At 39.4% G+C, this 247322-nt stretch overlaps 1 protein-coding gene and 1 non-coding gene across 6 annotated transcripts; both read left to right on the top strand.

Annotated features, from left to right (window-relative positions):
* The first annotated feature begins 34920 nt into the window (after positions 1-34920).
* On the top strand, positions 34921-210556 carry MYO1B (myosin IB). 5 transcript variants are annotated; one of them, XM_058440104.1, is made up of 31 exons: positions 34921-35252; positions 66559-66702; positions 85768-85883; positions 120080-120174; positions 131586-131690; positions 136043-136089; positions 139942-140005; positions 150678-150776; positions 152308-152411; positions 153773-153920; positions 154189-154307; positions 159574-159660; positions 160264-160329; positions 171836-171940; positions 173754-173816; positions 176288-176488; positions 177631-177857; positions 181010-181210; positions 182825-182918; positions 183783-183932; positions 187131-187199; positions 188887-188973; positions 189254-189340; positions 191113-191199; positions 196704-196778; positions 197633-197767; positions 199652-199758; positions 202638-202770; positions 203107-203259; positions 204644-204771; positions 210289-210556. In XM_058440104.1, exons 2-31 carry the CDS (start codon positions 66568-66570, stop codon positions 210410-210412), a joined length of 3411 nt encoding a protein of 1136 aa, XP_058296087.1. In that variant the 5' UTR covers positions 34921-35252; positions 66559-66567; the 3' UTR covers positions 210413-210556. The 5 variants fall into 5 exon arrangements, with proteins under 5 accessions (XP_058296087.1, XP_032611003.1, XP_032611004.1 ...); XM_032755112.2 differs by having other exon boundaries at positions 34921-35267; XM_032755113.2 differs by lacking the exon at positions 189254-189340 and having other exon boundaries at positions 34921-35267.
* On the top strand, positions 160971-161078 carry LOC116809860 (U6 spliceosomal RNA). The gene has a single exon (XR_004370031.1). It is a non-coding gene; the product is annotated as a U6 spliceosomal RNA (small nuclear RNA).
* Positions 210557-247322: the final 36766 nt, after the last annotated feature.

Genomic DNA, 247322 nt, shown 5'->3' with positions numbered 1-247322 from the left:
CCTAATGCTAAATGACGAGTTAATGGGTGCAGGAAATCAACATGGCACATGGATACATATGTAACAAACCTGCACATTGTGCACATGTACCCTAAAACCCTAAAGTATAAAAAAAAAAAAAAAAGAGTAGGAATCTAATACCACTTTTTTGCATATTTTTATTTTCCTACTGACCTGATAATACTACTTCTGCCATCATCAAATTTTGATTCATGTGGAGGGACGTTTCTAGGCTCTTTATTCCACTGGTTAATTTGTCTGTCCCTTCACAAATACAAACTTATCTTAGTAACTGTAACCTTATAATATAATCCTTATATCATTTTTTAGGTACCTTAGGGTTTTCTATGCAGACAATCATTGTGCATGTGTGTTTTACCATCTTCCTTTGTAATTCTGTAGCCCTCTGATTTTCTTTTCTTCCCTTATTACATTGGCTAGGACCTCCATTATGATATTAATTAGAAATGGTGACAATGGACACCTTTACCTTGTTTCCAATCTTAATGGGAAAGTATTCAATTTTTCACCATTATGAATGATGTTATCTATAGGTTCTTTGTAGATGGCCCTCATCAATTTGAGGAAGTTCCCTTCTATTCCTAGTTTGCTGACTATATTTATCATGGCCCAAAGGTGAACTTTTTCAAATGCCTTTTCTGTATCTATTGGGACAACCATATGGTTTGTTTTTTAATACACTTATGTGGTGAATTGCATTTATTGATTTTTGAATGTTACAGTATGCTTACATTCCTGGCATAAATTCTACTTTTTCTTGATGTATTATCTTTTAAAAATATGATTAAAATATGATTGAATGTAGTTTACTAACATTTAAAAATAATTTTACATTTATTTGTCTTTGTATTCTATTTATTCCATCTGTTCTTGGATTCTTTTTTTCTTCTGCCTAGAAAACTTCCTTTAACAGTTCTTGTAGAGAACATCTATCTGCTGGTGATGAATTCTCTCAGGTTTTGTTTGTCTGATTTTCTGGATATAAAATTTTACACTGACAATTTTATTTTTCTTTCAATACTTTAAAGATGTCAAATCATTTTCTTAGTCGTATGTAGTTTCTGACCATAACTCAGTTGTTTTCTATCTTTGTGCTTCCATGTCTTCTTTCCCCTCTATGCTTACTTTTAAGATTTTGTCAGTGATTTTCAGAACTTTATAATGTGCCTTTGTGTAGTTTTTTGTTGTTGTTGTTTACTCTGCTTGTGTTTGATGCAATTTTAAAATATGATTGTTTATACTTTTCACTATATTTTATATTTTTTAGTCATTGTTTCTCTAAACTTTTTTGTCTCTCCATGTCTCTCCTCTCCTTCTGGAATTCCAATTGCATATATTTTGGAAAGACATTGTCCCACAGATCAATGATACTCTGTTATTTTTTCTTCAGTTTTTTTTTTCTCCATGTAGTTCATTTTGGATAGTTCTGTCTTCAAATTAACTAACCTTTTCTTCTGAAGTATCTTGTCACTTAGTAATCCCATCCAGTAATTCACATTTCATGTATTATAGTTTTCACTCCTAGAAGTTTAATTTTGATTTCTAAAATATACTGTATTTATCATCTTATCATTTTAATGTTCACATTGGGGACTGCATTTGGAGCCTCATACCACCAGACTCAGTTTGGGCTTTTTCTCCCTGCACTATGGCCTGGAATCTCTCTCTGGAATAATCACAGAGGTTACCCTGACAATTGTTCAGTGTCTAAAAACCATCGAAGTATATATATTTGCCTGTTTTTTTAGTGATTTAATGCAGGATGGGAACCCAGTCCCTGTTACTTCATTATAGCCATGGCCATCATTTGGAAAATATATTTTTGCTGGGTATAGAACTCTAGGTTGACAATATTTGTGCTTTCAGCATGTTAAATTATGTTTTGATTTTCAGCAGGTTAGAGATGTTATCTTCTGGCTCATGGTTTTGACAATAAATTAACTATTATTCTGTTTCCAGTGACTTTTATCACTGGGAATAGGCCAAATTTTCCTGCTGCTTCTCATGTCTAGTATTTTTTACTGGATGCTGGACATTTTTGCTCTACATTCTTGTATATCTGGATTTTGTTTTCTTCCAATTTCTGTCTCCTCAACTTCGTGAGATCTTTGTACTTTGTTTGGATTCTCCTACCTGTGGCATGGTCCAGGGTGTGTCTCCATATAGAAAGCCAGAATGATCATAGGACCACTTTATTTGATTTCTTTTCCTCAGGGATCACTTACATGCACTGCTTATTTTCCAATATCTGAAGGTATTGTTTTTCTACATCATGTTCAGTTTTCTAGTTGCTCACAGTCAGAGTGCAAGTTCAGTACCAGTTACTATGTCACTTTTGCCAGAAGCAGAAATTTCATTACATTATTAAAAATAACTACCCAACTAAAAGCAAATAATAAACAAGAGTTTCCATACATTAACCAAAGAAGAGTTTGTCATAAAGCATGAATTATCATTAATCCAATCCCACACCCCTGAAGTCCTTTTCAAAATAAGTTTTTTAAAAATCAATTTCACATTTGTGTTTTCTAGTATTGCACATATTGCTGAAAGCCCACATCTTTAGCATTATATAATTTTTGCTACAATACACAATTGTGGGGCTGGTATACAAACTTTATTTTTCTCTGTCGTGGCCTAATTCCCCTAAGTATTATAAAGAGGTATTACATAGAATAAGAGTATTTGTTATTTGGGACAGACTCAACAATTTCTGGACTAACTATTCCAGAAGGATAAGAGTGTACTATGAACTAAGTTTTCAGAATTTATTCCATGCTCGCGCTATTCTTTCTCCCTTGCACATCTCATCTCATTCTATATCTGTTAAAGTTCCATCCCTTCTTCAATATTCAGATATGTCACCTCCTTTATCTATCCTTTTCTTGTGAATATATTTAAATCAAGACTTAGCTTTTTCTCCTCTGTGTTTCCAAATCTCTGTTTGTACTTCACATGGGATATTTATCACATTCTAATTTGTTTTTTAATTATTTATGTACATGTCAAGTTTTCTCCCCAGTACGTTGTGAGTTTATGAAAGGCAAGGACTAAATCTTAATTTTTAGGCTGTCCCAGCACCTTGTACTGTGCCTGTCAACAGTGCTCAGTAAGTCATTATTGAATAAATGATGGAGGAAAATAAAAGGGCCTACAAGACAATCTTCCCTTAATCCACTGTTTTTTCCTAATCCATTGAGTCTGGTAATGCAGGCATCACTGTTCTCTGAATGTGTGCTTCAAAGGTCAATGCTCCTGATGTGGCTGAAGCTCATGCCAACTTCTCTTACTCTGCATTGCCGTGGAGAGTGAATGTTCACGCACTGGTGGTAAGCCTTCATACTTTTTTCTCCCTTTCTTCTGTTATATTTCTCTGCTAGTCCCCTACCCCATTTCCAGTATTCCTCAATCACTAAGGGTCTAAAAGTTTCTATAAGCTAAGGTTATAGATGGCAGTTTCCAGTAGTTTCTGTATGCATACCTACCCATGGAGAGTAGGAGTGTGTGCGTTTCAATGATATTTTTTCAGTCCCTCTTTGGTGCAGCTTCTAGCATTGAGCATGCTGGGCTCAGTGGCACTTTGTTTCTTTAATCTTTCTTCTCTTTAATGTGTTTGTTTACTTGTCTTTGACCACACTCTGATTGCAGAATTAGTTTTCAAATTATTATATTCTTTGGAAGGCTAAGTGAGCTGAGGGTCACGAGTGCAACTCAAGCAGAGGAGGGCTTATTAATGCACTTTAGGCTATTAATTGAAATCAGTTCCTCAGCTGTTTATGGAGAAACACCTTCCCAATATCATGTTCCGTCCTATGTACTGGACATGCCAAGTTGAGTAAGCATTGGTTTTAAGGAATTTATTGTTTAAATGGAGAGATTGATAAGCAAACAGAAAGTGAACATATGGTGACAGAGTACAATAACAAAGGGTGGGTAACAAAGAGGATGCCCTTGGAAATGTAAAGCGGGAATAACTCTGCCTGAGGGAAGTAAGTATGGCGTGTCAGTATCTTGGAGAAGGTTACGTCCAAGCTGGGTCTTCTAGTATGAGTAGGAGTCCATTCAACAGAGAAGTATAGATAGTTCAGTAAGAAGACATAGAACGTGCAAAGGCAAAGAGGCATGAAAGATTATGATTTGTGTGGTATGTTTGGGAGGATGGCAGTGAGAGGAAATTGTCGGGAAAGTGAACCTGAACCAGACTTTGCACTTTTCATGGTCTAAGAAATATGCATTTGTTCCCATAAGCCAACCTTTCCTAATTTTTGGTCATATACTTTCCACTTTCACATATTTGTATAATATCTGTACCAATGTTTACTTAACACTTTAAAAAATCAACTTTAACTCACTTCACTTAAAATAGTTTATCAGGCAATATTGGATTATTTTTAAAAGGATGGATATCACATATATGAATCAGAATAGTAGAACGAATACTTGCAAACTCATTATCCAGTATAAGAAGTAGAACATTATCATCCAAATCAAGAATGAAAACATTTCCAATGCCATTGCTTTATTTGTATGATTCTTCCCTGTGTCATCTCCTTGTCTCCCCTAAAAGGTTAGTACAATCCTGTACTTTGCATTCATTGTTCCCTTGCTTTTTGAAGAATTGTCTTATTTCACATGAATATATCCACTAACAGCATATTGTTTAGCTTAGCTTGGTTTTGAATTTTAGATTTTGATTTGTGGCAGCCTTGTGGAAAAAAGATGGGTGCAGGAGCAAGCCTGGAGGAAGGGACACCTTGCAGATGATTGTCAGAATTAGAATCTAGAAAAGACTATGTTTTGAAGAACTTGGATTAAGGAGGGGAGAGCGATTAAGTAGGGAAAGTGAAGAATGGATATGATCTATTTCAAAGGCAGAATTGCTGAAATCAAGGAGTTATTTTAAAGTAATATATTTTATTTAGTAAGAGCTCCTTTAGAAACTGCCCTTTATAATGTTTCTTATGGCAGAAATATGAAAGTGTTTGTTTAGTTTATTGACATAAATAGTTTGTATTTTGACCTTTGTTGTGCTGGTGGTTCCCTGTGGTTTCCACGGAACAGAGAAAAGCAAGCTCATAGGCCTTCATCCTAGAAGGTCTGCACGGTCACTTTTAAAGACTAGTAAGTAAAAGCCATCTTGTGTACTTTCGAAGAGTATTCAAGGTATGGTACTTTATGATCCAACTAAGCAGCTGAACCAATAGGCAGATCTTGGTTTTTAAACTATAGAACAAGTCTTTCTCCCTAGGCCATGTCTTGAATTTGTTTTTTAAGCTCACCACACCCAGCCTTTCCCCATATTTAGTTTTAAACAAAAATCTCACCATATTTCTGTAATTAATCTGTACAATATTGCTATTGTTTTCAGAGTAACTTTGGAAAGCCCCAACACTTTGGGCAATATTTGCAAAATGCAGTTAATTTAATGCTATCTACATTAAGGGAGATTTTAAACTTTAAAACAAGAGATTGAATTAGCCAGTTTTATTGAGACTAGAGCAATTAACTTGTAATTTATGGTTGGCTCAAAAAGGTCACTCACTGGAAGTGGGTGTCTGGGTACTCCCCAAGTCCTCAAGCTGACCTGGATTGGGCAATTTGAGCAAAGCAGAATGGTTTGGAAGAAGCATTCTTCAGCCAGGAGGACACTCATGCTATGCCAATTAGACTCAGAAACTGGTTCAACTTGCTGGGTCAAAAAACAGCTAGACAGCAGGAGTTTAAAAAATACAAAATGATCACTTGTGAAAATGCAGGTGGAATACAACAAATGTCAGGTTAATTTAAGCCATCTTTGGAGAGTGAATACTCTTCTCACTTTCCAAAATCATTATTTAATTGAGCAATTTCTTTAGTTCAAACCAGACTGGTTGTTGAACAAACTGTCTCACAGACTAGGAAACCCAGTCGCTAGGAGATAAAATGTCTAGGATAAATTAGCATCATTCAGCAGTAGTGGGATTCAAATAGGCCCCAGTGGTTCTGCATGTCATCACTTGGCTGTGGGCCTCTTAGACTATTTAATTCCATTAAACTAACATTTACTTAGTGCCTATTATGTAAAAGTTCTGTACTCAGCACCCTGATAATGCCACAACGCTTTCCTAAGGGACTGGGCAATTTGGGGAAATGTCAAACAGTTTATAACAGGGTCCTCTATCTATTTGTCTCCCCCAAAGCTGAACTGATTGGAAAAACGAGGGAGGGTGTGGGTCACTGTGATCAGAGGACTTGATGGTTGTGACTCCGTTGTCCCATTCTCCCTCGAGGAAATTTTCAAAAACTTGGGGTGGGCAGCCTAGTGAAGAAAGGGATTTGGTGGTTTGAAGGATTTTAAAAAATAAGATCTTAACATCTATTATTTGATCCTAGATCTATGACCTAATCCTAACAAGACATAATGCATTGGGGATTTAGTGGCCACTTTCATGGGTTGGCACACATTTCTTCTGCATCCCTATTTGCCCAGCCATTAATTTTATTTTAATATATACTTGTACTCTGGCATTTTCTCCTGTGAATATTTTATTTGCATTTAAAAATTTTTTAACCTCCCGATGATTGATGGGGAGGAGGGGAAGGACAGGACACGAAGCAGACAGATAAGCTGACAAAAATGACAAAAAACCATTTAATGTTTAAATCAGAACAGAAAGCTGTTTATGAGTTGTGATCTATTGTTTGATACTGAAGAGTAACAGAGGCATAATTAAATCTTTCACCCAATGCTTTATCCAGAGAGATCTTTTCAGAAATTCGGGCAGTATTTATCTTATAAAAGCAACCTTTTTTTTTTATGGAACTCATTTATATACTGCTACGATTTATATGACTGCTCATTTATATGATTGTTTAGCTTAGTTTGGTTTTGAATTTTATTATAGCCGTGATGTCTGAACCTAAGGTCCCAAACTGAACCTCTCAGTATCCATGGCATTGCAAGCATGGCTATAAATGCAGTACGGAAAATAATATCATGTATTTGCATAGTGTTTTTTTCATTTTTAAAGCCCTTTCACATCTACTAGTACATGAAATTGTGTCACTTACTAAAATTCATTGTTAATTTCATTTTTCTAATGAACATTTGGCCACCATCCTGTAGACCAGGTTATAGATGCTTCACCTATTACCTGAGGGTTTTGTTTGTGTATTTGTTGAGCTAACTTTTTAACTAAAAATTTAAGGTCAAAAAGTACATTTGGTGGTCTTCTGGTTGGGAGCCCAGACTGTGGGAAACTCTTCTAGAGTCCTCTCTTAAAATCCAGATACTCCTTTGAAGGATTGTGGAACTAAGTAACAGCTTAAAAGGTAATAGTTAACATCTTGGCATGGATTAGTTGGCAGTTGTTGAAAAGGAGAGGAATTTTAGGGTGGTAAAGGAAGTTACCTGGAAAGGGAGGATGCCTCTGGAGGAGGGGGAGCATTAACCACGACTACTAGGAACAAACTCCACCTCTCCAATTACAACTGTGACCTCATCTCTCACTAACCTTCCCCGTAAAACTGCTTAGGCACCTCTGGTGGCAAATAAAATCTGTCTCTAGACGCTAAGTTATTTGGGGGGATGAATCCTTGTCCCTCACCATTGCTTTCCAGCCCGTCTTAGCATACAGTAGAGAATCAGGAAATATATATAGAATAAATGAAAACTTTAATCCATAATTTGATGCCTAGTTGTAATATTTAAGCTTCTCTCTTGTGCTATCTTCGTTTTCAAAAGGAATAATGCTGGAGCATCCCAGAAATTGAAATGTTGATCTTTGTCTTAACCTCTAGAAAGGAATCCAATTTTTCTGTGGGATAATAAAAATAATAGACAACACTTACTGAATGTTTATTGTGTCCTGGGCACTGTCCCATCATTTTATACAGATCAATTTATTTAATTCTCACTACCAGCCCATTTTACAAATAAAGAAAACATGGCAGTTAATTTAAGTCTACTTGCTTATAAGTTTCCTCTCTTACTGTTAAAAAAGACAAAGGTGCTGAATGGCGATGACAAAGTCCCTTCTATTTGTTTTTAATTAAACTTCATTGTAGACTCAACAAAAATTAAATGCAAACAGAAAGAGAATAAAAGAGGAATTCATCCCTCAGAAGCCCATCACAGTGCCTAAGTTTATCAATGCATAACAGTCTATTTAATTCATTCCTACGTGGATGTTTATGTTGGAGCTACATTCACGGTTAAATACGTCGTATTGTGGAGGAGTTAAGACAGCGCAAAACTATGTCCACCAGGTGGCACTCATCCCTTTAGATGAGGGGCATAGGTTGAGGGGGAAACACTTCTGATTGTGTTGTCAGCACCCTTGGCAAAAAGATTCAAGTACTGACCTTTAGTTTCCTGGGCCTACGGCTTTTTATCCAGGGTGAGTTGAGGAGCTGTCAGACACCCACAAGTGCATCCTGCCTATTTTGCTATAAAGGAGAGGAAGTTCTCAGCTGCATAGCAGTATGGTGTGGTTGATGGATGTAGGGTTCTGTTTCAAATCCAAATTCAAATACAGGTTTCTTCAAATCCTAGGCCTACCAGTCACTAGTTGTATGACTTGGGCAAGTTACTTAACCTTTCTGTGCTCCAAGATCCTCATGTGTGAAATGGGGACAATCATTATACCTACTTCATTTTCAATTGTCTGTTTTAACAGTCCTCTGCTCACAGAGGGCCCAGATAAATGTTCCATGAAATGGAATTAATTATGTGACCCTTTAGTAGCTAGGCATTAAAATGCAATTAAAATTTTACTTGGCTCAGAATATACCATCAAAGAGATGAACTTGAGTTTCAGGCTTTTTTGTTGTTATTGTTTGTTTTATTTTCTAGAGATGGGGTCTCACTCTGTTACCTGGGCTAGACTGCAGTGGCACAATCATAGCTCACTGCAGCCTTGAACTCCTGGGCTCAAGCGATCCTCCCACCTCAGCCTCCCAAGTAGCCAGAACTATAAGCATGCACCACCACACATGGCTAATTTTTATTTTGTTTTTTGTAGAGATGGGGTCTTGCTATGTTGCCCAGGCTGGTCTTGAACTCCTGGCCTCAAGTGATCTTCCCACCTCAGCCTCCCAAATTGCTGGGATTATAGGCATGAACCACTTCACCCTACCAAGTTTCAGTTTTAAATGGTAAAGTAAAGCTATGACTATTTACTAGATGTAAATTACTCATAAGAGCAAGAAATATTGATTTAGCCTCTCTAGTGAGCCAGTTTAGTCACTTCTCTAGGTGCTTTTGCTGCAAAGATGAGCAAGACAGGTCCTGTCCCCACTCCCATTAAGCATATAATGTAGCAGGGAAGATAAATAAATAATGACATAAAAGTAAACAATTACAAATGTACAAAGGAATGTAAAACAGATGGACCTAACCTAGTATGGAGGGTTAGGGAAGGCTTCCAAAAGGAAGTGGTTGTAGAGAATCAGGTAATGAAGCAAAAAGAAAGTGGGCAAGCGTTCCAGGCAAAAGAACTGGCATTTGCACAGGTCTTAAAGTGGAAAAAAGCTTGCTAAAATCAAACACCTGAGAAAAGTCCAGTGTACCTGAAGGGGAGAAAAAGTGGGACAGAGAGGCTGGCAGATGGAGAGGTTACTTACTGGGCAGGAAGAAGTATTAAAGGGTTTTAAACGGAAAAGTGATATCAGATGCTGTTACTCTAAGAACTGCACATTTTAAGAGGTCATTATGCAACTTGGGAGGCTGAGGTGGGAGTATAGCTTGAGGCCAGGAGTTCAAGACCAGCCTGGGCAACATGGTGAGAACCTATCTCCACATTTTTTTTTAAATTAGCTGGGTGTGGTGCCACATGCCTGTAGTCCCAGCTACTCGGGGTGTGGGGGCTGAAGTGAGAGGATTGTTTGAGCCCAGACGTTTGAGGCTGCAATGAGTTATCATCATGCCATTGCATTTCAGCCTGGGTGACAGAATGAGACTCTGTCTCTAAAAAAATTAAAAGAAAAGATTACGACTGAAATGAGGAGAAAAAGAGGCTAGTTTGATGAGGTAAGACTGTACTGAGAGCGTCCAAGGCAAAACCTTTTGTGTTACTTCAGCCTGATTATGATGGTAGCCTGAACCAGTGTGGCAGGAAGTAAATGGCTTTGAGAGACTCTTAAGGCATGTGGACTTGACAAGATTTGTTGATTAGATGTGTGGAAGGGACGAGTCTAGGTATCTGACTTAAACAACAGTGTTGATGGTATTACCATTTCCCAAGACCCAGAGAACATTGGAGAAGTAGCAGTTTTGGAAATTTAAGTTAATGTGTTCATTTCAGGATAGGATGAGTTTGAAGCCAAAGATATATTCAAGAGAAACTATTAAGAAAGTACTTCTATGTATGGAGCTTGAAAGGAGACTGGGGTTGTTTAAGTAGATTTAGGAGTTGACACTATAGCTATAAATTGAAGCATGATGAGACCTTCTAGGGAGAAAGTGAAGAGTGAGAAAAGAAGATGTCCTAGGTCACAACTCTAGGGAACCTCACCATTTTCTACATTAGTAGAGATGAGGGATCAATACTCAGTAATGAAAACAGAAAGAATAGTCAGAGGTGCAAGAGCAAAATCAGAAGGCTCAAGTGCCGTCCCCCAAAAATAATAAAGAAAGAGGAAGTGGTCAATGGTATTGAAAGCTCCTGAAAAGTCAAAGATGATGAGAACTAAAACATATTCTTGGTCCTGGGGACAAGTAGGCCATTGGTGACCTTAGCAAGATCAGTTTCTATGGAACACTAAAGGCAGAATCCAGATTGCAATGAGTTGAAAGGCTAAATGTAACGTGAGAAAATGATGATCATAAATGCTGAATATAGTTGGATTCATTCACTGACACATTTTTATTGTGTGTCTGCTCTGTGCCAGATGCTCTACTACATACTGGATTTGATATGGTTAGGCTTTGTGTCCCCACCCAAATCTCATCTTAAATTGCAATCCCCAGGTGTCGAGGGAAAGACCTGGAGGGAGGTGATTGGATTGTGGGAGTGGTTCCCCCATGCTGTTCTCGTGATAGTGAGGGAGTTCTCATGAGACCTGATGGTTTTATAAATGGCAATTTCCCCTGGGCTTTTCACTCCTCTCTCTCCTGCCGCCTTGTGAAGAAGGTGCCTGCTTCCCCTTCCGCCATGACTGTAAGTTTCCTGAGGCTTCCCCAGCCAGGTGGAGCTGTGAGTCAATTAAACTTCTTTCCTTTATAAATTACCCAGTCTTGGGTAGTATCTTTTTAGCAATGTGAAAATGGATAATACAGAGTTCTTCCGGGTGGATGTCATACAAACAAGACTGGGACAAGATAATTTCAGATATTAATGAGAGTGGTTTAAGTGATGGCCACAGGATCTTAGCTAGATAGAGAGAAAAGTGAAGGGATCAGGGACTGATGAATATCAGACAATAAAGTGAGGAAGCTACTGGAGGTGTCAATAAAATTAAAGAACCAGAACTCCTGCAGTAATTGCTACAACCACGGAATAGGAGGTTGTGTCCAGAGACTAAGATTTCTGAGTTTCTGATGTGAAATGTTGATGTGGCTCTAAGAATGGGTGGCTGAAATGAAGGAGAGATGATAACGTGGCAACCAGTTACCTTTTAAAATGCAAGTCTGGATATGTCATGCTTACACATAAAACTTTCCAGTTGCTCTGAGGAAAAAGATTTTTTAAATCCTTAACATGGTCTGTAACGCCTGCTCATTCCTTCTGGCTTCGCCTCATGATGCTTCTTTCCAGCCACTGGTCTTTTCAAGGGCTGTTTTCTTGGCCTAAAATACTAACGCCCTCACCTAGCACAAAAGCTTTATCAAGTTAACCCCTACTCAACCGTCAGTTTTTAGGTATCAGCTTAATGTCACTGCCTCAGAAAGAGCCTCCTTTTCCCTCAGAGTGGTTCCATGAACTTTTCCTTCATAGCAATCATTGTAAGTTATTTGTGTCTGTGTGATTTTTAAAAAATTATTTTTGTGTTTCTCCCACAAATGTATAAGCCCCAGAAGAGTAGCAGTTATATAGGTTTTGCTACTTATTATATTCCAACAACTAGCACTGTGCCTAGCACATAGTAGGTGCCTAATAAATAATTGTTGAATGAATGGACAAATAAAGAGGTTAAGCAATTTGCCCAAAGTCACTAATTGAACCTACTAAAAGTAACATTAATATTTATATTAATATTTATAAAATATATTCATTAAACTTTATGCTTCTGTGACATTTTTCATGTATGTCATAATGGGTGAAGGACACGAACAGATACAACAGGTAGTGAAGAAGACAAAAATTTAAAGAGATAGTGATAGAAAACAGGAAGGAACACATCTTGGAGGTTTGGAGGTTTGCTACGCCCTGAAGTCTCCCCTGGGGTTTCTGCCATGGAATGAGTGTTGTGCCAGAGCCAGATGGCCTCTTCCACAATTACAAGAGGCCTTACTCTATTCCGGTCTCTCTTTCTGCCTGACCATTGTGGAAACTCTAACTACATGCAAGCCTGTACACAAGCAGTGGGTGCAGAGCAACCCCTGCACTTTCTGAGTATTGGCTGCCAGACTAAGTGAAGAGAAGGTCAGTTGCTCAGCAGGCCCGAGCCTGTCTCAAGTCTAGACCTGCCCATCTCTTCTGTGAGTATATAGAACATTCATTGGTATCAAGATGGCTTAACCTACTAGCTGAGGATTTTGTGTGTATTTTCTTGTAACCCTATGGCCTTTCTTCCATTTTGCAGCTAGACGATGGGCCATCCACTGGCTCAGAGAAAAAAAGAAGTGTTTCTCTGACTTGAGTTCAAATATATAAAGCCTACAGGGAACAAGGCATTCTCAGGAGAAGTTAGTAGATTTGAGAGGATACACAATGACGCAGGAACAAGATTTCCCACTGCAAAGGATCATTTGATGGGTCAAGAGTAGTAAGTGTCCCTGACTATCAGAAGGGAAATAAAAAACATGAGCTGCCGGTTTGTTTTGGCTGGGAGACAACAGTGATCTCACGGAAGTAGAGATTGCTGCCCCTAGTTGCACAGAGAGCTTGAAGGGGCTTCAAGATGTCAGAATAGAAATGGCTATGGGGTGTGGCTCTGGAGTTTGTCTAGATGCATGGGCCTGAGGCTGCCTCACAGAGTGTGCCCAGCCCAACTTGATGTGCATCTAGGGAATGATTTCTGTATGCTCATGAAGAACACAGAATTGCTGAAGGCCCTTGGATAGCCCCTCAAACCCCACCCCAGGCCCAGTGACATGCTGGGGCCTCAGGAAAAACTTTGTCAGCAAGGACAGTCACTGAATCAGAAGGAGCCCTTTCGATGGGTGCAAGGCCCATCCAAGCAGCAGTCTGAGTAGTTCAGTCCCTGTAGGCCAATGGAACAAGATCCCAGTAGATGCCAACTTGGATACCTGTATATTTTTCCTAGCATCTTGACCCCCTCAAACTTAAGCCTGACACCATGGAAAAAGAGAGAGGGAGGTCTTTAAATTGCCTAGGATTACATTTCTGCCACTCAGATGAATCTAAACCTAATATGAATTGTAGACATTCACTATTTTCTGTATTAAAGAAATGTACCTTTTTAAAATTAGAAATGGACTTATATTTCTTGCCCACTTGAGTCTGTGGACAGTGATTCACATTCCGCACACATATTGCTAGTTATTTTTTCCTGCATTCATGTCTGGTCTCCAGAGCTAGACTGCAAGATATTCAAGGCCCCAGAGTAGCCCTCTTTTCTTTCTGCTAAGCACTTTGTACATAACAAGACACATTTTGAGAGAAATCCTATGGAATAGGATGTGAATAATTGTTTTGTTTACACATTATTAACTAGAACATCGGTTCAAGGGTTTCTCAGCTCCGATTTCATTTATAAGTTGTACAGTTTTCCCCAAGTGTTCATTTTTCACATTAAGAAATAAATATTGTCAGGCACCACCACAGGCAAGGCCTTACTTCTACCTCTTCCTGGGGATGTAGTCCTTGTCCTCAGAGAACTTGTTATTGGAGATGTAGACAAGGTGTAGCTGATTGCATTGAACATGCATTGAGTTTAGGACAACACCTAGGAGGTTTTGTTGCCTGTTTTGAAATACATGGATAATCTGATTGCAAAAGTGATAAATGTTTAATTGAGAACACTTGCAAAATATAAAAGTAAACAAATTGTACCCATAAACTCAGAACCTGTAAAATTAGAAATAATCAATGTTAACATTTTGGTGTATATCATTATATATGCCTCGTAAAAGTGTATCATGATCTATTGGAATTTGTTAAAGAAATCCCTGATATACTACAGTGAATGAGTGTGTGTGTGTGTGTGTGTGTGTGTGTGTGTATGTGTGTGATTTTTGTTTTCTCCTGAAAATGGGAAGATGTTATTATTAGAGTTTTACTGACCAAGTGTATACCGTGACCAAATATAGTACACAGATGAAATAAACTTGAAAATGTATTGCAATTAAAAAAGGTTGAAATTCAGGTTTTGGCAGCTGGGTAGGGAGGGAAACCAAATAAAATATATACTTGAATCTGATCCATGACATATCCATGAAAATAGTTCTGTCGATTAACTCAAATGTCACATCCTCACTGACGATCTCCTATAGTCCCTCAGGCAGAATTAGCCAGCTAGTCCTTTAGTGCTCCCAAATGTTTGTACTATCTATATACAATAATATATTCATTATTTTAATAAAATAATATATATTATTATTACTATGTAATATTTAAGGGAAGAAGAGTAGTGTTATGATCAAGAACATAGATTTTGGATTTAAACAGCTGAAGTCTAATTCCAGCCCTACCAGCTAGCTATGTGACCTTGGACAAATTATTTAGCATTCCTGAACCCATTTCCTCATCTGTGAAACAGTAATAATAACACCTACTTTATAGAGTTGCTGTGAGAGCAAAGTAGGACAGTATTTGTAAAGTGCTGACCCACCCCAAGACAGAAAGTCAATAAATAATAAGTGTAATTATTATTATTACAGAACTTGCCATATTGCATTTCAATGACTGGTTTAGGAATGACTCCCTCTTTGGATTGTGAACACCTAGACAGCAGGCCCTGGATCCTGGCCTCTGTCTTTCCTAGCAGAGTAGCTCATAAACAGTAAGCAATCACAGGTGTTTGCTGGAAGATACAATAGCTATGGAAAGTGCCAGACCAAATGCTTCCCCCACCCCGAGTCTTGTATAATTACTGAGATATCTAGAACAAATTCTAACGGCAAAACATTAATTCTTACAATCAACATTATAGAAGGTCATTTCTACTTTTAACACAAACTAATATTTACTGAGCACTAAATATGTGCCAGGTTTTGTTCCAGGGCTTTACATTTTATTTAAACTACTTTATGAAGTGGATATTGTATCTTCTTTACAGATTGGGAAACTGAGGCCCAGAGAGGGTGCTGTGAACTCTGTGATTCCTGAGATTTTGTAAAGGTCCCCACAGAGTAAAGTCCTGGCTCTCTGTCCTTTCTTGTAACTACCGAGGCAGGAGGTGAGGTAGAAAAGCAACCATATATTTTTTTTTCTTTAGTAAAACATTTTATTTTGCAGAGCATCTCTGTTTTCTTTTCTGGAAAAACAAAAGAAATTCTTGCTTCACTCATAATTTTACCCCTGCTGAGGGTTCCAAATGAGGTCCCTGGAAGGATTTCTCTCCTGCAGAGCCCTTTTCAAGGATGCAAATGAAGGTTACTATACTCCACTGAGAGTCAGAACCATCCCAAGCGGTAACTATTTTTATTGAGAGGGATTTGAAATAGGCTTTTAATACAACTTTAAAAATACATAATTCAAATCTCATCTCTGTGCATGAAAACAATGAAATCACCTGTGAAACCATAACATTATCAATAAGCTAAATAAAATCAAGAGTAGAGGACATTAAGAATTTAAAAATGAACTTGCCCTCAAAGAGAATATTTTATCCCATATGATCCATACTGCTATGTTCATGACATTTATCAATTATTGTCCATGTTGCCTACATGAGTGAAAGATATGTTTTTAAAATAAGAAAAGCCTTGGAATTACTTTACTTCAAGTAAGCTGACTGGAATCCTTCCAGATTCCACATGTGTTCCTATTGACCAGAAGTCTTCTGCCTTGGGAAAATATTTTTATTTCCCTCTGCCGTTCTAGATGTCCTACAAAGACCTGTATTAGGATGGGAAACATTTTCTGAATCCCAAAGGAGTCCCCCCATTTGCCTGAAAGAGACAGCTAAACCATGTGTTGAGAGAGACCATTCAAAAAGATGATGTTTCAGAATAATTTTTTCAAACATTCTATGCATACTTTCTTCATTCAGAGTAACAGTTGCCATATGATAGATAAAATGTGGTTCTAAAGCGCATCATATCATTTTTCTTCTTCACACATCATAAAAGATGCAAAAAAAATGTCCCCTTTAAGAGAACAACTGCCTGGTACCTAGCCTATTTATTCTTTAAAATGTTTTCTTAAAGTTTACTTCCAGAATTAGATACAGAAACAGCAGAGGCCACTACACTGGCTTGAGATCAATTGCTACTCTTCTCTGGGAAAGTAAATTAATTAAAAGGAAGGGGGGAAAGACTAGGTCCTTGAAATATAATTTTGCCTGATTTCCACTAACATTCCCGTAACAATAATAACCTAAAACACATTAAGTAGAAAAACTACTTCCATCTAGTGAAAGTATCTTCTGATGTGCTAAAAAGAATTATATGTGAACTATATGGTAAATTTTTAGGCCAATTAATCATAAAGGTAGTTGGTGCCTGCTCAGGAGTGCTTTCTGTAGTAAAACAGGCAACCCTTTCCTGGAAAAATACTTTGAAAAATACTAACATTGTGAAACTTTGTTCTGGAATTGAGAACAGGATTGCTTCGGCTGCAACTTTTGGAGGGAGATGATATTTGAATGAACAAAATGAGAAGTGGAGTGCACTAAGAATGGCAGGTAATGCCTTCATCACATGCAAATACTAGGCACTCATTAGATGTTTGATGAATTACATGTTGGAGAATGTTACTAGCGTTGTGTTTAGAGCCATTAGGGATACTCCAGAAGTAATAAGAATTATTTAATTCCCTTAGGTGTGAGTTTATCGCTTCTTTTCTTCATTCATTCCATAAGTATTTATTGATGCTTACCATGTACCAGGGTCCATCCCTGGGGCTGAGAATACACTATGAACATCATGGGACACTGGAGCTTATAGAGCCGAGAGGCTAAAAGGTAGAGAGAAACAGGCCAGGCGTGGTGGCTCATGCCTGTAATCCCAGCAATTTTGGAGGCCGAGGCGGGTAGATCACTTGAGATTAGGAGTTTGAGACCAGTCTAGCCTATGTGGTGAAACCCTGTCTCTACCAAAAATATAAAAAATTAGCTGGGCGTGGTGGCACGTGCCTGTAATCCCAGATACTCAGAAAGCTGAGGCAGGACAATTGCTTGAACCTGGGAGGTGGAGGTTGCAGTAAGCCAAGATGGTGCCATGCACTCCACCCCGGGCAACAGAGCGGGACTCCATCTCAAAAAAAAAAAAAAAAAAAAGGTAGAGAGAAAGAAAACAAAACAAAAAAGCACAATTATAAGCCAGTCAATAACCACAAATAGTACAAATCTTCCTGGCTCTGGTCCTGTATGCACTGAGATTAGGACATGCACAATGTGAGAAGCAACAAAGAAGGCTTCTCTTGGGAGCTCCACCCACCCTGTTCCCTGTCTTATGGGGCTGACTGGCCCAACATCTGAAGCACTCAGTTAAAAAATGAGATGTAGAAGAGGACCACTGCACTGGGGGAAAAAAAAAACCTGTCAGGATAATAAACACATTTTTTATGCTTCTGTTGAAAATACTCGTTTAGGTGTATTAGGCTTTAGTTATACTTGGCCATATCTGCTATCAGAATAATCAGACAATTTAAAGTGAATTGATTTCCTTGAGAACAATGGATTTATGATTGGTTCTGTAGAACAGTGATGATCATACAGTTCTCCTGACTTTCCTCTCTCCCCTCCTCCCCACCCTTTATCACCACTCTCCTCCTTTGTTTTGCCTTATATAGTTTAGTGAAAAAACAAAGTCTGGAGTCGACATTTTCAATAAGCTTAGCCCATCTTATTCTCAGATACAGACAACTTCCACTTCATTTGTGGTTCTGTTAAAAGGGTGCCGTGTTCCTCTAATTTTCTATGTTAAAGTGTAGTAATTTGCTTTTGATATATAAGGTTTCTTTACCATGCAGAAGGAGGAAGCTTAAGTTTGGCTTCATCTATTCCCTGTGGTCCTGGTTAGGCATGCCCTTTGGGTATTATATATGTATGTTGAGGGAAGTACCTGACCAAGGGATTGCTTGAAACACTCTGAAGGGGTTTAAAATTAATTTTAACATTGCACCACATATTAGAGGACATAGGACATACTTTTTTTTTTTTGAGACAGGATCTCACTCTTTCACTCAGGCTGGAGTGCCGCGGCACCATCTCAGCTCACTGCAACCTCCGCCACCCCAAGATGCCAAGATGATTAAAATCAGATGCCTAAAATCTGACTTTAGGCAGTAGATTTTAAATGTCTGTGCTGTTGAACTGGAATTCAGACTCAGGATTCAGATGTTTGGATATTATTGCACAGCCTGTGTTGAACCTATTTTGCAAGTGGATGCATTGTTCCATGTGTGAACCATTGTTACCTCTCCTATTAACTGGTGTGACCAGATCCTGAAGAACATGGGTATGGGATGGAGCCAATTTGGCAGCACTTGGGGATGGCTTGCTTATTCCTTGTTACTCCCCTGGGCAGGATCATGCGGAGTCGGATGATGGCAGAAAAGCCAGGCAGCTGTAGGAGAGCAATGCCAGGTGGCCCAGTTCTACGCCAGGCAGGTGGAAGAAATGCTGTTGGAGCACACTGGGGTACAACTCCAGGCCACACAGCATAGGCATGGCAGGCTGGAGAACACCAAGAGCAACAGACTTCTCAATTAGAAGGGAGGTGGCTCTTGTGAAAGAAATGTGTCTGTTTGTCTGTGAATTAATAATCAGGACAGAATGTCAGGTGTTACAATCAAAAGCTACGGCTCAAATTAAAGAAAGGCCTTCACACAATGTAGAAAGAAGACCTTTGACACTCACTAAAGTGCACTGTTAACATGGCCCCTAGAATAAAATACCTCTGCCGGGCACAGTGGCTCATGCCTCTAATCCCAGCACTTTAGGAGGCCGAGGAGGGTGGATCACCCAAGGTCAGGATTTCGAGACCAGCCAAAGATGCTCACCACCTTGCCTGGCTAATGTTTGTATATTTTGTAGAGATGGGGCTTCACCATGTTCCCCAGGCTGATCTCGAGCTCCTGAGCTCAAGCCATCTGCCCACCTCAGCCCCCCAAAGTGCTGGGATTACACCGCGCCTGGCCATATTCACCTTTTAACTGCATATTCCTCTCATTTTTTTAAATTCCAGGGTTCTGCGATATAGTAGTTATCTAATGCTTGTCTGGATGGTTCTGTCTCAGGGTCTCTTATGAGCCTGCATTTGAGTCCTGGACTGGGGGTGCAGTCATTTGAACGTTTGTCAGAATGCTTCTGAGATGGCTCACTTAACACGGCTGCTAGCAGGAGTCCTCAGTTCTGTACCACATGAATGTCTCCATGGGTTGCCTTAGTATCCTCACGACATGGCATCTGGGTTTTCCAAGAACGAGTGATCCAAAGAGCCAGAAGCCACCATGTGTTTTATTAGTAATCATGAAGACACACACACCACCACTTCTGTCATATTTTAGAAGTGAGTCATTAGGCTAGCCCACACTTAAGTGGTGGGTGGGAATTAGGTTCTATCTTTTGGAAGAAGAACTGTTGAAGAATTTGTGGACACATTTTAAAACCTCCACATATAGCATTCATCTAGGATGTCAGGAAATGTGGTGGAGTCAAGACTGGGTACAAGAATTATGAGACCCAGAGCAAAATAAAAATGCAGGACCCCTCTTTAAGAGTTTCCAGACAGTGATAACAGAGCGTTAATCCAAGTGTGGGTCCTTTGAGGCATTGGACCCTGTGCTATGGCCCAGGTCCCACCCCAAGAAGCCAGCTCTAGCTATAGTGGTTAAGGGCATGAGCTTTGAAATTACGAGTTTAAGTCCCAGCATACAAATCTGAGTCCCACGGCATATAAATTATGTAACTCTTGGGAAAATTAATCTAGCTGAAACTCAACTTCCATTTCTTTAAAAGGGGTATGATTAATTTACCTACCACTTCGGATTCTTGTGAGCATTAAATGAAGTCAGTATTGTGCCTGGCTTATTATTGTAGGCATTTGACAACTTGTCGATATTATAATGATTACCTTTAAGGAGCTTCAGTGGTAGAGAAGAAAAAAGGACTGAACTGATAACTCAGATTGGTAATTTAGCAGATTATCATAAACTTAAAGTGGGAATAGCACCTTATGCTCTCTGCAGTACCAACATCTCTTTGACTTAGCATGGATTCATGCATTCATGAGTTTGAAAAATACGGCCTGTAAGCTACAACAAAAATGGCTAAGATGATGTATTTCAGAAATGGCACATTTTCAGCATTCTAAAAGGTAGGACCAAACCGACTATTTTAAGAAAATCCACATAAGAAGATCAATATTTCACTGGCTGTTGTAATCCTAGGCATTTATCAGCACGTTAGAAATGGTTGCCATGAACTACTTTCTATTAATAACTTGGTTGAGACTGAATATTAAATGGGAAATTTCTCATAGCAATATTCTCTTTGGGTGGCTCAAACAACAAAAACAAAAACTATTCCTGGATGACGTCTTCATACTGGCAAAATGACTTCATGAAACACTTTATAGCTTCAGACAGGCCTCTGCTTCCTTTCTTATGCAGCACAGCTCAGTAAAAGCCAGCAAAAATCCTATGGCATTTGTACAAATTCCTCAGCCACAGCTCAGGTGTGCCAGGGCGGGCGCTCTAGCAATCCCACTTTGAAGGTTCTATTTCAAACCAGATAACTGGTCTTTTAAAAGTTGACTGTTTTCATAAGGACTTTCTTCTACTAAGCTCTTAACCAAAGCATATTGCTGGGCCAAGACATCTTTACTCATCTGACAAAATCCAATGCACCAGCCCATGAAGTAGAGTCCATGGAATCTAGGAAGTGTAGTACGGGCTTTGAATTACTACTGACCTGCTGGGAGAGTTAATGCAGGTTCCAGAGGTGCCGCACCTGCCTCTTCTGAAAAGATGGTCTCATCAAAGATTTGAGTAAGGAAAGCAGGCAGAGGTGCTGGTTATTTATCTGGATGAGCAGCCAAACAGGAAACATTAAGAAATATAGCAAGAGTTGGGTTCTTTTCACAAACACATTAACATCAAAAAAAAAAACGAGCCAACTATAAGTGTGATTAGAGGTTTTTTTTCCTTAACTCTAGGCGGCGTTGTGTTCTTAGCAATAGTCTTCTTTTTCTCAAATAACTTTATTTATTCCCCAATCCAAAATTAGTTCCTTAATTTGAAACAGCCATAAACAAACATTACTAAAGAAATCCCTTGGGCTCTTTTCTCCCACACCCTATCCCCCCACACACATTTTTTTCTGCTGCTTTGTTTGTTCTCAGTTCTTTTTCCCTTTGTGCTGAACAGAAGGGCCTGCAGTGATTTGGCTTTCTGAAATCCCTTCATAAGTTTCTTGAAAGATATTTAAATTCCATTTTGACAGGAGAGGATTAAATTCACATTAATTTCCATCAATAATGAATTCAGTCTAAACAAACTTCAGTAACATCAAAGTATGGATTTTAGTTCTCTACTGGTTTCTAAGGTTGCTGCAGCTCTCTAATTCTTTTATTGGCCTACTCTAGCCTACTGCTGTTCCGGGAGTATGAATGGTGCCTCTAATCAGAGCAGCTGTCCCAGCAACCTTGGAGAGAGATTCCCTTGCACCTTTTCCTCCACTACTCTTCTTCTCATTTTCTTCTTTATTTCCAATCTTTGCCAACCCCCTTTTTCCTCCCTGCCTTTCTTTGTTTCATCTCCATTTCCCACTCCATATCAATGAAGAATCCCATAGCGATTTGGCTTTCCTCTTCAAACCCATCCCAACATCATCTTCATAAAAGGGAATGTGCTGGTGATGTCCCTGGTTGCTCTGGCCTTTCCCCTGCTCTGCTGTCTATCACAGGGGACTGCATTTTCCAGTTCCCTTGCCCTCTGGCTTCTACATAGACTGAACCAAAGGGAGGCATAAACAGAAGACTGGAGAGTGGGAAGAGGGAGGAAGCCAGGGAATTTCACCTCCTGTCGGTTTTGATGGTGTCTCTGGCAGTGGCTGCTTCTCCTCTATGATTTTAGCTGCTGGCGAACAGCCCCTCCATTGTCTCAGCATCTGTCAGGAATGCCCCCCACCATGCTTCTGACTTCTCCTATCTTCCAGGCTTTGGTAACACCACCTTCTCCCTGAGTTTCTCCAGCCCTGGGGGAGTTAGTGGCTTCTGACTGCTGTTATTCTTTCAGTTACCCCACTTCCTAATTCCTGGGTTCTGCTTCTTCCATCACAGGTATGACAAATTCCTGGCCAGGCATGGTGGTTCATGCCTGTAATCCCAGCAATCTGGGAGGCCAAGGCGGGAGGATTGCTCGAGCCCAAGAGTTTGAGACCAGCCTACACAACAAAGTGAGACACTGTCTCTACAAAAAACTAAAAAATTATCCAGGTGTGGTGGCGCACATCTGTAGTCCCAGCTACTTGGGAGGCTGAGGTGGGAGGATTGCTTGGGCCAAGGAGGTTGAGGCTGCAGTGGGCTGTGATTGTGCCATTGCACTCCAGCCTGGGCAACAGAGTGAGACCCTGTTTCAAAACCAAACCAAACCAAAAAGACCAAAAAACAAGTTCCTGTATTAAATTCCCCGTTTGAGACACTACAGTGGTTTCTGTTTTTCTTAATTGGGCCCTGACCAAAATAGGGGGTTCAAGATTACAAAAACATCTCAGATAACAGTTCTCTAGAGCAGAACGTTGGACAGCATTACTTTATTAATTTGCAAGTCACTTTCCCTTTCATTCCCATCTGAGTGGGCACGTCCTGTCTGCTTCGCACCACTGCCTCTGTACTCCAGTAATGTGTTTTTCATCATCACATGTCCAATAATTTTGAATCTCACCTGATAGCAGCATCCCCTGGCTAATAAATGTGGGAAATATTTGCTATGGAGGAGTGATTTGTAGCATTTTGTGAGTCAAAGGCCTTTTGGGAGAATCTAAGGGATGGTCAAAATGCTTTCCACAGAGAAAAATGCACACGTACCATGATTGTGAGTGAGCCTGTGTACATCTATGTGTGTTCATGTGGTGCATACACATGCAACCACACACACTTTGGCATAAAGCTTGTCAATCCCAGATTCAGAACCCTACCCCTACCATGTATGGTCCTTGGCCATATAATATTCTTCTATCCTCATTCAGGATGCCCTGGGTGGTGCCTATTATGTAACTATAGTTTTATAAATAACTTAATTTCTTCTAGTTCACCTCCTTTTAAGTGATGAATTAAACTTCAAAACATGAAGTCTGTCAGACACTATTTTTGTGTCAGATACTTTGGACTCACCCTAAGGAAGATAGTTCCATGTTTTACTTGTGTAAAAAGATGTCTCTATAGTGATATTAAAGGATTCTGTATGTGAAACTGTAATTTCCTCCTGCTGTTTTAAGCTATTCCTCTTTCTTATTGGCACCACATGAGATAAAGTTCGGTGACTGGGGCAGAGATTTATGAAGTGTTATTGTTGAATATATGTGTATGTTGCTTTCCTGTGGTGAAAGACCCATAACCCATGACTTCCATTTTGGGATTGATTTGGGGCCTAGTGTAACATGTATGCTGTAATAAGTCACAGCCGATGCTGTCTATTTACTTCCTGCTGTCCTATGTGGGTTCCAGGGTGGATAATTTTGCTCATTCTTTTGGCCTTTGCTGTGGCTTGTCAAAAACTGGACTCATGTTCATAACTCTGAGAAGTGCTCAGCTGTGAAATAAGTATTGAAAAGATGAAATACAATTGATCCTGAGTCATTGTGATAGTTCAATCCCATGAAAGCAAGAAATAAGTATTTAAAGTGTCCCAATAAATCTTCTCTTTGAGCTTAAACATTTAGAAATTTAGAATACTTATAGACTGACTTGTGCAGGAGGATTAGGAAAAACATATGTGTTGGCTCTGAAGTAGAGATAGAAGTTATTATGAAACATTAGTGATAAGTTCAGTGGGTTCAGCCTAGTGCATCTGTTTCTGCAAAAGTGGGAATTCTTTAGCATCAAGGTATGAGAGTGTATAGCAGAAGCACAGGAGATGTCAATTCAATCACTGTCTAGAAATAAAAAATCGGCTTTATTTTAAACTTTGTAGCTATTTGTTATATTTTTGCTTTTTACAACTATTACACAAAAATTATTAGGGTTTGCTATAAGAAGATGGGGCAATCTTTCAAAGTGAGTGATAACAGCTATGAAGGAGCCATGAAAGAAGATACTGGAAACACTTGGTATTCATTCATTTGTGCACACATGTATACACGCATGCATGCAACAAGCATTATTGAGTGCCCACTATATTCTAGGACTTATGTTAAACACAGCATTGGAAAATAAATAGACATGATTCTGCTCTCAAGTTTGTCTCAGTGCAGTGAAAGAGACTGATAATTGAATAGGTAGTTTGATCATGGTGTGATACACTCCATGATGGAGGCAACAGAATTTTATCAGAGAACTGAATAAGTGCTCTTTTCTGGTTTGGGGGATCAGGAGACCTTTTCAGAGGAGGTAACGTTTTCTGTCTCAACTAAAAATACAAAAAAAAAAAAAAATTAGCTGGGTATGGTGGTACACACCTGTAATCCCAGCTACTCAGGAGGCTGAGGCAGGAGAATCGCATGAACCCCAGAGGCGGAGGTTGCAGTGAGCTGAGATCATGCCACTGCACTCCAGCATGGGTGACAGAGAGAGACCCCATCTCAAAAATACATAAATAAATAAAAAAGAAAAAGAAAAAGAAGGCAGTAGGATGCCATGTGTCAGAGGAGTCAAATGCTACGAGGACCCAGAACTGCCTTTAAGATGTGGCAACTGGTGGGGCGTGGTGGCTCACACCTGTAATCCCAGCAGTTTGGGAGGCTGAAGTGGGAGGATCACTTGAGCCCAGGAGTTCAAGACCAGGCTGCGCATAGGGAGACCTCCTCCCTACAAAAAATAAAATTAGCCGCCAGATATGGTGGCGTGCGCCTGTGGTCCCAGCTACTTGGGAAGCTGAGGTGGGAGGATAGCTTGATTCCGGGGTTGTAACACTGCACTCCAGCCTTGGTGACAGAGTGAGACCTCATCTCAAGAAAAAAAAAAAAAAAGAAAAAGAAAGAAGAAAATGATGTGGCAACTGACAGATCACTGCAGACCTTGGCAAGATCAGTTTTAATATAGTCATAAGAGCAAAGGACTGCGGTGTGAAAGTGAAGTGAGAAAGTAGACAGAAACCATATACTAAACTTTAAAAACTTGACTGCTGGGTAGAGAGCTGTTAAGATCCAGGCTTCTTTTTCAATAAACATACAAATTTCACTTTGTCACCCCTAAATTCTGATCAGATAGAGCCCCCTTCTCCCAGATCACAGCTCAAATTTCTGGATGCTTCCACCTACCAAACTGATTTCTTAAAACTTTACTTATTCATATTATAAAAGCAATCTTTTTTTTCCAAAAATATATTTATCATATAGTATACTATAAAGCATCATCCAATACTTAAGACTTTGATATGCCCATCACACACTGAGGTTACTAATAGAGTTCACCTGGACATCTCAGTGATAGGGGTAGGAGGGGGTATAATCTTTAAGTTCCAGAATTTATATCAAAGGCAAGAAGTTATGGATAAACTATTGAACAGAAACCAGGTAGAACTATGTTGTTTGCAATAGCAACTAGCTTAGAAAACAGCTAGTTTGGAGTTTGAAGATTTCATACGTATTAGTTTGGGCTGCTATAATGAAAATACCATAGCGGGGTGACTTAAACAATGTTTATTTCTCATGGTTTTGGAGACTGAGAAGTCAAAGATTAAGTCATTGACAGATCTGGTGTCCGGTGAGGGCTTGCTTCCTGGTTGGTAGGTAGCCACCTTCTTGCTGTATGCTCACATGGCTGAGAGAGTGAATGTTGGTTTTTCTCTTCTTATAAGAAAACTACTCCCATAATGGGGGTTCTACCTAATCACCTCCCAAAAGTCCTACCTTCCAATATCATCCCACTGGGGGTTAGTGTTTCAACATATGAATTTTGAGAGGACATAAACATGTAGTCCATAATACCATATGTAAGTCCTCACATACATGTAGTGGGCCAGCCATTTTTGAAGGCTCTAGCAGATACATGCACCACCCCCTCCCCCATCTCTATCAGCTCTACCTAAAATCTTGACTTTATTCTCCCTTTTGCATTAAGGCAAGCTTATCAAACTGGCCCAAGGATCCTGGATGCATCGCCCTTGGCAGATTGTGTTTCTTCTTTGAAATCCTCCTTTGAAGTGGCCCTCATTGCCAACCACCAAGCCTGCAATGGGGAGACTTCCTCCAGCACTCTTACCCATGCCTCCCACCCTGCCTACTACCTTGGACACATGACTTCATGATATGGAAAGAAGAATCTCTTCTGGAAAGGAGTGCAATAAAGAAATCCAAGGACCCTGCACTCAAAGCAAATGTTCTCCATGGGTGATTAGTATAAACCCTCATTCAGCATGAGTTGGTTATTAGATTTGCCAGTCTCTAACACGACCTAATGGGAAAAATCACCAAGTACTGAAATGTTCTGATGGAAGGGTATTAGAAAAAACCACTCAAGCAATATTTATTTATGTTTTCAGTTGGGCCAATTCAGAAAAACAACAAAAATTTGCAGGCCACATAGTCTGTCCAAGATGAAAATAGCTTTATTATTTTTTCCTGATTATAAAAAAATACTCATTTATTATTACAAAACTTGAAAGTTATTTGTATGAAAACAAGTAAATATAGCTTGAAATCTGAAAGTTCATAGTGGGCCACAGTTTAAAAGGCAGTTCAAGTAGTTTCTTTTTTATTTGATTGGCTAGAAAAATGTTGATGAGTGACTTTTAGTCACTAAATTTTTGAATACTTGAAATTCAATATTTAAATATTTGAAAAAGAGGACCATAAAGGCCGTTTTCTAATCTTTTACCCAGCATTGAAATCCTGGATTGTGCTGTAGCCCTTGAGCCCAGGTTGCACATTACTGATTTAAAAATACTTGGAACAACACATGAGAGGTCAAGAGGGCTGGTGAGGCCTGGGGGAGGCTGGAAGCAGCATCAGGGCCCTCATTGCCTTGGGACTGGGGGGACGTTACAAAGGAACAGGGAGTATATCCAAGAAGACAAAGACCTGAAGCTAGACCCTACCTTCTAGGAAGTCACAGACCATGACCGTCATGTTTACCATCCTGTAGTAGTGACAGGGCTAGCACAGGACTAAATAGATACTCAGTAAATACTTCTTGATTTAGGACAAATTTCATCTACTTTACTCTTTGGCCCTGGGATAGTGGTGCCTGATTACAAGTCACTAGAATGGAAGAAGTCCTCAGGGATACTCAGTAAATACTTCTTGATGTAGGACAAATTTCATTTACTTCACTCTTTGGCCCTGGGGTAGTAGTGCCTGATCACAAGTCACTAGAATGGAAGAAGTCCTCAGGGTTGAGACTGTTATATGTCTGATAATCTAGAACAACACCCATCAAAGTTACCCAGTGGTTCTGATAATCTAGAACAACACCCATCAAAGTTACAACACCCATCAAAGTTACCCAGTGGGACTAAAAGTATTTAGGCACCAAGGAGCTTATGTACCAAAAATAAAGAGATTCTTCTTCCCCTGCCCAGGGTAAACCTTCAGGGCGATAGCTGCTTTTGACTGATAAAGATTTATAAAGCAAACTATAAAATTATAAAACATGATTTTCATTTTAATGAAACTGTGGACTTGAAGAAACATGCAGGTCTTTGAAAGAACCCCTCAGGGAGTAGATAAGAGGAGACTAGGAACGAAGGACTTTTTGAAGCAATTTATAGACCCAAGGCCCCTGAGGGGAAAATGTCTGGGGCCCATGTGCTGTGTCAAGATTATCTCAGGTCCAGACTCAAGATCTATGGGAACTTTGTAGCACTCCCAGTCACTGAGAGGGGGGCTGGGGGCAGACGAGGTTGGGGCCTGGCAAGAGGGCCCATAAGAATGTAAGACAAGATGCTGCTCTCTTCTCTTACTCATATTGGCATGAATGGGTTTCAGGAAAAATACCCATAGTGTAGCATGTGTCTAATGGGAAGGATTATGCAGGCATCTTTATTTAGTAAAGGCCATGCTTGTCTTGGGGAGTTGGGTTGCTTGTCAACACCCTGACCTCCATGGTATGATTCTTCCTCTGCATGAGATGGGCTGTGTTTTGGTGCTACTCTATAAGTTTTTCCAGCTTTATTCAAAGCTTAAGAAGATCATTCCTGCAAATCCATCAGCAAACTGCTTTTGTCCTACCTTGCGCTCTGGAAAGTCTTTAATGAGATATCTGAAATTCTTGGCAGAGATTATAGGCTAACTTGATTTACCTAACATAATAATAACTCATTAAATTAGTTCCTCAATCTAACACTATTGAGTACTTTCTATGTTCTTAGGCTCTGAGAACACAATAGTGAACCAAACTCCACCCTCATGGAGTTTCTCATATTGTACAGATGTCAAGATTGAGAATGCAGCTGAAATAATGAGCAACTAACCTTTTGTTTATATTTCTAATTTAAATTTTGGTTTATTCTGTCAACGGTCCCTAAACCTAGAGTTATGCCATTTTGGTTGTTAATACAGTAGGATATTTTTGAGTTACACACAATTATCTTTCTCTACAGCATTTTCATATGCTAACACCTGTGATGAATGTATGCACCAGATCAAATATATGGATTTAGTTTTAGGGACTGAAGCAGAAACAGACTATTACGTCATATGTTTGCTAAATTACTTTTCATTTGGTATAGGCGGCCAATATTTTTTTTCCTTTGCGATAATATTTGCTTGTCCTTGCAGTACTCCTAGGATCTCCCCAGCAATGAGGTGACAGCTCCCCAGTTATCACTAGAAAAATGAAAATGATTTTTTAAAAAGATTGGGAAAAAGTCTAGCCATTTTTCAGGTTGATTTATTGTTTCACAGCTAGGTTTTGCCGTCATAGTACTAACCTGCTGTAGCATGAGAAGAAATAAAAAAGACAATTATTTTACTAGTTGAAATGACAGAATGCTAAATTATAAAATGTCAAGGGAAAAAATTTAGGCAATTTAAATTTCCTGGCAATGGGTCTATAATTTATTTGCGGCTCAGAGTACTCTGAGCTGTAGAGAAATGCATTTTGTGGAGAAAAAATTATACTTTTTCACTGCCTGATTTTAGTGCTCAAATTACATTTTTTTAAAATAAAGAATTGTTTTTGATTTTCAAATAGTCTAGTACAGTACCTACAAGAGACCCTATTTGTGAGCTTTTCAAATTCCTCTTTTTATCCTCAAATAGCTTTAGTAAATTTTCTCCCTGCCTGGGATAAGTTCCATCGGTCTTTTTACCTTCAAATATTCTTGATGTCATTTATCTATAGTTTGTTAAATACTTAGAATAAGAGTTGTGTTTTTACCATTGAGTCTTGGACGCCAACAATGCTATAGAAACTTTTTTTTGTAATACCTAATCTGAATTTCAAATAATACTTTAAACATGAAGCACTTATTTTTAAAGCACTCTTTAAATATATTTTAAAATATTTTATTTTGTATGAAGCCATTTAAGAAATAGCTAACTCAGTGCTTACTGCATTTGGAGGACTATCCTAAACTAAGAGACATATACTAAAGAAATAATACAGTACACTTGACCCTTGAATAACTTGGGGATTAGGGACGCTGACCCTTCATGCAGTCAAAAATTCATGCATAACTTTTGACTCCCCAAAATTTAACTAGTAATAGCCTACTGTTGACATATCAGCCTTATTGATAACATAAACGGTCTATTAACACATATTTTATATTGTATCATATACTGCATTCTTACAAAAAAAGTAAGTTAGAGAAAAAGGAAATATTATTAAGAAAATCATAAGAAAGGGAAAATATATTTGCTATTCATTAAGTGGAAATGGATCATCAAAGTCTTCATCCTCATCCTCTTCGTTTTGAGTAGGCTGAGGAGGAGGAGGAAGAGGAGGAGTAGATCTTGCTGTCTCGGGGTAGCAGAAGATGTGGAGGAGGTGGAAAGGAGGCAGGAGAGGCAGCCACACTCAGTGTAAATTGCCTGTCTCAGCTTCATCATCTCTAAAATGGGATTATAATATAACCTACCTCGTTGGGCTGCTGTGCGGCTTCAACGAGTTAACACATATGTAGAGCATTTAGAATATTTCCTAAGATAGTCAGCTCTCTAAGACTGATCTTATCTCAGTCCTGGTGTTTTCAAACTGATTGACTAGTTTTATCTCGAGGCCTACTATCTAGGTGGAGAAGTCAAACATCCATAAGAGGATAAATAAAAAGATGTCATGACCTGGGGCAAATTAACAGGTACTGAGAGGATGTGGCATTCAGATGCTACCATAGGAAAGAAAGCAGAATCTAATTCAAGATGATGGTCAGGAATAGGCGAAAACCGAATTTAGTTTGAAAGGACAAGTAATGGCTGGGAATAGTAACCCACACCTATGATCCTAGTGCTTTGGGGGGCCGAGGCAGGAGGATCACTTGAGGCCAGGGGCTCAAGGCCAGCCTGGGCAACAATAGTGGGACTCTCATCTCTACAAAAAATACAAAGAAATTAGTCGGGTATGGTAACATGCACCTGTAGTCCTGGCTGTTGGGAGGCTGAGGCAGGAGGATTGTGGGAGGACTGTTTGAGTTCAAGAGTTCAAGGTTACAGTGAGCTGTGATTGTGCCACTGCACTCCAGCCTGGGTGACAGGGCGAGATCCTGTCTTTATTTTATTTTTTTACTTTTATTTATTTATTTTGAGACAGAGTCTTGCTCTGTCGCCCAGGCTGGAGTGCAGTGGCGTGATCTTGGCTCACTGCAACCTCCGCCTCCCGGGTTCAAGGGATTCTTCTGCCTCAGCCTCCCAAGTAGCTGGGACTACAGGCACCTGCCACCACGCCCGGCTAATTTTTCTATTTTTAGTAGAGACAGGGCTTCACCATATTGGCCAGGCTAGTCTCGAACTCCTGACCTTGTGATCCGCCCGCCTCAGCCTCCCAAAGTGCTGGGATTACAGGCATGAGCTACCACGCCCGGCCTTTTATTTTATTTTTTTAAAAAAGATAAGTAAAGCAGGTGAAAACTGAGTGGGTAGATGAGAGACAAAATACGGCAAAAACAAAGATTGAGAATTTTAAAGATAGAGAGTCTTTAACACATTCAACATGATGTAAAATACCTAAGGACAGACAGTATGAGCCTCTTCGTAAACTCAGTTGAATGAAGACAGAGCCAGTGAGAAAATCTAAAAGTATGCCTTCCAGTCCACTTTTATGTTTGCTACACCAAAAGGCTGTCATATGGTTCTTTCATCAGTCTTCTTCTCAATGTTGAACTCCTTTTAATTTTCTTGAAAGGGCTCAAGTAAAACCAACTAAGAAAAAATAAGTCTTACACGCCTAGTGGTAATTCTCTTCCTGGGACACACAGAGATATGCTTTCACTTCTCTATTTTCCACAAGGATGGCAAGATTTCAATTGAATGAATTTAAATTGTTGCATGTTTCCACTGAGGCAAAGCACACTTCTTGTATTCTTTTACTGCACTCTTGTAATTTGATAATTTATGTTTTTCACTCTAAATCTCAATAATAGTTTTCTACTTCTTTTTATTTCTTTCTGTTTCCTCCAAATAGATTGAGGAGAAAGTAAAAAATGCCTTTGTAGTTGATGGATTTATTTTCTATTCTTTTTTTTTTTTGAGATGGAATCTCGCTCTGTCACCCAGGCTGGAGTACAGTGGCGCGATCTTGGCTCACTGCAACCTCCACTTCCTGGGTTCAAGTGATTCTTCTAACTCAGCCTCCTGAGTAGCTGGGACTGCAGGAACGTGCCACCACGCCTGGCTAATTTTTGTATTTTTAGTAGAGATGGGGTTTCACCATATTGGCCAGGCTGGTCTTAAACTCCTGACCTCGTGATCTGCCTGCCACGGCCTCCCAAAGTACTGGGATTACAGGTGTGAGCCACTGCGCCCAGCCTATTATCTATTCTTGACAATTGTGGGAATAACTTTAATCTGCTTTTTATAATTTCAAAAGTTGTTGATTGATTGGTTTTTGAAAAAATGGCCAGGAAGGTAAAAGTGTTTTAAAACCTCATGGTATGTCTTCAGAAGCTTGGGTTTTGAGATTTATGAAAACTAGGTAAACAGTATTTTTAAAAGAGAAGCATGATTTTTCTCTAGAAATATTTTTGGCTAATAACTTGGTTCATTTTCTTAGTGTTTATTAGGATAAGTTCTACAGTTTCTAATATTTTCTTTTTTGAACTTTCTAAAAACATGAAGAAAGACTTAATTGTCCCCACTATGCTAGGTCCTTCTAGAGGCAGAACTGTTCTGACATAATTGTGTCCTATCCCTTTCTTGAGTTAGGAGTTTCAAAACTTTACTTCTAGCAGCTGGCTATTTCAATAGACCTACTCAGCACATAGTTGTCTCAAACCTACTTTTTCTAAAATCTGGCCACCTTCCAAGATCAAAAGTTTATAGAATTCCCCCACTCTTAAATTTGTTTACATCTTATATTCATGAACCTGCCATCTGCATTTCTGCTATTTTTGAAAAGCTGAACTGGACAGTAGAGGTCAGAAGTTCCATGAACTGCCAAACTGCTATAAGCAGTCACTTCGGAACCTAAACTCAGACAAGCAAAATGGAGAAGTGAGTCTAACACACGTCACCAGGTAGCAGGTTCATATGTTGTCTATTGTGAAGGCTGGGATCTCCAGGGTTTTCATTATGCTAGGTTATCAAGGTCTGAGGTAGTGTGCTGGATAGTGAAGACTATAGAGTCAGACTGTCTGGGTTCAAATTCCAGCTCTGTCACTGTTCTAGGTGTCTATTGCTATGTAACAACCACCCAGATGATAATCTTTTATTATTATCACTTACGTTTCCAGGGCCTGACTTGGCTCAGCTAGGTTTTCTCTCCAGGTCTCTCAGGCGGCGTGGTCAGTCAGTGACTGTGGCTGGAGTTCTTTCAAAAGCTCGCCAACTCACATGCCTGGTGTAAGTTGTACTGGCAGTAGACTGGGTCCTCAGCCAGTACCATCAGCCCAAACACCTTACACATGGCCTTCCCTGTGGCTTGAGCTTCCTCACAATATGGCAGCTGGGTTCCAAGGGTGAGTGTCCCAAGGGAGAGCCAGGTGAAAACTTTACCTCCTTTTATGACCTAGTTTGGAAGTCACATAGCATCACATCTGCTGTATTCTATTTGTTACGATCAAATCACTAAGTCCAGACCGTATTCAAAAGGAGGGCAATTAATATCCACTCTCTAATGGGAGTCTTCAAATCACCATAGCCATGTATTCCCTGAAGATCTCTCTGTCCTTGGCTTTGCTGGTCTGTAAAACAAGGATAATGAGAGAAACTTACCTCAGAGCTTTTTGTGAGGATTAAACAAAGAACAGTCCCTGGTACCCAGTATGTGTTAGTTTCAGCCATTATCACACCACCTGTACATCTGAAGTGATGCTGATGGTGAGACAGTTCCCAGCAGATATAGCCTGTGAAGGTCCCACCTTTCCAAACTCTACTAGTGACATTTAACAAATCCCAGCGCCTGTGGTTCTTATGCCAGTGGGAACAGTTACTATATATGGTCTGAATTCTTTGGTTCACCTCACTTTAGTGACAGTTTCCAGATACAGGTCAGTCCATTTAAACCTGGCCCATTTATGGCAATTTATTTCATTACAGGATAAAGTAGTTAGAACCATGAGTAATAATTACTGTGTCTACAGTGCTTTTAACACCTCAGCCAAGTAATCCTCATCTCACCCAGTTAGTTTGAATGCGCACCCTTCCCTGTGCGAGGATGAAGAAACCAGGACCTGGGTCAAGAGGATTGTTCTAAATTCTCCAATGAGGCAATAGGGCTTGAGTGAGAAGGTGTGTGTGTGTGTGTAGGGGGGGGTGTCCTGATTCTCTGGCCCCTACATGCCTGTATAATATACCCCATCACTGATCATTACTCAGGGCCTGTTAATACACTCTATTCAAATACGTATGGGTATTTGAAATTTCTTTTAAACTACCTCTCATTTATCTATAACATAAAGAATTGGCCAGTGTCTATTTCCCACAACGTGAGATTAAGTAATTTAAAAGATACTAAAAGTCTTGTAAATGAAGACACACCACACCACTCAGTATAATTTTTCTTCTTTTTCTGTGAAATTAATATTTTCTGATATTCTTGGCATCCAAACATTTTCATCTTGGGGAGGAGGAAAAATTGAGACTTACTCCCACTCTTTGCGGGAATGTGCCCCCAGGCTGGCTTCGAGTTGTCAAACGTTGTATTTCTCATTTTATGTCAGTGAGTCTGGAAGCAAAAAAGGTAGAAAGACTGCCTTCCGTGGGGGCCGCGACGATCGCCCCTCCTTCCCTCAAGCCTCGTCCCATCCAGGCTCGCCCCGGGTGCGGAGGGTCGGGCCGCAAACCCACAAGGCGCGGAGGCCGCCGCGACGCTCACCGGGGGGCGCTGTGAAGCCGGCACCGGGCGGCCGGAGGTGAGTCGGCTCGGAGGCGGTGGCTCCCGTTCCTGCCCGCGCGCCGAGGGGCGAATCCCAGGCAGTGAGGTCGCCGCCCCCGCCCCTCGGCCGGCCCCTCCGCCGGAGGGCGAGAGGGGAGTGGCCGGGCTCCTCCCGCCGCCGCTGAGTACTCCGCAGCCGGGTGCGCACGGGAGCCTTTACCGCGGCGCGTGGAGGCAGTACTGGAGCGCGCGGCGCGCAGTCGGCCGGCAGCCGCGGGACAGCCTTAGCAGAACAGCCGCGGCGGGAGCCCCGCAGCCCCGGGCTGGGCCCGCGTCCCGGAGCGCCACCGGAGAGCGAGGACGACGTGGAGGCGGAGTGGCACCCGGCGAGGTAGCGCCAGGCGAGGTAGCGCGAGCGCTTTCTCTCTCTCTCTCTCCCCTGCCCTTCTCTCTGCGTCCGGCCGCGGCCCCTGAGGCGCCTGCCCCGCGCCTTTGTGCCCGCGGTCCCTGGCCCCGTCGCACCCTGCGGGCGGGGGTCAGCGGGCTCTGCCGCTCTCTTGGGAGACGCGGCGCTGCGGTGGGAACGGCGCACGCTGTAGGTCGCGGAGGGTGGTCGTGACTCCGCAGGGGCTTCGGCGGTGGCGGGAGGGAAGAAGGGCTTGTAAACTAAGTTGCTCTTACTTTGCCTCATGCCTTTCGTACCTGTGGGCAGAGTCGAATCTCGGCTGTCCTCGTGTTCACCCACAGCCCCTCCATTCCTCTGGCCCACAGCTGTTTCCTGGCCCCCTGGAAAGACACGGTGTGGCTTCCTCCGGGCAGGAAAGCAGAGGGAGAACAATGGGGCGTCCTGGGGAGTGGGGTTCAGGTGCGGTGTGCCCCGGCGGCGGCGGGGGAGGAGGGGCCCGGGACGCTGTGGGCCTCTTTGCGCGTGCAGCTGCGCTCGCCTCCTTTGTTCCGCCGCAGCGGAGGGGGTTGCCCTGGGTCTCGTTTCCTGCCCGGGATGGGATTGATTCACGGTCCCAGAGAGGGAGGGGGAAGGGGGCGGGGCTGGAATGGAAACCAGATTAGAGACGGGAGCTACGAAGGGTGCTGGGGCCGGGAAGAGAGTTGGGGAGAGGGTTGGGAGAGGGTGATGAGAGCGCGCTGGAGAGGTAATTACAAACACACAACATTTTGTTCAAGGGCCCTGTGAGTTTCTGGAGCTTATTTGCAGTGCTTTGTTCAGGCTTCGGCCCAGCGTTTATTGCTGCAACAAGTTGTGTGCTTCTTGAGTTTCTAGGCGCTCCCAATGTTAGATTGCTCAAAGCAAATCTTGTTAGTTACAGTGAAAGAAGCCCCCCCCTTTTTTTTTTGAGATTTGAAAAAATTTTGCTGTGAACTATGGTATTGGTGTGTATGTGTGTACCTCTGGGTCTGTGTATGTAGCTAGTGGATATTGGCTGGAATGGGTAGGAGACAAATTTTATAGAATCAATTTTGACGTAAGTTTTTTTTATAGTATAATATAGTACAACAGTTTTCCAGGACTGTTTGAGGGCAGAAACCACCAGAAAATTAGACATTGCTATAAATAAATGAATCAGACTATGTAACACAATTGAAAAACCCTTTTACAGTCTGTCCCAGGAAACACACCCCACACACCTGCGTTTGGGGTTTGAACTGAGGACCCCTGGCATTGAAGTGTTCTGTGCTTTCACTCTCTGTGTGAGGATAATTTAGAGGTGGTAGAATTAAATGTAATGTGTCAGACATTTGTTAAGCGACCTTTCCTAGATTGGAATCGAGACTCCCCAAAGGATTGGCTGACCTAGGGAGGGGGCTATGGGGGATTGAATGATGTGTGTTTTTTGAATGGGGTATTCCAAGCAAAACTGTTTTGGGAGGAGGCTGACATTTCCAGGCATTCATGGTTTGTGCCTATGGGACACTGGTGGAAGGATTCCCAAAGTCGGACTGAAGGTTAGAATTACTGTGGTGATAATTTAGGAGACATTCTGTTGTAGTAGTTTGGCTGCAGACAGGGCTGGGAAGTGACCCAGAGCTGCCTCTTTGACAAGCTGAGTGTCCGCCATTAAACCATCCCTTTGGCCATTTATTTTGAGATGAACCAAGTTTGAAAGCCTCTTAATCTTAGAAGGCTAATTAGGAGCTTGCTGTGGGGGAAAAAATGTCTCCTGCCCACTAAGTGGTAATGGAAAAGAGCTGTATAAGCTACTGCTGAGGGTTTGTCTTTTTCGTGGGGCATGTGGTCAAATTTTCAGGCCAGGCTGAAAAGCAATGGGACTTGTCCTCAGGAGCCATTATGATGTGAAGTTGAAATGGGATGGTGTCCAACCGTCAAGCTGTTTGTCATTAGAACTAACACACTGCCTGGCAAAACGTTGTGCTAGGGCAGCTAACAGAGGGAGACTTTTTTTGTTGTTGTCTTACCATTTTGGACTTTTCACTTATGCTGTGAATTGTTTTATAAAATACAACACGATTGAATTCCTCTCAAGTACTCATTGTTCTATACATTAACAAAATGTAAAGCATCTGAACATTGCCGCTACTGGAGATGCGGACAGATAGCAGAATCCTAAGTGGCTGGTCTCTGGTCTGTGGCCTCTGGCCGTTCTGGTGGATGCCCGATTGTGTGATAAGGCTGGCAACAGGCTGTACCCCCTTCCCAGGATGAATCATCACTTTGTCAAGCCTGGAGTTAAAGACTAACTTTCCCTGATTGCTGCACAGTTATGCAAAGCAAGGAGGAACGTCTGACATCATGGGGAAGAAGAGGGAGTGAGGTGGGTGGGTGGTGTTTGGCTAAGAAGGGATCTTCAGCATGTAGCATCCATGTTTTAGCATTTGTCCTCCTTTGGGTAAGATTGTCTTCTACCTCCTTTCTACTGTTTTCAATAGTGGAACATTTGGATTTTAATTAAATAGCCTAACAATAATTATAGCTATCATTTAGTACGTGTTCATTACATGCCAAGAATTTTATGTACATTACTATATTCATCATCACAACAACTTGATAAAGTGGGTGTTATCTCCATTTTCCAGTGGAAACTGAGGCCTGGAGGAGTTAAGTAACTTGCCCCTTACACCGTACAGATGCTCCTAGATTTACAATGGGGTTATGTCCTGATAAACCCATCATAAGTTGAAAATATTGTAAGTTGAAAACGCATTTAATACACTTAATCTACCGAACCTTAAATGTGTCCAGAACAGTCACATTAGCCTACAGTTGGGCAAAGTCGTCTGGTAACACAGTCCACTGTAGAGTATTGGTTGTTCATCCTTGTGGTGGTGTAGCTGACTGGGAGCTGCGGCTCGCTGCCGCTGCCCAGCATTGCGATAGGGTATGGTACTACGTATGGCTAGCCCCAGAAAACATCACAATTCAAAATTCTAAGTACGATTTCCACTGAATGCCTATCATTTTTGCGCCATTGTAGACTCAAAAAATCCTAAGTTGACCATTTTAAATTGAGGACCCTCTGTGCTTGTGTAGCTAACTACTAAGTGGTGGAAGTGCGATTTGGAATCCCAAAGTTCATACTCTTTAGGTATATACTGTATGGTATGATATATTTTAATAATAAGAATAACAACAGTTTGATTATCTAGTTGATTAGCCCCTGGCAGATGTCAAATTACTTTCACATCTGTTATTGTAGTTGATTCTTCCAAAAACCACTGTGAGATAGGTTTGGAAGCCCAGGTTAGGGGACGTTACAACTCTTAGAACTGTATGACTAAAGAGCTGTATGTTATGGCCTGTGTGAATAAGCTGTAAGTGAATGAAACTTTATTTTTAAAAAGTTAGGCTGCCGACATTTAAAAATAAGTTCTTTTTCCCAGACATTTAAAAGTGGTAGAACAGAGTAGATCTTATATTGCATTCAAGGCTTTTATGTTTATTGAAATCCATTTTAAGCCCTTTTTATCTTACAGCCTTTAATAGAACATTGCACTTTGCTTCTTAACTGAGACCCAATGCCAGGGTGTCTTTTTAAGAAGAGAAATAAGGAGGGAAGGAATGTGCTTATAAAGAGGAAGTGGGACATCAGAATTGGAAACACTCGCAGCAGCAGGCCATAGATTTTTCCCAGCACATGCTTTTTGTCCTGGCAGTAGCCTTTTACAGAAGACATTCTTCCTTAGGGAAGTGTCAAGGGTCTTTCTTTACAATATCCTCTGAGATCATCAAATTTCTGAGCTCTGTGGGAACACACATTCCGCATGATTTTTGTGCTCATCCCTTCCCCACAGGGGAAGTGAACTAGTTTAGGCATCTGCATGAAAAGGGAATAGCAGTGATATCTGTCCTTAGGGTGGCACTGAGAGTGGCACCGGGCAAGAGGTACCAGACTTTGACACCAAGTACAGGAGCATAATGGAGTTTAACACTTGGCATCATGGATTGTTTGTGGATTCCTCAGAATGCTCCTGGGCAAATGGAAAAGTCAATATTGGGTTTTTTTTTTTTTTTTCATTGTTGTTTCTAAGATAAGAATTTGAAGACTGGAAGTTCTGCCTTGTTTATTTATTTCAAGCTAGGACACCATTTGGGGTCTTCAAGTTCTGTGGTATAGGTGACAGCAACTTTAGTCTCCTGAGGCTATGAAATTCTCCTCCACTGGCTATTTTAGACGTTTGCCTCTGGAGGAGAGGCAGACACATGGTTTGCTAAACTCTAACAGGTGAGCACCTTCCAACTTACCGTAAGCAGCATAGAGGAGGAAAAAGGATGCTTCCCAGCATTATACTCTTACAGCCTTTGGTAGATCTTTGCAGTTCTCAGCCGCTTCTTCATCAGTTCATATTTTACTAAGCACACAGGTCATGCAAGACAATGCATTAGACACATTTTAAAAGGAAGAAAGGAAATCCATTGTGCCTTCAGGGACGTTGTAGCAGGGCAGGTGGATGCATACCAAGAATGGATGTTGGTGAAATGAAGAAAATGGCTATGACAGCTATAGTGACCAAGGCCAGGGGAACACTTGCTTTTGAGACAAAAGCTGAGAACAAACAGAAGCAAGAGAGTGGAAGAAAACTGAACATAGGTGCCAGCTTCTCTGACTTAGGTTTTATTTCCTCCAGCCTCCAATGATGTGAAAGGGTTCAGGTTCAGAACCCTGACTGAGGTCCAAAAAATGATATATAAACCACCATTCTATGTGAGAAGGTTTGAATAACAGTGTCTTCACTGGTGCATGGCAGGCAGGTCCTTGGTACCTCTGCCAGCTCTCTTCTCTGCACACCTGCCAGCATGCCTTCCTCATCCTGTGTTCAATGTGGCTGTCAACTAAGGCTGTTAATAGACTTCAGGCATATTTGCATTTTAAAAGGCTCTTGTGGACAAGACATGCCAAATCTCTAAAGAATGAGTCATTCATATTGAGTTATATGATATTATTCATGCTACTGTTTATTAAGTATTGGGTACTTGCTTTGTGCTAGGCCTCATGCTGGGTACTTTCTGTAGGTTGATTTCCTTCTCATCACTACCCCTTAGTAGGAGGTATTTGTAGATGAGGGAATTGAGTCACTAGCCCAGAGATCAAGTCTCAAAGACCCCTTGCTTTCCAGAACAACGAAGTGCCACCAGGTAGAGTGTACTGTGAAGCTTTGAATGAGTACTGTGAAGCTTTGGGCAAATACTTTGATGCTTTGGGTGAGTACTTTGATGCTTTGGTCACTTTTAAGGAGTTCGTTTTAAGGAGTTAGAGAGAGAGCCCACCTGTTTGTCCCTCTCCTTCCTGGCTTGTTTGCTTTGTCACCTGAAGTCAGGGTTCCTGCAGGTGTCCGTGGCTGGTCCAAAGCTAGGAGAATTGGTTGAACTGCTTCTCAGTTTGTCCTTTTCTGGGTGTTTTGGCTTCCCAGTCCTGCGTCATTCTCCTTCCCCAGCTGAGGGAGACAAGATTCAGCCTGCTAGTGAGAGACTGAATAGCCAGTCCCTTTTCTTACCCCCTTGCTGGCCATGCCTTTATCTTCAGGAATAGATTGTCATCTGCGAGTTTCAGGGCGTTTGTCTGATCTCTGGTCTCCAGTCTGCCTGCGAGCAGCATGCCACAGGGCATCCAGTATCAGAGCTCGCCCAGATCTTTGGTGTGTGAGAATAAGCGGTGTGGATGCCATTACAGAGCTGGGTTTCGGGAAGAGAGTTGGGGTGAAATTTGTACTCTTCCAAGATAGGCAGTTTTAGAAATAGCAGAAAAGTAAAAATTGACATTCTTCTTTTGCTTATCAGATAAAGCACCTGATAAGTTTCTGAAAACGCAAGGGGCCTGTCCTTCCTTGATAACTTAAGAGAGGCTTAAGAGGAAACCAAATCTCTGCCTTCCAGGGACTTTCAGTCCAATTCTTCCTGGACTCAAGATGCTTTTAAGATTGCACAGATGGCTTAAGTTTGCTGTGTTAAAATGAAAATGTAGTAATGTAGTTCAGAATTGTACACTACAGGTTTTTAAATATGTTTAAAAAAAGAATGCAATATCTTTAAAGATTTTTTAGAAAATTGAATCGAAAGGACAGTGGAACAGATTATTAGTTATTGACATTATAGTACGTTTACACGTCATTTGCCTACTTAATTTTCACTGGTTACATGAAAGCATTTTCACACTGCAACCACAACAAAAAGCTCCCCCAAAATACACAAAGAATCTTAATTGCAAGATTCCTGCTGATCTCACTTACATTTTCCAGTGTACGCCTTCTCTCTCCTCCATCATTGCTGCTTTGCTTTACATTTTATATTAGATCCTGAAGTGCTATTTGTGATGTTCAGGTTGCAAATATGCTAGCTTCCTAACTGATCATTTTTTCCCTTAAAAGTACTTCCGAGTGATTGGTCACTGTTTTATTCATTTTAGACCCACAGTCTAAATGCTTTAAGGAAAAGCTTAATTTTCATAGACATTGGGCCTATGCCAATTTATATGGCTTGTTATTTTTGTGATCCTCATATAATCTGCTTATAGTCATAATAGGTAGATCACAGTTTTGAGCTACCTCTGATATAGTGAGCCATCTATGAAAAAGTTCTCACTTGCCTGAAATTTTCAAAGTGTTGAGAGCTATTCATAAAAATATATGAACTGCCACATTGGCTAGGTTCAGGGCTTATTTGCCATAGTATTCTGCAGGTATTCTGTGACATTCAGGAAGGAAAATAGAGTTAGACTCCTGATGTCAGCTTTGTAAAGCTTCATAGATGTCTTTTGAGTATCTGTAATTGCATGATCTCTTTAAAACTTCTTATCCATCTACTGAGATTCATCTTGAATTATTTATTTTTATCCTGCATTCACACATTTCACACTTTAAATATAGAACTTGATTATATTGGTATTTTTATTTCAAATTTTCAGTTTTTGGAATGGCAGAATGTTGCTATTGAAAAGTGTCTTAAAGGTCACCACTGTAACCCCTTCATTGTGCTTGAGACCTGCTCAGCTCCTAAAGTTAACAGGGGATGGATCTGAGAAAGTGACTCCAAGTTGTAACCTCTTGCTTAGTTTTCTTTCCAGGGAGATATCTGTCTCTCCAAACCTGTCGAAATCTAAATTTATTACCTCTTACCTAATACTTGGTCCCCTGTGGACTTCATTTCATTGTTTGTGCTAATAGCCTTTTCATCACTATCTTGACTTTGGATTCTAGAACATCACCTACTTCCCCATTTTCTGTGACCCTTACATTCCTCCTGTCAGTCACTATGTCTGATTTATTGTTCTCCCCTAACTTTGCCCTTTGCAAATCCTCAAGCCCTCATTCTGGTTCAGACCTTTAAAAGGCTGAGTTACTAGAGTATAGTGTTACCCAAAGTGAGTTGTTCCATAAAAAATTAGTAAGTTGGAAAAAAAAAATACCCCACCCATAAAGTTGGTAAATGTTCCTGTAAAAAGGGTTCCTTGGCCAGGTACATGTTAGAATAGTTGGTTACGTTTCTTTGCAGAAAGACTTCTCATGGCCTTCATTTGTGACTGTGTACTGTGAATTCCCAAGGGAAAGATACAGTATTCATATGTCCCAACTTATGTCACCATTGTACCACGTTTTGGGGGGATCATTTTGTAGATAACACTGCTATAGTCACTTCACTGTACCTTTTTAGGTTCTGTCACTGCCTGGCCTCCTGTGGGAATGTGCATTCCATGTGAGCCGTACTTGGTTCACTGTCAGCTGTGTCTTGTGCTTTTACCTTGTTGTTCTGGATCATTCCTTCCCCCCAGAAGCCCCTCTCCCCTATCACACTGGCACATCTTTCTGTGCCCAGCTTTGTGCCCATCTTCTCCATCAGTTTTCCCAGACTCAGGTTGCCCTTGTTCTTCTGAACTTACACTTACTGTTTCACAACTTAAAAAAAAAAAAAAAATACTTGAAGCACAATGAAATGTTGAAAGTAACCTTACACACTCATATGGTTAAATTATTGAAATTCCCACAAAATTCCATTTTCCATATTTGCGTCAGTTGACGCATCACATGCACATCACGTTCTCCTCTGTTTCCCCCGACAGGTTAGCTTGCACATATGTTCAACAAGCTTGTTGCTTGTGGGGCTTTTTTCTTTAATTTTGTGTTATTGAAATTGTGTTGCATCTAAATAGAAATTCAGGGAGAATTGACATCTTTATGGTTTAATAGCTTCCCATCCACAAACCTCATAAGCCTCTTTAATAGGTCTTTTATGTCCTTCAATGAAATTTTATCATTTTATGTGTAAAACTCTTTCATACCTTTTGTTAAATTTGTGCCAAGGTGCTTCATGGTTTCTGTGGTCATTTTGAATGAATGATTTAGTACATTTCTGGTTAGTATTGCTGGTGTACAAGAAAGGAATTGATTTGTATTTGTTTATAAATAGTTCTTGATTGATCAAGTTCACATCTAAACCTGTGTTTGCTGTGGGAGCCTGCAGTTGGGTGGCTTTTCCCAAACTTAGCACAAAATAACTTAGCGTTTATTGAAAATGTCATACTTCACTTTATTTTTATTTATTTATTTATTTTTTGAGACGGAGTTTCGCTGTTGCTGCCCAGGCTGGAGTGCAATGGCGCGATCTTGGCTCACTGCAACCTCTGCCTCCCAGGTTCAAGCAATTCTCCTGCGTCAGCCTCCTGAGTAGCTGGGATTACAGGCATGCACCACCACGCCCGGCTAATTTTGTATTTTTAGCAGAGATGGGGTTTCTCCATGTTGAGACTGGTCTCGAACTCCTGACCTCAGGTGATCCACCCACCTCAGCCTCCCAAAGTGCTGGGATTACAGGTGTGAGCCACCGCGCCCGGCCTCTTTATCTTTTTTTAGAGACAGAGTCTGGCTCTGTTGCACAGGCTGGAATGCAAAATGGCATGATCATAGCCCAGTGCAGCCTCATACTCCTGGACTCAAATGAGCCTCCCACCTCAGCCTCCCAAGTAACTAGGACTATTGGTGTGTGCCTCCATGCCCAACTAATTATTAAATTTTTTTGTAGAGATAATGTCTCATTATCCCAGGCTCCTGGCCTCAATCAATTCTCCTGCCTTGGTCTCCCAAGTGCTGGGATTACAGGTGTAAGTCACCACACCTGGCCTAATTTAAAAATTATACACAATACTTTTAGAAGTAAGGAAGAGGTGACTTTTAGTTATTTAATGTGTTCATTTATTAACTCATCAAATGTTTAGGTGCCTAGTATATTTCAGGCACCATACTAGGTACTGTGTTTTTGTTTTTGTTTTTGTTTTAGAGACAGGGTATCTCTTTGTTGCTCAGGCCGGAGTACAGTGGTGTGATCATAGCTCACTGCAGGATCGAACTCCTGGGCACAAGTGATCTTCCTGTCTCCACCTCCCAAGCAGCTAGGACTACAGGCAGCATCTCCACACCCCACTAATTTTTTACATTTTTTTGTGGAGACGGGGGTCTTTCTATGTTGCCCAGGCTGGTCTTGAACTCCTGGCCTCAAGTAATCCTCCCTCTCTGGAAGTGTTAGGATTACAGGTATGAGCCACCACACCCATCCTGTGCTGAATCTTTAATGTTGAACAAAACAGATGTGGTTTCTGCTGTCATGAATGTGAAGGGGAAGAGACATTGTGGAAATGGACACAGATAAATATATATTCATGAATTAGCATCGATACTGTGAAGGAAAAGGACAGGGGGCTGTGAGAAACAGAAAGGCGGAGAGAGGGAAATTTAGATTGGGGTACAAGGCGAGCCTGACTTAGGAAATAAACATTCACACAGCTGCCTGAAGGATGAGTTGGTGTTAAAGAATGAGGAGGGTGGAAGAAGTTTCTAGGCAATAGAAAGAGGCTCAGAGGCCCCAAGGTGGGACTCTACTCTGAATGATACAAGGATGGGAATTTTAGTGACTGATGACTTAAATCAAGTTATTAATTCTTAGTAAATTATTATAGTAGTGGTATTTAACAGTGTTTTACACACTATTATGACAAAGTGAAGATATTTATTTTTGATCAGTATATCCTCATCCTGCCAAGTGAAGCTGGCTAGATTCAGAGAGCTGCCTCCATGGTGAGGCTTGAATGGGGCCACTGCCCACGCCCCTACCCCCTCTGCATTTTGAGTATTGCCACTGCTGCTGCCATTGGGTCCTGGCGTCTGCTGGACACGAGTGTCCTGCTCAGCAATTTTCTCCTGAGCTCTGCACTAATAGACGGGATCCTTTAAGGTCAGGTCAGGTCAGGTCAGGTCGGAAGAAGACTGCTCTGCCCTTCCTGGAGGGGTGGTGAGCAGGGCCTTCTATGTTTTTTCCAGTGTCTCAGCCTTCTCCACTCTCCCTCCTTCACCGTCTCTTAAACACACACTGAGGGCTCAGGCATGACAATGGAATGGGATCCAAGCTGAGTTACACACCTACCTAGAATCCGTGCTCTGTTTGGTCATTGAGGCATTGCTCTGGGGCAAGCATGACTGAGCTTAGTTGAGATGAGTCCTCTGTATAGTGAAAAGCTATGTGGTGCAGTGGTTATGGGCGGGGCTCTGGAGACAATACTGGTTTTTGAAACTAAGCAGACGCTTAGTAGCCGTCGGACCTTGAGCTTGTAGCTTAAACGGTCTGCCTCCATTTTCTGATCTGCGCAGTGTGGGTAATTTTGCAGAGCTGCCTTCTTGGGTTATAGTAAGGATTAAATGAATTAACACATGTGCAGCCCCTAGAACAGTGTCAGGCACAGAGCAAGCACTCGGTGTAGATGTTAGTTACTACTATTCAGCCTTTCTTGCAATGTTTTCCTGAGGTTCCTCCTCCCCCACACCAGATATTTAAATCTGTTTGAATCCTAGCAGTGCACATAATTTAGAATTTCATACGGGGGACTCCTGTGGAAAATATGGGGAGAAAGATGGCAAAAAAAGAAACCAAAATGTTAACAGTGATTGTGTTAGGATAGTAGATTGGGGCGACTTTTACTTTTAACTCTCTGTTTTCTAAATCTTCTATAATCTGGTTATGTTACCTCTGTACAAATAATATAATAAAATTATTTGAAGAAAGAAAAGTCAGGCTGGCAGTCGCCAATTGGTTTGCTAACAAGGGACAGGAGAGAGTGAGAAGCCAGGGGTGGGCCTGCTCTAGTGGCATTCACAGGTGAAGTACCTTCCCATTTGTGCTTATAGTTGCAGAAACTAGGTAACGGTATTCAATAGTCTTTAGCAGAACTATCCCCAAAAGTTAGAAGATGGAGCTATTCCTTGTGAATCCCCCTTTTCTGTGAATTTTTTTTTTTTTTTAATCTGTCATTATTTTCCCTTTGTGTTTCTTCTGTGCTCCCTTAGTGGTCTTCTTGCCATCTGTCTCTCATTCAGTCCCCTCTTCTTCTCCCTTCCCCTTGAAAAGTCTCTCCTTTTAATCCATCTTCTTTACCTGCTGTCATGCAGAAATGATGCACCCATTTATTCAATTCAAAATAAAGCATCAGTTTTATTTTTATTGTCAAAATAGGTAAATATAACTTTTCACTCTCAGAAATCTAAATGAAGTTGCCCTTTACTTACTTACACCTAGAATTAATTGATTAGTAAATTTATTTGCTGACAAATTAACGAACTCTGGGGGTCTGTGACCTCCTAAAAGCACCAGGAATCTTGGAAGATTGGGTGGCTGCAAAGAAGGGAAGATTGAGGGGATGTTGAAGTTAAATTTTTCCTCTTTGCCTATTTTGCATAGGGTTATCTGTGTTGCTGCCATTTTGGTATATGTCAGAATTTTTGAACTTTTCCAGTAGAATTCTGGAAAATTACCAAAATACATTTTTACAAAGAAACCGTGCCAAATCTGACAAATTTCTTCAAAAGCCCATTGATTTTAATCACCGAAAAGTTCAGCGAACTTTCCAGCTTTTCTTTCATGCTGCTCTTTTTATGTAATTGTGGGTGGAGAAATGGACTTTCCTGCAAAGTGTGTTTATCTACAGGAATTTATTCTTAGCAGTGGCATTTTATAAGTATCTTAAAAATAATGCTGACATAGTTTTGAAAGAAGGTAGTGGATTACAGTAATGTTACCTGCTATCAGCTGAAGAGCTGTTTACATGAGGAATATTGCTAATTTAATGATGCTACACAATTGAGTGTAAAATCTAGTTGAGAGCATTTAAATAAATGGAAGTAAGGTGATGCCTTTCTGTACCTTATTCCACAATTTAGGTATTTTATCTTCAATGACAAATGCCTAATTTGAACATATGATAAATATTTATGATAGTTCTTTTTCTGCTTCAAGGAAGTCTGGGACAATTACAGTAAAATCTAGTTTTGTAGAATGTGTATACCTAGACTTAACATTGGTTTTTCAAAAGAAGACATCATAGGAATTTTTTAAATTAGAACCAATATATGTATTACTTAATGATGGGTATACATTCTGTGAAGTGTATCATCAGGCAATTTTGTCATTGTGCAGACGCCACAAAGTGGACTTACACAAACTTAGATGGGACAGACAGCCGTATACAGGTATAGCCAACACACGTATACAGGTACAGCCAACACAAGTATAGCCAATTGCTCCTAGTCTACAAACCTGTACAGTGTGTTACGTACTGAATATTGTAGGCAATTATAACACAGTAGTATTTGTGTATCTAAACAAAGAGAAGGAATAGTAAAGATACGGTATAAAAGATAAAAAAAATTATATCTCTCTAGGGCACTTATGAATAGAGCTTGCAAGACTAGAAGTTGCTCTGGGGGAGTCAGTGAGTGATGGATGAATGTGAGGGCCTGTACACCACTGTAGACTTTATAAACACTGTACACTTAGGCTACCCTAAACTTATAAAAACACAAAGTAATTGCATCATGACGTCACTAGGCGATAGGAATTTTTCAACTGCATTTTAAACTTAATGGGACCACCATTATATGTGTGGTCTGTTGTTGACGGAAACGGATGCGGTGTGTGACTGTATCCGCTTTTTGAGTAGGGCAGTGGTTATAGCTGCTTGTTTGCTTTTGTCACAGAGCTATATGATGTTGGCATGACCTTGTATCTCTATTTCATACACACTAATACTGTGGAGGAGGATCAAGTCGTTGTGTTTAGCCTAGGCATGCCAAGGGTATGGCGTGAGCATGGAAGACATAATGCTAGAACTGCCAGCCCAGTCTTAATACTTAGCACTTGTTGCCAGTTTAAAAAACAATACAAAGGTATAGGTAAAATGTTAAAGGAAACTTGTACTAATTTGTGTCCTTTGAAGTGACCTTTTTGTGTCTGATGGACTCTGGGCTGTAATACCTGACTATCTTCTGCAACTCGGATGGAGAAAATGCCCTTTCCTTACCTGGCAGACAGTGAGCCAGGTTGGACATTAGATACATAGTCGACTTCACCTACCCTGTGATTTAGCTTCCAGCTTTACAGTTTGCTGTCTTGGCAGCAGCTTGTGCATGGTGAACTTTTCTGACTAGAACAGTTAACCCCTGCAGATGTTGGGAGCCCAGTTTTGCAGCTGTTGATATGTCCAGTTGGATTTCTTGAAAGAATTAATCAGTTTTGAAGATCTCATGCCGAGGGCTGCAAGCATAATAGGATTTAGGGGGAGACTTTATTTCATGAGAGTTTGAGTTGGTATTGCAACAGATGTAGCGGGAGGTTGAACAGCAGCTGAAGGGATGCAGGAAAATGGAGTTTAAAAAGACGTTTATGAGCTTACCACTCTAAAAGTGTCAACTGTGGTCATTTCTGAATATTCTTTTCCGGGCTTTTTATGTGAATGTTTTAAAATGTGATCATAATCATAGAGTACATACATTTTCTATATTGCTACATAGTATTTGGAATAAATTTTATAGTTGTGTATTATTCCATTGAGTACCATCATTTTCTGCAACATCCCTTTATTTTTGGGCATATGGGTTCCTTCTGCCACTTTGCTGTTGTGAATAATACTGTGATGAGCCTTTTTGTACCTATAACATTTTCTATATTTTGAATGATTTTCTGACAGTAGATATTAAGAACGAGGTGATTGGGTCAAAGATTGCTGTGAACTCTTTGATGTAATCAGGTAATGGATGGAGTGACTCGGTTGGTGGGGCAGGAAGAGTTGGAGTCTGGGATAACTCCCTAGTTTCTGGCTTGTGTGTTGTTGGGAATGGTTTGCATAGACAGAGCCACAAGTGAGGGGTTCATTTTGGGATGTGGGGCATCCAGGCAGTGAGGGAGCTTCAGGGACTGTTGAAATGCAAGGTCTGGAGCTTAGGGAAAAGCCAGGGCCTGGGGTTCAGATGAGGGGATCATGGGCAGCTACGTGTGGTGGAAGGTGTGGATAATGTTAGGATTACTTAGAGGGTAGAGTGAGAAGAGAGGAAGGCGGAGGATAGAACTCTGGGAACATCATTCTGTGACAAGTAGAGAATGGAGAAGCACTAAGGAAAATAAGGAGTGTCCGGGGGTGGGATGTGGACAGCCAAGGTTTCCTTTCTTTTCAAGAGCTTACTTTGGTTAAAATAAGACTGAGTGGGTAGCTATCCCTGTAGAGCCTGGGGGCAGATTTATTTTGGAGGGTATAATATTACTTTTTTCCCAGATAGGCTTTTTTTTTTTTTTGAATTAAAACTATATAGAAGTTAAGGTTATTCTATTTGGTGCTGAGTGGGGGCCTTACGTGCATGGTACTGGGGTCAGGATTGACTTGTGTGTGTGTTATTTAACTGTTTTGGTTGTTTTGGGCTTCTAGTGTGTATATGTTTACATAATATTGGTTGTTTTGGGGTTTCTGGTGTATATGTCTTTACACAGTGTTTTAGTAGTCTATTGAAATATATCAATATCATTTTTACATAAAAGAACATATTTTTATTGAAGAGAGTGAATGTCAGATTTCTAAAAGTATGTCAGTCATGAATGGATTTACCATTTAGCTACTTATAATAGAAGCACCCAGATTTTTCTGGGAGCCTTTGCTTTTTTCAAGAGAGTGAAATTCCTTTTCAGAGAAACATTTGTCTGTGTTGACAATTTGAAAGAAGTATGTAATTTTAAATTATGAAACTCAAATTTAGTTTTTAATAGTAATTTCTGTGTTTATTCTCTCTATCTTTAAGAGCCAAGTTGTAGAATGACATGTGACCTTGTACTCTTGACTCTATGTCTGGTTGTGGATTTGAAGTGTTATTTTCGTGCTTTCCTAAATGACTTAAGCACTTACAACTATATGTTTGGGTCAGAATAAATATGGTAGTTGGATATGCTTTTGAAAAGCCAACCAGATTTTTTACCTGGTAATACGATAGTACTATTCATTCTTATGATTATCCAGACTCACAGCTTTAGAAAACAGTATAAGCTTTTATTGACTTCCAGACTTGCTGGATTAGTTGGTGTTCTCTTTTTCTCTGTAAAGTGGATCAGCCGATGCCGTAGATACCCTAATGCTCCAAGCTAGAGGGCTACCCTGTAGTGTGCTCTTGAGTTTCTTTTCCCACTAGTTAAGATGAATGCTTCTCCAGACCTGACTGTGTTAATTCCCAGACCTGTGTGTGCCCGGTGTACTTATTATAGTTTAATATAATGATTTTAAACATGTGTGCCAAAAGAATTGTTGTTTCTATGAAAATTCATTTGAATGCTTTGGAAATCACCTGATAAGAATGAATTTCCATAAATGACTGCAGCTAATTTAGGAGTGGCTGAGATAAGTAAAAAATTTGAGGGATCATAAAATAAAAGTATTCTCACTGATATTATCAGTCATTCATGATTGGTGAGTTAAGTTGTGATTATGTAAAACTCGATAATCATACTGGCTCAAAGCAGTAACCCATGTTCACACTGTGTGTCCATTGTGGATCAGATGGGGACTCTGCTCCATTTGTCCTTAACCTTACTCCAGAACACAGTCTGATGGGGCAGTACCTTCTGGAACATTGCTGGTCCGTGTGGCAGAGGGGACGCCTGCTGCGAAGGTCTTATTGGCTATATGCCTGAATTCAGCAAGGCAGGATGTAGAGAGGGGTATGGGGCATTTGTAAAGGGTAACGAGGTCTACCACACATCACTTTCCAGGGCTCTTTAGAGCCTCACCATTCTTTAAAGAAGTTGGACTTGGAGGATGATGCCTTGAGGATGGTTTATAAAAGAAAGACCATTGAGTGCAACAGTGGACATATACTCAAAGAAAAGGTTCCAGCACTATAACAAAAGATTGGCAATAAATGTATATTTGTAGAGCTTCATTTAAAATGACTTGTTTAGTATGTATCATTTTTTATGACTTCCAAATTTAACTGACTTAAAAAAAAATAAGCCAAATTGTCTATCCTTATGCATTTGGATAAGAGAACCTCCACTTTAGTCTTCAACCCTCCTGTCTCTTTTGCACCCTCTGTCAAATTAGTTTCCCACCTTTTATGATAGACTCATCTGTGATTTGCCTTGGCACATCTCCTTTTCATTTTCATTAGCATTATCCTAATTCTTGTTCCTCAACTACTAGATTGGGGCCCCAGATGAATTCCTTGATATACTATCTTATATAGGGCCTGTATGCAGTGAGAAAAAGGCACTCTTTGGGGCAGACACAATCCCACAGAAGCTCAACTTTATTTTAGTCATCTTTTTCCCACCGCCCCCCCACCCCCGCCGCTGGCCCACTTTTATGCAGTACACAAACTGAACAACTGCACAGAGCAGTCCTCCCTGCATTTAAGTCACTTTGCCAACAAATTCAGACTGCCCATCCTCTGTTTAAGCCTCCTTTAAATTTGTTGTCTCTATTGTGCTCTAAATCATTTTGGTGGCTCCCTGTCATCGGTATGTAGTGGCTGTCCTCAGTTTTATCTTCCATGGGACCTTCACCAGTGACTCTGAGCCTCAGTTGCCATCTTGATGTGTGACATAAGTAATGACTGCAGCACAGATGCGCTGGTTAGGCTGTGTAATGCTTCTCTCTCCCCGCCCACCCATTTCCACCACTCTAACAACCGTGAGCTCCTTAGGTCTGACTCCCAGTCTAGCCTTGGCTTACCTTTCATCCAAGCTTCATTGTTCATCAGGCTCCTATACTGGCCGTCCTCTGCTACCATTCTGCCAGGTCACCGTCTTCTGAATATGTTTTTTATTTCTTGCTTTAAACTTCTTTTCTGCTTAATCACATCCAACTCACCTTTCAAGGTCGAGTTTCACCTCTTCAGCTATCCTTCTGTGATTCTCCTGCTCTTTGATAGTAGCTCCACCTCTAAACAGAAATGTTCATCTCTATATTCCTCCATTTGAGGTGAATCGCCTGCCCTATATGAGCATATTGTATTGGTTATCTTACTCTTAAGTATTCTTTCCTCAATTAGATTGCACATGCATGAGTAGCAGTAGATGTGTCTCTCATTCTTTCTTCTTTCATTGCCTGCCTAGTGCTGTTTGTATACCAGAAGCGTGGGTCAGAGTGGGAGGTTGTCAATAGAAGAGAGTCCAGCATGTACTCATGATGGACTCTCGATCAATTTTATATGATTAACTCATATAAAAGAGCCCTGTATGGAAGCTGAGGCCGCCTCTTCCTAGCCACAGGATATTGACCTACTTTCCTCTTCTTATCTGTTTGCAAAATATTTGTTGTACTTAGTGTGTTCTCCCTGTCACAACGAATGTTTGTCTCTCTCTTTCATATGAACTGAAGGCTAAAGTGCTAGTTAAATCAGTGGAAAAAACAATGGAGAAGAAAAGTTGGTAAGCAGTTTTAATTTCTAAACCAGAGGGGCCCTATAATTTTGTCATTTAAAAAGAACTCTAGTTTTTCTACCCACCTATTGAGAGACAGACGTAAGGGTAGAAATGTAAATTTTAAGTTTTGATGATTTATAATATAATAATGTATTTTGAAAGCCCCTTTTTTGATAAACTACTTGTAGAAGGAAGTTAACTTTTCTTAATCGGGTTTCTACAAGGTAGTTCACTATTGTATGTTTTATTTCTTACCAAAACTTTCCTTGGGAAAATTTGTTGTATTACTCCATACATGGTCAAGGTAATTAACTTTAAAAATGGATTTTCCTATGGCTTTACAGGTTAGTAACATGTGCTATATTCAAGGAGAAAAAACTGTGTGTGGGGGTGTTATTTGTTGGTATGTCTCCTTATATAAATACATGAAATAACTGCTGTGTCCTGTAGAATATTTGGAAATTAGCAGAACTATTATTCAAATTTAGTTAACATTTATAAATGTGAATTTTATAAACAAAAATTTCGGTAAACATTTGTGACTTAAAAATGATTAGTTATGGCATGTCTTATAGGTTGATTTGTTTGTATTGTCTTTTGTTCTTCATAAATACTTCAGAATATATTTAAGGATATGTAAGAATTATGGTGCCTTTGATTTTAAAAGTAATGCTTCCAACATTAGAAAAACCAGAAGTTGACCCAGAAAATGTTTCTAAATTCTAATATGATTGCTGATTTTAATCAGTGTAGGTGAAATAACCCACTGCAGCAGTTTAGCTATTTTCTTTAAAAATTATTTCTCAATTTACATTATCAGTGTCTTTTTTGGAACATCTTAGCTATTTTTGTTTGATCAATTCTCAACTAATAAACATTCATGAAATCCTAATGTAGATGTATAAATATCTCTCCCTTTGTTTACATAGTTTATTGGACTTTATTTTAGTGGATTACTGCTTGAGGAAGCTTCTGAATTTTTATTATTCTTAAAAACTTTTTTAAACCTTGAGTATGAAGGCATTACCAAAGCTTCACTATTGAGTGATGCATATTTTTCCCCTCCTTTACATGTAGATTACTTAATTTGTAATCTTTAGACTTTTTTTTTTGCTTTCCTAACTAGATGAATTTTTAAAAGTAGCCAGTTCCATTTTGTAGCTAACCATGTATAGTAAACACACAGAAAACATGTTCAAATGTGCCTTCATGGCTTAACTTACCTGGTTGTCCTGTGCATCTTTCTGTGCTGTGTATGGTTACACTCTTAATACATTTTATTTTGGTTATGAGATCAGAATAAAGAGAGCTGCTTTCCTTTGCCTCTGAGTAATGTCACTGAGAGAGATTCTTGTGGTCTGGCATTTGCTGGCTTTTTGGTTTTTAACATTCTCTATAACCAGATTCTAGGATGCATGCTCACCCCAGAATGAGCGAACTCAGTCTTTCCAGAGTTGAGCCTTGTTTTTTTTGTTGAATCAACAGTGTTGGAAGCTGGGACAAGATCCTAGGAGATGATGTGTTATACACTTTGCGAGGAAACTGAGGCTCGAAGGTGGCACTGTGCCCAGTGTCTCACTGTGAGGTAGTTGCAGAGCTGGGCCTGCCACTTGGATCTTGTGGATGTTTTTTCCAGAACCACTGCAGTAGTCATTGTAACTATGATCTGTTGCAGAATGCCAAAGCTGTTGTTTTCTGGAGGGATAATTTGCTTCCTTAGCCTACAAACAAGAATAGTGCACTAAATTCAGTACATTTCTCTCCATTGTCACTGAAAAGAGCTTGAACGATGGGAAGGCCCCGTTTTTTTTTTTTTTTTAAAGAATGCCATTCTGCCATAGTGTATCCGAGGCTGTTTTATGTGAGTGTCTTTGTTCAGAACCAATCTGGAGTGGCCTCCAAAACTAATGGGTAGAGGAAACCCTATGTGAGTGCCTACCAGGTGCAAATCACTGTATTTTTAATTATAATGAAGGTGTACCTTGAGTGATTGCATGATCTGATCAAGCATAAAGAGAACAGAGGAATGAATCTACAAGTGGTGTAAGACTTTGATGAGGTTCTTAGCACATGGAATGAGATTGGGACCCTCTGATTAATAAGCTGATTCGTTTGGAAGGGAAGTTGGTTTTCCTCTGGTGGCTATATTCAATTCAGTAATCACCAGTCTTTCTTGGCGTCCGTACACCCACCAGGAACAGAAGAGTCCGGTGTGCCAGTTATATTTGAACAGTTTTACGTCCACCTAGGGGTTCCAGGGTCTCAGGTTTGCCAATCTAAACACATCGACTTCTTGGAATTTTTAAAATCTGCCTCGAAGGAACTCATTGAAAAGTCCGTGCATTATAATTAGCACGTTCCCCTGTACAGCTGAGTTTGTGTTTCTGGATGTAACAGTGGTTTATAGTTTTTGGCTACCTTGTCCCTCAGGAACTTGTAGCCTTTTTTCAGACATTAGCTCATTATTTCTCCAGTCATTGTGAGCTGTATAGCATGACGACAGGTTCCCCTACAGCTGGGCTTCATGCTGCCCATTCTGGACCTTCTAGGGTTGTGGCAGGTGGGGGGGTCCATGTTGAGGCAGGGGAGAGGGAGGCAGGGCATGACTTTCAGACCAAGCCTTGGCGTGGGGTGTGTGCTCTCTGAAGTTGACCTGCCCTTTGGCAGCCATTCCTGCCATGACTCTGCAGAGCTTCCTCTGGGAAATGGCTGTAGGGACAGTGATGTTGGCTGCATTTCCTCCTCGGGGTGTTAAACCTCATGCAAGATCAACTGTAAATGAGGAAACTTACTAGGTTAGTTACCTGGACACACCTGCTAGGAGACAGGACAGAAGAGTAGGTAAGCTCTTCGGGGTGAGAAGAAGAAAGAGGCATTGGAGAGGGAGAAATTCATCTAATGAGTTTGCTCTCTCAGTCAGGCTACATAACAGCCCTGTGGAATAGATATTGTCATCCCTGAGTTTTTAGATTAGAAATTTGAAATCCAGAGATGAATTCTTTTGGACTCCAGCCTGGGTCTGTGGCTCCACAGCCTGTGCCGTACCACATTGGGGTAGATCGAAAGGATCCTTTGTGGTAAACTATTGCTGCAAGCCTTCTGTAATATAGAAGCAAAAACTCTCTGTGAAAAACTGTGCAGTGTTGTGAAGAGCTTGGTGATTTAGGAATTAAACTGAAGGGTATATGTAATAGAATAGGTGTGAAAGACCATTTTCAGACCCGTCAGAAAAGCTTCATCCTCACCCTGGCTCTTCTAGAAACCAGCTGGCTCCACCGCCTTCTTTTTTAAAAGAAGGCTTTGCCTGGGATTCTAAGGTCTCTCTCCTTGCTCTTTAATTATAAACAAAGGCACTTAGAAATTTTGCCCTTACGTCACAAGTGAGAGTTGGTAACTGGTAATCCGAAACCTTCCATGTTGTTGTAGCAGCCGCTGTTATTTTTGACTCAGAATTTCTTCTAATTAGTCTAGATGGTATATTTTGTCATTCTCACTTTACACAGTTGGGAAAAAAACTTTTTTCCCCCTCATCAGTTTGCGAATTATAAGGTTCTAGATGCTGTCTTTCAGTCCTTAATAACTGGCCTGTGCCTGGGATTGAGGGTGGTTGATTGAGGGTATCTCCTTGTTGATGACTTTTGTTGATATAAGGCCAGCTTTTCTATACTCAAACAGAAACAGACCTTGATCTTGGGGGTGCTGGTCCCTCTCTGCCTATGCAGAGACAAAACCTAGGGTGTTAACCCTTAGATAACCAGCTTGTTGAATTAGTAGCCCCTCCCACTCACAGCTTTTTAAGGTTGGAGTCAGGTATGGCAAATGGGCTTCCATTTGCTTTTATCCATTTGTTTGTTTTCACTTCCTGTGTAAATTTTTGGATTTCCTCATTGCCTGGTAATTTCATGTCCTTTGTATTAGCCAGAATTTGAACACAAGGCAACAACATACTATATGGAAATTGCCCAGTAGTTGTGCCTATTTCTTCCATAATCCAAGATTTTAACAAAAGCCCTCCTACTAGCATTCCATTAGACATTTTCAGCAGAAAGCTTTAGAGAAAATGGGGTGAGGGGTTTCTCAATATATAGTTGGCTTTCACAGTGAAATTAAGGATTGGAAAATGAGAGAACTATAATTGGTGAGGTAAATGCCATGAATAGACACACCTTATATAAATATCTCTAAGCAAGTGTGTAGGTAGGAATGAAAATCAGCCATCACCTAAATCTTTCTGCAGATGCATGTTGGGGCATTCACTTTCTCCAATGCTGTAGGGAGCCCTGCAGGGCACCCCGTGTGGTTCTGTGTGGCCCACCAGCCGCATCACCTTTGAGAATAATGCTGCTTGAGTAAATTGTCCTATAGAATCCAGTTTTCACCCAGTTTGCCTTTTTGGTTGGTAAATACTAAGGAAGTGTCTTGTCCTTTGGTTTCTAACTTTAATCCTTCATGAGGACATTCCTAGTATGTCATCGAGGCTCTCTGATGGTCCTTTGCCAGTTATGACCTGGGGCGGAAGGGTAGCGATGGTGAAAACCATCCTGGACAGAAGAATGGGCGGTGCTTGTCTAATGTGCATTTATTTATTCATTTTCTCTCTACACACCAGAGCCCTGTGTGTCAGCCACGCTGCCAGGCATGGGGCCTTTGCACATTGAGAACTTAAACCTCCTTCTCCAGGGGAAGAGCAGACAAACAAACTCACAGTTGTGAGGGAAGGGAAGTATTTTGGCATATTGGTCTGATTGAGCTGCTGTAACAAGATACCATGGACTGGGTGGCTTAAAGAACAGACATTTATTTCTCACAGTTCGGGAGGCTGTGGAGTGGGAGATCAAGTTGTTGGTAGATTCAGTTTCTGGTGAAGAGTCCTCTTCCTGGCTTGCAAATGGCTGCCTTTTTGATGTGTCTTCACACTACAGTGAAAGAGCGAGCCCTGGTTTCTTTTCTTCTTATAAGGATGCCAATTTCTTCATGGAGGCCTCACCCTCCTGATTGCATCTAAACCAAATTACTTTCCAAAGGACCCACCTCCAAGTATCATACTGGGGGCTAGGGCTTCAACATAATGGATTTTGGGGGATCACAAGCATTCAGTCCGTAAGATTTGGCCTGCTCACAGCATGTCTTCTATGAGGAATGGTTATTGACACTGGTTTAAGTCGGGGGGGTATTTATGTCTGACAAGAGGCTCAGCGGAACCTCTCGAGGGCCTACAGCTAGAACCACTCTGGGCAGCAAAGGCAGCTGTTCTGTCTGCCCCCCGTGGTCTGTCACCATGCTTCATTCTTCTCTTCAGACAGGCTTCCTCTGGAGGAGTCTGGGAAGGTTCCCCTGCATGATATGCTGTTCCCTGGATCTCTGTGAGCCACCTGACTGTGGTGTCTTGTGTCCTGATGGCAGATCTTTGAAAGCTTTGGGCTGGTGTATACCCACCACTCAGTTAGCTGTGGTCTGGTTGAAGGTGCTGTGGCAGGCCTTGGCATCTTTGTGTGTGTGTAAGTGGGGACTTTGCAGGGGAGAGATTGGACTACGGAGAAAGGAGAAAGAATTATGTGTTCTCTGCTAAGGAATTTTTTTTTAATTTGGTAAAATATACATAACATAAAATCTACCATTTTAACCTTTTTTAAGTGTACAGTTTAGTCACATTAAGTACATTTACACTGTTGTGCCGCCATCATCACTATCTCTAGAGATTTTTCATTATCCCCAACTAAAACTTTAGCTGTTAAATAGCACCTCCTCATTACTCTCTCCTTCCAGCCCCTGGTAACCACCATTCTTCTTTGTCTCTATTAATTTGACTTTTCTGTGTACCTTATGTAAGTGGGATCGTATATTTGTACTCTTGGGACTGGCTTATTTCACATAACTTAGTGCCCTCAAGGTTCATTGATGTTGTAGCATGTATCAGGATTTCTTTCCTTTTTAAGGCTGAGTAATGTTCCATTTTGTGTATGTACCATATTTTGTTTATCCATTCATCCATTGATGGACACTTGGGTTACTTATACCCTTTGGCTGTTGTGAATGATGCTGCTATGAACATGGGTGTACCAACATCTGTTTGAGTGCCTTCTTTCACTTCTTTTAGGTATATACCGAGAGGTGGAATTTCTCAGTCACATAGGGAGTCTATGTTTAATTTGTTGGAGGCTCTGCTAAAGAATCATAATGCTGGCTGAAAGGCACTAGAGAGTTATTGAAGGGTTTGAAGCAGGGTATGCCTAATCAGATTGTGATTTGAAAAAGTAACTTGGGTGGTGTGGGATGGGGAAAAGGAAAGGGCTGGCAAGGCTGTGGTGGTGAGACAAGGCAGAGAGACCCCTTAGAAGGCTCTTGAGGGGAAGGAATAGAAGTGAGAGTAATTAAGGTGATGCAATCAGTGAGACAGATTGGATATGGGGGGAGGAAGGAAGAGACAGGGAGAAGCCAAGGATGAGAACCTGGATGGATCAATTGTTATTTTGTGGAATTTAGAGGGAATAGGATTTTTCTTGTTTGTTTTTTATATTTTGGTGTGGGATGATTAATACAAATTTTGGAAATGTGTCGAGATGTTAGACGCAGCCAAGTGGTAGAGATGATTGGTAGGCAGGCTGTCGATAATATGGGTTGCTAATTTGGGGTAAAGGAGAAGGTAAGAATAAAGGAGCAGATGGCCATGCAATTTGGCTGAATTTAAAAGTGGTGGGGGCATTATGGATGCAGCGCCACAATTTCAGCTCCTGCGGAATGATGTCACATTCCTACCTTAAGACAACATATCAAAATTTACAAAACAAGGAAAGGTGGCCAATTCGTTGGTTGTAAAAAGCAGCTTTCAAAAGGATTCTAATAAATTCAGAAGGATTTAGACCAAAGCATAAAGATGTTGAATTTGGTTTATAGTCTTTTTGCTCATCTATATTTTCTAGTTTTTTTCTATAGTGAACATGTATTACTTTTAATTATTAAAAAGTTGCTTGAAAATTTCAAAAGTGGCCTATTTTCTTGACTTTCCTATTGGACTGTGAGTTCCTAGAGGGTGATGCAGGGAGGGGGAGGTACCACGATGTTCACTGTGTTCTTAGCACTTTACACCATGCCAGCAACACAACAGGCCTCAATACTGTAAAAGCTGGTTGAACTGAATTGAGTGGAAATTTAATCTAACCCCTCTGAGAGAGATGAGATTTGGTGCTATTTTAAAAGATCTAGGAAGGAAATTCCAGTTTTTCTCACTCCCTTAGCTCATTATATTAGGTACTGAACCACATCCTACAGACTTGGCCCCTCTTTTGCCTTTGTTTTGCCATCAGGATTTGCTGAGAGTTAGTGTGTTCATGAAATCTTGCCACATTGGCTCCATTTTCTTACCTAAATATGTTTCTCATGTTATTCTTAAAAGCATTAGTGATCTTGTTGGGAGCCAAGTGGCTCAGTTCTGTTTCCTGCCCTTTGTTGATAAGATGTTTTTGGAGGAATGGATCAAAGTGGCTTGAAGCCACTGTCTTTGTTTTGCCTTCTGGTCTGCTGTGACCAAACCAAAGGATGGCAGCTGTGAGGATGTGCATTGTTGTACGACTCAGTTGTCAATCGGAAATTTGCATACTTGTTTTCCCTTTGTATATCACTGAATGGCTACCGTGTGCAAGAGGCTGTGCACTGTGCTTTCAGGAAATGAAGATGAATAAGGCGTGATTCTTGACACCAAAGAGCTGATTTTCTAGAAAAGGTGCTGTCATGCATACATGACCACTATACAGGGAGGTTAATGAGTGGAACTGGAGTCAGATAAAACACACTTGTTACTATGCGAAGAAGAATCCCTGTAGGTGCTGCCTCTGGTGTATACTGCTAATGATGTTATAATATATGTGTTTTAAATGTCCTCATTTACAATTACCAAAGCAATAGATAACTGCTTTCACTAAGTTTTCCTGCAAATGACTCTTTTGGCTTTGTTTTAAAAGTTCCTTTAGGCTGGGTGCAGTGACTTAATGCCTGCAATCCCAGCACTTTGGGAGTTCAAGGCAGAAGGATCATTTGAAACCTGGAGTTTGAGACCAGCCTGGGCAACATAGCAAGATCCTCTTTCTATTTAAATCTAAAAAAAAGAAGTTCCTTCAAATTTAAAACCATGTTAGTGATTTAATATTCTTATTAATCATTGCAACCTCAGCTCTGATTTGTGAATATTCTTTCAAATTCTACAATAAAAGTGTTTCAACGTATACATTGTTCTTATCTGTGGTACTCTGAGAACTTCAAATTCAATGGAGGAGCACGAGATAAGATGAATTTTATTTTAACTTATCATCCATCTCCTCTTAGTTATTATTTAATTATTTATTTGGAATAACTCCTTTGTAGTATCATTTTGATATTGAATAGTGGAATTACCATGCTGGATGTGCTGTTGTGTAGCCATCTCTGTGTGTTGGGGGGCTGTGTTGGTCTTGACATTCCCAAGTGTAGATGATGTTGACATATGGTAGGTGGCTTGCAATTTAAGGTTAGTGATTGGGTAGACTCATTAAGTTTACATGGTAGGTCACAGATGGCCATTTTCAGATGCTATAGGATGTTTATGCTGCATTCTCTTGGATTTCGAGGAACTTTTGAAATGCTTCTGTCAGTATTTTAAATGGTATTTTAACTTTGCAAAAGATACCAGTAAATGAATTAATGTATGTTGAAATACAGATAGTAATTTTGGAAGTTCTTGAGATGAGAGTAGATAGGGGAAGGAACAATTGCAATAATATATTTTGTTCTTCTTGGATGGACAAACAGCTGAAAAGAACTGGCACAGCCTGTGGAGTTGCCTGGCACCAGTTGGCGGGCTTGTGGCTGGCTTAAATTGGTACCCTTAGATAGAGAGACTGCTTTTCTGGACTAGTAACCCAAACTGAATATACTGCCAAGTCCCAAAGTTTTGAAACTAGAACATGGTCTGATAATTTGTTTCCTGGCCTTGGTACTTTGCAGATTGCCATAGTTCTTAGTAGTAGAATCCACCTGGGGCTAGTAAGAAGCATAAGAAGCAGTAGAGTGAGGTGGCACCTGTCCTGGGCTACATCTGCATGGCAGAAGTGCTTATTTCTTTCTCAGGCCACAGAGGCAGAGGTGGTGCTTGGGATAGGTTACATCTCTGTGTCTCCCACCTCCAGGCAGAGTGAGCCCTCTGAGCAGTGCCATATGTTTTCCTCTCTGGCCTTTCAGACAGTCCAGTTTCACAGCAAGCTTGTCTTTTTCTTGTAAATCCTTAAGAAATAGCCAACCCATACTCTGGCATCTTGAATTTTTCTCAAATTCTCGAATGCCGCAGGCATAAAGGTCCAAGTCTCAAGATACCACGGGCCATGGTTTAGTCCACTGTTTCACTATTAAATAGTGAAGATGATCATCTTGTCAGTCCAACACAGCAGGTCCTCATGCCTGTGCCTTAGATCAGCCAGTTTTTGCTTTTTGGTGTATTATTTAGAACACTTCACTTCCTGGTACCAGTCTCTTACTAGGTAAAATGCTTTTTGTTGCAAATAATAGAAAATCCAACTCAAACAGCTTAGACAATAAAGAGAACTAGTTGGCTTACATCACTGAAAACTTGAGAGATGGAAGCAAGCTTCAAGTGCAGTTTGATCTGGAGGTTTGGGATGTCATCAAGGCTCCAGTACTAATAATTCTAGGTAATTTTCTTTTTCTCTTTTTTTCTTTTGAGACCGGGTCTCACTCTGTTGCCCAGGCTGGAGTGCAGTGGTGCGATCTCAGCTCACTGCAACCTCCACTTCCCGGGTTTAAGCAATTCTCCTGCCTCAACCTCCTCCTGAGTAGCTGGGATTACAGGGGTGTGCCACTACCGCCCGGCTAATTTTTGTATTTTTAGTAGAGACAGGGTTTCACCATGTTGGCCAGGCTGATCTCAAACTCCTGACCTCAAATGATCCACTCGCCTCGACCTCCCAAAGTATTGGGATTACAGGTGTGAGCCACCGCGCCTGGCCAATTCCAGGTAATTTTCTTGCCCTGTCCTCCTCCATGTGTCATCTTCCTCTTCCTACCAACCCTCCTCATGAAAGTAGAGATGGCTGCAGTAGTTCCAAGTGTCACGTCTGCAAGTCATGCCATCCAGAGACAGAGAACCTTTGGTCCTAGTATTCGAAGCCACAGTCTCAAGCTCAGTCACATGTCCAGCCTTGAATCAGTTATACTGGCTAGAAGATGAGAATATGTTGATTGACTTAGCCTAGATCACATGTTCATTTTTGGTACCCAGAACAGCATGGATTCGTTGTGAGGGCTCTTGGAAGGGAGGAGGTAGATCTATAACAGTATATGTCCAACAAAAAGTATGCCCAGTGCTCTACATACATTCTCATTTAATTCTCCCTAGAGCCCCATGCGAATTCTTCTAATGGTTTATGGAAATGTGGAGTTAGCAAGTGATTCTGAAACTTGTGCCCATGGTAAGCACATAGCTCCTTCAGAGAAAAAAACAAATGGATCCTTTTGGTGGAGCAAATACATGAACTAATTTCATTGAGATGTCAAAGTGAACCAAACCAAGGCTAGAGATGGTGGTCACAATACCAGAAACCACCATAAGAAGATATGGAAATACCCCCACACCATTTCCTTAGTGTCCTATTTTTACCTTGAGAATGAGGTAGGCTGTCACTGGATCTTCTCCCAGTGTCCCTAAATGCTAAAAAGATAAACAAAACAAAGCAAAACTGTTTGCATGACTCAGTGACTCTTGGTGTCACCTTTTCAGTGTGGCTTGCTTTATTGTATTTTGGTTTGCAAAATACAATTTTCAGAGGTCTTCACTTTTTACCAGTCACCTGTAACTCAGCATTTCTTTTGCACTCTGTTCCTCTTTGGATTAGAAAGCTGGGATGAGGTGTAAAAATTAGATATAAATTTGTAATTACCCGCTTCACCATCTTTTCCACATTGGAAAAGATGGTGAAGCGGGTAATTACAGAGAAAGATTGGCTGCTTAATTATTGTTACCTGCAGGGAAGCTGTGTTGTCTTTCTGCAGCTGTTCCTATAAATAGACTATATACAGGAATCCACCCCAGGGCAGAGTTCCTCTTTGCTTAATTTAAATTGCTGGTTTGAGGTAGTTATTTTTGAAACCCTTCTCAGGTTGACTTCCCCCTTAATCCCTAAGCCTTCTTCCCTCATCTGCCAAATTATATGTAATGCATGGCAGCTTGAGTGCTTTTGGCATTACATGGAGCCTGAGAACTTGAACTTTGATTCAAATGTTAATTTATTGTGGACAAATTTATTGTGACAAATGGTCCTCTCCCTGTGCAAGTCCTTCTGTGGACTCTGGCTCTGGCTCCACCATCTCTGTGGCTCCTGCTGCATTTCCATAGCATGGCACGTGCCTCCCACCCCCATCAGTTTTGTTCTGAAACAGAGCCCAGCCAACTCCAAAATATACAGAGCAATTCTTTGGGCCGATGTTGTTGAGTTTTAGTGATATCTGGGACTTTTCTTTCTTTCTTTCTTTTCTTTTTTTTTTTTTGAGACAGAGTCTCACTCTGTTGCCCAGGCTGCATTACAGTGGCGCGATCTCGGCTCACTGTAAGCTCCGCCTCCTGGGTTCAAGCAATTCTCTGCCTCAGCCTCCCAAGTAGCTGGGATTACAGGCACTGCCACCATGCCCGGCTAATTTTTGTATTTTTAGTAGAGATGGGGGTTTCACCATCTTGGCCAGGCTGGTCTTGAACTCCTGACCTCATGATCCACCTGCCTCAGCCTCCCAAAGTGCTGGGATTACAGGTGTGAACCACTGCACCTGGCCTATCTGGGACTTTTTGTTCCAGGTGTATTTGGCATAAAATTATAAAAAACATACAGTAACAAAAAAATTACTCTATTGCTTTTCTTTTTAGTGTTAAATAGTTCCTTATTTTATTTATGGGAGAACGTCTCATAAATTCATCTTAGTCTCTCTTTTTTGGCTTTTCATAGCCAAAAACTTGTTTTAATAGGATCAGTAAAAAAGGATATGTTTGTGGGTTTATATAAATTGCTTGTAATTAATAATAATGAATTTCTTAATTACTAGCCCTTCCCGCTTCTCTTTAAACCAGACCAACTAAATGTAGTTTCTGTTGCCTCTACAAGACCTACTGGATGTTCTAGACTAGAACTGGGGGACATTTGTTTAAGTTGCTGAGATTTCAGTAAGGACACCAACCTTCATAAGACATAGTGTGCCGGAGTGACTCCTTAATAGGAAGAATCAAATGTCCTTTCCACTCATTATCAGCAGCAGGTATATATGTAAGTATTTATTAGTATTCTGAAGTATGATTGAGTATCAGCACACTGAAGTTACATAGAACTGGCTTCAACACTGGAAACATTTAGAGAGAATGGCCCAGATGAATTTAGTTTTACCATTTTACCATTTAGTTCTGGTAATATTAGGAAAAGTAATACAGACACAAGTGTGCACACAGACATATCCCACACACTCCTATGCTCAGAAATTTGAAAGATTTTTAGTACTCTTGACAGTGATCAGATTGGAAGCCTTGGGGATTAGCATTCTGCTGTTGGGTGGCACCATGCACATTAGTAGCAGGGTAGAATGCTGCCTTTGTAGCGTGCCTCTGTTTCCACTTGGTAGATTTTCATATTTTTCACATTGAGCCAAAGGGAAACTGTAGTATTTCTGGTCTGTTTACTGCATGTTAATTTGATTCTGCTGTTATAGTGGCATGTCTGTTGGTACAAGAATTAAGAACGTAGAGGCCACTTTTAGCAGGTTATGTTATACTGGCAGCCTGTGATTTACAAGTGGGTTATGTTCTTTTCTTTATATGTCAGTATTGATTGTCTAGAATGAAATTTCCTCCCATAGATGCCATGTTAGACGTGGTGATTGAGTTCTTTCACATCAAATGCAAAACATTTTTAAGTAACCATAGCAATGTTCATAATCTCTGAGCTTCAATTTTCTTATCTTAAAGTGGGAATGACAATACCTACCTCATAGAGTTATTGTGAGGGTTAAATTAATGTAAAGTTCTTGGTATAGTGTCTGATATGTGGCAAGTAAACAACAAATGTTAACAGCATCATTTTTTATCATCTTCGAGGAAGCAGGTTCATATAGTCTGACATTGGTACACAAGGGCTGAGGGAAAGTGGGAGTGGGTTAGGTCTGCCCCCCCCCCGCCCCCCACCCCGTCCCGAGTTTTGCGACTCTCTGCTGGGGAGAAGACCGTGGCTTTCTAGGGGCTTTTTCTGTAGGTGGACTTTACCAGGGAGGATGGACTGGGAAGGAGGTTCATTTGTGGCAGCAGGTTGGCAAATGGGGCAGCTGCAGCCAAGTCAGAGGCTCCTGATGTAGTTCATAGGGAGGAGAGGTTATGACATTTTTTAAGGCTAGTGAGAGTTATTTGGAACTACCAGTGTTGGATTTCTGCAGTAGTGCCAAGAACCTATTTGAAATTATTTTGCTCATTTAAATTGACGCCTTTCCCTCTCTCCTGCAGCTGGAGACCATGGCCAAAATGGAGGTGAAAACCTCACTTCTGGACAATATGATTGGAGTTGGGGATATGGTTCTTTTAGAACCTCTCAATGAGGAGACTTTCATCAACAACCTCAAGAAGCGCTTTGACCACAGTGAAATATATGTAAGTACACACGAAGGTCATCTGTAGTGTTTAGACTTTGTATTTTGTGCCAGGGAACTGTCTTTTCTTCCTCAGACTCTTCTTTCTTTCTTCTGTCTGTTTGAGTCCAGCGGTATTTGCTTATACCCTCAGAAAGAGTTGAGTTTTTACTGATTTAGCACGAGTAATGTGGATTAGACAAGTCAGTCTGCTTTCTATGATCAACTGTGTGCAAGTATTGTAGTGGATGTTGGGGGCATTCTAAAGCAAGCAGAATACTGCTCTCTGAGGAATTTAGAAGGAATTTTGAAATCCATAGGCATCTTCTTGGATACCTTCATAAGATTAACAAACTCTAATCAGGGAGAAGCTACTCATTGAGATGCAAGGCAGTAAACTGTCAAAAAAGACATGAACTTTCTCGACATTTGTAGTTAGTAGGGACAGGAGCAGATTATCAGATAAGAATATGTGCTTGGTCCCTGAAGATTTGGCTATAGTCATGTCCTATTGTACAAAAGTCTAATGCCATATACATAAACAGAAGCATAAATATGTATATGATATAATATGAGAAAATTTCCTGTTGTGAAAAGTCTTTATAAAGGATTTCACAGGGTCAAGTTCTCTAAATATTTTAAAAACATGAATAAAAAATACATTTATATGCAGCTTTTCTGCAGTTTGCATAAAGCATCTGTAGAAGTAAAGGTGTACTGTTAACTAAACCAAAGAAATGAGGCATTGATTCCCTGTACCTGCAGCTGAGAAGGAAACAGAATGTTTTGGATGGGAGTAGTTTTAGTGGACTCTGCCTCACTTCCTGAGTTCTCTTTCCTCCTTTTTAAAATGTGCATCTGTGCATGGAGAAGAACTGGATTATTGGGCATGCTTAATATTTTTCTGTTTATCATTCTAGGGAGGAAGTATAAATAAATAAAAGAGATAATACAGTGGTACAAGTAGGATCAGTTATAACTTTTGTGGAACTAATACATTTTGTAAAATTATATGCAAATTATCAGCTATATTATTTTATGTCATAGATAGCTCTCTTTTCTAGATAGCCAACTCTCTTCATCTGTTGGAGCTGCGATACCAAAATACCATAAACTAGGTGGCTTATAAACAACAGGAATTTGTTTCTCAACAGTTCTAGAGTCTGGGAAGTCCACGGTGAAGGGGCTGGCATATTCAGTGTCTGGTGAGGACCTGCTCTCTGGCTCATAGATGGCACCTTCTCACTGTGTCCTCACATGGTGGAAGAGGAATACTCCTTCATGAGGGCACTAATCCCATTCATGAGAGCTCTGTCCTTATGACCTAGTCACCTCTCAAAGCCCCACCTGCTAGAACCATCACACTGGTGACTAGCTTTCAATATATAAACTTTAGGGAGATAGAAACATTGAGACCACAGCACCAAACATGTTTCAAGGATGATTTTGAGTAATTTATTTATGAGATAGTAGTCATCATCTAGGAATTGACCTTTTCATCTCACTTTGTATAGGTGGAGGTGGGGGAAGGTTGATGGTAACATGAGGCCTGTGAATACTGCTTCTGGAGTCTTAATTGGATAACTGGATACTAAACTGAAGTGTGTTTACAGTTCAGAGATGCGATTATTTAAAGTGCTGATCCAAATGGAAAAGGTATAAAACGCTGCTGCAGAGCAGGGGTGGTATTGTTTGGCTTGGCAGTGCCGCCTGGTGTCACCTTCCCTCCAAGCGTAGCAGTTCTGCTTTCAGGTTGGAAAGCTGAGGGTTCTGCAGCTTTAATTGAAAGCATGGTCTGATATCAAATAAAAGACAGACTTTAAACATTGGTCTTTGAGATGGAGATAGGCAGAATCAATTATATTGTAACTAACGTTACCGATCATTTTTCTTTTTGGCTCTGAGAAGCACAATTCACTTTTAAATGAATTGAAAATAAGATGGAGAGTAGAACATTACGTGCATTCAAATACCTGATTTGTTGTGGCCACTAAAAATAAAACAATCACCTTTTTAACAAAATGCCAAGTGTTAACATTCATGAGTCTTTAGCAGACGAAATGTCTGGATTTCAGCTCTATGTAATTTTATTTTCTAAACGTCCTTTGTGGTTGTAAAACAAAAGCAGAAAATTGATTTCAGCTTCCAGATATTCATATCAGTTAATGTTTTTCATGATAATTCAGGGCTACTGTTTCCATGAGATGTGTGCCTTCGTTTTGTAACTTCAAACATCTCATGTTGGAGGGCTGGGCATTCTCTATTATAAGTGAAACAAGAGATTGTAAGTACTTTTGTAAAAGATGTGTATGGGGGTTTACGAATATGTACATATGTTTGTATGTATTTGTATGTACAGAGAGACAGGCATGTTACCTTCGGGTACCATAGTGGGGTGGGTTGGGATAGGGCATGGGGACAGGGAAGGTTACTCTTTTAGACCTCTGTGTTGTAGGACTTAAGTCAAGCATATATTGCTTTTGTAATTAAAAAAAAGCTGCATGATAAATTTGATTACCACACTCTCCAGCCCCACATGCCATGTATTCTTCCCTGGGGAAATCTATTTCTGGCTCTTATTCTGATAATACTCCTGCTTTGCTTTTGTTCATGGGTTGCTGCAAAATTGTCTAGCTTGATGCCCAAGGCTAAGTTAATATGACATGCAACATTTTACTGTCTTCTGCTTCACTCTGTTTTTCAGTTCTTTCCAAGAAAATGAAGATGCAGTTAAAAAAAAACATCTTTTAAGGTCTTATAGCTTCATTTTATATTATAAAAATGGGTGACTCTCTAGGGATGATCCATCATGTGAGCATATTGAACAGTAGTTTGTATGTTCAGAGCTATGTCTGATAAGGGGGCCAGTGAACAGAAAGACCCTTGCCCCAGACTTTTGAACTCTGGATGCACCCATAGCCTCAGCAATCTCCTATGTGAACCAGCTCTAAATCGGGGGGTTCAGTTCTAACATCCTGCCATCCATCTCCTCTTCTCCTCCCTCCCCTAACATATTTAGAAATGAAAAATAGTCTGTACCTTCCCAGAGCTCTCATGAGGGATTGCTTTGCCCCTGGGTATGAGTTACGACTCTCTAGAACATTCACAACCCCTAGTGATCCTCTGGATCTGCAGCAGCTGACCCTGGAAGCAGACTCCCTTGTCATCCTGTCTTACTAAACCTGAAGCTCCGGGTAGAACGAGGCATTCTGGAGTTAGTTGGAAATGTCAGGTTGTGTTAGAATGTGCTTTTTGCAAGTAGCCATCACACCCACATTTATTCACCTGAAAATCCAGAAGTCATTCTGCTTTCAGAATTGGTTTGATTTAGTGGCTCACTGGTATCACTAAGGACTTTGTGACTTACTGTCTGCTTTGCCTTCCTTGGCTGTTTCTTCGTTCTGAGGCTTCATAGTAGCAAACCAGCTGCAGCGTTCCAGGCTTTGCATTCCCACGTTGCGCTGGCTAGAAGAAGAGGCAGTGCTTCTCTTCTGGCATTCCAAGTCAGAGTCCTGAGATTTACCTTGCTTAGGCTGCCGGAGTCACACTCCCTTCTCAAACCGTTGACTGTGGCCTGGAGATGGCATGACCTGAGCGACTTAAGAAAATGATGTTTAAGATTGGAGTTGAACCAGATTTTTCCAAAGTAGATAGGCTGTATGTGAGGGGGTGGGTTCCCAACCAAATGTATCTGTTCACACACTAAGAAGAGAAAAGGGGCAATGGATGCCAAGGAGCCCGCTCACTGTGAACTCCTCACCGGTTTGGTAGGGAGTTCTGTAATGAAGTGGCTTTTTTGATGTTGATGTCATGTTAAAGGATGTGTCCGTGGGAAGCATTGGTCACTTGAGTGCTAGGCTTCAAGTGCGCCCAATGGCTTGCTTCTCAGACTTTTCTGCTGGTGAACTTCTAATGGCAGAGAAGAGTAAACAGCTTCCCCCAGGAACTCTGGAGCATGGTTGAAGTCCTGCTTCAGGGAAATTTTGCTGAAATGTTTACTTTCAAATGTAATTCAAAGCTTTATTCTGTTCTCTAGTGCAGATGGGTTGTTTTGAACTAATATACCCCTTGTAACCCTTTGAGTAAGTTGCATGCTCCAGAAATATCTGTTCTTCACTTTGAGGTGGGTTGACACACTTGTTTAAATAGCACTGGATTGGTTCATAGCCATCTGTGGCCTGGTTGAGTCTCTAAATCTGGGACAGTGGCAGATATTGACGTGGTCTTCGCAGTTAGGGCTTTGGGCTATTCAGTTGGAGATGGAGGAGGATCAGGTGAGATGAGATGGGGGAAATGCTGAAGTGATGGTGCAACACACAGGGTCAGAGACTCTATTTGCTCTTTATTCCTCCATCTTGGCGGAGTGTGGTTCAAGCTGGGCCCAGCTGCAGGACATGCAGTTTGGTCTGGCAGGCTCCGTGGGGTCAATGGCTGGGAAATGCTGGTCGTGACATTCCCGAGCACTGCTTTTCTGTTTGCTTTCTGTCCTTTGTCAGACCTTCTTCTGGCCTCCCCTCCCCCATCCCCAGGCCAGATGGATGGTAGCAAGATTTCGTGTGGACTTTTATTGTGATGTAGGAGATGGCAGAGCTGAGATCCGGCCAGACATGTTCTGTTTTTAGGGTGACTGGTCAGGACTGTGGTTCTATTCAGGAATAGGAAAGCTACAATTTAGGCAAGAACAAGGCCCAGTACAAATTTGGAAACCAGAGAACCAAGGTGTCTGTTCTCTGACGAGAAGTATATTTGGTGCTGACCAGTAAATTTAGTTTGTTTTCTATCTGAATTGTAAGGTTGGGGATTATCTAGATACAGGGGCCTGAGTTAGTCTAATTTTTGGATCTTATGTTAAATGTAGTTGTAAGAGTGACTACTTTAAAAGTATAGGAAAAGTTGTCTTAAGTTTTAGAGTTAATACTAGAACTAGGATTCCCAGAAGGATGAGATTATATACTTTTATGAAAGATACTCAAGATATAAGTACTGTATATTTGATTTAAAATATTGTAAAGTTAATGAAAACAATACTGATTAACACATTTATTTGAAGTTTCAAAACCATTTTTCATTTATACACATGAAAATCCCACCTCATGGGTGTAATCTCTATTCCTGGGAATTTGGCGTAGATGGAGTAATAGTTTTCTCTTGCTACAAAACAAAGTGCACAAACTTAGCAACTTAGAATAACATACGTATATTATCTTGCTATTCCTGGGGTCAGGAGTTGGGGCCTGGCTTAGCTGAGTCCTTTATTCAGGATTTTCCCAGCTGTAGTCAAGGTTTCAGCAGGGCTGCAATCTTATCTGAGGCTTGAACCTTTTGCAGGCTCATGGTGGTGTTGGTGGAGAGCAGGGCTGGAGTTCAGACAACCACCTGAGTGTTATTCCTGCTACTCACCCCTGTTCTTCAAGTTTTATTCTTTATAAAATTTTCCTTTAAAGGTTTTTTAAATTACAAAATAACATGTTTTTGGAAAAAAAAATTTCAAATAGTACAGCCAGACATATCATAAAAATGTAGTTTTCTTCCTTCAGTACCACAGGCCCATTCCCAGCGTGAACAGTAATTAATAGAATGATGTGTAATCTTCAAGATTATGTTGGGTGATTAAAAACTAATCTTCTTGTTCTAGAATTGGAAGTAGGAGGAGGTTCTCTTTTATCTAGACGGGAAGACCTTTACCCAGGTAATCCAGACCCAACAGAGTTTGCGTGGAAGAAGAGCAATCTTTAACGCCACCTCCAATCCCACTTAGATGAGGTAGGGAAGGAAGGAGGAGGGATCCCAGCCCTGTTAACATGAAATGCCTGGACTTGGTTGTATGTGAGTGGTTTACCATCAGTAGTGCTCAGCTTACTCTGGTCGCTGCAAAGGTAGACCATTAAGATAAACATTGAGAACAAATTGTGTGTGCCTTCCAGAGTGTAGCTTTGGTGTTTGAAATGGAGACACAGCTTTAGAAGCCTAGATAAAGCTGTTGAAAAACAGCAAATCATGAGGGTGAAGGGAAATATTGTGTCTAATTTCTGAGCACCGTCTATCTCTTGGACAGTCATTTTTGCTAATAACTTGCCAGCTTCAACCCATGCAAACTTTCCTACAACCTTTGGTGTTTGGAAAATTTCTTCCTCTTAGAATTTTCAAAGTTGACACATATTTGTTGCTTACCAAACTTAGTTTTTTCATCATGGAGGCACTGTATAGGGCTTGAAATATTTGTATAATACTTACAGTGCATTAACTTAAATATTCTGGTTGAAGCTAAACCTAAGGTTTGATTTGGAAGAAATTAAGGCCTGACATCAGATCTTTTGGAAGCAGTATGGTAGCACTAAGAAGCAAAAACTTGACGTCTAGTCCTGGCCCTACCACTTAGTGAGACCTGAGACAAGTTAACTCCTTGGAGATTGTTTTCTTATTGGTTGGTAAAATGATAAATGATAACAAAGGACATTTTTGATTTCCTTATTGGTACCAGCTGCTGTTCTAAGCACTTTACATGTATTATTCATTTAATTTTCACTAGAGTCCTATGTACTATAGGTTTTTAAATTATCTTCATTTTACATATGAAGAAACCGAGGCTCATAAAGGCTAAGTAACTGTCCACGGTCACACAGCAAGTAGGTGATGGAGCTGAAGCTCACACCCAGGAAGTTCAGCTGCAGAGTCCATGCTTTTAATGATAGTCCTGCTGACTTTCCATGGTTGCTGTGAGCATCAAAGGATACTACTGATACAAAAGCTCTTTCAATTTTCAAAATAATTGGGTATGATACTGAAGAATGTGTAGGTTTGGAATGAGGCAATCTGAAAATGACCTGGACAAATAATCGAAATGATAATCAGTATTCCTGCCTTGTGTTGAGCTGCTCAACAGTGCAGTGACATGAAGCAGCGTGACATAGAGCAAGGACATTCATTTCGAAAGTCATAGGTGATCATTACATGCTGCTCTCAAGTCAAAGGAAAAGTGATAGCAGCCATGACAATGATTTTTCCCCACTGTGGAAGGTGGGAGAAGATACTGGGAGGAGAGTATATTTCATCATGTTCACAGGATGGCAGGTAACTGACAGCTGCACATGGCCCTTCACCTTTATGAGCACAAGAGAGAGGAGGAAGAGGAAGCAGTTCAGCACAGGGGACACATAGCCAGTTAATTCTGTGGCCAGTTCAATTGTCCCCTCTACACATGCATCTGTGTCTGTTGTATATCCATAGTGCAGAAAAATTTTAATAATCCTAATTTCTAAAGAGAGGCTATTTTGTTGTTCAAATTCTGCTTTGGAAGGAGTGGAGGGTGAAATGACATGGCATACTGGGAAAGGTGTGAGCTTTTGGCTGACAGACCTGTTTGAACCTTGGTGACTTACAGTCACTGTGACCACTGTAAGGAATAGAGGTTCTGTCACCCATAAAATGGTCATCGTAGTACTTATCTTTTTGAGTTGTGGTGGGGATTAAGGGACATCTTAGTCCAGTGCCTATCACATGATGGAAGTGGAGTGCATGGTAGATGCCCCGACTGTCTGAAAAACTTGGAAATCCAGAATCACTTTTTTTTTGAGGTTTCAGACATTGATGTTTCTTTTTTTTTTGAGACAGAGTCTAGCTCTGTCCCCCAGGCTGGAGTACAGTGGCACCATCTTGGCTCATTACAACCTCCGCCTCCTGGGTTCAAACGGTTCTTCTGCCTCAGCCTCCTGAGTAGCTGGGATTACAGGCACATGCCGCCACAGCCGGCTGATTTTTTGTACTTTTAGTACAGTGTTTCACCATTTTGGCCAGGCTGGTCTTGAACTCCTGGCCTCAAGTGATCCGCCAGCCTCGGCCTCCCAAAGTGCTGGGATTATAGGTGTAAGCCACTAAGCCTAGCCAAGACCCTGATATTTTCATTAGTTAGGTTCTTTCTCTTCTCCCCTTCCCTGCCTACTTCTTTCCCTCTTTCTGTATTCCTTTCATAGCAGTTCCTGTGTTTCATAGCAGATTCATTTTTGTTACATTACTACTTTCAATTAACCATAGAAATAGTATTTTAAAGACATGTTGCAAATATTATCCCTTTAACATAGGACCACAGGACCATGCTGTTAAGAGAGTTTTATTAAGTCTGGAGAATGGTATATATTTGGAAAATACTTGTCGACACAGTTTGTCTCAACGAAGATATGGCAGTATTGTATTATCCTGCTGTAAAATAAAAGACTGCCTGAGGTGATATTTTTAGCCAGTATTTCAGCGTGGCATTGAACTCATATATAGTTCTTTAATTCATAGTCTGAAATGACTGGCTGCAGCCCGAGAACAAGAGTATAATATGATGGTAGTGTAGGCAAGTCTTGGACTAGGCAGCAGAGACTGTGCCTGACAAACTTGCGGCCACCATCGGCAGCCACGGTTTGTGGGACATCCTGGCCTCTGAATGAGTTCCTGACCCAAGGCCAGTGATTTAAGGCACAACTTAGATAAAAGGATGAGCAAGGCTAGATTCTTTCCTCAAACTTTGAATTGAGAAATACTGAAAAAATAAAATATCAGTGGGATCAAGATGCTGAGGGTGATGAAGTTGAGAGGAGGACATGCTAGGCCACAGGCAAACAGAACCTATGAATAAGAGGCTTTGAAGTGGACAGCCGATGGAGTAGAAAGTGAGGGAACCAGCTCACAGCAGGCATGAAAGAAACAAGGGGGGAAGCAGAGACATGGGCAGGGGCGAGGCTCATTGATACCTGAACTGGAGAGGAAATCTTCACAAACTTGGGTTGGTTCATAGAGCCGTCCTGGACCCATAATCACCCTCAGGTCCCGGATTTGTTGTAGCTTGGGATAGTTGTCAGGGGTTCCTAGGTGAGTTCATTAATATAGGAAATGGACCTGGATGCCAAGCAGCTGAAAGAGCCTGACCAAGTCACTGTTCTCCGTCCTATTGTCATAGTCTTTGATGCAGAGCTTGGGATGAAATTCTGCTTCTGCCACTGATTTAGAAACTTTGGGCAAGTTATTTAAAACCTTCTAATGTTTCCAGTTCTGTTCCCCTGTAAAATTAGGCTATTAACATCCATTTTATGTGTCTGTTGCATATGCATCACAAATATGTTTCTGAGACTGGAGACATGAGATGCATAGACTGAATTGCATTTTTTAAAAATATAAGGCCCAGATAGACACCTAAGTCTGTTATTCACCTTATACTTGTAATTTTTACTTAGGCATTTTGCACAGTTTTGAACTATGTCTAAAAAACAACCAAAGCGTTTGGTAGACCATACTGTGTCTTTAAAAAAAAAAAAAAGACCGAGGCCCTCTGCAAGGAAATTTGGGAAATCTTACAGATGTCTAATTAAAAACACCATGGCATATGACATCTTAATGTCTTGTGATCAAATTCCCAGGGTCTGAGACCCAGGAAGGAAGTAGATTCCTCATATTGGAGTGAATAGCATGTTGTCATTTTTGAGGATTCCCACTGGTTTGTCTTGTATAGTCATTCTCTTAGTATCCTAGACTTTTAATATTAGTTTTATTAAGACATACCTTATGTGCTTATCTGAAAACTCATCAATTTCCTGTATACAAAGACCATTTTGGGTTGGGCGCCGTGGCTAATGCCTGTAATCCCAGCACTTTGGGAGTCTGAGGCGGGCCGATTGCTTTAGTCAAGGAGTTCGAGACCAGCCTGGGCAACATGATGAAACCCTGTCTCTACCAAAAATACAAAACTTAGCCAGGAATGGTGGCGTGTACCTGTGGTCCCAGGTATTCAGGAGGCTGAGGTGGGAGGATGGCTTGAACCTGGGGATTGGGGCTGCAGTGAGCCAGGATCGCACCACTGCCCTCCAACCTGAGTGATAGAGCTAGACCCTGTCTCAAAACACACAACAAAACAAAACAGACCATTTTGTAAAAGTTTTCAAGACGCTGGTATGGTAGGACTCATTAATGAATTTAGCCATGGTATTAACATATTTTATATAGACTTTCGAGTCCTGATTTGGCTCTTTACAGTAGCCAATAGATTCCAGTAGAGCCCAGCTAAATTTCTATAATTATAATAGGTAATATTTATGGAATGCTTGCTGTGTGTCAGGTGCTGTGTTTGGTGTTTTGACACACAACCTCATTTAATCCTCAGAATTAGATGACGGAGGAGCTAGTATGCTTCTTCTTGTAAAGATGAGGAAACTCAGGCCAGGCGCGGTGGCTCACGCCTGCAGTCCCAGCAAGTTGAGAGGCCGAGGCAGGCGGATCACCTGAGGTCAGGAGTTCAAGACTAGCCTGGCCAACATGGTGAAACCACCTCTCTACCAAAAATACAAAAAAATTAGCTTAGCGTGGTGGCAGGCACCTGTAATCCCAGCTACTCGGGAGGCTGAGGCAGGAGAATTGCTTGAACCAGGGAGGTGGAGGTTACAGTGAGCGGAGATCACGCCATTGTACTCCAGCCTGGGCAACAAGAGTGAAACTCCGTCTCAAAAAAAAAAAAAGATGAGGAAACTGGGATGTGGAAAAGTTAAATAATGTGCCCACGTTCACACAAAACTAGAGAATTTTGCCAGCTAATTTGGAGCCAAGGCTTACACAATATTTCAAATACATTGAAGAATTATTATTATGAAATGGCCTAGGTAGAATCTGAGAAAAGAGCTTAAATACTCAGGTATTATTATGAAATGGCCTAGGTAGAATCTGAGTAAAGAGCTTAGGTCAGAATGATGTGGGTTCAAATCCCATCAGTTTCATCATCTAAGCCCCTCATCCCCCACTGACTTTTCACTTCAAAACCGATTTTGGACTCAAGCTCAGACTCCTTACGTGAAGTTCAAAGGCTCTCTTCAGTTTGATCTCAGTCTTTTTTTTTTTTTTTTTCCTGGCATTAGCAAGAATTTTTTATTTCAGTCGTAATTACTCAGGGGATGTCTTTGTTTTAGGGAAGCTGTTCCATTCTCTGTCTTTGGTATGTGTTTGGGTAGGCCTTTGTGCCTCTGTCTGTGTTTTAATCTGTATTGTAGCATGTGTCAGAATTCTTTTCCTTTTTAAGGCTGAACAATGTTCCATTGTATGTATCTACATTTTATTTATCTATTCATCTGTCACTGGACACTTGGGTTACTTCCTCCTCTTGGGTATGGTGAATAATGCCGCTACAAACATGGGTGTGCAGATATCTGTTTGAGTCCCTGGCAAATTGTCCTTAAAAATATATATTTTGAAGAAGATAGCTTAGAAAAAAAAAAGAAGAAAGAAAGGTGGTGGCTGGGCGGCATTCAGCTATCACCTGAAACCTAACATCTTATGTCACTCTTTGGGGGAACTTTGCCCAAATCATGCTCATCTTTTTAGACCGCTCAAGCTGTCTGTCTTCTCTGGAGCTTTCTTGGCCCTCTGCAGTTCATAGTGACCTTTCTTCATCTAACCCTGGAGCACTCATTAGACAGTAAGATAATCAGACTAATGGCTCATTTAGCCAAGAATCACATCCTGTTTCATCTGTTTTAATGTCTAGAGTAGTTAACTCTTAAATTTTATGTTTTTCTATCTAAAAGACTCACTTCCTAAGCTATATTATAAACTCCCCAGGCACACAGACACTGGGAGATTTGTATCTTTCCTACCATGCCCAGCATGATGTTTTGCATAAAGTTAGCCCTTAATAAATTTGTTGCTTGCGTGTAAAATGGTTTGTAGCGTAAAATCACTCTATCAGTCAATGCGATTGTGCAGCCTTGTGATGGGTTATTCTTACCTGAATCCTGGCCCATCCTGGATTTGAACTATAGATTGGTGCAAAAGCAATTGTGATTTTTGCATTGGAAGTAATGGCAAAAACTGCAATTACTTTTGCACCAGCCCAATACTTTAGAGGCAAAAGTAACATGACTTGGAGACCCTTGGAGATGCAGAGGACTCCTATACCTTCTCTAATATTTCTTTGATGTTATTTTAGACTAATTCGTATTAAGATATTTAAATAAATATTGCCATTTACATCGCCACGGTCCTGATTTATTTCTCTGAAGCTAAAGAATGATTATGATTGAATCTTTTCTGGTGAGATCAAACATTTTCCCTGTAACTAGAAGATCTTTTCCTTTCCTGTTTTGTTTATTCCTGGTGGTAGAAGGATTTCTCAGGTGGTGAAATGGGAGGCTTTTGCCTAACAGAGGAGCGCTTTATTACACAAAGGTTGAAGATGCTTTGTATGGCATCGTGCAACACAAGTTTCCTCCGTTCTTCTTGCATGCTTTTTACCAAAGCTTCCCAGGCCTAACAGACGGCATGGATTGTATGCTCTGATGAAAAGAGAACAGATTCTTGTCTCCTTGTGTTGATTTCACTTCTGCTAGCTAATGTGGTCGTATCACTTAACTTCTTTGTGCTCCTTTGTTATGGACATTAAGATAGAGAATTTCTATCTATCTCTTGGGGATTTGGGAGTAGTTTAGTAGGAAGGTGCATAAGTGTGTATTCTATGCCAGCTGTTCAATAGGTTGAGGATGACTTTTTAAGGAACTCCAGAGACATGTAAACAAATAACTGAAATTCATCCTGAAGAAAATAAGGAAGCAGGTAGGTAGACAGATTGGATGCCTAGTTAGAGCCCAGCAAACAGAGGCTTTAAAAATAGGTTTTGGGAGAATTCGATATTTCAAAAAAAGCATCAAAGTACATGATGGCAAAAATAGGTCATTATGGGATTTTCTTACATGTATTTTATGGTGTAGTTATAAATTTTAATATCATGAGAAACTGAAATGTAAACCTTCAGGATATAGGACTTCTAAAGATCTCTGTCTTACCCTGGGAAGAATTATGATATAAAAGATATTAAAACTATTCTGACTTTTTAAAGAAGTTTTATATACAGACTTGGAAATATTTTGGCTGTTCTGTGTATGTGTGCTAATGTTTCATTTATCTGCCTTTGCGAAGGAATGTTACACATTATTGAGACTCACAAAATATTAAAGCTGTGCTAAAATATTTAACTTTTTGGTTAGATATCATTCTAAAATGTATTGCATATATCCTTGTTATCAAAAACAGAATACACTCATTTTGGCTATTGATTATTACCCTGCGTTCCCAATTAATGCCATAATAAAGCAGTCAGGGCCGGCTAAGCCATGGGGCTGTTGGGTCTTACTATAAATATTTTTATACTTTTATAATTATCTTCATCACTTCTTACTTATTTTCTTTCTTTCTTTGTCCCACCCTGCTCTTCCTTTTCTATTAGTGGCCGTTGTTTCTCCGCTTGCAGAGGGAGTCTTAACCTGGTATATCACATATATGCAGACTTTAATGTGCATGTGTGTTTTTCCAAAGAGAAGAGTCATTTCTTCTGTTGGTATCTCAAAGGGGTCAACAACTAAAGAAATGTTAAGGAGTGCTGTGTAGCACAATTTTTTAAACTGCAAGTTTCATATCATTAATTGCTGATGGAAATCATTTAGTGGGTTAGGGCCAACAGTTTTTAAATTTGTAAGAAATATTAGAATCGAACAAAAAATATCAATGTATCACATATAGTAAAGGGTACTTTTGGTTTTGTGAAGTTTTTATCTTGTGTATGTGTGTGCACATAAATAGACATACATACACATACCTGGTTGTGATGAAAATTTTATTTCTTATAATGAGTTGTAATCAAACATTTCAAATTCACAGCTATAGTACGGCCCTTTTTGCCTCTTCCAATTTACAGATGTTGCTGCAGTTTTTCTGTAGTCTATTGAGACTATGCCAAGTTTATTAGAAATGTGGCTAAAATGAGAGTGAGGCTAGAAGGACTTTTCTTTTGTTTCAGAATTAGTTCCATAGGAGTATTTAAAGGGGGAGGTGAAGTAGAAGATAAGCCAACAGCAGCACTAGCAGGTTGTTGCAATTGAGAGTAAGACCTCGTCCTGTGAGTCTGTAAGGGAAGGGCTACAGACATTGGTTTTCAACCCTGGTTCCACATTAGTTTATGTTGGGTCTCTTTCAAAAAAGTACTGACCCCTGGCCCTTCCCTACATCGTTGAAGTAGAATCTCTGAGGATTGGAGTTCTGAAAGAACTTTCTTATAGAATAAAACACGTGGCCTTTAGGTTATATTTTGACTACTCAAAGTCTTTTCTTTTGGCTTCTGAACAGTGGTCTGGAGAGTGGAGGTGGCTGGATTGAATTTCCTCCAGAAAAGACCTCTGTTTTCATGGTAATTATGCTAAGAACACTCAAGTATTATTTGATTATTTACAAGACATCTGTTATGGAATGCTAGAGATACTTGAAATAGGAAGGTCGAGATGGTTTTGACTTAAGAATGTTTGTGCATTCTTGATTCAGTGTCTGCCCTTGAGAAATGAAATATAACCTTGCTATCTGTATGTGCCAATTATAGAAAGGTAGAGCTTGTTTTCTTCTCCCTCTTCCCTTTTTCTTCTCTTTCATTCTTGTTTGCTTCTCTTCCCTCCCACGTCTCTTTTCCTTTCTTTTCCCTTCCTGGGTGTGAGAGGCTGGCCCACTGAGCAGTGGCATAGAGGGAGCTTTCCATTGTCATATTAGTGGTGGCGTGGACCTGAGGGCTTAGGGGAGCTGAGGTTCAGAAACGTGGAGGGGTGAGCCCAGAAATGGCTGGGCTGGTTACTTCATAATGAGTTGGTTTACCATCCTTTTTAGAGCGTGATGCAATAAGAAAATACCAACTGTAAGTAGTATGCAGTTGTTTATTTAAAAAATGACATCTGATTCACAAGTCCGAATGTTAATTGATGTAAAAATGAACTGTCTGGTCACTATCATTCTGATCCTTGAAAAGGAGATTTAATCTGGTGCTGTAGTCACCTGAATGTAGAATTGGTAGCTACCTAAAACTAGAGTAGAATTTTAAACCCCACGCAGCAATCAGCTGCTATCAGAAATGTCTTTCTGTGTCCCAGAGGAAGGAGAGTTGTGACTGTGAACATCTGAGTTATTCTACTGGCCCATGTAGGAATATTTAAACCTTTGGCTAATGCACATAGAACTTCAAAGAAGAAATCCATAAACAGAAAGGGCAGGTATAGGATGAACCTGTTAGGAGTTCAAGGTTAGAGGATAAAGAGGTTATCTGAACTGTATAAAGTGGAATGGAGAGAGAGCGCGTAGTTTCTTTTAGTGTTTGCTTATTTAGGTGGATAAAACTTGTCCTGCTTGGCACCATTTTTAGTTTGTTGAGTCTTGTAGGTATTGATGAAAAGAGTCAAACTCTAAAATATTTAAAGAGATTTATTCTATGCCAAGTATGACTGAGCATGGCCCATAACACAGCCCTCCTTGGGAGATCCTGAGAACATGTGCCCAAGATGATTGGGACATTTTGGGCAGACATGAGACTTCAGCTTAGAAAGGTAGAACAGCTCGAAGCAGGGAGGCTTCCAGGTTATAGGTAGATTTAAAATTTTTCTAATTGGCAATTGGTTAAAAGAGTTATCAATAGAAAGGAATGTGTGGATTGCTATAAGAGGTTGTGAAGACCAAAGTTTTATCACAGATAAAACCTCCAGATACCTGGCTTCAGAGACAATAGATTGTAAACGTTTCTTATCAGACGTAAGGTCTGTGTCGATGTTAATGCTGGAGAGGTATAATGAGGCATGTTCGACCCCTACTTCCCATCATAGCTTGAACCAATCTTTCAGGTTAAATTTTAGAGTACCCTGGCCTAGGAGGAAGTCCATTCTGATGGTTGAGGGGCCTTAGAATTTTATTTTTGGTTTACATAGGTGTATCAGTTACTGTTGCCGTGTAACAAACTACCTCTCAGAAATTAAAGGCTTCCACCAACAGCCATTTATTTGCTCACAATTCTCTGGGATAGCAAGTTAGCCTGAGTTTAGCTTTGTATATTTTCTGCTAGTCTCACCTGGAATCACTCATGTGGCCTTAGGCATCTGGTGTCCTTACTGGGGCTGGATGGTTTAAGATGGCCTCACTCATGTCTAATAGTTAGCAGGCTGTAGGTCAGGATACCTTAGCTCTCCACAGGACCTCTCTGACAGGCTAGCTCAAGCTCATTCACATCATGGCTTCCAGCCACAGTCATAAAAAAGGAGACACATCCTAATACGCAAATGCTTCTCAGGCCTCTACTTGAGTCTCATTTGCTAAGGTCCCTTTGGTTAAATCAAGTCACAGGGACAAATTCAAATTCAAGGAGTGGAGAAAGAAACTATCTTTAAAGTAACAAAGTCACATTTCAAATGAGAAGTGCATGCAGGGATGGAAAGAATTGTTCTGGCTGTTTTTACAGTCTATCAGAGTCAAATGACATTTAGGGATTTGTTAAATGGTAATGTTACCGGAAAGGAGTCACAATCCAGACCACAAGAGAGAGTTCTTGGATCTCACGCAAGAAAGAATTTGGGGTGAGTTCATCCAGTAAAGTGAAAGCAAGTTTATTTAAAAAGTAAAGGAATAAAGAATGGCTACTCCATATGCAGACCCATTTTTATGGTTATTTCTTGATTATATGCTCATTAAGGGGTGGATTATTCATGCCTCCCCTTTTCAGATCATATAGGATACCTTCCTGACGTTGCCGTGGCATTTGTAAACTGTCATGGCACTGGTGGGAGTGTAGCACTGAGGACAACCAGAAGTGTTCTCATCACCATCTTGGTTTTGGTGGATTTCAGCTGGTTTCTTTACTGCAACCTGTTTTATCAGCATCGTCTTTGTGACCTGTATCTCATGCTGACCTCCTACCTCATCCTGTGACGTAGAATGCATAATCATCTGGGAATGCAGCTCAGTAGGTCTCAGCCTTATTTTACCCAGCCCCTATTCAAGATGGGGTTGCTCTGGTTCAAACACCTCTAACCGTAACACATGGCATACAGGCTGATTAAAATACTAAGCACTGAGTATAGTATATTTGGTGTTATATTTCAATGCAAGAATAATTATATATGTTTCAGTGGCTTGTACCCTCCAATTAGTGATGAACATACCCTGTGTGATTTGGTTATTTAGTTAACAAATATTTATTGTACATCATGGTGGGCCAGACATTGTTCTAGGTGATAGAGATGCAGCTGAGGGAAAACAAACACACGTAATTTAGTATGTATAACAGTCACAAGGAACAAAGAGAAACTTACAGCTTATTACTGTGGCTTTTGATTTTGAATTTGAGGCAACAGAGTTTGTTCTGTATGCAAGAATGCCACAGAGGCAGATTTTTATCAAGGATTTAGCCACTGTGAAGTTTGGTTTTAAAGAGCAACTCAGTAAGTGGTTTTTCTGCTAACAGCAAATCAATATATTTTAGAAACTATTGTATTCAAGAAATTACCTAAAAAGGGAGAAGGATTCAAATAGTACTTTTCTACTTAAAGAAGGTTGATTTTTTAACCAATAGATGTTAAAGAAATAACCAATGGCTATATTTTTATATTTACCAAGGCTACTAATTCTAATGTATTAGCTAGAAGCTATTCAGACAAGTATTCAATGTCAGGCATCTCCCATCTGATGTTTGCTTGTGACATTGTCCTTGGGAGACATCTCCCATCTCCTAGGTGGGTTGCAGTGTGAGGACAACTAGAACACCTTGAGAAAGTCTTGTCATTGTGAGGCCAGATTAATTGGGTCCTAGTGATAGAATGTTAGAAATAAATGTGAAAAATTGCATGGTAACTGAGCGTTTTCTTTCGCAACAGCAGTCTTGTCCACATTTGACAAGATAACATTTGTCCATCTTTGACAAGATAATATTCTTACAGGATGAAAGTGTGTTTATATATATATATAACCTGTTCAGTTTTCCTAGTTGGGAGAAAGTCCTTCATAATTAATATCATTGTGACCCCTGTAAAAAGAAAAAAAAAAAGTCAGCAGAACATTTCTACGTTCCTTCATTTTCTATTCTGTTTAATTTTCTAGAAATATCTGACAGTCTTTTTGAATCCCAGTGGTGGTAATACTGGAAAAACTTGTTGCTCTAAAAGTGCTACCTTTTGTGGGATGACATTGGAAAGGTGGGAAGTTGGTGGTCTTTTTTCCCCTTGTTTCTTTCTTTCCTTTATGAACCTTTTTCTTTCTAAAAGTTTTATCGCTCATCACTTTATCACTTACTTTATCACTTTACCACTTTTGTTGGCATCTTTTTCTCCCCCTTCTGTCTTTATGATGTTGAAACTGAAGGGGAAAATGGAGCTGCCAAGATAAGTTACAGTTAAGTGACGTTTGATTGTGGCATTGTCCTTGGCATTGCACAAAGGGAACTAAACCAGCACCACTGGTGCTGCCAGGAATTTAGGGTCGAAGTAGAAAGGAAGAGAAATTGCGTTCTGGTTTAAAGTTCAGTGAGAGAAGGTTAGTACATGCTAAAATATAGCATTAATCCCTCAGAAAGTACATTTAAATTTTACATTAAATGTAAATTTGACATTAAATTTAAATGTTGACATTAAATGTACTTTCTGGAAAGTACATTTAAATTTGACACTAAAATTCTGATATTATATTAGATTAGATTAGATATAATGAGATTATGTGGTTTGAATGTCCAAGAGATACCTGTAGCTCTGATACTGAATTGAACGTGATCTGAGCCCATTGTAGAAAGATTGACAGACTTGCAGAGGGCCAGTGCCAAAGGGAAGGCCCTATGAGGTGTGGGTAGGGAGGAGGGGAACCCTGGGTTACTATCGACTGAAAAGGTGGAAAAACATGAGAGAAGAAGGGGAACTATAGCTCTATCTAGAATCAGGGAGAGCATGGCTCTTGCTTACAGTTAGCAGTAGTTTGTGACAAAATTTGTGGAAAATATGACAGGGCTTTGGAGAACTCTTACCGAGAACCATAAATTAGTTCAGAGATATATTTTGAAAGGATTTTAAATATATAAATGTATGCTTTCCATTTATCAGCAAAATAAATAGACATTGTTGACCATCTGTCTTCAGAGATGCAAAGCTTCTTAAAATGTATACAATAAATGGTGAAGCAGAACTAGTGTTGATTTTAAAAGGTTGAAACCATACAACACTAAAGCTTAAGACGTTAAAATACATTTTGTGTACTAACTAATGGGCATGTTTTGTTCTTTCTTTTGCAGACATACATTGGAAGTGTGGTTATATCTGTTAACCCATACCGGTCTTTACCAATTTATTCACCAGAGAAAGTGGAAGAATACAGGAACAGAAATTTTTATGAACTGAGCCCTCACATGTAAGTACTGCACTAAAACATTAAGTTTCTCTTTTACTCCAGAGATATGTAGTTGACAGATGTGTGCAGCTGTCTCCTTTGAATTTCAGAATAATGTTTTTGTCAGTTTTTAAAAAAAATTTGATAAAAGTATGAAGACTTTAATTGTTATTCTTTATTTTAAATTTTAAAAAGTCAGAATACTTCATTTGACGTCAGATACTTCTGCAATATTTGGATTCAGGATGTAAAATATTTTCTGTTCAAAATTCTTTGCAAGTAGCAGCTGCTGCTAATTATTTTCGCAAATAAAACAGGAATGTGCATTGTTTATTATTATAAAGAGCCCAAGCAGCTTTTTCATAGTCTTGTTGGGCCAAGAAAAATCCCGAGTGTTGGGTTGTATGATGGTGTTTGGGTAAAAGGACTAAACAATACCTTCAGTTTGTAATTTTTGCAGACATTGTTCACCAGATGCGTGGGATAGGCCAGTGATTTCACGTACTCTGGAAAGTCACTTGTTTGATTTTTCTGAAGAAGGTCACTTGTTAGTGTAAATAATTCCTTCACAGTACCTGTAGATTCTGTTTGTCTGCTCCTTCAGAGTTCTTTGTTGACGTGCTTAAGAGATGCCGAAATGATTTGTCCACTTTATACCACTAGAATTTTGTTTTCTAGTCTGAATGACTGAAACATAACACTGGAAAAGTTTTCCTAGATTTGGTAGATCAGTGATAGAACCGGGTTATTCAACCCTAGAACTTTTATTCCTCCAAATAAAAATATCTGAAAAAGAAAGTTGGAGAGAGAATACCCAGAAATTATCACAAACAATACCTTAAACTTTTTATTTCTCAAAAAACTTTTTTATTTATTCTTATGTTACATTTACTGATTCAAGACAAATATGTTCACTATTTACATTCTCATGTCCACTACTGAGTTTAAAGAAAAGGAAAGAGAAATATGCTAAGTTGGGCCAAGTCACGTAATGAGTTGACAGCCTCAGACTTCTCCGCTTGTTGCTTAGGCAGAAACATTTCCTGCCTCCTCTCCTGTGGGCATGCAAGCATTTTTACCAGAATTCATGTACTTATGATTGTCGGTTGCTACAAGTGGCCCACAGTGTCTTGCAGACGGGAGTTGGTTGATGCAGCATAACATCTTTTATGCAATAAACTGTTGAATGCAGATTTAGAATATTTGTGAACTGCTGCTGAATGTGGGCTGGGAACAATGTATGCAGAAATGCCTTGGAAGGTGTCAAGCATTCTACAAAGCTATGTTGTTCGTTATTACCACCATTGCTATTACTTTTTCGCAGTAGCATCATCCTCTTTCTCTCAAAACAGATGATATGCTGAAAACAACCCCAAATTGTCATGAAATGCACATAAATACGTGTGCATGTAGATGTTGATGAGGAAATGTTCAGTAAATGTCTTGGTTGTGGAAAAGATTTATTGGTCATTGGCATATTGGTAGCGGGGCATTTGAAAATGGTTAAGCTGGCAACTTGGGTCGCTTCTAGAGTTGAGACATTTTCAGTCTTTTTACCGAAAGCAGTAGTACTCAAAATGGGGCAGTTTAAAACCCCAGGGGACAGTTGACAATGTCTGGAGACATTTTCGATTGTGAAACTGGGGGTAGGAGGGTGCTTGCTGCTAGTGGGTCAGGGATGCTGCTAAGCATCCTTCAAAGCATATGCATCCCTTCACTGTAAAGCATTGTCTGTTAACCATGTCCATAGTGCCAAGGTTGAGAAGCCTTGAAATGAAGTGAAAGAACCTGCAGAAAGTCTTCATTATGTCCTAGCAGAAAGGATTTTCTCTGTATGATTAAAGATTGGCTTTATTAATTTTGATAGAACATAAAATCTAATAATTAAGGAATATATATATACCACTGTCCAGATGCTTAGTTTAGTTTCTCTTGATAATGCAGCATGCAGTGATATATTTGGGCTGTTTGGAACTAAAGATTATTTATTATTTAAATGTATGAAAATGGTTATTAATGAATAAATCTGCTGGTATATTTTGTCAAGCAAATTCTGATCATTTAGTTTTCTTCTAGAAGTAGATATTGCAAGTGATCTTGTTTCATTTTGCCTTAAGACAAATAATATCTGAAATTTGTTCTATAAAGTTATCCTGATAGTTAAACCTCTGTGATGAAATACTTTATTTAATACCTAAATATTTTAAATTCTAGTCCTCAAAGCCCCACTTCTCAAAGTATGGTGCTTGGACCAATTGTATCAGAATTCCCCCAGGGGCTTGTGAAAAAAATCTGGATTCCTAGGTCTTACTTCTCGTAAGGTAGGAATCTACATTTTTCACAAGCTTTCTGGGTGATTCTTAGGCGCATGTAAGTCTGAGAACGTGTTGCTTTAGATCTATATTTAAGATGTTTTTCTTTCCTTTCTTAACTACTTACTGCAATTTGTGATCTTTAACAATAATAATAGTAATAATAAAATATTTATGGCTAATATTTTATTCAGTACTTACTATACTGCTCTAAATACTTTATATGTTTTATAACTCATTTCATTCTCAAAATAATCTTGTGAGGTAGACACTATTACAAATGGGGAAATTGTCACAGAAAGATCAAGTAACTTATCCAAAGCCACACAGCTGGTGGGAGTGGAGCCGGGGTAACATCGGTTGCCCCTCTTAACTGGAAATGGGCTTGCCATTTTCATGACAGGGCCTCTTCCTGTGCACTTCCACCCCACTACCCTTGGTTTGCCTGTGTTCCTGCACCACAAACCCTCCAGGATAATCTTGACTGTGCCTCAGTTTACCTCCAGCAATTGTCCACATGCTCTTTTTGCATTTTCAGCTTTAATCTCCACTCTGGGAATGTTTAGATATATAATGTTTGGGTAGATAGAGAATGTTTGGAAGTCTATTCTAGATCATAGTAGTTCATGCTCCAGAAGATACATTTTTATCCCGGCGCCTGGAAGACTCCTGTAGGAGGCAGCATGGCACTGCTACTCTAGTTCACACCCCTCACCCCCAAGGAAAAGAACCACCACCAGCACTAAAATAAAATACATTCTCAATGTGCTTAGGATAAAGAAAAAGACATTTTACCATGGCCTACAAAGCACTACGTGGTGAGCAAAGTATAGTTTTACTAATGCATCTGAAGTTGCCAGATCCCTCTCATTCCCTCCCATCTTGCTTGTTCTGTCAGTCCTCACTCCACCCTCACCACGTTCCCTCCCATGAGAGCATCCTTGCATAGGATTCTGTGCCTTCTGCCTGGAATGCTTTTCCCTCCTTCTCCAAAGCAACTCGTGTTCTTCCTTCAGACCTCAAATTGCAGAAGACCTCTTCAGGGAGGAACCTTCCTCACTTGCTCCCTACTGAGGCTAGATCTGTTGCTTTTGCCACATTTACTATTTAATGTTTGTTTAAGGGATGATTTGTCTAAGAATTTAATAAGGGTTCAGTAAAAACATAGCGAACAGGACTTGGGTTCAAGTCCCAGGTCTTCCATTTACAAGCTATATAATCTTGAGCAAATTACTTGAAAAACTTCAACTCAAAGAAATTAAGTAATTAGCTTATTCAGTGGGAAAAGAATTATTAATTAACTCCTGGGATTTTTGTGAGGGCCAAATATGTAGTTGATATTTAGATAATGATCTAATACGTATAAAGTGCTTAGCATGGAATCTGCCATAACTCTGTGGGAAAGGAGAGCTGTTTCTATTAATGAGAATTATAGCAATTGTTGTAATAATAAGGTACGTGGGACACATTTCCAACATTCTCACATGCTCTGTCTCACCACTTTCTGCATGGTGGGTCATTTTCCACTTCCTTTGGTGTATTTTCCTGCATTTTTCTTTGCGAATGTTCATCTTTGACGGTATTTTGAAACAAGATCAATGCTAACTTGGTTCCCTACTAAAACAGCCTGGCATTCTCAAACAGGATGTTTGTGATGTAAGGGGGTAAGATGACCTTAGCTTTTGATGCATTCTAATTGTAAATATTTCATGAATTTAGTTCCAGTTTGAATAGAAAACAACTTAAGCAGCTACTCAGACTACATACTTTGAAAACTTTGCCAATTAACTTACCCAATATTACATTTGAAATTTACTTGTAATTTTTTTTTTTTTTTTTTTGAGTCGGAGTCTCGCTCTGTCACCCGGGCTGGAGTGCAGTGGCGTGATCTTGGCTCACTGCAACCTCCACCTCCCAGGTTCAAGCAATTCTCCTGCCTCAGCCTCCCAAGTAGCTGGGACTACAGGTGCCTGTCACTACGTCTGGCTGATTTTTGTATTTTTAGTAGAGACAGGTTTTCACCATATTGGCCAGGCTGGTCTCAAACTCCTGACCTCGTGATCCACCCTCCTCAGCCTTCCAAAGTGTTGGGATTACAGGTGTGAGCCACTGCGCCCAGCCTTCTTTTCTTTTCTTTTTCTTTTTTTTTTTTTTTTTTTAAGTGATGAAGTCTTGCTATGTTGTCCAGGCTGGTTTCAACTTCTGGGCTCAAGAGATCTTCCTACCTCCTGAGTAGTAAAACTATACTTTGCTCACCACGTAGTGCTTTGTAGGCCATGGTAAAATGTCTTTTTCTTTATCCTAAGCACATTGAGAATGTATTTTATTTTAGTGCTGGTGGTGGTTCTTTTCCTTGGGGGTGAGGGGTGTGAACTAGAGTAGCAGTGCCATGCTGCCTCCTACAGGAGTCTTCCAGGTGCCGGGATAAAAATGTATCTTCTGGAGCATGAACTATAGGCACATGTCACTGCACCTGGCTTACATTTGGAATTTAATTTGAGCTGTGTTCACTGTTAGTCTGCAAAACACCCAGATACTTTTGTAATTCATATGTTTTGAAGGTGTCTACAATTTATCTTTCTTTAAATTTTAGATAATTAAAAAATAATTCCATTTTGTGTAAGTATATGACTTTCAGATCATGGAAATGTATAGATTGGTTTCTTACCTATTTTCCTTTTAAAAATAGCTTTCTGTTATCATTTGTGGGTCTGTTAGTCTCCCAAACATGTAACTCCTCAGCTGGACTCCTCCTCTGCGGCTCCTTTCCTTCTCTGAACTGTCCCCGTTATGTGTTAAGCCACATCTTTGAGCAGGTTATCATTGGGTGGCATCCCCAAGGAAATGTGGGTGTGCTGCGTGGCAGAGCCTGTACCACCATTTGCTTTTCTAGTTAGGTAAATGATGTCTTTCCAGTATGATTTTTAACTTCTTTGAAAATAAGGAAGGTAAAAAATGTATTCCAGGGAGGACTGAGTACATTTCAGAAAACTCAGTAACTGGATTCATTGAGAACTGCCTCAGATTCCCAAACAGCATTGATAAGGAAAGGCTGAGAAGGGAGAGATGAGGGAAATAATCAAACTACAGGTTGAGCATCCCTAATCTGAAAATCCAAAATCTTAAATGATCCAAAATCAGAAACTTTTTGATCACAGCATGACACCACAAGTGGAAAACACCACTCCTGACCTCCAAATGCAGGCATGCAACATAGAATTGATTCTGTGTCCCTAAGAGAAAGATAAAATTTCCTTCAGGCTATGTATATAAGGTGTATATTAAATATAAATGAATTTCATGTTTAGACTTGGGTCCTATACCCAAGATAATTTTGTATCTGCAAATATTCCCAAATCTGAAAAAATTTGAAATCTACAACACTTCTAGTCCCAAACATCTTGGTTAAGTGATACTCAGTCGATACTTAATCTCCTTCCACTTAGTTGGAATAGCACTGTGACAGTGCACCTTCAGATATTTTAGTTACCAAATCCACTGGCCTTTTTTGTTGGGTGATTGCCTTTTAACCTTGCAGCAGTTGATGCAGTTTATCACCAACAGGTGGATCTTCTAAAATCAGATCATGTTACTCACCTTCCTTGAAACCTTCATGGGCTCCCTATTACTCCTAGTTCCTTTAGTGTAGTGTTCAAGGCCCTTTACAGTCCAGCTTTAGCTCTCCTCCCTGCTCTCCTCCAAACCCCACTACTCTCCTTTGTGGAATCTCCTCGAGTCAGAGCCATTCATGTCTTTTCCTTTCTATGTCTCATACCCTGTACCTTATCTCCACTGTTAAAATCCTGTCAGTCTCCTATGGTCTGTCTGAAAGGCTTGGTCAGCCCTAGCATAATCCACAAGGGACTTGCACTGGCCCTGAGTTATGAGACCATTCATGTGGTCTTAAACACACCTCTTCTTGCTATGGTTGAGTAGGTTTTGGTGTCACCCTCTTGAATGAGACAGAAGCTTCTGTAGGTTAGAAACTTTATCCTGCACATCTCTGTGGCTGTCTCCAGTGCTTTTCTCTTAAGAGCTCAACAACTATAAAACAAAAGAGGTTTTAAGTGATTTTTCATTACATTTTACCTGTGTTGTGGCTGAGAGTTCAATTAAATCAAAATGTATTTGATAGGATACTTGTGGAGTTTATTCAAAATTCCGTGCAGTATAATGAGAATTTTTTTCTTTTTTTAAAAAAAGAAGCAAAAATGTTTTTATGGTGCTCTTCAACTCTTAAGTATTTGTTCAGCTTTGATTTGTTCATGTTGTCTATATGTCTATTGGAAGGAACTTGCCACCAGAAGAGGAGTGTATTGTGGTACCTGGCAACTAGCCCTCTGGTGGTCATAGCCCAGGAGTGAGCTGAGATGCGTCCTTCTTAAGTTAGGATATAATGTGGTGGCCGTATTACCTTAGGTGTTGCAGTCACAATGTGAAGCAGTCTTTCCATGTTAGTAAATGAAAAACTCGGCCGGGTGCGGTGGCTCAAGTCTGTAAACCCAGCACTTTGGGAGGCCGAGGCGGGCGGATCACGAGGTCAGGAGATCGAGACCATCCTGGCTAACACGGTGAAACCCCGCCTCTACTAAAAATACAAAAAATTAGCCGGGCTTGGTGGCGGGCGCCTGTAGTCCCAGCTACTCGGAGAGGCTGAGGCAGGAGAATGGCGTGAACCCGGGAGGCGGAGCTTGCGGTGAGCCGAGATCACGCCACTGCACTCCAGCCTGGGCGACAGAGTGAGACTCTGTCTCAAAAAAAAAAAAAAAGAAAAAGTAAATGAAAAACTCAGTAACAAGTGTTAAAACTTAGAAAAGTGGCTTACAGCTTTGAATAATTTCTGGTTACCCTCACTTAAAAATGGGTAAGCAATTAGTGGGAGCACCTGGTATGGTGCTAATGTCAGTTGTCCAGAAGTGAGCCCTCTGTCTGTGGACTCTTTGACCCCTACTTTTGGGCCAGACTGATTTTTCAGGATCACATACCGTTGCCCATGAATGATGTTGCTATAATGCTTGTGTGTTTTGAGTCTTTGTTGATCTTGTTACCATTTTACTGCATTCAGGGTGAACCAAAATTATGTTATAAAGAACATTTCTGACCATATCTCAAAATGTACCAGTGCTGTGGTTGAGTATACAGAGGTTAGGTTAAGATTCCAGGGCAGAAGACTCACACAATATTTCTTTTATGTAGTCAATTTTTTTTTTTTTTCTGCAACAGAGTTGAAATTCTGTGAATTAAAGCTGTGTTTATTTTGAGAGCTCTTATTGCAACTAGATTCTGAATTCTCCTGTAGAGGTTGCTTGTGCAACTGGATGTGAAAGTGCTTTCTGAAGGGTGTGTGTGTGTGTGTGTGTGTGTGTGTGTGTGTGTTGATGTGATATTGCTGAGGCTGTTGTGTTATTTCTTTGATTTTACTTTTGGAATAGTTGAGCCTTTAAATTGATCCAGTAGGTCTCTAAAAATAAGTTGCAGAAAAGAGTTTTATGCTTTCCCATCTAGCATTCTTTTTATTTATTGCTATAGAAGAGATACTCATTTACTGAGCAAATATTTATTGAGAGCTTCCCATGTACCAGGCAGTCTTTCAGGCACTGGGATACAGCAGTGAACAAAACAGATGAAATTCCTGTCTTCATGAGAGAGGCTAAACTCCAGCTTAAGTATTTAGAAGTCAAGATTGTACACACCATTGGTTAGAAGGGAAAAAGGGAAGAGCAGAGGAAGGGAAGCTTTCGTGAAAAAAAAAAAAAATTGAATCTTAAAGGATATTCTTATAAAACCCCCTTTGAGCCATATCTAAGGCAGCTTAAGTCAGTAGATGACAGATTGTGGTCTGCAAGGCTTTGCTTCTGTCCAGACCTCAGATCTACGCAGGTAGCTTGTACAGAAGGGGATTAGAGCTTTGTTTGCTCTCCAGTTTTTAGATGCCTTAAATAAACATCTCGTGTGTAATGACACCATCTTGAAAATAGCTAAAATTACCCTTTTCCTTTTATGCATTACTGTCTTGGGTCAAAATAAGCAGAAGGCAGGCACTGTGTTTGCTGTCAGTCTTGGGGGATATTTGTTTGATTCTGGACAACAAGGATTAGAAAACTTCTGGACTTAGGCGAGTTTCATATCAGCAGTGCAATGTCCATGTGGTGGTCAAGCTCTGCTGTTGACTTGAAGCTTCCTGAGGCTGGGTCTGCAGTGGGAAACATCTCTGGGCCTCACACCTAATCAGCTTCTATAAATGCTGCATGAATTGAACTTGCTGCCTTTGACTCTCAAAGTTTTCTTCCCAGTATGTTGCTTTTTGGGGCTATTTTCAAAACAGCTTCTTTCAGCGGGGCGCGTTGTTGGCTCACGCCTGTAATCGCAGCACTTTGGGAAGACGAGGTGGGTGGATCACCTGAGGTCGGGAGTTTGAGACTAGCCTGACCAACATGGAGAAACCCTGTCTCTAATAAAAATACAAAATTAGCCTGGCGTAGTGGTGCATGCCTGTAGTCCCAGCTACTCGGGGGGCTGAGGCAGGAGAATTGCTTGAACCCAGGAGGCGGAGGTTGCAGTGATCAGAGATCATGCCATTGCACTCCAGTCTGGGCAACAAGAGCAAAACCCTATCTCAAAAACAACAACAACAACAACAACCACCACCACCCAGTTTCTTTCAGGATATATACTCTTAGCAGAAAGAGACCTCAGCTAATTTTTCTTCCAGATCATGAAGCTTTTAAAACTCAAGTAGGAAGGTTGGTTTGATGTCAGCCTAATGTTTTTATCATGAAAATTGTTATGATGTAAGAATACATTTATTAATTGAAAAGTGTTTCTGGTACATCTGTGCAGTTTCAGAATCCTAATTTCTAGACCCCCAATTAGAGTTTATATCCCTTCTCACCAAATGCACATCTCAGACTCGAAAGGATTTATTGTAAAAATGCTATTTGTGAAGCCACGCCTATGTTCACACTGGCATACATGATAATTTCAATGATACAATCTTAAAGGGAAAAGTTTGGTTCTCAGCAAAACAGCTGCTTCCTGCCAAGATGTGGCTGGCCTTTGACAGACTCTGAGAAGTTCTGCAACATCCTGGAAAAGATCCATTTCATCTGGAGAAGCAGCACTGAGGCCTTGGCCCTGAGAAGGATTAGTGTAATTACTTCATCCCTGACAGAGAGAGCTATAGTTGGAACCCACCTGGGAAGCCTTGTCTAGGGAGGTGGGAGGGGTGCTGACCCCACCCTTTGTTGTTGAAATTGGAATCTTTGCCACAATCTGTTGCTGGGACTGGTGTGGCAGGGTAAGTAGGGCCAAAGGAGCCCTGTGGGGGTTTGTCTGAACAGGGGCTGACAAAAGCTGGTCCCCATCCAGCCAGCCCAGGGAAGTTAGCAAAGCCAGGGATAATGAAAGAGTTCAGCAGAGCGAATATGAGGCCCTAGTCGTGAGACTGCGGAACTGAGGGTGGGGATGGGGCCACCACAGGGGCAGAAACTCACGTAGAGGGGAACAGGCCCAGGCATACCAGCCCCAGGTTCCAGTTCCAGCCTGTCCCAGGGATCCCAGATCCCCAAGTGCAAGTGATTGTTCATTCATCTGATAAACATGATTAAGCATCCATAACATGTTGAGGTGCTGGGAATACAAAGATGAATTTGCCCTTAAGGATTCACAGGCTGGTGTGGGAGACAGACTGATAAATAAATACCGAAGGGAGAAAGCGGCCATAAAAAAAGGTGGGGCATGTCCTGGTTTACCCTGGACAGCCCTGGTGATTCCTGTTGTAGCAGCATAATTATTAATAGTGCTCTTGGAATTAACAGAAGAGTCTGAGCATGAGCAGTAAGTGGTGTGGTCCCCTGGGAAATGGGGTACAGCCCTGCCTGAGGAGCTAGGAGATGGGATGGAGGACCCCTGGGTGATGAGTTTGCCACATGGATAAAGAATAGGACTCTAGGCTCAGGAGAGAATTTTCTAGTCAGAGGGAACAGTGTTGACTCAGTCATTCATCATACATTATTTGAGTGCCCACCGTGAGCCATGTACTAGTGCACATACTGGGGACACAATGGACAAAAATCTTGGCCTTTTTGTGCTTACATTCTAGCACAGAGAGAGACATTACACAAGAGACGTTAATAAAACAAATGGCATTTTAAATGGTGACAAGTGCTGTGGAGAAACTTAATGCGGGGAAGGGGCATCAGGGCTGTGGGGGAGTCACGGGTGTTTTACTGTTTCAAATAGGGTAACCAGGGAGTGCTTTATTGAGATGTTATATTTCAGTATCATCCTCTAGGGGTAAGAGGGAGAGACATGTGATGTGTTGAGAGAAGAATGTTCTAGCCAGAGGCAACAGCAGATGCAAAGGTCTGAAGGGGAGACAGACCGAGCTAGAACAGCGTGACACGTCAGTGATCTAAGTTCGTGTAGTTTCCAAAGGTTGGAACCTGGGTGCAAACTGAGGATGGGCAGATGAGGTGGAAGAGGAAGAGCAGACCCAGGTCACAAAGAACTTTTGTGCTAAGGATTTTTAAGCAGGTAGGAGGAGAGAGAATATGAGCCTTGGGATTTGAACTGCTGTGGGTGTACAGAAAAAGAGAAACTCAACGAGAGGTTTAGGTTTAGGGACCTAGTAGGCTTTTGCAGTAAGGGACAAGGACAGAAGGCTCATCTGAGGATGGGAGGGACACTTTAGAGGCAAATCCGTAGGATGCAGTGGCTGACCAGAAAAGGTGAAGAGCGAGGGAGAAAGGGGTATCAGAGGGAGAAAGGAGGGTCAGAGCCCAGTCACAATTCCTGGCTGGGATGGAGAGGTTCGGAGTCCCAGGCAACCCCTGGAATTGCAATAGCCTGGAGATAGTCTTGCGAAGCAGCAGTGGGTACCTAGAAGAGCATGGCTCCAGGTAATTGACAGCAGATAATTGTATGTTTCTAGCATCATTTCTGATACCAGGTGTGTGACTTTCTTCCCCCAACACCAACCAGTTATCTGACACTAACTGGGTGTCCAACAGTTCAATTTGTTTACTGGAAAGGAGTCCCCCAAGAGAGGGTTCTTGGATCTTGTGCAAGAAATAATTCCAGGTGAATCCACAGAGTAAAGTGAAAGCAAGTTTATTAAGAAAGTAAAGGAATAAAGAATGGCCATTTCATCCCATGAACAGAGCAGCCCTGAGGGCTGCTGGTTGCCCATTTTTATGGTTATTTCTTGATTATATGCTAAACAAGGTGTGGATTATTCATGCGTTTTCCGAGAAAGGGATGGGCAATTCCTGGAACTGAGGGTTTCTCCAGGTATTTTTTTAGACCACATAGAGTAACTTCCCAACATTGCCATGGCATTTGTAAACTGTCCTGGCGCTGCTGATAGTGTATTCTCGCATGCTAAAGCATTATAATTAGTGTATTATGAGCAATGAGGGTGACCAGAGGGCAGTTTCCTCGCCATCTTGGTTTTGGCGTGTTTTAGCCAGCTTCTTTACCGAAAGCTGTTTTATCAGCAAGGTCTTTATAACCTGTATCTTGGGCTGACCTTCTGTCTCACCCTGTGACTAAGAATGCCTAACCTTCTAGGAGTGCAGCCCAGTAGATCTCAGCCTTATTTTATCGCGCCCCTTTTCAAGATGGAGTTGCTCTGGTTCGAACACCTCTGACAAACTCAGTTCTGACACTAACTACACAGTTAGCACAGACCACACAGGTCAAAGACTTAGTCCTACAAGAGTGCCCCACTTCAGACACCAGCCACGAATGGGGTACCCTGACTACTCACACTTCTGCTCAGCCAACCCCACACATTTGGGGGTTTCCATGATCCTCAGGTTCAAGAATTTGCTAGAACAACTCACAGAACTCAGGACGATACGTTTTTTAACATTTACTGGTTTATTATAAAGGATACAACACAGGAACAGTCCAATGGAAGAGCTGCAGAGGGCACGGTGGGGGTGTGTATGCAGAACCTCTGTGCACTTTGGGAATACCACCTTCCCAGCATGTCAGTCTGTTCACCAACCTAGATGCCTCCATCCCCCCAAAAAAACAGAATTGAATTGTGTTCAAATTTTTATAACCCAATCTCCAGCTCCCCTCCCCTCCCTGGAGGTGGGGAGGTGGGGTTGAAAGATCCCCCGCCCTCTAATCATAGGCTTGGTCTTTCTGGTAAACATCCCTATCCTGATGCTACTGAGGGGCCCCACCTGAGTCCCCCCATACCATAACCTCAGGTATGGGCGAAACGGACTTGTTATGAATAATACAAGATACTCCTATCACCCAGGAATTCTAAAGGCTTTAGGAGCCCTGTGTCAGGAACCTGAGACAAAGACCAGATACATTCGTTTTTATACCACAGATGTGGACATGTGTATTATACATTATTCTTAAGAAGCCATAGAAAGCTTGTCCTGAAATACTCGAATGCTGGCTTCCTGAAGCCAGGTTATTGTTGGAGTTTCTGTATACAATTTTAGAAACCTGAATTAGTAGGCCACCTTTTTCCAAGACATGTCTAAGGGTAGCAGCAGTTCAACTCAATAAACATTTGAGTGTTGTGTGCCCAGGATCCCATCCAACCCCTCCAAGTCATTTCCCCTCTCTACTGCCTTATCTTTTTTCTTTCTTCTTCCATTCCCACCAACATAACACGCTGCAATGTTTCTCTTGATTCCACGTCTCCTAGCTACCATGCCATTTGTTTCCTTTATTACCAAACTGAAAAGTTGGGTATGCTTATTGTCTCTAGTTCATCTCTTTTTCTTTTGTAAATCACTCTAATTGGGCTTTCATCTCCCACTCCACTAAAACTTCTTTTCAAGATCATTTGTGACCTCCATGTTATCAAATCCGATGGTCAATTTTGAATCCTCCTCTTCCTTTGTCAGCAACATTTGACAACATGACCAGCTCCTTCCTGGAACCCTTTTAAAATTTGGCTTTCTGGCCTCCACATTTTCCTGTCTTTCCCCCACCTTGCCGGCTGCTCCATATCCAGCCTCCGCATTCCCGTGGCAAGTCCAGGGCCTCCGCTCTGGGACCTTTGCTTTTCTCCTCTGTAGGCATTATTTAGATGAGCCCACGTGGGCTTCAAATACCCTCTATGTGCTGACTATGCCTCCCGGATTTAGATCTTCAGCTGAATTTCTCTTCTGACCCGCAGAGCTATGTTGAGCTCTGCAGCATCTCTTTGGATAAGGGGCATCTCACACGTTAGCATGCTTCAAACCAGACTTAGGATTGCCCCACTTCCTCTTCTCTTTCTCACCTTGGTCAGTGGCAGCATCATCCTTTTGTTACTCGATGCAAAACTGTTTTTTTCCTTTTCTCCTACTGCACACTCAGTCCATCATCAGCCTGATCATCCTAACCACCTCCATAGCCACTTGTGTGTGTCCCAGGCCACTACCCTCCTTTGCTTGGATTATGGTGGTGGCCTCCTCACTGCGTCCCTGCTTCAACTCTCCTGTTGCCTCCGCGTCCCTCCCCTCAACCGCCAACTTTCTTATCTTCATGAATGTTATGGCTGCTGCCTAGGGTGATCTTTTTTAAAGATCTCCATCAGATTGTTTTTCTTTGCTGCTCACAAAACCTGCAGCGACTCCCTTGTGGCCTGCATGGCTCCACTTGATCTGGGCTCTGGCCACCTCCCTGAATGCATTTGTTACTTCTCACCCTCTCTTCCCCAGCCGCACTGTCCTCCTTGCTGCTTCTTGAACATGCCACTCTCAGCATCACTCTTGTACCATAGAGGGGCTGACTTGTTCTCTTACTGCAATCAGGAATAGCAATCCCTGAAACAGCCAAGTCCTTCCCCAATCACCTGTTATTCTCTTAGACTACTTTATTTTTCTTCAGAGCATTTGTACTTACCTGACATCTCACCATGGGCTCATTTTTTGTTACTTTATTGTCTTTTGCATTAGAATGTCATCTCCATGAGCACTTGCGCTTTATTTTACCATCCCTGTATCCATAGTAATTAGAACAATGCCTGGCGCAGAGCAGCCACTCCATAAATATTGGTGGAGTGAGTGAATGAATGAATAGATTGGTGGGGGGTGGGAGAGCTGCTGTTTGTTGGAAACTGTAGAAGACATGGTTTTGTCTTTAAGGCTCGTCCATTCTAGTTGTGGGTTGGGGGTGGCTACTTAAGCCACATTTTAATGTTAACAGTATACTTACAAGGAACAAGTTGGAAGTGCAGAAAAATTGGTGGGTTCGGAAATTCTGAAGGTGCCACTTGTGTTGAGTCTTGAAGAAGAATTTTTTTTTTTTTAAGACAGAATCTTACACTCTCACCAAGGCTGGAGTGCAGTGGCGCGATCTTGGCTTGCTGCAGCCTCCACCTCCTGGGTTCAAGTGATTCTTGTGCCGCAGCCACCTGAGTAGCTGGGATTACAGGCATGCGCCACCATGCCTGGCTAATTTTTGTATTTTTAGTAGAGATGGGGTTTCACCATGTTGACCAGGCTTGTCTCGAACTCCTGACATCAAATGATCTGCCTGCCTCGGCCTCCCAAAGTGCTGGGATTACAGGCATGAGCTACCACTCCCGACCTGAAGAAGGAATTATTGAAGTAGGTGGCTTTTGTAGTTTATAGAAGATAAAACAAAAGACCAGTTTTGGTTATGGCATAATGACCCTGAATGTTAGGAAAGAAACGGTATTAGAGTTGAGAGTGTAGAGCTATTTTTTAATTTTAATAAAATATTCCCATACCAATCTGCTTGAATCATTGGGAAGACTGAAGGATTATGAAGGTTATTCCAAAATAATAGGAGGAGAGTTTGGGATAAGGAAATTACTTAAAATTACGAGCTATGTGTCTGGAAAAAATGCCATCTTGCATTTCAGTCATGAACTGTAAAAAATTTTTCAGACTTGTTAAATATGCCTAAATGTATATGTGTATAAATGCAATTTTTAAATGAATGAGTGGTGAATGATTTAATGTTGAAGTGATATGTGTAAACATATGTTAATTCATTTGTTTTACAACAGAATTTCTAGTTGCTATTGGTGATGAGTCACAATGTAATTTAGGAAGGGGCAATATTTGATATGAAGAATACTGATTTTAACCTTTATTAACTCTTACGAAGCCCTTTGAAGCCACCCCCTTAGTGTATTAGTGTTCATTGGATGCATAGGTGATCAGCTTGAGATCCAAAAAGAATATCCTTGTATCCTCAGTTACAGTAGGAACTTCCTAAGCCTTATAGATGACTTAGCTTGCTTTCACATAAATTTAACAATAGAGGAATAAGTTAGAGTATATACATTTTCTACTAATCTTTTTCCATCAGTCCACATCAACAGCCAAAACTTAGGCTGTTTTAGCCCCTGGAGGGAGAGATGATTTGGATGGTTTTGCACCACGGACCTCTACCTTGGGAAAACACATGCAGGCATAATCATAGGTTACCTGCGGAAGGTCTTAGGTTATCGGCTTAAGACCGGAGGGTTTCATTTCTGCTTTTATCCTCTATATTTTCATGAAGGATGGGTTGCTAAGGGCCCTTGGATGTTTCTTTAGGAATTGCTAGTTTTTAAGCCATTGCTTTGCCTTCAAAAGACATATTTTCACACTCATACACCCTACCTCACATTTGGCCATGCAGTGTTGCTGCTGCTTCTATCTATATTTATAACTGGTTTGGCCGTTATTAATAGCAGAAGCTTATGCATATTTTTCTCATGTGAATAGCATTATGGATTAAAAAAGGGACATTCAAAATGGCAGAATCTCATCTAAGGTTAGGGAAATGTATTAAAGAAAAGTGTTACTGAAGTATAAAGATGTTAAAGGCATAAATTATAAAATGAACACATGTAGCTATTTAAGATTACATGATAGAGTGAGTCATGGCTATCTGGTTACTCATTACCTGGAATGTGGGTATACGGAAGGAGGAAGTGTGGAAACATGTGCATGGGTGTTGGGCATTGTTCCTAAAACAAGTAGAAAATGATATATAACACTTTGAACATTTGCATCCTTTCTGTAACTTAACATAACTTTTATTATAAGAATATTATATCTATGATTGATTGTTAATGTCATACTTTGTCTTACAGGCATAGCTTAGGTAGCATAGATGCATTTTAAATTTTGAAAATCTTTATCCTTTTCTATATTTAGAGACTTTAACTTTCTTTGATGTTTACATATATATTGCATTGATCTTTAATAGGACTCTTAAAATTAAAACCAGTGCTAATTAAAAATTCTGGCTGTGAAAATAGAGAAATTGAGTTCGATAAATTTGTAGCTAGTGATCAGTTGTACGTTTTTTTCACTTGGCTTCTTGGGCCTACTGTTTCTGAAATCCCACTGTTTGCTTCATTTCTCCTCTTTCACAGACACTCTGGTCTATATTCTATTTTACTCACTCCACATATTCAAATCCTGCTCATCTTTTGTGGTATATGGGAAACCACCTCCATTTTGAAGCCTCTTCTCTAAAGGCCACTCGGTGGTCCGAACACATATGGTCCATATTGTGCGTTCAGTCACAACCATGACCTTTTATTTATATATGATTTTTATTAATCATATGACTTTTATTTATCTTATGTATCTCATTGATTGTCTCCTATTTAAGTATTAGACTTCTACAATAGTAAGCATCTTTGGAAGAGGGACTATGCGTGATACTTTGTTGCTTCAAGATCAGTGGTCTTAAAATCTGCCTGTGTTTGGTTATCTATAGTTAACTTGTCAGGTAACACCATCCTAATGTATTGTGTGTGTTATAAAACATACACAAGACTGGGAATTTTTAAAAAGTGATGAATACAGAAATATAAATAGAAGTTCTGATGTTTATATTTGTACTCCAGTGGCTCATCTTGGGCATGCCCTGGGATGCCCACACCTCACTTTGGAGACCTGGCATTAGGTACATAGTAAGTATTCAGGAAATACTTATTTTTAGCCTTCAGCTATTCTGTGCTGCTTACTGACAAAATTCCCACCTATTGGAAATGAAACTTGAGTTTATAGTCTAAGTGTGTTTGAGACGTAAGGGGGTATAAGGAATGATTAGTCAGAATAAGGTAGGTTATTTTTGAGTGGCAGGCCTTCCTAGCTCAAGGCATAACACAACAAAGGTTTGTTTCTCATGAAACACAATTTGATGGGGGTTCGTTGAGTTTTCTCAAAGGCTCTCCTAAAAATGGTTACTCAGATATCCAGGCTGCTTCTACATTGTAGTTATAATATCTGGAACACATGGCTTTTTTTTTTTTTTTTTTTTTTTTTTTTTTGAGACAGAGTTTCACTCTTGTTGCCCAGGCTGGAGTGCAGTGGTGCGACCTTGGCTCACTGCAACGTCTGCCTCCCAGGTTCCAGGAATTCTCCTGCTTCAGCCTCCTGAGTAGCTGAGATTACAGGTGTCCGCCACCACACCTGGCTAAATTTTTTTCTTTTTTTGAGACGGAGTCTAGCTCTGTCGCCCAGGCTGGAGTGCAGTGGCACGATCTCGGCTCACTGCAAGCTCCGCCTCCCGGGTTCACACCATTCTCCTGCCTCAGCCTTCTGAGTAGCTGGGACTACAGGCGCCCGCCACCACACCCAGCTAATTTTTTATATTTTTAGTAGAGACGGGGTTTCACCGTGTTAGCCAGGATGGTCTCGATCTCCTGACCTCGTGATCCGCCCGCCTCGGCCTCCCAAAGTGCTGGGATTACAGGCGTGAGCCACTGCGCCCAGCAATTTTTTTGTATTTTTAGTAGTGATGGGGTTTCACCATTTTGGTCAGGCTGATCTCGAACTCCTGACCTCAGGTGATCTACCCGCCTCAGCCTCCCAAAGTGCTGAGATTACAGATGTGATCCACTGTGCCCAGCCCACATGGCTTTTAAGATTGCTGTGGAAGGTGAAGAGAGAGCATGATAAGGTCTTCTTCATTGGCCAGTGCATAGTCACATGGGCCCAGCCTAACTGCGAAGGAAGCTGGGAAATACAGTCTCCCCTTGTGCCCAGGAAGAGAGAATAGAATGGGATTTGTTAATATATCACATGGTCTCTTGTCTGCTAGGATTATTTCAGTAAGGTTGTTGGCTGTTTGGTAATTTAACTTGTGGATAACATGTAAAGCAAGCTTCTGTGTGAATTTAAACATGAGTTCAGCAGTATGATTTAGAATGAAAGACCTCTTAAAATATTTTCAATTTTTTAAAAAATAATAATTGTAATCATGGTGAATTTCCACATTTCCAGTTTAATTTTATTTGAATGCATTTCTACAGAAGTAAAACTGTTCATCCATTTTTCATGTTTCTGTTGTTACTTTTTTCTTTCACGCTGTTGTTCAACAGACTTTAGTAGCTTTTTGGTTTATTATGAATAAAGACTTTTTTAGTAGTGTTATATTTGGTTGCTATTGCTTACAGAAATAGTTGATATTATGTGATTATTATGATTATTGGTGATGATTTGAAGATGTTTTAGTGCACTGGTAATTTATTGGAGTAGATCCATCTTTGTTCCAATTCTCATATTACTGATTTTCTTGGAACCAATATGTCTGTTGGAATTATTAGAAAATTAGATGTTGGTCTCTTCTATATTCATTCACATATTCATCCATTGGGAATTTCAGTAAAATGATTCTAACCAGCTTTGAAACTTAAGCCAATGCAATGTTAATGTTTTTGGATTCAACTCTTCCCAGATGGGTGATGAATAAATAAAAGTCAGTTACCCCTATATTCAAGAGCTTAAAGCTGTGTTTAAGGACAACTTTAATTTCTTTTTCCACATATGACTATAGTCAAAGATAGAAGGTGAAGAAATATGAAAATTTTAGAAAAGATTACAGAAGAATAGTTTTGTTAAGAAAGGAGAAGAATATTGGGTTTTCGCAGGTGAGATGGGGAAGTTTCAGGTTATTAGGTAATGCATTAAGAGTTCCTATTTCCATAATATGAGTCAGGGCAATAGGCTTTCAAAGCTTCTCTTGACTCAGTGGTGCTATATTTTTAAATTGTAGATTTTTTATTCTGCTGAACCTGTGTGTGTCTGTTTGCATACTGAAGATTTTTCTAGATTTGGTTAAGAGTTGCAAATGTTATAGGTGTAAGTGAATAAACAAAAATTATCTGGGCAAATTTTTAGCTCTTCTTATAAGAGTGGTTTGTATATTGTGAGGCAGATTCATCCATACCCCCACCCCTTATCCTCCCACCGTCCATCCATCTATCCATCCATCCATCCATCCATCCATCCATCTTCCCATCCATCTTCCTCTCCTCCTTAAAAGCAAAGCTCTTCTTGTATGCATATATTTTAGTCATACCAATTGCCTTTTTTAGTTTTTATAGTTCAGATACATGGGAAGAAGATCAATGTGAACTAATTATTATATTCCCCACGTTTAAAATTATCTTCCCTACTATTCAAAATAAGAAGCTGCATAGTAAGCTGACCAAAGGCAGCTTAGTGTTTTATAGTCAATGTAATAAAATAAATAGCTTTCTAAAATTCAGAGCAAAGGAAACATAGAAAATAGATGAGACCCCAGTGAAAGTTAATACCATGACATCTTCTAAGCTTACTGAACTTGAACTTTTCATTTCCTGGTAGTCAAAGCAAAAAAGGGAAATGTGATCAGTTACATTATTTTTGCATATAAGATCAAAGTGCATTTGCTCAAAAGAAGCAAAGTTTTCCTTGCCAGTTAGATTTCAAAGAGATTTCTCCTATGAGACTGACTATGTGAAGGGTGTTATCATGACAACACCTTCCAAAACTTAGTAATGCATTTTAGATAGCTGCTTCTCATGTTACTAAGTGGAAGCAGTGGACCTAACACCGAAGCACAGTTTAGGAAAAGCAAATCTATAAGAGGTATAAGTAAGTGGCTGTCACCCTTGGCTGTTTGTTAGAACCAGTGCAGAATTCCCTTAGAATCTGTAGGGTTGGGGAGGGGGAGCAAGATTTCGACTCCGTAGGTGCCTAGTATACATCCAGGGATGAGAACCATAGGTACAAATGCTGAGCTTATTGATGGTTTGAGTCAATTAAAGAGTACAAGGAACAGATAGATTGCATATTTCCTTCAGGTGTCTCGTAGTTCTGTGAAAGTTTTTTGTGTTCATTTATTTGTTTTCTGTTTTCTCATAAATGGGCTTTGAATTTAAGGTGGTCTTCAGATAATTGGAGGTTTTATTCTCTGGTAAGGGCTTAGAGTACACAATTTCCACTGCCAATAAAAGATCCTTCATTTTAAAATTCATTAATAGATTGGTCTGCCTTCATTTTATGAAAATTTAGGAAGCAAACCTAGACTTGTTTGAATAGATAGCCCCTCATCTCTACAGAGATTTCTACAGAGATTAGGGGCCATAAGTCATATGACAAATAGAAAGTTCTCCAGACTGGAACTGATTTATGATAATGATTCCCAGTCTTTGGGCCTCGAGAGTTATTGTAGGGATTGCTGTTTTCTCAATCAGTAGGTATTTGAAGTACACATATTTGAAGAGAACAGTCATATGTGAGTGTGTGTGTGTGTGTGTGTGTGTGTATGTGTGTGTTTTAACCTTTAAGCAATAAAGCTAGAACTACTAGTCTAGAATAGTTTTAGAAATTGTCATTTCCTATTTGACAGTTTATAAAAATTTCAGGGATGTCTTCCTTTAGCAGGTGTTTAGTACTAAAATCTTTGGAGACATGTACCTTCATTCCAAATCTCAGTAGATTTTCTTCTCTGTCAGCAAGCCTACCATTGGCATATAGAAAGCTCCAGTGAGGGTCCTCTGGCATCATCCTAGGACTTGTCACTGAGTTGATTGGATGTGACAGCATGTCAGATTTCAGTGGCAAGAACGGCATGCAGGTGAGGAGCAGAGGGTTGTCACTGTAGCTTTTCTAGGCAGTCTCCTAGCAATTTAAGTTAGGAAGATTTAATGTGTGGAGTCTTTGAAGATGTATTGGTTCATTCATCCAGGAAAATTTTGAGTGCCACACCTCTGCGGGTTTCAGTGATTTTGTTGGTGCAGAAAACCTGTTCTCAACATAAATTTGGAACACTGAAAGTAATCCTTCTTTGGAGGAGGATGTATTTGATGTGCGGAGGCAGAAGGGGACTGTGATAGGTAGCTCTTGGTAGCTTTAGCAAGCCATGTTGGAGAGAGAGCCTTGGACTTCAGGATCTGGAGAGCAGGGGCAGCCTCATTTTTATTTTTGCATCCTGCCCAATGCTGGGCACAGTCGTTGGCAGATTGTAGGCACTGGATACATCGGCTATAGAACTCAAGAAGGAAATGAGGATAAAAGTGATACTTGTTCAAGGGGGACCTAGAGAACTGACCATACAGTTTTTGGAGACAAGAGGGCATTATCAGCTGGAGACTGTAAGCAAGGTAGGAAGGATAGGAGCAGCATATTCTCATTAGCCAGCTCTGAAGATGACTGTAATTGTCTTTGCTCCTTAGTTCAAGAACTAGCAAGAGCCTGCAATGTTACTAGTGCAAATGTAATCACACTTTTTTTTTTAAATTTTATTATTATTATACTTTAAGTTTTAGGGTACATGTATACAATGTACAGGTTTGTTACATGTGTATACATGTGCCATGTTGGTGTGTTCCACCCATTAACTCGTCATTTAGCATTAGGTATTATCTCCTAATGCTGTCGTTCCCCCCTCCCCCCACCCCACACTTTGACTTTTAAAAGGAGATTTTAGGTGACTGTTTGCCTATGTCTTCACATTGAATTTATACAGACCAGCATTAGACAGAATTGCTGAATCCAAATAACCCAAATGAAAAATTTTAACTAGAGTATAAAATAGGGCCTCACTCCTCTTTAACTTAATTCTTTGAGTATTTTAAACCCACAGAGCTCTTTGTAAGCATATGAATGTGCACTTATATATGCCTACTGAAATAACATTTCATTTCCTCTTTATTATTTGTAAATAGTTGGCAAGCAAACATAGACTTTGAAAATGCCATACATTAATTTTATTTCTTTTTTTTGCATGAATAGGAGAAAAGGTGATGTTAGGATTAATTACAGCAGTTTTTTTCTGCACATATACCATGTGTTGCACTGTGCTAGGCACTAGATGACAAGTCTTAATTTCCACTCTCAAAAGAGAGAAACTGTAAACAAAAAAGTCTTCCAAACTTAAAACACAACATATCACACACCATATTACAAGGCTGTAATAGATGCAGAAATAGGATTTTATAGGTGTACAGGCAAGGGACTCCTAGAGCGAGCTGAGAGGCAGGGAGTTCCAGGGGAATGAGCCAGGAAAAACAGCAGGGCCAGCTCTAGAGAAGGGCCTTGCTTGCTTTGTAATCTGTAGCACATCAGTGAGAAATCAAGCTTTTAGGATTTGATTCTGTATGAGTGTGTCTTGCCTGGTTTTGACCTCTCTGGGTAACCAGAAATCAGTCTGGGTATATAGAAATGGAGCTTTCATATTGAAGATACAAGCTTGTATCAAGCTTATATTTTGTAATAAAAATATGTGTACTATGTAGAGCTCCCAAGGACCTGATGCCTGTCTCCAGATTACCCTGAAGCAGTCTCTGTTCTGATCCAAGGTCTCTCGCTTCTACCCAGCTGTTCTGGGAGGATTGTCTCTAGTCTTTTATCAGATAACTTTAAGCTCCTGCAGATATGTAGTAACAAATACCAACTTCCTGCTTGCAGATCCAAGTGTTTGCTTCTCTCAAAAAATATATATGTAATCTGTGTGTGATATTTCAGCATAGTCATTTTCTTGTAGCCACTTTTGAGACGTATTGACATGACTTATAACACTTGAAGCAGTATTTGAGTGCTCTGCATTTGGATGTGTTCTGAAGCAGCACTGTCTGTGTGATGGAAGCAAGCAACGGTTGTTTGAAACCCTTTGTATCAGGGCACTTTCTGTGTACCAGTGTTAAATCTTCCTCTAGCAGTCACATAGCTTAAAGCATGGCTGTTTAGTCACTCCCTGCCTAAAGTCCAGGGCCAGGCTCTGTCTGGATTGGTGGAGAGCATAGCAAGTTTGTAAACTGATGAGGGAGGGAGTCGCCTCTTTGCATTTTAGGCTAACTCCAGTAAGGAAGAGGAGGGCTGCAGGGAAGAGAGCCTGCAGGCAGAGTGGTATATGATATTTTTGCTTTACCCATTCTTATGTGACGACTTTGAAGTCATTTTGTTATGCAGACATTTTAGCACTGAAAACACCATAAACATAAGCAATCTCAAGTAATGTGCAGACCAGACTTGGCATCTTGAGCTTCCTTATTGTTGAAACCCTTTCCTTAGAGTGGCAACCAGGACTGGGGTAAGGGAGGGAATGGGAGTGGAAACCATTTGGAAGATACACTCACATAAGCCCTACTATGTTGACCATACACAGTCCTCTCAGAGAAAGCTGTCAGTCACTCTAGGCCTGGAGCCTGCTCAGTCTCTGAGGGGGCTTCTCTCTCCATGGTCTGAATCATCATCCTCTCATGTCCTTTTGAGTCACTGATTTTCTTTTTAAAATTAAGACATGGATTTGGCTAAGTCATGATGGAACTTACTTGTTTTCTATTTGAAAGTCTAGAGGAAGGGTTTCCACATTTTATCTCTGTTCCAAATTTGCAAACCTTGTTTGAATAGGTACATCATAAACCCTGGGTATGGTGGGATGTTGAGCCTCCGGACCACATTAGGATCATGTCAGTCAAGACTGCCCCCAAAATCCTTGGACCTGTTGCTAAGACATCTCTCTGGTGCCTAAGCAAAATAAATGCATTATACTTATAATCAGAGTACATCCTTGAACCATAGTTTTGGGGGACAGAACTGATACAATTTTGCTTTGAGTTCTAACAAATTTCTTACAGAAATGTTTAAATGTATGAAGTTAAATCTGGCTACAAGGGGGACAAGATTAGGAATGGAGAAGGAGTCATGGTAAGGAAAAAATGACATATTTTGACAGCATTATATCAAGATGGCTTGTGAAAATGTCTTGTTTAGATATAGAAATCCCCATTAAGAGGTTCCCAAAGGCCAAAAATGAGAAACTCCTCTAAGACAATGGCAAGCTGGTGATGGTAAGGAAAGGGTAGCTTTGGAAGGTATTGGGTGGCTGGATGAAAGAAGAAAAGCAAAATTTTAATTCAAAAAAACTTTTTTCTGGTCTTAGTATTCCTCTCATGCTTTGGGGAAAGGTTTTGTTGTTGTTGTTTTCAATAGGCAACATGGACCAGATGACTTGTCCTCACATCACTAAATTATTTTCTAGTTAGATAGCACATGATTTCTCTAAACTGAGCTCCTGAGGGTAGGGACAGTATCCTTTGTATTCCTCTGCCTGACACTCTCCTGGCACATAAAATGTTTATTGAATTAAGGAGTACTGAATTATCTTAAAATTATTCGCAGAATGCTTCCTTCTTTACAGTATCATATGAATTTAGCTATTAACAAGGAAGACTCTTATTATTCTTATTTTTATTATTTTGCCAATTCACTTTTCTTTCTGTACAATAATATATGCAAGCTCAGACATTTCATGGTATATACACAGTGGTTTGTGTGTATGTATGTGCAAGTATCTATCTGTATTCAGGCATCTCATTAATATTGGTAGATTTAATTGAATTTTGCAGCCACTCCATGAAATGGCTACAGATTTGGTTTTCCTAAACATGAATAGATTGATGACCTTGATTCTGTAAGGCACACCCACAGATTCAGCCCCCGCATACCTTTTAGTGTTTTATTGAGCACCTGCTGCATTTCAGACCCAGGGTACTTTATAGACATCCTCTGCACAGCCCTGTGAGGCTTCAAGCACAAACCAAAGCTTGAAGAAGTTGATAGCCCTTTACTACTGTCCATTTTCTCTCCTTTATGCATTAAAAAAAAAAATCAGACAGTATGTACTTGGGGTTCCAGTACAAATGGCATCTCTACCTATTGCCTTCTGTGATAACCTGAGCCAGATCTCTCTGCACTTCCACAGTATATGGTGCTATTCAGGTCCCCAGCACAGTGCTTTCTAGGGCAGATGGGGCACTGGGGGCTGTCAGAGTTAGAGGAGAATGTTTTACATTTGACTCTTGTAAACATGAAAGCTTCACTTAACCAAGCAGTCTCTTTGGGATGTGGATATGACGTACTTTAGATCAGAATGTGTTTCTAAGTTAGACAAAGAAAAAGTGGCATATGAGGTGCTGCTTTTTAAAGCTTTAAATCAGTAGGGAACATCTGTCTGCAAAAAATCAGAAACCATTCTTTTTAATAAGCGCAACGTTAAATTTAGCATTAAGTTGTAAAGGTGATTAGCAAGGTCTGTAGAGTAACTTCTCTTGAGATAGGTGTTTCCATGATTTAGTTGCCTGTAACAAAGTCATAAAAATCGATCATGAAATTAATTGAAATAAGCCATTTTTGCCAAAAAGTTTGGAAACATTTGTGTTGGGAATTTGTTTAAAGTGAGCCAGAATGGCTATTCTTGTAGACCATAGCTGTGCAATTCTTTTAAAAAGAGTTGGGTATTAAAAGGTGATTGTTAGAATTCTTTTGTTAAAAGAGATAGTAAAAATGCTTTAAGAACTTAATGAATTTGAATTAAGAGCCCCAATTGCATATTTGTTCTTTTCCCCAAATCAATGTGTTTGGTTAATTTCTGGATTGGGGAAATAGCATAATTTCCTCCCTGCTGTCTGCTTTCTCCCAGCCTCTTTCCTTGCATATGCGTTGGGGTTCAGATTTTGCAGCTTTCCATGACATGCCTCTCTCAGTAGAAGTCATCTTTTCCTTTTCTGAATATCTTTAGGAGTTTACGGATATGTTTATTACCTTCTCCTACCCCCTTTTTGTGGGGGAACTTAGATGTCTTTCTTGTTAGATTTTAAGCTTCTAGACGACAGATTCTCTTAATCATCATCCTCAGAGCCCTCACAGTGAGTACAACGCCTCTTACCTCATGAATATCCATGGAATCCTTTGGGAGCCCTGCTCTTCTGGATGACCTCACCCCTGCTTCCACATACTCTTCCATTTTAGTTATTAAGAGATTAAATCAAGGCAATGGAAGCCATTCATGCTTATTAATTTGTGAGATAACAGCCTGCAGTAGCAAGGGCAGATAAAGAAATAGAATTAGCCTTTTTGCTTTTGACCTCTTGCCAAACCCCAACAGGATGCTCTGCTGTGGGGAACCTCCCCCCTGTGGGGAACCTCCCCCCTGTGGTGGTTTCATGCCTAGGGCATTTCTAGATACTGTTTTCTTTGAAGCAAGTTTCAGAAGGAAGTCCTCAGCAGCACAAGGGATTGCTACTAAATTCCAAAGAGCAGCTTCCAGGCCCTCAAGACAGATGTTTCCTTCTCTCTGCTTTTATATCTTAAGTTCAGTCCTTTTCCTTCCTGGGATAATTTAGTCTCTCTAAATCCCTTATCTACTTCCTAATGTGTGTCTCCAATACCTGGCTTTTGCAATCCACCTTTGAAAAAGAGTCACTCTTTGGCCCAGTTCACATTCTTACCAGTCCAGTAGAAGGAAAGGTGCTTATTTTGTTGAGTAACTCTTAGCAAGCTGGTCCTGGCTGGGGCAGACTTGAGGATCTCCATTATGATTTGATAATGGTCAGGCCTCCAGGCTAGAAAAACTTTTGGGGTGTCCCTAAGCTTCTTTGTCACGAGGATTACAAATAAAAGTTCTAAAATCTTGAAAGAAAACTACCCCTTCTGTTTTACATTATTTTCTGTGACTAGGATGTGAACTCCTGAAATAATGAGCTTTTCTTATTAATTCTAATGCTGAAGTAGAAGAGTTTCTTGTCCAATTATGCAGGTGTTATGGGAAAGGGGTACCAATCCAGACCCCAAGAGAGAGGGTTCTTGGATCTTATGCAAGAAAGAATTTGGGGTGAGATCACAGAGTAAGTGACAAACAAGTTTATTAGAGAATCAGAGAAACAAAAGAATGGCTACTCTCTAGACAGAAGCCCCAAGGGCTGCTGGTTGGCTTTTTTTGTGGTTATTTCTTGATCATATGCTAAACAAGGTGTGGATTATTCTCGAGTTTTCCGGGAAAGGGGTGGGCAAGTCCTGGAACTGAGGGTTCCTCCCCTTTTTAGACCATGTAGGGTAACTTCCAGATGTTGCCATAGCATTTGTAGATTGTCATGGTGCTGGTGGGAGTATCTTTTAGCATGCCAATGCATTATAATTAGTGTGTAATGAGCAGTGAGGAGGACCAGAGGTCTCTTTCATTGCCATCTTGGTTTTGGTGAGTTTTGGCCGGCTTTTTTTTAACCACATACTATTTTATCAGCAGGGTCTTTATGACTTGTATCTTGTGCTGACCTCTTATCTCATCCCGTGACTAAGAATGCCTAACCTTTTGGGAATGCAGCCCAATAGGTCCCAGCTTTATTTTACCCAGTCCCTATTCAAGATGGAGTTGCTCTGTTTTGAAGGTGTCTTACACAGGGATTTCTAGTTTTTAAAACATCGTAACACATGTGGAACCATTTTATATACACGTAACATTCAGATAGTATGATTTTCCTCCTTAGTGGTTACATTTGACTGCCAAGATTAAAGTATATTTTTCAGTGACCCATTTAAAAAAATGTGAAACGTGGTATATGTTGAGGCTGACCTGGGTAATCTGTGAAATTTCACAAAAATATTGTGAGATCTGTGTTTTGGAAACAAGAATGATTCTAAAGGAAGAAGAAACTAAAATGCATATTCATAACATCTTATTTTAAAGCCTGACTTTCGAGCTTTATTTGATGCTTTACTGTTGTCATTCTAAAACAGATGTCATCTTAAAATGATTTATCTTGATGATATTATTTTTGTTTTGCAGCCAATAAAAACAATCCTTTTCCGGTTATGTAGCCAAAGGAAAGCAACACGGCCACTTATGTTTAGGATATAAGAATGTAAATGAAATTAGAAAATTACATGTCAATAAAACAGTCTTAGAAAAAATGATTGTAGCTCATTTTCTAAGATAATTTTCACCTGCATTCTGCCATCTGTCATGCTATGGCATAGCATCTTTGTTATATTGGGATGGCAACTAGGGACTTCTTTGAGATTAGATGTATAAAAATAAAAGTACAATGCCTTAAAAAAAATAAGTTGTTGTTGTATGGTATGTCTTTTTCTATTTTATTTCCTTTCAACCTATCTATGATTTTATATTTTAAATGTCATTCCTGTAGGCACATATAGTTGAGTCTTTTTATATTCATTCTCACATTCTCTGCCTTTTAATTGGAGTATTTTGTCCACTGACATTTAATGTAATTTTTGACATGGTTAGATTTAATTTGTCATTCAATTATTTATTTCTGTTTCTTCCCTCTTTTTTTGTTTCTTTGTTTTTTGTTCCCCTATTCTTGGCTTCTTTTGGATTATTTGAATTTTTTATTCATATAATTCCATTTACTTTTTAGTTATTTTGGCTATAGTTCTTCATGGGTTGTTCTAGGGATTATAATATACCTTAACTTTTTAGAATCCATATAGAGTTAACATTTTCCCACTTTATGTGAAATGTAGAAGCCTTCCAACCATTTAGGTATATTTACCATCCATCTCCCCCTAGTCCCATCTGTTATGTTTGTTTTCACATTGTTTTCTTTTTACTGCATAGTGCACACTCTGCCCATTGTCATTTATTTTGAAAGGCTTTTCTACCTTTTCTTGCCCTGAAGCTTGAACTATTTAGGAATGTTTACCAGTGTTGTGGCTAGCAGGGGTAACTGTAATGTGTACATAAATTAAATTACCATGCTTATACTGGCATAGGACAAGACTGCAGTGAAGCTTTCCAGGATAAAGGTACAAATAACTATAAAGACTTATTTTCCCTAAAGTTTTACCTTAAGATGTGATAAGATGAATGTCTGGTGGAAGGGCATAACACTAACTTGACAGTGATATCAAAATATCAACTTGGGGATATTTTCCAATTGGGCAAATGTTTCTGAATTAAGAATATGAGACAATTATAGATATAAAGATATAAGGAAGGCCAGCGTGGTGCCTCTCCTTAAGAAAACTCAAGGTTTCCATGCAAAACACACCATACATAATTCCCTTTCTCCTTTTCCTTCTCTTCCATGTCCTTATGGACCACCTCAATCCTGACTGGGCTTAGTGTGAAGTTAGAATTGGGGAAGCACATGGAGGTTAGGCATTTTTAAAAAACACTTTTTGGGGGGTTAGTTTAGAAACACCCAGTTTTAGGACTAAACCAGAGCTAGTAAGGAAAATAAATAGTTGAGACTTGTATATCTTAATTGTAGGTGGGAATTTTGAGACTGAGCTATTTTGAGAGGGTTGAATTCAGAAGGAGAATTTCCTGGTGTTATTTGAAAGTACTCTAGGGCTAAAGATTCAATGAAAAGGAATACCATTTTGAGAGCTTTTGAAGAAAATGACTTGAAATAAGAAGGTAGAAACAGTTATCTAAGTTCAGGTAAGTTTCCTGAGACAAATTTAGTTCTGTTAAACACTTTGGCTAATGGAGAGGTCCAACTACCAGTTCTCAGAATGGATTAGATTGGCTTTGGAGAATGATTTCTCAGGCAACTCTATAGGGAAGAGCCGGAGAGGCTGAAACATGGGGCCATGTTTGAAAGAGCGTAAGCTTTGGATGTATTTGGGTGTCACAGACATCTTTTCTGCTTTGCACTTGAGGTGAAACAAACCTAGGAAGGAAATGGCAGGGTGGAGAACATGGAGTTTTGGGGAAAGAATCCTTGCCATTGTGTCTGATGGCCATGAAAGTAGAACCACTCTGATGAACACTCTGAACAGAAATAAGATGGGAGAGGAACATAAATACCAGCTAGACAATTGTGAACATGCAACCCAGCATTCCACCCTGACAGAAAATAACAGATGAGCCCCAAACCAAACTTCTAAAACCTAAAAGTGATAGATATAGCTGTTTGGAAACATACTTAGTCCTGGGGAAAGTTTGGCTCTCAAAGAACAGCTGTGTAGCTGATCTGGAAATGAAGGGGAGATCGCCTTTAAACATCAGGCTGACCCTATTCTTAGAGCTCAACTAGAGGACAGAAGAAGAGGATGAAACCATGCCCTTAATGTGGTAGGACTAAAACCGTGTTCACTCCCTTACGCTATCGTCATTATATTATAATTAACCATTCATTTCTCTGTGTGGTAAATAACAATGCTGACACGGTCACAAAATAATGTGAAGCATATGGGTCACAACTGTTTTTAACTAAAGACTTCTCTAAAGATTTATTTAGATTCCTTAATTACAGAGTGGCTTGGAAGACTGGCATGTGGTTTCAGTTTATAGTTATAAATGTTGGAGCTGATGATGGGTACGTGCTCATATTGCCAGAGAGGGAGAGGAACAAGATTGGGAGGGGGATTCGTGTTCTTTGGGGCCCTCCCTTTTGCCCCCGCCCTTTTTTTTTTTTTAAAGAAATTGAAGATCTGTGTTTATAAGAAATAAGTATGATGACATTTATACTGTGCTTGAGATGGGTATGCCAGTAGTTACAAGCCAATTTTTCCAGTGCTTAAGTACTTTAATTGGTAAATTTTCACGTCACTTTGAACTCAGTGGCTCTCTAGAATCCTGAAAGAATAAATCCGTTTTAGCCTTTGTCTTCTATTAAAATTATACTCTCTGTTAGATGAATGAGACCCTGTCTTTGAGGACAGCAGTTAAGTATTTCAGCCTGGATAGAGAAGAAAAGTATTCAACTTAGGTTCTTTGACTGAAAATGAACTCACAACAGGGTCATTTGATCTTCTAAAGCCTTGTGTTTGTATATATGTGTGTATGTGTGTGTGTGTGTGCGCGTTTGTGTGTGCCATGTATGTTACTCATTTTTGAAGTCATTTTGCATTATTTTGGAACCAGTGGTAAATATAATGCAAAGTTGTAGTCCTAGGAGCATGGGAAAAAGGTCTGTATTCAACAATACATGAAGAATTCAGTGAGTATGTATTGTATATTGGAAAACTTCGTTTGTATTTGCTGTAATGTGTTTTCCTACATTTCTTGCCAATGATGATAATGAAAGTGGCATCTCGAAATATTATCTGAACATTGGAGGAGCAGAAGGGGAGGAAGGCTCATAAAAAAAATCTAAGCAATGCTTTCCTTCCCTGCATGAAGGTCATAGAAGAAATGAATTTCCCATTGTTTGTCATTCTTCATGGAGCTCTCACCAGTAGGGACTTTGCCACTGCTTCAAGAGCATCCACTCATTCATCCATCCCTTCATTTATGACTTGGTATCGGTTACATTTCGTGTTTATGTCTCTGTGGCATAAACATAGCATAAAGATTAATTAGAAAAGCTCTGCCCTAGAGGAGTTTGTATTCTGGTAGGGAATAAGAAGGTGTGTACATAACTAATTATAACACACAAAGATTTTCTGACATTTATTCAGGGCTTTGTAACTTTCAAAGTAATTGTATGCACTTTTATTTGATCTTCTAAAGTACGTGGCCATGGTAATGACTTGCTCAAAGTCAAGTAGGTGTTGAGATACATCTATAGGGCCCAGGGAATTGCATCTGAGATGTTTTCTGCCTCTGTGTTCATTGTTTTCCACTATCCCCATTATGCAGTGGTGCACAGACTGGGGAATCAGAGAATGGGAGAGAAGGCTAAGGCCACAAGCAGCTATGGAACTTGAGCAAGGCTTTGGTTGTGTAGAGAATGGTTGAAAGGGCTTTGAGAGACAGAAAGAGATCAGTGCACATTGTTCAAAGGAACAAGCTAGAACAAGCGGTTATTCAAAAAAGACCCTGGTGTCAAGATCTTTTTATTACTTTTTTTCTGTCATTTTCTTTTATTCATACATTCATTCAACAAATGCACTTAGAGTATACAGTACTTATTATATGCAAGGCAGCAGACTCACTGATACGAGGGTTACAAAATAAGACTAGGGGTGGCTATCCTTGAGGATCTCACAGTAGTTCAGCTGGAAGGTAAGATATGCTGGCAAATAATTGTAAGAGAACATGATGAGAGAGGGAAGAATGTGATTCACAGTATTTCTGGGTTCAAGTTATGGCTCTTCTGAGAATGGGATCACGGGCTTCTCATGTCATCTCTTAAGACCATGTTTCTTTAAAGAGGCTAGCATTTAATTTGCAGATCTGTGTTGAAGATTAAATCCAATTGTGAATCCTAGGACACTTTACTGGGCTCCTGGCACATCGAAGGTGTTCAGTAATTTGTCATTATTATGGTTCCTTATGCCTTTGGAAGAAAAGCCAAAGTCCTTGACTGGTGTGAACAGCTCTCTGTGATCTGGTTGGCCAAATGTACACTCTTCCTGTATCCCAGTCCTTCACAAGTCTCCTGGCTGCAGACTGGTTGCTCTCTGCACCCTTGTCACCCTGTGGTCTATGCAAAATGCAGAGGTGCTGTATCCCAGTGGTCAGTCGCAGGCATTAGCTCTGGCCCTGCTGTGTCACACTGGCAGTGGACCTCAGCAAGTTATGCCTTTGCTTTGTGCTGGTCTTGTTGTGAGATTTAAAATGACTAAATGTAAAGAGCTTGGAGGCAGTTCTGGTACATGGTAAATGTGGATATTATTAATTCTAATTACTGTCTGACTTTGCTACTCGCTGTTTATCATCCTGCACTGAAGCTTCCTATCAGCTCTTTCGTTTTTCATTTGGAACCTGCCTATCTCTCTCCCCAGCTCATCTCTTATCCTCTCTTCATTATGCTTTGCTTTGCCTTCCAGCTACATGGAACTGCCCATAATCCTTCACCCCACCTCCATGATGTTTTGGCCTTTATTTTTGCCTGAAAGACATTTGTCTTGCTCATTCATTCTTTAGGACTGAGTTTTCCACCTCTTGAGTTTCTCTGAGTCCAATCTCCACCCCTTTGAGGTTTCCATTTTGTTCTGCCATGTTTTGCACATACCTTTATCATTGGGCCTAATGTATTGGCTCCATTTTCTCTTTGTCTCTTTCTCTCCTTTTGACGGAGAACTCCTGAAAGAAGGGGTCAAGCATTAATAGTCTCTACACTTCCAGCTTGTTCTTGCCACATAGTAGACTCTCAACAAATACTTGTTAATAAATGAAGTGAGGACTTTACCTATTTTAAATACATTGTGTTATTGTCAGAATCATTTTTTCAATTAGCTAGAAGGGGCAAAATTTACTTTAGTCAATTTTGAAGTGGGGAAGAGCAACAGGAGCACTGCTCTGGCCTTACTTGATAGAGGCCCTTTGTCATCCTAAGGCAGGGTTAGAATTTTGGGAGGCTTGGGCTGGACAAAAACCTTGGCAAACCCAATTTTGCCTCTGATGGATCTTACAGTTTCATTCATTTGTTTGTAAAGGCAGTATTTCTGTATTTAACTTATTGTAGTAACATCAGCTATTTGGTATTTGATAGTATTTTTCTAATGTTTGAAAAGATTTTTTTTCCCTCATATTGAAACTTCAGTGTATTGTCCTGAAAAATCTCAACATTATCCAATTTTAGACATGTGGTGTAACATTTTCTCCTTGTTTGTCTGAGTTACCTGGATTTTAGTTTAACAACCCGTAAATGTATCTTGCTGGGTTTATAAATAAATAAATTATTTATTTATATAAATAATAAATATTTATATAAAAATATATTTATATAAATAATAAATATTTATATAAAAATAAAGCATATCATTAGAGTACAATAAAACAGTACTATTTTGGTTAATAGAGAATAGATGGAAGAAGGTAACATGTGCCACGAAGGATGGGTTTATTTATTTATGGATTTTAAGAATTCAAAGGAAATAAAAGGTGATAGCTTGCTTTCCAAAAGCATATCACAGTGGCCCTTTAAGGAGCTCGTAGTTCCATCTGATAAACACATAATAATGATCTGAATTCTAAGGAATTTTTTTCCATTATCCCCTGCAGCTTTGCCCTTTCGGATGAAGCATACAGATCCCTACGAGATCAAGATAAGGACCAATGTATTCTCATTACTGGGGAAAGCGGAGCAGGAAAAACAGGTAAGGCTCCTACCAAGCAACTCTGCAGAAGGTAAATGCTGCACAGAATGACAACAGCAAAGAGGACCAGTGGGGCCTCCTTAGCAAGATCTGTCGCAGGGCCACTGTGAGGGTGCTTCTGCAGGAGGATACTGGTTAGGAACACAGAATGTTCTCTGGACTCCCCAGAGAAACAAGGTGCCTATCCAAGGGGATCCCAACCAATATGAAGTCTAGTGCTGGATTCTAGATCTTTTTAGCATAGTCTCTGGATGGTGCAAGATCTTTTTACTTTTCTCCCAAGACATTAAACCTGTGTGCTCTTACAGATTCAAACTGCTTCCCCAAGAATGCCAATTTATTTAGGTTTTAAGAGGGTACAAACACCCTCTACCTTTGCTAAAAAGTGAGGGAAGGTACCAGAAAAATGCTAACATTTTACCCAAGAGTTTTCCTCTGAAGCCTGAAGAATTGAGATTTTTATATGTATTTTTTAGACCTGGCAAGCTTTGCATAAAACAACCCTCCAAATGGAAGGGTTATGCTTTTTTCCCCTTGTGCTTTTAATAAATGCAATTCATATGATTGGTGGTCTTGAGTGAGAAAATGACTTTACAGATGGTGCCCAGCTACCTAGAAAAGATTCAGAAGAGCTACATTCTCTGAATTCAACCTTAGAAAGGTTAAAGCTGCTGTTGTCGGTGGGTTTTTTTGATGGAACTGATGAGTCTGTGGAGGAGGAAGATGGTGAGGGAGATGGTATTGTCATAAAGTTTCATCTGTAAAATGCTTTTGTTTTATAGATAAGAATCTGATAATTGGTCAATTCTTTTAGTATTCAAAGGTGGAATTTTAAATGTTTCTATTCTACATGGCTGTTTAGTTGTCACATTTACACATTTTGAGTTCCCATTGATCAAGAGAAGAAAATCTACCATAGGTGTTGAGTCAGCTGACTGAATCCATTTTATTCACAAGCTCTTAGAAAGATTTGTGCCTTGAAAGGCTCACTCTCTACATCAAAATGGTTTTCCTTCTACACCTACTCTTTCCTCCACTTGCCTTAGGAGTAACTCCTCCCTGCACCCCATGCAGCTGAAGAAAGAGTGGTTAGATGAATGTGTCCAGCCCCCTTTCTTGAGCCCTTTGGAGACACTGAGCACCATTGTTTTGCAGGGCTAGGCAGGTTCTAGGCTCTAGGTGGTCAGAAATGAAAGGAAAAGGACTGGCATGTAAAAGCCTTAGGTAACAGAAAACATGGTGTCATATTTTTGAAGCGATTTTAGTTATAAACCACCTGGTGTAGACTCCTCCACATGGGACAGCCAAACTCCTTTTAAAGTGATGAAGTCTCACCACTTTGAATGGCGCCCCCCTGGATTTGTTGTACAAGTTCAGCTAACAAAAGTTCTTCCTTACCTAGAGTTCAATTCTGCCTCTACCCATTTGTCTGCAGTCTGCTATCTGGAACTTTACCATATTAGTCTTCCTTCTCCTTTACAGGACAATCACTCAGTTATTTGAAGTCAACATTTTATCTTCCTAGGGCTAAAAATCCCTTTTCTTCAAATTTTCTCATTTTATACACATTGATTTAATTCATTCATCCAGAAAAAAAATTATTGAGTACCAACTTAGTGAACGGTACTATACTGGGGACATAGACACTGTCCTTGCCCTTATCACATTTAGTTTAGTAGGGGAGATAAACAATAGCTCTTTAGATAGACATATGTATGTACCTATACATACAAATGACATGCAAAACATGAGTGAAGGAAAATCACATGGTGCTTATGAGAGCACGTTACAAGAAGAATTGGATCTTACAGATCTCTCATTATCTTGGTCCTGTTGTTCTGGAAACATCCTAATTTGTCAATATGCTTCCTGAAATTACCTACCAAAAAGTAAACAGAATACTTGAGATTTGGTCCTGGTTGTGGTGAAACTCTTATCCTTCTTTTTCTTTTTGAGACGGAGTCTCGCTCTTGTAGCCCTGGCTGGAGTGCAATGGCGTGATCTTTGCTCACTGCAACCTCCACCTCCTGGGTTCAAGTGATTCTCCTGCCTCAGCCTCCCAAGTAGCTGGGATTACAGGTGCCCACCACCACGCCCAGCTAATTTTTGTATTTTTAGTAGAGACGGGGTTTCACCATGTTGGCCAGGCTGGTCTTGAGCTCCTGACCTCAGGTGATCCACCCACCTTGGCCTCCCAAAGTGCTAGGATTACAGGCATGAGCCATTGTGCCTGGCCTATTATCCCTCTTAATGTGGACTCTGGGCTTCTATTAATATAAAGCATATATTGACTCATACTGGTCTTTAAACCAAGTAAGATATTATAGGATTTTTTTTTTTTTTCACAGTAACTTCCATTAGGTCAGATCTGCTCAATCTACTATTGATGAACAAAATTATTTTAAACTTACATGCAGAATATTGTGTTTATTTTTATTAGTTTTGGTCCATTGTTATAACCTCTTGAGAAGCTGACAAATCCTGATTCTTTCCCTTCCCTTAGGATTGCTGTCTTTTTGCTGGGTAATAATGATACTGGCTAACCCACGTTCAGCACTTATCACGTGCTGGGTGGTGTGCTTATTTACATGTATGAGATAAGTATTTTTGTTATTTCAATTTTTGTGATGGGAAAACAGGAACACAGAAACGTTAAGCAATTTGCCAAAACTTAGACGGTGAATAAGTGGTGGAGCTGGGATTTTGAATGCAGGTAGTGTAGTTATAGAGTCCCTGCTTTTATCCACTGTACTAAGCTGCATCTCTGTACCTTGAACATGGTACAGAGTAGTTCTTGAACATGATTCTTTCCGAATGCCACACTACTTTGCCCATGTTGGTAAGTCTCCTTCAACTAGCCTCCCATGTCTTCTTAAGAGAGGGATTTTGTATTGTGTTTCTACTACCTAATTTAATGCCTGCCATACAGTAGGCATTCGGTACATATTTGAATAATTGAATGAACATCATGTACTAATCCAAGGAGCCAGCCTCCTGTCTTTATTTAAGTAATTGACAAAAACACTGAATAGGACTGGGCCAAAGACTGATCCGTATGAAAATTGCCAGGTCTCATTTAAAATATAAGTCTACCTTACTAAAAATTAGTTGATTTGCTTAGTTCTGGGTATCTTTATCTTTCTCTATTTTTTTCCTTAGGCAGTCTCAACTATTTTCCAATAATGTTAATGTGTTCTACATTTATACTTCTAGTTAAAATACCTCTTGGCTGATCTCCCAGCTATGTATTTACTGCCTGTCTGACATCTCCACTTGGGGGTCTAACATGCATCTCAGACTAAGCACGTACAAAATGGAACTCTTGATTTCTCTCTTTACCCTCTTATAACGAACCTTTCTGATCTCAATAAATGAGACCACTAGTCAACCTAGTTATCACACTAGAAATGTTTGTTATCCTTGATTTCTTCCTTTCCTGTATTTCCCATATCAAATCCCTTTCCTAATTTTGTCAGTTCTGGCTCTAGAATATATCTCATACCAGGCTCTCTCTTCCTTTTCTTTTTGTCCACATGGAGACTCACAAGCCACCAACCATTATCTCTCATGAGGATTATTTGTAGCAATGTCTAATGGGTTTCTCTCCTTTCTCTCTTGATTATCCCTAATTCTATTTTACAGACCCCAGTCTTTGCTTGTTCAAATCTCTCTCTCTCTCTCTTTCTCTCTGTCTCGGTCTCTGTCTCTTAACCTGTGGGAAACTTTACAGGACATGGGCATCTTGAGAAAATGCTTTTACCCCTTCCATGTCACTAACCAGTTCTTTCAGAGGAAACAGAATTTAATTCTTAGAAGCCTACAGCTTCTTGTTTGTCTCTAGGTGGACCAATGAAAATGGTGGCAAGGCAAGTTAGAAACTGTTCGTTGCTGAAGGCATTTGTACTGATGCTGTATCTCATGCCCATCCCCCCCCATCCTATTTGACTCTATCTACAAGCACACGTATTCACTTCCTATTGCTTCATTTTTATTTTCACTTGGAAGAAGAAAAGAAAATATTCCTAAGCTTCTTTCATTCTTACGTTCTTTAGCTTTTTACTCAGCCTTCTTTGTGACTAATGATTTTTTTAGGGTGTTCTAATTGTATCAATTTGTTCCTAAATGAGTCGTCAGAAGTGGGTTGCGGTCATTGTTTTGATGGGTCTTGGCCAATTCTTCATCTCCTCTGGAACATGTGTTCTGAGAAGACAGCACGTCCACTAATCAGCTATGTCAGTATGTGACATCCGCCTTCTCAGAGTTCTTAACACTACTACTTCCTCCTGGAGCCAGATTCCATCTCCTGGTGGGCTCATGTATCTTCCTTACTGAAAAACTGAGTGGAGGTTGCTAGTGCTGTTTCAGAGGATTGGCATCCATTTTTCCTAGGAAAAAAAATAAATACCAGCCTATTTCTGTGGTAGAACTCTAGTAGTAAAATGGAGTTCATTCTTCTTTTTTATAGTTTTCTCTTGATATTTTTCTGCTTGACAATTTGTTCTATTGGTTTCAGTGAGCAAATCACCACTTGAAATCCTCTTCTCCTTGTCATCTTCCCTGGATTTAGTCCTTCTGGGGATCCCGTTGCCCTTTATCATAAGCTGGAAAATGGACAGCGCTTCCCAGGGCTTGTCACCCTTTCCTCTGGTAGTGCCATTGTGTTTACAGCACATAGAATTAGGTGCTGCTTCAGGGAGGAGGCTGGAGGAGGGTCCAACAGAAACCCTAGAGCACTGCTTCTCAAATCTGCGGTGAAGCACCAGTTCCAAATCTCATGTTCATCATTACTAGAAAAATGAAATAATAGACAAAATAGAGCATTTAAACCTTAATTTTTTCTTTTAGTTTCAACAGGCAAAACAAACAGCCAAATTAGTACAGAAACTTTTAAAAGCCTGCTTGCATGTGTAGATCAGTTAATAGTCTGTGGATTGATCAACTTTGAGTCGTGCTGGTCCTTGGACCATACTTTGAGTAACACTGCCTAGAAGTCACTCAAAGCATTTGTGTTGTTTTTGAGCCACTGTGCTGCTTGAACCCCGTGATGAACTATCATCTTGGGTGCTTCGACTGTCTGTTATCACTAAGACGCCTGGAGCCGGGAGGTGGATACTGCTCCTGAGAGTGGTTCTTTTTGAATACCCACTTAGCTACATGCTTGGTAGCACCTAGCCCTTGAGTCCTTTTCACTTATAGAACCAACAGCTTCTCCTGCCTCTCAGTCCACTGTAGACATACAGTGGTTTGCTGACTTACTCTATTTTCTTTCTTTTTTAAAGCAGTGGTACAAAAACTGCTTAATATTTTATGATGGTTTTAATTGTCCTTAGTCTATCAAATTGAGTAAAGCCAAGAATATGTATGTTGTTTAAAGGTTCTGTTTTATGGAGATTACTTACAGGAAAATAAAATGATGGAAGATAATATAGAAATTTCAGTATATAGTTGTACAAGGAATTTGGAGTGGGGGTTTCATCTCAGTTTTGAGCAGAAGAGGGATGCCAGGCCATTTTGAAATGTCATATCATCTTATGCACTGAAATTGTTTTTGTGTACATGTGTTTATTGAAAATTTTGTTTTAGTAAATAAATGAAAGAAGATGATTAACATTTATTGAAGGCCTGGAATGTGCTGTGTGCTTGACATATAATATCTCCTTTCAATAAAAGTCTTTACTTAATAGTTTGTATAGAACCACCGTGTAGTATTAGAGGGCTTATTTTGTAAGAAGTAATTAACTTAACTGGGTCATAAACCCTCCTTGGCAGATGATGATGTTATTGGTCTTAAACATTGGAGACACTCCTAAGCTGCAGAGTTATGTAACATGGGCACTTAGGGAGAGGCATGAACTCTTTTGAGTCCTTTGGGGTGCTATTTAATTCATTACTGCTGTGCTAAATAAAAAATTCATCAGACCTCATAAAAGTGCCCAAGTATTTTTAGGCATTGAACTCACAACTCACTCCCATGAATACAGATGGTTTGTTGAGAACCTTTCAAGCACTGATCGGGGCAGGGAGGCAGAATATGAGGGAACCATCAAAACTACATTTTTCCAAGGACATCAGAGTAAATCTCTGGGCCTGAGAAGATGATCCCAACATTAGGAAACATAATTATTTGGTTTCTAATTTTACAGTTACATCAGTTTCTAGGAACTCTTCAACCATCTGCTAGAAGAGTTATGAAGCCTGCCTTGCTCATTAAGACCTTTGGTTCTAAACCCCAAATGACCTTATATATATCTGCAGTGGTTCTCCAACTGGACAGTGACAGAGATGCCACTGACTTACTGTCGCCTAAACATTGGCGAGCATTTCACAGTGTTGAAAATACCCACATTGAAGCAGAATAGATAAGTGAAGTCAAGGCCAAAATGTAGTGAGCTTTTGTTTTGTTTTCCCCTGAGTGAGAAAGACCCCTCTCCATCTGTGTGTTTTATATAAATTATCAGAGATTTTGTGGCCCTCTTTCAGAAGAGGATGACATACAGGCTTATTTCAATAAAAACATCACTAGTTGTGACTTCCCTCGTAGCAAAGGCTGCATCTCTCATTGCAGGGCCCATGCGTTTAGTACAATGGAACACTTCACTGCTGCCTGTTAGATCCATTTGGATATGTGGGAGCTGGGTTATTTTGCAGCACAGCAGACTCCGGACTGCTAAAAGGTGGTTTCCCCAAGCTGTAGAGTGCTTGTTTTGTTGCACACAAACATGGCCTCATTGATTTAGGCATTCACTCTTTAGCCCTAAACTATGGTCTAGGGCTCCGAACCACCAGACCTACAAAAGCTCAATTCCTAGAAAAACTTTGGTGTCTTAACTAGAGAGCTAGAGAGGTAAAGAAGGAGATAAATAAATGTGTATGAATAAATGTATGGCCCTTTCTATATGCCATATGACCTGTAGATCAATATGCGACATACATGATATTGCCTATATCTATGAATTTATCTATAGAGACCTGTTACTCCTGGATGAATTTATTAGAAGCTCTGTGAAAAAAGTGCAGAATAATCCTTGCCTATTCTCATGCCTTTTTTCCTCCGATGCAGTGATTGAATCCATGTGGAGCCTGCTCCGTTAACATACATAGGTTTAGGTATCTTAGGCATGAGATTCCCATCCTTTTGTCATCATCACAATTGTCTTTCGTTGAATTGTTTTCCCTTTCTCATTCACCTTCCGCTACTTCACAATGCTTTCTTTCATTAAAAAGATTATTATATATGAATTTATATAATTCTATGTTGTGTGATAATTACATGATAATACATATTATTCACAGTACAGTGCAAGGTGTCAGAGAATACAGAGTTCAATTAGTTATTCTTACCCTTACAGGACTTTAAAATCCTCACAGATTTAAACTGTCATCTATACTTCCTTTCCATTGTTTGTAGAAATTAATTCTGATCTAGATATTCTGATCCAGAAGTATTTTGTAACAGGCCCTTTGTCCGTTAGTGAGGAATATGTGTTAAACCCTAAATGTTCTGCCATTTTCTGATGAGAAGAGATTTTGACCCCAAAGACTTCATATATTTTGTTAGTCCAGATGCTGATGAATTTTAAGATTCAAGTTACATTCAAACATATACATATATATGTACGTAAGTTTATATGTAAAGTATCTATGAGTTAGAGAAAATGATGAACCAAGAATTGATTCTAAACAATGCTGTTACATTTTGTCTATTTTAAATGACAATATTCTTATATTTAACAGTCAACATAATTCAAAAACCAGACTTTGAAATATGGTGGATGATACTCCATTTTTGATTCTCCTCAGAAATACAGTTTTTCATTATAGAGGTTATTATGTAAAGGTTTGATTTGTATAAGTATATAAATATTTGAATACAGATCCAAATTTATTTGAACTTTAGCACCAGAGTCAAAAGGAAATGAAGCACAAAGTCTCATGAGGTAACTATTATTTCCAGTTTCCAGCGTGGTGAAATATTATGAAAACAGTTCCTTAAAGTATGTTGGACCTTGTAATTCATCCTTACTGGTTTATTAATTTCTCAAAAGTAGTGCCTATGTAATGAACTACTTGAGTTAAAGGTCAAGTATTATGTCAGGAAAAAAAAATTATAGGAGTTGTCTCTTTTAAATAGTGTGATTTTTTTGGAGAAAATACTGTTAATACCAGCTTCCAAAAATGACTTATTAAGATGAGCCCAGTAGTAGAATTCCTGAAAATAGTTAAGAATCTGAAGATATTTTTAACAACTTGGAAATAAATTATTAAAACAGCTTGAACTTTATTCTCAAAACTATATTTAAAAATTTTATTTGAATTGCTTAAATAGGTTTTAAAGTTAATAAAGTGATTCTTAATTTCAGTTTAAATGAATCCATCTTTATATGCCGGGAGATATTATGGGTTTATATATGCTTTAACAGCCAAGTGATGTAAGCCTGACCCAAATTCCAGGAGATCTGCTCCTGGTGCCATTTTCAAACACATTTGACCCTGAGAGAACTTGATCGCATCTTGTTCTGGCCATTAAAAAGGTCTCTGAGAGGTCAAATCAATTCTAGTAGCCACCAAAAGATTCTCATTCTTGGTTGATTTCCCCCCCCCACCACCCTGCTAAAGCAGTTGTCCTCTAAGTTCATCCTGGACCAGAACAGGTTTTCAGAGGACTCAACGTAGCCATGAATCTGAATTTTGAGGTTTTGACGTTTAGCCACAGTAAGGTCCATAATTACCAGAATAAATAAAAGAGCCTGACCTAAACTTTATACATTTTTTGTCAGTTTACCTAAAAGAAAACTTACTTTTCATCTAAAATGTGTGAGTGTGTATTCGTGTGTGTGTGCATTAGTATGTTTGTGTATTTGCCACTGTCTAAGACAGTTATTTTGCTGATAAATGTTTTGTCTCCTAGTATTACAATGGATAGATAGGCCAGAAATTTATGTCAAAAAAGAAGCATATACCTAATATATGTGAGAGTTCAGGTGGGGATGGGGAACAAAGAATGCCACTGAGAAAGCAGAAACATGAGAAAGCAGGCCTGGAGGGGATTGCTTCCAAGGCCAGACTACAGAGTTGGATGCCTGGGTGATTGAAGAGAGCTGCCCCAGGGCTGGAGACTAGATAGCACCAGATGTTAGGAACCTGCTAGGAGGGCAGCCTCACCTGAATTGAAAGGCAGAGAGCCTAGAAAGTATCCTGAAGTGAGCAGAGAAGAGCTATACCTCGGACTGGAGGGTAGAGGGCAATGTGTCCCCCAAGAGTGAAATGAAATATAATAGTATATAAAGTCTTTGTCTGTAATTGATGGCTCAGGACAGCCTAAATCGTTTAACAGGATTATCTATGTATAATTCACCAGCTTTTTTCTAGTTAAACCATGAGAATAATGGAAAATGTAGTTGAGGAACTTTAAACGTTGGAGGTTGTGTTATGTGGACAGTGAGTGCCCTGTGAAAGAAGGGTATTGCAAAGGTGGAAAGATGGTTGTTTCTCAGTTACAGTCTTTAAAGGGAGACAGCAGAAATTAACCACACAGATGACCAGATAACCTATTTGGATTCCTTTTCATTACCCAGGAAGCAAATTGGAGAGAGTTACCTCCAACCATTGAAGAAGTACCTAATGTCCCACCATAGTTCTCTGCTCCGTGAGATTGTTTACTTCCCCCTTAATGTATTGCCAGTACTGCAGAAACAGACATCTTAGGACTTGAGAGCTTTATGTGACCTGCATAGATTCTTGGTCTTCAGTGGCTCCTATTGATTGATGCTTTTAGGTTGCGCAAAAGCCCTCAGGAACACGTTGGGCAGTGTGCGCAAAGTGGCATTCCAATTGTTCGTGTATTATTTTCCCAATGGTGGGAGCGGGACTGGAATCCACCTGCAGGTCTCCTGTGAGACAGTTAAGATTGCCTCATTACACCTGTAGGCAGAGAGACGCTCCCTCCAACTTGGAGGAGGCTCACCTGCCCACTGACAGTGGCAGTAGAGGAAAGACTTGAGACAAAGCAGGATTTGGAGAGACTGGTTTCCTTACCTTAACTACCCAGAGCAGGGAATATGTTTTCTTCTGCCAACATAAAATAGTCAAGCATTTTCTGGGTCCCGGTTATGGAACATTAGAACAACTAATTAGGACAGCCCAATGGAAAACAGATTCCATAGAAAATAAATTAGGGAAACACAGCATTCTAGATCCTTTTTTAGAGTTCGTCAGTGCACACGATCGTATTAAAAGCTCTGAGAAGCCTTTTGATAATGGAAGTGGTTTCACTGCATCTGACTCACTGTAGCTCCACATCCACTTTGGACCTCATTTTCCTTAAATATCTATTAACTTTCCTTGGAACTTAGTGTTAAAAGAATCAGAAGTTAGGAGGCAGATGCTGGGAGAGGGGACACGGACTGATAGGGAAAGGATAAAACCACCAAAGACATGTTTTGTCCACCTCCCCAGTTTGAGCTAAAAAATTTTTAGGTGGTTTTATCCTTTGCCTCATGTGGCCTATTCTTTAGCAGCTTTAGTAACGGAGTTACTAGTGAAGCCTAGTAAGACTACCATGTCTGGAAAAGGCTGCGCTTTTTTGTTATTAAATCCTTACATTAGCTGCTTAGTTTTTGAATTAAGTTGAATAATGAATTTGATCTAATTATGAGCAAACCAGTTTTTTGTTTTTGGTTTTTGGTATTTTTTTTGAGACAGAGTCTTGCTCTGTCACCAAGGCTGGAGTGCAGTGGTGCAATCTCAGCTCACTGCAACCTCCACCTCCCGGGTTCAAGCACTCCTTCTGCCTCAGCCTCCCAAGTAGCTGGGACTACAGGCGCGTGCCACCATGCCCAGCTTATTTTTGTATTTTAGAAAGACGGGGTTTCACCATATCAGTCAGGCTGGTCTCAAACTCCTGACCTCATGATCCGCCCGCCTCAGCCTCCCAAAGTTGCTGGGATTACAGGCGGGAGCCACTGTGCCTGGCTGAGCAAACGACTTGGAACTTGTGATTTGGAACATATCTTTGAAGACGAGCAGTCTTTTAAACTTTAAAAATACGTTTGGTAAAGATACCCAGGTTACCAAGTTATTTTTGGCTTATCAGTATATAATATAATAATTATATATAAATGATTGCTTTAAGAAGATAATTCTGATATTTTGTTGGTCATGTTACTAAGCAGTTTTTTAACAGCCCAGTGATAAACTTTAAGCACAATTTTTATTATGTCTGAATTAATGACATATCACTGAATAGAAAGCACAAATATTTTAGAAAGGTTTCCAAAACATTATTTACTCCTCTAGGAATAAAGACATTTGAAAATGCTATTAGTGGGTCTTCTCCCCCACATTTCCTCCTCCCCAAAAAGATTTTTTAAATTTCTGTGTTATTGATTAATATGGCTTATTTTCATCCACAGAGGCCAGTAAGCTTGTCATGTCCTATGTGGCAGCTGTTTGTGGAAAAGGAGCAGAAGTTAATCAAGTTAAAGAACAGCTTCTACAGTCCAACCCAGTCCTGGAAGGTAGGATGTGTTATGTACATTAAGTCGGTGTGACTCGAACAGTAGATTGAGTTATGTGGGTGCTTTGAGTACCTGGTGTGCTGGGAGGTATTCTGGGAGGGAAGAGGAAGGAAGAGGTTCAGGCCAAGACCTGCTGAGCAAATAAGACGTGTTCTAGAACCTCTTGGCCTAAGTGTTTAGCAGAATAGTTTACTAATGTAAAATGAGCTTCCTCACTTAACAATCACTTTTCCCCACTCAATTTTTATTTGAATTATTTAAATTTTGATTAAAAATAATCAACTGATTATTTGCATGTGATAGTGCAGTGCTATTTTATTATTCAGGATAACACCTGTGGCTGATTATTTTTGCTGTTAGAGAAATGAGGGCTCACCCAGAGAAACACTTAAGGACCCATTTTTTCCAGAGTCATAGAAAGCCTAAACCTGACTGGAGAGTGCTCAAATTCTCTATTTAGTTCTCTGTCTTAGTCAGCTTGGGCTGCCGTAACAAAGTGCACAGACTAGGTGACTTAAACAACAGAAACTTATTTTCTCAAACCTCTAGAGGCTAGAAGTTCAAGATCAAGTTGTTGTCCAGGTAGCTTTTATTCTGAGGCCTCTTTTCTTGGCTTGTAGGTGGCTGCCATCTTGCTGTATGCTCACGTGACCTTTTCATTGTGCTTGAGTGGGGAGAGACGAGAGCAAGCTCTCTGGAATCTTTTCTCATAAGACTACCAGTTCCATCCTGAGGGCCTCACCGGTCATGACCACATCTCACCTTGATTCCTTCCCAGAAGCTCCACCTCCTAATACTAGCTTTTTGAGGGTTAGAGCTTCAACATATGAATTTTGTGGGGAAATAAGCATTCAGCCCATAACATCATCAGAAAACAAAACCAGAAACGAGTTTCCTTAATGCCATGGAGAATGGCATAGAACATCAGTATGAACTACCTTGGCATTGGAAACAGTATATCAAAGTCTTTCCCTATTGATGGCAAGCTATTAAACTTGCTTTATGGCTGGGCACAGTGGCTCACACCTGTAATCCCAGCTCTTTGGGAGGCCAAGGCGGGCAGATCACTTGAGGCCAGGAGTTCGAGACCAGCCTTGCCAATGTGATGAAACCCCTTCTCTACTAAAAATACAAAAATTAGCCAGGCATGGTGGCACACGCCTGTAATCCCAGCTACTTGGGAGGTTGAAACATGAGAATCGCTTGAGCCTGGGAGGTGGAGGTTGCAGTGAGCCGAGATCACACCACTGCACTCCAGCCTGGGCAACAGAGGAAGACTCTGTCTCAAACAAAGAAAAAAAAACTTGTTTTATATTGTAAGCGACAGAGGGAGACTCTGTCTCAAAAAAAAAAAGCTTTATATTGTAAGCATGTCTTTACTGTCACTTAACATATTTGTTGTGGTGGGTGGAGTAAGGTTTCTCAGCCTCAGCACTGTTGGACGACTTACATGTTGCTGTGGAAGGATGTCCTGTGCGTTGTAGGATGGCTTGTCCTGTGCACCTCTGACCTCTGTTAGCTGCCAGTGCACCCCTGTCCCTAGTTGTTACAGTTGTAAGTATCTCCAGACATTATCAGATGTCCCCTAGGGAGTCAGAACCACCCCTGATTAGAATCTCTAGGCTAGATAAGTAGTTTGGTGGAAACTTTTGGTCCAAGTCATGGAAGTAAAGTCATGGAAGGATGAGATTCAACACGGATTAAAGCAGAACTGCTTTGGGGTAGTTTTTTCCCAGTATGAGGGGTTAAAACCCTGCCCTGTTGTCGTTTGTACTCAGGCTGAGCCTCTCCTGCCCTTTCAGAGAGGCTCCCAAACACTGAGTATTCACTGTGACCCCAAGACACACTTTCCATACTTCAGTTTCACCATTACAAGGACACTCCATGCATCTGTATCCCCAGTTAGTAGCATAAGAGAGAAATGAAGGCAAATCATCTATTATGCTGTTTTTGATCTTTCCTCCATTTCAATATCTTAATCAATAACGAAGCTATTATGGAAAGCGGTATCTCTCAATTTTATTGTTCCAATATTTGACTTTTTGTTTATTGTCTTTTGCTTTTAAGTTAGGGTGCTATACATTTGCTGTATTTCTGTATATGCTTATTTTAAGAATGCTGTGATGGAAAGGAGAAACGCTGAGGAATGCTGTAGCCTGCATCTGTGACTGGAATTTGGCTCTTTATTCAGTGGTATTTGGAACTAGGCTCCAGTGCAGGAAATGGAAGAAATGTCTACTGTGGGCATGCATTATCTTTTATGGGAATGCTTTACTTTTTAGCTGGAGCTGCTACTGTAAATGAACATTGAGAACAATGAACTTTAAAAAAACCAATTGAGGAATGTGTCTCAAGTGTTCTATAATGGAACACTTGCTTTTTATTCTGTGGCTCACAATAAAAGACTTTAGTGTTTAGGGTTGTGTTTAGTAATGTGCAACTCAGATTTGTTTGATGAAAAGATGGTTTATGGCTTGCAAATAGCACCCTGAATAACGTTTCTTTGAAGCAATTCCTTCACTTGCCCCTGACCTTCAAGCCACAATAAACTGTCCTTTTTGCATCAACATCTCTAGTCGGACTTGGGGCTGTGCAAGTTAGCTAACTTGGCAGCCCTGCATGTTCACACCCACCACAAAAGACTAGCCTGTGAAAACACAAGAAATGTCGTCGTCTTCATGATAACTAGGTCAATACACACCATTATCAAGGTTACATTCATGAAAGGCTTTTAACTGGTGGTGGACATGGGATAAGAATGGGAACCTCTCCAGCAAGCATCCTTTTTTGAATATTTTTAGTGTGCAAATTTCTTCACTCTGTATAGCATTTCAGCTCATCTTCTATTGAAGACAGAATTTGCTGCCAGGGACCTACCAAACCATACTCAGCCCAAGCAGCATCTCTAAGGCAAAGAACTTTGCCTGTGTTGACTTTGTAAATGTTGTCTTAACCAAGCTTGAGCAACTATTTTTTTAAGAATCAAAAACACAAAACCACCCCACACAAAATATAATGCATCAAGTGTGGCTGCTGAATTACCAGAGTTAACATATGTAAGCACACACCCTCTCTCCTTGATCGGGCGACTGCTTTCAAAAGTCAGACCAGATTTTAGCCCATAGTTCTCATTTGAACACTCAGTAGTCTAATCTGCTCCCTGTTTAATTTGAAGAAGCTATGGAGACCTCTAGAGATTTGATGCCTAGCCTCTGATTCCAAAAGTTTATTTCTGTTCACCACATTATCATGCTAGCTGCCGTGTGGCCCCTGGATCCTAGTAACAGACTGGGTGGGTGGGAGGCTTGGTAGAAATGGAGGATCTCATGCCCCTTCCCAGACCCATTGAACCTGAGTCTGCGCTTTATCCTCACGTAGTTAGTTTGCACATTAAAGTTTGAAATGGTAAAGATGGGTGGGGCGGGGCTTCTAGAGCATCAAACAGGGATCTCCTCTACTTACCCAACTTATGTTTAGGCTACTTAATCTACTACCATGGGCCAGGTTAGCTTGCTCCTATCTTGTGCACAGGCTTGGTGAAACAATCCTTTTACCCTATGACTCCGTGCTGTTCCCTGTGTTAAACAAAAGCACTGTGTGCCTGGAGCAGCGTCAACCATGGGGGTTCTTAAATGCTCTCATTTAAAAGGGAGTCCTATGAGGGATTTGTCTCCAGGAAACAGCTAAGATTGGAACATTTGTATTTTGCATTATGGGCCAAATTGTTTTTCTTTGTTGTCTGGAAAGTTTCACCTAGGTCTGATGGGCATAAACTGATGAAACCATGTAGCACTTGTAGCCTATTGGAAATGACTATTGTTTCCAAATCTCTTACTCTTCCTATATTCCAGAGCTATATAATTAATAATATTTAAATAGCTTTACTTTAAAATTAATTAAATAATTTAAAGGTTCACATGCCATTCCCCATGATCTGGAAACTTCAAGTTCCATAAAGCCTTTGATAATAAGAAGTAATCTCTGAAATAACCTTATTCAGTGATGATAATCCTAGAAGAACATGAAGGCTTGCTTCCTGGTCACTCAATTGACTACTCTCTAAAAGTGTTAAAAGGTGTTGAATTAGATAAGATTAAGTTTACAGTAATACTTGAAAAAATTCCATGAGTCATAGGAATGATTCTCTTTTTCTATGAACTTTTAAGACATGGAAACTTTAGCAACTTACTAAGACTTAATGTTAAGTATATTTCTATGGAAGTTTTGGACAGAAATATCATTGCTACAAGTTGTATTTTCCAGAAATCATAGATTTCAAATACTGTATTTGCTTTATCTTTCTGCTTGAGATTATTATTTTTTTAACCATACATCTGTTTCTTTCCTACTAGCTTTTGGAAATGCCAAAACTGTAAGGAATGACAACTCCTCTAGATTTGTAAGTATTTGTATAAGCATAAGTGTTAACACTAATATTTAGCTCATGTATGTTTAAACAACCAGTAGATGTTTAATATTTCTTAATACACACATTTTTAAAATAAGAGGAAGATCATCTCTATTGAGACACAAAGTTCTATAAGGACTCTTGGTTTCTGGAATTTTCCTTTTGAATTCTTTTTGGAGTAACAAGTTATTTTTATCATGTTTTCTTGACATCTTCTATCATAAAATCCCATAAGCAATTTAAATGTGGCTATTTAGAGTAACACTTTACTTATCTGAGTTTGGTATTTAGAAATCAAGAATCAGAAATTAAGAGAAAGATAAACTGCATCTCAAGTTTAGGGTTCGGGTGCACCGTAGCCCTCATCCCTTATTTAGTGGGTCCAGAAAGGATGGGATGTATTTTAAAACTAATAAAGGTAAAGTCCATAGGCTTGGCAACAAATGCAAGCGCGTGGGGTGAGTGTGGGGCTGTAGAGTAGAACTGAATAATAAAAACCAAATCTATTTGGTGTTTTGAGCTTGATTGAGTTGGAAAATGCTACTTCTCCTAACAGGGTCCATCTTTCCAGCCTCATCCCCCACTACTCCATGGCCTGTGCCTTGCATGTTGATGCAGTGGGCTCCTCCAGCCGGGCCATGCTCTTTGGTGCCTCTGCCCTTTACAGAGACACAGCTGCCTGGATGCAGCCGCAGGAAATGTTGAGTCTGATGGTGGTGTTTTGAAATTGATGTATACATTTTTATAATAAAAGATCATTTGTTTAATGAACCATCTTCTCACATACATTACTGATTGCCACCAGGGACAATTTTGATGTTCTTTTATGCCTCCTTACCTGAGAGCCTTCCTGACCTTTCTCCACCTTTTTTTAGATCCCGTTTGGCTCTTTCCTCCTTAAGGTTATTTTGTGCCTAAGGCAGGACAGTCACTTCAGGGGAGATAGTTTTGATAGTTTAGAAAATGGCAGGCTAAATAAGGTTCCTAATTCCAAGGCTGTGAATTTTTTCCATCAGATTAGCCCCTTAAGTTGTTATAACTGATTTGATCTGTGCCTTTTCCTGTTGTGGTAACATGGCTAATCTCATTACATAAATAGAAGTGAAGTGTGGGCGATAGAAGTAATTCTAATGACCAAGCTTCTTTATGTGACAGAGATTTTATTTTTGCTGTTTGTAAATTATATGCACACACGGTATTTAATATTTGCAAATATATTTAGTCCATAGATCACAAAAATGTAGAAACCCATATTGCTTAAAAGGCTATTACTACTTAGTGATATTTGAAACCTAGTGAAAGGCTCGGCAGGTGATTTGGCTTATTAAGCAACCAGAGAAATCCTATTATAACACGGGTATTAGGATATGAGATTAATACCTGATTATGGGCTAAATCATTTCATGCCCAGTTTTTAGCAGTTTCTCTGTTTTGTGGTCTGTGACTTGACTAGTAATATACCCATGTTTTAATTTTATAGCAGGACTCTACTGTATTTAAAGTTACTACTGTACCTAACAGTGGTTTCTGTACTTGTGCTCCGGGGAAATTGCAATGTCTTTGACTTGCAAACCAGTCTGTGTTGGTCTGATTAACCTGGAATGAATTCCTTGACCTCTTCACTGAGTAGTCTGATAGACCCTGCTATGTTGTAGTTAATGCTTGCTCATCGTAGCTCACATTTTGAACCAGCATTCGCATGGAGATGCCTCACAGTGTCCCCTCCCCACCACAGCAGCTGTAGTTTGACATATTGAGCTATGAGTTATTTCTGAGTGGACTAGTGACATGATCAGAACCCAGCTTTTGGCGAGTAATCAGGAAGTGGCTTAGTGGGAATAGTGTCATTCCACTATCAGCTGAATTCTCAGGGCTGGCCACTCCTTGGTTTATCCCTGGTTGGCTTCCTTTTCCATTCTCTCCAGTGTTTATTCTACTCTCCTCAAACCTCCTATTTTTTTACTCTCAGCTCATGATGTTACGCCTACTTCACAGAAATCACCGTTGTCATCATACAGGCCTTCAAACTGAGTTAATCCTGCTTCCTGGTGCCTGACCTATATGTATGTCTATGTACACCCCTTTTACCTAGGCTGTAGATTCTGTTGCCTCCTGTGGCCAGGGACCACCTTCTATCAAAAGGATCCCCTCTTACATGGTCAACCTCTGACTCCTTTGACAGAGTAACCATTCTTTCCCTCCTTTGTAGCTGCTTCGCCTCCTTGGTCCCCCACCTTCTTGGAGGTCCTCCCTGTCCACTGAGTGGCCTCGGCCACATGACTGGACATTTTTTTTTTCCTCTCTCATCTTCTACATCCAACCTGGGCCTGTTACTTGGCTCTCCGGGTAGCTCTCAATTCTGTTTACTTTTTCTCTTTGACTGCTTCTACTTAAAGCCACCAACATTTCTCCACTAATCACTGTAGCCACCTCCTGTCAGCTACATCTTCTCTTGCTTCTTTCCTGTTCATTCCATGCTAGCCAGGGAAATCTTGTAAATAGGCAGGTTTGATCATGGCATCCTTGTTTAGGAGCCTTTAAGGACATGGCTTTGCTGTGACGAGAATATCTCAAAGTAATCATGTGCTCCAACTTCCCTCTCCAGCCTTGTTTCCCACTCATCCTCACGGTTGCCAATTCTTATGCCTACTCCTTCCTGGTCTCCCACCTCCTTGCCCGCCTGACTTCTGCTGATACTTTGCAATTAAGATGGGGCAGATTTCCTACTCTCCCTTTGTTCCCGCTTCTTTGGCATAGCACCAGGACCAACTGTAGGACATATCCTCCTAGACTGGAGTGTCCAGTTGACTTGTCTCAATTCCCCAACTAGACAGTAAGCTCCTTGAAGTCAGGAGCCATGCCATGCTTTCGCTTGTGCCTACTTCAGCTTTAAGGAAATGGTTGACGGACATATCCTTATGAATAAGTGCAGACCTAAAAGGGTAGAGGACCCATGATGATGAAAAAAGAGAAGGTGCAGGAGCATGCATAAGCCGATAAAAAGGCACAAATTGCATTGTTGACTGAGTTCCATGTGATTGTATTTCTTCTCCTTTACCCTCATTTTGAAAATTAATGAGTTAAAGTAATTCTTAGGACATGAAACAAAACTAAAGACTTTACTTATTAGATCAACACACACTTTTCCAAACAAGAAACAGCTGTCACAGTTACTCTGTTATACTTGTTACTCTTTAGGCAATTATAGACCAGTTCTTTAACAATCAGAATATTAAACTCCATGAGTGTTTCTGTGTGTTTAAAATACTATCTATAAAGTGTAAAATGAACCTGCGTTATATATTGCTATTATAATCTGGGTGAAAAGCCAAAAAAAGTAATAATGATCAGTGTGATTCTGACCTGTTCATAACACATAATCTTGTATTTGATTTGAGTAGATATAAAAACAGATCTCTGAATGTTTCAATTCATTTACTCATATGTTTCAGGTTCCTAGCAATGGCTTAAAACATATTCTGCCAATAAAAAAAGACTATCTTCCCAACCAGTCTATATTTTTCTTCTATTTTTATTTTTGAATTGAGTACATATCCTCCAGAAGTTTGAAAGATAATCTGAAATGGAAAAGTCACATGATGGCTGAGAAGATTTGTTCCTAAATCAGCAGTGGGTTATATTAGCTTTGAACTAATGGGGTATTTAGTATGAATTATTTATGGAGTCATGTTGTTTTGCATCGTGGTTATATAAACTGTGTCTTTCTTAGTTACATTTAAACAAATGTATAAAAATAAGGGTTTAGTCTGCTATACTCTAAGAAGTACACTGAGTGAATATTTTGAGATGAACTAGAAAACTCACAAAATCTTTCTTTGGCAGGGCAAATATATGGATATTGAATTTGACTTTAAAGGGGATCCACTAGGAGGAGTAATAAGTAACTGTGAGTATTTTTCTTGAGTCCTTGTAAAGAAGTTCAGAATACTAAAACATTTATAGTAGAATAGTTCAGATACTTATGTCTTTGAAGCATAAGAATAGGTTTCCTTGCTTTATATTTAGACTTTAAGCTTTGCATTTCAGATTGTTTTATAATATAATGTAATTTATAAATCTTTTTAAGGATCACTTAACATCTTTACCTTGGAAAAACTTTTTAGAAGTTTGCTAAATAAATATTTGCCCTACTGTTTTTTATATTCTATAGGTCTTTTTAAAATCCTATAGGTCTTTAAGGCAATCCAGTATGAAAAAAGATCCTCTAAGGGATTTTTTTTTTTTTTTTTTTTTTTTTTTTAGAGACAGTGTCTCACTCTGTCGCCCAGGCTGGAGTGCAGTGGCACGATCTCGGCTCACTGCAAGCTCTGCCTCCCTAGTAGCTGGGACTGCAGGTGCCCGCCACCACGCCCGGCTAATTTCTGTATTTTTTTTAGTAGAGACAGGGTTTCACCATGTTAGCCAGGATGGTCTTGATCTCCTGACCTCGTGATCCGCCCGCCTCAGCCTCCCAAAGTGCTGGGATTACAGGCATGAGCCACTGCGCCCAGCCGGGTTATTTTCTTTAACAAAATGTTTATGATAAAAAACCAAAATATAAATAATCGGTTTTAAATTAATAACTTTTGGAGTAATATTTATTCAATAAAAGGAGTAGACCTGTACTTCAGTCTTATTTTGAGAAATGTTGCTTCTCTTCCAGTGTATTTAAGTGATTGGAATGTGATACACTTGTTAGGTAAAACAGATTTTTTAACCTTCTTTAGACATGATTTGTGACTGTGGAAGTGAAATATTCTATGTGAAAAGTTAAAAAAAAAAACAAAACACAATCAGATGAGGTCTGCTCATACTAGCCCAGGTACAGAGTTTTCTAAAGTGGGTGTATGAGCGCCACACGGGGTTTTCTTGTAAAAATGACAGTGCTGTCAGTGCTTTGGATCTGTGGCATCCACAGCACAACCCTGATATCCCTGCTCCTCTTGACTCGTGGTTGATTAGTTTGGAAAATGTAAGATGATGACTCAGGGCTTTGTGCACCTCAGACATAGTCTGGTTATCCTCTTGAGTCCTCTGGGTTTTTTGAGGACCATAGAACTGAACCTCCTCCTGCCCTTGCCTGCCTCACCATCCCATGGTGCTATTGGGATTGTTAGAATGAAAAAATTTATGTTTAGACCTAAAAAAAAAAAAAAAAAAAAAGAGTTGACTGAAGTATCCAAACAAAGTGTGTGCATTTATTTTTCTTATAACGGTGGCATTTCGTCTTCAAAGGAAATGTTATGCTAAACCCCGAAGAAGGTACCGGTGAAATGAGACCTGATCTGGTTGAAGAGGAGATGGGTAGCCCAGAATCCCGGCACTCTCAGATGCCACTGAGATCTTCCTGACTAGCCCTAGCAGAAGAATGCCATTTGAAAATTATTATTTAGTACGTTGGTCAAACTATGCAGCTGATTAAAAAAAAAAAAATTAAATCATTATTCAGAGAGTAACCATCTAGGGCTAGAGGTTTCTCATCTTTAAAATGATAGGATTGAATTGGATGAATTCCATGGTTCTTCCCATTTCCAGCATTCTGTAGTTCTTAAATAATTTAATTTCTGGCTGGGCGCAATGGCTCATGCCTGTAATCCCAGCACTTAGGGAGGCGGAGGCGGGGGGATCACCTGAGCTCATCAGTTTGAGACCAGCCTGGTCAACATGTGAAACCCCATCTCTACCAAAAATACAAAAAATTAGCCAGATGTGATGGCGCATGCCTGTGGTCCCAACTCAGGAGGTTGACGTAGGAAAATCACTTGAGCCTGGGAGCTGGAGGTTACAGTGAGCCGAGATCGAGCCACTGCGCTCCAACCTGGGTGACAGAGTGAGACCCCATCTCAAAAATAAATAAATAAATAAATAAGTTTCCATTTTAGTTTGCCCAACTACACACTTTTGTATGCCATGTGTTGGGACTGACCATATTTATAAGAATGTTTAATTATTAGAGAAATGCCTTGAAGAGAAAGTTTTAATATGAATTGAAGTTGAATGGGATAGTGCTACTTAAATGATTTCATACACAAAATATGAGAGTAAAAGTACTCATGCAAGCCACATACGATGTAACCAAAGGCAAGTGATCATAACCCCTGCCAAACTTGTTAGGAAAACTCCTTTTACAATATATGGCAGCTGATCAGAGCTATCCAGCTAGTGGTGTGCCTCAGTTTTAAGATCGCCATTTTAAGGAATGATCAATATTTATTCTGAATGATATCCATGAGTCTTTAGTGCTTTCTTTTTACAAGACAAATTAACTCTAGCTATAAAATTAATAAAACACTGTTTTTAAAAATGAGAGTAGGTTTACTATTGTTTTCATTACAGAACTTATAGCTGAACATTTTGGAATGATTTAATCAATATTACTCTTGAGGATTTTAGGAAAATAATTCGGGATGACTTTATTATTATAAGGATTAGAAAATAACTTCAGTTTTAAATTTTGAAGTTTAAGTTCTAAGCACAAATGTCTTCTTGTCCCCTGATTCTTACAGTATCCATGGAGAATAAATATTAAACACTCAGTTCTTTTCCAATTAAGATTAATATGTCTTCATGAATGGATTTCATATGGTGCTTGTTACCATTTGTTCCCACAGTGAAATTATATTGAAATTTGTGGTAGTGGGAACACCTTGGTATTTAAGAGTATCCTTTGCTTTGGAGAGAAAAGGAATACATTAGTGGTAAGAGCAGGAAATTTCATCCTGTATAGAGAACTGACTCATAGGTGGTCAGTGGAAGTTGCTGCCTTCTGGCAGAAGGGAGTTTAAAGCAATGGATAAACCAACTTGTGTTCTCTCCAAACTAAAGAAGCTAAAAGTTAGCTTCTTGTAGCGTAGAAAAGAAGACAAAATTTGCCATTTTGCCTCCTTTTCCAGCAGCTGCCTGGTGAAAGCATAGATTGTGATTGGCTAAAACTCTTACCTTGAAAAAGGCACAATATCCCTTGAGCCAGTTGTCTACCCAGGAAGTGGAAAAGAAAGCCCGGTAACTTCTCTCTCTTTTTCTAAAAGAGACAAATTAAGTCTGGAACTCACTTGAAAACTACATATCCCTGAGGTTAGTGTCATTAAGAGAGGTATTAAAATAGAAGATGATAAAACATTTGCTTTAGTAGAGAAGATAAAATATAGAAGCACATCCAAATGTTTAGGTGATGTAAAATAATCTTTCTCCTACTTTGTTAAGGTTTGTTGGTCTGATAACATTTATATTTTTGTGTTTGGGGATTTTGCTTCTAGTATTACGAACTGGAAGCTTTTGGAGACTAGTTTTTAAAATTAATATCACAGGCATTTGGTGGCAGTTTAGACAGTGGAGAACATATGGTACAAGTTGCAAGGGATTCTGTCTTCTAGAAGAAGAATAGCACAGAGAAATATACACTATGAAGAAACTGTTATTTCAGATGTGCATACACCTGAGCGAACTATGGACTAGACAGGTCGTCTTGTTCACATTGCCATGTCAAGAGTATAGTGTAATACCTGACAGAGTAGGTATGTAAGTGCAAATACAGGCAGGCTCTTTTTTCCTTGTCCATTATTTGGGGCATACCCATGAGCCTACTTTTGCAACTCGTTGGTTTATCATGTGGTTTCCAGTGTCTAAACAAAAGACAGCAATTTACGTCATTCTCTGTGCCTCCATTTCTTCACTTTGAAATGAGAATAACAATAGGACCGACTGCATAGGTTGTCTTGAGGTATAAATTATGTATTAGTATCTAAAGCACTTGTAATAGTGCCTGGTACATAGTGAGCACTCAAATATTTGCTTTTTTCACTATAGTTAGTTGTTTATTGTCTCTAGCCTTTCACCAAATACAAGCTGTATAAGGACAGAGCCTTAGTCTGGTTCATTACTGAGTGACCAGCAACTAAAATAGTGTCAAACATAGGCTGGGTGCCGTGGCTCATGCCTGTAATCCCAACACTTTGGGAGGCCAAGGCAGGCGGATCACGAGGTCAGGAGTTCAAGACCAGCCTGACCAACATGGTGAAACCCCGTCTCTACTAAAAATACAAAAATTAGCTGGCTGTGGTGGCACACACCTGTAATCCCAGCCACTCGGGAGGCTGAGGCAGGAGAATCACTTGAACCTGGGAGGTGGAGTTTGCAGTGAGCCGAGATTGCACCACCGCACGCCAGCCTGGGTGACAGAGCAAGACTCCGTCTCAAAAAAAGAAAATAATAATAATAATAACAATAATAATAATGTCGAACACCTTATAGATATTTGTTGAATGAATTAATGATCACAAAAGTAATTAGGTACAGTTGAGAGTTTTGTTGAGAAATACAGCTTCTGCTTCATTGGAAAATTTTGTCTGAATATTCTGTGCTAATCATTTAAAAATACTTCTAAATGAATACTTTTCCTAAATCCCAGAAAGGCAAACAAAATTATTGGCAGTCAGACTTCTCCTGTTACTGACTTTGTTCAGCTTGAAAAAAAAAAAATTCGCTAATTATGAATGGAGGCAAATGCTGTGATTGGTCTATGTTCCAGTTATTCTTGCTGCACTGCCTGACAACCCTCCGCCCCCTACAACCTCAAACTTAGTAGTAGAGTACAACAAGTTTGGGTGTTTCACAGTATTACAACTAGGTTCTGAGAGGAAAGTAACATCCTGGCAACCAGTGTTCCAAGAGGTTGAGGAGGAAGCCTGAAGTAGCCTGGGAAAGCATATGGCATGTCACTTCTGCTGTACTCTATATAGTCACAGTGGGCACCAGCTTGCACAGTTTTCAGGGGGAGGGACACAGATCTTACCTCTCAACAGAAAGAGTGTCAAACAATTTGTAATCATTTTATTTTAGACAGCCACTGTCTGATAGATTATTTCCAGAAATGGCACAATAATTTCTCACTCTGTGTTGACACCCTTGATTAGTCCCCTCTCTCATTGACTCAAGGCTTGACTGGGAGACTTATTTTGATCAATGGAACAATTAGCAAATACAGCACAACCAGATACTTGAGGATTGTTTATGTATTGGAGTTTGTCCTCTCTTGCTGATCTTGGGAATTCACTATCACCATCATGTGAATGAGCCTGGGTTAGTCTGCTGGATGAGGAGAGACACGTGGAATGAACTGCTAGACATATGAGTGAGGACATCTTAGCCCAGACGGCTGCCAGCCAGTTGCCAGCAGACAACCAACCCGTGAGCAAGCCCAGCAGAGATGAGCCAAGCTGGCTCAGGCCAGAAATATCCAGCTGACGCCCACAATCATGAGCTAATAAATGGTATTGTTTTAAGCTGCTGAGTTTTGAGGTGATTTGTTGTGCAGCAAAAACTGATACAGGGGTGTGATTGATAATATATCCTTTCCCTCACCCAGTTTGGAAGCACTTGTAAAATAGGCACAAGAATCAAGCTGGAGAGGAAGTGGCTTTATTACTGTTAAAGGCAAGGTTGAGGAAAGTGGCTTTTGGTTTATCACCCAAGTAGATGTGTTAGTAGTCCTCTGGCACTTTGGTAGTGAGGCAGTGATTGACAACGCTAAGCAACTGCTGACCTCTCCTTGGGTGCATTGCCCCGTCTGTCTTACAGCACTGAGGAGTGGAGCCAGATGTGTGCACAGTGTGGGGAGCCCAGAGAGCTGAGCCCTCTGTGCATGGCCCTTTCCTTCTGCAAACCTCACTGCTCAGCAGAGTCTTTTTTTCTTGTCCTGGTGGTAAGGGGCCAGCAGGCTGGGGGAGTTACTCAAAGGAGATCCTTCCACATGGAAACGTAAAGCAAAAGGAAACGGCCACCCTCCTCACAATGGAGATGGAGAATGGAACAGATTACTCTGGATTGCTTTGTTTTTTCACATTTCTTTTTAATTTACGACACAATTGGCTTATACCTTTATGTGCTCTCTATCTCGTGGCACATTGTTTAATCTGTGTGTGTGCTGCATTCATGCCATTTTGTATGGAACGTGGTTTTACTCTTTTAAATTGTTTGAGATTTACAGCTTTGTTCTTCCTTTTACGTCATATATTTGATTTTATTGATGGAAAGTCATCAATAAAAGGCATGAAACTGCCTGTTAGAACACTTCCTAAGGGAATCTCTGATCAGTTTTCTGGGAATATATGTATTGAGGTGAAATAGAAGACTCCCTGTCTATGGGTCAGTTCTCAGTAGTGAGTGGATATTCGTTAATAAAGTGTCTGTTTTTAATCTGCCTTTTTAGGGTCACAAATCAAAAACTAAGATAATACATTGCCTAATTTATAATACATACAAGGCTGGGCTTGTTTTTTTTCTTTTTTTTTTTTTTGAGTTTTGAGTTTTAAAGCTCCTGAAGAAGACAGAAGTAGTCAATCATTGGTTGTGAAGTATCTGTAGCAATACAACTGAAATTTCAAAAGAGCAATGCTGTGACTTCGTAATGGGTGGCTTTATATGAAAGTAGATGCTTTCTCTTTATCTCAATTTTACTTTGTTGTTCTTTTTACAAACATACGTTTATCATGAAAAAAGACTGTATTTATCATGAAATGAGACCATATACAAATATTGAAGAAGCCAGGTGTTGAAATATATCTAAATTAACCTCAGATTAATGAATTAATTAATTTATTCATTCATTAATTGGTGTTTATTAGGGTGGTAAATCAAGATAGTAAGGACCAGATATTTCATTAATTTTATTTCAGGATTGGGTCTAGAATTTTAGATTCAGATACATTCATGAACAGACTTTCAATTATCTACCTTATGCACTGGCATATGCTTGTTGTTTAATGTATTCTTTTGCTTTACTGAAGAGGCATAAATTCACTGCAAGAACCTAAATGCCACTGAGATGCTTTTTTCATAATATTAGTCTTGGAGCAACTGGAGAGGAGGCGCAGAGTCTCTGTGAGCAGTCAGTTTGAGTGATAGCCTTTCAGTCAAGCTTTCATTGTCTTTCTCACCTCACAAGACAAAGCTGATTTTTTCCTAATTAGCCTTAATCAAGAATTTGGACCACTTCTTTTTCCAGGAGAGGAAAGTATACATAAAATAATGAAGCTTTTATCATACTATCTAATCCTTTCTCTGTTACATCCCAAAGTATGTGATGTGATTTTTTTTTTTTCTTCCCGACCAATACATGTCTTTTTATTTATTTGTCAAAAAACTTCATCCTCCAGCAGGTGCAGTCTTAGACTATTTCTTTCACACCTTGTGCCTTGGGGGGGCTGTCTCTGACATGCACAGGCACTTATACGTGTTGTGGACTAGCTGGTAATGAGTCGAACTAGGAAAGCCCCTACATAACGGCCAGGATCCATGTTGATAGTCAGGTGGCGGCAGCGCAGTAGGACAGGGGGGCAAGTTCTGATTCATTGTTTCTTTGTCCCTGACCCCTTAACTTCCCCCCTAGAGTGGCTTAATATGTTTATCTCTTTCCTTAAAATGGAAATTTATGCTAAATTTAATATAAACTTAAATTTGTATCTTGTGAGGAGGATGTAGCTGCATTAGAATATCTGGAATATCTCTTCTGTACTAAATATCCAGTGTCTAATAATAACTCTTCCTTACTAAGTCTTGTTAGCAGAGGCTCAATTGGTGGTGGTAGAAGTACTTAAGGCAGAAGAGAAGGCCGTGCCAATGTTCTGCTTTGACTTAATTCAGGGGCACATTTAAGTAAATTAAAATGGTCAGGTGGTGAATCCCTATAGTGAATTGAATTTATGTTCTCTACTTTGAGTAATTATTTGGTACAGCTTCAATCTGTTAGATTATGTTGGTGCATACACATTTAGGGGAAGAAAACCAATAAGGAATGGTTTTAAGTGTGAGCAAATTTGGGGGCAAACATTTTCCCTGATTACTTTTTTACCTGGAAGCTTGTGACTTACGAGAAAAGTCATAAAGAAATTGAAATGGGAGGCTCTAAGGTAATAGAGTAAGCATTTTAAGTGGTAAAACCTTCAACTGCTTTGTAATAAAAGATTCTTCATCTTATGTGATTGAGTTGCTTAGGCGAATTCATGTATTTATACAAAGTACAGCATTTCCAAGTGTTTAAGGACATTGCTTTTTTTTTTGGCTGGAAAATTATAAAGACTGTAAGCATGATACCTAGTCACCCAGAGCTTTGAATTCTGGCTCTATTGCTTACCAAGACTGGGATGCAAGCCTCATTTTCTCATTTGTAAAATAGGTATTATAAAACTAACCTCAGGGAAGGTGTTCAGGGTTCAATATGATAAAAAATGAAAAGCACTGAACGCATAGCGAAAGGTCAGGGAAAGTTCTCTTTCTATTTTCCCTTTGCACCTTTCCTTTTAAACTCACCTAGTATCATGTTTCACATTGGAATATGAGAGTAATCACTGATCATATCAGTGTGTGCAGTTTACGAAGTACATTTGGCCAGCATTCCTTTTCACATCATGCACAAGTGAATATTATTCTTGAACTTGGTAGTTGTTATCTGCTGAATCTTACAGTCATTGCCATTTCTACACTCTGCAATGTCTATGAGCATTTATTCAAAAGGTGCCAAACATTAGACTGGCCAGTGTGTTGCTGTTGCGCAGTGTAGTGTTGTCACGGGCTTTTTGAAGGTGTTATTTTGTGTCTTGACCTACTACAGTTTGCTTTTGTAATGTGATTGTGGAAGTGCTGCCAAACAATCGCTTGTCATCATTATAAGGTGCCACTGTAAGGTGAGAGGACAGCAGCTCACCTCGTCCTCACTCACAAGGGCCTTGGCCTCTCACTGTGAAGAGAGCTGCTGCTGTTTGTTTGGGTGGCAAGAGCAGCCAGGAACAGGTGTGACTTTTGTAGACCAAGTGGATGGTCATCATGTGTCCAGCTGGCGCTAAACTTCTTCCCAAATTGCTGGCACATAGTGCGTTAGCAGTAGATGACCTGTTTGAAGGAATTCATGCATGAATGGATGAAGTCAAATGTAGCGTTTATTTATATTTTATGTAATCAAGCCACTTTCTTCTAAACTTGAGGAATTTCCTGTAAAAATTAGCTTTTCAATGAAGAATCTGCCCATGCTCTGTGGGTTTTTTCTTATAAAACTGTTACAGGATCCCACAGAAGCTCAGTCACATGATAAGTAAAATCGTACTGCATGTTTAACATTACTTATTTAGTCTATCTTGTGCTTTGCATGTCAGTTTTTACTTATTAATTGACTGAAACATTCCATTTTTTAGAGATGGTAACTATTACACAATCCTTTTTTCCCTTAGTTATATCCCACTTGTACTTTTCAACCTTTGGGTTTTTTTTTTTTTTTTTCATGTTTTCTAAATATGAAGGCTTCATTATTTTCCATCTGTGATTTGAGGACATTGGCAGTCTTCCAAGTCATATGAGAGCTGGAGAACATGAAAAATCTGCAGCATCCTGCGCCTAATAATTTTTGTACTTACATATTTTTGTTCTTTTTCAGTTGGCTTAATTTTATGTTTTCTTATGCTGCATCTCTTTATTCTTACAATCTTATGTATTTGGAGCACCCTAGGACTTCTCATTCATCAAATATATACCCTTTCACTCTACCTAAACTCCTCCACAAGTGCTGGTGTAGGTTCCAGAAATACAAATTAAAAAGTTTAATGATCGTTCCTAGGTTGAATGGCACATCATTCTCTCCCTTACCAAGCATTATCGTGATGTTTTAGATTGCAGCCTGATTGGGGGGACGTGAAATTTGTGTGTTCTCTAGAATTAGTGCTCAATAATGACATTACTAATTTGGAATTTTATAGTTGAAGTTTGCCTTTGCCCACAGCCTTTTGTATCACTCTTCAGTGATAAGCAGGGCTCCAAGCAAAAATACCCTCTTCATCCCTCCCTTCTTTCCTCCTTCCCCATTTGAAAATTTGGGAAGACCTCAGATTTATGGGTTGAAAAATTATCTGGGGTCAATGAAAATATAATATCAAATAACACCAAATTCCATTCAATGAGAACTATCTTTCTCTAAGACTTCAAGATATCCACAAACTCTATGTTGCTTCTCCCAGGTAGTGGGGCATGTGGGTGCAGGAGTCCTGATTTGAAATCCTAGTTCCACAAGTTGCCAACTGAGTTATGTAAACTCCTGGACTATCAGTGTTTTCAGCTGTAGAATGATACCTTATAAAATGGTTGGGAGGATTCATGAGATACTATCTGTAAAGCACTTAGCACATAATAAGATCTCAAAGTGTTAACTAATTTTTTATTGTAATTACTAGGTAGACTCATAATTGAATGGCTGTATTTCATTGCTTACATTTGTAATGTCACATTTTCAGGAATTTAATGTCATCATAAAAAACCAAGAGCATTTATTAGTATAAAAATGATATTATCTTTAATCAGTGTTTTGAATGTAACTTATTTATATATTCATTATTTAAAAAGAATGTAACCTGTGTAATTTGGTGATTTTCATTAGAGTTGTGCTTCTTCCTGAAGGTAGAACTGAAAATATAGCTTCCTTTATTATTTCATTTTATTAATGCAGAATAGAAAGTGAAAAGGAAAGTGAGAAGGAAAAAAAGCATGGTGGATTTGAAAGCGGAACAAATGCCATACTATGATTTAACTCTTCTCTTTAGATCTTTTAGAGAAATCTCGGGTTGTTAAACAGCCAAGAGGTGAAAGAAACTTCCATGTGTTCTATCAACTGCTCTCTGGTGCCTCTGAAGAGCTCCTCAGTAAGTCTCTATTTCTATGTGTTGTTGTTGTTGTTGTTGTTGTTGTTGTTGTTTTTGGAGCTGGGAGTCTCACTGTGTTGCCCAGGCAGGTCTCTAATTCCTGAGCTCAAGCGATTCTCCTGCCTTGGCCTCCAGAGTGCTAGGATTACAGGCATGAGCACTGTGCCTAAATTGTTTCTGTGTTTTAATTTTCAGTGTCACAGCACTTTCTGAAGCATTCTCTTTAAAACATACTCCATATGCTTCGCCCCTTCCTTCTTAAGAATTTTTCATGGTTCTAGTTGAAGTGAAGAACATGGTGTGTAGAAGAACCCCAGGGTTTGTGTAATATTCTTGTACCTCACCAGATACTGTGCCATACATCTCTGATGTGTTGAGGACTGTGCAGATGATTCAGTCAACTCAAGTGGGATTTCAGCAGCTAGAACTACCTCAGTCTGGACTTGGCCAAAGCTGATTATTAGGGGAGGGACTAATCATACATTTAAAAAATAAAATGGAAGAATATAATTTTTCTATTTGGGGAGAGAAAATTATCAGGGTTCTAATTAAGTGAGTACAATTCTGTAAAAAGAAATTGCTAGGTGAATATTTAAAAATAGTGGGGAAGACATTTTGCAGTTGATACAAGAGATAAAAATCTGATCTTTGGAATTTTAGAGAATTAACATAATTCCACAAAGATACTATCTAATAGCCAAAAGTTAATGATGAAAAGTAGTGAACAAATAGTTCAAAGAAGAAGAGCTATAAAAAGTCAACACCACTTAGGAAAAGTCATCTTCACTAATAATCAACAAATGCAGATTAAAACAGCCCTGAAGTATCTACTATATTATTATATATGTAGATATATAGTATATATACATATACCGCATATAGTATAATATATGTAGAAGTATCTACATATATTAGCAAAAGTTATTAAGGATCAAGCTAGCAGAGTTGTCACTGATCTGCTTGGAGCTTGTGGTATATTCATCTCCATAGAGCTGTGGGTGTTACTTCAAAGCGAGGACCTCTTATAATCAGAGCCTGCCATCCAGTCACACCACTTTTTGGACTATATTCCAACAAAATAATTCAGATGAATCCAAAAACCAATTGGTATGAAGACATTTATCACTGCTCTATGTTTATTATTATAAACTAGAGAAAACCCAAATATCCAATGGTGAGGGAATCACCAGGCAGACCACATATGTTATAATGAAATAATACATTGAATCACCAGGCAGACCTCATATATTATAATGAAATAATACATTGAAGGTATTTTTATTATAAAAACTCTGGAAAGAGACTTATCTAGATAAGTAAACTCTGTTTTAACAGAGTTTGTGCTATCACAATGATAAAAGTCATTTTAAGAATATGCTGTTACTGATATTTGGGTAGAATTTTTGTTCTTTTGATTCAATACTTAATATAAAAGCCATTTTACTGATGTGAACAAGATATCAAAGGGAATGAGATATTAAAGATTGGATTTATTGAAGCAACTTAACAACTTGTGTCTTTGATTCAATAGATAAACTTAAGCTTGAGAGGGATTTCAGCAGGTATAACTACCTGAGTCTGGATTCGGCCAAAGTGAATGGAGTGGATGATGCAGCAAATTTTAGAACCGTGCGGGTAAGATGTAGTACTTTCATCAAGCTTTAAATTGCATACCACTGCATTGCTCAGCGGGAGCTGGTAACAATTCTGAGTTTTCTTTAAAGCGTAGCTCATTCTCCCTAAGGTTTTAGAATTATACAAGAATTTTTTATTATTTTTGTTACTTTGATTTTTTTACTAGCTCAAAAATCACACAAGATTGTGAAGGCCATGCTTTTATTAGAGCATGCGATTTTACCATTTATCATAAGGAGCTTTCTTATTCTATTATCCTGGGGTTTGACTCCTTTAAGGTTGTTTTTAAATTCCAAATGTTTTTATGGCAAAAGTTAATTTCCAACTGCCCTTGGATCATGTTAAATCAAAACTATTTTTGAGACAGAAAAAAATCTTGTTTTTATACAGTCTTAGAAACTCATATATAAACCAGAGCGATTAGCATTCCACATTCGTTAGAAAAGATGATTTTAAATAACACTATACTCTGTTTTCTGTCTTAATGTATGATACACTTGACATGATATGGTAACTGGGATTTACTTGCAAATGAGATAGCTGTGGTGATGGGGAAAGGGGAGAGTAGGATGAATTATAGATAAAACAAAATTGGCATCTGTTAATTGTTGAGGGTGAGTGAAAAGACATGCGGGTTCTTTCCCTGCTCTCTCTACTTTTGTATATGTTTGACAACAATAACAAAAACTTACATTACTCCGATTGCTATGTAGCCTAGTCATTTTTAAAAAGCCAGCTGTTCTCAAAAAGGAAGTATCTCTTAGAGTATGTCATTTTAAAAAACTGTATAAACATCTTCGTATGGAAGCAATAGTCTGTTGATCCCTGGACATGATTTTGTTTAAACCTTGAGTCCAAGACTGGTTTTAGAACCACTTTGCCTGGCACATAATTAGCACGCCATAAAAATTTATGAATGAACAGATGCCTCCTGTTACCCAGTATCTTGGGCTGGGCTCTTCACCTTTGCAAACCACAGTTTTTCTGATATGTAAAATGAGTGAGGAGCTTTTCTTTGTATGGAGTTGTGCAAGCTGGTTTTGTTTCTAGTAGCAAAACCTCAGTGTAAAAAAAACATACATACAAACTGAGCTGCTGTGGTTGAAGTGGAAGTAGGGACCCAAGGCTCTGCTCCCAGCCTCCTGTTTCTTCTGTCTTCCTCTTTACTTGCCCCACAACCCCCGCCACAGCACCAGAGGTACCCCCAGGGTTCCTTGAATCACAGTTGGAAACCACTGAAGATATAGCTTTGTCTTTTGTGGGTTTTTTTCCCCGGAAATAAATCTGTAATATGATTCATTAAAAAAGAAAACAAAATAACTACAGGAAAAAAAATAACTGCTTTTTTTTTCTCTTCCCAGAATGCCATGCAGATTGTGGGCTTTATGGATCATGAAGCTGAGTCTGTCTTGGCGGTGGTGGCAGCGGTGTTGAAACTGGGAAACATTGAGTTCAAGCCCGAATCTCGAGTGAATGGTCTAGATGAAAGCAAAATCAAAGATAAAAATGGTACATCCATGGAGAATCAACTTTGTTTAGGAAACTTGCTTTGAACTTCTCCCCAGTTTTTAATGGTGAAAGTAAAATTTTTGCTTTGCATTGGTTTGAGAATGAAACTGAGCAGAAATAGAACTGTGGCTAAGCTCTGTTTTTTGATATATACATTTTATACTGATCTGTTTGATTATGATTTAGAAAGAACATCCTAAGCCTTCAAAATTATTATTAGCAGCATGTGTACAGTCACTTTTTGTGTCCGTCCCCCGCCTTCCCACAGAGTTAAAAGAAATTTGTGAATTGACTGGCATTGATCAATCAGTTCTAGAACGAGCATTCAGTTTCCGAACAGTTGAGGCCAAACAGGAGAAAGTTTCAACTACACTGAATGTGGCTCAGGTGGGTGAAACATAATGTACAGAAGAAAGTTTCTTAAAAGTCTGTGCTATTTTCATAGAAGTATAAACAAAGATTTTAGTTTATAGGCTGTTATCTCAATCATTGTACTATGTTCTAGGCATTGGGAACAGAGCAGTAAACTAAACAGATCAGGATCCCTGCCCTCATGGAGCTTAAAATTCTGGTAGAGGGAATTAGATAATAATCAGTAGACATAAGAATAAGTGCTGTAGCAAACTAGGCCGTGGTATGATCAGTGAACTGAGAGCAACAGTAGAGCAGAGTAAGGGAGCTCCCTGGGGCAGGGAAGGAGACTCGAAGTGAGGTGGGAAATGACTGGAGGGTTTTGAGCAGAACAGTGTCATGACTGCCTTGTATTTGAAAGGGTCGCTCTGGCCGTGTTGTGGAGAGCAGAGGGTCGGTGAAAAAGGAGTGAAAGCGAGGGACCTTCGAGGAGATGTGCACTAACCCAGAGATGATGGTGGCTTGAACCAGGTAGTCGCAGTGGAGTCAGTGAGAAGTGGTCACATTGTGGATATTATTAGAGGGTAGAGTCTATAGGACTTGCTGGTGCTAGCTGGTTTAAGAGAAAGAGAACAGTCAAGGGTGATTTAATGTTTTTGGCCCAAGCAACTGGAAACATGGAGTTGTCATTTACTGATTTGGAGAAGACAGCGGGATAAGCCAGTTTCGTGGTCAAGTGGCCAAATTGGCCTCCCTGCCTTACTTCTTGAACCCCCTCTACCCTTGATATTGGGGCCAGTGAAGTCTTTAGTCTTTCTAAGACACAAATCTGAGCTGCTGCTTTCTCTCCTTTTGCTTCAAGTTAAGTGGGTGGGTGTTTGGATGGTTGCATGCCTGTATACATGCATATATACCCAGGCAGCTTCTGCAGCCCCTTTCACTAAAACCCTTTGTGCTATGGCTTACACATTTTACCACTAGTCAATGACTCAGGCTAGAATTAAATTACTAACTTAGGACTTCCACTCAGGCCCACTTTGTCCAACTGTATTCTTGTTGTCTCATCCTCCTTATAACTGTCCATAAAGCCTCCATAAATAGTAGGGTGGAGCTAGGCTTGTTCTCTGTTGCTGAACCAGCCTTTCTTATTATAATCCAAGAATGCCTTTGTGTCCTTAGCTTTCAACATTGATATCTTATTTTAGGTGAGTTATTTTGGCTGTGGCAAATACCATAACTTTATATATATGGAAATTTGGTTTGTAGCAATCCTTTCCTAGCTATAGCCATTGCCTGTCCTTCCTCCTAAATTACTGCTTCTGCTTTCATATCTGTCCAAGTCATCCTCACTAATTCACAGTCAGATTCGGAGTAACTTACTTAATCAAGAAAATGCTGCTGAGAGCCTGTACAGCACAAGCCCACACATAGGCCCTGAGTAGGGAAGTAAGAGATTAGGGAAGACCCCATGGAGATGACCGAAGGATTTAGATGTGTAAAGTATAGCTGAAAGGGCATGTCAAAAAGAAAACATTGAGAACAGCCAGATTTGGGGTACATATCAGAAAAAGGATTGATCAAGCTTGGCTACAGCTGTAGATATGTGAAGAGGATTCAGAGCAATGTGGCTGGAAAGGTGAAGTCTGCAGTCAGAGTGGCAAATCTGCAACAGTAGTTCTTAAACTTGAACATGCATCAAAATCACCTGGTGGACTGACTGACTAAACACGGTTTGCAGACCTCACCCCCAGTGTTTGATTCAGTGGGTCTGGGGTAGGACAGAGGAATTTGCATTTCTAATCAATTCAAAGATGGTACTGCTGCTGCTGCTGGTCCAGGATCACATTTCGAGAGCCACCGAGTTTGGACATTTTCAATAGCCAGAGTGGGAATTGTTAAGTCTGTAAGGAAGCCATGAAAAAGCCTGTATTATTTAAGAAGGCCCTTTAGGAATATGTATGTTTTGGGTCTTTTTAAAATTGTGTGTTTTACTTTTGCTTTTTTAATCATCCTGTATGGGAACCAGGCCCAGGTGCCTCTGACTTTATAAGCTTATTTTAGTCACCTTACATCATGAAGAAAACTTTCCACATTTTCTTAACCTTTGGCATAAAAGAATTTGGCTAGAGATCCTCAGCTATTCGGCTCCTTAGTCAACTGTTTTTTTTTTTTTTATTTTTAATGTAGTATTCAGAGTATCTGGTTCTACTGATCTGTTGCCTGGGAGGTTTTGATTGCTGTGAGAAGTGATTTGTTTTATTAGCCTTTCCTCATAGCTTCAATTCCTGGGCCCCAGCATCATCGTTATTGCCCCATGCCTCCTTTTCCCAAGGCATTTAGACCTTTCTCTAGATAGGAGGACTAATACTGAAATAATAGAAACTCAAGACAAGAGTTTTTCAGCTTCTCCTACATACTCTTTCCTTGGCTTCTGATGTCCTCTGAAATCTGATCCCACACAGCTTATCTCAGTTTATTCCTTGCTAGTTCTCTGTTATGTACTGCCTCTGCTCCTACCTGCCCATCACCCGCCATGTCATGCTCATTCCTTCTGCCCATCGAAATGCTCTACCTGATTGTGCCCCATTCTAGGAGACTTCTTTGATCAAATAGGCCTCCTGAGACACTCCCCACCCCCATCAGAACCCCCTTTTCTTTGCAGTTTGGCACCTGTCCTCTGCTTGAGTCCTCTGTGTTAGTTTGATCTCCTTAGCTCCACTCTGAGCTCCTGGAGGGTGGGCCCCATGTCTGTGCATCTCTGAGTCTCCACCTTGCTTGTCACTTGCCATCCTGGACCATGCCTGTTACTGGCCATGTCTGCAGCACATTCCACCTGGGCTTTTCCTCTGTGAGTTTCATGCAGCTACAGAAGTGCATGGTCTTTTCATAGTGTGCTTTGAAACCGAGATGGTGAATTAGTTCACTTTGAGTCTTCCCTCGTTTCTACACCCTATATTAGTGGTCCTTAAGTGGGAATAGACATTCCTTCCCTTACTGCTTTATAGGATACTGTTGTGGAGATTTGGTGACATGAATCAGGCTCAGGAAGTCAGGGGTGGCACATTGGCAGCCAGGTGGCAAATTGGCAGCTCCTAGGGCCAAGTAAAGCTCAATATTTTTAGTTGACTAAAGGGTAGTATTTTCTTTGGTTTTGTTTGCTCTTTAAATTTTGAATTTGAGTGCCTTTAGCCTGGAATGCATCCTCTAACCCTGACAGAGAGAGCCATCATTTCCTGTTCATTTCTATCACACAGTCCCTGGAAGCATTTGAGTTTGAGACCCCTGGAATATTGTTGAAGGAACCAAAGAAGATTAATATTGGCTGTGAATACACTTTAAAAAATATAAAGCAATTTATCAGAATAAATTGTCACTGTTAGTTCAGTTGCTTATTGAAATAGTGGCTTGTTGAAAGTAGATAGCATATAACTAAAAAAGCTGGACGACATTAAGATGAAAAAGGGCTCATTTACAAATACATGGTGTTTTGAAATTATGTGGTGTTTTGAGATAACTTGAATTTATAAGAAGAAAAAGGAAAGGATTTGGAAATTATATAGGCTCATGAGGTAGTAGTAGACGAAAAGGATACTTCAGAAATCAATATAGGTACATCTGTAGACTAACTGTGTGCTAGGCATTATTCTAAGCACTTAAATTACCTATTTTAAGAAAGTAAAAACTAGAAGAAAGGGTATTGGGGAAAGATCCATCTAAATTATATTTTGATTTCTCTGTTTTAGCATTTGACATGCATTTTCTACTATGGAAGCATTCCCTCCCTTGTTTGTTTGTTGCCAACTCTTAGGTATATTCTCTAACCCTAACTGGAGTAGGGAGGGAGGTTTGGGATTAGCATGGAAATGTCAAATGAAGGGAAAAGGTATTATCTTCAGCTGTGTTATGTTGCCAGGGAAGTGAATCTGTTATTAAAGTTGTTACATTTTATTTAGGAAGAAATGGAGAGAAAGTATTCCCACATAATCTAACAAGTTGTGCTCTTTGTAAAATAAAAATGTACTGGTTAATTTTAACAATAGTACCCCAATTTTTACTTACAAGCAGCAAAATACACACATACGGCCAGCATGTTGAAAATAGCAACAAAACCTCAAGCTTTTTCTCTCCCAAGGCCAGTTCCTTGTTAGGCTGCTGACACCCAACCCCCAGGCCTCCCCAGGATGCTGGTATTAAACATCTCATTAGTACTTACCTACTGTATGCTCTGGGCACTCGGTACATTTAAGAGTGTTTAGATTCTTCTGTCCAAACCTGACTTTCTTCAGCCTTTTTATTCTGAGAGTCATAGAGACGCATATGTCTTCCGCCTCTTTGTCAAGTAGTTCTGAATAGCTTTACAAGTAGATAAGCATGTAAGAAGGGGTTTATGTTCATTCTATAACTTTAAAGAACTCATTGTGGAAGTTTTTTTAAATACTCAAGTGATTAGTGTGGCCAGGCATGGTGGCTCATGCCTCTCTAATCCCAGCACTTTGGGAGGCTGAGGTGGGTGGATCACCTGAGGCCAGGAGTTTGAGACCAGTCTGGCTAACAAGGCAAAACCCTGTCTCTACAAAAAATACAAAAATTAGCCAGGCATGGTGGTACACACCTCTAGTCCCAGTTACTTGGGAGGCTGAGGCACGAAAATCCCTTGAACCCAAGAGGCAGAGGTTGCAGCGAGCTGAGATTGTGCTACTGCACTCCAGCCTGGGCAACAGAGTGAGATTCTGTCTCCAAAAAATTTTAAAAATAGAATGAGTGAAGAAAAAAAATTTACAGATTCCATCAGTCAAAGCCATTTTAATATATCTCCTTTGAATTTCCATTTCTGTGTATAAGGGTTTTAAAAAATAGTTGTTGTCATATTAAGTAGACAGTTGTTTAATTTTCGCATTACACGAGCATTTCCATTTCATTACCTGATTTTCATAACCATCACTCTCTGATGACTATGTAACATTACTCTCAGTGCGTGTTTCTCTTACTACCCCCTATTGTTGGACGTCTAAATTGCATCTGATTTTTCTCTGTTCCATAACATTGAAATAAATATCTTTGTGATGAACGTTTTTGCAGTATTTAAAATTAGTTTCCTGGTTTGTGAAAAAGTAACTGTGTATAAACAATTTGCCTAATTCTCTTAAAGGCTTGATTGTTTATGATACGATAAAACTGGTTCTGCAAAGAAATGTGAAATAAAAGAGCTTTAAGTATTTTTTAAAGGTATCTTTATGATTTTATTAAAAGTAAGCATTGTGGAATTGTGGGTGTTAAGTTTTGTTTGTTTGTTTTTTAATAGGCTTATTATGCCCGTGATGCTCTGGCTAAAAACCTCTACAGCAGGTTGTTTTCATGGTTGGTAAATCGAATCAATGAAAGCATTAAGGTACTGAATTTCTATGAGCAAAATCAGTTGTAATAAATGGTATTCACAGTATAAACATTAAGTTGAAGAAAGTTTAAATTTATAATCAAATAATTGATTACCACTTATAAAGATTATTCCTTAAAAAGAGGAATCTTTACCATGTATAAGATTGAAATTTGTCAGGGATTTTGTTTATTTTGTTTTGCCATGTGTGTTGCTTCTGACTGGTGAATAGTCTGATGGTCTCTGTGGAGTTACTCTGGGAGTTGGCATCCCAGGTTCTGGCCTGGCTCACCTGCTAAGTAGTGGTACACGCTTCGCTGAAAAGGTCACTTTACTTCACTAGGTCATAATCTAATCATTATTAAAATGAGGGTGTTGGATTAGGTGATTTTGAAAGGCACCACTAATGCCTTCTTTAAATATATCACCTATTATTAAAATTTCTGAGAGTTCTATACCAATGCCCCATCTCATAAATTTTTTAAAAAACAACTAAATTACAGTTATTTTCTTACTTAAGAAACATAATTAACTTGTAGTATATATCTATGTTCCTTGGATGCTTGTAGTGTTATATTTCATGCCTTAATTAACCCTTTAATTTGAAACTTTTTTAAGGCACAAACAAAAGTGAGAAAGAAGGTCATGGGTGTTTTGGACATTTATGGCTTTGAGATTTTCGAGGTAAGATTTAAAATTTTTTTTGTAGTGTCTTTAGTAAAGTGGAATGGTTGGAAATTAAATCCTGTATTATGTAGACATTATAAGTAACTGTAACTTTGAATCTACAAATAATCCTTGTGTAGATGTAACACACTATCACTTTGAATCTACCAACAAATCTTTGTGTAGATGTAACAAAATTTGGTTGTGTATTCCTGCATGTGTGCCTGAGTGTGTGTGTGTGTGTGTGTGTGGTGTGTGTATGCTGAGAGCCAGCATTTTGGAGACAGTACTGCTTAAAAAGAACTTGTATTAGTACCTGACTTTGAAATTTCATATTTACATTTCTAACTGTGAAGCTTCCAAGAAGCTACATGAGTATGTCTGTGGCCATTTGTGTGTTGTTTAGAAAGTGTGGCAGGTTGGTGCCATAAAGAAAGCCACAGGAGGGCTGGACATAGGTTCTGGCCTTGCCAGGGCTGGTCATTTCATCTGTGAGACTCAGAGAAAGAGGGTTTGGACTAGGTATTTGTTGAGTCTCATTACTGTGATCTTATGATAATGAATTCTGCTGCAGAGGTTGAAATAATTTCTGCTGAAGCTCATGGTGAATTTTTTAAAATGATTCTATGCTTGTTACAGATCAAATATTTAAACCATTTGTGCTTGGTTAAGCAACACATATACCTAAAATTAGAATGATATAGAGAAGATGAGCATGGTCCCTGAAAAAAGTAATTTGGAAAATAAAATAAACGTTATGTACTTATGTTAGAATTTCCTTTTTGCCCCCTTGCTAACTTTGACATTTAGAAGGAGTTTTAAGGATCTATTAAAACATTTATTCTCACTTTTAGGAGTGGCATTTTAGTTTGGTTTAGGGAAATAAGAAGTAGATCGGGCTCCTCCTTTCTTAATTCTCCCCCACAAGTAAGATTTGTGAATTTCTTTAAGGAAGCAGGCTCTGCCCAGAATGTTCCCAAAGAATTTACATGTTCTAAAAAATTAGGGTCACAGAATCTCAGAAAAAAACATCAGATCATTCCTTTCACCTAAACCAGACCTTGCTAGCAAATACCTTTTTCTTAGTATGTTTTCCCTCAATCATATTCTATATTTAATAGCTAATGGTAGTACTAATTGAGGGCTGACTGTATGTAAGCACTGTGGTAAGTGGTGTGTGTATGGTCTGATTTACTTTTCAAAACAGCCTCATGATGTAGCTGTTATTAGTATGAATCCCATTTTACAGATGAGAAGGTAAAGCTCCTCAGGTCAACTAACTCCCCAGGGTTATACAGCTACTTAGTGGCAGACTCAGGACCTAAACTCCAGGCCCTTTTAATATTTTCATTTATTGCTTTTCTTTCTTACTAAGATTGAGACCAGGGGCACTTCCTCACCTTTCTTCCCAAAGTAACAGGTTCCCCAGTATCTGGAAGTAAGAAAAAAATAAATGACTCCCCTATTTCTCCACCCTTGTCATCACTCCAAGCTTCTGGCCAGCACTGGGTGCCTTCCTAGATGGAAGTGTGTGTGCTGGTGGCTTCCCCATGGGGTCCCCAGAACAGAGGTCTTCAACACAGCATCTGCTTGTATTGTTGCCCATTTAGCAGAATCTACAAAGGAAAGCTACCAATTCCTTGGTAGAAAGGGAAGAATTTGAGGTTTCTGAGTTAGGAGAAATGCTTGAGTACACACAGAAATCACTGCCGAAATTAATTTCTTTCTAGCAAGACCTCAAGTTACTGTCACTAAATGGGCAGAATGCCAAAGTCATTCTTTACAGTTGGCAGGGAAAAAGACTTATTACCTAGCACATTGCTGTGCTAATCTAGATTTAAATGGTTTCATGAGCAGGGGAGATGGTAAGCAGAGATTTCACTAGAAAGTTAGATTAAGAAGATACATTCAGTGACATTTCTAAAGTCAAAGAAACTGATTTTGTTTTAATTTTGCTAGAAAAGGATTATTGATCTTAAGCCAATGGGCAAGGGCTTAATATCATATCACAACACATGGAAAGTTTAAAAAATAGGATAATGAGGTTATGATGGGATATCTAGTTAACTTTGACTTCCAGTAGGTCCTAAGATCTAATTATCCATGGGAAAAGAAACATTATAACACTCAAAGGAAACTGAGTTATAACTCATAAACAATTCGAGTCATTTCTCAAGTGTTTATTGAGTTACCAGATACCAGTAGTAAACATAACTAAGATATTCCTTGTCTGCATGGAGCTTAGAGTCTTGGCCCTAAGATTGAGAGTCTGTGGCTGCCAGAGGACGCATCCTATCAGGTAGGAACGTCTGATCAGGAAACTATATTATGTTTTAAAAGTTTGTTTGCTACAGACCTAATCAGAACAGAAGTCAGATGTTCCTGTGTAAACATCCTTTAACTTGATGCTGGGTGAAATACCCTATACCCTTCGGCAATCCAAGAATATTTTTCACTTCTGGTTGATTCAAGTTTCTCTCCATACCTGTCTTGCTGAATGTGCCCTCCTTCTGCGAATTATACCATCATTTTTCTCAACACTGTTTTCTTTCTTTTTTTTTTTTTTTTTTGAGACAGAGTTTCACTCTTTTTGCCAGGCTGGAGTGCCATGGCGTGATCTCGGCTCACTGCAACCTCTGCCTCCCAGGTTCAAGCGATTCTCCTGCCTCAGCCTCCCACGTAGCGGGATTACAGGCGCCTGCCACCATGCCCGGCTAATTTTTTTTTGTATTTTTAGTAGAGACGGGGTTTCACCATGTTGGCCAGCGTGGTCTCGATCTCTCGACCTCGTGATCCGCCCGCCTTGGCCTCCCAAAGTGCTGGGATTACAGGCGTGAGCCACCGCACCCAGCAACACTGTTTCAACTAGAGACTTCAGTTTATGAAAATGTCTGCGTTATATTTCCCTTTTTTTTTTTTTTTGTGACGGAGTCTCACTGTGTCCCCAGGCTGGAGTGCAGTGGTGTGATCTCAGCTCACTACAACCTCTGCCTCCAGGGTTCAAGTGATTTTCCTGCAGCACCATGCCCAGCTCATTTTTGTATTTTTAGTAGAGACAGGGTTTCACCATGTTGGCCAGGATGGTCTCGATCTTTTGACTTCATGATCCACCCACCTCAGCCTCCCCAAGTGCAGGGATTACAGGCATGAGCCACTGTGCCCGCCTGGCTGCCTGTGTTACATTTCTAAATATTCTTCCTTTCTTGAGAGGATTACTGTATTTCAGTGGTTCTCAAACAGCTGTGCATTGGCATCACCTGGGGAGCTTTTGCAAATTCAGATGTCTAGGCTGTACCCAGAGCAATTATGTCAAAATCTCTGGAGATGGGGCTGCAGCAGCAGTATTTTTAAAGCTCTGAGGTGATTGCAATGTGCGCTCAATGTTGAGACCAAATGCTCTGTTAGACAGTAATCTCTGGAGTAAACTGCAGATTCCAAACATATGCTGTTCATGCTGCTTGGCCACTGTATGCAACACCCTTGTAAAACATTGGGCCTCACCTACTGTTCATCTGGGCATGGTGGCTCACACCTGTTATCCCAGCACTTTGGGAGGCCAACGCGGGCAGATCACAAGGTCAGGAGATCGAGATCATCCTGGCAAACATGGTGAAACCCTGTCTCTACTAAAAATAACAAAAATTAGCTGGGCGCGGTGGCTTGCGCCTATAGTCCCAGCTACTTGGGAGGCTGAGACAGGAAAATCGCTTGAACCCGGGAGGCGGTTTTTACTCCGTTTAAACAGAGCTTTCAACTAAGGCCAAGTCCAAACAGTTATATGTCTGTAGCAAATCTTATAATGGCCATCAAATTATAAAAAGTTAACTTTCCTTCTCCATGCAGTAAATACTTTTTCTTTTTTTCCCCCAGTTCCTTGAGAGAATCAAGATTCATTATATTTAATTGTTCCCTCTATTTTCCTTTCTAAGCCTTCTCAGATTAATCTTCAGTTTTGATTTTTAATAACTTTTTAAAAATAAATTTATTTGTGGGGAGGTTAGATTAGAGATTTGGTTGGGGATTTTTAGGTACTTTTACCTGGCTTTTTAATACAGAGGTACAGAAGTTTTTTTTCTTATTTTAATAAATTATTCACTTACATTCCCAGATGCCAGCCTATATTTTCCTGGATTCTCAGCAATGTTAGAACACATGGAGACATCAGGAAGCTCAGAGTGTTAGGAAACCAAGAAAATTAAGAACTTAAAAGTACTGCAAGTTGAAGTACAAGGGGTCAGAGTATGGAAGAAGTATTCAGATCCACATCAAGGCAAAAATGAAAATTTCTGTGATATTTTCCACCCAAGTTAAAAGAAACTGCTGGAGTATAAATAACATTAATTTTTTTCTTTGTTCTGTTGTTCTTCAGTTGACTGTAGGAATTAAGAGTTCTGCCTTTTAGAATACACTGGGCATCTCTTTAAAAAGTGGACAGTAAAGGGCGAGACTTTTTTTAAAAAACGCATCTAATTGTCCCATGGCCCTGCAGTTCCCATGAAAATGCCTTTTTTAGCTGAGCTGGTGGAAACCTTTCATTCCCTGTGGTCTGTCTCTAAACGGAAGAGGGAAACTGATGCATTAAACCATGGGTTGATGACACATGGATTTGACTGCAAAACATTCCAGTACCAGCTGGAAGTGCTGCCTGGCTGGCCACATGTGATCCAATGTCAGTTTGGATCAGTTTGGATCAGTGGAACAATGATACCAAAAATAAGGTGAAGTGAATTAAAATGCATAGAGGAAAAAAAATCTAGCTGTACATCCTGGTAGAACAGAAGACCAGCTTCCCAAAGGAAGAAAATTATAATGCAAATACTCCAATTCCACACATTTATGTTTGGACATTCTTGTAACTGAAAAGATGGTCTGTGATTTCTGAGAAATATTTATAGCATATCCATAAAAGAACTGCTATTCTTTTTTGGAAAAAGATATTAAGTTAAAAAGTAAGTTGAACAATCTACATTGATTTCAGCTCGTTTTCTACATACTTATCTGACAGGCATTAAAACTGGCAGATATTTTACTAGGAAAATCTGATTGGTCATTAGTGTTCTGTAGACCAAAGCAGGCAGTAGTAGCTGATTATTTCACCTTTCATACAGTGGAGCTAGTTTAACACAGGCAAAGTGCTAATTACTTTCAGTTATGGACTCCTTATTTATCTTGCCCTCATAAACCTCACTGAAAGTGACCCATATATGGTAAGAGTGTAATAGGCTAGATGCAATGATTATTTCAAATAAAAAAATCTAATACTTGGGTAAGAGTCATTATAGCCTGGTAGGGTCACCTCATGATTATAGGATTTGTTTTCTAAATCGTTTTTAAAAGAAATTCTGGCTATAGTCAGCACCTTCTACTCTAGTTTCTTGCCTTCATTTGGTCCTTATGCTAGAAAGCTTATAATTGAAGAGGAAGGAAACAAAGTAGATTTAAAAACAAAAAAAAGATGACAACTGCTATGATTTGTAAAAGATAGATAGATAGATAGATAGATAGATAGATAGATAGATAGATAAATCGAACTGTGTGAATAGCCAGCAATCCCTGAATCCCAGAGCCAGGCACCCCTCCCCATGTGTTAGTCTCATGAATCAAAGTCTTACAATATATCTTTTATGGATATGCTGTAAATATTTCTCAGAAATCACAGACCATCTTTTCAGTTATAAGAATGTCCAAACTTGGCACAGTGGCTCACTCCTATAATCCCAGCACTTTGGGAGGCCAAGGCAGGCGGATCACAAGGTCAGGAGTTCAAGACCAGCCTGACCAACATGGTGAAACCCCGTCTCTACTAAAAATACAAAAATTAGCCGGGCATAGTGGCACACTCCTGTAGTTCCAGCTACTTGGGAGGCTGAGGCAGGAGAATCACTTGAACCCGGGAGACGGAGGTTGCAGTGAGCTGAGATCATACCACTGCACTCCAGCCTGGGCAACAGAGCGAGACTCTGTATCAAAAAAAAAAAAAAATTCAAACTTAAATGTGTGGAATAATTGGAATATTTGGATTATAATTTTCTTCCTTTGTGAAGTTGTACTTCTGTTCTGTGTAATAATATGTGTGTATTTCTTCCAGGTATAAAAAGTTTTCAGGTGAAAGCCTATTTTAAAATATTTAAGAAGAGCACGATAACATTGTTTTTCTTAAAATTTGCTGTATTTTAGTATATACCTGGAAGAAAAAATGTTAAGGGAAATTTTCTAAACCTTTAGCTAGTCATTCAATTTTGTAAATGTCTAAAAAGGAGACTTTCATATTAAATGGTTTTCTCGTATATTTTGAGGATTTTTTAAGTTTACATTCTAAAAAAAGCAGTTCTTGTTTTGGAGCCTGTTTCTTGATGCTGTGATATTTAAAAATGGACTGTGGTTAAGTGCATTATATTTTTCTATAGGAACAGCGAAGTAATCAGAAGCTGTCAAAGGCTTTAACACCAAATAAATCTTTGCAAGGACCAACAGCATATTTTACAGCAATAATATAGCCCGACTTCCCTAAAATAGTGATATGCACTCAAAATCCTATAACTTTTATATAAATGTATTGACTCATTTATTATGCAGGAGACTTTACTGTATGTAAAAATATAGAAACCCCCAAGCCAGCATGTTATATTCAAAATTTGACCTCAAATGAAAGTGCTGAACTATAAGAAACACTAATATGTAATTAACGTAAGTCATGGTCTTTGTGTTTGGACTGCTCACTGTTTCAAATACATTATATTCACCTACAGACTCCTTCCCATTTCTCTGTCCCAAATACAGAGGGACAGAGCTGCCACTTCTATTTACTGTCTTCCTTTCAATATTTATTGTTTTTAAAGAGCCTAAGAGTTTTTAAAATATCTGTCTTCCTTAAAGAGTATAAAATATCATCAGCCTCCTTTGTTGCTAAGGAGAATATACAAAGGGGCCAGTATTTTTGATACATCTTAAATAGTTTCTGTTGGAGAGTTTATGATTGATACTTGTGAGTATAAAGTAGTTATGACTCAACTGGGAATAAGATTTTCTGGGTTTTTGTTGTTGTTGTTTGTTTGTTTGTTTGTTTTGATGTTGAAAGGATGGACTCAAAGTCTAGAATTCTTAAAAGAAGCCCTAGCATTTAAAATTTGGTTATATTATATACTTCTAAACATAGTAAGTGCTCACTATCCCAATCTATAGTTGGTAACTATAGTGTGAAATAGCAGACAACAGACACCTTGCTGTTTGCCTTTGTTCTCTAAAGCAGCCTCAGCTTCATTTAGGGAGGTTATGTAATAGAAAGCCCAGAAGGTACTTGTTTGAAGATGTTTCTAAGTTTTAGTTTTATTCCTTAGTCTTCAGGGATAAATGTGGGTAAGACAGTAGAGAAAAATTGCATGCTTGGAGCATGGGTGGAAAACTGGAGAGAGGAGATGAGTCATTCCTGGGGCAAGTTCCTGCCCACTTCCTCTTCTGGAGACTGATTCATGAGCCTGACACGTGGGAGAGGGTCTGGCTCAGGGATTGCTGGTTATTCACACAGTTCTTGACAAACCAAAAAAGTCTCCAAATATAAAGTTGCTTTGGGGCCTTCCTATTCATCTGGTGGTTTCTAGTCTCAGTTTAGCTATTTTATGAAGGAGAGGGGGCCCAAGTTGAAAACCAGGTATTAATTTAATATTTGTATTAATGGAAAAATATGTTAGACCTATACAAGTTGGAGTTCTGTGAACTGCTACCAGGCTATTCCTTAATTTTCTGCAGATTATTGATTATTCCTTAAATTTTTGAAAGTTTTTAATCATATGTGAAGTCCCATTTTCCTCCACATTTGAACAATGCCATCAACTTCAGCTTAGATCACAAGAGAGGTGTGTGTCTTTAGCCTTCACTTTGAGCAGTAACAATCATCTAGGTGACCCATGACATGTTTTGGAGACTTTGGAGGTGTGTTTGCAATAGATGCTGATTTCTGTGGGGAAGTAAGTTAATTTCTACATCGGTGATTGTGCTATTCTATTTTTGTTTGGGTTTTTTTTGGGGGGGTGGTGGTGTTTTTTTAGCAGTAGAGTAAGTTCGGACAGGCAAGTTTTTGTTATTAGGGCATCTCCAGGAGAATGCTCTCTCCTTGTTGGTTTTTGAAAAGGAGCCTCAGCACAGTACTACACAGGGATGTGTCACTGGGGTGGGAAAGGGGAGTTACTTTTGGATCGTGATGGATCTCTTCACTTTTTGGTGATCCACCAACCACCGCTGCCCCTGACTCTTTGGGTGGATGTAGACCTTGGATACATGTCATGCATGTTTTCTTTCTTTTCTTTTTTTGGACATCATGGCTGTTTATTTCACCTGGGTACAGGCAGGCTGAGTCTGAAAAGAGAGTCAGCAAAGGGTGGTGGGATTATCATTAGTTCTTATAGGTTTTGGGACAGGCGGTGGAGTTAAGAGCAATGTTTTGGGGGCGGGGGGCAGATCTCACAAAGTACATTCTCAAGGGTGGGGAGAATTACAAAGAACCTTCTTAAGGGTGGGGGAGATTATAAAGAACCTTCCTAAGGGTGGGGGAGATTACAAAGTACATTGATCAGTTAGGTTGGGGCAGAAATAAATCACAATGGTGGAATGTCATCAGTTAAGGCTATTTTCACTTTTTTTGTGGATCTTCAGTTGCTTCAGGCCATCTGGATACATATGTGCTGGTCACTGGGGATATGATGGCTTAGCCTGGGCTCAGAGGCTTAACATACCTGTCTTCTTACATTGATAAGAAAAATAAAACAAAGTAATGGTAAAGTGTTGGGACGGCGAAAATTTTTGGGGATGGTATGGAGAGATAATTGGCGATGTTTCTCAGGGCTGCTTCGAGCGGGATTGGGGCAGTGTGGGAACCTACAGTGGGAGAGATTCAACTGAAGAAAGATTTTGGGGTAAGGGGTGATATTGTGGGGTTGTTAGAAGGAGCATTTGTCATATAGAATTATTGGTGATAGCCTGGATGGCATGTTTTCTTTTTCCTGATAGTTTATAATTAGGAGCATTGGATTTTGAAGCCTTAAAGCTTCAGGCAAGTTATATGATGTATCATTATTTCAGTCAAACCATTTTTATCCTGAAGAACTCTCCCCTAGCAAACCACAGTTCAGACACCACAGGAAGGTATTGTGGTCCTGTCTTTCGAATTGACTGGATATGGGTCTTGATCCAGAGTTTTACACTGATCAAAAATACAGCCTGAATGGTAAAAGCCGTCATTTGTAACCATGAATAACTATCAATACATGCTCACTTTTAGAAGTTTATTGCTAATTAAGAACTGACTGCATTTTGTGTAATTTGTCCCTTTTTGCACCAGAATGCAGTAAGTATGACCTGTTTGCAGTGCTGGTCTGTTGCATGCTCTTGTGTTAATAGCTTCTCTAGCTGTGTGAGTTTTGCAGTAAGTGGTTGTTGAATAACCATGTGGATATAAAATACAGAATCCATACAGGAATTTTTAAAGGTTATGGGCAAATTTAATTTATTTGTAACTTAATCCTTAAATTGCTTTGTAATTGTGAAGCTTTGCCTCTGGTTTCTAATCTGCTTGCGTGTATTTCATAGTCCTGTTTTAGAAGTATACTTTGAGCTGTTCATAGCTACACAGTGTGTCTGAGGACACCAGTGCTTTCCTTTCCTTCTCATTATTTGCTGTTTGATGATTTAGCATAATTGGGTTGAAATAGCTCCATGGGCACAGACTTGCCAGATAACAGATTTACTCCATGAGACTGTTGTCTAAAAAAACATCAAAGATCTGCTCTTATAAGTTATTAATGTTTTACTTTTACTTACAGGTTTTATTTATAGTTGCATCATATAGGGACATTCTTGAGCAAAGCAATTGAGACTTTCTGATATATGGAATGCCTTTATGCTGAGTATAATAATAATAAGGCATCTATACTAGACCAACTTCAGTTTCTAATTGTAATTGTTAGCTCTGTGAATTTGAGCACAGGGTTTTAAAAAATTTGTGTGAAAATGAGGACTGAGGAGTGCCCTTTGTATCTGACTATATTTGTCAAAAGTATTGAAAATAAATGATTGCCCTTTAGTAAGACCCTTCAAGACATAAAACAAACAAACTTTTATCCTTAAGTTTAGCATTAACAAGATAAGTCACTGATAATATATTCACATGTGTTATTTATGAGTTTGAGTTTAAAATTTCCTCTGATCACTGCATCACTGGTGATTAGAAATTCCTAGCTGACTTCCAGGAAAGAATGTAGTTAGATGCTGCAGCATAAGTATCATTTTTAAGTTTTCCTAAGTAAGACCAAAGTTGATTTTTAAAGATCAACTTTCAGAAGACTCTGTGACTTTTTCACTTCTATCATGTACAGAGGGATTTGAAAGCCAGTGGCTCTTGCCTGTTCACAAGGAGCAGTGAGCTTTGGCTGCACCATTACGTGTGGGCTCTCCTTCCTCATTAGACCAGGACTGGCCACCACTGTGGGAGAAGAGTCCAGTTTACCAGTGGTCAAGTCATACTATCCCTTGCTCCCACTGCCACCATCTTTGGGCAATAAAGAAAAATAGAAGTGAAAACAAGTTTTAGTGTCAGATCTACTTCTTCCTGGATGATGTGGTTCTTGATAAATTTATTCATTTGGTGCCCTCAGGATGTACAGCAATACATTAAGCCCTGCAGATTGTTCAGAAATGATTTAGGCATAAAGCTTCTGTCAACGAATTCATAAGAGACTAATATGAAGGAGAGGCTGCTGAGACTTCTAAGAGTGATCAAGGGTGTGGGCCTTCTATAGAGAGAGAGAGATTGTTTCTTGTCAGGGAGATGTTTTAATCTTTGAGTCTCCATTTGGTAGGAACTTCATTTGTTCACTCAGCCAATACATATTGAGAACTTGCTAGATGTGAGGTGCTGTGTAAGGAGTAGGAATACAGTGAACAAGAGAGCATGGTCAGCCCTCACCCATAAGAATGTACAGTCTAGTGAGGCAGATATATATGAAACTAATCTGTACATGTGTACACTTACACATACACACATGTTCATATAACATGATTTACAAAAAGGGTTAGGATGCAAGAGTCAGAGTGAGGGATCTGTCCCTGGATGGGGACAATAAGGGGGTCAGTTCTGGAGGACTTCCTTGAGCTCTGAAGTTTCACCTGAGAATGGGAGATTCAGAACTTGGTGACAGAGATTGTGGAGCTGACTGTGTCTTTGCTGATCCTGCGGCAAAGGAAGTGAGATTGTTTCTAGCTTTTCTGTTTGGGGTGCTTCTCTGTCAACTAAAAATCTTCATCCTTCAAATATTGCATCATTTGTGTATACTTCATTCATTCACTTACTCATGACCCACTCCTTGAGTGCCTGCAGTGGACAAGCGTCTGTCCTAGGAGCCGTGTGCTGGGCCGCAGTTAAATCTGAGAGATCATGTGTGACATTTCTCATGGATTGAGATGTCTGAGTGTCATTGTTTTGGGAGAGCTAGTGGCATGGTTTATAAGGCTGTTTTTCATTTTTTCCATACAGGACAACAGCTTTGAGCAGTTCATTATTAATTATTGTAATGAAAAGCTGCAACAAATCTTCATTGAGCTTACTCTTAAAGAAGAGCAGGAGGAGTATATACGGGAGGTAATGTTGAAATGCTTTTTTAAAGTGTTGGTCCTTTTTTACTCGTAATATAAATTCTAATTCAGAAGATAGCCTAAACAAGAAGCCATATTCAAAAGACTACATACTGTATGATTCCATCTGTCATTCTAGAAGAGGCAAAGCTATAGAGACTGATTACCTATGAGAAGCTATAGAGTCAGGGATTGCCAAGAGATAGGAGTCGTGAGAGGGTTGTGGCTGCAAAGAGACAGCACAAGGGAATTTTGGGGACTGATTATGATGGTGGTTGCTTGACATTATACATTTGCCAAAACTTAGAGAACTGTATACCAAAAAAGTCAGTATCACTGTAAGTAGATTTGAAAATATTTTGAGACTTTGTTCAATATCAAAAAGTATTGAGTATTCAAATTTATAGTAAAAATAGGTAACAGTTATTGAGTCCTATAATCCCAGCACTTTGGGAGGCCGAGGCAGACAGATCACAAGGTCAGGAGATCGAGACCATCCTGGCTAACACGGTGAAACCCTGTCTCTACTAAAAATATAAAAAATTAGCCGGGCGTGGTGGCGGGCACCTGTGGTCCCAGCTACTTGGGAGGCTGAGGCAGGAGAATGGTGTGAACTCAGGAGGCAGAGCTTGCAGTGAGCCAAGATTGCATCACTGCACTCCAGCCTGGGCGACAGAGCAAGACTCCGTCTCAAAAAAAATAAATAAATAAAAGGGAGGAATTGTTATGTTTATATTTTTATTTCCTTTTTTGTTTATTTGCCTTAATATTTTAGTAATGATATTACCTGTTTTGCTTTATTTTCTTAGTATCATTTTAAGCCATTAAGGAAACTGAATTCTCTTTTATCTTTCTTTCCATGTAGATTTTTCTAATGTGATTGTTCTCCCCAGTGGCTTAGTAAAACAACCCATTTACTCAAAAGCTAAATCATAAATATTTCATCTTTATTTTAGAGTACTCATTATGCTTCAGAAATGTTTTATACTTGTCTGGCACCTTTTAGTAACATAAATATTCTAAAAGTACTATTCATTCTTTTCCTGTCTTCCCATCATGAAGAGAATGCCCAAACTTTGATGGGTAACTTAAAACAGTTTGTACAGATTGTTTAAAACACTTCTAAGAATATATAGGAAGATTCCTAGCTTGCTGTATGAATAGAAGACAAATAAATGTTTACATTTATGGACAGAATGTAAGTAGACACAGAAAGATTACATTTGGCTTTATGGATTTGGCTTAGTAGCCAGTGTTAGAACCAGTGGAGAGATTTTCATGTCTTTCCTTATGTTGAAAATACTTTGGTAGCGCTGGCCTTTTTTTTTTTTTTTTTTTAACACTTGAAAGAGTTAACTTCCTACAACACAAGATTGACTCTAAAATTAATTTTTTTCCTTGTGATTACAGATTCAGAACAGAAGAATCTAGGCTTTAAATTCTTGGGATCAAGTTCTAACTTATTTCCTTATAAACATTGTAAACATACACAAAGTAATATTGACCCAAGGGCCTGTTGAGTAAATATTTGGCCCAGGGCCAGTGAAGTGCATGGGAAATTGCTGCAGATGGGAGAGTGGAATGGAAGGCAGTCTCAGAACAGGTCAAGGGCATTTGCTTCAATCAGATTATGTCAGTGGTAGGCAGCTGCATTGAGAAAGTTTTGGGAACTGCCTGTGACATTTGTAGTACCCATTCTATAAAGAAAATAAATTCAGACAGGAAAGGAAATATGATAAGATGGGCAAAGTCTGTTTTATGGATGGTAGTGTCATGGCTTCATCTTGTGTCATTGGATTTTGTTCTGTTTTGTCTTTTAGGATATAGAATGGACTCACATTGACTACTTCAATAATGCTATCATTTGTGACCTAATAGAAAATGTGAGTACTTAGGTACAGATTTCTAAAGAATGTTTTAGTCCTATAATTCACCCTTATAAATGTTCTCAGTGCCTCAATGTTAAGCATTAGTATTTTCACTGTTTTATACACACACACACACACACACACACACACACACACATGTTAAGGAACTGCAGAGTTCTAGAGATTTTATTGTAGCCCTAAGAGATCATACACAGTTCTTGAACACATACATAGACAGCTGGATGTTTTGATACTTAGCCAGGATCCCCTGTGGCCATATCACAACACCCTTTTATGACCTTCAGACACCAGGCATTAAAGGTACCAGCCTTTCTTGTATGGTTGGAGCCCAGGTCTATTCCATGACTCCTGGGCATGTGAGTACTGATCAGAGTAGGCTCTGAGCAGCCATCCAGTTTTTTGCCAAATCAGAATATCCATTTCATTCCCAAAACTCTAATGACCTCTTAACATACTATTCACTGGGTATTATATTAAGTTTAAGAGACATAAAGGGACAACCTCTGGAGCTGAATTAAGTGGGACCCCAGAAGTGGCTTAAGTGCAGCTGTAGCACTGATTCAGATCATACATGCAGAGGGCATTGCATGTGTGACTGCAGGTGGCCAGGGACCTGGAATTTTTCAGATGACCCAAGTATGTGCGTATGCAAAAAGGCTTAAAGTGTGAAAAATTATTGGATAATTTCGAGTAAGCTTTCTGAGTCCAAGATTTTTGTTTTTAGATCATATTCCGTAGTTTATTGTAAATGAATTAAATGTAGGAAGACTGATTTTGTGTGTGGAAAACAGGAAACTAATTTATGCTTAGGATTGCTAATACCTGACTTTGAATAAGTAATTTGAAACAGTGTATAAGCTTTATTATCCTGCAGTCTTTTTAGCAAGACCAGTTTAGTGAGATGAGTGCTGTGTTTCAGGAATACAGTCACATGCTCTGAATGAATATTAAATCATTTTCTACTCATCTTTTACAAAGCTTTTTGGGAAATATGTAATTAGCCAGTATTTTTTTTCCTCAGTATTCAAGATATTCCTAAAAATTGTTTCTCTGATTAAATTAAACATTAAAAACAATATTCTAAGGCATCACTATTTTTCAATAAGAAATAAACTGTGTTTCAAAAAATCTGAACAATGTTGAATGGGAACACTAATATTCCACATAAACAATTCAGATCTCTGATTTTGGCTCTGAAAAGTGAATTTCCTGAAAATTTTCCTGGTACATTTTGTGAAGGAGGTAATTTGCTATGGGAATCTTAATTTTCAGAATTTCTAGTTAGTATGTTTTCCTTGATAAATATAACCTTGCATTTAATTATTCTCTTTTAAGAAGGGGAGAAAAAGAACAGTGGTAATACACTTAATTTAACTAGATTATCTCAGCCAAAAATCCCCTTGCTATATGATTGAAGAAGCTCATGTTCACATAGGAACCTGGGTATATAAAGGAAATGTTTCCTTCCAGCATCATTAAACAATAATGTTTGTTCTGGGGATGTTATGAACACACTTGATTCCTGAGAGTCCACACTTCCCCAGGGTTTTGTGTGGAATGAATAAATGCTGGTCAGAGGATGTCGTGGCCTTGTGAGCAGAAGGGGAGAGGAACAGAGGACTTTGCCTGGGTGGAAGTAGGTGGGGTTGATGGTCAGTGGAGTGGATTGTTTTTGGAATTAAGACTTATGACCCCATAGGGGCAGTCCATGGAGTAGCGGTCTTTATTTAGCAAAGTAGAAGCTTCCTGACTTCTGATTCAGTTTAGGGCTGACTACTCTTGGAATAAAAATGACCACAGGGTCTAGATATGCAACAAATAAATTTTCACTTATGTTTAACATCCATTTGGAAATTCCACATGAATTTCTAAAATCTAAATCTATATGAAACAGATATTCTTGAAATCAGCTTGATTGCAGTGATTGTTAAAAGCAGCATCTCAAATCACAGCATTTTTTTCTAGAAAATAAACTTTATTTTGAACACATGAACAATTTGGAAACATAGAAAACGAGTTTCCTTCTTAGGAGTGAATCAAATAATGGCCTTAGAAGACTGCTTTGTGATTTGAGACATGTTATAGAGGCTGTATTGTCACATTCATTTCTGCTTTTAGATTTGTTTTTGAATCTTTGAGGTCCAACTTGTCTTTTTCTAAGAGTATAAATTTCAGTCATCATCAGGCTAAGGTGTCTGAGGCAACTCCCAGGTACCGTTGTTCTGTACGAGGAGAGAGAAACCAAGAAGACACACTCTTCTCAACCACACCACCATACACACACCTGGGATCCTTCGGGAAAGAGCTGATTCCTGTGGCTTTTGTTATTGTTTTGATTCTCTGCTTTTTGTTATAACTGAACAGACTTTTCTTGTGACTAAGTTGATTGTGTTTGATGGTGTAATTAGGAATAATTATTAAAACAATACAGTGAGGAAGGAAGGAAACTATTTCCATTTTCCCAGAACACAAATGGAATCCTGGCCATGCTGGATGAAGAGTGCCTCAGACCTGGCACAGTCACTGATGAGACCTTCTTAGAAAAGCTGAACCAAGTATGTGCCACCCACCAGCACTTTGAGAGCAGGATGAGCAAGTGCTCTCGGTTCCTCAACGACACGTCTCTGCCTCACAGCTGCTTCAGGATCCAGCATTATGCTGGAAAGGTATGGGGGAGCTGTGAGCACCCAGTCAGGCCTGCCAAGTTACTCCTGCAAGGAGGCTGTGCCTCAGAGATGGGTGTTCAAAACCCCATTAACTTGTGAGGACAAATTGAGCTGCTAAAGTGGTTGAATCAATAAATGTTCAACAGAAATAGAATCTGGACCATGTTGACTAAAATCTTATTAATATAGAAAACCAAAAGCAAAGCTAATGGACTTAATGAAGAGTCTAAATATATTTTTGAATCATCTTTATTATTTTCAAACTCTAAGCTATCCTATAAAAAATATCTATTAACACTATTGAAGGAGATTTGCCAGTACAAATTAAGAGTCAATAAAGACTTAAGGCTTTAAAAACACAAGCCATTTAGCAAAAATAATGAATTCTTTGAGATTTTGAAATGACATTAGGGAAAATATTTACTTTTTTTAAAAAGCACTTATTTATTTGGTTAATATTTGTGTGAATTAATTTTATGTCTAATATATAAAGACAATGCTAAAAACAATCTTAATTGATTAATCTTTAGAATCCTGAAAGAATATTGATTAGAGCTAATACTTTTTCATAAAATTGCAAACTTCAAAGGGAAAAAAACTTCTTGATTATACATTTGTAAAAATTAAGTATATAGTATCTGAATTACCTTTAATTTCAAAATGTTAGAACTTGGTACTTTATTTTTTTATTAGCCTGTATTATTAAAAGATAATTTCTGAACAGCTTTTCTGCTGCTTCAGGATATTTATGAAAATGTTAGTATTATTTCTGTTTTGCCCCATCTACTTTTAAACAGACTAGAATTGGCACATGAGAACTAAAAAATAAAAGTAAAACCCCAGAATATGTTCAGACTCCTAAAAAATGCAAAATCCTTTGAAAATGTTATGATAACATTTTTGGAGTTTATTCTTGCAAATACTGAATGGTAATAGAATTTATTTTGATCTTGTCTGTGATTTAGACAGATGGAATTTAAACTTGGAGGCGAACTCAGTATGAGAGTGTGACTAACGTGTCAGGGATTTTTTGATGGTGAAGGAAGTGGCTGCAATGTAGATAGTCTTGGAGTATTTTTAATAGTTGTTTGACATTATAGCATGCAATGTGCCTGTCATTGAGTTACATGTGCTGCTTATAGGTGCTGTACCAGGTGGAAGGATTTGTTGACAAAAACAACGACCTTCTCTATCGAGACCTGTCCCAAGCCATGTGGAAGGCCAGCCATGCCCTCATCAAGTCTTTGTTCCCTGAAGGGAATCCCGCCAAGATCAACCTGAAAAGGCCTCCTACAGCAGGCTCACAGTTCAAGGCATCCGTGGCCACTCTGATGAAAAACCTACAGACCAAGAACCCAAACTATATTAGGTATTTCTGGCACATAAAACTTTCACAGTTCAAATGTGAGAGCACCCGAAGGAATATCATTTTTCCCTTTTCTTCAATCTGAGTGTAGCCCAAGCAGAGGATAACTAAAATACTTACAGATTAAATAATACCTTATCTGGGATTGGCTTAAAAAATGCTCCACTATCCTTTCCCCTAAAATAAGAAAGTAAAAAAGTAAAGTGTGGTGGAGAAGATAGTAGATGCTTAATGAAGCTCAGTGGTTGACACCTAGGGGTTTTCAACTTTCTGTATGTTTATTATTTTTTTTTTAATGGCAAGTTAACAAAATGTAAGTGTTTTTTCTGGTCAGTGTTTTGCAGAAAACTCTTGTTGGCTTCATTTGGGATTCTTGTTCTTTTAGCTTAGAGCACAGCATTGAAGCAAGTGCTTTAGTTAACAGCTCTGGCACTTCTTAGGAGACATGCACTTTTTTCTTCCCTGTGAGAGGTGTAGGCCTGGAGAAAGTAATGATTCCTAAAGCAATCTGAATTTTTTTCAAGGCCGTAGAAACACCTTCTTAAAAGGGGCTGGGCGTGGTGGCTCACACCTATAATCCCAACACTTTGGGAGGCGGAGGCGGGTGGATCACCTCAGGTCAGGAATTCGAGACTAGCCTGGCCAACATGGCAAAACCCTGTCTCTACTAAAAATATAAAAATTAGCCGGGCATGGTGGCGGGAACCTATAATCCCAACTACTTGGGAGGCTGAGGCAGGAGAATCGCTTGGAGGCGGAGGTTGCAATGAGCCGAGGTCGCGCCACTGCACTCCAGCCTGGGTGACAAAACAAGACTCCGTCTCAAAAAAAAAAAAAAAAAAAAAGGAAAAAGGCTTCTGGGCTCTTCTCTTTTTCTCCTTCTAGGGCATCTTAGACAAAACTATCTCTAGATTTAGTAAAGACCAACTAGGATTAGAGTTTGCTATGTGTGTATTTGGTGAGCTAGATAATAAAAGGTATGTGTCTGGTGGGTCAGATTTCATAGAGCACACCCATACCCACAAGTACCTTCTATATTTGTCTTTGAAAATGTAGTTATGAGGAAACTAGAGTGAAGAATATTTTTGTGTTTAGTTTGTGTGCCTGATATTATATTTACAGAAATGTAAGTAGACAAAACCCTCTGGTTTGATTACAGTCAGATTAGAACATACGTTGGAGAGGATCCTAGTTTAAAAAAAAATCCAAGAAATTTTCTGTGATGAGTTGCTTTTGTTATTCTCAATTGAATGAATTTTTTTTGCATCTTAACTATATTTTATTGAGGTATCATTTATGTGAAGTGATATGCACAGATCTGAAGTGAACAGTTCGATTTTTTTTTTAACCATTATGTATACTTTAGTAACCACCACCCAGGTTAAGACATAAAACATTTCCATTACCTCAGAAAGCTTCTTCTTTCCCCTCCTTTTTTTATTTTTACAGCTTTTCTAAGAAATCTTAACTAATAAACCCCAAGGTTGTGACTATATTATCGTATATTTTCTTCTAGAAGCTTTGTAGTTTCAGATTTCATATTTAGGTCTGTTCCCCCCGCCCCCCAATGTAGATATCCTGTTGCACTAACACCATATTGAAAACAATCTTCTTGGCCGGGCGCGGTGGCTCACGCCTGTAATCCCAGCACTTTGGGAGGCCGAGGCGGGCGGATCACGAGGTCAGGAGATGGAGACCATCCTGGCTCACACGGTGAAACCCCGTCTCTACTAAAAATACAAAAAATTAGCTGGGCGTGGTGGCGGGTGCCTGTAGTCCCAGCTATTTGGGAGGCTGAGGCAGAGAATGGCGTGAACCCAGGAGGTGGAGCTTGCAGTGAGCCGAGATCGCGCCACTGCGCTGCAGCCTGGGCGACAGAGTGAGACTCTGTCTCAAACAACAACAAAAAAGAAAACAATCTTCTTTGCCCATTGATTTGCTTTGTGGCCTTCATTGATAATCAGTTGAATGTATATGTAGGGGTCTGAACTTACTAGGCTGTTCCATTTATCTATTTGTCCATCTTTAAGCCAAAGAGTAAACATTATATTTATAAATGGTAAAAGAGAAAGCGTAGTAACACTGATGCCAAACTAGCTAAGATGTAGTTGTCCACGTAAGTGTGTAATGTCACAGCTGTAGTTAGGCAGCCATAATCATGAATGTTTAAGTATTAGTTGGGACACAGGGATTGCTGCAGTATGATCCAAAGGTAGCAATGATTTAAGCAAGATTGATGTTTATTTCTTAAGTAACTTCTAAGTATGAGGACTCCAGAGCTGACAGGGCAGCTCCTTCTGTTTTGTGGCTCTGCCGTTTCCTGGGCGTGTTCCTCGTCTGCATGGAGGAAGATGGCTGTCCACCATGTCAACATTTGCAGCCAGCAGTAAATGGAGGAGACAAAGGGGAGCGCCCCTCCCTTCTTTTAAGAACACTGACTAGAGGCTGCAGACATTACTTCCCCTCTGATTTTAGTGGCCGGAAGTTGCTCACCTGGCCACACCTACTTGCAAAGGAGGTTGGGAAATAAAGTTTTTCGCTGGGCAGCAAAGTGCCCTGTTAAGAAAGGATAACCGATATAGGGAGGAAACAGTGTTTTTTATCTTTTTATTGAGGTATAATACACATACATTAAAGTGCATGGATCTTAACTGTACAGCTTCTTGAAGTTTTACAGATGTATGTACTTGTGTTACCCCATCCAGACCAAGTGGTAAAACATTCCCGTCAGTCCAGAAGGTTCCCTTGTGTCCCTTGCATGTCGATCCCCCACTACTACCTCTCCCCAGAGGTAACAGCAATACTGATTTTTAACCATGGGTTAGTTTTGCTTGAACTTGATATAAATGGAATCATAACTACAGCATGTACTCTTGTGTTGGGCTTCTTTCACTCAATGAAATGTCAGTGATACTTATCCACATTATTGCATTTATTAGTGTGTTCTTTTTAAAATTACTGTGCCTGCAGTATTGTATTTATTTTTAGGTGGTTGCAAAATGATTTGAAATGATTTCAAAAGTAATGACTAGGTTTCTTAAGAATAACAAATAATTATTTTGCTATGAAACAGTTATATATAATACTTTGTGAAAACATAGACAATTATATTCATAAGAGGCAGTTTATAACCTAAAATCTTTGTGATCTTTAAGGTGTATCAAACCAAATGATAAAAAAGCAGCACACATCTTCAACGAGGCTCTAGTGTGTCATCAGATCAGGTACCTGGGGCTTTTGGAGAACGTCCGAGTGCGGAGGGCAGGCTACGCTTTCAGGCAGGCCTATGAACCTTGCCTAGAAAGATACAAAATGCTTTGTAAACAGACATGGCCTCATTGGAAAGGACCAGCCAGGTAAGAAATTCAGTGACCATATTTAATAATGAATGTTTTAAGTAGTCAAATAGTATGGTTTTTCTTTTCACATGCTGTTAGATAAAACAGAATTTTATGAAAAACTGGGTGTACCCTCTGTTTTGGACCGTCTTCCATTAGGATTCCATTTTGTGCTAAGATCAAAACAAGACTTATCAAATCCACATTTGGGACTTGTATGGCAATAATATTAATTTTTAGAATATGCCCAAGGTAGGTTCGTAGGAGGTGATTTGTAATTTGATACATTTATATTTGTGTAGAATCATAGAAGGGTAGAATTAGAGACAAGTTGGATTACCACTTGTCACTTTTCCCATGAAGAATTTGGCTGCAGAGAGAATCAGTGGATGGGTGAAGGTCCCTCTCTTTGCCTATATCTATACCAGTTAATCAATAGACGATACGAGCAGGTAGGATTCACAGTGTCAGCATTACTGCTAGGAAAGCTGGATTAGAGAATGTAGCTTGGACCCAGGGCCATACAGCTTTCAGCTAGTCTGTACTGAATTGCATTTACTCATCCAGTCCCAGACAGAGTGCTGGACACCGCAGGCCCAGTGGTGCATCCTCATGTCCTGCGAGCTCTCCACAGGCAGAGAGAACTGTGTACTGATGGGCGGCTGCTGCAGGAGAGAAATCAAGCCTTATTCCTCTGCTCTCACCAGAGAGGCTGCTCCTTTGCAGGCTGAAGAAGGCTTGCCCCTGAATACTGCTGGAGGGCTGACATGCCTGTTTCATGGGCCTAGGCAGGAAATGGGTGATTTTCATTTAACTGTACTGGTATTGCCTGCACATTATTCTCAGTGCACCTGGCCTTTCACAGGAACATCAACACACTTAGGACACTTACCTTGTATTATAAGAAGATCTAGAAACTACAGATGTATGATGTGGTCTCTGATGCCTAATTTAGTACCCTAATTTAATGTAGGATTTGGGTACTGTTTCAGTTCCCATTGCTAATTTCCAGGATATTATGGTAAACAGGTACCATAATACAGAATGTGTATTCACTCCCTGCCTGGCATCTAGTCTGCAGGTGGGTGGAGTGAGGTTTAGTTCTAAAGACTGATGTTGAAACTGGGGTGCAGGATGGAGAGGTCAGGGCCAAGTCCGGTTCTTGCTCCCACTGGGTAAGGCCCACGTTCCTTAGCGTCCCGTTGGTCTGGGACTGTCTCTTGGGCTCTGCTTTTATTCTCAGGGGCAGAAACAATGTTTAAAATATTTTCAGGAATTAACTGAGTGAGTTTAAAATAGATCTGAGTTTCTTGCACACCCTCCTCGCCCAGGTTGGTACATCATTTATAGGTATATTTGATACAAGTATTGCCTCTACTAATGAAATCAAGAAATTGGCTTTAATACCACATTTTCTTAGAATACATAGTAAACCCAAATTTACTTTTTCAGTGTTTACTGGATTTCATTTAATTTGTGGAAAGTTCTTTGATAGATGGATGATTGCTGAAAGAGCAATTACACTTGGAAGTGAAGCCATGTTTTATACCACTGAGAACCTGATACCATGATAGAAGATAAAACTATTTTTGTAACTCAGAAAACTCACTGTTTTTATTTTTATTTTTTTAGGTCTGGTGTGGAGGTCCTATTTAATGAATTAGAGATTCCCGTGGAAGAATACTCCTTTGGTAGATCAAAGATATTCATCCGAAACCCAAGAACAGTATGTAACCGAAACCTTTACACTCTGAACTTAAGTTGGAATCGTATAGGAAAGTTCTTAAAATATGTTTAACTTTATAACATTATATGAGGGGCCACCATGAATGCCACAAAACTCTTGTTTGTTTATCTACAGATAACCAAGAGACAGGGACAGATAAGGGTAAGGGGTAGTGGAAGAATGCGTATTTTTTATGAACCATCAAAGTCTTTGCTCTGACAGATTGTACAACACTTAAGAAATCACAAAGAAACTGTTAGGACAACAGTACAACATTCATAGCAACTGCAGGTAAATTCAGTCTGTATTTGTAGTACCTGAATTACACGTTAATTTTAAGAACTACAGCCCCATTATTATGAGGTACAGGAAAGCACTAAAATGAAAAAATTTTTTAAGTAAAAAAAATACTTTTAGCATTCTACCTCATAGAACCCCAAGGAAATATTTTTGTCAATGAATAGTTGAGTGTGAAGTATAATGAGTATAGCAGGTGACTGGTAATTTGGAAACGTTAAGATTTTGGAAAGTATTTAATACATTTAAGAGAATTTTCCAGCATCTACCTTAGTAATTTGCATCCTCATAGACAGTGTGAAGGTAAACTTAAGCTCAATTCAGCCCCTCTCTGATTTGTCATAAATTCTGAATCACTGGAATAAAAATTATAAGTCTTTCATGAATTCATCAAAATAATTTTCTCATGGACCATTATCCATATCATACATAATGCATATGGTTATTCAGTTCTTTTTTTCAATGTAATTGACTCCAATATCATGGCATTTTGTCTCCTGAAAATTCCTTTCCTGTATGCTGTGAGGTTTCAGAGAATTTTTGATAAGTCCATCTATCATTTATTAGTTATTCAAATTAGAAGACCTGAGGAAGCAACGCCTGGAGGACTTGGCCACTCTCATTCAGAAGATATATCGGGGGTGGAAATGCCGCACACACTTCCTGCTAATGAAAAAAAGCCAAATTGTGATTGCCGCCTGGTACAGGAGATATGCGGTAAGAGTCTCAGTCATTTTAAATCAGTAATAACAATGCTAATTTGCCGACATTTATTATGTACTTACCATGTATGTAATTTTTACATACTCAATTCTCCCAACAACCTCATGAGATAATGGATGTTCTTAATGGTTCTTTTTTTTTGAAGATGAGAGAACTAAGACACTAAGCTGTTAAGTAATTTGCCCACAGCCACATAGCTATAAGTGGTAGAGCTGGGATTTGAATCCAAGACAGTATTAGAGCTCAAGTTCAGTGTACCACACTGCCTTTCACTGATCTGGCTGTATTTGGTTGGAAATACATTTTTAATTTGGTCATCAGATTGGAAGAGACAATATCCTTTAAGCTTTTGATTTGGTTGGGCTAGTTTTTCAAAGTAATTGGCTATTCTTTATTGTAGCAGCTTTGAAAGTGGCTTTAATCCCAGAAAGGTAATGGCCATGTTTTTGTAGATCTCTGGTTTTGGTTAAAGGATTGCATTCTCTTTAGTCCTTAGGTATCCGGCTCTATTAACTATAGGGAAAGATTCAATAATAAATAATGTTTACCTAGTTAATATGAAGTTTCTTTTTGGCATTTCCTTCCTCACTTGATTGTAGAGGTTTTGTTGAAGGCATACCACAGGTTTGAGAGAAGCCTGAAGGTTTGCCTCAGGGTTAATTGAAACTTGGGCTGTGTTCTCACAAAATGAATTAAGTTTGCACTCACATCTCCTTTCTTATATTCTTCCTCTTTTTCATCCATAAAGAGACTTTGCTATAGGGCTGTATATAATCAAGACATAATTTACGCTGACCTATTCTCATATAATACATTTTAGTTTATTATTTCCAAGCTTTACAAATTGATGAGGTATTTAAGTGATTAAGCTAAAGAAAATCAGCTTGAGAGCATCTTTACAATGGCTCATGCTAGTTAAGATTATAACCAGCAGTATAAGTCTTAAAATATGAGTCTGCCCAGCCATGTGAATGATAAGAGTCATTCATATGCCTTCTGCAGAGGCACTTTGGACTCTTGTCACCCAGCCTGGTGGCCGTGGAGTCTCCTCTGTACACATAGTACCACTCCTTAACTCTGCTGCAGATTCATAATGCTCTGTTTTCTGTTTGCCTGAGAAAGGAAGGACCAACAAGTAAACAGTCCTCAAGGAGCCCTTTTTATACTTTCTTATTTTTGAGGTCATTAAGAAAAGTTTACAAGTGTGCTGGATTCATCTGTCTTGAATTCTACAAATATTTTTGAAACACGTTAGCAAGATGGACAAAACAACCTAATTCCTGGCTTCCTAAAGTTTATATCTAATATCTAGTGAAAGACAATATGCATTTAAGCAAACAAATAATCAGAACAATTACAGACTGTTGTAAGTGCTAGGAAGGAAATAGAGAACTGACATAAAGAATAATGCAGAGGCGGGATGTGACGTAAGATAGAGTGGTCAAGGAGAAACTTCTGGGAGGGGCCATTTGACCAGAAGGATGAGAAAGAACAGGCAATGCAAAGGAAGATCAAGTACTATTTGTACCTTTTCTTCCAATATAAAGCTTTTATATCACCAGATTTTAAAAAGTCACTATCATTAGTTCATGATGTCAGGAGTTATGAGCAATATTAGTTTGTAGAATGAAAACTAATAATAGCCCCAGTTTTAGAGAATGCATTAACTTTGCTCTAGCGTTACATCTCTTTCAAAATTTGAACTACATACCTCAACCAGTTCACTACATGTTACTCAAGCCAGTGATTAAACTCATTATTTTCCCTCAACCAGATAACTCAAAAGATTTCTTGAATGCTCCTTTTTAGTTGCTGATTACTTTTAAGTTATTCCATATTTTGTAATATTTCATGTTTCCTAGAGATGAATTTTCAAGTGAGATATAGTTATTTTCAAGACATTTATTAATTAAAAAAGAAAACACAGAGGTACCAAATGGATGTCAGAGTGATGGTCAGATACTGCAGCTGTTCTACAGCTACATCTGTGGAATATTACTCTGGGGAGAATCCTAGAGATTTTCCACCTCCTCATTTAAAGCTGGGGAAACTGAGGCCCAGGGAAGGTGAGTGGCTTGTCTGAGGTCCCAGGGTCCTCTTGGATTTTCTCTCTGGCATCGTTTTTTGTTCCTCTGCCCATCCATTGATACCATCACCCATTACCTCTGATCTTCCAAGACATAGCCTGGAAGCCTGGGAGAAGGCATCTCTCCCACCTCAGAGAATGGGGGCCGAGCCAGCTAGCACTTCTAACATGAGGGATTCACAATGTGACTTTAGTACTTTGAAATGCTGTGAATTTTCATTAGGGATGCCCATGTTTTAGTGTATATTCCAAAGTGAATACTGTAAAAGCTCACTTTTCTAGGGAGTATTCTAGCAGCCTCCACTCCAGGGCATCAGCCCTTAAAGTAAGAAAGGCCTCTGGGCATTGAGCTTGTTGAGCCAGAGCTGGGAGCCTCACTAGGTCTTCTTTGACCTTCCCCACCTGGAAGTAACCTCTGCTGCGTCTGAGCCTGACTGTTGTGCTCTCTGTGCTGCGTCTCTCCCAGGGTACTGTTTATCCTTTATACTGTTGACCTGTGTCCACTTCAACTCCTTGAGGGCAGGGATGCAGTCAGACGCACATTTATATCCTCATGGTTCTATTAAAAGGCTTTATACATAGTAGAGGCTCAATATATAAATATTTAGTTGATTGATAGCAGTTTACTTAAATTTTTAGCTGATTTTCCGGCTTGAGGCAGAGTAAAAGTAGCAAACCTAAAAGAAACTAGGGAGGTTTAGAGGTGGGTCCAGTAAGTAGTATGGTGAGAAATGACACCAAGAAGAGAGAACACTCAAAAGCAGATGCAGAACTCAGTGGTTTTCATTCAATATGCATTTACTGAGTATCTGCCGTGTGTGGAACCCTGTATTATAACAGCATGAGACGAAGAAAATAATGATAATAATGCTGTGTCCTGAGTCATTTAGGAATTATTTTATTTAGCATCCTTAAAGCATACTTTGGATTAACTGTAATAATATTGGATTGTTTGATATTTTGGTTTCTTTATGTGTTGGTTTCCAGAAGGAGAATGGATAATTAAGAGTCAGTCAGATGAAGTGAGCAAATACCCTTTCTCAATCCTTGTATGCGTTACAGATATGTAACTACAACTGCCAATATCTTCCCCTTTTATCCTACAGCAACAAAAGAGGTACCAGCAGACAAAGAGTTCCGCCTTAGTAATTCAGTCTTATATCCGGGGTTGGAAGGTGAGTTTAAAAGAAGTATGCTTTATTTATTTGGGGTTTTCTGGTTTTTCACAAAGGATAATGTCTTTAGGCTCACCCTGCAGAGGAGGGCTCCTCTGTCTCCTGCCTCGCCTGTAAACAGTCAGATGGAAAGAATAAATATTATGGGCCAAACGGGGACCCTGGTGACCATGTCTTGGCCACTTCCTTCTAACCAGCTTTCTTTTTAAGCGCTTTGTTGTCTAAGCAGGAAGTCCTTGAAATAATACCTGTACATGATTTCAGTATCCCTTTGCCCCATGTTTTCGAGAAAAGCTGTGGTACAGAAGGCTGTCTCACAGCCATTGCTTTCATACTCAGAACCCCTACCCCAGTGACTTCCGTAAGTGTCCAGTAACCATCTTGCAGGCTACCCATCACGATTGAAAGATCCTGAGATCTGGCCAGGTCTAGTGATGGGGACGTGGAGGAGCCGTCACAGTGGACAGCCTGGTTCCAGGTCCTTCCTGCCAAGGCTTTGTTCAAGGGTCAATGAACTACGGGCCACAGGCTACATCTAGCCTGCTGCCTGTTCTCATACAGCCTGCAAGCTAAGAATGGTTTTTATATTTTTCAACCGTTGTTTTTAAAAAAGCAAAAGAAGATGATTTCATGACATATGAAAAGTATATGGAATAGAGATTTCAGTGTACATAAATAAAGTTTTATTGGAACACAGCCACATGCATTTATTTCAGATTGTCTGGCTGCTCTAGCACTACAGTGGTAGAGTCAAGTAGTAGCGATAGACTGTGTGACCTTCAGAGCCAAAAGCAGTTACCATCTGGCACTTTACAGGAGAAGTTTACTGATCCCTGATCTAGGTCAACAATACTTCGGAGCCTGTTCTGACCACTTTCCTGTGAGAAGACTTTGTGGTATGGTCTGGATCCAGAGGGGTAGTGCCCAGGCTTGGAGCCCTTTCAGAGGGTAGACGCTGGGTCCCGAGTCCAGCAACACTGACTGACCTTGCCCAGGCCCTTGACAACTTAAGGGCTTAGCAGTTGTCCCACAGCAAATGGCAAAACACAAATCTGAACATGTAGAGTAAGTGAAACTGCTGCCTGCAGTCTCTTCCGTGGCCTCATGGCTGGACCTTGGGGCCCCGTTTATAGGCTAGAGACCTTAGGGGAAGGACCCAAAGTCCACCTTCAAACCAGGTGTCCTCCTGGCCCCCATAAAATCAGTTTCCAGCAACTAATGGAAAGAAGTCACTGGTTTGGGATCAATGAGATCATTTTGGTTTTGGAGTTTTAAAAATATCTTGAATAAAAAGGACAGCTACAGTTACATTCCAGGCAATAATAATGAAAGAGATACAGTGGCCTTCAGAGGATCATTGGAATCCTCTGGCCCCCTTCTGAGAACTGTTTCATCCCACAGATGTGTGCCAGCTTGTGGTGCTGTAGTCAGATTTTTCCCATTGTGTATGAGGTACGGGAGGCTGCTGTTCCAATCAAGTGGAAACCACACTGTCATGCTTAATGATGTCTTCATTGTCCACCTTCTCATAGTCAGTTCGGGGCTAGTCACGTTCGCCTTCTTTAACCTGTTGATTTATCACAATAGCATGGGTGTTAGGACGATCATCTCTTCAGGTTTTTTTTCAAGTCACTGTCAATTCCATTTTTTTTAAATGTTCTCTCTTTTGGGTGATTCTGCCCTTTAGGCTCGAAAAATTCTGCGGGAACTGAAGCATCAAAAGCGCTGTAAGGAAGCAGTCACGACCATTGCTGCATATTGGCATGGGACCCAGGTAGGCCAGAGACCCCAAGGAAGGCGGTGGGTCAGCAGTAACGTCATGTGGAACCATGAACCCTTGGCTTCAGGGGCAGAAAACGTTTCACTGGCTTGAGCTACTGAGCACGTGTTTGCCTCTTGCTCTTTCCAACATTTTGTTGTGGGGTGGTGGCACATGCTTTTGCGTTTACCATTTGGTGGTGACTGGTGTCTCTCTTTTTCTTTCTTCGTTGAAAACCAGCAGTAACCTTTCCTGCCTTAAACTTTTCTGTAACTCCTTTTCAAATGCATCACAGGCGCGAAGGGAACTGAGACGGCTGAAGGAGGAGGCTAGGAATAAACATGCTATTGCAGTTATTTGGGCTTACTGGCTTGGATCTAAGGTACTTAATGCACATATCCCAACACTCCATCCTGGAATTCTGCAATAATCAGTCCTTACCTCTAGCCTATTAGGGGATGAATGACTACACTTAATAGTGGCTCACACTGGTGCATGTCCTAGCCGCCAGATTTAACACACCTGGAAACATTAGTTCAGTAGTATGCGTAGGAAGCTTAGGCATGCATAGGCCAATAAAACTAATTGCTAACTAAAAAGGCACTAGTATCATTGCTCTTTAAAACAAAACAAAACAAAACAACTCTTAAATAACACGCATGTTTAGGTGTCCCCCCCCCCCCGCCCCCGGATGAATACTAGCAGTTTTTTAGAGGTTTTCTGGAGGGGTTGCGCATGTTGGGAATGTTCAAGTTTGGGCTTCAATTGGTCTTCTGCAACATGTTGACAATGGAAATGCCTCTAACATATGTCTTAAAAATATTAATTTATGAATGAAATTTTTTTTTAGGCTCAATGTGGCAGCTATTGATTATTATAAGCAAAACATTACATGTGCAAAGAATTATCATCTGTGATTTAACAGAAAACTATGTTGATGCACAGCTAGCTATAATTGCCACTGAAGAATCCCAGGAATTTCAGCATCAGCTGTTTGTTTTCAGAAACAAAGGCCTCCTGAAATACTCTCACTAATCCCCAGGCATAGTCGTGGGCTCTGTGAACATTTCACATACCCCAAGGGACAAGATTTTTAGATGTTTTTGTTACTTAGAAAATCAAAGGTCATCTTTGCTAAAAATGTGTATTCCAGTTAGAAACACACACATCAACAGAGTCCTGTGTTTTGAAGTCCACCTTGTCAGTGTTGTAAGCCTATCTTGTGAGAAAATGAGAAAAGTCAACATCTGCCTGCTTAAAGAGCTAATTTGCCAAAACTAACCAGAGTTGTTCATTTGTGCTTTTCCTGAAAATCTGTGAAGAACAAATTTGTTCCTCTAGTCAACTGAGGGAAATGTAGCAGAAGCAAAAGGACTCTTTGATGGGTCTTGCTAGGGTTTCTCCATCCAGTGAGTTCATTTCCCAGTCTCAGTACTGTAATATCTTGAACAATCAGTGCCTATTTGTATCCTTTAAAATAGCTTGCCTAAGATTATTTTTTCCCTAAGAGTAATTTTTAAACCTATAAGTTTAACCTATAATTGCTTCAGTCTTCAGTATATTTTACTTTTGGGACCTTAGCTAAAACTGAATTTTTACACATGCCAGTTTTCATTTTTTGACTGGAAGGAATTTTTGAGTTTTGTTAGTTTTGGTTTTTGTTTGCACTTCAGAGAAATAAACTTTTTTCCTCCCAGTTTTCTAAATGATTGTTCATAAGAGTTGTCTTTTTATCCATCCAAAGGGATGAACTCAGTCTTCAGCCCAATGTGCTGTCAGCAAAGGGGAGTCTAATGACATCATTAGGGCTGTTACTCAGAGTTTGAAGGCTTTGATATGGGAGTGAAAGAGTGTGGAGAAGGCAGCGAACAGGGGAGAAAAAGGAAAAGAATGGAAGTAAGGGATGGGAAATGATTACCTTGGGAACCACGCAGATTGCCCTTCTCTGGAACAGAATCTCAGTGCACTGAAAATATAAGCACTGCACCAGCCTGACACCAATTCTTTGGGTTTAAATTGTTATGCACTGTTCCTCTGTCATTCTGAAATCCTTATTCATAAATTGGCTTTTCTGTTTGATGGGGTGTCTTTTTCTGGTCATTTGTGCTGTCTGCATTGGGCTGTCTCTTTTATTTACTATCTAAAACATTCTAGGCTCGAAGGGAATTGAAACGCTTGAAGGAGGAGGCTAGGCGTAAGCATGCAGTTGCTGTCATTTGGGCTTACTGGCTTGGACTGAAGGTACTTCCTCAACCACTTGTTTCTGTCCAGGGTGAACTTCATAAAGCCTAGCACCTACTAACCCTGAGAAAACGATTGATTATGCTTGCTGATGGTCTGCACAGTCTTGTAGAATGTCATCTTGCTTAATTTTGTACCTTTTTCAGAAGAAACCTATACACTAATTTTTTTTCTGATTATGTGATTTCTGTTTCTTTAAATAACAGGTTTAATGTAATAGCAATATGGCATGTTTTATTCAAGATACTATGTTATCAAAGTTCTAGTTTGTTATCTTTATGAGTGTAAAGTTGTTTTTTTAAAATCTGTGAGACACGGTTACAATAGTTGAACTAAAAGCTGCCCTACATCCGCAGTGACCAGCCTAGGGATGCCAGGCTTTTGTTTCCCTCTTTGTGCCAATTCTGCCCCAATAATGGCTGCCTGGAGTAGAGCTTTCTTCAGAGCGACCATTGTTCTAATTGTTCAGTGTCGGAACCAAAGGGTCTTGCATCACTAAGCTTACAGATTTTGATGAATGAGTTCAGAGATTCAGAGATCAGTGGATCATTCAAGTTAAAGAGAACCTCGAATTCAAATACCTTGTGATTATGGCAGGGTTTATTTTGAAGTGGTGCTTACTGCAGTAGGGTACAGTTATGTGTACAGAACTACACATAAGTAAATAACTCCGAGCTCTGAAAAGCCTTTAGAATATTCTTTACGCCATGTAAGGATCTGGTCTTCCAAATTCAATAATTAATCACCATAGGAAGCCATCCGTATTGCCTTTTTGGGATAATTAGGCCCCTTTCTGACAGTATTCCTTATCATTGTTTTTACTTTAATCCTATGACATTTAATCTTACTCTAAATATTTGAATATTATCTGAGTAATCATTGACTCTAAGTCTGAACAACCATTAGAAATATCCCTGAATCCTGCTTTGAACATTCTGCATTTTTTTCTGCAATTTCAGCCTATAAACTTTAGTAAATTATCCTTTTTGATTATACTGAGTATTCACCAAGTAATATTTGAAGTAATTAAAAAGTAACTTAAATATGAATTCTAACAGATGTTCTATTTGAAGAACTCCGAATAAGCTCTATAATGGTTTTTTTAAGTCAAACAAAAGTAAACATTTTCCCATTTAATTCACATCTTCTAATTTGCATTCTAATTTGCATAAAAGGAACAAAAATTAACATTGAATCAGGATTTTTATTCCCTAAAATGATTTCCATCAGTAATATGTTTATCTTCAGTTTTCTGGGTTTGACTGCATATGATTTCAAAACGTTTTTGCATTAGGGGTGTACACTAGCAACCTACAAAGCAAATTCAGTTTGTAGGAGAATATTATTTTAGCAGAAATTAACTGGGCTTACTCTAGACATAACTTTTTTCCTCTCAGTCTCCAACAAAACAGAAGTACTTTACTATATAACCAGTATTACTGTATGAAATAAGATCAAACTTACTTGAAGTCCAAGAATATAATAATTTTGTACTTTTTTTTTTTCTAAAAGAGAATCATGTTAACATGAATGATAGTTTTGCCCTCTCAAATGATTGACTTTTCTTGTGGAAATAATTACAAAGTGCTGTGGGCCTTTTTAAGACTCCCAGTTCCTCAGGGGACACCATCATATATGCCAGCATGTTGTCACCAGGCTTTTAGTGTCTGTAGTTGTATTTTGGGAGAAATAACCTGCCCTGTGGAATATCAAAATGCATGTAGCAATGAGCTCAGTTATGATGAGGCTCAACTAAATATAGTGTGACTTCAGGTATATTTTTAAGGATATATCCTTATGTAACTTCATTTGTCTGCTTTCCTATACGATTATAATTTCAGGAGCCAGTTATTAGATAACATTTTTCTTCTCTTTGTCCCTTCTCACCTTAGTTTGAGATTAGAAATGTTTGTGGATCTAACAACTCTGTGGCTAAAAGACAGATAATAATCAGTAACTAGAATATGAACACAGGCATACCTCAGAGATATTGCAGGCTCAGTTCCAGATCTCTGCAATAAAGTGAATATCACAATAAAGTGAATCACACAAATGTTTTGTTTGCCAGTGCAAATAAAAGTTATGTTTACACTGTCTCTACTATAGTCTATTAAGTATCTAATAGCCTTATGTCTAAAAAGCCAAAGTACACACTTTACAAATACTTAATTGCTAAAAAATGCTAACCATCATCTGAGCCTTCAGCAAGTTGTAATCTTTTTGTTGGTGGAGAGTCTTGTCTTATCTTGATGTCGATGGCTGCTGACTGATGAGTGTGGTCGCTGCTGAAGGTTGTGGTGGCTGTGGCAATTTCTTAAAATAAGACAACAATGAAGTTTGCCACAAAGATTGACTTCCTTTCCTGAAAGATTTCTGTATAGCATATGTTGGCATTTGATAGCATTTTACCCAGTGTAGAACTTCTTTCAAAATTGGAATTAATCCTCTCAAACCTTGCCACTGGTTTTGTCAACTAAGCTTATGGAATATTCCAAATCCTTTGTTGTCATTTCAACAATGTTCACAACATCTTCATCAGGAGTAGATTCCATCTCAGGAAACTACTTTCTTTGGTCATCCATAAGAAGCAACTCCTTGTTCATTTCCATCTTATCTTGAGATTGCAGCAATTCAGTCCCATCTTCAGGCTTCACTAATTCTAGTTCTCTTACTATATCTGCACATCTGCAGTTACTTCCTCCACTGAAGTTTTGAGCCCCCTCCAAGTCATCCATGAGAGCTGGAATCATCTTCTTCCAAACTTCTATTAATGTGGCTGTTTTGACCTCCTCCCATGAATCTCGAATATTCTTAATGGCATCCAGACTGATGACTCTTTTCTGGAAAGTTTTTAATTTACTTTGCCCAGATCCACCAGAGGAATCACTGTCTATGGCAGGTATAGCCTTATAAAATGTATTTCTTCAATCATACGACTGAGAATTACTCCTTGATCCGTGAGCTGCAGAATGGATGTTGTGTTAGCAGGCATGAAAACATTAATCTCCTTGTATATCTCCATCAGAGCTCTTGGGTGACCAGGTGCCTTGTCAGTGTGCATTAATATTTTGAAAGTTCTCTCTTTCTGAGCAGTAGATCTCAATATGGGGCTTAAGATAGTCAGTAAACCATGCTGTAAGCAGATGTGCTATCATCCAGGCTTTGTTGTTCCATTTATGGAGCACACAGGCAGAGTAGATTTAGCATAATTCCTAAGCTGTAGAATTTTTATAATGGTGAATGAGCATTAGCTCCAACTTAAAGTTAGCAGCTGTATTATCCTTTAACAGGAGAATCAATCTGTCCTTTGAAGCCAGACATTAGCTTCTCCTCTCTAGCTGTGAAAGTCTAGATGGCATCTTCTTCCAATAGAAGGCTGTTTTGTCTACATTGGAAATCTATTGCTGAGTGTAGCCACATTCATGAGTGATCTAGTTAGATCTTCTGGATAACTTTCTGCAGCTTCTCTATCAGCACTTGCTGCTTCTTTCCTTAACCCTCATGAAAAGTTAATAAACTTTTCTTCTGCAGCTTCCTTACCTCTCTCAGCCTTCTTAGAATTGAAGAGAGTTGGGACATTGCTCTGGATTAGGCATTGGCTTAGAGGATGTTGTGGCTGGTTTGATCTTATATCTAGACCACTAAAATTTTCTCCTTATCAGCAATGAGGCTGTTTCACTTTCTTATCATTTGTATGTTCACTGGAATAACACTTTTAATTTCCTTCAAGAATGTCTCCTTTGCATTTATAACTTGGCTGTTTGGCACAAGGGTCCTAGCTTTTGGCCTGCCTCAGCTGTTTACATGCCTTCCTCACTAAGCTTAATCATTTCTAGCTTTCAATTTAAAGTAAGAAGTGTGTGACCCTTCCTTTCACTTGAACACTGAGAAGCCATTGTAGGGTTATGAATTCAATTTAATTAATTTCTATATTGCTGTGTCTTAGGGAATAAGGGAGGCCCAAGGAGAGGGAGAGAGATGGGAGAATGGCCAATGGGTGGAGCAGTCAGAATATACACAATGTCTCTTGATTAAGTTCACCATCTTACAGATAGAATAATAAAGGAAAAGTTTGAAATATTGTGAGAATTATCAAAATGTGACAGACACAGAATGAGCACATGCTGTTGGAAAAATGGTGCCAATAGGCTTGTTTGATGCAGGGTGGCCACAAACCTTCAATTTGTAAAAACTCAGTGTCTGCAAAGTGCATTAAAATGAGGTATGCCTGTAAAAGGAAAAACTGCCTATATGGTATATGTTACAGTTTTTAAACCTTAACAATCTTCAGATGTAGAGAATGGATCTGGTGCACAAATGCTCAGAGGGACCAGGTGGGTCATACAGATGAGGAAAGCAGCAGATAGGAGGTGGATCAGGAGCAAAGGGGACTCGTGTAGTTTGGAGCATGCATGCCTCATCTAAAGGCAACAGCAGCTACTTTGGTCTCCCTGGCCCTTCTTTTATAGGACTAGGCCTCAATGTTGCTAGATCTTAGACAACTTTAAGAGAAATCTGCAGTCTGAATTGTTATATTAAGTTCTTAACTTAAAAATACGCATACAAAACATTTATCTATAAACTGAATTTGGATAGAAGATTATTAGCTTACATCCCCTAGTGTAGAAATATTTTGGACATGTGCAGTTAAACCTAGAAAACTAGAGAGAAAAGAAAAAAGATATGTAATATCTGAATTATTCAGATAGGCTAATATTTTGCTAAATTCTAACTCTCCCATTTATATCTGGATGGTAATAAATACTTAAGATATTTTCCCCTCAATTTCAAAATTTAACTATATAATTTATTCATTTGTTATACAGACACTCCACTTAGTTACTGTTCTTTGTTAGACATTAGTATATGAAGTAAATATAACAATGTAGCAAGGAAAAAATGTGTGAACTAAAACTATAATATGATGTTTTAAGTGCTCTGATAGCATTAAGTATAAAGTTTGGTGGGAGTAGAGATGATAGAAAAAAATTAATGCAATGAAATGGAAGATAATGGTAGTTTCAAAGCTTCTATTTAAATTCTTATTTTTAGCCATATTCAGTTCTCAGTGTGTAGTACTAAAGCCTTATCTTCTATGCAAGGCTTTTGGAAACTGATAAAGTTCTTCAGACTTTTTTTTTCTTTTTGCCTTTTACAAAACAATCTGAAGAGAACATTATTTTATTTAATTTTTTAATGTATTTTAATTTGGGATGAGTTTGCAGCTGTGCCTGTAAAATGTTTCTTGTCAAATCGTCAGATTCTTCAAAAACTACTAAGAGGATTTAAAACATCAATTCATTCTGGTTTCATCATTTACATCTCTCAATTTCTCTCTGACTTAAGATCCACTATGTGAATGTGTTTCAATTATTTTACTAAATCCAGAAAGGACACTTATAAACTGACTTGTTTGACACTCTTTCATTTTTAATAGAGGTGTATCATTATGGACCTGTACCAGCCACACATTAACCACTGTAACCTACATCTTCTTTTTAAAGGTACGTAGAGAATACAGGAAATTCTTCAGAGCCAATGCTGGAAAGAAAATCTATGAGTTTACGCTTCAGAGAATTGTAAGTTGACACTTTATGTCTGTGGCTAATTAGCATTGTGGAATTACCCAGTTAATATCACCAACTCCATAAAATGTGCCTTTTCCTAAATGACAAAAGTGACTTTTTAAATAATAATTAAATCATAGCTGTGACACTGAGAGTTAGTTATCTTTTAAAATCGTCTTCTCCTAAATTCAGGTAGAATTGTGTCAGAAAGAGTTGTTAATGGCCCTTATATTATTAATACAGTGTTTGCCTTATTTGACAGAGAGAACTTTTGGGGGAAAGTGGATCCAAGAAAGCCAGGGCCTTACCCTGTGACACTGCCATGAGCTGTGGCAGGGCAAGGCTGGCAAGCAAATTAGTGGGGAGAGGGGTGACAGGGAGCCAGGCTGTGCAGCTCCACTCGCATGGACTCTGGAGTTCTCCATCTTTCGGAGAGGTGTATGTAGTACTGAACAGACTGCAGACTCTGGAGCCAGCCCCCACTGCCGCTTAGTGTGACTAAGGAACTGGATTTTTAAATTTAATTTAATTTTAATTACTTAAAATGTAAATATAAATAGCCTGTGTGACTAGTGGCTGCATTTTAGACAATACAGCCCTATAGAACTAGCTGGTACTAGTATTAGTGTTAATATGAGTGTTAGCATTAGTATTCTTCTTTTCTCTTAACCATTTGGTGGAACTCATATTTCCCCAGCCAGTATGAAAGAGTGGAATAGAGATTTCCCAGATGAGTTACAGTTTTATAAATTCCAAAGTTAAATAAATTCCACTATCGTCTGGTTTATTTGATCATGATTTATATAAAACAGTGTCTTTTGTGGTGTATTTTCCTCATGTAGTATTTTCTGTCAAACCCAACACAGGTGCAAAAATACTTCTTGGAAATGAAAAATAAGATGCCTTCCTTATCTCCAATAGACAAGAATTGGCCCTCAAGACCTTACTTATTCTTGGATTCTACTCACAAGGAGCTAAAAAGGATTTTCCACTTGTGGAGGGTAAAAAATGTCATGTTACATCTTTTCAGAGACTTTATTTATTTTGAGTGTTTGAAAACTTACGTAAAATCAAAACTGTAACACATTCTTCCTTTGCCTCAAAGAGGATTACTTGAGGACTTTGGTGATTTTCCCCCGTGCACCATATTGAGTTTCTGTGAGAGCCCCTGCAGCGGCCCAGGCATTCCCTTTGCAGTCACCTCTGGGCCCTGGCTGGAAAGGGGAGCACAGGGCTGCATTTTCTTTCCATTCCAGGTTCCAGCTGCTCTCAAGTAGTTCAGTTTTTTGTTCATTTGTTTTTCTCTTCGTCTAAAGGAATACTGTAGGACAGAGAAATAATAAAATTTGGACACCTTCAGGCAACACAGTTAAATCCTGCAAATTGAAGAGTTTATCAGATGTACAGAACACATAATCAGATAATACATGTGAACATACACACTTTGATGGATGGGAAAAAAGGCTTTTCCCTGTCCCTAAAGATAGTAACACATCCTCTATCTAAATTGCAGGGAAGCTGGAAATCTGTTTTATATTGCCTTTTATTTTAGCTCTCTTATTTTATATAAGAGGACATGGCATGTAATTTAGATGTTGCCCAGCATGGAGCACGTGGGGCACTTGTATAGATGTTGACCTTATTTCGATAACCTAGTCAGTTGATATGTGGAATGTTAAATATATGCAGTTATCAGATGTAATAAAACCATTAGATGGAAGGGCATGTATTTAGTAAATGAATGCTCAGTACACACATCCTCCAGGAAACTTTCCTGCCCAGCAGGGTGGGCTTGTTTTTTTATCAGAATCATCTATGTATAGAGTGACATTATCGCTGATTAGCTTGGTAAGTGGTACCATACAACATAGGGAACTGGATTCTGAGTTCTGTTCTCTAACAGCCAGTTTGGCGAGATTCATGAACCTCTTAATGGCTTGTCTCCTTTCTTGAGTCTAACCCAGAAAGTGTCTTCAGAAATAATGACAGGGAGCTCCCAATGCTGGGGATCTGCACCACCTCTGCCCTCCCCTGGCTTTGTGATCTCACTCATCCCTCCATTGGATTGGAGGTGGGAGGTGAGGGCTGTTTATTCCTGAAGGGAGCCTTTCCATGGAAAGGGTCAGCAGCTATGCTAACATTTCTTCATGCAATTATTTCAGTAGCACTTGACCACACCTGTAACTGAATTTCTAGGAATGCTCATCTAAAAAATCTGGCCCTGCTCCTCTGGCCACTGTCTCCTCTCATTGCAGCTTCAGGGACGGAGTGAAAGGGGATATCTCAGGTCCCTCGTCCCTATTGTAAAATGGTAGTGGGGGGATTTGGAGCAGTGGTTTTCAAACTGTCATAACATATTTGTGGTCATGAAATCAATTTAGTAGATTACTACCAGCGTTTTTCAATAAAATGCAATAGAATAGAAAATAGCAGAGTGTACAATATATAGAAAGGATTGAGTATTGTTTTGTGACGCTTTTTTGTCAATTTTCTCTATGTGTATGTGTGTGGAAATGTGCTTAGTGGATTGTGATGCACAATATTTTTACTGTGAGTCTCTCTAGAAGAGTGACAGCCTCAGGACGAGAGGATTTCCAAGGATTGACATAGTGGGAGGAAATAGTACTTGCAAGGCCCATGCCCACTGGGCCCTGGTGTGTTTTGAAGAAGCATCGCAGGTTCTGCAATACAAATAAATACTCTGACATTTTCCAAGACAAACTTTTTAAAACCCACAAGGGAAAAATGTTTTTGGCCTTTTTAGTGAATGTTTTGTACTTTCTCCCTTACTCTTGTTGCTGGTAAATTGTCTTAGCATATTTAAGAATGAGTAATGATTTATTTATATAAATGATGTTTTGTTTCTTTCTTCTCATATCTCACAGTGTAAAAAATACAGGGACCAATTCACAGACCAGCAGAAACTTATTTATGAAGAGAAACTAGAAGCCAGTGAACTCTTCAAAGACAAGAAGGCTTTATACCCATCTAGGTATCATGGCTTTGCTTTACCCATAAAATTCAGGATTATGAAAGTTTCTTAAGTATATTTGTACGCCGTTTTGCCTGGTGTTTGATTTCAGTCTTAGATGAGCGATTTTTGGTTCTGTGAATCATTTTATAATCAGCTTGATGTAAACACATTTATTTGAGCCATGGCTTCTATAGTGCAGTTTAATGAAATGAGGTTACGATTGTTGGTTTCACTCCATTCGCATTAGCTCAAACACTTTACTAAATAATTAGAAGTCATTTAACATAAAAATTATATAGGCTGTTAAGATACGTTTGCATTGTAAATTACTGTTGCTTTTCCGTAGTTTTCAAAGACTAGCCAAATTTCTGTTGGCAATATACTTTAATCACCATTCCAGTCTTCCTGCCATAACAAGCAAGGTCAGAAACTTATTTGTAAGGTAAATGAAAGAGTGAGCCAGGATAGTACTTTTTGAGTGTTGCTTGAGCACTGGTCCGTGGTGCCCTTCAGTCTGCTAACTCAACGGATATGACTTCTGTGGCCTGTACAGCACGTTCAGTTCCTTTATTTTAGACACCGTGGACTCAGAAAAAGAAGGAACACCAATCCCAAGTTCAGCAAATGAAGTCCTTGGTAAAGACTGTTTATCCAAATAGTCTTGCATCTCCTGCATTCATCATTTCCTCCCAGCAATCTAATCCCATTTTCATCTGGTGTTTATGAAAAAGTAGATTGTACAATTTCAAGCCAAATCTGTAACAACTTTAAGCTTCTCCCAAAGAATGACCAAAGAAAGAATGTATTATATGCTGAATATATTCACATTTATTACATAAATTATGTTTATATTCTCTGTGACTTTATAGACATTTAAAATATCTTCCTTTTAAAGGATTAAATGAACACACATTGCCAGACTCACTGGGTTTAAATATTTTAAATTGTACAACTTCCTTGATTAGCTGATGTGGCTACTTGAGGTGATATATACTCCCTTAAGTCAAACACAGTGTCTAAATCCAAAATTGTCCAAAGTGCCTGTTATATAAAGCATATTCAAACAGGAGAATTTATCCGTATGCTTGCTTTAGCAACTAATTTTATTCAGCTTTTTTTTAATACATTTTTAAATTAGAGAGTAACCTTCTTAATGAACATTTCCTGTGGATGACTGTTCAGAAACTACAGGCTGGAAAATACATCTTTGAGGAAACAATTTAAAAGCCTGTTAGCATTTTTATAATTTAAAACACATTTGAATAGGAACCAAAAAAACTTAACTTCAAGCCAAGTCCTTTTTGGGTAGTCTTATCAGTTTTCAGGGATAGTGGCACACTCACCCCACAGCAGTGAGAGAGGTGGAATAATTTAGCCTCCCACCACCCTGCAAAGTAGCAGCTCTTATGGGAGTTGGCCTTTTATATCCTGAGAGCTGTGAAACGCTGACCACCTACGTGGATTTTTCTTCCCTGATCCTCCACCCACAACATAAGCATTTAAAGTTGTATTTGCAAATTGCCAGAACTTTGTAGCTCAAAATGCAGCTTATAGATTCCTTGAAGCAGCAGTTTTTCCTTGGTGCCTTTGATTAAGCTGTCCTGAAAGAATCCCCTGACAAGTCTTTAGGGAAATTGACGTCTTAGTGATAAGTGTACAGTTAACCTTTTACAAAAATTAGTTTGTTTGGAAAAAAAAAAAATTGCCCTAATTCTGAATGTTTGCTTTGGTTACTTCTGTCCATTTAGAGGCATATTCTAGGAGAAGAGGCTTGATTCTCCTTTCATATACGGATGCTGCTTAACTTATGTTGCAATTACACACAGATAACCCATCATATGGGTTATGAGTGATTTCTATCTTGATTGTTCCATGTGATGAGATTATAATCAAAGTCCTGCCCACCAAATGCCATGATCACCTCAAAAATATATTTGAAATAGGTTTAAGGTTTCATTTCCAACTTATATTTAGGACAGATGCAAGTGTAATGTATAAAATAAATTGAAGTCAATTTTTATGAAGTTTTCATATGTCATATGAAGTTGAAAATATCATAAGTTGAAAATGCATTTAATACACCTAACCTACTGAACACAATCACTTAGCCTAGCCTACCTTAAACATGCTCAGCACACTTACATTAGCCTACAGTTGGGCAAAATCATCTAACACAAAGCCTGTTTTATAATAAAGTGTTGGATATCTCATGTGGTTTATTGACCACTGTACTGAAAGTGAAAAACAGAATGGTTGTATGAGCACCATTGTAAAGTTGAAAAACCCTAAGTCAAACCAAGTCAGAGACCATCTGTATTGCCTACTTAGAACCACAGTTACATGTTAATATGAAGTGTTCTATAGTTTTCTTCTAAAGTGATTGCCCTGGATCTGTTCTTTCCCAGAAGGCCTATTGATTTTCTTATTCTCTGCAAGAAATGAAATTTTTCTTTAGAGCAGGTGACGGTAATGATTTCAGCTCTTTTTTCACTGCCACATATTGTTTGAAGGCGTTAGTAAATCCTTTGTGAGCAGCTGTTAACTTTATATTAACAGATTAGAAGAAATTGCCTTTTCCTTCACATGAGGCCATGTACTTGAGTTTTAGCTGTTGTTCTTATGAGTGATTTCTATCTTGATTGTTCCATGTGATAAGATTATTATCAAAGTCCTGCCCACCAAATGCCATGATCACCTCAAAAATATATTTGAAATAGGTTTAAGGTTTCATTTCCAACTTATATTTAGGACAGATGCAAGTGTAATATATAAAATAAATTGAAATCAATTTTTATGACGTTGTCAGCTACTCCTTAGAATCAACTGACCTGTTTCCTTTTTTTAGTGGTACTTTCATTTGAAACTATTTCTAATGTGCAGGAATTTTTTTCCTTTAGTGTTGGGCAACCATTCCAAGGGGCTTACCTGGAAATCAACAAGAACCCCAAGTATAAGAAACTCAAAGATGCCATTGAAGAAAAGATCATCATTGCTGAAGTCGTGAACAAAATTAACCGTGCTAATGGGAAGGTAAAAATGCTAACCTTGAAGACTGATAAGAAGTACCTATTAGTTGGGATAGTCACCCTGTTTTCTGAATGTAAAAATTTGCATTTCATGTTCTCAGTAGAGTTAACTGTGAAGGGGGCTATTTCCCCTTACCTTTAAGCTTAGGTGGAATTTTGCTTGTTCTCTGACATTTTTATGAAATAAAACATATTATTTATGTTCTTTAGTGTGTTCTTGGTTTACATAGGTATGTTTGTTGAAGGATATGGGAATTTTTGCAAATAATGCCTTAAATTCATGGACCATTTTTGAGTATTTGTGATCATTGGTTTTGTACTATTTTTTATTTTGATTTAGAGTACATCTCGGATTTTCCTCTTAACAAACAATAATCTCCTTCTTGCTGACCAAAAGTCTGGACAAATCAAGTCGGAGGTTCCCTTGGTGGATGTGACCAAGGTATCAATGAGCTCACAAAATGATGGCTTCTTCGCCGTCCACCTCAAAGAGGTAAAGTTTCAACAGAAGGTTTCTGCGCTTAATCTCTCAGCCATTGATTTAAATTTCCATATCTGACTAATCCTATGGCAGTTTATATATCTGCCTTGCTAATTTGTAAATTTTGGATATTCGCCCCTATGTAAAATCTCAGACTCGGTTTTTCAGTAATTGAATAAAGTTAATCACTTTTACTGACCAGTTTGCTTCACTTTTTGAGACTAATACATAGAAATATCAAGATGTTTTAAATTTTGTTTTCTCCTGTTTTTTTCTTCTATGTATCAACTTAGTAAATGTCTTAATGTTCATCTCTAATCTGGGGGTTTATATTAAAGGATACAACTAAAATAAAATAACCACCAGTTAATTTTAACCTAAATAATGTTTAGTGTTCTGTGCCTTTAGCTTAACCAGGACTCCTGGCTTGGATGCAGTGGTTACATGTAGGTTCTGGAGTTGGTCTCACTCACTTTATGATGATTTTGGCCAAGGCATTTAATTTGTGTGTGCCTACCTACTTTTTCTCATCTTTAAAATGGGGATAGTAAGAGCGCCTACTTCATAGCATTGTTGTAAGGATTAAGGATTAAATGAGACACTGGAGGAACAGGGCCTGTCACATAACACATAGTCACTGAGTAAACAAAAGCTACCAAATATTGATCATATGTAGGGACATGTGTCTAGCTAATAATGTTACTCTCTGGCCGACTCTAAACTTAGAAAAATCCCCAAAGCTTCCCTTAGCCTATTTACCCTACTTTGGATCTTAACTTAAAGGGAGCATATCAAATACTAGGACAGTGATTCTCAACCTCAGTTACACATTTAAACAGCTTGGGAACTTTAAAAATTCTGATGCCCAGGCCATACCCCCATGAAATCAAATTAGAATTTCTCAGAAGGGGCACAAGTGTCATGTTTTTGTTTTTGTTTTTTTAAATAAACCCAGATGATTCCCTTGCACAGCTAAGGCTAAGAGCCACTGCCCTAGGATATTTTTTGGAAGTATTGTCATTAGGATTTTAACCAAACACTGAAAAGTTTTTTAATCAAGTCCTTCAGAAGCGTTGCAGGATAGGTCCGTGCTCCTCAAACCTGAATGTGTAAACCCATACCCAGAGGTTCTGGTTTACTAGCAAGCTCCAAGTGATGCAGATGGTGCTTCTGCTGCATCCACCGACTTTGGGTAGGAGGGGGTTAGGTAACCTTACTAAAGTGCTCTGAGCAAGTTGGAAGAAACACTGCTTTTGTCATTATTGTTTACCTTGGGAGAATGGATTCCAGGATCTGATATTTTAAAGAGACTGTAAATATGTTTTTAGCCAAGCCTGTAAATATTGACCTTCTAAGGTATCTTTAATTATGACCGACTCTTGGTTTGTCCTTGCAGGGCTCAGAAGCAGCTAGTAAAGGAGATTTTCTCTTCAGCAGTGATCACCTAATTGAAATGGCCACCAAGCTCTATCGCACAACTCTCAGCCAAACCAAACAGAAGCTCAATATTGAGATTTCCGATGAGTACGTTCATGTATTGTTTGAAAACCCTTTTTCTCTTTCAGCTTTTTTGTTTTAGTTCAGCTCTCTGATCTCTTTCATTAATACAACTACTTATTAAGTACCAGGTATGTGTCTTGTAGTTGTTCCACATGATAAATGGGCAATGAATGACACTGACCAAGTCTCCAACCTCATGTACCTGACATCCTAGTGGAAGAGACCAGTATGTACAAATAAAATGATGAAATCGTTGATAAGATTTTGGCTAATGACAAGTGTTTATGGGGGAAAAAAGGGTTAAGAGTCAGAGAGTAGGCCAGGCGCGGTGGCTCACGCCTGTAATCCCAGCACGAATCACAAGGTCAGGAGTTTGAGACCAGCCCGGCCAACATGGTGAAACCCTGTCTCTACTTAAAATACAAAAAAAATTAGCTGGGCGTGGTGGCGGGTGCCTGTAATCCCAGCTACTCAGGAGGTTGAGGCAGGAGAATCTCTTGAACCCGGGAGGCGGAGATTGCAATGAGCCGAGATCGTGCCACCGCACTCCAGCCTGGGTGACAGTGTGAGACTCCGTCTCAAAAAAAAAAAAAAGAGTCAGGTAGGCCTCTTTGATGTGGTGACATCTGAGATTGGTATAAATTTGAAATTTGCTTCTTCAATTTCTCATTAGGGTTCTGATTATAGAAGTTAGTTATTTGCATACAGATTGGGGCATCCCCCGATTTATTGTATATATCTGTGTAAGTTTTTTGGACAAATCTGAGTTACTGTGTTGATTATACTTAATTGGTTACCGTTCAGTAGATTGTTTACCTGCTTATATACTTCTTTGCATGTCTAGATTGCTCAGGAAATTATATTCTTTTCTAATTAAGAATTTTCTAGTCTATTCTGTTTCAACTCTTCCTAAAAGTCTTTCTAAAATAAATTTACACCCATTTCTCCCCCTTTGTAAGTCAGACTCTCTTTGATATGTTAGGATTTTGCAGTGCTGTGGGCTTTTCTTAAGTTCTCATTGAAGTGTTTAGATTTGGGTGGGAGGTTGGGCTTCATGTATATTCTATATTGGAAATTGCTGTTGGGACTAAATAACTTTTCTTGTTAATGAGACCTTTCTCATAAAACAAAGAAATTAGGAAAAAAGATAATAGTTGGTGTGTTTCAGTTAAGGATTTAACACGTTAGGGTCTATTAGAGCTTTAAAATCCCTTTATAATAGTTGAAGTTTTTCATAATCTGGGAGAATGGGCTTTGGTGGGGCTGCTAATTCTCACTCATCATGGGAAGGTCGTATGTATCCCAGACAGCAGAAGCTCCTCAGTGTACAGACGAAGCAGTCTCATAGTTGTCCCATTATGTGAATAAACTCATCTTTACACAGAAAGGAAATCACACCAATATCCAGACCACAAAGTACTGCTATTTTTAAGCATTTCCCAAACCGGGATTGTAGGAACATTGCTCGTACAGGATGCTAATAACGATGTACTGTGAAAAAATTGTTCTCTGATGGAAATTTAAAATCTTTCTTCACTACATTACATCTCAAAGCCCCTGAAATCTTGTTGTGATTCTCCTGAGGAGCTTTGCGGGGATAACTTGTGGTGTGATTCCTAAACATAGTCAACCACAGAGCTCCTTCAGCAGCTCTCACAGCTTGTGTTCGAAGGTGTGCCATCTGGGAAATGGGGACAGTTCGCTTCTGGGCAGCAAGGGCCCTGCCCTGTCACAGAGGGCGTGTGATGTTCTGGCTGCCATAAGCTTTCAGTAAACAGTTGTCTGAGCGAAGATTTATAATGTGGCCACATGAAGAAAACAAACGTTGGGTAGCATTATAATGCCTTTCATTCTCCAGTGCCTAATTATTGATTGGTCTCATAAAAATAAAACAGTTCATAGGATTCTACGTAGCACCCGTGGGTCCCTTCCCCAGGTGGCACAGGAAGGCTGGAGAGGAAGTTTGTAGGTAAGGATCGTAAATCTCCTTAGGGAGCATTTTGAATTTAAACGAAAATGTTCAAAGTCATAGGCAGGGGCGCCTGTTCCTTTATGTGTCAGCCCTAAGTGGCTTCACCAGCTCTATAGAACCACTGTTGAAAACCACATGCAGTTTAGTGACTAAGCCCTTCCTTGCTTTATCCTTCCCAGAAGTAGAAGTAGTTACTCTAACAAACCCAGATTCTGTAATCGTTATGGATAAGTGGATGTCAGTTTATGGAAAGAGAGTCAAAGTCCTGTTTACTCTTTAGTGGAATTTTTTTTTTTTTTTTTTTTTTTTTGAGGCAGAGTTTCGCTCTTGTTGCCCAGGCTGGAGTGCAATGGCACGATCTTGGCTCACCACAACCTCCGCCTCCCGGGTTCAAGGGATTCTTCTGCCTCAGCCTCTTGAGTAGCTGGGATTACAGGCATGCACCACCACGCCTACCTAATTTTGTATTTTTATTAGAGACGGCGTTTCTCCATGTTGGTCAGGCTGAACTCAAACTCCCGACCTCAGGTGATCCGCCCGCCTGGGCCTCTGAAAGTGCTGGGATTACAGGCGTGAGCCACCATGCCCAGCGTCTTCAGTGGAATTTAAACTTGTGCATACAGAAGTGAGAATTGAATTCATTCAGAGATTCAACTGCCTTATAGTTTCCAGTCCTTAAACTTCTAAGCTGTTCAGTGTGTAACTAGGATTGTCTTAAAGCCTGATCTAATAACATAGTAAATGGCCAAGAACAGTGTGGTATGTAGCAAATCCTCAATATATCTTGTCTATTGTTATTTCTAGTGTGAATCTTTTTTTTTTTTTTTTTTTTGAGACAGTCTTGCTCTGTCGCCTAGGCTCGAGTGCAGTGGCGAGATCTCGGCTCACTGCAACCTCTGCCTCCTGGGTTCAAGGGATTCTCCTGCCTCAGTCCCCCGAGCAGCTGAGGTTACAGGCGTGCACCACCACGCCCTGCTAATTTTTGTATTTTTAGTAGGGACGGGGTTTCACCGTCTTGGCCAGGCTGGTCCCAAACTCCTGACCTCAGGTGATCCGACTGCCTCAGCTTCCCAAAGTGCTGGGATTACTGTCATGATCCACCGTGCCTGGCCTCTTGTGTGAATCTTAATCATGAATTATAGACATGGAAACAGTTAATGTAGGCCAAGGTTATTGGGAAAAGAAGTTCCTATACATTTATTACACTTACAAGTGGTCTTTTTTATTTATTTTGAGAGAGTCTCCCTCTGTCACCCAGGTCAGAGTCCAGTGGTGTGATCCCAGCTCAATGCAGCCTCCTCCGCCTCCTAGCTGCAAACGATTCCCCTGCCTCAGCTTCCCAAGCAGTTGGAATTACAGGCATGCACCACCATCCCTGGCTAATTTGTGTATTTTTAGTAGAGATGTGCGTTTGCCATGTTGGCCAGGCTGGTCTCGAACTCCTGGCCTCAAGTTACCCGCCTGCCTTGGCCTCCCAAAGTGCTGGGATTACAGGCATGAGCCACTGTGCCCAGCCCCAAGTGGTCTTTGAAAATAAAAATGTAAAAGTGTTTGATTTTTAAAATATGTGAATTTTCAGTAAACCTGAAAGATTTGTTTTTGAGACGCATACATACAAGTATATATGCCAGAGATACATCTCAGATAGTTGAATCTGGAACTATAGCTGTCCTTTCCTCATTGCTTTCAAGTTGAAAATGAACTCATTTAAAAGATCAGAAGCACTATCCTTATAAAACAACTGATGAATTAGAAACACATTTGCCTTGTTTCACTCTAGCAGATAATGTTTGCAAAATGTGGCCTCTTTAGACCTTGAAACTGAAACTAATGTATACAGAGCAGAGCTGTGGATCCTCACATCCCTGGGGGATGTCAGTAAGTGGTCAGTGGTTGTTAGGTTGACTCACTTTAATAATGTGCCATTGACTGAGAAAACCATCCCTGAGATTATGGAAGATGTCATAATGCTATGCTAGTTATGATGGTAGAGAGAAGAGATCACTGGTTTTGGAACTGGAAGACCTGGTTTCTGGCCCAGCGATGCAGCTCTCATGTCCCCCAGTGATTCTGTCCTCAGTTCAGGGATCTCATCATATACAGTTGGGGGTTCCTCACAGCACCAGCACAGGGATGGTGTGAAGAACCCTTTGTGGATGCTCAATTGTACACCTAAAGTCATCTCTTATCCTAGCAGTGGTCCACATGATACACTGAGGGAAAAATACGCTAATGGATTTTTTAATCCATGAATTAATTTCTATACACTAATGGATTTTTTAAATTTTTATAATTTTTATATAAATATTTTAATGGATATTAAAGATATATGTGGTAGATCAAACACATGATTTTATCCATATTCTGTAGGTCACTATTATTTTGAAATACATTTAAGCTAGCAATAGCTATTAGCATACTATGCAGATACGACAAAAACTATATAGGACATATGTGAGTAACCAGTGTTTAGAAGCCATAGACTAGAGGGTTGCCAGGCCCCTTCCTTTTGTGAAATTCTTTACCTCATTTTCTCAATTTGTTGATAATTTAATAGGAGCCCCCTCCCATATTTTTGCCATGGAAAAATGGAAATATAACCTGTTGGTCTTTCCATTTGAAACACAGAAATAATTCTTAGCCTTTCTACCTTGCTAGAATATGATGAGTTAATGAACTTTAGTTTTCTTAGGGCTAAATGAGGATTACTGGAGGTAAATTGCATTGATACAATTCTATGTAAGTGCTCATGGGAAGAAGTGATACAGGTTGAGTCTCCCTTATTCGAAATGCTTGGGACAGGAAGTGTTCCCAGTTTCTTGTTTTGGAATACAGTCATGTGTCATTTAACATGGGGATGTGTACTAAGAAGTGTGTCACTAGGTGATTTTGTGCAAACGTCATAGAGTGTGTACTTACACAAACGTAGATGGTATAGCCTACTACACACCTAGGCTGTATATTACAGTATAGCCAACTGCTCATAGCATGCTACTGGACTGAATACTGTAGGCAGTTGTAACACAATGGTAAATAGTTGTCTATCTAAACAGAAAAAGTACAGTAAAAATACAGTATAAAAGACAAAAAAATGGTACGACTGTATAGGCCAGCTCCATCATAATCTTATGGGACCCCCATCATATATGACTGACAGTGAATTAGGTATGTTTACATCAGTCACCACAAACATGAGTAGTGTATTGCCCTACATTAGGAGAGCTATGACATCACTAAGCCGTAGGAATTTTTCCACGCTTATGGGACCACCATCATATATATGTGGTTCATTGTTCACTGAAACGTTGTTAGGTAGCACATAGACTGTACTTGCATTATACTTAACATTTCAGTTTTAATCTGAAATGTTCCAGCAAGCATTTCCTTTAAGCATCATGTCAGTGCTTTAAACATTTCAGAGTTTGGAGCGTTTCAGATTTTCGGATTAGGTTAGGGATGCGCAGCCTGTACTCATCAAGATCAGTATCCATTAAAATACAAAAGCAAGTGTTATTGTAATCATGAGCTGTTTTGTGTATACTTTAATTTGTTTTATTCTTTTCTCCTAGGTTCCTGGTACAGTTCAGACAGGACAAAGTATGTGTGAAGTTTATTCAGGGAAACCAGAAAAATGGGAGTGTCCCAACATGTAAACGAAAAAACAACCGTCTCCTTGAAGTTGCTGTCCCTTAACTGGCGCCTCCTCTCTACTTTCATGGACTTGTTTCTTTGTAATAGTGCAATTTGGTTTTGTTTTATTTGGGGTTCATTGTATGTATGGGAATCACCAAAGGCTTTTAGAGTTCTTTGGCAAAATAAAAATATTTGACTAATCAATTTTTATTATTGGAATAGTTTTAACCTTTCAAATACGTGTTCTGTCCTGGAGCAGGATTGTAGAAACTAACAGTGTCTATTTTCATGTCTGATGTGCTCTTCCTTTAGTCATCATGTTAGATCTGTGTACCCTAAGGCAGCATATTACTCATAAATCATTAATTAATATAAGTATAGGAAATGGTCTTAAAAGATACTGCATTCATTCATCAGATATTTATTCCATGCGTACTCTATGCTAGGCACTGTGCTAGATGGTATGAAAACTTATTAGGAACCTTTTTGTTTTTGAGACCATTGCATTCTGGCTGGTTTGTGCTGGTTTAATGGCATCTAAGAAGGTTTAGAAATGGTGAGACCAAAACAATAACTGTTAATGATGGACAGCATTATTAGGAACCCTGTAGTATCATATTTAACAATATAGGCTTTAAGAAGGGCTGGTCCTAAGAGGGGGCAGAAGTGAATGACCAGGTTAAATCCCTCTACACGTGGTTTCTGTTTGAAAAAAAGAAAACTGACATTTGAACAGGACTTTTAATTTGTTTAAACCTCTGGTAATTACTTGTAACAGTAGAAAATAGAAGTCATTCTTATTTTAGAAAAAGTGACAGAAGCAGTCCACTAAGATTATATGTTTCTGTTTCTGGTAAATACCATATATGATCCTCGAAATGATAATATCTCCAGAATATTGTTTTCACCCAAATTTGAGTAGATATTTTAAACACCTAACCAAGTACAGGGCTAAAAGCCATTCGGATAGCAGTAAACATTCGGTATGATGTGCAATAAAACATCCAAGATCTTTTTTGAAAGTTTCATTTATAATATACATTTTTGTATGAGAAAGGTGATTGGTACAGGGTGCCTATTTTAGTCATGGATCAAAATTTGTGTAATTTGCAGGGCTTTCTTTCTTTTTCTTCAAATTTACAAGGGTTCATTTTGGAAACTACATTTTAAACTTTGGAATCAAATTGTTTCTTATTTGGGAGGATAATGTATATACATTGGTATTATGTTAAATAATAAAATTGCTCTAATTTGGTGCCATTTCCTGAATCACAACTATATTTTTGTATCTCAAGCTATTTTCATATGTTGTGTGTCAATGTATCATCTCTCAGAAAGGTTTTACAATCCAAACATTATATGTTCTCTGTGTAACTGAATTTCACTTATCTTTTATAAACTAGAAACATTAACTGAAAATATTTTCTGGGGATTTTCTCTTGACTTGTATTTTTAAAAATTGCTCGCATAAAGAAATTCTCAGAAGTCTTTGTGTTTATTGGTGCAGGTAGAGGATGTAATTACTTAGATTCTCCTTGCCTTGTGCCTGAAGTGGTAGATTAATAGTTCCTGATACTGGTGAGTAGAAACTTGGGAATGAGAGGGTGTGGTGTTTTAAATAATATGCAATATGTTCACATTGTTCAGCATATAAGTAAGTGTTAAAATATATACATTACAAATTCTCCATCCTATCAACCAGCTATTTGCTTAGTTCCCACCCTCCCCGAAACATTAACCATTGTTGTTAGTTGCTTTTGTATTACTTTGTCCGTATGTTTGCAAGAGGAAATCAGAATAGATTCTTACGTTCTTCTGCTTTAGTAGACAAAAGCTAGTATATTATATTGTAGCCATTGTTCTTTATCTTGCCTTTTTCACCTAGCAGAATGTCATGAGCTGCTCATTCTTCTGTTGTATGGATGTGCTGTGGTGTATTTACCTGGTCGCCTACTCATTATCATTGGGTTGCTTCCTAAATGGAACTTGAGGATGGAAGACTAGGATGGAAAGGAGAAATATCCCATAGGTCTACTTGTTAGATTTTTCCAAATACCTTATTTGCAGATTGTTCAATCAGTCTTGTCACTGAAGTATTCAATAATTTTTGGTCATGGGACCCATTCTTCATGGGTTGTGACTTGACGTGTTGGGAAAGATTTGCTGAACTACAGCCAGAAAGTTTCCTTATGTACCAAGGTGAAAGCCCTTCACATTCCCCATTGGGAAGAGCAGTAATAACCTGACCACACTACAAAGGAGAGTGTCACTACGGCCCAGGTGACCCACTATAGAGCAGTGTTTCCCAAAATGTCACTGCGCGTCAATCTGGGTCAAAATCACAAGGAAAGGTTTTTTTTTTTTTTTTAATTTATTTTCATTTTTTGTTTTGTTTTGGTTTTTTTGGAGGCAGAGTCTCACTGCAACACCCAGGCTGGAGTGCAGTGGCACGTTCTCAGCTCACTGCTACCGCCGTTTCCTGGGTTCAAACGATTTTCCTACCTCAGCCTCCTGAGTAGCTGGGACCACAGGCATGCACCACTACACCCGGCTAATTTGTTTATTTTTAGTAGAGACACGGTTTCACCGTATTGGCCAGGCTGGTCTCAAACTCCTGACCTCAAGTGATCCACCTGCCTCGGCCTCCCAAAGTGCTAGGATTACAGGCGTGAGCCACCGCACCCAGCTAGAAAGCTCGTTTTTAAAAAATTACAAAAAAACAAAAACCCGTGCCAGTTCCTGGGCCATACTCTGTGCTAACTGAATCAGAATCTCTGGAATAGAGTTTGAAAACAGATTTTAAAGAAAATCTCCAGATGCATTCCAGCCTGGGCAACAGAGTGAGACCCTGTCTCAAAAAAGAAAAATCTCCAGATGACTCACACACATTGAAGTTTGAGAACCACCAAGGGAAATAGTAGAGCTTCTCTATAGCTACACACAGCCGTCTACGCCTTAAAAAGTCCTCCTTTGGTGACCCTCACCCAAATATGAGAACCACTAGTCTAAAGCTTCCCTCTGGCTGCACGTGGCCCAGTGAGCCGTACCTGCCAAATCGGCCAACCCCAGTGCCTGACTAGAGGTTACCAATAACTGTGGCATCACTCTATTACAGTGAGCAAGAAACTGATACTCCTTCATCTCAGTTTCTGTCACTGTCCTGCAAAGGAAAGTTAAAGCATTCATGACACTCTAGAATTCCTGGCCTGGCCTCACAGCCCTAACTTGTTCCTGCCCATAACTTAGAAGGTTGTCCGGCCCCTGCAGTGACTTCTGGGAGTGAGTGGAGTGACTAGACCTAGTCACCTAGGACCTAGACTCCTAGATCTAGTCCAGTAGTGACTAGGAGTGCCCAGACCCTGGAGTGACTAACTGATGGGCTTGAAAAAAGTAAACAGGTAATGGGTACCAAATAGAACATGGTAGTTGCCAAGGTATGCAGTGTAGTTGATGCAGCTACTCTTGACTTTGATTTCCATCTGCCACAGGACAAGAAGGGGTTATGGGAATAGTTATTCTCTAATGGCTTGATTACAGTTTTGTACTGCACACTCTTGAATAATAACTTGGACCCAGAACTCAAATGTAAGGCCTTCAGCTCAAATTCGAAACCTTTGCTCATACCCAGGGGTGATGGGGGTATGTGTGTAATGGCAAAGAAGCAGGCCAAGAGTTCTGAGAATCATAGGGATATCTTCAGTATTATGGATTTGGCAGAAATCTAAGAGAATGAACTGTTTATTATACCATGTCAATATACTGAGAACTCAAGTTCATGTAATTGAGTATAATTATGATAATTATGGCATGGTTCAAAATGCTTTTAGGCCAAATATAAAAGGCAAAACTTCTTATCTGTTACTTTTCATATATAATAGGTAAGGTATTTCTTAGGCTCATTGAAATCCTGAAATAGCAAGTACCTTTAAAATGGTGTAAGTTGCTGGGGAAGGATTTAGTAAATTCATTCATCTGTCTGTTCTCACAGTGAGTTTTAACCAGAATGCATCATATTAAGAGCCTCTGTTTTTAAGCTGGACATTGTTTTTCCATGAATATTGTGGTACTCAAATTCACTGAAAACAATTAGATGCATAGGGGTAGAATGGAAGAGAAAGAAGGGCAGTAGTTTTGCTTTTCTTTCCTCCTGTTGAGAAAAACAGCTGTAAGTATTCATCATACATTTGAAGATTTTCTGTTGCATTATTATTGGAAGAGCACTTTCTTTGAGTCTTACTTTAATAATTCTGTTGTGTGCTCTTTGATTCTTAGGTTTTTGTTAGCTAAATCCTAGGAAGCCGTGACCTTGATGAGGTGGCACATGCCTTCTGGTCTCATCAGCTTTTGTTTCATTCGCCACACAGGAAAAAATTAATTGTTTTGAGTTGGTTTCCTCCAGATCATGGAATGTTTGCCTCATTTTCTTTGGTTTGAAGATCATTTTCAAAATCTGGAGTTAATCACAGTACAGCAAAAGCCACAATCTCTTTCTCATTAACTTTTTTTCTGGCATGGTTGCTAGATCACCTCTGGTCAGTTCCATGAAATTCAACAAAAACCTTACTTTATAACCAAGGAAAATAGTCTCAGCTTCTCAGTATTTCAAGGAGAAATAGGGAACAGAATTTAATTCCATATTCACCCAAAGGCCTGGCAGTACTAAGGGAAAGATAAACTAGCTGCCTTATTTCAGTTATTTTATATTCACCCCAACTTTGTTTTTTTCTTTTTCTGGTGGGAGAGGGGGCTCACGGAGTAACAGAATTGTCATATTCCCTTTAAAAATATACATTTTTGTAATATATACATCAGAAATGTGAACAAGGAAGTGAGCACATCCATGTGACTAGCACCCAAAACAAGCACCCCAAAGATAGCACCCAGAGGCCCCCTTCTGCATCCCAGTCATAATCCTTCCAAAAAAAGTAACGCATCTTGTTTTATAGTACATTTATACATTGTGCCCATTTTAAAGCTTTATATAAATTGAATCATACAATATATAGTCTTCTGCCTGGCTTCTTTCATTCACATTTTTTATGCGTAGCTAAATTTGTTCATATTCCCGGCTATATTATTCATGTTGGTAGGCTACAATTTTGTGGTCCATTTTACTGTTGATGGCCATTTGGCTCTTGTACATAGTGCTGCTGCAGATGTTCTTGTACACATCTTTTGGTGAATATGCGTACACATTGCTGGATATAAACCTAAGAGTAGAACTGCTGGATTATAGGGTAAGCATATGTACAGCTTGAGTAGATTGTCAAACTGACTTCTAAAGGAGCTATACCAGTTTACACTCCCACCAGCAATGCATGAGTGTTGCAGTTGTTCTACATGCTTGCTGTATGTGGTATTGTCAGTCTCTTGAAGATTCTTCTTATGGATCTTAGCCTTCATTTTCATTTCCTTATGACTAATGAGCTCAATTACCTTTCAATATTGGCCATTTGGATATCACCATTTGTAAAGTGCCTGTTCAAGTATTTTGCCAATTTTTCTGTCTAGTTTTTGTTCTGATTTGCAATTGTATATATATTTTGAATATGAGCTCTTTCTGTATGTGACATGTATTTTCTCATGGTGTGTGGTTACCTTTTTCTTCTTCTACCAGTGTCTTTTGATTAACAGAAACTCTGTTTTAGTGTATGTAATCAAGTTTATCAATTCTTTCCTTTATAGTGAGTACTTTTTCTTTTCCGTTTATGAAATATTTGCTTACCCAATATTATGAAGATATTTGTCTATGTTTTCTTCTAGAATATCTATTGTTTTACTTTTTGCATTTAGATTTTCAGTCCACCTGAAAGCATCTGGCTTACACCTGGAAGATTTCATTATAACTTGACCACCTTGAGCCAACTCTATCCCTAAACCTAATTGATTTTTTTAAAGTTTTTTTTAATGATGTAGGGGGTCAAGATTCATTTTTTCCCCATATAGACATCTAGTGGACCCAACACCTTTTATGGAAAAGGCCTGCCTTTTCACTGCATTGTTTCTAAATTTTCTTTTCTATTACATTGTTTATTTGTGTCAACACTAAACTGTTCATTATTACAGCTTTGAAATATGTTGGCATAGTCGTTGAAAAGTGAAATTCATAATTCTTAGTGACAGATCCTAAGCTCTGGGTGCTAGGCAGAGGAAAAAGACATTAAAACTAATAAATTTACTTTTTCAGGTATAGGAAGTAGTGATAGTTCATCAGAGTTTTAAAAATATGAACAGAAAGCCCTTTCCTTTTGCCACAGGGATTTGAGCATGGGAGTTCCTAATGGGATTGGATGGGGAAAATATGAGATGTTTCCTTGAAGTAAATTAACAGTTTCTAATTTTATGCGGTATTTTGGATTTCCATTGACTCAGTGGTTTCTAGCCATATTACTAGTCGTCTTCATTTAAAGTTTTCCATAAAGTCTTCCTAAAATTACTGTATATAAATGCATGTGAATGTTTTCTTTTGTTTTTAGGTGAGACTGCCTATTTCCCTCTTCCTTTAGTAGTAGGTAATGAGAGACCTCTGAGGGTTTTTCTAATTCTTTAAATATTATAGTCAGTTATCTTGTTCAATGATAATAGTGTATAGATGAGGCCAGATGGTGCCACAAGTGGAGTTTGTATCTTTGTTTGGCTTTTTTTATACTCTCACCTTTTTTTTTTAAAGAGATTTTTCTAACTCATTTCCCAGTAATCCATCTCTTGTGTGCAATTCTGAGCTAGTTAAATTCAGAGTTGCCTTTTTAAAAATAATCTCTGCCAGCTCAGCTTTCCTGAAATTGGGATTTTAATTGACAGAGAGGAGCAGTACCAAAAAGGCAGAGGAACTGTTTTTAGTAGCTGTAAAAACATATGCATCATTTATTTTTTCATGAGAAGCAAATTATAGTCAAAGGAAAACATATTTAACTTAGTCGTTTTATGTGTACCGATAAGAATCAATTGCTTGAGAAAGTCAAATAGGAAATGAGTAAGTTTTGTATCCGTCTAAATTCATATACTGAAAGGAAGTGGAAGGTTGTTGAGGCATTACATAGCAGAAAACAAACATTTTCCTCCATCCTTCAGAAATGTGAAAGTAGTCCTTTAGCTGCAGTATACTACAAATTCACCCTCTTTCTTTATTCATCAATGTAACTCATATGGTAATATTTCCATTCTATTGTCTCTTAAATCCTAACTTCTAGAATGGAATAATGCTGTTTTTAAGCAGAGCAGCCATCACGACTAATTCTCCGTGATATCATCTCTAAAATGACCTGAAATGAATTTCCTGAAGTTTGAAAACAGCAGCTTTTAGAATAGAAGCTCATAGACAGGGTCCCCAACGCCCAGACCATGAATGGGTACCGGTCTATGGCCTGTTAGGAACCCAGCCACACAGCAAGAGGTGAGGAGCATGAGCATTACTGCCTGAGCACCACCTCCTCTCAGATCAGCTGCGGCATTAGATTCTCACAAGAGGGCAAATCCCATTGTGAACTGTGCATGCGAGGGATCTAGGTTGCACCTTCCTTGTGAGAATCTATTGCTGGATGATCTGAGTTAAAACAGTTTCATCTCTAAGAGATGCCCCCTCCCAACTGTCCATGGAAAAATTGTCTTCCACGAAACTGGACCCTAGTGCCAAAAAGGTTGGGGACAGCTGCTTTTAGAAGTTAGGATTGTATCCTACTAGATTGGACTCAGCACTGTCAAATAAAACTACCTAATACTTTCTGATAGGGGGAAATCAAATAAGTTTCTATTCAGATGGCCATACCATTTACAGAGAAGGGGAGAAAACTTACTGCCACCTTGAGCATTATTTTGTAGCATGTGGATGACTATAAACAAAAATAAGATATTTAGATATCTAGGTGTTTGTTTTGTTGGAAAATACCTTCACTTTACCGTGGCTTTGAATTTAAATGGGGCAGAAATTTTTGTGTCTCAGTATTAATATGAATGAGTAAGTGTGAAGATCCAGGAAATGGCAGTAGTTGGAATCTAGTCTTTCTGTTCATCTTGGAGACTATTTGGGAACTCTTTACTTCCTAGCACAAATCAGACTTGGATCTCAAAAAGAAATGGGAACTGGTAGCATTAAATGGAAAGTACTTGGGAGCTGTTGTGGAAACACTACTAAAAGGGAAGGAAATTCACCCACCAATTTGTTCTTTCCACTAGAAAAAAAGCCCCACAGATGAAGATTCCCTGTGTTGTGTCTTGAACCGTCCTCAAACCACACCAAGCACATGGGCAAATTTTGTTTGAAAAAATCTATTTCTGAAGTGTGATTTGATAGTATAGATGCAGACACATTATTTATATCCTTGTCATCTCTGAAGAGCACATGTGGTCTAATCAGAGAGATTGGTACGGTTCTTTTCTACTCTCCTGGATTGCAGTTAAGTCATCATTGGTCACATGGTTGCCAATTGCCTCCCAAAACAAACCCATCTTTGAATACACCATCTTTGGGGCAACCACTGGGATTTTATTATATTTTCTGCTGAGACATGGTACATTCTAATAATAGGAACTGCTTTATATTGAGTGTAGAAATTTAAATTATTCTGTTAATATGCCATTAAGTCTTATTTGGTTGAGCAAGTCAGTCACTTTACAATAACTGCATAACCATCTGTTCTTTTCATGGATCTAATAAAATGCATTTAGACTGAAATTAGATCCTGGAAATGAGCCATTTTGCTCTTAGACTTCACCTCAACCAGTCTTGCCAAATCTGTGTCATTAGCCGGAAATGCCAGCTGATGGCTTGGCAGAAACCCTACCCTGCCGTTCAAATGAAAGTACATTAATGTCTCAAAGGTTGCCATCTTGATTTAGAATATGGATGCTGAGGATTGTGATAGTGAAGGAAAGCACTTTTTTTCTAAAAAGAATATTTTCCCTGTATACATTGGGTTTCAAGAATATCAAAATATTAAAAACAAAATATTAAGAAATTATGTCATCCAGTTAGATGTTTCCCAACGTTTTCTAGTATGAAGACCATTTTTTAATGTCTTCATGAACACCTACATGATGGTAGTCATGCTTTTAGGATCTTTTGATTGGGCCAAATATATAATTTGTATAAGTTCGAGACAAGTAAATTTGCATTTTCTTAATTACAGCACACTTAAATGTGTTTGGAAAATGTCATTACATGTGTTTACAGGTCTTATTTAATGCAGTCAACAAACAATACTTGGTTCATGTGAACTTATGGACCCTTTACAAAAACTCCATAGGTTGGCAGTTGCTGAACTATACCCTCCAATCCCTTCACTTTGCAGAGAAGAAAAATCAGGGTCCAGAGAGATGCAGTGATTGGTCCAAAGTTTTGTGGTTACTGGAAGAACTAGACTAAAATTTATGTCTTCTGGGTTTCCACTCCTACAGGCTCCCCAAGGAGGATTAGGAAAAGATGCCCAAACACTTGTTCCATTTAGGAAATTAACAGCAGTGGGTATCAATGGAAGATGCTGACATTTTTTTAAAGTACAAGAAAGATGGGACCCCAATGTGGAAGCCGAAACTGGCAGTGCCTGGCACATATTTTTCAATAAATAGAGCAGACAGAAGCGTAACTTCTTTCTCATATCTAACCCTCTACTTTCCTAAGCATTCTAGTTCTTTTAAACATGAAACTCTCATTGTCCTTGTTTACTCAAGTTGTCCAATTGAATGTTCAAGCCTGCTTTCCCCAAAGATAATTATTTATGGTAGTTCAATTCCCACTCCCCTCTACCCTCCCCACCCCTATAGCTTTCTGTAATACCTGTTTAAGGGGCTGAACTTCGGTTCCTGTGGACCATCCCTCTGGCAGGAAGTGAGCACAAGTAGATGTCCACTTTACCAGTCTGTCCTAAGTAAATTAATATGGATATGAACAATTACATAAATTTTTCCTTGGTCTTTTTTTTCCTTGTATAATAGGAGTTACCGCTAAGCTAATGAAGATAGTGCATATTCCAAAACAAAATTGTATCTATATCATAAGTATAAACTATCCTGCAGCACAAACACCCATTTCACAAACACATTTGCGTCTTCCCAACCTCCATGAAATTATTACTCGAGTCCCACAGAACTCACTTTTGTGGCAGAGCCAACGTAAATTTCTAAAGAAAAGTGAAACTTGTTGCATGTATTAAAAGAAAAACTTCAGACAAATTTAACAGAGTTTATTTGAACAAAGAATGATTGATGAATTGGGCAGCACTCAGAACCAGAAGAGATTCAGACAGCTACACCCAGGAGTGTGAGCAGTGAGCTTTTACAGGCTGGACACAGAAGCAAAGTAGAGGAATCACCTGATTGGCTACAGCTAGGCATCTGCCTTATCTGGGCATGGTTTGATGAGCCGACTGCCTGTGATTGGCTGAAACAGCTGTTTGTTATACTTCTAAGACAGGTTGCAGTTTGTTAGGTAGGATCTCAAAGTATGGACACGACCTCAGTCAGGCTAATGGCCTTATGCTTATTTAAACACATGAAGAGTAGGTTTGTTAGGCAAACTGCATTTCAGATGACCCTTTCCTGGAGTTAGCACTCTTTCAGACAAGTCAAAGTGATACTCCTGACTTTTCCCAAAGGAAAGAAGAAAGAACAGAGACCTCTGGCTGCCTAAAGAGCCACTGGGCATTTAGATACTTCTGCTCTTAGTTTCCTAATGGTTATTTTTAAGTTGATAGTGTTCATGTATAAAGAAAGAAATTTTAAGTCTATATGAGAATGAGGCCCTTACATTTGTTTATAGAAAAATTGTGGCTGCTTGCAACCCATACCGTTTACTTAATAGGAAGGTTGAGAGAAATGGATTGAGTATCATGAGGCTAAAGTGAGCCAATGTTAGCTACTTCTGATAGGCAAAATCATGGTGGGATTTTGCACAGATGTATGCTGCTGAGATTCAAGAGCACTAACAACTTTAATTTTTTAGGGAGAACATTTTAGAGTAGATTGGTAGTTCTTTCTAGAGTTGGCTTCGTTAGATCTTAATCCTGGTTTATAAACACACACACACACACCCCAGAGCTTTTGTAGCATGCACTTCTGTAGAAGCTTATTTTTCAAGGACAATTCTTAATGCTCCCTTTGCCCCGTTCTTCTCGGTTGCCTCAACCTCTTTAATCTCTCTTGTCTCTCCACCCCGCAAACCTTCTCAGGACGGATGCAAAGCAGGAACTCAAATGATTGGCCTTGGTGTTTGGCCCTGAAGCAGTGAGATATGTGAGGCAAGTTGCTCACAATTTTCTCATGAAAAATTAGTAACTCAAAATTAAATTGATAAAAATTAAAATGACACACAGTAAAACGTATCACAGATGAAAATTTGATTGAAGAATGACTGTATGAAAACTACAACTATACCTTCCTCCTTGTCTTCTGAAGCAGCTCTGGAGTCCTGCTTTCTTCCACGTGACAGTAGCATTGTTGCCTCCCACAAGAAGCATCAGCTTCATACCCTCCAATTCTCTGCTAATTTATGTTATGAATCCCGGCCCCCCCGGCCTGCATGCAAGGCAATTGGTGTCCATTCTAAAATGCAGCCTCCAGAACAAAACACAATGCTCATCAGGGTGACAACCTGAAGTTCCTCACTTCTGGAAGAGCTGACACGTTTGAAGCCATTTCCAGTTAGAGAAAAACAAAAACACAAGCTATTGCAGGGGAGTAAAATGATGAGAAATAAAATCTGCAAAAATGATACACTTTCAGAACACGCCTAAGAAAGTCATGTCTGTATTAGCCTTTGGGGATAGATTTGGTTGCTGAGAAGTGTATTCTGAATAACATGTGGTTTCTTGGTTCTTTTAGCAGGCTATTACTTTCTCTGTTGCTGTCCTCTTGTTTTCTAGACTCTCTAATAAAATTCTGTTACAGAGGAAAATTAATTAGAATAATATGATCAGATATGTTTTTTACAAACAAAAATGGCCACAAGTTGAAAATATTTTTTCAACGACTGGAGTTTCAACTAAGAGAGCAGTGGTGTGAGCATCTTAAGCATATCCTTCAGCACTTGGTGTGAATGACAGCTGATAGAGGTGAGGTAGACTGGCAAATTGCTGCCTGGGTCCCAGATGGCTTTGAACCTACACAGCTGGTGCTTTGGACCATAAAGAGAAATAATTGCATCTGCAGAGTTTTAAATGTGTTTCATTTAAGATTTGTAAGAGAGGATAGTTTACTGTTCCCTTTTAAACTCTTGGGGTTAGCTGCCTACTATATAGAGTCTTACTCCTTCTATTTCTGGCACTTTTTCAACATGGGAAACCTTATTTGCATTTAAATGTTATATACAGCGGTTGGGGGGGATGGGGAGGGGACCTTTCTTGACTTAGCAGTACTGTTTCTAAGATTTCCATGTGCTTGTGACTGATGGATGGATATTTAAAACAATCAAATGTATTTTATTCTGTAAAACTATATATATGATAGTCTCTTGAGACTAAGCTGTTATTTAAAATAGTGTCCAAAATCCTTAGCTCCAAAGATGGTGTGTGTGTGTGCATGCCTGTGTGCATATGCACATGGGTATATATTTACAAAGAAGGAAAACACAAAATCTCGCTATGTGCTCCTTTCCTTGAACTTTAACCTCACTTGCAAACAGGCAGATCTCATCTGTGATGGGTCTAATCAGGAAGTACTAGAGTTATTTCTGTAACTCTTTTGCAACATAAGGCTGTGTCTTTCTGCCTTCCTTAAAAATATGTCCTGTCCCTCAAATACCATGACACTTAGGTTAAAATTTGAAAAAAGCAAAAGAACCAAATACAATTCCATGATGCCAATTTGGACTGTATCCACCCTACTCATCCAAAGTCCCAGATGTCAAGCCCTGAGAATTAATTCCTTCCCCACTACTGGAAAAATGTAACTTCCTTTCATGCCATGGGGAAAATTCCCCATTTCTCTTCTGCGGCATGGACTAGCATTAGCCTTTGTGGCTATAGACCATTATGACAGATTCATGGGGAAGTAGGGTGAGAGAGATAGGAGAACTGCTCAAGCTGTGTGAACAGCAGCAGGCAAGGCAGAGCAAAGGATGGGGGTTTAAAGGACTGGAGATTACAAGTGGGAGGAAATATTCTGCAATGGCAAAAAGGTTGTTCAAATTGGATGTCTTAACATACTCTCTAATTAATAAAGTATTCAATTACATCCTTAAATTTATCCTTCCATTAGTCTGCTAGAACACTTATAAAAAAAGATTATTTTATTATTAAATCAAAAGTTACTTATCTAAATCATACAATTAACTTCTCAGAAAGAGTCAACAATGGGAACTTTTTTTTTCCTTCCAACTTTTATTTTAGGTTCTGAGGGCAAATGTGCAGGTTTGTTACATGGGTATTGTGTGTCACAGAAGTTTGGTGTACAGATTATTTTGCCACCCAGGTAATGAGCATAGTACTGTTATCGGTGGAGTGTGTCCAGGTTCTTAGTGTCTTGCACAAAGAATTGGATAAAATGCACAAACAAAGCAAGGAAAGAATGAGCAATAAAAGCAGAGATTTATTGAAAATGAGAAGACACTCCACACGGTAGGAGTGGACCCGAGCATAGGGGCTCAAGTGCCCTGTTACAGAATTTTCTGGGGTTTAAATACCCTCTAGAGGTTTCCACTGGTTACTTGGTGTACGCTCTGTGTAAATGAAGAGGATGAAGTAAAGTTACAAAGTCATTTACTGTTGTACGCCCTATGTAAATGGAGAGGATATTTTCGGTTATAGCTGAAGTGTTTTCCATTTAATTTAGTTCTAGGAAGTCCTTATGTTCCTTGTCTCCAAACCCTATTCTCCTGCCTCAGTACCTGATAGGTAGTTTTTCAATCCTCCTCTCCCTCCCACTCTCCCACCTCAAGTAGGCCGCAGTGTCTATTGTTCCCATCTTTATGTCCATGCGTACTCAGTATTTAGCTCCCACTTAAAAGTGAGAACATGCGATATTTGGTTTTCGGTTTCTGTGTTAGTTCTCTTAGGATAATGGCCTCCAGCTCAGTCCATGTTGCTGCAAAGGACATGATTTTGGGTTTTGTTTTGTTCTGTTTTGTTTTTAATCAGCATGGGAACTTTCTAAATCATGAAACGTCCTGTATATTTGGATGAAGTTGTGTGCTGTCTCCCCACACCCCACCCCCATTCCATTCCCATTGACCCACTCTGGACAGCATTGCTGCGCGCCCGGGGAGGACATGTCCTCTCTACTTCCTTTCTCCCCACCCCTCATAGGGGTGTTGCATGCGGCTGTGCTCTGCACTCCATCTCTGCTTTCTCTTCTATTAGCTCGGCTCACTGCCTGTCTGGAGAGTTCATTCTCTTCTGCGTGCGCACATTCTTATGACCTCCTTCCTTCTTACTTCTTAGCCTGTCAGTCTCCTCGGAAGAATGACATTTCTTCCTCAATTTCATTAAAATCTTTGAACCAAAAATATGAGCCAATCATGGTGAAGTAACTCTCTTTTTGAGCACTTAGCTAACTTTAAATCAGGTTTACACTCATTCATGTGATTCTTCTTTGAGTTTCTCTCTCCCCTGCAAGAAGGTAACTCCATGAAGGTGTAGACTTCTTCAGTTTTGCTCAACTTCTTTTTTTCTATTTCCCAGCTTCTTTATAGTGGCAGGAACATGGCAGATGCTCAATAAATATTTGCTGAATTAATGAATGAATGCAATAAATATTAAAAGTAATGGCAAAAACCACAATTACTTTTGCACCAACCTAATATTTATTGAACTCCTCTCTATGTAACATACTGTTCTAGGTGCTGGGGACATATGGCAGATAAAATTAACAAGTCCCTGGACTCTTGAAGCTTACATTCTAATTGATGAATAGATCAAATTATCCTCCTCTAAACAAAAGAGCATTTTAACTGAAAATAAAACCAGTATGATCAACCTCTAAAATACTTGAAAATACATACAAAATTCTGTCTCCTCAAATTTTTCTAGTTAAAGCTTCTCCTGGCCGGGCACAGGGGCTCACACCTGTAATCCCAGCACTTTGGGAAGCTAAGATGGACGGATCACCTGAGGTCAGGAGTTCAAGACCAGCCTGACCAACATGAGGAAACCCCATCTCTACTAAAAATACAGAATTAGTCGGGCGTGGTGAAACACGCCTGTAATCCCAGCAACTCCAGAGGCTGAGGCAGGATAATTGCTTGAACCCGGGAGGCAGAGGTTGCAGTGAGCCAAGATTGCACCATTGCACTCTAGCCTGGGCAACAAGAGCGAAACTCGGTCTCAAAAAACAAAAAAAAAAAAAAAAAAAAAAAAGAAGCTTCTCCCTAAGCCTTCAATTGGAAATATTTCTTATTTTACTTTATTATTTTTCTCTTTCAATTACTAATATTACTATTTTCAACTACATATCATTGCAAACATGAGGTGTTTCAGCCACAGTATATGAATAAATTTGAGATGAGCAAGGGAACCAAACCATCTCTTAGAACAGTTTTTATGGCAAAAGATATTCATGGTCTCTAACAATGCACTAAATTAACTTTTGAAATATAGTCTGTCTATGGTGAGAGGGAATTTCAGCACAGGCAAAACACCATGAACTGCTGAAAGAGGAATTGCGGAGTGTTAACAGCTAGGCTCTTAAAAAAAAAAAAAAGATGTAAATATTTCATCTACTCATTCACCCAACATCATTATCAAGAGGGAGAACTCAATCATGGTCCTGCAATGTGTTAGTGCTATCTCCTTCCCAGCTGAGGGCCCATCACACAGGCTTCTCCCATTTCAAAGGGAAAAAAACAAACAAACAAAATAGCTGTCACCTCTATTGATGTGGGAAGACTATTTGCCAACTAGAAAAGGTAGGCAAACCTTTTCAGCGAGTCACATGAATTCTTGTGAGGTATTCAAGTTAAAAGACATATTGTGAGAACCTCCTTCCAATATAAATACTATTTTGCTGCTTTTTTTTTTTTTTTTTAAGACGGAGTTTTGCTCTTGTTGCCCAGGCTGGAGTGCAATGGCGTGATCTCGGCTCACTGCAACCTCTGCCTCACAGTTTCAAGTGATTCTCCTGCCTCAGCCTCCCAAGTAACTGGGATTACAAGCATGCACCACCATGCCCAGCTAATTTTTGTATTTTTAGTAGAGAAGGAGTTTCACCATGTTCATCAGGCTGGATGGTCTCGAACTCCTGACCTCGGGTGATCTGCCCGCCTCAGCCTCCCAGAGTGCTGGGATTACAGGCATGAGCCACCGTGCCTGGCCACTATTTTGCTTTTGCAAAATTGCATTTATTTTATCTTCCTGTATTATTGCTTCCCTTTCATTCATTCATTTATCCATCAAATATTCATAGAAAGGAATATTGTGAAAACTATATAACAACATAAAAGTGTATAATACTCCCCCCAAAAGTCTGGAAAGCAAAATTGTGCCTTGTGTACGGAATATGTACATATGCTACATGTTACATCGTCATTGCAGTTAAAAGACTTTGGTTAGTCATAGTAGCAGTGACTCTAAATTGAACCTAACAAGATGAAACTCTATCTTCTCTGTCACTTATTTTATACAATTGTGAGTGTGGCAGAAAGCAAGAGGTGCATTAATATTTAAGATGGAATGGCATATATTCATTCAAATATATTTAATCTCCTAGTAAATTTTTATTCAATCAATTCTGCTTAAATACTTTCAAATACTTTGATAATGACTCTTTCCATGAAAGACGAAATCTGTTTTCTGCTGAGGCAAATGCTTTCTTGTGAGTCTTGTTATCATTGCTGAGAACACCTAAGTGTGTGTATACCATGTGAATCACTGGATAGTGAGAGTGTGTCTACCTACTGAATATGGGTGAGCCAAAGTGTCATGCCAGAGTCTTCTACATGTCTCATTTAAAGACATACTTGTATTGAGACCTGCACTTGGAAAATATGATTTCAGGATAGTTTTTGCTTCCTTAAAGATTTCTTCCCATTAGGAAGAAATATATCATGGGCCATTTCCTTTTTTTTTTTTTTTTTTAAGACAGAGTCTTGCTCTGTCGCCCAGGCTGGAGTGCAGTAGCACAATCTCGGCTCACTGCAACCTCAGCCTCCTGGGTTCAAGTGATTCTCCTGCCTCAGCCTCTCGAGTAGCTGGGATTATAGTTGTGTGCCACCACGCCCAGCTAATTTTTGCATTTTTTTGTTTTAAATAGAGACAGGGTTTTGCTGTGTTGGCCAGGCTAGTCTCGAAATCCTGAGCTCAAGTGATCCACCCACCTTGGCCCCCAAATTGCTGGGATTACAGGCATGAGCCACTGCACCTGGCCCTTTTCTTTTTTTTCTTTTTCTTTCTTTTTTTTTTTTTTTTTTTGGAGACAGGGTCTCTGTTGCCCAGGTTGAAGTGCAGTGGCACGATATTTGCTCACTGCAGCCTCAACTTTCCAGGCTAAGCAATCCTCCTCCTGCCTCAGCCTCTCAAAATGCTGAGATTACCACACCCTTAACTGAGGCCTGAGCCACCCAGCCTGGTTCTGTGGGGCTTTTCCATGTAGCCAACAACATCAGTGAGTTTTTAATGTTCAGTTTCTAACTTTTCAGGGTGATATTGCTGAAAGGGAGGTAAGACGCCCGGGGTCTCTTTACATAATTCTCATGTTCCCCTAGATCTCCCTTTCTCAGTGTCTTTCACTGCTTTGGTGCCCCTGGCTGAATGAGCACGTTTACTTGCTTCATTTTTCCAGTCATGAGCCTTTTCTGCCTCATGTGAAGGTGTGGGCAACCCAGCAGCCTGTGCCTGTTACAAATTTGAGCCTCCTGCATGAAGCGTTCTGCTCAGGGCAGATATAATGATCTCTTCAGAATGGAGAAGCTGGCTGATTTTTTTTTCTACACCAAAGCTGTCATCTCGACCATTAGGGAAAATGCCACATAAATCATCAAGTCAGTGATATCAGTGGAATGCAGCACGTGCCTCCATTGGAAGGGCCTGCCGTCCTAAGTCAGGGGGAATAGACGCCTAGCACTCAGACCTGCTGAAGGCTGGCCTCTGAAAGACGGTTTCCTCCCTTTTTATTTCCAGTATGGGAAGTATGACAAAGCCTTCGAGGCGAGTGAGAATCAAAGTCAGACCGCCGGCACCGCCTGAGGCGGAGGGCACACCAGCAGGCCAGATGTTCTGAGTCTCATGTGGAGAAGTGTTTGTGGTTGGATTCTATTTGAAACTGATTGTTGATACTCTCATGAGACAGCCTGTGACAAATTGTATAATAAAATTGTTAAAAATAGCGTATTTATTCCCTGGAAAAGCTGAGTTCCCACAATTCAGTGAGCTGGGAAAATTGCTAAGCTTCTTGGACACGAAGTGCCGAGTCGAGTCCCTGTTCGTATAACCCTTTCCTTACCCATTTGATTTTTCATTGTAATTTTTGATTTTCTGAACTGCTAACAATGCTCCAGATAGCCCTTTTAAAAGAATAAAAATAAAACAAATCAACTTATATTTTTGAATAAAATCGTAAAAGCCTATAAAATGTACATATAATATTGACAGATTAATTACAAAAAATTATTTCTATGTATATACTAACACTGTCCAATAGAAATATAATGTGTGCCACAAATGCAATCCACGCATGTAATTTTAAATTTTCTTTTTTTCTTTTTTAGAGACGGAGTGTCTCTCTGTCGCCCAGGCTGGAGTGCAGTGGCTCAATCTCGGCTCACTACAAGTTCCGCCTCCCAGGTTCACGCCATTCTCTTGTCTCAGCCCCCTGCGTAGCTGGGACTGCGGGCGCCCGCCACCATGCCAGGCTAGTTGTTTTTTTTGTGTGTGTGTGTTTTTGGTGGAGACGGGGTTTCACCGTGTTAGCCAGGATGGTCTCACTCTCCTGACCTCGTGATCCGCCCGCCTTGGCCTTCCAAAGTGCTGGGATTACAGGCGTGAGCCACCGCGCCCGGCCTGTAATTTTAAATTTTCTAACAGCCACATTAAAAAAGTCAAAAGAATCAAGTGAAATTAATTTTAATATTTAATATGTTTTATAATATTTGATCCTATATATCCAAAATATTATCATTTCAACATGAAATCAATGTAAAAACATATTGAGATGGTTTACATGTTTTCTTGTATTAACAGCTCAAAACTCATTGTGTGTTTTACATTTACAGCACACCTCAATTCAAACTAGTCACATTTAAAATGCTCAGTTGCCACAGGTGGCTAGTAGGTATCATATTAGATATCACAGGTCTATACCACAGCAAACAATTGAATAAAAGTGAGGAAAGAAATCCTCTATCTAGAGATAGGTAAATATTTATAAGTGTTTCCTAGGGTCTTTGATATACAATAGATATCAAGATATGTAAGATTTTCAGAATCATCGATCTTGGTTGAGAATGTAGGTGATGAAAAATAAGTAAAAACAGATCAGGGAAGTACTTTGTGTGGTTGTGGTTAAGGTGAACTAGGAAGAGAAATGTTTGGAATATCAAAGTAATTTCATAAATTTCAAATAGCACTATGTATCAGAAATGATTTTGGCTGTAAATCACATAAACCTGAAATATATCGAAGTTTATATGTCAACGTGGCTGGACCATGGTTCCCAGGTATTTGGTCAAACATTATTCTGAATGCTTTTGTAGGGGCATTTTTGGATGAGATTAACATTTCAATCAGTGAACTTTGAATAAAGCACATTTCCCTCCATAATGTGAGTGGACCTCATCCAATCAGTCAAATATATAGACTGCCAAAAATACATAACTTAAATTAGTGGTTCTCAGCTGGGATTCATCTCCTCTCACACTCAGGAGACATCTGAAAATGTTTGGAGACTTTTTGATTGTCAAGATTGGAAAAATACAATTGGCATTGAGTGAGTAGAGGCCAAGGATGCTGTTAAACATACAATAAACATAACGCAGAACACAGCCTCCTACAACACAGAATTATCTGGCCCAAAATGTCAATAGTGTCAAAGCTGAAAAATCCTGACTGATATTTAATGATGAGGAAATGTCAGATAAACCCAAAGTGGGGGACAGTCTGCAAAAGAACTGGCCCACACTTTTCAAAAATATGGACAAGGAAAGATGGAGCAACTGTTCAAAGTTAAAAGAAACTAAGGAGAGAGAGAACTAAATGCCATGTGTGATGCTGGACTGAATCCTGATGAAGAAAAGGACTGTCATGGAACAATTGATAAAATTTGTGTAAGGTCTGTACATTACACAATAGAGTTATATCAGTGTTAATTTCCTGATTTTGATAATTATACTGTAAGCATGAAAGATATTAACATTTGAGGAATAGGTAAACAGTAGATAGAAATTTTTTGTCCTATTTTTTACAACTTTCTCTGCCAATATGAAATTACTTCCAAATGAAAAAAAATTTAAATATAAAATATTTAAAAATTAAAAGCAAAAAATGAGTAGCTGGGTGCAGTGGCTCATGCCTGTAATCCTAGCACTTTGGGAGGCCAAGGCAGGTGGATCACCTGAGGTCAGGAGTTCGAGAGCAGCCTGGCTAACATGGCTAAACCCCGTCTCTACTAAAAATACAAAAATTAGCTGGGCATGGTGAAGTGCACCTGTAATCCCAGCTGCTCAGGAGGCTCAGGCAGGAGAATCTCTTGAACCTGGGAGGCGGAGGTTGCAGTGAGCTGAGATTGCACCACTGCACTCCAGTCTGGGCTACATTCTGTCTCAAAAAAATAAAAAAGAAGATATCCTTTGAGAATCTAGAAAAAATGAGCACATTGCTGGCCAGGCACAGTGGCTCATGCCTATAATCCCAGCACTTCGGGAGGCCGAGGTGGGCGGATCACAAGGTCAGAAGATCGAGACCATCCTGGCTAACACAGTGAAACGCTGTCTCTACTAAAAACACAAAAAATTAGCTGGGCGTGGTGGCGGGTGCCTGTAGTCCCAGCTGCTCGGGAGGCTGAGGCAGGAGAATCACTTGAACCAGGGAGGGGGAGGTTGCAGTGAGCCGAGATCACACCACTGCACTCCAGCCTGCGCGAGAGTGAGACTCCGTCTCAAAAAAAAAAAAAAAAGGGAAAAGAAAAAATGAGCACATTGTTTATAAGGAAAAGAAATTAGATTATTATACTTTTTAACACTAATGCTGTATGCAAAAAAATATGGATTAAGATATTTAAGATCCTCATGGAAACAAGTGTGAATTCTATATCTAGCATGACTTTCGAGTATAATAGGCACCAACAGAACTCCGCGAATATTATTCTCATGAGCCCTACCTGCAAAATCTTTTAGAAAATGAGGTTCAGATAAAATAACTAGACAAATATTGACTACTATAAGGACTGTTGGTGAGCATTGAGTACATGGTTCCCTAGAATGAAGACAAACTGAGGGCTAAGAAAGAATGCTAATCAACTGTTTAAAATGGAGAGGGGGAATAATTTCATTGGTTATATCGGTATTAGTCTTACTATTGCCGTTCTGAGACTGTGTATAAAGTAGAATAAAACAAATGAATAATTCTGAGATATTACATCTATCATCTCCTTTGTCCTTGAGAACCAAGATTCTTCCTTGATATGGAAGAAAGGTGATACTAAAGTAGAGAAGAGATTACATAAAACCTCAGTGAAGATGTCAATATAAACCTATGTGATTCTTTGTCTTATTTTATTCCCAGATATGTCCACTGAAAAGACACAGAGGCGGTAATCCCAGGACTTTGGGAGGGCGAGGGGGGCAGATCACCTAAGGTTGGGAGTTCGAGACTGGGCGCTGTGGCTCACGCCTGTAATCCCAGCACTTTGGGAGGCCGAGGCGGGCGGATCATGAGGTCAGGAGATCAAGACCATGGTGAAACCCCATCTCTACTAAAAATACAAAAAATTAGCTGGGCGTGGTGGCGGGCGCCTGTAGTCCCAGCTACTCGGAGAGGCTGAGGCAGGAGAATGGTGGGAACCCGGGAGGCGGAGCTTGCAGTGAGCCGAGATTGCGCCACTGCACTCCAGCCTGGGTGACAGAGCGAGACTCCATCTCAAAAAAAAAAAAAAAAAAAAGGTTAGGAGTTCGAGACCAGCCTGACCAAAATGGAAAAACCCCGTCTCTACTAAAAATACAAAATTAGCCGGGTGTGGTGATGCATGCCTGTAATCCCAGCTACTCAGGAGGCTGAGGCAGCAGAATTGCTTGAACATGGGAGGTGGAGGTTGCCGTGAGCCAAGATTGTGCCATTGCACTTCAGCCTGGGCAACAAGACCTAAACTGTATCAAAAAAAAAAAAAAAAGAAAAAGAAGAAAAAGAAAAGACCTGGAAACAATAGCTGCACAGCAGCTGTAATCATCTCTAGCATCTATTTTGTGATTTTGCAATACCATTCATCACTGCAAGGGACCAGGTCTCTTTGGAGACATTGCTGATTCCAGGTGTAATGCAGGAGATGAACAAGACCACCCTGGAGCATCTCGTCATACCAGATGGTTAGGGAGCTATCAAAGACAACTAGGGTCATGTCTAAAGGACTCAGGAGTCAACGTGAAGAGGCTACCATTGCCAAAGATGGAAAATTTTGAGTTAATAATGATAATTGCAATGGATTAAAATTCATCAAATAGGTTTAAATCCATGATTTCATGATAATATAAAAATATAATTATTAGTTTTGGAGGATAAGAAATGAAATCATTATCTTGGTAAATAGAGACAAAAAAAACAAACATTTATCCTTCATTTCCTATATGAAACGTTTTACTCTGTAAACAAATAGTGGATAAGGGGAAGTGTCACTTTATGAAAGTATTCTAACAAATGAAAAAGAAACAATAGAACTAGAATATCACCATTTTGCAACCTCTAATGAGTGGCTATAGGCGTTAAGTATCAACAGTTTCTAGAATCACAGAGACAACCAGATACAATATGCCTCTATAGTCTTCAAAAACACTGCCTATAAATTTGTCAAGGGAATAGAACCTGAGTCAGACCCTGTCTCTGCATTCAGCTTCCTATTGGCAGGAAATACAGACACCAGAGGAACAAGTCGGGATGGTGGTTATTTATGGGGAAGGGAGAGACTGTGATTGGACTGGGCACATTGAGGGGGTTTCCAAGGCAAGTGGTGAAGTTCTGTTTCATGACCTTGGAGGTGTTGGTCTTATAGTAATTCAGTAAGCTATGCATTTGATTCGTGTGGTTTTTCTGTATTAGTGTTTAATTTTACAATAAAATTTAAAAGAAAAGGTGAGAAAAAAAAGAAGCCAAAACAACCAAAGGATTGAATAAATTTTTCTATAACTGTTTAGTTTGGGAAGGCATTGCCTCACAGAGGTCATGGGTTGATTTGACATAGAAAACTCAATTCTAGGGGACTTTGGGTTAAGTTTTCTCCAATTTATTGTAACCTTTCATGAGCAGTAGATTTATTTTTAAAAAACAAGTAAACAAAATAGTGATAAGCTTTGTCCCTTGCTCTCCCAGAAGTGGTGAGAAAATAGAGTTATGTGTTTTCTCTTGCAAAGGCATTGCACAATATTACCTAAAACATATTTGTAGTTTATCAGGGCAATAAATTTCTATGAGGCAGTTAAGCAGCATAGGAGAATGATAAGATATATGACTCTAGATTTTTTGTTCTTGCTACCTACTAATTCATATCACCTAGGTGGAATCTTATAGACATGTTGGTGCTTGCATAATAGGCATATGGAGATGATGCCTTGCATACTGAAAATAATAAATACTTGTTTTAGAAAATGTAAGGAATAAATTAGCAGAAGATATTGAACTCCTCTATGAGGATGCAAATAGCTAAATACAAACTGTGGGTTTACATACTATTTATAGATTGAGAGTAGGAAGGTCTTTATCAAGAATGTCTTAATCCAGTCTTCTATGTTAATTCCCTAAATCATCTCACGGCTTTAAATAAACTGATGACTACCAACTTTATATTTGCAGCTCAGACTTCTCCCCCAAACTCCAGATGTGTATTTCAATGGCTTACTGAACAGCTCTACTTGGATGGCTGATAGACAGCTCAAACATCCTAGGTCCTAGATCATCCTGATTCCCACCTCTGCACATTTTCTCCACCCGCTATTTTCCCATCTAAGTAAATGTTTACTTCTTCCTTCCATTTGCTTTGGTTCCAAACCTTGGAGTCCTCTTTGATGCCTGTCTTTCACACCCCAAAGCCAAGCTGTCAGCAAATCCTTAGGACTCTACTTTTGAAATCTGTTCAGAAATCTGACTGTTTCTTATGACATGCACCCCTACCAGTGTGGTTCAAGCAGCCATCATTTTCTTTTATTTCAATATAATTTTAAAAGTATTAAAAAGTTGCCAAAATTGTACAAAGAATTTCCATATACCCATTGCCTAGATGTACCAATGATTTATATTTTGCTTTAGTTGCTTCATCATTCTCTCTCACCTCTTTTTTCTTCCTTCTCTCATATACCTATCCCCTCACATACACACAAGTGAGAGGTGAAGCCGGCTGGGCTTCTGGGTTGGGTGGGGACTTGGAGAACTTTTGTGTCTAGCTAAAGGATTGTAAATGCACCAATCAGCACTCTGTGTCTAGCTAAAGATTTGTAAACGCACCAATCAGCGCTCTGTGTGGGGACTTGGAGAACTTTTGTGTCTAGCAAAAGGATTGTAAATGCACCAATCAGCACTCTGTGTCTAGCTAAAGGACTGTAAACGCACCAATTAGCACTCTGTAAAACAGACCAATCAGCACTCTGTAAAATGGACCAATTAGCACTCTGTAAAATGGACCAATCAGCAGGATGTGGGTGGGGCCAAATAAGGGAATAAAAGCAGGCCACCCGAGCCAGCAGCGGCAACTTGCTGGGGTCCCCTTCCATGCTGTGGAAGCTTTGTTCTTTTGCTCTTTGTAATAAATCTTGCTGCTGCTCACTCTTTGGGTCCCCACCGCCTGTATGAGCTGTAACACTCACCACAAAGGTCTGCAGCTTCACTCCTGAAGTCAGCGAGACCACGAATCCACCAGAAGGTAACAAACTCCAGATGCACCGCCTTTAAGAGCTGTAACACTCACTGCGAAGGTCTGCAGCTTCACCCCTGAAGTCAGCGAGACCACAAACCCACCAGAAGGAAGAAACTGGGGACACATCCGAACATCAGAAGGAACAAACTCTGGACACACCATCTTTAAGAACTATAACACTCACCGTGAGGGTCTGCGGCTTCATTCTTGAAGTCAGCGAGACCAAGAACCCACCAATTCCGGACACACAAGTATACACGTAAACACACATATATATACTTGATTCTGAACCTTGATTACTTGATTAAAGTGGTATCTGCCTAGTTCTTCAATGTTGTTATTTTTTACTCCCTTTATAATTTTTTTGGGTTTTTTTGGAGACAGTCTTGTTCTGTTGCCCAGGCTGGAGTTCAGTGGCATGATCTCAGCCCACTGCAACCTCCACCTCCCAGGTTCAAGGGATTCGCCTCCCTCAGCCGCCGGAGAAGCTGAGACTATAAGCATGCACCACCACACCCAGCTAATTTTTTTGTATTTTTAGTAGAGACAAGGTTTTGTCATGTTGGCCAGGCTAGTCTCGAACTAATGACCTCAGGTGATCCACCCACTTCAGCCTCCCAAAGTGCTGGGATTACAGGCATGAGCCACGATCCCTTTATAATTAATAAATACTTGGTGAGCAGATTTTTTTTTTTTTCTTTTTGAGGTGGAGTCTCACTCTGTCGCCCAGGCTGGAGTGCAGTGGCGCAATCTCGGCTCACTGCAAGCTCTGCCTCCCGGGTTCACGCTATTCTCCTGCCTCAGCCTCTCTGAGTAGCTGGGACTACAGGTGCCCACCACCACGCCCGGCTAATTTTTTTGTATTTTTAGTAGAGACGGGGTTTCACTGTGGTCTCGATCTCCTGACCTCATGATCCGCCCGCCTCGGCCTCCCAAAGTGCTGGGATTACAAGCGTGAGCCACCGCGCCCGGCCCGGGTTCTTAAAGACTATATAAATATGCTGTTCCTCATGAAGTTTTTAACCACTAATTTTAGCTTCCATTGGTGATTTTCAAATTCCAGTATTTCTTCTGCATTTATCAGTTGCTATTATTCTGTATAGAATAGCTTTCCTTTCTCTCCCATTAATTTATGTATTGCATATTTATTTATATCCATATGAACTTAGTGACTCATCTTATTCAGTATGTTATATTCCTTACAGTTTCCAATACATTTTGATGCTTTCTTGAGGCAGATTTGGCTAGTGATAGCCTTTTTAAACTGGCTCCTATATCCTTTTACTATGTTCCCATTTATCTTGGAGCACTTCCTTACTTTCTGGCATGATATTCCAGGCTCATTTTGTCTTTTTCCTTTCCCAGCCTTGGAATCAGCTACTTCTACAAAGAGCCCTGGTTCCTTCAAGTAGGGAATAGTATTTACAAACAAAGCTATGGGCTCTTTGTGTGCTCATTGTTACAGGAGCTATTGCTTTTAGGCCTTCTCAGTAGGCATAAATTAGAAAACATGTCTATCTACTATCTATCTATCTATCATCTATCTATCATCATATAATCTATCATCTATCTATCTGCATTTATCATGTACTTATCTACCTATCTTTAAAAACATAACTTCATACAGATACTCCCAATTCTAATCCAATGCTGCAGGATCCATTCAAGTCTTCCCATTGTCCAGATTTGAAACTGCCTTCTCCAGCAGTGAGAAACCTCACTCCCACCATCCTTTATATACATAAGTGAATATATATGTATTCATGTTCATTTGCTCACACATAAAATAATTCATTTGCTCACACATTTCATTCATTTGCTCACACATAAAATGTTCATTTGCTCACACATAAAACAATTTCAGAATTGCTAACTCATATATCTGCAAAAAGCATATGTGCTTGCTAGGATTCAATATTTTTTATGGATGTTTTTAAAGGTAATCTCACTTTATATACAGTGAGATTAAGTGGCATTAATTGTATAATTTAATGAGTTCTGATAAATGTATATATTGTCAACCAACTCAAGATGTAGAATATTTGTATCACCCCAGGAAGTTCCCAATGACCCTGATATGGTTTGGCTGTGTCCCCACCCAAATCTCATCTTGAATTGTAGCTCCCATAATCCCCACATGTCATGGGAGGGACCCAGTGGGAGGTAATTGGATCATGAGGGTGGGTTTTTCCCATGCTGTTCTCATGATAGTGAATAAATCTCACAAGATCTGATGGTTTTATAAAGGGCAATTCCCCCACACACGCTCTCTTACCTGCCACCATGTAAAACGTGCCTTTGCTCCTCTTTCACCTTCCGTTGTGATTGTGAGGGCTCCCTAGCCATGTGGAACTGTGAGTCCACTAAGCCTCTTTTTCTTTATTAATTACCCAGTCTCACGTACTTATTCATAGCAGTATGAAAATGAACTAATACAGACTCCTTTTAGTCACCTTTCCCATAAGGAACTGTACTGATGTCTATAATCATAAGTTAGTTTATCTATTCTTGAATATAAAAAAATGGAATCAGGAAGTATATATTCTTCTGTGTCTGTTTTGCTGTTGTTGTTCAGTATCATGTTTTTGTGGTGCATCTATGTTGTTGCATGTATAAGTAGTTTATTTTAGAAAGTTACTCTATAGGAAAGCATAGGGTAGAGGTAGATTTAACTTTTAACAAGCTGTCAGTTTTCCCCAAGTTTTTGTACCATTTTTCATTCCCACAGTCATGTATATGAATTCCAATTGTTCTTCCTTACCAACACTTACCTTAAGCCTTTTTTTTTTTTTTTTTTTTTTTTGAGACAGTGTCTCACTCTGTTGCCCAGGCTGGAGTACAATGGCGCAATCTCGGCTCACTGCAACCTCTGCCTCCTGGTTTCAAGTGATTCTCCTGCCTCAGCCTCCAGAGTAGCTGGGATTATAGGCACCTGCCACCCGCCTGGCTAATATTTTTGTATTTATAGTAGAGATGGGGTTTCACCATTTTGGCCAGGCTGGTCTTGAACCTGTGACCTCAGGTGATCCGCCCACCTCGGCCTCCCAAAGTGCTGGGATTACAGGCATGAGTCACCATGCCTGGCCCTTAAGCCACTTTAGTGGTTTAACTTTAGTGGGATGCGTGTCTCATTGTGGTTTAAATGAGTATGGCTCTGATGACAAATGCTGTTAATCATCTTTTCATGTGCCTGTTGGCCATTGGTGTATTTTTATAATGGTCTGTTCAGATATTTTGCCCACTATTTTTACTGAGTTGTGCGTGTTTCCATTATTGATCTACAGAAGCTTCTGTATATTCTGGATACAAGTCCTTTGTTGGATGTATGTATTGCAAATATTTTCTTTTTGATGGCTTGCCTTTTTATTTTCTTAATGCTATTTTTTGGTGAGAAGTTTTTAACTTTAATGAAATTCAATTTATCTGTATTTCTTTTTATGTTTATTGCATTTTATATCCTCTCTTAGATAATCTTTACCTACTCTAAGTTTGCAGATATTCTATTTTGTTTTTTTCTAAAAACTTTCTAGTATTAACCCTTACATGTAGGTCCATAATTCATCCCAAATTAATTTTTGTGTATGGTATAAAGTAGAAGCTGAAAGTATTTTTTTCTATATATTTATTCAATTGTACCAGCACTATGTGTTGAAAAGACTTTCCTTTTTCCATTAAACTGGCATATTGGTGCCCATGTCAAAAGTCAATTCACCAAATTGAGTTTATTTCTGGATTCTCTATTCTGTTCCATTCCATATTTATCTGAAGCCAATATCATACTTGCTTGATTCTTTTGTTTTAGAGTTAGATTAGAAATTAGACTGTGTGTGTCCTCTATGTTTGCTTCTATTTTTAAAGATTATTTTGGCTGTTCTAGGTCTTTCACATTTCCTGTACATTTTATAATCAACTTACCTATTTCTAGAAAACAATCTAGAGGGATTTTGATTGGAATTGCATTTAAATCTATGGATCAATTTAGGTATTATATTAGCTGAGGTTCTCAGGAAACAGACTCTGAGACTCTGATATTTACAACCAGGCAGTTTATTACCTAGTGCTTTTATGAACAATACCTGTGAGGCCTGAGGAAAGAAGGATTAGGCAGTGGGGGAGGTCGAACTGCAACACAGTTGCAACAAGGGCCTCAATCCATTCTATAGGGAGCTCTGAAGCTGAGATGGCCCTTCAGAGTTGTCCCACCTTAAGGGAAGGGGACTATAACTTTATTTCTGCATGCAACAATCATTGAAAGAAGCCTGTCCAAAAGGGCTCTCTTCAGCCAAGAGCAATTCTAAGAAAGAGATTCAGTTGAGGACCATAAGTGGCCAACACTCCAAGCAGCTGAGGAAATGCCTCAGTTCTGAAAAGGGAATAGTTCTGAAAAGGGAATCCAGGAGGTGCAGCACATTTTATATTGCAAGACAATGATGGGCAAGATAAATCACATCTTAGTTTTGAGTTTTCCAAGCTGTCAACATGGTATATTTCTCCATTTATTTAGGTCTTCAGTTTCTCCCTGCTACGTTTTGTAATTTTTGAGGTAGAAATCTTGCATGTTTATTTTTTTTTTAAATTACTTCTGGCTGGGCATGGTGGATCATGTCTGTAATCCCAGCATTTTGGGAGGCTGAGGTGGGGGATCACTGGAGGTCAGGAGTTCAAGACCAGCCTGGCCAACATGGTGAAACCTTGTGTCTACTAAAAATACAAAAATTAGCCAGGCATGATAGCATGTGCCTGTAGTTCCAGCTACTCGGGAGGCTGAGGCAGGAGAATCACTTGAGCCAGGGAGGCGGAGTTTGCAGTGGGTTGAGATCACACCACTGCACTCCAGCCTGGGCAACAGAGCGAGACTCAATCTAAATATATATATTTATATATAAATATAAATATGTATATATCTAGATTATATATATATTTCTAATAATTGTATAGTTTTTGAGGATATTCTAAGTGGAATTCTTAAAATTCTATTTTTTTGGTTATTTGCAACTAGTGTACAGAAATACAATTAATTTTTGTATATTGACTATCCTGTAACCTTGCAAAATTTACATATTAATTATCATAGTTGCTGTGTGAATGTTCTACTGTTGTAAAACAAATAACCACAAAATTAGTAGCTTATAACCGTGTTTTAGCTCATGGTTTCCATGGTTCAGCCTTCTGGGCATGGCTTACCTGAGCCCTCTGGTCACGGTCTCACAGGTTGCCCTCCAGGTGTCAGCTAAGGAAGAAAACAGAGGCCCCAGTCCTACAACCACAGGGTCTGAATTCTCTCAACACCAGCATAAGTTCAGAAGAGGACCCTGAACTCCAGAGAGAAACGCAGCTCAACTGACACCTGGAGTGCAACTTGTGAGATCCTGAGCTGAGGGCTCAGGTAAGCCATGCCCAGAGGCTGAACCATGGTAACCATAAGCTAAAACACAGTTATAAGCTACTAATTTTTTGGTTATTTGTTTTGTAATAGTAGAAAATTCACACAGCACCTATGATAATTAATATGTAAAATTTACAAGGTTACAGGATACAGTCAAGGACACTAGCCTTGCTTGCTTTTAATCACCTAACTTCTAGTTGATCTTAAAACTCCCACTAGCAAGCCAAGCAATACATAACTCCCGCTAGCGTCCTCATTGATAACATCTCTGACTGTGAGTCACTGTAGCAACAGGTACTTAAAGTTGTTTTTCAGAAACTAGGGGACGGCTCTTTCTGACTCAAGCTGGTTGAGACCACCCACCCTTCCACTCTGGGTCTGAACGGGTGACCGAAGAGTGACCGTTTGACGTCAGAGAGCCAAAACTCCACCCTCAGATCATCTGACACCACCATTTTATGAACATGCATCATGTGAAGAGCCACGTAGCTCAATTACATTTGCACAGAAACCCCAATTATCTCATATTTCCTACCCACCAATCACCTTTCCCATACCTTGGATCACCTTGCTCCTCCATCCCATAAATATTCCTAAAACCCCATCTTCGGGGAGGCTGACTTGTGACTTGTTCTCCTGCTTCCTCACTTGGCTGCTGCTTGAATAAACTCTTACTTTTGTGCAAAACCCATCATCACAACAAATGGCTTGCTGTGCACAGACAGAATGAGCTTGGTTCGATAATACTTCCGTGGAACCTTATAGGCCTCTCACAACACGGTGGTTTATTTCAAGGCCAGCAGGAGAATCTCTCCCTCCAGTCTGCTGAGACAAAGTGTTACCTAAGGTAACATAATCATGGAAACAATTCATCACCTTAGTCATATGCTATTGACTAGAAGCAAGTCACAGGTTCTGCACACTCAAGAAGAGGGGATTATATAAAGGTATAACTCATTGGGGTCCCTTAGCGCAGCTGTCCCCAATGTTTTTGGCACCAGGGACAGTTTCATGGAAGACAATTTTTTCATGGATGGAGGTGGGGAATAATTTCAGGATGAAACTGTACCACCTCAGATCATCAGGCATTAGATTCTTATAAGAAGCACGCAACCTAGACCCCTCACATGCACAATTCACAATAAGATTCATGCTCCTATGAGAATCTAATGCTGCTGATAATCTGACAGGAGGTTCAAGTGGTAATGTTTGCCCACCAGCCATTCACCTCCTGCTGTGTGGCCTGGTTCCTAACAGGCCATGGACTGGTACCGGTTCCTGGTCTGGGGCTTGGAGACCCCTGCCTTAGGGTGTGTCTGCCACAGTCTCCTTAGGATTTTCTACATGAATAATCATATTGTCTGTGAATAGAGTTTTACTTCTGAATTTTCAACATTTATGCTGTTTATTTCCCTGATTGCACTGGCTAACTCCTCTAGTCAATGTTAACTAGAAGCAAGAGTGAGTATCTTTGCCTTGATTTTGCTCCTTAGGGCAAAAGGTGTAATATGTTATCATTAAGGCATGACAGTATTAATACCTGTAGGTTTGTCATAGATGCCCTTTATCAAATTGAGAAAATTCCTCATATTCCTAGTTTGTTTAAAATCATGAGTTGGTTTTGAAATTAATGATGCTTTTTCTGTATTGATTAAGATAATATATTTTTTCTCCTTAATTCTAATTATTAATCCTGGTAATTGTATCACATGATTTTTGAATGTTAAACCAATTTCTTATTCTTGAGATAGATACTCTCGGTCATGAAATATTATTCTTTTTACAAATTACTGGATTTGATACCCTACAATTTTGTAAGAATATGTTCATGAAGGATATTGTTCTGTAATTTTCTCTTTTTTTTTTTAGACGAAGTCTCGCTCTGTTGCCAGGGTAGAGCATAGGGTCGTGATCTAGGCTCACTGCAAACTCTGCCTCCCAGGTTCAAGCAATTCTCCTGCCTCAGCCTCCCAAGTAGCTGGGATTACAGGCACGTGCAACCATGCCCACTAAGTTTTGTATGTTTAGTAGAGATGAGATTTCACCATGTTGGCCAAGATGGTCTCTATCTCTTGACCTTGTGATCCACCTGCTTTGGCCTCCCAGAGTGCTGGGATTACAGGCGTGAGCCACTGCACCCAGCAATTTTCTCTTCCTTTGATACTTTGTTATCAGGGTTATACTGGCCTCATAAAATGAATGTTCTCTCTTTCTCTATTTTCTGTAGGAGTTTGTGTTGGACTGGTATTATTTATTCCTTAAATGTTTAGTTGACTTTGCTTGTAAAACCACCTAGGCATGCTCTCTCTGTTGTTCCCACAGAGGAACAATTCTTTTGATAATGCATCAACAGATTTTCTTCAACAGATATAGGCTATGTTCCATTTTACTTGTGTCACTTTCATTGCATTCAAATTTTTGACATTATTGGCGTAGAGTTGTTCGTAATATGCCCTTATCCCTTAATGCCTGAAAGGTATATTTCAGTATGGATACTGGTAATTTCTGTTTGCCCCCTTTTTTTTCTTAATCATTTTTGCAAAGCATTTCAAAAACCTTATCAATTGTTTCAAAGAATCACCTTTTGGCTTTGTTGATTTTCTTTATTCTTTTTTTTTTTTTTTTTTGAGACGGAGTCTCGCTCTGTCGCCCAGGCTGGAGTGCAGTAGTGCAATCTCGGCTCACTGCAAGCTCCGCCTCCCGGGTTCACGCCATTCTCCTGCCTCAGCCTCTCCGAGTAGCTGGGACTACAGGCACCCGCCACCACGCCCGGCTAATTTTTTTTTTGTATTTTTAGTAGAGACGGGGTTTCACCATGGTCTCGATCTCCCGACCTCGTGATCCGCCCGCCTCGGCCTCCCAAAGTGCTGGGATTACAAGCGTGAGCCACCACGCCCAGCCGATTTTCTTTATTCTTAATGTATTTTATATTAGGTTAGTTTTACTCTTTACTATTTCCTTTATCATACTTTGGGTTTAATTTGCTTCTCTCCACCCCCCCCCCCACCAATCTTCTTAATGTAGAACTTAGATCATTGATTTTTAAATCTTTCATTTATTTATTTATTTTTGAGATGGAGTCTCGCTCTGTTGCCCAGGCTGGAGTGCAATGGCACAATCTTGGCTCACTGAAACCTCTGCCTCCCAGGTTCAAGCAATTCTCCTGCCTCAATCTCCTGAGTGGCTGAGATAACAGGCATGTGCCACCACATCTGGCTAATTTTTGTATTTTTAGTAGGGATGGGGTTTCACCATGTTGGTCAGGCTGGTCTCAAACTCCTGACTTCATGATCCACCTGCCTCAGCCTCCCAAAGTCCTGGGATTACAGGCATGAGCCACCGGACTTGGCCATCGTTTATCTTTTATCTTTTTAAAATATAAGCATTTGTAGCCATAAATTTCCCTTTAAGAACTGACTTAGCTGTATGTCATAAATATGATGTATTTTCTTATCACTCGGTTTGAAATTTTCTAATTTCCCTTATAATATCTTGTTAGACTCATGTTATTTATTATACGGAATTTATGTCGAATTTTATTATATGGAATATTAAATATTCCAAATATTTGGTATTTTTCTAAGTATCTTATTGTTATTGATTTCTAATTTAGTTAGATGTGATCAGAAAATATACTTTGTAAGATTTAAGTGCTATGAGGTATACTGAGATTTATCTTATGGCCCAGCATAAGGTCTCTCTTGGTGAGTGTTCCATGTATATTTGAGAAAAATGTGTATTCTAGAATTGTTAGATGTAGTGTTCTATAAATATCAATGAGGTTAGGTGGTTGATAGGGTTGCTCAGATCTTCTATACCCTTATTAATTTTCTATTAGTTTATCTGCTGTGCAATTACTGGAAAGGGAGTGTTAAAAATTCCCAACTCTGATTGAAGATTTTTCTATTTCTTCCTTTAGTTCTGTAAGTTTTTGCTTCATGCATTTTGGAGCTTTATTATTAAGTGCATGCTTATTTATAATTATGTCTTCCTGATGACTTTGTTTTGTCTTTGTGGAAAGTCTTCATCTGTGGTGATAGTTCTTGTCTAGAAGACCACAGTGTGTTATATTAATACAGCCACTCCAATTTTCTTATGCTTGCAGCTTGCATGGTATGCCTTTTTCCACCCTTCTACTTTGAGCTTATCTGTGTCTTTATAGTTAACGTGTATCTCTTGTAGACAACACATAGTGCAGTCTTTCCTTTTTCCCAGTCTGATTATATCTGCCCTTTTATTGGAGTGTTTATATCTTTTTATATTTAATGTATTTATGGATACAGTTGAACTTAGGACTATCATTTTTGCTAGTTGTTTTTCTCTAATCTATATCTCTTATTCACCCTCACCCCCCATTTCTAGTATTCCTGTCATTTTTGGAGGGAAAAGAATGGTTAATCTGGTATATTTTAATATTCCCATGTAATACCTCTATTGGCTCTTCGGTTAAACATCTTTGTAATTTCTTTTTAGAGGTTACTCTGGTGATTACAATATGTATCCTTAACTTATTGGTTAATTTAGAACTATGTATATATTGTTCAACTTTAGGTAAAATGTAAGAGCCTTCCAACATTACCTTCTGCTATCTTTGTGTCATCCTTCTCATGTATTTTATATCTATGTATGTTATAAACTGCATAATTTAACAATACAATATTATTTGCTTTAAAAAGTGAGAAAATTTTCAAATAAATAGAGAAAAAAGATTTAAAAAATGCTTTTACTCACATGTTTACCATTTTAGTGCTTTTCATTCTTTCTGAAAGTCTATGTTTCTATCTGGTGTTACTTCTCTTCAGTTTGAAAAAACGTCTTCCCTTGTTGTTTTAGTAGTGCAGGTCTGTACTCTCTCTCTTCTTCTATAACTTTAACTACATAGATATTGCACTGTTTGATATTGTCCCATATGGCACTTAAACTCTAGTAATTTTTAAAAAATCAAAACTTTTTTCCTGTTTTTTGTCTATCTGTTTCATGGATTAGATTATTTCTGTTGATCTGTCTTGAACTTCACTGAACTTTCTGCTTTTATTTCTAGTTTATTGTTAACCCCATCTTAGTGAATTTTTCATTTGAGAGATACTTTTCAATTCTAAAAGTTTCACTTTTTTATTGTTTCCATTTCTCTGCTGAGATTCACATTATGACTACATTTTCCTTTAAGTCTCTGAGCATATTTCTAATAGCTGCTTTAAAGTTCTTGTCTGTTAATTTTAATATCTGGTCATTTTAGGATTAGTTTCTATTGATTACTTTTTTTCTAAACTGAATCACATTTTTCTGTTTCTTTACATGTCTAGTAATTTGGATTGTGTGCTAGACATTGTGGATGATACGTTACAGAGATTCTTGGATTCTGTTATCCAGTTATTCTAGTAGGCAATTAACTTACCTGAACATAAACTTCAAACTAGTTAAAATCTCTAGTCAGTTTTTATGTTTTTAAATCTATTGTTTTCCATGGGGTCCACTTGATGCAGTTCAGAGATCATCCAAAGACTTGCATAGAATTTATATGCAGATTTTTAGGTCCTCTACTCTGTGTCATCTTTTTTTTTTTTTTTATTATACTTTAGGGTTTTAGGGTACATGTGCACAATGTGCAGGTTTGTTACATATGTATCCATGTGCCATGTTGATTTCCTGCACCCATTAACTCGTCATTTAGCATTAGGTGTATCTCCTAATGCTGTCCCTCCCCCCTCCCCCCACCCCACAACAGTCCCCGGAGTGTGATGTTCCCCTTCCTGTGTCCATGAGTTCTCATTGTTCAATTCCCACCTATGAGTGAGAACATGTGGTGTTTGGTTTTTTGTCCTTGCGATAGTTTACTGAGAATGATGTTTTCCAGTTTCATCCATGTCCCTACAAAGGACACAAACTCATCATTTTTTATGGCTGCATAGTATTCCATGGTGTATATGTGCCACATTTTCTTAATCCAGTCTATTGTTGTTGGACATTTGGGTTGGTTCCAACTCTTTGCTATTGTGAATAGTGCCGCAATAAACATACGTGTGCATGTGTCTTTATAGCAGCATGATTTACAGTCCTTTGGGTATATACCCAGTAATGGGATGGCTGGGTTAAATGGTACTTCTAGTTCGAGATCCCTGAGGAATCGCCACACTGACTTCCACAATGGTTGAACTAGTTTACAGTCCCACCAACAGTGTAAAAGTGTTCCTATTTCTCCACATCCTCTCCAGCACCTGTTGTCTCCTGATTTTTTAATGATGGCCATTCTAACTGGAGTGAGATGGTATCTCACTGTGGTTTTGATTTGCATTTCTCTGATGGCCAGTGATGATGAGCATTTCTTCATGTGTTTTTTGGCTGCATAAATGTCTTCTTTTGAGAAGTGTCTGTTCATGTCCTCTGCCCACTTTTTGATGGGGTTGTTTGTTGTTTTCTTGTAAATTTGTTTGAGTTCATTGTAGATTCTGGATATTAGCCCTTTGTCAGATGAGTAGGTTGCAAAAATTTTCTCCCATTCTGTAGGTTGCCTGTTCACTCTGATGATAGTTTCTTTTGCTGTGCAGAAGCTCTTTAGTTTAATGAGATCCCATTTGTCGATTTTGGCTTTTGTTGCCATTGCTTTTGGTGTTTTAG

This window comes from Hylobates moloch, unplaced genomic scaffold (genome assembly GCF_009828535.3).
Source record: "Hylobates moloch isolate HMO894 unplaced genomic scaffold, HMol_V3 SCAFFOLD_1, whole genome shotgun sequence".
NCBI lineage: Eukaryota > Metazoa > Chordata > Mammalia > Primates > Hylobatidae > Hylobates > Hylobates moloch.
Note: the sequence above shows the minus strand (reverse complement) of the source record. Positions and strands in the feature narration are given on the sequence as shown.

What these genes read in the sequence shown, in the direction of transcription:
- MYO1B (XM_058440104.1), top strand. Translation starts at nt 66,568, where the DNA reads ATGGCCAAAATGGAGGTGAAAACCTCACTTCTGGACAATATGATTGGA. An exon ending in AGGAGGAGTATATACGGGAG is followed by an intron (nt 171,941 to 173,753) that starts GTAATGTTGAAA and finishes TTTGTCTTTTAG; the next exon opens with GATATAGAATGGACTCACAT. An exon ending in CTTACTGGCTTGGACTGAAG is followed by an intron (nt 191,200 to 196,703) that starts GTACTTCCTCAA and finishes TTCTTTTTAAAG; the next exon opens with GTACGTAGAGAATACAGGAA.